We start from the raw sequence: 270,101 nt of genomic DNA on the forward strand, positions 1-270,101 counted from the left end.
TATAGTATTCAACAGCTTCCACTCCACCCCCTACCCTGAGATTCCAGTCTGGACTCATTCACTTGGGATATCCAAGCACAGGGCTGGGATAAACTTTTTTTTTTTTTTTTTTTGCTTTTTAGGTCCACACTCACAGTATATGGAGGTTCCAGGCTAGGGGTCTAATGGGACCTACAGCTGCTGGCAACGCCAGATCCTTAACCCACTGAGCGAGGCCAGGGATTGAACCCGCAACCTTTGTTTCTGCTGTGCCACAACAGGAACTCCTGAGATAAACTTCTTAAGGATTACTTAATCCCTCCTCATGCCTTCAGGAAGACCTGTTCCTTACCCATTCCATGCAGATGAGAACCTTCTTGGCTTTAAAGATAGGTATTATCTATCCTCAGACAGATACTTAGCATCCCTTCAATAACTACTCCATCTCATTTCTGCAGAGCAATGGGGGTTTTTCTTGGGAGTCCCCTGCATGGCATTAGGGGAGATAAAGGATGGAAGACACTTGCTGCTCCCATTGTTATTCTACTGCTGTGGCTTTAGGGTCCTGGAACTTTTTTTTTTTTTTTTTTTTTTTTTTGCTTTTTAGGGCCACGCTTGTGGCGTATGGAGGTTCCCAGGCTAGGGGTCAAATTGGAGCTGTAGCTACCAGCCACAGCCACACGGGATCTGAGCCTGCGACCTATACCACAGTTCACAGCAGTGCCAGATCCTTAACCCACTGAACAAGGCCAGGGATCGAACCTGCATCCTCATGGATGCTAGTCAGATTCATTAACTGCTGAGCTATGACAGGAACTCCCTGGAACTCCTTAACCAGCACCACCTCTCCCCCTCCTCCGAAATGCCAGGGTCCGAGTGAGACCTACTCCCAGGGATTCACGCAGGCAGTCACACCTGTGATTTGAAATATTCTTTATTTTGTAAACATCTGTGTTTAAAATAGATGAACCCTGCTCACAATTTATATACTGGACCCGAGACACAGCACACAAGTTCACCCATCACAGGGAGATGGTGGGGCTCTAGAGCAGGTGGAGTGCCTGGGGCTGAGTCTCGAGGCAACAGGTGCACAGGTGGTGAGGAGCCAACAGGCAGGTGTGCCTGCTCAACAGTCTGGGCCAAAGGCCAGGTCCCAGGCCACCTCCTGCACTGGAGTTTAGGGGTGAGAAGCTGACTCTGGTACCTGGTGAGCATAGCTGCACCCTAAAATCCCAACCCTCCTGCCCTCAACCTCTCCCTGACTGTGGCCCTTGTGGATGGGGCTTACCAGGCCGTAGGATCCCAGCCTCAAGTTTTCCCTTCCAAAACCCAAGAATACAGTAAAAATACAGCCCCTCTTTCCTGAGGGGGCTGGGAGAGAAAGGCAATGGTGCTCAGCCTGATCTTGAGGGAAGTGGAGATTCTGATCCACAGGTGGAGCTGATGGCCAGGATAACTTCCCTTCCTCGAGGCCCTGGCTGAGGGCACGCCGAGGGTTGGCACTGCTGACCTCCCCACCCCCCCTCTGTGCGACTGCATATGTCTTGACGCCTGAGGAGTCAGTTGTCAAGGAAGCCTCCTAAGCTATGGTTGTGACTTCATTCTAAAGAGGCAGCTCTACATGTCTCATTAGTCGATGATTTATAACTATTCCTGCCCTCCTCTTCCTTTCACCATGCCGACCCGTCTCCGTTCCTACACCCTGAGCTACCCTCTCCTGATCTGGTAAGAACCAGGAGGAAAGGTTCGGTGAGTTCATCCCTCACCTTTTTTCTTCGGCAGAATAAGGAAGTGGGACTCTTGATCCTTTACGTGTGTGTATCCTGGATTTTGGTCCTTAATCAATGAGTGTTGGATGCTCAGTTCTGTGTTTTAGCTCCAGCTCCAGCCATGCAACACACTTAAGACTGACCCTCCTCCCTAGAGCTGGTAACTGACTCATTCCCTCCTTAAAGGGCCTCCTTAAGCTACTCTTGGACCATATGGGGTTAAAGAAACATCTTCCTGAACAAAGGGCCCTGGAGGAGCAAGTCTGCTTCCTTCCACCTGAAGCCACAGTGCAGCTGGCAAACCTCAAGCCTCTGACTCAGGAGCCAGAGGGGCAAGATGGGCACTTGCCTTGAAGGCTGAAGGGAACAGCACCAAGCATCCCTACCCAGGGCTCGCTTGCTTTCTTCCCATGAGCTCCCTGCCCTTGTCCCGCAAACTTTGGTTCTCAGGAAAACCTCGAGAGCCCCAGGCTGGGCTCAGAGAAAGCCCCCAGGGTGGTTCTGTCACCTCTCACTGCCAGGGGTGGTGGGGAAACACCTTTCTCACACAAGAAATGGAAGAGGAGGCCCAGGAATCCCTCCTGTTGCTGAATTCCCCTCTCGTGTGCAAACTGCTACCCTGCCTGCTCTCCCTGGCTCGTAACCTGATAGATAGGAGCTGGTCCTTCACTACCAAAAAGTCCCCTTTCTGGAGCTTGTTGTTGGCCCCGAGGCTTTCCTTGCCCCCACAGTGCCCTCCAGGCTTGGTCCGCATCTTTCAATTCAGGAGCCCAGGGGAGTAGAAATGGTATACATGCTGCCTGGGAGGTAGAGAATGGAGGTGACTTTTTGTCCCTGCCACCCCTCATCATTTTTTTTCTTCTCAGAAGCACCTGCCTCAAGCTCAGTTTCCCCAATGGCAGCTGGCAGGCAGCCAAGCAAGGCTGACGCTGGGGGCAGGAGGCAGGAAAGCCCCAGGCGTGGGGACCACCAGTTTGAGCTTTCCTTCCTCCCTTGACATTCCTCTTTCCCCGGTGCCTGGGGAGGCAGGCCCATGGCACAAGACAGGGCGGTGGGGCGGGGAGGACAGGAAGAAGTGCCCACCAAGCAGGGCACAGGTTCTCCCTGGAGCAGAGCAGGAAACTCGCCCCTGAGCCTGAGTCCATTCCCTGGGATAGGCCAAGGCTGGGGGGGTGGGGAGAAGGGCCACACTAGCAGCCACATGGCATGGCGCGGGGGGTGGGAAAGGTTGATATGAACACAGCAGGAGGCGGGGGTACAGAGAGAGAGAAGTGGGAAGAAGCGAGAAAAAGCAGAGGACACCAGATGCACTGAAAGAGATGGAGCCTTACAGAGGCCTTGACTCCAGACTCGGCCATTGCCTGGGAGCTGGGGCAGTGAGGCAGTGCTCATGGCACGTCGGGACCAGTAGCAGACCTGTGGCTGGGGAAACAGGCTGGAGGGGACACCCGGTGGAGGGCCGGAGGCAAGGCTGTTCAGACAAGACAGCGGAGCTGCTCTTGGTGCCAGGCAGGGGGAGAAGCAGCGGCTGAGATGCCACAGGCCACCCAAAGGAGAGGAGAAGCAGGGCGAGGCCCAGGCTCCCTGTATGCCCGCAGGCCTCCTGCAGGGAGAGGGGATTGTGCGGGTGCTCCACGTGGGACCCTCAGCACCAGCAGGTTTTCGAAGAGTTCACCGGACCCTCGGGTTTGCCCTCCTCCTCCTCCAGCTCCGCCAAGGCCAACTCATGGCTGGCGTGCGTCCGCAGACCTTCCAGCTCTTTCCTGTGGGCCTGCAGCACCAGCTCCGTCAGGCGCGTGAAGGACTGGGAAAGCAAGGAGCACAGTCAGTCTGCCTGCCCCCTCCCTCTGCAGCCCTGAGGCTGCCGAGGGGCGGGGCTCAACTGCTCTTGGCTCCCGGTGCCTTCTCCTCCCTCCAGGCTGCAGGGCTGCAGAGCACTCACCTCTTTAATGTTGAGGTTGGTGCAGGCACTTGTTTCATAGAAGTCCATGCCATACTCTCTAGCCAGCTGCAAGAGAAGAACATTCCTGAAAGGGAGTCAGTCAGGGAAGGGAAGTGCCCACAGCACCTGGCCCATCCTCCCGTCACCACGCTCACGGCCATGCTGGGTTGTGACAATTTCTGAGTAGATAACTTCTCAGATGAGACTGGGAGCACCTTGTAAGACACAGTCTAGCAGAGAGTCGGAGAAGATGCTCCATGAATGCACTGCCACCCCCACCTCCTACACACAGGCACACATCACACCACACACACACACACACACACACACACACGCACGCACGCACGCACGCACACACACATCAGGAGAGAAACACCAAAATGTAGTGGCAAATTAGCGAAAAACATGGGGCTTTGGGGCCAGACAGACAGACCCAGACTTGAAAACCAGTGCTGCCACTTAAGAGCTGTATGGCCTTGGACCCTTAAATGGGGTCATAATATCCCAGAAGACTTGCTTAGTATATCCAGTACTCAACAAATACAAATGTGCTAGTAGGGATTGGCTTCTATTTTCAATTTTTTGTTGGCTTTTTTTAGGGCTGCACCCGTGGCATATGGAAGTTCCCAGGCTAGGGGTTGAATCAGAGCCTTGTCTGTTACCTACACCACAGCTCACAGCAATGCCAGATCCTTAACCCACTGAGCGAGGCCAGGGATCAAACCTGCATCCTCATAGATGCTAATCAGGTTCATTACCGCTGAACCACAATGGGAACTCCATTATTTTCAAATTTTTCAATGATATCATGTATTATTTTTTATACATTTTATACTATTTTATGGGAGTTCCCGTCATGGCACAGCAGAAATGAATCTGACTAGGAACCATGAGGTTGCAGGTTCGATCCCTGGCCTCACTCAGTGGGTTAAGGATCTGGCATTGCTGTAAGCTGCAGTGTAGATTGCAGATGCAGCTCGGATCTGGTGTTGCTGTGGCTGTGGTGTAGGCTGGCAGGCAGCTGTAGCTCCGATTAGACCCCTAGCCTGGGAACCTCCAATGTGTCACGGGTGCAGCCCTAAAAAGCAAAAAAAAAAAAAAAAAATTATTTCAAGTGCCAGTGGGATGCTATTGAGAGAAAAGCTCTTGAGGCCCTCAGAATAAGTGCGTGACTGGCCTCGCTGGTACCCGTCTTTCTGTTCTCTGGGAGGAGGGCCTCCTGGGTGCTTGGATGTTCCCTCAGCACCATCCTCCCACCCTCTCTGACCCCATGGCTTCTCCAACTGTGGGCCCTTCATTCCCTCCTCATGTCCCCTCCTGCCTCTTTCCAGGTTTAAGGAGGACCAGGCGAAGGGGTGGGGGTGGGTTGCGTGGAGAGGGTGGGATGACTGCAGGGTGGAAGCTATGTCTAGATGCTGCAGAGCAGAAGGCAGCAACCTGAAGTCCTTCCTCCTCACTAGCCAGGATGGGCTCTTAGGCAAAGGTCATCCTGCTTTGGGGGCCTTGGAGCTGGGAGAGGTCTTTGTTTCAGGATGGACCCCAAATCGCTGTCCTGGAGGACAGAAAACAAACTCTCAAGGCAACTCCTCCAGTGCTTTAGGCTGCTGGGGGAGGTGTGGGGGTGCCTGATGATGGTGACAGGATCCCGGGTCCTGGCGCTCAGGACTGGCCCTGGGAGGCAGCGGAAAACCCAAGGGAGGGGTTCGGCCAGCTCGCTCCACTTACCTGCTGCCCCTGCTCTCTTCCCACCTGGCGTTTCTGCTCCTCATCGGCCTTATTTCCTATAAGGATCTTCTGAACACCTTCTGGTGCATACTGGGGACAAAGGACAGGCAGAGCTGCCAGTGAGCACTGCCTCCCCTCCCATCTCCCCACCACACAGCCTCCACACCGGCTCCAAAGTTCAGAGCCCTAGGGACAGAGCGGGCTGACTGGGTGCGGGTGCCCGGCTCCCCAAGTACCACAGCTGACCCCAGGGGTCCCAGAGGGCTGTCACGGGGACTCTTTAAGGTAGAAGGTACTGGTGCTTCCTGAGGTGGACAACTGCTATCTGAGCTGGAAAGGACACATGGCTGGCCCAAGGCTCCATAGCTGTTCCAGCTGAGCTAGGACTGGAACCCAAGTCTCAAAATTCCACTTGGTCCTGAGACCTTGGGAAGGAGGCTGTTCACAGGGGAGGCTCTTGTCCTAACTCGCTTCTGGGGACAACACAGCCCTGGAGGCCTGGCAAGGTGCCGAGCATGGAGGGCACGGCTGCTTGGGCTTCTTCCCCATGTCTTACTCACCCAGAGGTCTCCATTCCAGGGCTATGGAAGGCAAGGGTTCCTGAAAGCGTTTGCTTGCCAACCCTGCGAACTGCAGCCCTTCCCACCCGGCCCTCTCTTTGCCTTTCCCTCTGAAGTGCCCTTCCCCACCCGCGCTGGCGAGGCAGCATCTCCTACCTCATCCACATCACTGACCCACTTCATGATGTGCTGGTAGGAGCGCTCACTGCTAATGTCGTAGACTAAAAATATTCCCTGAGAGAGAAGAGAGAGAGAAGGGGGAGGCAGATGCACACAGAGACAGCGCACAGTCATGGGGCCAGAGGCGGCTGTGGTACCTTACATGCTGGGTCCCCATCTCCCTTCTCCCTGCGTAGCATCATGAAGGCCCCTCAGCACCCAGAAGAGTCTCCTTCTCTCTCAGACCCCCAAACCCACTGCTCCGTAGGCTCATCACAGAACCCTACTTCGACTTGGGTCTTTGGCCTGGGGTTGAGGGTGGGGACCTGTCTGTAGTGAGTGCTCAAGAGAGTAACTGATAAATGAATGATTGATGAATGACTGAAAGACCTGAGCACCACCCCACCTCCCCTCTCCCAGCCCCCACCAGAAGGCAATCTGAGGGCCCGATCTGGGGATCTCAAACACCCAGAGCCAGGAGTGTGGACGGTAGCATCCTACTTCTAAACCCTGAAGATGGTGGCTCACCTGGGCCCGTCGATAGTACTGCTTTGTGATGGTCTGATATCTCTCCTGCCCTGCTGTGTCCCTGCAATAGCAAGGCAGCCTTTCAGAAGGGCAGGGACCACGGAAGCAGGTGGGGACAGGATGAGCAGGAGCCGGGAGACCTCTGCCTTTATGGGAAAAACTGGAGAACTGCAGGGTGAAAAATCAGTGGAGCACTGGTGCCCAAGGGGATCCAAACATATCTGACTCTGCAGGAGAGAGTCCCGGTCATTGGTGCAGACAAGGCTGGTCAACTATACCTGCACCAGGAGCAACAACTGTAACTGGGCCTTGAACAAGAGTCTCTAGGATTTGGCCACTGTGGCCAGACTGGTGGGACCGCTCTACCTCCAGCCCTTCTGGGACCTCTGGCGGCAGCGCGGGTACCAGTCTAAAACCAGGAAGCCGCTCCAAATGCTGGAAAAGCAGTTTCCAGGAGCACCAGGCCAGAGAGCCACAGTGGCCCCCTGTGGCTACGTATGGGAACTGCACTGTGCTGTATTGAGAAACACTGACCAGAATTCTCACCCTAAGGATGGGGTTAGCCCTCACTCCTTCCAATCTTAGGGCAGTGCAGCATAGACCAAGGACAAAGCTTTATTCAAAGACAAAGCCATAGTGCGTGGTATGCCAATTCCTTCTAATTCCTGCTTTTTGGTGACTTGTGATCAGTCCCATAACGTTTCTTGACAGATGAGAGATTAAGGCTCCCGGGAACAGGAGATGGGCTTTGAGACTTCTGCTTCTCGCCATCAAAGAGGTGACCAGTTACTCCAGATGAAGCCTTGGGATTTTACACATGGCAGCAGCAGCTAGGGAGCAGCCCAGGGTCCTCTCCTCTCACCCAACTCACCAGATCTGTATCCGCACTTTGATGCCATCTACCTCTATAGTCTTCATCTTAAAGTCAACACCTGAGGAAAGGAAGAGAGCCAGAAAGTCAGGAAGGGTACTTGCTGAGAACTGAAGTAGAGCCCATGGGCACTCATCTCATAGTAGCAAAGGGTCTCCTTTTGGTTTAATTTGGCAGAAAGATGGCTCCTTGAACCAAAAACTGACCCTCAGGGAAGACCCAGGGCTTTGAATGGGGCATCCCTTCCCCCAAGCTGCAAGTTGTCAGGAGTAAAAGGGCCAGGGGCCATGCAGGCAGTGAATGTGGGGAATCCACTGCACCGCTGTCTCAGCCCCAAAACTCTCACTCTCTCACGTGTGAGGTCTTCCTATTTATACTTTTGTGGAGACCACATGTACTTATCCCTCCCGGAATTCGAATCCCTAGGAACAGCAATCCACCGCATTTGCCTGTGTTCCTTCTCTGCTTTATGAGCAACCAGGAGGGGTTACAGCATTTGTCAGGAATGTGGGGAAGGCCAGAGACCCTGGAGAGAGAGGACTTATTCCACCGTGTGGTGTGTAGAAAGCCCTCAGCACCTAGCTAGTGCCCACCAATGAGACAGCTTAGTGGCCTGCTGTTGACTAGGCCTGCTTACCATAGGCAGCAATGTTGTTTACTAGGAGCCTGAGCTTTGAAGTCAGGCCTGCGCTTGAATCCTGACTCTGGCCACTTAAGCATAGCCACGACCTTGGGCACGCTGCTTCTCTGAGCCTCCACTTCCTCATCAGTAAAATGGGGACATTACCAATCATTTCAGAGGGACAAGTGAGAGACAGTGCCAGGCACCTGGTGGACATTTCATCAGTCACTGCTATCACTATACCGAGGGCAGCACTGGTCTGATGTGGGTGACTGCCAGCGACCACATGAAGAGTTCAGGGCATGGTGTGTCACTGGGGGAGGGAGAGCAGAGACACAGGGTTCCCAGGCTCCTCTGCCCAGGGGCTGGAGGAGCTAAGCTGCCACCAGACACGGGAAACATCAGGGATTTGGCAAACCAGGGCAGAAACGTATCTGGGAATTTTGCAGCAGCAAAAGTCAATACCACCACCAGTGCACAGGCTTGAATCTGAGTGACGGCAGAGATGCAGTGCCTCCCCCCAGCCCTAACTGTGCCCAGGTGCTGTGCCCAGTGATCCAAGAGCTGTGTCTAGTAAGTTAATTAAGCTGCAATCCTCGGCTACTCCCTGGAGACAAGTCAGGAATGGGCATCGTTAGTCAGTGTTCAGGTGAGGAACAGAGAGGAGGCAGAGTTCTTGACCATAGTTCCCAGGCCGCTCAGCACAGCCCCAAAGGTTCCAGAATCCCCGGCACCACTGTCATTCCAACTTGGCGTTAGTCCTTGGCCAACAGGAATACTCCTCCCCTTATACATCCTGCCCCCAGCTTTCTACAAGTACAGACAGATTAAATCCCGGCTCTTCCCTCTCACCATCATGACCAGTCATCATTTAATTAGGAGGGAGAAAAAGATTCAGACTGGACAATCTGAACTAAATCAAGTTGGTGGGGCATGAATCATTTTTCACCTGCCCAAGCTGACTCATATCGATCGAGCTGTACTTTTCCAAATGGGCAACGTCTCGCAGCCATTTTTCTGAGCGTGCCGAGAAAGTGACAAAGAGGAGGGAGAAAAGAGAGGGGCCCTCGGCCTTGGTGGGGGGGCAGTAGTGTGTTCACCCCCTCCCTAGACAAACTGTTGTCAAGAATTTGCTTTTCCCATGGAGTTCCCTTGGTGGCTCAGTGGTGAATGAATCCAACAAGGAACCATGAGGTTGTGGGCTCGATCCCTGGCATTGCTCAGTGGGTTAAGGATCCGGCATTGCCGTGAGCTGTGGTGTGAGTCAAAGACACAGCTCAGATCCAGCATCGCTGTGGCTCTGGTGTAGGCCGGCGGCTACAGCTCCAATTAGACCCCTAGCCTAGGAACCTCCTTATGCCATGGGTGCGGCCCTAGAAAAAAAAGACCAAAAAAAAAAAAAAAAAAGAATTTGTTTTTTCCCCAACACCTAGCATCGAAGGGAATCAAGAAAACTTTGTTCTTTCCAGCAATTCTCTTCATTTTATAATAAACCCAGCTCATCCTCATACTGCGCAGCAAGCCCAGTCAAGGACAGTGAGTGCCTTGTGCAAAGTGGCCCCAAGGGTGAGGGGCTGGTGAGGGAGAGGGATCTATTTCCTTTATTCCACAAACTTCTGTGGGAACTTACTTTTTCTGCCCTGCTAGGTGCAGGTAGTGGCCAAAAAGACAGAAAGTCCCTGCCTTTAGATTGCTTACTGGAAAGGAAACAAAGGCCCAGGGAGGTAAGATAAATAGCCCTGGTGGCACAGCAAGAAGCAGACGCCTGTTCCAGGGCAGAGCCAACCCACAGTGCTTAGTTTGCCGATTCTTGGGGCGTGAGATGAGAGCTGTGTGTTACCCGGCCAGAGAAAAGCTGTGCTTTTCTATTTCTGGAGAAGGGCTCAGCGGGGAAGGGGGTCCCCAGCCCCCAGGGAGCTCTACTTGAGAATGAAGGCAGGTCTGAGGACATGCAGGGCTGACAAGAGGACAGGGAGCCACCCTGGGGGTGAGTGCTGGGCTCGGGTTCCCTCTCCCCTCACTTCTTAGCTGTGTGGCCAGGGACCAAGGCTGGGGAATTCTAGGGGCTCGCAGCACCTCCCACACTCCACCAGGTCTTGCAATCTAAGCTCTCTTGACCACTGATAGAATTTGTTGTGACATCTCTGAGAGGTAAAACACGTCCATGCTGGCTCTTCACCTGCATGAAGGCAGAAACAGGTATTCGATGCCTGCAGAGGGATTTTCCTCTCCCACCCACTCCCTTCCTTTTTAAATGGAAAGATTAGGAGTTCCTGCTGTGGCTCAACAGGTTAAGAACCCAACTAGCATTGAAGGGAACGCAGGTTCAATCCCTGGCCTTGCTCAGTGGGTTAAGGATCCGGTGTTGCCATGAGCTACGCTGTAGGTCACAGATGCGACTCCGATCTGGCGTTGCTGTGGCTGTGGCGTAGGCCGGCAGCTGTAGCTCTGATTCAACCCCTAGCCTGGGAACCTGCATATGCCGCAGGTGAGGCCCTAAAAAGACAAAAAAAGGGGGGGGGGAATTAAAAAATAAATTGAGAGATTAATAGCCAAGGGTCTTCCAGTGGAATCTCTTCTCTACTCTGCTCCCGCACACCCTGCACTTCCACTGTGTCCACCTACCACAGGGCCTGGCCCGCTGTGACCCACGCCCACCACCCATGGCCCCTTCCCTGACCCCACGTGGCTGTTGGTTTTCCCCACAGCCGAGCACTGCAGGGCCAGGGCAGAACACTGGCCTTGTTTAGTCACCTACGGACTCACGCTGTCTCACCTCAGCAGGCCCCCGCAGCTGCCGGAAGCTGTTGCACGAGGTGTGCTCACCCCCACATTGCTCACAGCCACTGTCCTCCCTGTTGAGGGGCTGTCCCAGTGCACCCCCTCCCCACTGCTGACAGCCTCCAAGAGGACACCTTGTCCACTGTCTCATGGGCAAAGCGACAGCTGCCCGATGAAGTCTTCCTTCTAGGCCTCTCATTTCTCAGAATGTCCTGTCATCTCCTCCTTCCCTGGGGAAGAGCCCTCTATCCTTTCCAGGTCTCACCTCTCAGCCGTCAGCAGCCCCCTCTGGGTGCACATCCTAGCCATTTCGTCCCTCTCTGTTGCATCTTCAGACTCTCCAGGGAGGAGAGGTTCTTCATCTACCTCCATCTCATTCTGGCTCCTCCAAGGCGGCACTTCTCAAACTTTACGGTGGGGACCGAGTTAAAATGCAGATTCTGACTCTGTAGGTTTGAGATGCCGCCCAAGATGCTGCACAAGCTCCGGGTGAGGCTAAGATTACTGGTCCACCAATCGCACTTTTGACAGCAGGCTTCTAAGGACAGAGGTCCTCAAAGTGTAGCCCAAGACCTGCAGCACCAGCATCAGCCAGGGCTTGTTAGAAATGCTTGGGCCCTACCTAAGATCTACAGAATCTAAAACTCGGGGTGGGGATAGGAGGTGGCTAGGGATCTGTTTTAACAAGCTCTCCTGGTGATTCTAGTACATGCTAGCAATTTGAAAACGACATCTAGGAGTTCCCGTCGTGGCGCAGTGGTTAACGAATCCGACTAGGAACCATGAGGTTGTGGGTTCGGTCCCTGCCCTTGCTCAGTGGGTTAACGACCTGGCGTTGCCGTGAGCTGTGGTGTAGGTTGCAGACGCGGCTCAGATCCCGCATTGCTGTGGCTCTGGCGTAGGCCGGTGGCTACAGCTCCGATTCAACCCCTAGCCTGGGAACCTCCATATGCCGCAGGAGCGGCCCAAGAAATAGCAACAACAACAACAACAAAAAAAGAGACAAAAAAAAAAAAAAATGAAAACGACATCTAGACTAAGGCTTTGCACATGGAGTGTTAAGTGAGGCCACTTAGTTCTTTGATTCTCAAGGTATGCTTTGCAGATGCTCCGCTTTAGAATCACATGGGATGATTTTTTTTTTTAATGATACTACTTTGAATCAGAATTTGTAAGTGAGGCCCTGAAACCTGTATTCTTCACAGGACCATGGGTGATTTTTAGAAAGAAGAATGCTGGAGGGTTCTCATTTAGTGGAAGAGCTATCCACTGGCATTGGAGTCAGAAAGATCTGGGTCTGAATCCTGATTCTGGCACTTGCTGTGTGGCTTTGGGGAACTCTCACCTTCTCTGAGCCTCAGTTGGCTTGCCTGTAAAATGAGAATTCCATTGGCCTCCTAAGGGGTGATATGGGATATGAATTAGACAATGTATGTGCAGCTCCTGGCACACTTGGTAAAAGATCGTTCTCTCACTCCTACCTTCCTTGTGCTAAATAAAGACTTCCTGGGAGGAGGCAGGAAAGCCAACCCAGAGCACCCTTGATGGAGGAAGGACTGCATGGTCTAGCCCCTTGCTGCTCCACTACCCGTGCTTGTCCAGAGACCAGCAGCGTCAACATCAGGGAGCCTGTTAGACATGCAAATGCTCCAGGCCCACCCGGACCTACTACATGGTAGGCGCACTAATGTTTGAGAACCACATTCTAAGCCCATCTCCAGGCAGAACCACACCCAAGGCTCACGATAATTCTAAGTGTGATCACACACCCCCTTGCTAGGGAATCCAGAGCCCTCGGTTCTCATGCCCTACAAAGGAGGTGGCATGGGGATCACTGTCATGAGGCACAGAGACCAAGGCACTCACTCCTGTTCCCACAGCCTGTGGCTGAACCAGAAGTGCAAACCAGTCCAGAAAAAAAACCTATCCAGAAAAAAAAACAAAAGAAAAGGAGTTCCCTTCATGGGCGCAGCGGTTAACAGACCAGGATCCATGAGGACTTGGGTTCGATCCCTGGCCTCATTCAGTGGATGAAGGATCTGGTGTTGCTGTGAGCTGTGATGTAGGTCAAAGATGCAGCTCAGATCCCACGTTGCTGTGGCTGTGGTGTAGGCTGGCAGCTGTAGCTCCAATTCAACCCCTAGCCTAGGAATTTCCATATGCCTCGGGTGCAGCCCTAAAAAGCAAAAAACAAAAACAAAAAACCTACCCAGGCTGCCTCACTCGACCAGTGGCTTCCCAACCTGCTGAGGCTGTGGCGTCTCACTGCCTTTCCTGTCCCGCCCCCCCTTCCCCACACCTGATCTGGTATTACGAGGTGTCTAGAAGGGAGGCAGTGGCAAGCCCCCAAACCTATTTCAGTGACCTTGCTTGAAGTTCGGATTAAAAGATGAATCACCCTGGCCAGTGCCACCTCAGTGTCCCTTCCAGAGGGCTGACTTCCTTTCCCAGGCACAGGGTACACTCAGGTGTGAAGACACAATCCACCCCCTCCACACTACTCTGGCCAAGGTTCTTAGAGGCCCTGGAGCCCCAGGATGAGAAAATCAGGAAGTCGAGACCCTCTCCCAACCAGGTGCTCAGAGGATGATGAGCAGCTGGTCGTTTCTTCCTGGCACTTCAGCTAAGTCAGTCGTGGTGTTTGCCACACCCAGTATCCCCTTCTGGCTGGAACTCAGGGAGGCAGGGCTGGGTGCAGCATGTTCTTTGTGGAGAAGCAGCTCCCCCCTGGACCAGGGTGGACATCTGACTCGAAGGAGGCCAATCCACGGGCTTACTGGTGACTGGCCACCAGGGGCAGGGGAGCTAGCTTAGCTGACCAGAGTGGCTCTTTCCAGACGGTGCACAGGGGACTAAGCAGCTGGTACTAAAAGGAGCAGGAAGCAGACAGATGTGCAGGAGGGGCGCTGGGGGGCCTGGGTCCCAGCACAGCCACTGGTCCACACCAGACCTCAGGTTTCGGCCCACGGGTAACCTCGTAGCACAGCCCTCTTTTCTTTCTTTTTTTTTTTTTTTTTGTCTTTTTGCCATTTCTTGTGCTGCTTCCTGCGGCATATGGGGGTTCCCAGGCTAGGGGTCTAATCGGAGCTGTAGCTGCAGGCCTACACCAGAGCCACAGCAACGTGGGATCAGGGCAGGGCAGATGGCACTCCCTCGTTTCACCACAAAGATGAGCTTACTGCCAGTCCCAGTCTAGCAGTGGAGGGCCTGTGAAGAGCATGGAAAGAAGGGACAGGGCAGATCCAGGGGAAGGAGCACCCCTTCCCATCACTGTCTGCCTCTAAAGAAAGCCCTGGAACACAGGGCAGAGTGCGGCTCCAGAAACAGAGTGGCAAGCTCATTAACAACACAACTGTGAGGTCAGAGTCTGGTTCCAATCCTGCCTTTGCCACTAATGACCTGTCTGGTCTTAGAAAAGCTCTTTAACATCTCTTTGCCTCAGTTTCCTCACCTGTAAAATGGGGACGGCAATCTCTGATGTCAGAGAATTTGTGTGAGGATTCTGAGATAAGGTACAAAACCCAAAACACAGAGCCAGGCACATAGAGCTTAACTAAATGTTAGCTGCAGAAGCGACCCATCTCCCATGGGGGTGGGAGGGGATGAGATCAGGGAAGATAGGATCATGGCTTGGGGAATAGGAAGAGTTCTAGAAAGTAGGGGGGCCTCATGTTGGGAAGAGGTAGGAGTGGTGCAGAGAGGGGAGACGGCCACGCTAAGCTGGATTGTTTCAGCAAAAAGAGAAAACAGGAGTTCCCGCCATGGCTCAGCAGTAGCCAACCCGACTAGTATACCGATCCCTGGCCTTGCTCAGTGGGTTAAGGATCCAGCAATGCCGTGAGCTGTGGTGTAGGTCACAAATGCAGGTTGGATCTGGTGTTGCTGTCACTGTGGCGTAGGCCGGAAGCTGCAGCTCTGATTTGACCCCTAACCTGGGAATTTCCATATGCCATGGATGTGCCCCTAAAAAGACAAAAAAAAAAAGAGAGAGAAGAGAGAGAGAAAATGCCACCCACTGTGGGAGTGGCTCCCAGAGTCTAAATTCCAGCAGAGGCAAGGTGTGCCAACTGGCAGGCCAGTGCCTCACGGGTTAAAGTCAGGTGCCAGCTTGCCTGCCCGCCAAATGCCACATGCTTCAAGTGGAAACAGAGCTCCTCCGGGTGCCAAGTGTTATCACCATGATCAACCACAGCCCAGAGGCCCTGTGGCGTGACCCGAGCCTTTTCACTAGCAATGAGATGCCACCACAGGAACAACCTAATACACCTGAAACCCAAGGCGGACACCCAATCCCTGGAGCCGTGCTGGCTCCGGTTACCAAGCCCAAGTCCCAGGAAGCCCACCCCTCCCACCCCCCGCAGGAAACTAGCATGTGCGGGACTCAGGAGCTCAGGTGGGCCTGTGGTGGGAGGTCACCCCAAGCGACCCCAAAACAAACTTTAGCTTTAGACCCTGCTGGGAGGTGGCCACCTGGGCACCGGAGTAATCCCCTCCTCTCAGCAAGTAGGGAGACCGGTAACACCATTTCCCCAAGCTGAGGGACAAGTGAGGGGAAGAACTGGGAGTGGAAGAAGACAGAGAGAGAGCTAAGAGTCAAAGCTCAGAGAAGATTCCAGACAGAGGCTCCTTGCACACAAGTGTCCCTTGCACCAGTTAGGCGAGGGGGGTTGGTAGCATCTTTGCCCCAAACCTGCCACTTGCTGCCTCCCCCTTCGCCTTCTGTCTGGGACTCAGCTTCACTGTCTGCTGGGCTGCATGCCACACTTTCCTCTTACCAGCTGCAGAATGACTGTCTCTCCTGCCAGCCTCATTCTGGGGAAAAGATGCCCCCCAAGCTCTCTGAATAAATGCAGCAGGCAGCATTCTCACTAGCCTGCTCTGGGAGTGGTGGGTGGCAGAGCCTGTGGCAGACAGAATTCTGATCCTTTAACTCCAAGGCCATGATTTAACCTCTAGGCACTGGGGCCAGAGGCTCTCATTTGGAAGCCCATCTAAGAAACACTGGCGGAGTTCCCACTGTGGCACAGCGGAAACGAATCCAACTAGGAACCATGAGGTTGCGGGTTCGATCCCTGGCCTTGCTCAGTGGGTTAAGGATCTGGCATTGCGTGAGCTGTGGTGTAGGTTGCAGACACAGCTCGGATCTGGTGTGGCTGTGGCTGTGGTGCAGGCTGGCAGCCGTAGCTCTGATTCACCCCCTAGCCTGGGAATCTCCATACGCCACAGGTATGGCCCTAAAAAGCAAAATAAATAAATAATTCAACAGAAAAACTGGCAATTTCAGAATAATACTCTATACCTTTCTTGGGTAAAACACAAACAGATGTGTGTGCACACACATGCGCACACCCGCGTACATGTACACCCTCAATGTGGAAGGACAGTGGTGTAAAGGGATCAGGACAACTCTGGAGTTATCCCATCAGATCTCGAAGGGCCACTCCTTGGAGACCCAGAACCCAGGGTCTGGAATCATGATGAAGGGCTTCTAGTCAAACGTGGACTCCTGCACCACCGGCAGGACTGCGTGCCCCAGTGCCTGAGCCCTCGGAGCTTCTACTCCAGAGTCTTTAGCAGCCTGGCTGAGCTGATGGGCATCACCTGACACCAGCAGTCAGCCTGGGCGACAGGCAATACTGACCTCAATCTAAGACACTGACCTCTCCTCTCTGCCTTCACCAAAGTGGACGCCACTCACACAGGGGTCAAGGGAGCCACTTTCTGGGTCCCTGCTAGGTCTAAGCTTCTCCTAGGATATGTGTCTGAGCAAATGACCTAAAAGCTACTGGAAACTTGCAGAACTTTCCTCTTCTTCTCACAGTCCCAAATACACGAGTACATAGCTTCTCATTGTCTGAGAGTCAAAAGAAACCAATACTACTTGCAACTTCCCTCAGGGAAGAGCAAAAGTCCCTTAGGAAATGCTTACCTGCGTCTACCCATTCATTCATTCATTCAAACAAGCTGTTAGTGAATGCCTACCAAGTGCCAGGAACTAAGCTGTGTACTAAAGACACAACCGTGAATAATACAGATCCTAGTCTTCAGAGAGCTGCTGTTCAAGTGGGGGAGAGAGATAATGAGTAAATAACAATTTCAGAGAGTGATAAGGGTTGAGGCAAAAGCAGAATTACAGAGTAGAGAGTAAGGACATCTGGGTGCATGCTGCTTTAGATTGGCTGGTCAGAGAAGACTTTTTTTGGTGTTGTTGTTGTTGTCTTTTTGCCTTTTCTAGGGCTGCTCCGCAGCATATGGAGATTCCCAGGCTAAGGGTCTAATAGGCGCTGTAGCCGCCAGCCTATGCCAGAGCCACAGCAACACGGGATCTGAGCTGCTCTGCGACCTACACCACAGCTCACGGCAATGCTGGATCCTTAACCCACTGAGCAAGGCCAGGGATTAAACCCGCAACCTCATGGTTCCTAGTCAGATTCGTTAACCACCAAGCCACGATGGGAACTCCCAAGAAAACTTTTTAAAGGAGGTGACATTCAGTTTCCCTAGTGGCCTAGAGATTAAGCATCTGGCACTGTTACTGCTAGGGCATGGGTTTGATCCCCGGCCTGAGAACTTCCATTTGCCATGGGTGTGGCCAGTAAATAAATAAATAAATCCAGGGGGTGACATTTGAGCTGAGGACTGAATGACAAGAAGGTAGCAGCAGGAAGAAGAGCTGGAGGATCGGGGCCCCAGGCAGGGGAAGCAGCAGATACCCCTCAGGCAGGAACACATTTCATTCAATCCCCCAGGCCCTCAGAAGAGAAGAAAAAGGAGGGGCCACATTCTTCTTTCCTCTGTTATAAAGTGGGAGAACTCGGCAAGGCCCTGCCCTTCTCTGGGCTCTCCTGGGGACCCACCCTCAACATGCATGTGTGTGTGCACACATGGACACGTAGGTAGACACTTGGCGGCTCTAACCGAAGAATGTACCAGGAAACTTCTCAAACACTGGGCCAACTTGGAGCCTTGCTGTCCCCACTTTATGATGAGCTCTCTACACCAAGTGGCTCACTTTGTGTGTAATGCACACCACTCCTGTGCAGAGTAGGTGCTCAGGAAACATCAGTGCCCTTGCCCTGCCTGCTGTTGCATGCACAGACCCCGATAGGGCCTCCGTGCCATGTGCCATGGGTTTCAGCTAGTCCCATCCTGCTTCCCCTCTGGCAGACCCCTGACCTGGGCCTTGCTCCCTCAGTGGGCTGCTGAGTGGTCAGTGGGCACCGCTGAGGCAGCCAAAACCTGCCAGGCTTCTGACTACTCGTTCCTCCACCCTCTGCTCAGCCTCTTCCTGGCAGGGCCATGCTGGCTGGGAGGAGAAGGCTCTGGGAGGAAGAGACTGGGGTCCAGAGCCTCAGTGGCAAACATCTTAGAGGAGACAAGGCCTCTAGATGTGTCTGCCCTCACACAGCACCTACAAAGCAAACTGCCACCACGAGCTGGGCCAATCAGGCTGAAGAGTAGCAGCCCCAAGTGGTGACGTTGTTTTCCACACACACCCCCCCTCCCGCGTCCCCTGAGAACCCTCCTTAGTCTTCCAGGCCACACTCAAATGTCACTTCTTCTGTGAAGCCTTCACCAACCAACGCAGGAGGAATTTATCACTCCTCTGTGATTCCAAAGCATTTTGACATCGCTTTTGCATAATGTTCTGGTCGTCTGTCTGGATGCCTGACTCCTCAACAGCGCTGTGAGCTCCCAGAGGGCAAAACAGCATCTTATCCATTTCATATTCTTATTGCCTGGCAGAAGGTAGCTTATATTGTTCACCAAAATCGAATAAATGAAAGAAAAAAATAAATGACTGAATGAATGAAGTCAGTACATTCCAGGAGAAAAGATCAGTGGAGAGAAAACTCTAATCAAGGAAGAGCCATCGGGAACGAGCCACGTTTTGAAGCCAACTGTTGGCTCTCGCTGTAGATCATGGGGCCCTAGTCTCAGAGTTCTCCAAAAATGCCATCAAAATAGTAACACGAGGACCACACTCAGATCTCATTCTCAAAAGTGCCCCTGCCAGACTCCTCAATCACAGCCCTGACTGTCCCTCACAGCATGTCAAGGAAGCAGACTCAGCCACAGCAATGGCACACAGTCCCCCGGGGCCCAGAGCCCTCAGATGGAATGGGAGAGGCACACGTCCTCTCCCCTGTGGCTCACAGGAGAGGGGTCCTGCTTGGCAGCCTTTGGAAGGGCCTTCGGGGTGTGAGCAAGGGCATGCCCAGCGTAGCTTAGGGAAACTGGAGGAGAGGAGATGGTTCAAGTTGGGGTTACCCTGCATGTGAGCCATGAGTCTCCTCCCCTCAAGACTAATGGGGAGTTCCCGTTGTGGCTCAGTGGTAATGCATCTGACTACTATCCATGAGGATGCGGGTCCGATCCCTGGCCTCACTCAGTGGGTTAAGGTCCCGGCGTTGCCATGAGCTGTGGTGTAGGTCACAGAGGGAGCTTGGATCTCTCGTGTTGCTGTGGCTGTGGTGTAGGCCGACAGCTATAGCTCCGATTCCACCTCTCTAGCCTGGGAACTTCCATATGCCTCTGGGGAGGCCCTAAAAAGAAAAAAAAAAAAAAAATGGACTAATGATTTAGCTCTTTCCTCCTCAGTGGGAGGAATTAAGTCTCCAGGAAGCTCTGTGGTCGCCTTGACAAAGCACATTGCTCAGGGCAAAAGGGCCAAGGAGAGGTCAGAGGCCTGGCAGAAAATTGGCAGTTTTACAGGGAAACAGGAGCAGATATTAGATTACAGAAGAAGGCACTCTGAGAAGAGCTGGCAACCAAGGTAGGAGGGTAATGGCCAAATATCGACTTCCATGTTACAATCACCAAGCTGTCTGGGGAGCAGGGAGGAGGAGAAGAAACAGGGCTTTTGGAGCCGTGGGTGAATCTGCAGAGCTGTGCAGGGGGCACAGGTGCATAGTGCAGCCAAAATGAGGGTTTCCCAGCCATTCTCGGGGATCACGTGCTTGGGGGGAAGGGGGGTGTGCATCAGGGGCCAGAGCCAGAGGTGGGAGCCTTGGGCCAGAGCTGCCTCCATCCTCCCAGGTCACCTCTCTCCCTGCTCCTCTGCCCTGGCACATCCTCCCCAACTCACTTTTCCTTCTCAGCCCCCGGCACTGCCAGGATAGGGGAACTGGTACCAAAAACGCAATGAGACTGAGAGCCTACTTATGTGCTCCCCGGAAAGGGGAGCCGGGGCCCTGGTGCCCGTGATGTTCATCACGGACCACGAGCTCCTCACACGGCGCCTGGCTCAGGGTGGGCGGGCAGGTGTCCCGCAGCCAGTGCCTGGTGGCTGAATGCTCGAGGGAGGAGTAAGATAAGCACATAGCTAGCGACTATTTGTTCCTCTCTGACGTTCTTATGAGCTAAGGATAATCATGATAATACAATGAGAGCAGCTGCCCCATTTTTTTGAGGGCTCTGCCAAGTGCTTTGTATGTATGAGCCTCTGTAATCTGTAATGACCGTGTAAGAAGATTGTTGCTATCTTCAATTTACAGATGTGGAAATTAAGTGCAGAGAAGTTAAATGAGCACAAGGCCATGGCAAACCTAAGCCATGTGGTCTGTGCTCTTTCGATTCTACTCAGCTCTTCACCTCCCCTTCCTTTCTGCAGGGCCTGGGGAACAGGCTGCCTGAGGGCCGGGGGGAGAGCTAAAGTGTCCCAACATGATGGGGTGCAGAGACCCACCTGGCCCTCCCAGTGTAGACAGCAGATATACATAGCACCTTATGGTCTGGAGGCCGCAGACCTCAGGCCCAAGCATTGGCTCCGATGTCTGTCGGGCCACTTGACTGCAGGCTTGGATCTCTCCCCAGCCCTCTCCCCCACCTGCAGTTACCCATAAGCCCTTGTGCCAGGTAGAAATTCCTGAGAAAGACTATACTGCAGCAGCAAACCCAGCCTGAGGAACTAGCCCTCAAGCCACAGCTGTTCAACCAGTCAAACCAGAAAATCACAGGTTGAAGCCTCCTAGAAACCCAAAAGGTTGCCTTTAAAACAAAAAGGTCCTGGAGTTCTTGTTGTGGCTCAGTGGTAATAACCTGACTAGTATCCATGAGGATGCGGGTTCTATCCCTGGCCTCCTCGATCAGTGTGTTAAGCATCCAGTGTTGCCGTGAACGTGGTGTGGGTCGCACATGCCACTCGGATCTGGCATGGCTGTGGCTGTGGTGTAGGCTGGCAGCTGTAGCTCTGATTCAACCCCTAGCCTGGGAACTTCCATATGCTACAGGTGCAGCCCTAAAACAAAACAAAACAAAACAAACAAAAAGGTCCTGAGACAAGGTGAGAGGTCTACACAGGGAAAACCAAAGATTGAGGGAGAAAACCAACTCACAGCTGGCACGAGAGGCTGACCTGTGGCCACCATGCAGAAAGGAAACCAAAGGTCCCTGGACCATGTAGATGCCCTAGGGTGAGACATCGTCTCCCCGCTGCACAGGCAGCACAGGCTACTCGAGGCCCTCTCAGAAGCTGCCCGGTTGATCTGTTTGAACTATTCCCTGCTTCTGGAGGGAAAGGAGAACAGGTGATGTGTGGAGTTTGTGGGGGAGAGAGGTGGAAGAGACAGAAGGGAAGCTGAGAGGGCCCAGATATGTCCACTGGTCTTCTCCACCTCAAGGCTTAACCCCCCTCTCCCGGCCAGTATCCTAAGTGCCAGCTTCCCCCGTCATCCCCCTGCTCAGAAACCCTTGATACCATTGCAAATGCTCGAGTTCCACCTCAGCCAGGGCCTCAGTGCCCTCTGCCTCATTAGCTCAGGAGTTTAACATTTATGGAGAGCCGGCCTGGCCCTGTAGTAGGACTATGAAACAAAGAGCTTCCCCTCCTCCCTGAGCCTTCCTGCGGCTTCCAGTCCTCGAGGCCCCTCTCCTTCGACCTTCTCCATCTAGCAAAAAAGACTCAGGCTCACCCTCAAGGCACTTAAAGTATAGTTTAGGCGACAGAGAGATAAACAGACGAATGTTCTCACTCTTCTCCTAAAACTCCCTTCTGTTCCAGCCAGGCTGCTCAGAGTTCCCTGAACACCCACTGAAATCCCACCTCTGTCGTCTCTGCTCCTGCTGCTCCATCTGCTGCTTCCCCTACAGGAACTGAGAGGCAGCCCACACGGCAAGGCCTCACTTCAGCCTCCCCTCCTCCACAGCCTTCCTGTCCTCGAGGCCCCTCTCCTCCGACCTTCTCCATCTAGCAAAGGCTTAGCAGCCTCACCATTCAGGAGCTGCCTCAGGCAAGTCTTAACATCATTATTTAGCTGCTGAGACCAAGTGTGATACCTTCATTACTAGTAATGATAAGGATTATCATTGATCCCCTACATTTGAAAAGGGCTTCAAATGCTCGCAGATAGATTCTCTCATCATGGCCAAGGCTCTTTTTGGCCTGTCTGTATTGCTTTCCCAACTAGATCCCAGGCTTCTGTGGGTAGGAAAAGATGGATTGCAATCTGTCTCTAACATGCCTGCCACAGTACTTTATAGTGAAGGCTTCATTCATTGGTTTAACAGGTGAGAAGAGAGCAGAGCGCATTATGGCCCTGACTGCCCATCTCTGAATGAGCCTCCTTCCAGGTCAACAACACAGCTACATGGGAAAGACAGGCCGGTGGCCACCTGCCCACCTGTTGGGAAGCCTCCTCCCCACCCCCTGCAGGCCATTCCCTGGAATGTCACATGGTCGTACAGTAAGTGGCCTAAACAATGAATCACAAATCAACAGGATCCAAGAATCTGAACACTGCCTTGGCAGTGACTGGTGAATCGCCCTGTTTTCCCGATTCACAGAAGCAGCTCCAGGAAAGGCACCGAGATCAATGTCCAGGATGGTAAAAGAATGCTTCTTAGACAAGGAGCAGCTTGGGAGAGGTGACCGCAGGTTTTATTCGTCTGGGAACCTTCAGGTCACAGTGCCGAGCCCAGCTACAGGACACACACATTTTTGGGGGAAGGGAGAAATGGAGAAATTAATGACTGCGACTTGGTAGTACCCATTTTCTTGGCTCCTTGATTTGTCTCCTGGCTGCCCCTTCCGTCTGCATGGGAAACTGTCTGTATCATGCAAGGGAAAGCTTTTCTTGACCACCCAACTCTTTTCCTAGGTCTTAGTTAAAGCTGAAAAACATGTCCAAGACAAGGCAGAATCACAAGTACCACAGTAAGCTTTAAACAAGAAAGCATTTAAGAAACCCAGTGGGGCAGATTTCAAAAGGTTGATGTGGAGAAAGGCAGGCTTCTTTCTCTTTCATGAACTCCTGACTCCTAAACAGTCCTCTGCATCCTGAGGAAAGGTGGACCCAGCCAGAGAAAGTGCTCACCAGCTGCCCTCTAACCCCAAGCCATGTGATCACAAGGCAGACTACGACCTGGCCTCACATCCGATCTGGTTCCTCAGCCACTCCCAGGCATCTCCTCTGCCCTTGGCCTCAGACCCTTCCCATCCGTCTGAGATGTCTCTCTTTTAAACAGCAGCCCAGCCCAAGCTCCTGGACCTCCTAGGAGCTAGTCTTACAGCTCCCCGAAGATGAATGCATCCATCTCCTGACCCTGAATCCCTTGAAGAGAGTGAAGTAAAGAGAGAACAAGACCCTGGGAGCTCAATGATGATGACAGCAGTAATAACAGCCAGCCTATTCCAGCTTCACGGTGTGTCGGACCAAGTGCTTTTACAATTATCTCACTCAGTCCTTAACAACACCAGGGGAGGTAAGAACTGTTATTCCCATTCTGTAGATGAGTAACTAAAGCTTGGAAGTTTAAGTGATACTCAAGGTCACGCTGCCCCAAAGTGACGTTTCCAGGTCTGCCTGAAAACAAAGACTGCCTCTTAACCAAGAGGCTCTGTTCCTCTTAGCTCTACCGGCTGCCTCTTCTCTCTTGCCACAGAGTGTGGGGAGGGGTGGGGGGCGGAAGTCTCAAGTGGAAGCCGAGTATAGGGCCGGCCCTTCTTGACAGGAGAGGGGATCTGGGCAGTGCTGAAGCCACTCAACGGCATCAATCAGGAACCTGTTAAATATGGGTGGAAGGCCTTGGTCTCAGACCTCTCAAGGAGGAGCCTGCTCAAGGCCCTAGAGGGAAAGACTTTTCTCAGAGGGGAGGCCGCCCACTCCATCCCAGAACCAGTGGTCCCATAACAGTCCTGTCCTGGATGTTCCAGGCCTCCTCCCTTTAGGCACAGGCTCCAGTGTCGTCAGGTCAGAGAGGTGTCTTCTAAGGTGAGTCCTGCCTGCCTTCTGATCCCCTTGCCTGGCAAGTAATCCTCCTGGTCGTCATCCTCCTCAGCCTCCTTCAAAACAAATGCATCAGCTGACTGCTTTACTGGAGCTGGCTAGGAAGTGCCCCCTCCGCTGCACACTGGCTCTCACCGTTTCTGTGCCCTCCTCCAGGTGTCCCACCTTGTGGCTTACCTTCTTGGTCCCTCCCTTCCTCCTCTCTTCCCCCTCCTGGCTCCACATGGGGTCATCCCTTAAGTGACTCAGTGACTAGGCTCCCCCCATCCTGATACCCTCTCCCTGAGCACAAGCTCTCCCTCCCCTCCCCCCTTTGCACCCGGGGGTGTGGGGATGTCATGTCGCTGGTTATGATTCTCACTGCCCCAGCCTGGGGTAGGCAGGCCAACAATATCCCTGTTCTCTCGGCTTCTATGGGGAGGCTCCCCAGCGCGAGGCCCGAGCGCCTAACCTAGTCACGGACAGCAGCAGGGAGCCCGTCACCTCCAGGAACACAGGCTTAAGTCCCCAGCCGCGGTCCTTCACCCGGGGATTTATCCCCTCGCCCACCCTGGCCTCCGGCGCCACCGCCTCTAGCCGGAGGGGCGGACCCTCGCTCCAGGGCAGGGGAAGGGGCAGGAGCCGCCCGGACAGGTGGCGGCGACGGGAGGGTGGGGCGCCCCGGGCCACCGCCCCTTACCGATGGTGGAGATGTGCGAGGAGTGGAACTCGTTGTCGGTGAAGCGGCAAAGCAAGCAGGTCTTGCCCACCCCGGAGTCCCCGATCAGCAGCAGCCGGAACAGCACATCGTACTGCTTCGCCATGGTTGGGCCGGAGGCGGCCGGGGGCTGCGGGGCTGCGGGTCCGCGGGCGGGCAGGCGGCGGGCTCAGCCCCGCTCCGCCGAGGCCATCGCGGCGCGTGCCCGTCCGGGAACGGCGCCGGCGGCGAGAAGGAAGCCGGGCCGGCCCGCGCCGCCTTGCCGCCGCTTGCTCTGTGCCTGGAAGCGTGGAGCGGCGGGAGCGCGGTGGGAGGAGAGAGCCGGGCCCCCGCCCGCCCCTTCCCCTGCGCCGCCGCCGCCGCCCGGAGAGGGGGCGGGGAGCGCGCGCCGGGAGGCGACCCCCTCGGCAGGGGCGGGGGCGACTCTCGCGCGCTCCCCGCCCGGCGTGCACGGCCCAAGCTGGGGCCTGACCCCCCCCCGCCCACCCGCTCTGAGCCTGGACCTGGGACCTAGGAAGGAGAGGTCAGGGTTGGGCAATGTTTTTGTTTTCCTGCAGACCTTTTGAATGGGGGCGGGGGGGAGGGGAGCGGGGACGAGCTCCCACCCAGTCCACCTCTACCAAACGCAGCTTTCAGATCTCCTTACTTCTCCCCAAATCCCATCCCAACCTGGCCCTGCTAACTCCGCGCCAGAGGAGCATGCCGCCCCTGCGGAAGCCCGCTGGGGGCGGAGGGCAGTGCCTGGCCCTCACCTGAGCTCACCCCTGTTTGCATGGCCTTGATCTGGGTCTGGATTCAAACACCCATCTACTCTTGGAGCCTCGGTCTCCAGGAAGCCTCCAGAGTATTGCTAGAAATCTCCCTCTCTGCCATTTGGCTTCTCCATAACCTTGTGTGACTGCGGCCTCCCTCCAATCGCCTCTCCTCTGTCCCAGCTTTTCTTTAAACAGGGAAAATGTCTGCTGACCTCCTTCACCTGGCTGGAAAGAGATGATCATAAAAGCATTTATAAATGCACAATCCTTTCAAAGTTCTGTGCAGGCAAGACTCTGTTTGGGGTCTAAGCTGCTTAGGGTCGGTGTTCAGGAAACCAACACATTACTTCACAGCCCACTAGGCACTGGTGCTCACCAGTGGCACCAAGGAATGAATGGGTCTCTTTCAAGACCTAATTTACTACCACTCAATGTGTTAGCACCAGACAGAGGCAAGTAAATGCTCTCTGGAGTCTAGAAAATTGCCTATTCCTGAGAATGAGTATTAAGGGAGACCAAGTCTAGCCCATTAGATCTTTAAAAAGTGATGGAAAAGTGCGTATGTTTGATTGTTTTCAGGCTGTGGATTGGATAGAGAATGTATTTTTCAGTAGCAGGTCAGGGAAAGCAGAAAGTCCATTTACTTGGCTTAAAGAGCTATATTTCAGGCACAGTGTATAAATTTATAATAAAGAGGGGGAAAAAAATCCTGAACCTGACAGTTACTTTGATGGCCTTAAAGGCTAAGAAAACAATCCCGTGGATACCGTTAGGATTTCCAGGTGTGTTTCTCTTCATGGGATTTACACTAGGTTTCAGGTGTGTGCGGTGGGCTCCAGAGTTGGGCCCACTTGAGGTCGGTGCCATTTCTTCCATTCACCCGCTGTGCAATTGAGCATATTACTGAACCCCAGTACTCAGTAAATACTGAGGGACAGAAATCACCCTGCAGTGGTTTCCCTATGCATATGTGGGTGGTAAGTGTATCCCACGAATGGTCAGGGATGTTTTCAAGGAACTCCTGCTGCCCTTCTGTGACTTTCATCTGCAACACCTCACATGCTCGGAGTGCAGGTTCAGCCAAGCCTGACCCCCGTGGGGCACTGCAGCTGCCTTCCCATTGATCAGCGCTGTAATGGTCAATACTCTCCACAGGCCCCCTAATTGGGACCATTAGTGGCTCTTCGCTTACTTGTGTCAGGGGGAACAGAAAAGAAGATGCCACCTGAAGTAATTCCTAGTCCAAGAAGAAACTTCACTTTGAAGGAAATGGCTTTCCTTAGATAAGACAGGAAAGGGAGCAAGGTTTCCTGAACAAATCCAGGGAAACCAATGCTCAGACTCATTAAAAATGGAAGAGATTTCATCATATGAGGCTGACCTCAAATTCAGTAGCTTGCAGTGGTTAACGAATCCGACTAGGAACCATGAGGTTGCAGGTTCCATCCCTGGCCTTGCTCAGTGGGTTAAGGATCTGGCATTGCTGTGAACTGTGGTGTAGGTTGCAGACATGGCTCGGATCCCGTGTTGCTGTGGCTGTGGTGTAGGCCGGTGGCTACAGCTTGGATTGGACCCCTAGCCTGGGAACCTCCATATGCCGCGGGAGCAGCCCCAGAAAAGGCAAAAAGACAAAAAATAAATAAAAATAAAAAATAAAATAAAAATAAAAAAAGAAAGAAGAAAACCCAGAATAGTCTAGAAGCCCAAGCTTCTAGTTTTTTTGTCCTGATTTAGCTACTTTCAGAGCAATCATAGAGATGTTCTCTTTCCTCTGTGTGTGTTTGCACACGTGCACACATGTACACACTCTGAGATGGAGCTGAGATTTTAGGACAGTGTTAGCAAAAGAACCCCATATACTAGAGGAGACCACAAACTTTGCTTCAACCAAGTTCTTTGCAAAGAAAATACTTAATTCCATCACTTTACCGTGGTCACTCAGTGAGACATTTTGGCATTCTCCACAGTGGGGGTCGACTTGAACTGGGGCAGACTTTGGTAGAGCTTCGAGATATTCAAGGAATGGTTGCTGGATGTCTCTCCCATAAGAAACCTCTGAGAATCAGTATCTTAAGTATGTTCTATAGATTCTTTGACCAGGAAGACAAGTGCCTGCACTACTCCCCGCCACCCCCAGCCCAGCCACACTGAGCATGCTCCCTATTTAATACCAGCAAGGCACCACTGTGGATCTGCTATAACAACAGAGGAATTAACTGGAGGGATGCGCCAACAGGCAACCCACTGACAGGACTCAATACAGCTGGACCATGGGACTTCTCATTAGCAAAACTTTATGCTTCCTATATACTCTCACTCAGTTTCCAACTCTGGGTGACTGGTTTTTTTTTGTTTGTTTGTTTGTTTGTTTGTTTGTCTTTTTGCCTTTTCTAGGGCTGCTCCTGCATATGGAGGTTCCCAGGCTAGGGGTCTAACCAGAGCTGCAGCTGCCGGCCACAGCCACAGCCACAGCAACCCCAGATCCAAGCCGAGTCTGCGACCTACACCACAGCTCACGGCAATGTTGGATCCTTAACCCACTGAGCTAGGCCAGGGATTAAACCCGCAACCTCATGGTTCCTAGTTGGATTCATTAACCACTGAGCCACGATGGTAACTCCTCTGGGTGACTATTAATACTGTGCTCAGAAATAGGCGTTTCTGCCTTATCTCAGGATTAGGAGAAACAGACTCCCCTATCCTGCTCCACCCCATTATCTCAGTACTGTCTTTCATTTACATCCTTTTTTTTTTTTTTCTGTCTCATAAATAGAGAAACAAAGAGACTCTGAAATGACAAGGAAAAAGTGGAGAGGGCGAGCTGGCAGAGACATATGCCTTTATACCTAACCACCGTCTGAGGCTGCCTTGAAGACAGCAGAGGAGGAAGGGCTCAGTGACACTCAGGTAGGGAAAATGAAACTTTGGGATACTCAACTGGAGTGGGAAGAGTTGATCCTGTAGTCATAAGTTAGCAAACTTCAAAAAGGCTGTTTGAAAGGAGTGCTAATAATACACATTAGGAAGAGGTCACAACATTTGTCCAGAAAATCATTTTGAATCTTTACCATTTGCCCAGTGGAGTAAAACCCTAAAGATTCCTTTCTCTCTCTCTCTTTTTTTTTTTGTTTTTTTTTTTAGGGCCCCACCCATGGCACATGGAGGTTCCCAGGCTAGGAGTCAAATTGGAGCTATAGCCTCTCCTCTGGCCTATACTACAGCCACAGCAATGCCAGATCTGAGCCATGTCCACAACCTACACCATAGCTCACAACAACACCAGATCCTTAACCCACTGAGCAAGGCCAGGGATCAAACCTGCATCCTCATGGATGCTAGTCAGGTTCGTTTCCACTGAACCATCATGGGAACTCCAGGTTCTTTGTTCTTTTTTTTTTTTCTTTTCTTTTTCAGCCGCCACCGAGGCATATGGAAGTTCAGAAGTTCCTGGACCAGGAATCGAGCCCAAGCCAAGCCAGAGCTGAGACCCCACAGCTGGGGCAATGCTGGATCCTTAACCCACTGCAAGGGGCTGGGCCTTCACAGAGACAAGCCAGATCATTAACCCACTGTGCCACAGCAGGAACTCCCAAGATCTCTTTTTTTTTTTTTGTCTTTTTTCTTTTTGCCATTTCTTGGGCCGCTCCCGCGGCATATGGAGGTTCCCAGGCTAGGGGTCGAATCGGAGCTGTAGCTGCCAGCCTACGCCAGAGCCACAGCAACGCAGGATCCGAGCCGCATCTGCGACCTACACCACAGCTCAAGGCAACGCCAGATCCTTAACCCATTGAGCAAGGCCAGGGATTGAACCTGCAACCTCATGGTTCCTAGTCGGATTCGTTAACCACTGCGCCACGGCGGGAACTCCCCAAGATCTCTTTATTGAGATGTTTTACCTTTCTAGGTCTTCCCTAGAAAGGTTAAAAATCTCAATTTTAACAGCCTAGGGAGGGCTCTCTGCTACCAAAGCGGGGAGGCGAGGAAATAGAGGGTGAGTAGAAGGTTTTAAAGGGGCAGGCCGGGAAGTGATGGACATCACTTTTGCCTGTGTTCCATTGGCCAGAACTCCATCAGAAGGCCCTGCCTGCATGCAAGGGGCGGGGTGGGGGGGTGCTCTGGGCTGAACTGTCACTTCCCAGCTGCAACTTCCCCTGTGGAAGGGGAGCAGAACTCTATTTTTTTTTTTTTTTTTGTCTTTTTGCTATTTCTTGGGCCGCTCTCGCGGCATATGGAGGTTCCCAGGCTAGGGGTCCAATCGGAGCTGTAGCCACCGGCCTACGCCAGAGCCATAGCAACGCGGGATCCGAGCCGCGTCTGCAACCTACACCACAGCTCATGGCAACGCCGGATCGTTAACCCACTGAGCAAGGGCAGGGATCGAACCCACAACCTCATGGTTCCCAGTCGGATTCGTTAACCACTGCGCCACGACGGGAACTCCGGAGCAGAACTCTAGTGAATAGCCAGCATGTCTGCTACATAAAAAGAAGGATCAGGAGCTCCCGTCATAGCTCAGTGGTTAATGAATCCGACTAGGAACCATGAGGTTGTGGGTTCGATCCCTGGCCTTGCTCAGTGGGTTAAGGATCTGGCGTTGCCGTGAACTGTGGTGTAGGTCGCAGACACGGCTCGGATCTGGCATTGCTGTGGCTCTGGTGTAGGCCGGCGGCTACAGCTCCGATTCAACTCCTAGCCTGGGAATCTCCATATGCTGTGGGAGCGGCCCTAGAAAAGGCGAAAAGGTAAAAAGACAAAAAGACAAAAAAAAAAAAAAAAAAAAAAAGAAGGATCAAAGTGGCTCCCAACCCAACCTGTGTATCAGCATGGCTCCTGGAGTATTTAAAAAATGCACATGCCTGGGACTCTGTCCCAGAGATTCTGATTCGGTAAGTCTGCACTGATGCCCCAGAGAACCTGTATTTTTAAAGGCACAGGCTAGGTCGAGAGTCACTGTTAGGTGCTGGAGTATACACTTCTGGCACTGACTCTCAACAGTTTTTAGAATCATTTCCGATTTCTCAGTATGAACAATGCTCTTTCAACTGGCTTCAATTTTTTATGTGCTGGTAAAATAGTTTCCACCATAATAAATCCCAAACAGGATGGAAAGTCAATACTTTTGTACAGGTTTTTAGTAGTAGAGTCTATGTAATGATTAATAATATATAATTGATTAATTTTATATTGATATTTGACACAATGAAATAATGCAGGTAAGTGTAGTTGATGATATATTGATTTCTGAGAAGCTCATAGTTATTCTCTGCACCATAACATCATTGCATTCCGAAAGCAGCTCTTTTTGGAGTGATTTGAAAAAAAATTTTTCTCCCTCAGCCTCCACTTTTGAAATTTCACAGAGGAATAGGTGCAGGTGTCTGCTGGGGTGATGCTGATGCTGATGGAAAATCTAGGATGAATTAGAGACCTGGCAGAAGTTAGAAAGAACCAGGAGGAGGGAGGTGGGCTGACATGTCATGGTGAATGGAATCATCGTTAGTTGAAGAAAGCAAGAAGCAAGATGCTGGGAACAGGATGATCTCTTCCTCCCTCCCTCCCTTCCTTTTTTTTTTTTTTTTTTTCTTTTGTCTTTTTGTCTTTTTGCCGTTTTCTTGGGCCACTCTTGCAGCATATGGAGGTTCCCAGGCTAGGGGTCCAATCGGAGCTGTAGCCACCGGCCTACACCAGAGCCACAGCAACTCGGGATCTGAGCCACATCTGCGACCTACACCACAGCTCACGACAACGCCGGATCCTTAACCCACTGAGCAAGCCCAGGGATCAAACCCGAAACCTGATGGTTCCCAGTCGGATTTGTCAACCACTGCGCCACGACGGGAACTCCCCTTCCTTTTTTAATTGAAGTATAATTGACATATAACATTATATGAGTTTCAGGTGCACAACAAAATGATTCGATATTTGTATATATTGTATTGCTACAGGACATAAGAATAAAAAATAGAATGTCACAATTTCCACATTCTAAAGTAATTCTTTAAAAATCTTGGGAGTTCCCTGGTGGCCTAGCAGTTAAGGATTCGGCTTTGTCACTGCTGTGTGGCTTGGTTCACTTGCTGGCGTGGGAACTTCCACATGCCGTGACCGACACCATGAGTGTGGCCAAAATTAATAAGTAAATAAAATAAAATTTAAAAATCTTTATCGAAGAATATTTGCTCTATAGAAAATATGTATTTTTTAATATAATTTTTTTATGGCTGCACTCACAGTATATGGAAGTTCCTGGGCCAGGGATTGAATTGAGCCACAGCTGTGACCTACACTGCAGCTGTGGCAATGCCAGATCCTTTAACCTGCTGCACTGAGCCAGGGATCAAACCCTTGCCTCTGCAGCGACCTGAGCCACTGAAGTTGGATTCTTAATCCACTGTGCCATGGGAGGAACTCCCTATTGAAAATATTATTGCTAAACACCTTTAGTATATATTAAATTATTAGATTAGAATGAATTACTCCTTTCCCTATTCTCCCATTGCATTTTATGTGTATTGTGCCTTATTTTATGTTTATAGCTATTTACATATTATTTTATGTTTATATTTTGTGTACATCCTTTATATTTATTTATGTTTATTTTCTGTATTTATTAGCTAGTGAGCTCCTGAAGGATAAGGCTAGGATTATGTTCATTGTCATAATTTTCTACAGTATGTTACAAGCACTCAAATGTTTATTACAGTGACTGGAAATCGTTCAAACCATTTAAGTTACTCAGTACCTATTATGTGCCAGAGAATAAACAATGAAAAATACAAAAATCCCTGCCCTAAGAGCTTACAGTCTAGTGGGAAGAAAACAGACAGTAAATAAAATAAATACATAAAATATAAAGTCCATCAGCTGATGATAAATTCTGTTGAGAAAAAGAAAGGAGGAGAGTGGACAGAGTATTTTTTTTTTTTTTTTTGTCTTTTTAGGGTCACACCTGGGGCATATGGAGGTTCCCAGGCTAGGGGTCCAATCGGAGCTGTAGCCGCCAGCCTACATCACAGCCACAGCAATGTGGGATCCAAGCCGAGTCTGCAACCTACACCACAGCTCACGGCGATGCCGGATCCTTAACCCACTGAGCAAGGCCTGGAGTCAAACCCACATCCTCATGGATACCAGTCGGACTCACTTCTGCTGTGTCACCACGGGAACTCCTGGACAGAGTATTAAAATTTGAGTAAAGGAGTTCCTGTGGTGACTCAGTAGTTAACGACTCTGACTAGGAACCATGAGATTGCAGGTTCGACCCCTGGCCTTGCTCAGTGGGTTAAGGATCTGGCGTTGCTGTGAGCTGTGGTGTAGGTTGCAGACGCGGCTCGGATTCCACGTTGCTGTGGCTCTAGTATAGGCCGGTGGCTACAGCTCCAAGTAGACCCCTAGCCTGGGAACCTCCACATGCCGTGGGAGTGGCCCTAGAAAAGACAAAAAAAAAAAAAAAAAGAAAAGAAAAGGAAAGAAAAGAGGGCTTCAAGTGAAGGGTTCATTTGCTGACACTGAAAATTTCGTCTGGCTTTTGAGTTTGTATTAGGAGAAGAGTGGAAACAGGAAGCACAGTTAAGAGATGAGTGTAAGAATCCAAGTGACAGATGGTGTTGGCTTGGATCAGGACCTCAGCAGTGGAATTGGTAAGCAGGGGTCGGGTTCTGGATCTGTTTTCAACAAGGTTTACGGGGCGTGAGACGAAGAGAGACTTCAGAGATGGCTCCACAGTACTTGGAGGAAAGTGAGAGGATGGAGTCACTGTAACTGAGCGGGGAAGGCTGAGGGCAGGGGTTTGGAAGGGAAACCAGCAGCTCTGTTGTGGACACACTTACCACACTAAGACAACTCTTAGTTACCTAAACGAAAATGCAGATAGAATGTGAGATATGACCTTGAGTTCAGGAGAGAGATCCAGGTTGGAGATTAAATGAGAGGGTTTTCAATCTGCGGGTGGTATTTGAAACACAGAGACTGCCTAAGCCCACAGGTGAGTGATTGTAGACAGACAACCTGGAAGGGCTCCAAAGTTAAAGTGTGAGGGAGATGAAGAAATAGCAAAAGCCAGTGCTAGAGGACCTTACAAGAAGAAGGTATTTCAAAGAGAAGAGACTGATCAGCTGTGTCACATACCGATAGGAAGTCAGATGATGATGGCTGAGACTGGCCCTTGGATTTAGCAATTCCAAGTTTAACAGGGGAATTCCTGCTGTGGCGCAGGAACAAGCTCTGAAACACAGGTTCAACCCCCAGTCTGGCACAATGGGTTAAGGATCCAGAGTTGTTGCAGGTGGGGCTCAGATATGATCCCTAGCCTAGGGATTCTGTATGCCACGGGGTAGCCAAAAAAAGAAAAAAAAATTTTTTTCAAAAAGGACTTGATAAGATCTGAGGGGGAAGCCAGATTGAAATGGTTTCAAGACATATTTAGGAGTTCCTGTTGTGACTCAGCAGTAATGAACCTGACATGAGGATGCGGGTTCAATCCCTGACCTTACTCAGTGTTGCCTCAAGCTGCGGCATAGGTCACAGATGTGACTTGGGTCTGGTGTTGCTGTGGCTGTGGTGTAGGCCAGTAGCTGCAGGTCCGATTTGACCCCTAGCCTGAGAACTTTCATATGCCAAGGGTTCGTCCTTAAAAAGACAAAAAAAAAAAAAAAAAAAAGAGAGAGAGATAGTTGGAGGAGAGGAACTGGAGTCATTAGTAGAGAGGAAATGAGGAATGGGGAAGGTAGCTGAAAGACGAGTAGACTCAAGCAAGTAAAAAAAAAAATGTCTTTTTCCCCTAAGAAGGGAGAAATAGCCTGTTCATGGATGATGGGCAAAATCAAGTACAGAAACAATTTGATGTGGTAGGAGAGGCAAAGGAGAATTGCTGGGCCTGAGGAGAGAGGGAGGGATTGGACCCAGGTAAGAGGAGGGTAACCACTACATCCAGGAAGCAGGAGGGACAGGGACAGGGAAAGCAGAGTAGGAGATGCTGGTGGAGAATTCTGAGGGAGGAAATTAACTCCCCAGCAGGATAAAGATGAATTCTTTACATTTTCCAAACTTTCCAAAATATGTATTATTACATAAATGTGCAAGATATTAAAAGAAACAATTCATGCTGACCTATAGACTTGTGTAAGGCAGGGAGAGCAGTTTTAAAGCTTACCCTAGAAGCTACTCTAGGGTTAGGGTCAGAAGTGCCCTCTAGTGGTTGATTTAGACCTTTTTTTTTTTTTTTTTTTTTTTTTTTTCCTTCTTGCTCTAGAGAGAAGTACAAAAGAGCAGAGCTTGGATTTGATGTTGCTGTGGCTGTGGTGTAGGCTGGCAGCTGTAGCTCCGATTCCACCCCTAGCCTGGGAACTTCCATATGTCATGGATGCCATCCTAAAAAGACAAGGGAAAAAAAAGTACAAAATATCCCTGCACACATTTTATATTCTTTTATAGAGAAGCAATTAAAAGCTCATGCATTAACTTAGGAAAAATCATATATTTGTGTAAATAAACCCAAACCATTTGCAGTCCAAGCTGCAGGTGCTATTAGTTATTATTACTGAGACTTTCTCCTGTAAATACATCATTCTCTACAACACCGCCAATATTTAGGTACATTCTGCTTTTTCTTTTCTTTTTTTTCTTTTTTTCTTTCTTTTTTTTTTTTGGCTTTTCTAGGGCTGTTCCGGTGGCACATGGAGGTTCCCAGGCTGGGGTGGAATCGGAGCTGTAGCCTCTGGCTTACACCATAACCACAGCAACTCGGGATCCGAGCCGAGTCTGCAACCTACACCATAGCTCACGGCAACGCCGGATCCTTAACCCACTGAGCAAGGCCAGGGATCGAACCTGCAACCTCATGGTTCCTAGTCAGATTCGTTAACCACTGAGCCACGACAGGAATTCCACATTCTGCTTCTTGAATGAGTCATTTTGGAAGAAGGACGACTGGTGGGCCGCTGCTTATCCAAGGCTGAAAAATCTTCTTGATGCTACGTAGAGTATAAACTCCTTATATTTTCCATTCCTTGTTTCACTTGATTTTGTTGTCACTGAGTTTCCTCTGCCTGGGATGTCCTTTCATCTCAGGCGAGTTAACTTATTTCCTCATGGTCTTCCAGACTACTCTGTCTCCCCTGCAATCTCACAATGCCCTGTGCTTCTTTCTCCCTCATGCCATTTTCCTCAACTGCAATAAAGTGGTCAATTCTGTAATGTCTGCTTCTTCTGGTAAATCATGAAATCCGTTAAGGGCTGAGAAATGTGTCTGGTTTGTTCACCAGCATCTCCTCAGTGCTCAGTTCAGTGCCCAGCACATGAACAGACATCATCCTGCAGGAGACTCTTGCCATGCCCCTATTAACATCTTTCCCATCTCACTGTGGAGGAGCTCAGAACTAGATTTCTGTTTCCTGAATGCAGTTTGCAGTTGTTTTAGGTGCACCTGGAACAGATGTAATAATTTGTTACAAAACTGTTCCAGCTACTCTTTCAGTAGCTCAGTTTCAATTTCTAGCCCCCAGAGCAACCCTTTACAAAAAAAAAAAAAGTGCAATTCTTACATATGACCAGACCTTAACAGATAATTTTTTTTCAAAACAGAAAAAAATGCCAATACAGAGGGAAGAATGAGACCATTTCATGTTGTGCAGCCATATCTGTGATCCTAACCCACACAGTCCTGCTTATTCTCAGATTTAGAAATATTCTGGTACCTCCAGGAATTAATGCAGCAACAGTATTTCTAAAATGGATATGGTGATGGTGTTTCTCTACCTGAGGCCTTAGGCCATCCCAGCCTCTTCCTTAGACACCAGAGACTGAGAACAGGGGAATGGCTGGTTGTGAAATATCACACCATGGTTCCCTGGGTCCTAGACATGTGACATGGAATTGAGTGGGAACAGAATAAAATACTTCTGGCAGAAAGTTGAGCTTGTGTCCAAGTATATCTGGAAAGTCTGTTATCATCTTATATTCTCCCATTCCTCGAACCCCCACCCTGACTCTAAATATTTTAACCCCTTGATATAATTTTGGTGTAGTCCTTTTGATGTGGTCCCTGAAAGAGGTTCTCTTCTATTGCTTGTCCAAAGGTAGCAGGGTTTTCCTAAAAATCACAATTTCAACAATTTAATGGAGGCATATCTGATGATTAACCCCACTCAAAAGGAATTTCTTTTATTAGAACCCCTTCAGATTAAATATCAGATATATATATATATGTATATATATATATATATAATTTTTTTTTTTTGTCTTTCTTTTGTCTTTGTAGGGCCGCACCTGTGGCATATGGAAATTCCCTGGCTAGGGGTCCAGTTGGAGTTACAGCTGCCGGCCTACGCCACAGCCACAGCAGTGTAGGATCTGAGCCAAGCCGCGTCTGTGACCTACACCACAGCTCATGGCAATACTGGATCCTCAACCCACTGAGCAAGGCCAGGGATCAAACCCGCAACCTCATGGTTCCTAGTAAGATTCATTTCCGATGCGCCACGACGGGAACTCCCCAGTGGTGATTTTTTTTAATTTATTTTTTATTAGGGTACAGCTGATTTACAGTGTTGAGTCAATTTCTGCTGTATAGTGACCCAATCATATATCTCTAATAGATATATACTTTTTCATTCATATGTATTTCATATATATATATACACACATCCTTTTTATCATATTATTTTCCATTATTAAATATCAGAATTAATACAAACACACGAGTGTATTTGTGGAATATTCTCTCAAACTTGCTGTTCTTTCCTTTTATGAGGCTCTTCCCCAGGATGTTCACATGGATGGCTCCTTATCATCCTCCAGGTCACCGCTTACATGTTGCAGGGAGGCTTGGCCTCACCACCCAATCTAATTAGTCCCCTCCTCCTTTAATTTCTCTCATAGATCCTGTTGTTTTCCTTCATACAATTTATCACAAATCTTCATGTATTTATTGTGTTCATTCACTTAATTTTATCACTTCCACTAGACTGTAAGTTTCCCAAGGGCAAGGATCTTGTTTGTTCACTTTTATATTCCTGGAGCCTAGCACAGTTGCCTGACATGTAGTAGGTGCTCTATTAAAACTTGCTGAATGGGGAGTTCCCTTAGCGGCACAACAGAAACGAATTCCACTAGCATCCAAGAGGATGTGGGTTCAATCTCTGGCCTTGCTCAGTGGGTTAAGGATCTGGCATTGCCCTGAGCTGTGGTGTGGGTAGCCGACTCAGCTCGGATCCGGCGTTGCTGTAGCTGTGGTGCAGGTCGGCAGTGGTAGCTCAGATTCCACCCCTAGCCTGGGAACCTCCATACGCCTGCCTTCGGTGTAGCGCTAAAAAGAAAAAAAAAAAAAAATTGCTGAATAAATGAGTGAATACTTTCTTGGTTGTTTCACTTACACTTGTTCCTTCTACTGCATTTTATTTCCTGGTACTGCACTATCACCCTCAACGGGATAGGAGAGAATTACAGTGCCCCTTCCCTCCATCACTGAGTATTGAGATAGCATGTCCTTTTTGGAGAAGCTTCTGGCGTCTCCCGGACGGTTATCATGTACGCAAAGGCGCACAATAATTCTATTCCTAATAGCATGACTGAGGCAATCAGGAGAGCTGTCAGAAAGGCTTTTAAAGTTACAGTCATTGGGTTCTTGGGCACCCGAACTACCAACATAACAATTACGTGAGAATGAGCAGAATGTTGAAAGTGAAATTAAATTCCTTCCTCGCGCGCCAAGAAACAGAGCCTCTTGCAGCAGCTCCTCTGCCCAATGGGGGGCGGAAGCATCCCAGTGACTCACTCACTGGAGACGTGTAGGTGGCAAGAGCGATTCGCGTTCAAAATCTTTTGACTCTATCCGCTTCCCGTAGCGCCTTAGCCCGCTCGAGTTTCAATACGCGTTGTTGTTTGACGAAGCTGAGTCCTATACACCGCCCGCTGCTTTCCTGATCATGGCTTCTCCGAGTTCCTTCACCTACTATTGCCCTCCATCTTCCTCCCCTGTCTGGTCAGAGCCGCTGTACAGTCTGAGGCCCGAGCACGCGCGGGAGCGGTTGCAGGACGACTCAGTGGAAACAGTCACGTCCATTGAACAGGTGAGGTGGCTTGACTGGGCGAGGCGCCCGCGCGGGGGCTTCTGGGAGCGGGAGTGCTGTCCTCAGGGCAGCCCCGGCGTGGAACTCACCGGGGAACTACAGCTCCCACAGTGCACTGCGGCTCCTCCCCTCTGGAAAGCTCCGGGCGCCCAGGCTTGGGCAGGGTAGTGGAGTGTTTGTGGGGTCAGGTTGGGGAGGGGTCGTTGTCGAGGTTGGAGGTAGAGGACAGTTCCTGGGTCCCCTCTGCTTTAGGGAGCGGACAGAATGTTGTTCTGTGAAGGACTGAAGCAGCCCGAGCGGGTCGGACAGCCCACTCCATTCTGCCAGGCATTTGGAGGTTCTCGGATGGATAGTGCACTTTCCCCACTCAACGCATAGTTTTGGGACCTGGAGGGGGAAAAAAGTGGCCAGACTGCAGACATGCCATTCCATGGTCTTTTTAATTTCTGACCCACATTGCCATGTTTGAGGCCTGCCTCGTGGCTGGGCGTTTTAGTAGTCAGTCATTTGAGCACCAGCAATGTGTTGGACACAATGCTGAGCGCTGGAAATAGAAAGAAATAAAACAGACCCGATCGTGAGCATCCCACAGCCTGGTGAAGAAGACAAACAGGAAAACAATAAAGTTTGGAAAGTGCTGTAATAAGAGTATGAATTTTGGACTACTTGCCATTCACTGAGGCCTCGAAGTAGATGGAGCCTATCACTGAAACGTGTTTGGGGAGTGAGTAGTGAACTTTATTTTTGTTCCCCAGTGGAAATTGTTCCCAAGTTAGTTACTGTAGAAGTGCTTACCCATCTGTCTTTAGGGGAAGTGATCAGAAGGATTCTTTTTAGCACTAACAAATAAGCATCAGGCTGCTTCCTAAAATAAGACCTCATAGTTACATCAGTCTCCAGATTTAATCTTGGAGGGACCTGCTTTGATTTTTATACCTGAGATTGGAGGCCTCGATTTTGGCAAAATTAGTAATGATAATTATTATATTGTATAATTATGACTATGATAACAAAAACAAGGGCTTGAATATACACTTATGCACATAGTAGCAGAGGGAATATTTTAACTGGAGATTTAAGCTTCGTGGGTTTTAGGGTAGAAAGGAAACTTACCCTTTGATTCTAGTTTCCCAGGTTAGTTTGCCCACCAGTGTGTCCTTCCACAAAAGTCTTTTGCAAAAGATTGCAAAGAAATCTCCCATCAGTGAAAAGGCCACAGGGTCTTTGTGATATTCCTAAGTGATGGGTTGTTGAGTTGATTCAGTTCAAGCCTTTTTCTTTTTATCCTTCCTAAGACTATGGGATCACCTCTTATGTAGCTAACAGAATGGACCTAGCACATAAGGCTATGGATAGATAAGATGTTAGTGGAGAACAGGGAATCAGAAGTTGAGCTAATTTATAGAGCGGAACAGAAACTTCCATGATTAGAGGGGCAAGTCAAGAACGGGAGCATTACAAAGAGCTTTACGCATCTGCTCTTTTTTTTTTTTTTTTTTTACGTGCAGTACTTTTTTTGTTCTTTTTCCGTTGAATGCCCTTGGTTAGTTCCTGTCAGGGAAAGACTTATATTCTAAGTGCTTAGGTATAATAAGCCATGGAGAAAAGGATGCAACAAGGTGCTGGTCTGCAAAAGAGTTGCCCAAGGTCTGGGCCAGGTGTGGAAACTAGGTTCTGATATGGAACATTGGTGCTATAGGATGTCTTTCAAATCTAGGCCCAACTATGTGGTAGATGGTAGAGCATCTTGTGTTTCTTGTCCATATCATTATTCCAGCTCATATTTTAAAAGTCTAGGATAAACAGTTCCATATCATAGGAAGATAATATAGTATCTAATCCTCATGGCTGCCTCAGTGTTGTAATTATCATTATAGTCTCCATTTTTTGGGTTCCATACCCAGTAAATGCTCTCCATACATTGTATCATTCAATCCTTACACATTTTCCAGATGAGAAGACTGAGGCTTAGAGGAGTACTTGGTTTGTAGGTTAATGATGATATAATCATAAGAAAAAACAACCTTGCTAGGAGTTGTTTACAGAAGACACTGCCGTTATTCTTTTGGTTCTGACTGAAAATTCTTTTTCTTCTGAGGGATTTACCGACAGCTCAATTTTGTGCCATTGCCAGTTAAAAACAAATGCTTGTCATAGGCTTCCTGATTATCAGGATGCTATTCATTTGTTTAACAGTGATTTGGTAATAGTTAAACCTTTAAACAGTGGAAAGAGTCCTTAGCTCTTGGTTCTTCTGTTCCATTCACTCATTTGCATTCACCCAACAAATACTTGAGTGCTTTCTTTGTGCCAGGCACTGTTCTAGGCACTGGGCATAAGGGAGTGAACAAAAGAGGCCAAGTTGATGCCTTTATGAAGCTTTTGTTCTAGGCCAGGAAGGCAGTCAATTAAAAAAGGGGAAAAAAATCTAATCTGTCTGTCTGTCTGTCTGTCTGTCTATCTATCTATCTATCTATCTATCTATCTTAGTGTTAGAGCGGAGTGCTGTGGAGAAAAATAAAGATGCAATGTGCCAGGCATGGGTGGGGTGGGAGCAGGGGAGGTTTTGATATAAGGTGGTAAGGGAAGCCTCTGCTGATGTGATGTTTCAGCTGAGACCTGAAGCAGATGAGGAAACAAGACCTGTGTGGATCTGGGGGGAAAGCATTCCGGCAGACAAAGGACCTGAGGCAGGGGTGTGCCTGGTGGGTGGAGAGCCACTGTGAATTGTGAAGTTAGCAACCAGAATAGGAAATCAGGCTGGATCTTATTCTTTCAGATACTCTGATCGAGTTGGGAAGCCATCTGGCTGAGTGGCTTTCACTTATTCCCCCGGATGGATTCACTCCACCCCTCTTTTTTTTTTTTTCTTTTTTCTTTTTACGATCTCACCTGCAGCATATGGAAGTTCCCTGGCTGGGTATCAGTCAGAGCTGCAGCTGACAGCCTACATACACCACAGCCACAGCAACACTGAATCTGAGCTGCACCTGCGACCTCTGCCACAGCTTGCGACAATGCTGAATTCTTAACCCACTTTTGAGGCCAGGGATCGAACCTGCATCCTCACATAATCCTGACATTATGTCAGGTTCTTAACCTGCTGAGCCACAGTGGGCTTCCACTCCACCCTGCTCTGGAGATGTGCCCAGGAGGTGGACCTGCATTGACTGGCAATCTTGCTTTCTAGCTTCTGGTTGCCTTTGGCCTTGGGGAATATTGAGAGCGGAGAGAGGGGGAAGGATGAGATTCACATATGTATTCCCTTCCTGCAGGACTGTGGGCTCGAGTATCTCTAGACTTCAGGTCACATCTCCTATCAGGTGCCTTCTTCATGGAGCTGTCTCCTTGTCCACTCCTTCTCTTCACACCTTCATGTCTTGGAGGGGGTGAAGTACCCCTGTGTTGCTAACCCTGTGTTATTAACTTTCCTCAGATCACCCACTTTGCATCTGCCATATGTTTCCTACCAGGAGTCAAACCGATCCACGGCTGGAGGGTTTTGACACAATCTGTTGAGCTTAACAGGCACATTTATGTCACTGTGGAGAGTAGGTTGTGAGGAGGCCAGCGTGGGTGCAGGGAAACCAGTTAGGTGGCTGCTCAGTACTGCAGGTGACATGTAATAGCAGCCTTGCTCAGGGCTGTGGTAGAGGAGGTAATGAGGAGTGGTGAGATCCTGGGTATCTTTGGAAGGCCTCTGTCTCGACACACTCTTTTGTTTCTTGGCAAGCTGATGAATTTGATGTTCCGAGACCCTTTTATGACTGCAGAAAGCAAAGTGTTATTGTATTATTTGTGTTATTAGTGGTTGTCTTCCTTTTTATGTGCCACGTGCAGTCACCCCATTGCAAATGCTCTGTGATTCTCTGTGGTTTTCTTTTAGATTGCCCTTGAACAGGGACAAAGGCACTCTCCACTGGAGATGGCATGATGTCCTTAGACAACATTCAGTCAAGTGACGGTCAACTCTGAGGGGAATCTAGAATTGTTGGTCTTAGAGTTCGTGGCGCAGTGGTTAATGAATCCGACCAGGAACCATGAGGTTGCGGGTTAGATCCTTGCTCAGTGCGTTAACAATCCGCCTTTGCCATGAGCTGTGGTGTAGGTGGCAGATATGGCATTGCTGTGGCTGTGGCGTGACCGGCGGCTGCAGCTCCAATTAGACCCCTAGCCTGGGAACCTCCATATGCCATGGGAGTGGCCCAAGAAACGGCAAAAAGACAAAACAAACAAACAAAAAAGATAGAATTGTTAGTCTTAGTCAAAATTGTTTTCTTTTAGAGGGAAAAACAATATGCCTGACGTAATCACAGAATGTCTTATAAGAGCTATAAGTACTAGTAATGTCTTATAAGAGCTATTAGTACTAGTAATGAAGTACTAAATCATGACTGCATTGCATGAGAATTTCAGGGAGTGGAAGCTGATCTCTTGTGGACTGAGGCAGTCAGGACAACTTGGAGGATGTGGGACCAAGGTTGGGCTGTGAAGAATAGATTAGTGGAGGCAGCCATTGCAGTGGGAAGAGCCATTCAGAGGGAAGACTTACTGGGTTGGCTGTGGTAGGGAATTAGGTCAGCTGGATGGGTGGATGGGTGGGGGTGGGAGGGTGGGGTGGCATGGAGAGCCAGGCTGAAGAGCTGGCTGCACATAACAGGTTTTGTGACACTGCAGATCTTGGAGGAAGGAATGTTGGGGATCCAGGAATGATTCCTGAACTCCTGTTGTTGACTTGTTTTAGGTCCTAGTCTCTGACAGATTATGAAATGGAGGTGGAACAAGTCCCTATATATGGTCAAACTAACTCCTTTTTTATGTTTCTGACCAAAGCTCTGCATGTTAGGTGGTCAGTAGGCCAGCTATGTGAATCAACTTTATGTTACTAAATTCAGCATATACAATGTTGTCCAACTATAAGAAAGTGCAAATAGCAGAATTTCCCAATTTTGCCCATTAAAAAGTCCCCCAGGGAGTTCCTATTGTGGCTCAGCAGTAACAAACCCAACTAGTATCCACAAGGATGCTGGTTCGATCCCTGGCCCTGCTTAGTGGGTTAAAGATCTGGTGGTGTTGTGAGCTGTGGTGTGGGTCGCAGACGGAGCTTGGGTCTGGCATGGCTGTGGCTGTGGCCGTGGCCGGAAGCTCCACTTTGACCCCTAGCCTGGGAATCTCCATATGCCATGGGTGCAGCCCTTAAAAAAAAAAAAAGGCAAAAGATAAAAAGCAATATATATATGTATATATATATGTAAACAAGCCAAATACCTAAAATCACAATAACATATAAATACTGTTTTTTCTTCTCATATTCATAAAACATTTGCCTTCAAACTCTTCACCTCCATCTTTGACCTTAGTGTTTTTATTATCACTGGAGCTATGTCTTGAATCAGTGAATATGTCTTTCCAGACCACACTTTCAGTTTTTTGAGATACTATCCCTTTTGAATATGGGGAAGATATTATCATTGAATATTTTATCACAAGTTCCAATTGGAATTCTTTTACAGTATGTTTAGTTGGTGCATATCTTTGATCTTCACAACCTCTTTATTACCTTTTAAAGTGATCTTTAAAAGGGTTTGCAGTGGCAGTTTACACATGGAAGTGTGAGTTCTTATCCCCAGGAATTGAATCTGTGTTGAATTAGTCTGTTTTCATTGATGCCATTAGCCGACCTCTGGAGGCAGCCAAAACCAGACCTTGACTGAGGTTGCTTTAGATGGCTGTGTCAACTCCAACTGGTGCTTTGTATTCAAAATAAAGATTTGAAAGAAATCCCCACAGCAAGAGTACTTTGTAAGGGTTTCTTATAAAGTGACTTGCTTTTTCTAAGGGATCATTTTTTTTAAGGAAGAATCCTTGTTTTATATGTAATCTATTAATGATTCTTGTACTGCAATTTCAGCATTAGCATGAGTCTCAGGCAGCAAATCTGCTTTCTGGAAGGATCCTCCTCTGGGAGAGAAGGGGGAATGTAGGGAGAAGGGAAGTAATGGTCCATGATATGAGAGTTGGTGCATCATGAGATTTGCTTTAGATAGAAGCTGTGAAAGAGAAAGTAGCAAATGCATTAGTTGTTTTTTACCCCTCAGCTATGAATGGAAATTATTATATGCTTCTGATTGGATTTCTAGAAAAATTCCATGAGCTTTTTAGGTCTGCACGAAAGAAGTTCCCAAGCTAGGGGTTGAATTGGAGCTGTAGCCACCGGCCTACACCACAGCCACAGCCACACAGGATCCAAGCTGCATCTGGACCTACAGCAATAGCTTACGACAACACTGGATCCTTAACCCACTGAGCAAGGCCAGGAGTGGAACCTGCAACCTCATGGTTCCTAGTCGGATTCGTTTCTGCTGAGCCACTATGGGAACTTCCCATGAGCTATCTTTTATTTTTTATTTATTTATTTGTTTTTTTTTTTTTTTTTTTTTGTCTTTTTGCCATTTCTTGGGCCGCTTCCACGACATATGGAGGTTCCCAGGCTAGGGGTCTAGTCGGAGCTGTGGCTGCCAGCCTACGCCACAGCCACAGCAACGTGGGTTCTGAGCCGTGTCTGCGACCTACACCACAGCTTAACCCACTGAGCAAGGCCAGGGATCAAACCCGCAACCTCATGGTTTCTAGTCGGATTCGTTAACCACTGCGCCATGACGGGAACTACCCCATGAGCTATCTTTTAAACAGAGCTGTTGAGAAGACAAGCAGGTGGTTAGGTCTGCATTTATTTATTGCCATGGCACCTAAGTCTTGGGGACCTGGATGTTGTCACTTTATCTCTGGCCACTAGATCCCAACACAATCTCTCCATCATTGGAAACTACAAAATAACATATGTATTAGTTTATACCATGTACATAGGCTATACACACACTAATATATATTAGTTTATATTATATAAAGATATGTGGGTATACATTTATATACATAAATAGAGGAGGAGGAAATAAACCTTTCCTCTACTCATCTTATATTCTCTAGCTGAGCCCTGTAAGTTAGACTGGACAAAGACAGGTTTACAAGAGAAAAATAAACAGAAGTTTATTAATATGTGCGCTGTATATGTACACATGAGAGCACCCCCAAATGAGTTATCCAAAAGGGTAGTTAGAACTTGTGTTCAGGTACCATCTTAGTCTAAAATTAAGGCAAAGTGTTTTGGGCTTCTGGGTTGTGGAGACAATTCATGGGAAAGGTCCAAGAAAACTATGGTAAATAAGGTGTGTTTAGTAAAGCTTGTTATTCAGATTTAAGTCAGTGCCTTCTCCATTGGTAAGAATTAGGAGTTCACCACTTCTGGGTACAGAGAAGGAGGCCTCTTTACAGAAAAAAACTTAATGCCTTGTTTTTAGAGCTTTTCCTTCATCTGGTTATCAGTGGCCTTTAGCTCAAAATAATCTGTAAGCCAAAGAGGAGTATTTTTGGAATGGCATATTCGAGGACTCCTCAATATGTATAACCTAAATTCAGCAAACTTAAAAACTATTCTGAACCTAGAAGCACCTAGCCTCTGCCCTGTCAGAGGCAGGAGTAAACTTCTTAGATGGTTGTGTTTGTTTATTTGTTTACATTTTCATTTGTTTAGTTTTGGCCACACCCATGGCATGTGGAAGTTCCTGGGCCAGGGATCAAACCCACGCCCAGCAATGACCCAAGCCACTGAAGCGACAATGCCTGGATCTCTGTGCCACAAGAGAACACGTTTATTTATTTGTTTATTCATTCATTCATTCATTTATTCTGATATACTTGTAGACTTAACTCTGAGCTCATGTGTTCCCCCTTTGCTGTATCCTCAGTGACTAAGCGCCTCATGACTAGAGAAAGTGAGAGATGTACTGTTAGGACCAACAGTTATGTTAACCCATCAAAGAGGCTTGCGAGGGCAGGCCTCTAGGTATATCTGTACTGGAGACTTAGAATTGCTGGGTTGAAGGGTCTGTGCTTTTTCAGTGTTAGTATCTGCTACCATGTTGCCCTTCACAGTGGCTCCAGCAGTTTAAGCGGTAATTAGTGGTGTACTGGAGTTCTCTTTTGCCTATACCCTCTCTAAGACTTGGTATGGTCAGCAGCCTTAATTTGGGAAAAGTGTGTTCCAGGTATCTTCCCCTAGGCTCTTGTTTGCCTTTAACTTTGCTTGTGTTTATGTTCTTACTTGTCTTTTTTCCTTTGGGCTTTTTGAAGTCTTGCTCTATCCCTAGAATATGAAGATACTCTCCTGTCTGTTGTTTTAGTGACTTGACTCAAGTTTTTCATGTTTAAGTTTAATCAACCAGGAGTTTATTTATTTCTAGAGTGTGATCTAGGAAGGTAGTTTTTCTGTCAGCAACATCTATCATAGTCCATGTTTTTTCCTTTGATACTGGATTTTCCCATCTCTGCCCTAAACCAAGTTTTCATATATGCATGAACTGTTAGGAATTCTTTAATAAAAAATACTGCTCAAAGAGGATCACTGAATATTATAGCATAGTGATGATAAACACCTCTCTTAATGAATTTCATGACAAATTATAGACAACCATATACTTCTCAAACACTTTAGTGTTGCATGTCATTAACTAGAATTCAGTATCTATTTACAGTTCTTTTTTTTCTTTTGAGATAAAATTTACACATACTAAAATATATATATATATATATATTTTTGTCTTTTTGTCATTTTAGGGCTGCACCTGCAGCATATGGAGGTTCCCAGGCTAGGGGTCTAATCGGAGCTGTAGCTGCTGGCCTATGCCATGGCCAGATCCGAGCCGTGTCTGTGACCTACACCACAGCAATGCCGGATCCTTAATCCACTGAGCAAGGCCAGGGATCGAACCCGTGTTCTCATGGATGTTAGTTGGGTTCCTTAACTGCTGAGCCATGACAGTAACTCCAAGAATAATTTTCTTCTACCCAAGGACAATCATATCACTTTTAAGAAATTAAAAATAATTTTCTGGAGTTCCCATTGTGGTGCAATAGAAACGAATCCAGCTGGGAACCATGAGGTTGTGGGTTCAATCCCTGGCCTTGTTCAGTGGGTTGAAGATTGGGCGTTGCCATGAGCTGTGGTATGGATCGCAGATGTGGCTCGGATCAGTCGTTTCTATGGCTCTGGTGTAGGCCAGTGGCTGTAGCTCCAATTGGACCCCTGGCCTAGAAACCTCCATGTGCTGCAGGTGCGGCCCTAAAAAGACAAAAAAAAAAAAAAAATCAAGAATGTTTCAAGGAGGTAAAGACTGTAAAAACAGGACCAAAGTTTAAAAAAAAAATAATAATTTTCTAATAAACTCTAACATCCAATTTATTTTTGTTTCCCCAAGATTCTTTTTCTATCTTCTGTGTGTGTGTGTATTTTGAATCAGTTCCTTTGTTTCAGGCTGTTTAAAATTTTTGAAGAGCTGATCCCTTGGGACTAAATTTTCTGGTGACTAACCTTGGTGGTCTTTCTTTTAACATTTCATTTGCAGTGTTTATGAAACCGATCAGATGTTTTAGGATGTCATCCTCCTCCCAAGAGAGCCTTATCACTTTCTTGAACATGGTCACAAACTGTGTGCTTTGTGCGCCAGGGAAATGAACCTATGGGCTTTCTGCTATTTATGCAAGAGAAAATGATCTCTTGTTACTGTGCTGTTAATCACTCTTTGCATTGTAACCAGTTGGTAGCTACCTTGCCTTGGGGACTCTCAGGCAGAAAAGAGAGATTAACTAGAATAGAATAGTCCCTTCCTTTGGAATGGAAAGGAAACATGGAAATTCAAGATAAATGAAAGGCCAGGGAAAGTGGACATGCTTTAGGATCCCTGTATTGAAGGTGATTTTCTCATCTTTCCTTTTCTTTCCTCTTCCTTTCTTACTCTGATTTGAGAGCTATGTAGGAGTTCCCGTTGTGGCGCAGTGGTTAATGAATCCGACTAGGAACCATGAGGTTGTGAGTTCGATCCCTGGCCTTGCCCAGTGGGTTAAGGATCCAGCATTGCCGTGAGCTGTGGTGTAGGTCAAAGACATGTCTTGGATCTGGCATTGTGTGGCTATGGTGTAGGCCAGCGGCTACAGCTTCGATTAGACCCTAGTCTGGGAACCTCCATATGCTGCAGGAGTGGCCCTGGAAAAGGTAAAAAAACAAACAAAAAAAAAAAAAAAAGAAGAAGAAAAAGAAGGCAATGTAGTGTTAGATTTCTTCATGACTTAGGTAACCTTGTTTTTTAATAATTACTCTCAGTTCTCCTATGTTGAATTTTCATAAAATTTTTAAAAAGGAACTTAATTATAGATCTTGCTTTATAGACATTATGCAGAGGTTGTGACTGCTTCTCTTAATTCTGTCCCAAAGGCTATTTTTTTTTTTTTTTTTGTCTTTTTAAAGGGCCACACCCACAGCATATGGAGGTTTCCAAGCGAGGGATTGAATCAGAACTGTAGCTGCCAGCCTACACCACAGCCATAGCAACACCAGATCTGAGCTGCATCTGTGACCCACACTGCAGCTCACAGCAACACCGGATCCTTAACCCACTGAGCAAGCCAGGGATCAAATCTGTGTCCTCATGAATGCTAGTCAGATTTGTTTCCATTGAGCCACGATGGCAACTCCCCAAAGGCTAAATTTGTAATTCTATTAATGTTTAAGGAGGTGCCCAAGACCACTCCTAGGTTTGCTGAGTCACTGCAAGTGTTACCCCAAAACTAGGTTTGTATGTTGGTGGGTGTCGGGCCAAAACACACAGCCAAGCCAAATAGGAGGGTAGTGAAAATAGGAGGGAAGGGGGCAGGGCACAACCTTTAAAAGAATGACATAGCCCTTGAGGATGTCGACTTAAAAAAAATGCACAACCTGAAAGTTGAGTTAAGTTTTATTTGGGGTGAAATTAGTGAAACAGCACTAATGGCCTGAACCTTGCCAGAACACAGATTGGGACTTGAACCCATATTTTAAATTAGAATCACTCACCTGATGCCAGGACTTACTGAGCAGGTTTCTTTCCGACCCTCACGCAGAAGGAATTTAGCAAGAGACAAAGTGACAGGATGCTTGTGAGGGATGCAAGCAGGCCGATGAGGTTCTGCCCCCAGGATCTGGTGGGCTACAGTTTTATTATCCAAGAGGAGTGGGGGTCGGAAAAGACTGCCTCTTCCTCTTTCTTCTAGTAGTAGCTCCTCCTTACTAAGGTGTGTATTCAAATCAGCAGAAGGGTGGGCCTCAACTCCTGCCCTAGGTCTGAATCTGACTGCAGGCCTCATCCCAACCTCCAGCCAACATCTCATGCCTCCACTAGTCTAGCAAGCCTGCCTCATTCTGATAGCTTTCCTGAGCAATTATTAACTTACAGTGATCTCCCACCATCCCCTACGTTTCCCTCTCTATCTATGATCCTTTATTGGGACTTCTACAACTACCTGTGCCTATTTCATCCCTATCTTTAGGACTTAAGCCCAGGAGAAAGCATCTCAGGTAGCCCTCAGAAACCTTGGAAAACAGAGTTCCTGTTGTGGTGCAGGGGAAACAAATCTGACTAGGAACCATGAGGTTGCAGGTTCAATCCTTAGCCTTGCTCAGTGGGTTAAGGATCTGGTGTTGCTGTGGCTGTGGTGTAGGCCTGTAGCTGCAGTTCAAATTAGACCCCTAGCCTTGGAACTTCCATATGCCGCAGTTGTGGCCCTAAAAAGGCAAAAAAAAAATGAAAAGAAAAGAAACTTCAGAAAATTTCAGAAACTGCTCTGAGGAGGCAAGGGAGGAAGCTAGGATTTATGAGTTTTTGCAACAAAGGGAAGGTAGTTGGAACAAAAGATTTACAGGTAACTAGATTTACAGAAAGAGATGTACGGAAAAGCAGTTTCTATGGGAAGATATAAAGGTCTGGGCTTACTGGAATCACTCCTTTGACATGCACCTCAGCTGGTGGCCTGTCTTCTTTCTTTCCCGACTTCCTTCAGGGCTCACTATCCTGTCCCTGGGAGTGGCTCTTCTCACAGATGGCTATGATATCTTTGGTCCACTTTTTTTTTTTCTTTTCTTGAGCCACTCCCAGGCTAGGTGTCTAATTGGAGCTGTAGCCGCCTGGCCTACGCCAGAGCCACAGCAATGCAGGATCCAAGCCTCGTCTGCGACTACACACCTCAGCTCATGGCAATGCCAGATCCTTAGCCCCTGAGCAAGGCCAGGGATTGAAGCCGCAACCTCATGGTTCCTAGTCAGATTCGTTAACCACTGCGCCATGATGGGAACTCCTCTTTTGTCCACTTAGCTACAGCTCAGGGGGCAGTATTTCAGATAGCTCTGAAATGCTGCCCCAAAGGGGAAAGGGGGAATATCAAGATATAAGTCATAAAGGTGAAGGGGGAGGTGCATGCAGCCTTGCTCACATTTTACAGAAGTTTGCTGCCCGTCCCTTGAAGGATAGTGCTAGTCACAGACATCAGTCATCATCGAAGGCTGTTAGTGTTTTTCTAGTTATGAGGAGATGCAAGAATTGGGCTCATAAAATCTCCTAAAAATATCTAACTATCTGAAGACCTGTTCTTCCACTTTTCCCAGAGTGCACAGTTCCTCACTCCTGGTCTCCACCCTGAGCTCTGCTCAGGGGGTGCTGTGGGTCAGCAGCTACGGGGGCTCCTGTTTTTCTTCGTGTAGAGGCTAATGGCAAGTGCCAAACTTCAGTTCACAAAGACAAAAACTGGTTAGAACCAGCTAGGTCCAAGGTGGTGGTTGACCTTGAGCCTCATTATATGCTCCTTGTAATACATTAGTGTGGTGCCATGACAACTTCTAGGCCAACCTCAAAAGGCCAAAAAGTGGGCGGTGACCCAACTCCTGGAAATCCCTGCCCCTCCCCCAAAATAGTTGGAATAATCCTCCCACTCTTTGGCCTATGAAATTACCCAAGATTTCAGGACCCAAGGAATCTTCCAGGAGCCTCTTATCTTCTGAGATGGCCCACATTCTCTCAATAAATCTACTCCTTACCTATCACTTTGCCTCTCACTGAATTCCTCTTGCACTGAGACATAAAGAACCTGAACTTCAGTAAGTCCTGGGACTAGGTGTATGATTTTAATTAAAAAACAGTGGGTTCAGGAGTTCCCGTCGTGGCGCAGTGGTTAACGAATCCGACTAGGAACCATGAGGTTGCGGGTTCGGTCCCTGCCCTTGCTCAGTGGGTTAAGGATCCGGCGTTGCCGTGAGCTGTGGTGAAGGTTGCAGACGCGGCTCGGATCCCACGTTGCTGTGGCTCTGGTGTAGGCCGGTGGCTACAGCTCCGATTCGACCCCTAGCCTGGGAACCTCCATATGCCGCGGGAGCGGCCCAAGAAATAGCAACAACAACAACAACAACAACCAAAAGACCAAAAAAAAAAAAAAAAACAAAAAAAAAAACAGTGGGTTCAGAGTTCCCATTGTGGCTTAGTGGTTAAGAACCTGATGTGGTGTCCCTGAGGATGTAGGTTTAATCCCTGGGCTCGCTCAGTGGGTTAAGGATCTGGTATTGCCACAAGCTACAGTGTAGGTCACAGATGTGGCTTGGATCCTGCATTGCCATGTCTATGGTGTAGGCCCGCAGCTGCAGCTCTGATTCAGCCCCTAGCCTGGTAACTTCCATATGCTGCAGATGCTGCCATAAAAAGAGAAAAAACAAACAACCCCTCCACCAAAAAAATAAAAAAACCCGTGGGTTCAAATCCCAGTGTAGGTTCTGTTGGGGTTCAACAAGAAATGCCAGATCTGAGCCGCATCTGCAGCCTATACCTCAGCTCACTGCAATGCCAGATCCTTAACCCACTGAGCAAGGCCAGGGATCAAATCTGCGTCCTCAGGGATGCTAGTCAGATTTGATTCTGTTGAGCCACAACGGGAACTCCCAGCAGACTATGTTCTGGTGCTTTGTATTAGTCCCATGACAGTGTCTGGAATGGAGGAAGGATTGTGAGGAATCTGGGGCAACTTTCTTATTCCTCCTGAGTTGAATTCTTTTTTTGTTTGTTTTTATTTTTGTTTTTATGGCTGCACTTGCAGCATATGGAAGTTCCCAGGCTAGGGATTGAACCTGAGCCACGGCTATGACCCAAGCTGCAATGGTGGCAGTGCTGGATCCTTTAACCCACTACACCTGGCCAGGGGTTGAATTTGAGCTTCTGCAATGACCCAAGCCGCTGCAGCTGGGTTCTTAACCCACTGTGCCCCAGTGGGAATTCCCCTGAGTCAAATTCTCACAGTAACTTCAGTCCATTTTCTGAAGCACTGTAAATTCTTAGCCAGGTAATCTCTCAAAGTCATGTTCAAAGGCAAATACCAGAGCATATCCTAAAAACAAATACTAGTGAATTTCAGACTGGCTGCCAATTTTAGCTGATTCACATCACAGCTCCCCTCATCATCACAAATGATTCTTGCACTTGTCAAAAGGACTAGAAACTCTCAGTAGGTGTTTCAGAAATAAATAATGCATTTTTAATATTTCCTGGAGAGGACATAATTGTATGTCTTGAAGTCCCAACAAGGACTAGCCACAAAGAACAAGGATGGTTGTGAAGGTGAAACCCTGTATGCTCTTAACCAGCCCCCTCCCACACTACTGCACCATACTCTTTCTTTACAGAAACTGTGCTATGTGGAGTTCCCATTGTGGCTCAGTGGTTAATGAATCCCAATAGGAACCATGAGGTTTCGGGTTCAATCCCTGGCCTTACTCAGTGTGTGAAGAATCTGGCTTTGCCGTGAGCTGTGGTGTATGTATGTTGTAGACGCGGCTCGGATCCCACGTTGCTGTGGCTGTGGCGTAGGCCGGCAGCTGCAGCTCCGATCCAACCCCTAGCCTGGGAACCTCCATATGACATGGGAGTGGCCCTAGAAAAAGGCAAAAAAAAACCCCAAAAAACAAACAAAAAACCAAACAGAAACTGTGCTGTGTGACCACCTCATGGGGTGGTCTTTAAAGGAGACATGTTATCTCATTTCTTTTTGTGACTTTCTGAGATCCTTCATTTCATGGGACTGTGGAGTCCTGTGTGTAACATAGGACCAGTGACCAAATACACTCTTTCTTTTGTATTTCCACAATTGATTTTCTTGTAAATCCCTTAGGGGATTTTAGTACTCTTCAATCTGTGTTCAAACCATTAAGTCTGACAATGAGAAGTGCGACCCTTGGCAGAAATTGTGTATTTGCGAATGGCCAGTTGGCCAGCACCTAAACAACTTCATAGAACAGGCAAAAGGACAGATTTTTCCAGCAATAGGGATCCATCTTCTTCTGCTCCCTGAGTAGCTGGCGCCAGGGTGCTAAACTCCAGAACTGCCATTCGTTTGGATACTGTGGATTCGTTTTTTTTAGAGAAGTCAATTGCAATGCTGACGTGGTACAGGGCATTCTCTTTCACTGTCCGTGTCCCAAACCTATCATCCTGCAGAGCCCCTGAATGGAGTCTTGCCATGCTTTGAGGTGCCAAACCACACCAAGTAACTCTAACCGGTAGGCGTGTGTGGCAATAGAAAGGAAAAGCTGACAAAGGTCTCATCTGTATTTTTTTTTTTTTCTCTCTCCCACTCCTGCATCCTTACCAGGCAAAAGTAGAAGAAAAAATCCAAGAGGTCTTCAGTTCTTACAAGTTCAACCACCTTGTACCAAGGTAAGCTGTGGTTAGGGATTTGAGGGGACCTGGGAGACACCACCTTTCTTCTTTCCTCCTGGGCCAGCCTCAGGGATGAGTCTGCTATGGGGCTGGTGTTTCCTGATCTTGCGGCTCCCTGGAGATGCTTATGACCCCAGCTTCTGCCATGATTACTGTCTAAAGGAGCTGCTCACTTGAACTGAGAGCCACCGGGTATTACAGGGGGAGACCCCTCGGACCTGAGCTCCAAAGATGGAGAGGGGAAGTTCTGATCCTGCAGTTTAGTTCTAACCTGCTGCACTGGTGTTCAGAACTCTCAAGTTTTTCTTTTTCATATAGCACTTTGAAACAGATGTAGAGTCCAGGGGGAGAGCAGAGGATGGCTTCCTTTGATGTATGTTATTATTTGACCAGGAAAATGTGAGAAGTTTGAGCTTCTCCTAACCTGGCCCTTATTGGTGATTATGCAGTAGATACCTAGGGCGAAATTTCAAGTGAAAAATAGAATGCTTATTGTTTTCCTTGGTACTTAGTGGACAAAGACTTCTAAGCTCTTTGATGTCAGAATTTCCAAAAGGGGGATTATAGGCAGATACTTAATCATCTGAACTTTTATTTTCTCTTTTTTCCAGTTTTATAATATATCACGCTAGAATTTCTTTTTTTTAACTACTTAATGAATTTTATTACATTTATGGGTGTACAGTGGTCATCACAACCAAATTTTATAGTGTTTCCATCCCAAACCCTCAGTGCATCCCCTAACCCCCCAGCCTGACTCATTTGGAAACTGTAAGATTTTCAAAGTCTGTGTCTCACTATCTGTTCTGCAAAGAAGTTCATTCTGTCCTTTTTTTAGATTCCACAAGTAAGTGATAGCATTTGATGTTGGTGTCTCATTGTCTGATTGACTTCACTTAGCATGATAATTTCTAAGTCCATCCATGTTGCTGCAAATGCTGTTATTTCTTTCCTTTTAATGGCTAAGTAATATTCCATTGGGTATATGTACCGCATCTTCTTTATCCACTCCTCTGTTGATGGGCATTTAGGTTGTTTCCATGTCTTGGCTATTGCATATAGTGCTGCAATGAACATTGGAGTACATGTGTCTTTGTGAGTCATGGTTTTCTCTGGATAGATGCCCAAGAGTGGGATTGCCAGATCAAATGTTAGTTCTATTTTTAGTTTTCTGAGGAATCTCCATATTGTTTGCCACAGTGGTTGCACCAATTTACATTCCCACCAACAGTGTAATAGGGTTCCTTTTTCTCCACATATTCTCCCGCACTTATTGTTTGTAGACTTTTTGATGATGGCCATTCTGGCCAGTATCACACTAGAATTTCATAAGGTTATTTCATTCCTTTATTAGCATTTTCCTTATAGTCATAGATTGCTTCTCCATGACTGTCCTGTGTTATCTTTCCTGCTCGGTAGTCTGTGTGCTTGGTCATCTCTTGATTTTAATGTTACATCACTTTTCCTTGACAATCTCTGAACTTAGTGTAGTTGGGCCACTACTCTGAATAGTTATGTTGTGAATCACATGGGAAGTCCGAGCCGCTACTCTCTGGATGGGAAGCCGAAGGGTCTGAGGTCCAGCCTGACCCTTATTATGTCTCCCAACTTCCTGATACCTGCTAACAGACTACCTCCAGGCAAGTCAGTCCCTGGGTAATTCTATTTTTTGGAGCATTATAAACTATATATATAAATATTTCTAGCCTGCGTTAACTTTGTGTCTTTTTTTGCTATCATTCTGTTGTGTCACCATTTCTCTGGGGGAAAAAAAAATCTGTTAGAAAATTCTGACAAGGGAGATTAGCCAAGGGAGAAAACAGTTGGAAAAATGGGAAGTTATCTTCATCTTCTTCCTTGAAGGTAAACATCACCTGACCAGAGGAGTCTTCTTCCATACTGCTAACCTAAATCTCTGTATCAACCCAAAGCCCAGACCTCAGTAAGTGAATTACTGCTCTTCCCTTGAGCCACAGCTGGAGATTAGCAGATAACACAGTTGTGTAAACAGCCCAGGCAGAAGGTGCTCCCTGCCCAATACACTCAATTCCCTGGAGGTGGCATGACGTGGGGGTGGTGAGGGGCACAGTTGCTTCAGGTGGGTTTGTGGTTAGTGTCTCATCGTGATGACTCACCTGATTGTGCTCTGAGTCACTGTCCCCTGTCTCCGGGCTCTGTGGACACATGTCCTCTGTGTTTCCAAAGGGACCTTTGATCATGTGACATTCCTTTTTTTCAGCCACTGTCAGAATAGAGCCCTTGGACTTTTATTCTTACTGAGATGGGAGGTAATAATCTGGGAAGTAGCTGGGTTTGGGGGCGGTGGTAGAGGACAGTAAGGGAGCAGGATCCCCTGCTTCATAGGTGTTAGGTCAGGTGTGGGTGGAAACCAAAAATGTTCCTCTTGGGTTTGGATCCTTTGTGGAAATAGAAGAAACCTGAGTTTATTTCAGGAATCTGACATTTCCCATTATATCACTGTTGCCTATGAAGATGAGTGTTTTAAAGCATCCTAATTAATATTAGAGATATTACACATTGTGTAATGGTGGCTGAATGACTGAGAATGCAAATAAGCATATCAGTATAAGACTGGAACCAAACATCTCATTTTCACCATAGAATGAACTTTGGGGATATAAGAATAAATCTGAATTTATTAATTAACTATCAGCTTTTTTTTTTTTTTTTTGTCTTTTTAGGGCCACTCCATGGCACATGGAGTTTCCCAGGCGAGGGGTCAAATAGGGGCTGTAGCTGCTGGCCTGTGTCATAGCCACAGCAACACCAGATCTGAGCCACTTTTGTGACCTACACCACAGCTCATGGCAATGCCAGATCCTTGACCCACTGAGTGAGGCCAGGGATTGAACCTGCATCCTCATGGATGCTAATCAGATTTGTTTCCGCTAAGCCACGACAGGAACTCCTAAACATCAGCATTTAAAATTACTATCACACTTACAATATATAACATTTTAGTAGACAGATTTTTAAAGTCTGGCATCATATTGCAGGACCAAACCTTCCTTGTTGGCTCAAGTGAATATTCAGATATTAGCAATTAATCTAGATGACGTGGCTTGTTTGTGTTTCTGAGGTCACGATGCTGATCAGATGTGATAAACTCACACACATTCCCTGAACCACTGACCACACACAGGTCCAGGGATGCCGGGAATGATGGGATGAGGGAGGCATCCGTCTACTCAGCTTTCAGAGCCGCCACTAAATAGCAGATTTGGCTGAAGCCGAGAATGTGGTTATGTTCTACAGTTACTCCCCATCCGAGAAATGACTTTGCCCACTCTGTGAGACATGCACCCTCTTCTGGAGTGAGGGAACTTTTGGCCATGCTTTGAATAGTTTTGTTCATCAGTATTCTGCTTTCCCATGAAAGTTAACTTTTCTTTCCTCGTGGTTAGTTATTCTCACTGTTCCACATAACTATGAATTTACCCTTCTCCATGTATTTTTTTTTAAATGTTTTTTCCCCCATTTTCACAAATGATATATTTATTTATTTATTTTGTCTTTTTGCCGATTCTTGGGCTGCTCCCGTGGCATATGGAGTTTCCCAGGCTAGGGGTCGATCGGAGCTGTAGCTGCCAGCACCAGAGCCACAGCAACGTGGGATCCGAGCCGCGTCTGCGACCCACACCACAGCTCACGGCAACGCCGGATCGTTAACCCACTGAGTAAGGGCAGGGATCGAACCCGCAACCTCATGGTTCCTAGTTGGATTTGTTAACCACTGCGCCATGACAGGATCTCCCCTTCTCCATGTATTATGTCAGCTTTAGTAAGAAACCTGAAATGCATAAACCCCACACACAGTCACATACTCAAATGTAATTTTTTTTTTTTTTGGCCATGCCGGTGGCATGCAGAAGTTCTGGGCCAGGGATCCAACGTGTGCCACAGCAGTGACAATACCAGATCCTTAACCCACTGCACCACCAGGGAACTCCTCACATGTAATTTTTAAATTGTTTTCTCTTGGGAAGAAGTACCCTGGTGCTCCTTGGAAGGGGGAAATATTGATAATGCCCCTGTGCTAATAGAGCACTGAAGGTTAAGTGTTGGCAGTACCTCTGAAGCCAGAATGCTCTGAGTTTAGCTCTCAAAGCAGTTCTCACATGGGTACCTGCTCAGATTCCATGTTTTTTGCTGTTTCTATATGTGATGCTACTTTATTTTTTTGTAGCTACACCATGGCATATGGAAGTTCCCAGGCCAGGGATTGAATCCGCACTGTAGTTGCAATCTGTGCTACAGCTCTGGCAACACTAGATCCTTTAACCCACTGCACTGGGCTGGGGTTCGAACCTGCACCTCTGCAGCACCCTGAGCCACTGCAGTTGGATTCTTAACCCACTTTGCTGAAGCAGGAACTCCTGTGATGCTACTTTAGAATTTCCCAAATCCTGAGAAGTTCGGAGGTACAGTCTTTCATGCTGTTTTTCTTCCCAAGCTCTTTACAAGTAAGTTCATCTTCCTTCCCACCCTCCCTCAAGTGACTTGTTACTAACTGGCCAGAGGCTTACTTTTGCCTGGAGAAGCCCCTGGCTTTAAGTGGGTTTATAACCCTCCCAGCAGCCAACAATGGACAGAATCCCTGTCCTCTCATCTGTCACAACCCAAAGGCACAATTTTCAGGGGTAGTCCAGGTTTAGGGGTAGAGTGCGTTTGCTGTCATTCAGTCTGCATGTTCATTTGAAGTCATTCATTCCTGGAGTTCCCATTGTGGCTCAGTGGTTAACGAATCCAACTAGGAACTATGAGGTTTCGAGTTCGATCCCTGGCCTTGCTCAGTGGGTTAAGGATCCGGCATTGTCGTGAGCTGTGGTGTAGGTCGCAGACGTGGCTCGGATCCTGCGTTGCTGTGGCTCTGGCGTAGGCCAGTGGCTATAGCTCCGATTCGACCCCTAGCCTGGGAACCTCCATATGCGGTGGGTGCAGCCCTAGAAAAGACAAAAAAAATAAAAAAATAAAGTCATTCATTCCTTCACCCGTTTGGCAACAGTATCAAAGGGCTAGGCACTGCTGGCCTCTGGGAACAGGGTGAACAAAGACAACCCAGGTCCTGCTCTTGCTGGGCTCTGTCTCAGGGGGAAGATTATTATTAAACAAATGACTTCAAAGAACATAGTTACCAAGGGAGTGACTGTCTAAAGTGGATGGGGCGCTCCGAGAGGGTAACAGAGGGTGTAGCTTAGGTTGGGGTGAGGGGAAGGTGTCTTCGTACATTTGGGTTGCTGTAGCAGCTTACTGCAGATCGGGTGACAAACTTTATTTCTTACAGTTCTGAGGTTGGGACGTCCCAGATCAAGGCATCAGCAAATTTGGGGTCTGGTGAGGACCTGCCTCCAGGTTTACAATGGCATCTTCTCACTGTGCCCTCACCTGGCAAAAGGGTGAGGGAACTCCCTGGGGTCTCTTATAAAGGCACTGATCCCTTCATGAGAACTCTGTCCTTATGACCTAATCACCATGCAGAGGCCCTCCTAATGCCATTGAACTGGGGATGGGATTTCAGCAGCAGAGTGTGGGAGGGATGGAAACATTAAGTCTGTAGCAAAGGGAGTTCCCATCGTGGTACCGCAGAAATGAATCCATCTAGTATCTGTGAGGATACGGGTTTGATCCCTGGCCTTGCTCAGTGGGTCGGGGTCCGGCGTTGCTGTGAACTGTGGTATAGGTTGCAGATGTGGCTTGGAGCCCACATTGCTGTGGCTGTGGCTGTAGCTGGCAGTTACAGCTCTGATTCGACCCCTAGCCTGGATACTTCCATATGCCGTGGGTGCGACCCTAAAAAAAAGCAAAAAAAAAAAAAAGTCAGTAGCAAAGGCCACTGAGAGAAAGTGACTCTCAGCCTGAGACCCGAGTGTGAGTAGGAGTTGGCCGGTATAGGAGGCCGTGGGAGTGTTTCAGGCAGAGGGAAAACGTGAGCTAAAGCCCTGAGGCTGAAAAGAGCAGAGTGCACCCAAGGCAGTGTGGCTGGAGCCCGGCGGCGGGGGCACGGGATGAGGTTGGAGAGAAGAGGTGGAGATGCATCGCCAAGAGTCTTGAGGCCCTATGGGATCACCCATAGTGAATACAGTGGACACTGCAGCCCAGTACACATGTATTTCTAGGTTCCCTCTCCGACCATGGAACCAGACTCCCAATATCCTTAATAGATGTACTTGTTGGGTTATTCCTGTGTGTCCCAATCCCCCATGCCCCTCTGCACAGCCATGCAGATGTCCTCCTCAGCCATCTGCACTCACACCTGTAGCGCTCTCTGCATCCTCCCTGCTGCCCGCTCCTGTGCAGAGCCTGTCTTGTTCTCCTCCACCTGATGGAATGGCTTTGGGGCCGAATGGTTCAGAAAGGAAGGGGAAAGAGCTTTCTTTTTTTTTTTTTTCTTTTTCTTTTTAGGGCATACCCATGGAATATGGAAGTTCCCAGGCTACGGTTGAATCAGAGCTGCAGCTGCCGGCCTACACCACAGCCACAGCAATGTGGGATCTGAGCCACGTCTGTGACCTACACCACAGCTCACAGCAACACTGTATCTTTTTTTTTTTTTGTCTTTTTGTCATTTCTAGGGCCGCTTCCATGGCATATGGAGGTTCCCAGGCTAGGGGTCCAATTGGAGCTGTAGCCGCTGGCCTACACCAGAGCCTCAGAAATGCAGGATCCGAGCCACATCTGCAGCCTACACCACAACTCATGGCAACGCCGGATCCTTAACCCCCTGAGCAAGGCCAGGGATCGAACCCACAACCTCATGGTTCCTAGTTGGATTCATTAACCACTGAGCCAGATGGGAACTCCAGCAACACTGTATCCTTAACCCACTGTGTGAGGCCAGGGATTGAACCCGTGTCCTCATGGATACTAGTTGGGTTCATTACTACTGAGCCACAACGGGAACTCCAAGAACTTTCCTTTTATAATTCCCTACACAGAAGGGTATTTTGGATCTAGGGGTGACTTGAGAATAAAGGAATGGTAAGAGCATTCATTTGTTAGGTCTGCTGTAATCAAATGCCACTGATGGGGTGGCTTAAATAACGGAGATTTGTGTTCTCACAGTTTGGGAGACTGGAAGCCCAAGATCAAGGTGCTGGTAGGGTTAGTTTCTCCTGAGGTCTCTGCATTGGCCTTGTAGGCTGATGCCTTCTGCCGTGTGCTCACATGGCCTTTTCTCTATGTGGGCTCCTCCCCCAGGGTCTCTTCCTCTTTATAGGATCACCAGATCCCATTTAACCTTGAATCCCTTTTATAAGGCCCTGTCTTCAAATGCAGTCACACTGTTAGGGGGTTAGGGCTTCAACATAGGAAATTTGTAGGGGTGCAGTTTAGTCCATAATAGTAAGGCTCTTAGTACAGTTTCTGACTGACCAAAAGAAACTGGATATATGTTCCTTCAATTTAAAAGAATCGTAAGCCTCAAAGGAGATGTTAAAATTCAGTCAACATTGTGGCCCTTGAAGCTCTAGATAAACAAAGAAACCTTTCCCAAGATTTTAGAATAACGTGTACATACTAACATTAGTGTGTGTGCACCCACGCATGTGTGTGTGTGTGTTTATGATTACGTGGACGAAAATAGAACAGTTTCCCTAGCAGAAGTAGTCACTAAAAGACATCTCTCTTCCTCTGCTCGTGGCTAAATTTGCTCTTCAAGTGAAACCAGTTAAAGGAACTCTCCTAAAGCCTGGCTGGCTGTTGGGGTGGGAGGGGAGCTATTAGGGAGTCCCCTTTGGACTGCCTCAAGCCCCATCCCTAGGGACAACCTAGAGCTGCAGAAAAGGTACCTGAAGCTTCTTTTAATTAGATGTTTCTGGGCAGACAGGCTTCAGGTGGCTTCTTGTCACTTCAGGATCCTGAGGACTAGCCAGAGTCTCTTACTGTCTAGAGACAGTAAAGTCTTTGCCCCGAGGTCTTCATTTTCTCAGACTGAAAAGCCCTGTGTCAGGTGAGACGTGTGAGAAGTCAAGGAAAAAGCTTCTTTCTCCAGGGTTGTTTTTCTTTTTCTTTTTCTTTTCCCCCCAATTGAGGGAAGGATTTGTTTGTGGCTTAATTCAGCTCTCTGGAAATACCAAGTCCTCTTGGGAAGATTAACCTCTGGCTGACGGGTCTCCTGCAGCCCTGAGCCAGAGCAGATGTGGCCTGCACTCTAACCACCCCCTCCTTTGCCCTCCGTTTGCTCACATTTTAACCTCCCTTTTGAGCTTTGTCAGGATGTATCCAGGGAGAACAGTCTCTTTGGACCAGTTAGAAATGGCCACCACCATTTCTCTCTTCTTTCTCTTGTTTTTTTGACAGTAAATGTCGAGAGCCTGCTCTGTGCCGACACGGGCGCTCAAGCCAGACGCGAGCTCCCCTCACAGGGTCACAGGGCGTGCAGTAGGTAGGCAGACCCAACGGAACGCTGGTCAGTACCTGGTCCCTTTCCCCAGCATTGTATTTAGGATCACAAAACTTTTACTTTCAAGAAAACTTGAATGCTTGCCCAGCATTCTAAATGGGGTGGAATGGAACAGAGTGTTTTCCCTTCTTGCCTCTGTTGACTTAGCATCTCAGGGTATTTGGCATATTCAGATTCCTTTGATTGACCTCTAGGGAAGTTCCCTGGTGGTCTAGTGGTTAGGATTTGGTGCTTTCACTGCTGTGGCCCGCGTTCAGTCCCTGGTCTGGGAACTGAGATCCCACATCAAACTATTGCATGCTGGAGCCAAAAAAAACCCAAAACCAAAAAAAACCCCAAAACCTTTCCTACAGAAAACCCACTGTGAATTGATCCTTTCAAAGTTAGGAGTCAGAGTTCTGTCACCAAATTCCATGCCTGCTCTCACCTGGCTTGGGTTTCACAGCCTTCTCTTACTTCTTGAGGGGGTTCCTACCTGACCTGTTAATGGTCTCTTGCACCCTCCTGGTTTTTCTGGTTGTCACACCCATCCTGGCCACATTCCACCTGCCCAGCCTAGGCCAGCCCACACCATGGGCTCTCTCAGCCGTCCACTGACCTCATTCCATTCCCTCTTAGCTCTATCTTTTTGCTATTCCCATGTCACCAGCCCAAACCATAGCACCCCATCTCTGCTTCTGCTAAAGGGCCCCGCCAAGACTTCCAGGAAAAAAATCATACAGCACTGCCTCCTGAATGGCTTCATCAAAAGTTTATATTCCTCAGCTCCATCTGGCTCTTCACTCCTGTTGAGCATCCTTTATTCACCTCATGTAGGTTCCCTAACACATTCACCTCAGTGGCCAGTCCGCAGTGGCCACAATCTAATCCCATGACCTTACCTCCTATTTCCTGAGAGGACTGAGGGTGTCCCACATGGGTTTCCTTGGTTTCCCTCTTCCCCATTTCAGAGTCTTATATTTCAGGGCCTGACCACGCCCTCTCCCTCAGTTTCTGTCTCTGAGAATGTAGAGTCATTCATTATTGCCAGACTCGCCTTCTCTGGAACACTGCACCTGACCCTCCTCCCTCCTCTTCAGGACCTTCCTTGATGGATTTTCTCTGGGCTCTTGCATTTCATTGTTTCTCCTTTGCCCTCAAGCGTATTCACTTCTCCCTTTTAACCGCCTGCCCTCACCCCAGTGTCCCTCCAGACTATAGCTTTGTGGTCCTTTCTTCACAAACACTCCGATTGTGGCTTTGGTTTCTTGCCGCTGGTCTTATCCCCATCCCAGTCCATTCAGTATGCTGCAACTAGCAGGATCTAGAAAATGCAGATCTGACCATGTCTTTCCCATGTCTAAAGGACTTCTATGACTCCCCTTAAATTTTTTATTTACTGGAGTTCCTGTGATGGTGCAGCAGAAACAAATCTGTCTAGGAACCATGAGGTTTCTGGTTCAATCCCTGGCCTCGCTCAGTGGGTTAAGGATCCGGCATTGCCGTGAGCTGTGGTGTAGGTCACAGATGTGACTCGGATCCCGTGTTGCTATAGCTATGGCATAGGCCGGTGGCTACAGCTCCTATTCGACCCCTAGCCTGGGAACCTTTATATGCCGTGGGTACAGCCCTCAAAAAGAAAAAAAAAAAGAAAAAAATTTTTATTTACCTTTTTTTGGCAACAGTCTTAATGAGATATAATTCATATATCATATAGAGTTCCCTCTTTTAAGGTGTACAGTTCTATTTTTTTTTTTTAGTGTATTCACAGAATTGTGCCCCATCACCACAGTTAATCTTAGAACATTTTCATCACCCCAGAAAGAAACCTTGTACCCTTTAAAAGCTCCAATTCCTCCATTCCCTTTCCTCCTAATGCCTGGCAACCACTTAATCTACTTTCTGTGTCTATGGATTTGCCTATTCTGTTTACATTTCCTATAAACAGAATCATACAGTATGTGGTCTTTAGTAACTAGCAAAGCATTGTCTAGGGTCATCTATGTTGTGACACAGTGACGCATTTGCTCTTTGGTTGAAAATCAAACTCCAAGTGCATCGGTAAGTCCTGCAGGATCTGATGCCTCTGTACCTCCCCCGTCTGATCTCGCTGCTCACTGCCTTGTGCTTTTGCTCCAGCGGAACCAAACTTACTCGTCAGTGTCACAGTGTTCCCTTGCCTGAAACTCTCTCCCCTTCATTTTGCTTGGCTGATTCGCCCTTCATGTCTCAGCCTCAGTGCTCTGTCCTGTGGGCAGTTCAGATCCTCTGTACCCTCCTGGGGCTGCCAGAGCCCACTGCACTTCTCTTACCACAGCATTTGTTGGACCTGGCTGTCATCGCCATGGAATTGCAGCTGTCCGCCTGTGGACTGTGGCCCTAGGGAGCAGAAGCAGCATCTCCTCAGTGTCAGACTTAGTCCTCACCCCTGGGTCCCCTTGAAAGAGAAATCGAGTGTGGCCATGTCTTGTTTATGATCTGGAACCTGCTGTCCCTGCTCTAAACTCTCTTGGAGGTCACCAGCTGCTCTGCGGTTTGTCCTCTTTCCTCTCAGCCTTGCTGCAGCATTTGCCACTGATCAGAACCTCCATGACATCCTCCCCTCCTGCCCTGCCTGTGACACGGCACTGCCTGTGTGCTTCCCCTGCTTGTGTACTGCTCTTTATGTCTCTTCTCTGGCTCCTCATCCTCCAAGCCCTTTGAGATGGCTCTTACCTCAGTTCTGCCTTCAAACTTCTCTCTCTGCTCTGTCCTCTCCTCCTGCAGCTTCACCTGTCACCTCTGGGCAGATGCATGATCCCCAGTCTGTCTGTGTCACCCAGATCCCTCTTCAGAGTCTCACATGTGTTTCCACCGATGTGACAGACATCCTCACCTGAATATACTTCCAGGGCTTTAATTAAAGCCCACTGTCCACTCAGCTCATCCTGGGCTCCGTGCTATGCAGAGCCCTCCGTGCTCTTAAGTCCTTCCCACCTGGTTGACTGACTCTTAACAACATCTTACTCAGTCTTGCTGCCTTATCTCTCTCCCCACTTTTTTAGTGCTTTCATCAATCCAGTTTGTAAATATATATATATATAGGAGTTCCCGTCGTGGCGCAGTGGTTAACGAATCCGACTAGGAACCATGAGGTTGCGGGTTCGATCCCTGCCCTTGCTCAGTGGTAACGATCCGGCGTTGCCGTGAGCTGTGTGTAGGTTGCAGATGCGGCTCGGATCCCGCATTGCTGTGGCTCTGCGTAGGCCGTGGCTACAGCTCCGATCAACCCCTAGCCTGGGAACCTCCATATGCGCGGGAGTGGCCAAGAAATAGCAACAACAACAAAAGACAAAAAGACAAAAATAAATAAATAAATAAATAAATTGCACTGTTATATATATATATATATATATATATGTATATTTTGTAAATACACATTAAATACCTACTATTGTCAGGTACTTTTTCTAAAGTACAACTCTGATCACTTTTTCTCAGCTGAAAACCCTCAGGGCTTTCCTTTGCCTATTTTTTAAAAAATTGAGGTATGGCTGACATCCTATTAGTTTCAGGTGGGCGATATAATGATTCAGTATTTGTGTCTATTGCAAAATGGTCACCACAGTAAGTCCAGTTCACATCCAGCACCATATGTAGTTACAACAAAATTTTTTCCTGTGATAGGAACTTTCAAGATCCACTCTCCTAGCTACTTTCAAATATGCAGTACAGTATTATTAACTATGGTCACCATGCTGTCCAGTACATCTTTGTGGCTTATTCATTTTATACGTGGAAGTTTGTGCCTTTTGACCCCCTTCACCCATTTCACCTCCCACCCTCACCCCTAACATCAGGGAGCCAGCAATCTATTTTCTGTACCTATGAGCTCAGGCTTTTGTTTGTTTTTTGGGAGGTTTTTTGGTGGAAGCCCTAGAGTTCCATGTATAAGTGAGCTCATGCAGTATTTATTTTTTTTCTGACTTATTTCACTTAGCATAATGCCCTTAAGGTCCATCCATGTTGTTGCAAATTCCCTTTGCCTATTAAATTGAGTTAAACTCCTCAGCTGGCATTTCAGATTCTTGTAAAAAGGGCTTTAGCTGTCTCCTCGATCACTCCTCTTATTCCTAATAACCAGGCCGAATCCCTAACCTGTCCCTCATCCTGCATACTTTATATGATACAGTAGCCTATTTAAACAGAAATTAATTGGAATTTAAGTTTAAAATTCAATTACTCAGTCACACTTGCCACATTTCAGGTGCTCAGTACCCGTGTGTGTCTTGTGGCTGCCTGTTGGACAGCCCAAAGGCCCTTCCATCAGCACTCAAAGTTCTGTCCTCCCACCATCTCCTCACCTCCTCTTGTCCTCTACCTGTAAAATATTCTCCCTCTTCAAGGGCCCCCCACTCAAATTCCACATGTTCTACACAACCTTTTTTTTTCTTTTTCTTTTTTGGTCTTTTTAGGGCTGCACCTGCGCATGTGGAAGTTCCCAGATTAGGGGTCGAATCGGAGCTGTTGCTGCCCACCTACACCACAGCCAGATCAGATCCGAGCCATGTCTGCGACCTACACCACAGCTCACAGCAACACTGGATCTTTAACCCACTGAGCAGAGCCAGGGATCGAACCCAAGTCCTCATGGATACTAGTTGGGTTTGTTACTGCTGGGCCACGATGGGAACTCCTACACAACCTTTCTTATCATTGCTTTCTTGATGAGAGACCCCACCCCCCACCCCCTTCAGAATCTCGGTAGTATTTTATCTCTTTTTCCTTTCTGAAATGTACCCACTTTTCCTCATACTGTAGCCACTTATGTCCTTATCTCAGTTCCAGTAGTGAATTGGAAGACTTTACGAAGTAAAGACTGCTTATTCTGTGCAGAGCACAGTGGGAGTTCAATAAACAATTGTTGAATTGAATACCTAGGAAAGATAATGGTTCTTTCGTTTTATTTCTGGAATTAGCAAGCACAGTGAATGTCTTAAATTCTTTACTCTTTCCTTTCCTTCCGTGGTTACACAGACCCCTTCTATAAGACCCAGCAAGAAGCACAGCCCCTGTCCTTTGCCTGCCTGTGCAGGTGGCCACGGCCGGCACATTCCATCCTAAAGCCAGTTTTGCTGACATCTGTGCCAAGGGGATCGACTGGCTGCAGGAGACAGACTTGATCCTTAGGCCAGGGCTGTGAGGTCAAGCCCGTGAGAGCTGGAATTTCAGGGAGGGAATAATAGATGGATAAGTGAAGGGCAGGCAGAGTACAAACTGCAGTCCTCAGAGAAGTGACCCCAGAAGTGACTGGAATGACAGAGGCTACCCAAGCCGGGGAAGTGGCAAGGCTCCAATTTATTTATTTATTTTATTTTTTTACTGTTTTTGCTTTTTAGGGCCGCACCCACAGCATATGGAGGTTCCTATGCTAGGGGTCGAATCGGAGCTACAGCTGCCCGCCTACACCACAGCCACAGCCACGCCAGATCCGAGCCACATCTGTGACCTACATCACAGCTCATGGCAACGCTGGATCCTTAACCCACTGTAGGCTTAGATTTAAATTGCTTCCAGGATGGGGAGCCGCAAGATGTCTGTTCTCATTTAGACCCTGGAAGAACTTTCTGGGTGGTTTGTTGCTGCCTGGCTGAGTGTGCTCATGGTGACATATTTAGCCCAAAGCCACCTGCCACCAAGGAGATGATCTCACCTCAAACATTCGCCAGCACAATTTCCAGACACTTTAGGGACAGTCACAGGCTGACCTCTTTTCTCTGGTCTAGCTGCCCTGGAAAACTAAAGAAGTTGCTGGTTTCTACTCACTGACTGTTGCTGGGTGGGGGGAACTGGAAGGTGAGAGTGTGAGGGTGTGTGCCTGTGTGTGCTCGCGCACACACACGCGCGCGCGCATGTGCACATGCATATGAGTGCTGTATGGGGGAAGCAGAGGCTATTAGAATAGGTTTACAGAGCTCTTTGTCTTTTCAGGCTTATTTTGCAGAGGGAGAAGCACTTCCATTATCTGAAAAGAGGCCTCCGACACCTGACAGATGCCTATGAGGTAAACACCTTGCCCAGGAGTTCTTTCTATCAAATTATCAGTCAGATCTTTCTCCTTTTTTTTTTTTCTGTCTGGATGAAAAGACATGTGGGCTTGACCTGTTGAGGATTCACCTGCTGTACCACCTGGCTCTGGAGGGAACCAGGTACCCAGCATCCAGGTCCTGGGGAGCTGGGACTCCTACTTCTGAGAGGACAGAACCAGATCGCTTCTAGTCGTGTCCTCCCTCAGAGCTGGCAGAGCCCCCCAGATGGGGTGGGCTTTCTTCCACCCCCATCGTGGCAGAGGGGTTCATGTGCATTCCTAGACCCCCCTTGACCACCAGCTAAAAGACAGTTAGTTACCTGATCACACCCTATAAGCTGGTCTAATTTCTCTTCTGGCGGGAGGATCAGTGTATAAGTCCCAGAGAGTGCCACTGCAGATTAACACTGTAAAAATGCTCGGATGTGGAGTGGATTTTAAATTACTATTCCTCGGCATTCTAGGGGTCCACAGAGGGGCCTTTGGGGAGGGCAGCAGTGGTGGAGGGGAAGCTGAGAATAGGGACCGTGTGGCAGGTAGAGGGTAAATGTGAGCTGGACGGCACCAGGCCAGTTCTCTTGCCTCACTTTGCACAGAGCAGCTCTGCTTTTAACTTGCTTTTTATTTGAGGGTTCTGCATCTGATTATTATTATTATTATTATTATTATTTTGGCTGTATGCAGCATATGGAAGTTCCTGAGCTAGGTATCAAATCTGAGCTGCAGCTGTGATCCAAGTTACTGCAGAGACAACACCGGATCCTTAACCCACTGCACCACAGCGGGAACTCTCTGATTATTTACAGTAGGGATTGGCTAACTCAAATGCCTGCAGACTGAGAGATCTCTGGTGGCTCAGCAGGTTAAGGATCCGGGGTTGTCACTCCTGTGACGCTGGTTACTGCTATGGTGTGGGTTCAGTCCCTGGCCCTGGAACTGCTGCGTGATGAGGACATGGCAAGAAAAAAATAATAATGCCTACAGACTCAAGCAGGCGGCATACATGAGAGATATGGATCTAGTTAGCAGGGTGTGGAACTAAGGCAAACTGGAGGACCCATGCTTTTACTCTGTTCCTGCCAGTTACTGCCATACAAGAATGCAGACCTAGAGTTGCCAGATCTTCTTGTTTATTTTCAAATGAAGCCAGAAATTCAAATTTCTCTGTGGATCTCTCAACACTTGTTACAACCAATTCCTTTTTTTTTTTTTTTTTTTTTTTTTGGTTTTTAAGGCCACACCTGCAGCATATGGAAGTTCCCAGGCTAGGGGTCAAATCGGAGCTACAGCTGCCAGCCTACACCACAGCCACAGCAGCATGGGATCCAAGCTGCGTCTGAGATCTACACCACAACTCACGGCAACGCCGGATCCTTAGCTCACATCCTCATGGATCCTAGTCGGGTTTGTTAACTGCTGAGCAACAGAGGGAACTCCCACAAACAATTCTAATTAAACAAAACACTTCAGGGAGCAAGGAGAACACATCCATGGTCTACATTTGGGTTGTGGCCTCTCAGTGTTCAGTCCTCGATAGTTAGGGTCCAGTCAGCCGTGATACAGTTACTGCCATGACAGCTAATCCTTCACTGAATAGTATGCTAAAAGCTTGCAATTTATTGTCTCATTTAATCCTCACCTCTACTCCAGGAGGTAAGTCCATCTTTATTTTTTATAGATAAGGAAACAGGCATAGCAAGATTAAGAAATTTGCTCAAAGGCACATAGCTGGTGAGAGGAGGAGCCGGCACTGAAGCCCACAGCAGTGTCTTCTGTCACCACGCCAGCTGCCCCCACGTGGTGAGCCAGCACACTATGTGCACTTGTGAAGTGGGCAGCTTGGGTCAGTGGAAAGAGCACTGGATTGAGAGTCTAGAAACCTGGGTTTTTGTGTCATATCTGATATTTATTGTCTTTGTAATCTAGAAAAGGGTCGTCTCTCTGGACCTCATTTATACACTTTTGTAAAACTGGAGCAGTAATACTACCTGCCTGCCTAGCTTTGAATGCTTGAATGTTTATGGCTTGAATTAGGATTAAGATTTGTTTGCATGTCACATTTGGAAGCCTTTCCCAGCTTCTCAGGCAGTATTAGTCAGTCTTCTCTAGCATTTATCCAGGTACACATAAGGAAGGTAACTTGTACGTGTCTGTCTAATGCCCTTTTCCTCTACAGATAACCACACAGGTTTTAATCCCAAGTATTTCAAGAATAGAAACTGAATTGTTTTTTGCAACACCCACAGCATATGGAAGTTCCTGGGCCAGGGATCGAACCCGAGCCAGAGCAGTGACCCAAGGCTCTGCAGAGACAACACTGGATCCTTAACCCACTGCACCACCAGGGAAATTCTAAGAACTGAATTATATTCATTGTTGTGCCCCCCCCGTGCTTGGCACAAGTAGATAATAAGTAAATATTCGTTGAATCAGGAGTTGTAGTTCACTGGTAATGAACTCGACTAGTATCTATAAGGATGTGAGTTCAGTCCCTGGCCTCACTCTTGCTCAGTGGGTTAAGGATCTGGTGTTGCCATGAGCTGCGGTATGGGTTACAGATGTGGCTCAGATCTGGCGTTGCTGTGGCTGTGGCATAGGCCAGTAGCTATAGCTCTGATTCGACCCCTAACTTGGAAACCTCCAAAAGCCTCCAGTGCGGCCCTAAAAAGACATACATACATATATTAAATATTAGTTGAATCAGTATGAGTTAATTAAGGAAATCCCTTCCTGAGATTGTGTATCCCCTTGCGTCTACACTGAGAAAATAGTAGCCCCTAACTTTCTAACGTGGGAGGAGTCCTCTGCTTGGCTTCTTTGATTGCTTGTCAGGGCAGGACCCATTGGGTTCAGGTTAAACTCCTTTGTCCCAGTTGTCCTTATCTCGCATGTGGTCATTTCAGCTCCCAGCTAAGACCACCAAGCAAAGTGTCCTTCAGTAACTGATTGGTCACAGGTTGCCCTCTTCCACCTCCTTGCCAGGCTGCTGGGAGGGAGAAAGATGTCGCCTTGTCAGCAGGGCCTTGGAATGATCCTGAATAAGGGGCATGTTTTTTCTTCGGTTCCTTGCACAGTGTCTAGATGCCAGCCGCCCATGGCTCTGCTATTGGATCCTGCACAGCCTGGAACTACTGGATGAACCCATCCCCCAGATGGTGGCCACAGAGTGAGTCCGGCTTTGGGGAATCTGGGATGTTCTCTAAAATTGTTTTGACTGTGGGGTTTCTTTAGTTGTGTTTCTCTTTTATTTATCTCAAATGAAAAACACAGAGCGCTACCAAGAAACTGTTGCCCTTCTCTTGACCTCCAGTAACTTCCTGAAACTCCTCCACTTCAGAAGCCCATTGTAAGCTCGTGGGTAGAAAAGACTTTGAACTCCCAAGAGAAGGATTCTGTTTCTTCTGTGGCCTTCTCTTTGGGCTCTTGCTCTGGTCCTTGAGAAAAGTCTTCAGCATCAACTCTGGAGAAACATGATTTTGCCAGAAAGTACAGTATGCATTTGAATAGCTTCTATGGGGAAGCATGTGGCAGCCCAGTGGACAAATACCTTTGCTCTCTGTAAACACCTCCATAGAAGTCCTCCCCACCAGTGTTGCAGTATTGATACCGGAAAGATGATACTGGAATCCAGGTTCTTATTCACAGCAGTCGAAGAATGAACTCCTCGAACACACAGGCAGCAAGCAAGCAGTCTTCATTAAAGGGAAGCAAATAGGAGTTCCCATCGTGGCTCAGTGGTTGACGAATTCAACTAGGAACCGTGAGGTTGCAGGTTTGATCCCTGGCCTTGCTCAGTGGGTTAAGGATCCAGCATTGCTGTGAGCTGTGGTATAGGTTGCAGATGCAGCTCGGATCCCGTGTTGCTGTGGCTTCTGCGTAGGCCAGTGGCTACAGCTGCGATTCAACCCCTAGCCTGGGAACCTCCATATGCCATGGGAGTGGCCCTAGAAAAGGCAAAAGGATAAGAAAAGAAAAAAAAAAAAAAAGCAAATAGCCCCCAGGGTTGCTGGGAGGGGAAGAAGAGCCCCCTTCTCTATTGTCCTATAGGGATTTTTATCTCTTAAAATGGGAGGGGGGTGGACACCAATGTAGGGTCCAGGATGGGTCTCATTAGGGTTAATGTCCTTGTGGGCGTAAGTACTCCTCTCCTGTAAACAGGCCAGGGGATGGATTACTCCCTGGGCTTAACCCCAATGTAATCAATGCCCGTATCCTGGAGCCCTTAACCACAAATGTTAATAATGCCCATATCAAAGGCATGGTTCCGTCATGGTGCAGTGGTTAACGAATCCGACTAGGAACCTGAGGTTGCGGTTGGTCCCTGCCCTTGTCAGTGGGTTAATGATCCGGCGTTGCCGTGAGCTGTGGTGTAGGTTGCAGACGTGGCGCAGATCCTGCGTTGCTGTGGCTTTGGCGTAGGCCAGCGGCTACAGCTCCGATTAGACCCCTAGCCTGGGAACCTCCATATGCCGTGGAGTGGCCCTAGAAATGGCAAAAAGACAAAAAGACAAAAAAAAAAAAAAAAGGCATCGAAGCTCACGCTCCTATATTGACTACCTGAGTTAATATTCTGCCCCAGTATGGCTCTTGGTGGGACTGGGTGTGTCACCATCTTGGTGTACACATGTCATGGCATAGTTTTAAACTTCTAGTTCGAGATCTAAGCAATGAAGATTCTTCCCAGAGCACTGCTGCAGATGGTGTCCTTATTGTGGCTCCTCATCCTTAGAAGCTCATCACAATTTATTTATTTATTTTTTTGTCTTTTTGCCATTTCTTGGGCCGCTCCTGCGACATATGGAGGTTCCCAGGCTAGGGGTCGAATTGGAGCTGTAGCTGCCAGCGTATGCCAGAGCCGCAGCAATGCGGGATCTGAGCCGTGTCTGCGACCTACACCACAGCTCATGGCCATGCCAGATCTTAAACCCACTGAGCAAGGCCAGGGATCAAACCCGTAACCTCATGGTTCTTAGTTGGATTCATTAACCACTGTGCTACAACGGGAACTCCCACAATTTATATTTTAGAGAAGAAACCCATTGTCACTCTTAGGGTCTCAGGGGTACCTGAGGTAGGAAAGGGCGACCAGGAATTGGATCTAATGCCCCAGTTCTCACGGAGAGAGAGCACGTCATCTCTTCCCTCTGCTGCTCTGGAGGAGAGAGTCAAAGGGAGGCCCCCAAGCCAGGTTCGTCTGCCCCCAGAACACAGGGGCAGTTGTGTCAGGATGTGTGGAGGCCAGCCCATGCCCCTCCCGGGCCACAGTGCCCCTGGCTGGGTCACACTGTCAGGTCAGAAGAACAGAACTGCACATTGTCTCATTCATTCTGTCTTAACAATAACTTCTCATTCTTGCCTTCCTGGGCAGGGTGTCTTGTGATGACTGTGGATAGGAACGATAATAAAGAATTAGGCCATTAACCCTTGTGATATGTGTGACGCGTTCAGAGGCAGAGGAAAGATGCTCATTGTCTTCTACATCACAGAGCTGCTGCAAGCCTAGTTGCTTCTAGCTCTGGATGTGGAGTTGGACACAGTTTCTGCAGTAACAGGAATTTCATTGTCAAAATAAAGGCCTGTGTGTTTTTGAAATACCAGTTGGGGGTTGTGGATTGTTTGGGAAGCTTCCCCCACCCCCCCATACACAATCAGGATGTCCACCAGGGGAATGGGAATGGGAAAGTTGTGTGTGAGAGCAGAAAAAGGAAATGGGATTCTGTGAGAATGAGGTACCGATGCCCCCTAGAGGAGCAGTGGTTTGGAGCAGGAAGGGTGCCCCCTGGAGGGAAGATGGTGAAAGGGGGTTTCTGAAGAGGAAGGACTCTGATCAGCATCGATTTTGAGTTTTTCTAGGTTGTATGCTTGGTGTTTTGTAGGTAAGGCTTTTCTGAGGAAATAAGTGTCAGAGCAGCTTTTGTGGCAACATCAGATGTCAAAGGGCTTTACACACCGAACAGTTGGAGACAACCTAAAATAGCAACAGTCGGGGATGCTCTAAGTGTGAAGTTTAAGTAAAGTACCTATGTGTCATACATACAGTGAAATGCTCTACAGCTACTTAAAAATTAAAACATTAACAGATGTGAAATGGATTTATTATAGTGATTATTTTGCAGTACATACAAATATTGAATCATTATACTGTACACCAGAAATATAATGTTATATCAATTATATCTCAGTTAGGAGTTCCTTTGTGGCTCATCAGGTTAAGAACCTGACATAGTGTCCATGAGAATGCGGGTACAATCCCTGGCCTGCTTAGTGGATTAAGGGTCCAATGTTGCCGTGAACTGTGGCATAGATTGCCACGTAGGCCGGCAGCTGCAGCTCTCATTTGACCTGTAGCCCTGGAAACTTCCATATGCCATGGATATGGCTGTAAAAAGAAAAAAAAAAACTATACCTCAATTAAAAATTATATATATGAGGAGTTCCCACTGCAGTGGGCTAAGGATCTGGTGTTGTCATTGAAGCAGCTTGAGTAGCTTGGGTTTGATCCCTGGCCCAGGAACTTCCCCATGCTTCAGGCATGACCAAAAAAAATTATATATATAAACATGTATATTTGTATATAAAAATATATGTATTTATATAGAGAGGTATATCATGATTTAAATGAAAGGTAGTTAAAACTCTTCTTTTATATATTAAAAATAAAGATGGTTGGAGTTCCCGTCGTGGTGCAGTGGAAACGCATCCGACTAGGAAGCATGAGGTTGCTGGTTCGATTCTTGGTCGAAGATATGGCTTGGATCTGGCATTGCTGTGGCTATGACTTAGGCCAGCAGCTGTAGCTCTGATTCGACCCCCTGGTCTGGGAATGTCCACATACCGTGGGTGGGGCCCTAAAAAGTAAAAAATTAAAAAATTAAAAAAAATAAAGGTGATTGTATGTATAGAAAAAAACAGATGTATACACACCTGGTAGTAGTTGTTTGTGTGGATGGTGGAGTTAAAGGTGATATTTTTCTTTTTTTCTTTTTTAAGGGTCACACTTGTAGCATATGGAAGTTCCCAGGATAGGGGTCGAATCAGAGCTGCAGCTGCTGCTGCTGGCCTGTGCCACATCCACAGCAACGCAGGATCTGAGCTGAGTCTATCAGCTACACCACAGCTCACAGCAATGCCAGTCCTTTTTTTTTTTGGCTTTTGAGGGCCGCATTTGTGGCATATGGAGGTTCCCAGGCGAGGGGTCAAATCGATTGGAGCTATAGCTGCCAGTCTGTGCCACAGCCACAGCCACAGCAATGTCAGATCCAAGCTGCTTCTTCGACCTACACCACAGCTCATGGCTATGCCGGATCCTTAACCCACTGAACGAGGCCAGGGATCGAACCTGCAACCTCATGGATACTAGTTGGGTTTGTTACCATGAGCCACAATGGGAACTCTTTCTTTTCTAAGCTTATTTGCATTTTCTAAAATTTCTACAATGAAACTCTTGTTTTGTAATTGAAAGAGTTTTAAAACTAAAGAGCTAATTTGTCCTAATTTCAAGAACCCTTGATAGTTAATGTCTAAACATTTCTGCTTCTCAGCCACCTTAAAAGCTTTACCTGTGGTTTTTCTGAGCATCAATTTAACAGACTTTTAAAGAATTACTTAAACTTTCCAATAAAGTACTTTGTTCTGTGCCTAGCAGGCAGTTAATTCTAGGTACAGGTAATATTTGTTATGAACAAAGCCTAGGAGCTCTGACTTATAAGAGAATAAACTATTTTTTTTTTTTTTTGTCTTTTTGTTGTTGTTGCTATTTCTTGGGCCGCTCCTGCGGCATATGGAGGTTCCCAGGCTAGGGGTCCAATCGGAGCTGTAGCCACCGGCCTACGCCAGAGCCACAGCAATGCGGGATCCGAGCCGTGTCTGCAACCTACACCACAGCTCACGGCAACGCCGGATCGTTAACCCACTGAGCAAGGGCAGGGACCGAACCTGCAACCTCATGGTTCCTAGTCGGATTCGTTAACCACTGTGCCACAACGGGAACTCTGAGAACAAACTATTTTTAGTAAGAAACAGAAATCTTAATGACTTCTTTAAAAACATGAGGATTTTTTTTTAAGACTGGTTTTGGATATTGCCTTTTTATTTATTTTGTACAGAGCAAATAAATGCTATGAAAATGTGGTCAAGATTTGTTTGTTTTTTTGGAGTTCCCGTTGTGGCTCAGTGGTTAGCGAATCCGACTAGGAACCATGAGGTTGTGGGTTCGATCCCTGGCCTTGCTCAGTGGGTTAAGGTTCGGGCATTGCCATGAGCTGTGGTGTAGGTCGAAGACGAGTCTCTCGCTCAGATCCTGAGTTGCTGTGGCTCTGGTGTAGGTGGCTACGGCTCTGATTCAACCCCTAGCCTGGGAATCTCCATATGCCGCGGGAGTGGCCCAAGTAATGGCAAAAAGACAAAAAAAAAAAAAAAAAAAGATTTGTTTTTTTTTTGTTTTCCCCCTCTTCTTCTTTGCACAGATTTGAAGGTGACCTAGAGGCTGCATCTAGCTCTGGAGTTGAATTATTTTTCTGCTGTCCTTTCTCCCCACTCTTCCTACTTAGTGTGTAATACACACACACTCTCATACACAGCTTTCTCTCTCTTTCCTGTTTCGTTTACTGTTGTGCTTCTATTTGTTCTGGGAACAATATAACAAGCTGAGTTCCCTCTAGTGGACAAAACCACTTTTGTCAGCTACTGTGACTGCTGACCCAAGCCCGCAAGGGTAGGCTTTTACTGCTGGTGTCAGACCTTTCCTTAATAATATGTTAGTGGGAATTTAGCATCTCTCTCTTGCGATTGTATCCACAAATTTGTATGTGTTTACCTAAAATAAATTAATATTTTGGAACCAGACTAAGTACAATTGCTTTATTAATGATTTTAACACTGAAGAAGCTTTATTTTTATTTTATTTTTTAGGGCCATACTCATGGCATATGGAGGTTCCCAGGCTAGGGGTCAAATTGGAGCTGCAACTGCCAGCCTACGCCACAACCACAGCAACACCAGATCCTTCTTTTTTTTTGGTCTTTTTAGGGTCACACCCACAACATATGGAGTTTCCAGGCTGAGGGTTCAATCACAGCTCCAGCCGTCAGCCTACACCACAGCCACAGCAACAACGCCAGATCTGAGCCACGTCTGTGACCTACACCACAGTTCATGGCAGTGCCAGATCTTTAACCCACTGAGCAAGCCAGGAATCACACTTTCGTCCTCATGGTTACTAATGAAAATCCCATGCTTTGTTATTAAAAGCTACTTTAATGAAACACATGGAGTAAAATGAAAACCGCAGGGAAACCACTGCACTGCTAAGTTAGGTTTTTTAGCTTCTGTAAGATCAGAAAATTATCTCGAACTGAGAAATTGTTTTAGGACTTTTCCACTTGCTGAGTGTTCCCAAAGTTTAAATTTTCATGTGTTAGTGTTTTATTATTTCCCATTTGAAAGGTTATTCGTTGCTTGTTTCCTGAACAGTTCCTTAAATATCTTTCCTTTTAATTTTAAATGTAACTTGTCTGGAGTTCCCCAGTGGCTCATCAGGTTAAGGATCCAGCATTGTCACTACTGTGGCTTGAGCCACTGTTGTGGCGTGGGTTCATCCCTGGTCTGGGAACTTTTGCATGCTGTGGGCATGGCCAAAAAAAAATTAATTTGTCTGTTTCCTTATCTTTTCAGTGAGGATACCTTGTGTTGTCCTTTGTCTTCTTGGCATTTTTTTGACCAAGTGCTGCTGGCATGTAGGAGGTGGAGGTAGAGATGCTGCTAAATATCCTCCACAGGACAGTCCCCACAACATAGAATGATCCAGCCACAAATGAGAGGAGTGCCAGGGTGGAGAATCCCTGTGCTATAAAATAACCAGCTTTTGGAGTCCCCATTGTGGTTCAGCAGTAATGAACCTGACTAGTATCCATGAGGATGCGGGTTTAATCCCTGGCCTTGCTCAGTGGGTTAAGGATCCAGTGTTGCCGTGAGCTGTGGTGTAGGTCGAAGACGTGGCTCGGATCTGGCATTGCTGTTGCTGTGGCTATGGCGTCAATTCAGTCTTGCTGCAGATCAGCTTCAGCTTTTGTTTCTTTATTAGAAAGCTGGCATAATTAGTTATACATTGTATGCTTGAGGTATTTTGCTGGGTACCTTCTTCGCTGTGGTTTTCTGTAATAGTAAGCCCTTTTTTAATTTTTTTTTTTTTTTGGCTTTTTGTTTTTTAGGGCCACACTTGCGGCGTATGGAAGTTCCCAGGCTAGGACTCCAATGGGAGCTGTAGCTGCCGGCCTATGCCACAGCCACAGTAACACGGGATCTGAGCCGAGTCTGTGATCTACACCACAGCTCATGGCAACACCAGATCCTTAACGCACTGTATGAGGCCAGGGATCGAACCTATGTCCTCATGGATGCTAGTTGGGTTCGTTAACCACTGAGCCATGGCAGGAACTCCTGTAATAGTAAGCCTTTGGCATATGGCGGGGTTCCCAGGCTAAGGGTCTAATCGAAGCTACAGCTGCCAGCCTACACCACAACCACAGCAGTGTGGGATCAGAGCCTCGTCTGCAACCTATGCCACAGTTCACAGCAATACCAGATCCTTATCCCACTGAGAGAGGCCAGGGATCAAACCTGCATCCTCATGGATACTAGTCGGGTCCATAGCCTCTGAGCCACAACAAGAACTCCTTTAAAAACTTTTATATTTAGGTGTTTTTTACAACTCTATTCTGAGCTTCTTTTGAGTTGGAAAAAAGAGGCTTGAGCCAGTATTGTAGTTCTGACCAATACTATGTTCGACGCTTTTATAAAGCATTTTTGTTATTGTTCACAACTCATGGGCCCTAGCCTCTAGTCCCTTTTCTGCTATGTTCCTAGTTATTCCCACCTTATACACTTTATTCACTCCCCATTCCTGCCATCCCTAAGTATATTACTTGGTACTAATACCTATTTAATTTGTTGTCTTCTTATTGGCTTCTGATTTGTTTTATATTATTCTGGACTTTCTCTCCTTGGAGACTTTCTTTGTCCATTTTGGATTATTTGCTCATATGCTCTGCATGCTTTTGAGTCCTCCATCCATACCGGTGACAGTGATGTCCAGAATCGAGTGCTTTAGGTCACTCCTCAACCATCCCCTAAAAGTCCAACTAAATCATTGATACGTTGATACTCTTGCTCTGAACTTGGTCCTCTTACAGGTTCTACATACTTTTTAATGGTTGGGTGACGGAGCTCTGGTGTCCAAAAGAACTTTCCAGAGTAATGGAAATGTTCTCTATATTGTGGCAGTGACTAATCACATGCAGTTGTTGAGCATTTGCAGTGTGGTTTATGTGACTGAGGAGCTGCATTTTAAATTTAATGAATTTAAATTAAAATGTGACTAGCCTCGTGTGGCTAGTGGCTGCCTATTGGACAGTGTAGGTGTATCACACAGCTGCACAAAATGTGGTCCCCAGACCAGCAGCATTGCCATCACCTGGGAGCAGAAATGCAGACTCTTGGGTGCCCCTGGCTCTGCTGAATTAGAGCTGCAGTTTGACAAGATCCTCAGGTGACTTCTGTGCACATTCGGGTTTGAGAAGCACTGATACATGGTTGTGCGTTGGAGTCACAGGGAATTTTTAAAACTATTGCCACTTGGACCCACCCTCAGGGATTCTGATTTAATTGGTATTAGGTGTGGTCTGGGTGTTGGGATTTTTTTAAAACATCCCCAGAGTGATTCTAATTACATTGCAAAGACTTAGCATATTCAAACTTCGTGTGTATCCACATGACGGGAGAATTTGGTAAAAATACAGAAGCCCAGCTCTTTCCTGCTTCAGCAGGTCTGGGTCTCTGTGTTCTTTATTAGCCCCCTTGACTCTGACATACACACTTGAGGTTTGTAAATCCCTGCTCTGAAAGATAGTTTCCTACTTCTTTGGAAACCATCACGTAAGCTAGAATGAAATGACTTGCTGACTTGAAAGAAAACTGATCTATGAGATCTTTCAGTCATATGACTGCGTGATTAATGAATACTTGTTTTTCACAAGGTATGCCACTTTCAGTGTTTGCTCAGTGTTTCCTGCTTGCAATTTTGGTGAATTCCTGGTCTCTAAAACAAGTTTTCCTCCCCCTTTTGATAGTTAGAAATATCATTCACCTTTTGCTTTTCAGAATTGCTAGGAGTTCTGCTCTCAACAGCTGGTAGCTTCCTGGTCAGCTTGCCAGTTCCTTAAGGTGCAGTCCTCTGGATCAGAATGTTCTAGGTACAGAAGTGTCTCACCGTCAAGAAAAGCCCAACCCCTGTTCCCCAACATAGCTCACAGTCAGTCAGTTCCAGCCTGTCAGCTGAGCGAGGCTGGCATGGAGGGGTGATTTCATGGTGTTTCTGGTACATTCAGATCCCAGCCCTTTCCAGACGTCAGGCTACGGAGTCAGGAGTGTTGCATTTGACCTAATTCTGACATGTGAGCTGGGAAGGGAATGGATAACGGGGTGACTCTTTTGCTTTCCTTCTTAAAAATGTGCTGTTACGGTTTATAGCAGCAAAACATTTTTGTTCTTGTGACAAAACTTTTGTAAGACTTTAAGTTTATTAGCTGTTTGTTTCTAGGAAACTGGATAAGAATTGATGAGGGTTTGGGAAATATGTTAGGAACAAATTCATTTCCCCCTGCAAAAATTAATTGTTATTAAAAACATGCCACCGACCTGTCTTCCTTCTCTGATTATCAACGTCAGTTTCAATCCTTGTGTTTCCTGCAATCAAAGTGCAGGTGGAAAGTGAAGTGCTGTGTGTTGCTTTTAACCTGTGACGATTTCAGGACTCCGCAGATCGGCAGTGTTTTGTGTGGCTGTCTCTGCCTAGATAATGAGAGGTTGGAAATCAAAAGTAATCAAATATGATGTGGGAAAGCAGACTTGTGTCTTACTGGGGCTTAAGTAGACTCTGTGTGGTCTCTCTGGCAGAAGTAGATAAGAAAGACTGAGACAAAAGAGCCCAGGAAAAGAGGGCTGTCTGAGCACTAGAAGGACGCAGGTTTGCAGCTGGTTCTCTTAAATGAGGACTAGTCCTAATAAGAAGTTGGGATCCCACTAAGTCGTGGGGAAACAAACTTGATAACCAGGACTTTCCTGGGGCACTCCTTTGCCGTGAACTTCAGAGGACCTTAGACAGAGAGGGGCTCTCTTAGTTTCACTTCAAGCAAGAATATAACTTCTTGGCAAACCGATGCCATGCTTGGAAGGAAAGGCTTGGAGGCCAATCCACAGTACATCGTTTCCTGCCTTGAAGGAGCTGGGGCCTCTGTGAGATCTTCTCTAAGAGCCCGCAGACTAGGATGCATTCTCGTGATACGAGTCAGCGGTGCTTAAGTTTGCCACGGTGAGCTGAGCGTGCACAAGCCCACCTCTCTCTTAGTCTCTTAATCATGCACACAGATTGCATTGAAAACTTGTTTCTTGTCGGTGGTGGGAATAAAAATCAGTCGCCCCCTGGGGCTTAGGTGGCAGTGGTGGTGAGAAGCACCTCTTTAAATATTCCTCTAGGCCCGTGTGACGGCTCTGGACCAGGGTGGTTAGTGTGGGAAGTAGTTGAGCATCACCACGATGTAGACAAAATCCAAAGCCTGGGAGATACCTCAAGGGCAAGGAGAAGGGGCTGGTTTTATAGCTCCAGGTGGCAAATTGAGAGAAAAGTATGGGAAAGATTTGGTCAAGAGGCATGAGACTTGCCCCCAGTTCTATGAAAGGCTGTCTGTTTCTGCCTGGCCTTTTGTTCCTTGCTTCATGATAGGCAAATGCTTAAAGAGAAAACTCAGAAAGGAAGCATGTGGAACTGATGACAGCCTCATCAGTAGAGAACTGGGCCCATTACAGGTGTTAACTGTATTCAGTATCTAGTCCTGAGGTGGGAGGGGAGGGCTCTTCTCTTTTGAGGAGGGCGGAGCATGAAGAGGCATGGGCTCCGGTGGAACTCAGTGCTTTGAAATTAATGCTGACTTTGTTTTTCCTTTTGGCCTCGTACCTAGTGTGTGTCAGTTCCTGGAGCTGTGTCAAAGCCCAGAAGGTGGCTTTGGAGGGGGCCCTGGCCAGTACCCACACCTTGCACCCACGTATGCAGCAGTCAATGCGCTGTGCATCATTGGCACCGAGGAGGCCTACGATGTCATTAACAGGTACAGCCAAAGCCAGCAGGGCCAGACACCCAGCTGGGCTCCTGCCTGCTGATGCCACTCTGACCATTGCCGTCTCCTGCCTCTTTGCTGTTCGTTTCCCAGAGAGAAGCTTCTCCAGTATTTGTACTCGCTGAAGCAACCCGATGGCTCTTTTCTCATGCACGTAGGAGGTGAGGTGGATGTGAGGTGAGTGCGTTTTTTTCTCAGGCTGCTGCATCAGCAAATTCTAGGGCTTACCTGCAGCAGTGATACCCAATGCAGGGAACAAGACAGGAAGCTGCGGCTTTGCCTCACAGACCGACACGCAGGAGGACGTGTCAGTGACACGGTTCATAATCATGGCAAATACAATACAGACATCTTCAGGGGTCGCTGTCCCTTGACTTCTATTATGTAAATACCAAAATAAAAGTAAGACAGAAACAAAATCAGATGCTTCTGTTTTATTTTTATTTATTTATTTATTTATTTTTAGGGCCACACCCAAGGCATATGGAGGTTCCCAGGCTAGGGGTCCAATTGGAGCTGTGGCCACCAGCCTTGGCCACAGCCACAGCAACGCCAGATCCGAGCTGCGTCTTCGACCTACACCGCAGCTAATGGCAACGCCAGTTCCTTAAATCACTGAGAAAGGCCAGGGATCAAACCTGAATCCTCATGGATGCTAGTCGGGTTTGTTAATTGCTTGAGTCACATTGGGAACTCCAAATGCTTCTGTTTTAAAAGTGAAAAATACATTTGATTGGTATGAAATGATATACCATAATATGTAACTGTAGTATAATGTAATCTTACATCTCTCTGGCATAGGAATGGAGAAGAAAGCCCAGCCGGGACTTAGTAAATATTTTCTGAATGAATCTGATGAAATCATGAGAATATTTAACACCTGTGTGAGCATTGCTTCGGCAGTGGGGAAACCTTAGGTGCCAGTAGAGTGGGTGAAAAACAGTTGCATTAACTGATTAGAACCAGTTGGCTCAAAATTTATCGTTTTCCTGAAGAGCTGTGTGGTGTATCTAGCAAGTAGCTTACTCTCCTGGCAGGAGATTGCCTGTGAAGCATACCAGGAATTCACAGAATTGGTCATTTCTCAAAGATCATTGAGATCATAGACCATATTAATATTAGTAAGTCTGATAAATACATTTTTTTTTTTTTCTTTTTACAGGCTCACCCACAGCATATGGAAGTTCCTGGGCTAGGGATCCAATTGGAGCTGCAGCTGCCGGCCTACACTGTAGCTTGAGGCAATGCCAGATCCTTAACCCACTGAATGAGGCCAGGGATTGAAGCGCATCCTAATGGATATTAGTTGGGTTCTTAACCCACTGAGCCACAATGGGAACTCCAGTCTGATAAATACATTTTTTTAACAAGATTTCTATATCAAAGCCACCTCTTGCCTGTTTGGAAATGTGTTTGCCACTACACAAGTTGATTAATACTCTGACTGGTATAGGGGAAGGAAAAAAACTTGTGGAGCACAAAACATACGGCAGATCAATGTAGGATTTTCTTCTATCTGTAACCTCTCTGTTCAAATCATAAAGTTACATGCGCTGTCTCTGACAACCCTTCTGACACCACATGTGTGTGGTTTTTCCCTCATAATAAACAGTTCTGACACTAAGTCCCCAGAGTTCGCACTGACACCTCAGGTAAAGGGCCTAGTCCCACAAGGCTGCCTCTACCTCAGACAGAGTGTCACAGAGAGTGGGTTCCAGGACCCCCTCCTCAGTTCAGTAATTCACTAGGATGGCTCCCAGAACTCAGGGAAAATTTTTTTGCCATTATCAGTTTATTATAAAGGACATCCTAAAGAACACAAATGAACAGCCCCATGAAGGGGTATGTAGGGTGAGGTCTAGAAAGGGTCCAGTGCGTAGGAACTTCTGTCCTCAGAAGTTGGGCTGTGCCACCCTCCCGACAGGCACATGGATGTGTCCATCAGCCCAGAAACTCCCCTAGTTCCTTCATGTAGGGTTTTTATGGAGGTTCTGTTATGGAGGCGTGATTGATCGTTGGCTGTTAGTGATTGACTCAGTCTTCTAGGGAAGGGGGCTGTGAGGAGGAGCTGAAAGTTCAGCCCTCTGGTCACATGGATGGTTTCCCTGGCAGTCAGGCCCCATCCTCCAGGAGTCACCTCCTTGGTATAAACTCAGGTACGATTGAATGGGGCTTGTTTTGAGTAGCAGGACTCTCCTATCACCCCTAACACTCAGGAAATTCCACAGGTTTTATGAGCTCAGTGCTGAGGAGGAGACCAATTATATCTTATTATATCACAGAATCTCAGTATCTGTTGTTAAAAGATAAATTGAAGCATTTTAAATTTTTTATGAATTTATTTGAGGAGTTCTGTCGTGGCACAGTGGCTAACGAATCTGACTAGGAACCATGAAGTTGCGGGTTCGATCCCTGGCCTTGCTTAGTGGGTTAAGGATCGGTGTTGCCGTGAGCTGTGGTGTGGGTCGCAGACAAGGCTCGGGTCCCACAATGCTGTGGCTCTGGCGTAGGCTGGAAGCTATAGCTCTGATTAGACCCCTAGCTTGGGAACCTCCATGTGCCACGGGTGCGGCCCAGAAAAGACAGAAAAAAAAAAAAAAAGAATTTATTTGAGCAAAAGTTGATTTGAATGGGGAAGCCTCCAAGCTAGCAGGTAGAAAAGAGGTCTGAGGAGCTGTACAGAATGAGAGACTCCACACCCATGGCATGTGGAAGTTCCTGGGCCAGGGATTGAACCCATGCCACAGTTGGGGCCTGCATCACAGCTGCCCACTGTACCACATGGGAGCTTTCCCAAACGAGAGACGTTTATAGGCAAAACGGAACAGGGATGAGGAATTTATACCAGGCAACAGATTGGGTTAGTTATTGCAGGCTCACTTTCCTGTAGAGGATGGCGAGGTCTAACAGGCAGATTCCCTGACAGGTGCTGATCAGGTGATTTCTCATTGATCGGTTGAAGATTCCATTTCCGTGAGAACAAAAACCATAATTTGATGGTGTGGAGCTTAGCATAAGCCGCTCCCTTTGGGGCCTATTGTCTTGTTTTTAACACTGTCTATGCCAGCGAAAGCCAATGTAATGATTGAGGACAAAGAGTACTTTGTTGACATCTTCAGAAAAAGGTTAAGATGTCTTCTTCTTGTTCACTACATTTTCATCCTATTCTGCAGATTCTCCAAGCACATTCACACAGTCTTGAGGCTTAGCTTTCTAAAGTTTCCTGAGATTATAGGCAAAAGCAAACAAGTGCTGGCAAGATCGCGATGGTGTTTTATTGCATACCTTTTTCAGATATGGTTATTCTTTAAGTTATTCGTTCTGGCACCAGGTTTCTTCTGTGTTCGTATTCATATCTGCTTGCTAGACACATACTAGGAAACTCTTCCAGTAAAGGAGATTTGGGAGTTCCTGCTGCAGCACAGTGGGTTAAGGAACCGGCATTGCTGTAGCTGCGGCGTAGGTCACAGCTTGGGCTCGGATTCCATCCCTGGGCTGGGAACTTCCATTTGCCATCGGTGCAGCTGGGGGTGGGTGTGGAAAGAGAGAGAGATTTTTCTCACTGATGAGCACTGTCACTATATTCCTCTTCTGCTCAAACTCCTCTGGTAATAGTCGGCTATTCGAGCCGTGCTTTTTTCATTTACGGAGGATTAAAGGTGTGAATGATGGATGCAACCTAGCAGGCACATCCAGTTTCCCCTTTGTGTGGATTCTAATGTCCCATTCCCATCACTTTTCACTTGGTGTTCCTTTCACTGTCCTTTGCCTGAAAGCATCAGCAGGGATTATCCCCTGAGTGCCACTGAGTGGATTTGACCTGAAGAGAAGCAGCAGTGATGGGGACAGTTTGGCATCTGGAGGCCACTCGTCTCATTCTGGGTTAGACAGAACTGGTCTCTTATCTTTCAAGGTTGGTCACAACTCTTCCTAGTTTCTGAGATGAGCATGTTCAGCCCTTTACGGCTCCTGTGGACTGCCAGTCATCCAGTTGTCATGAACTCGTAGCAAGCACCATTTTTTTCTGAGTTCTTAGGAAGGAGCTATTATTTATCCCTGACCTTCTAATCGAGGTTACAGAACCTGGAGCATTCTGGGAAGGTAGTGGGGAGCTAGGGAGCCAGCGTTTGCTCTGGTGACTGAGCACAGGGTGTGTTCAAGAAAGGAGAGGGAGACAAAAAAAAAAAAAAAAAAAAAGAGTTCCCGTCGTGGCGCAGTGGTTAACGAATCCGACTAGGAACCATGAGGTTGCAGGTTCGGTCCCTGCCCTTGCTCAGTGGGTTAACGATCCGGCGTTGCCGTGAGCTGTGGTGTAGGTTGCAGACGCGGCTCGGATCCTGCGTTGCTGTGGCTCTGGCGTAGGCTGGTGGCTACAGCTCCGATTCAACCCCTAGCCTGGGAACCTCCATATGCCGCAGGAGCGGCCCAAGAAATAGCAACAACAACAACAAAAAGACAAAAAAAAAAAAAAAAAAAAAGAAAAAAGAAAGGAGAGGGAGTTCCCGTCGTGGCGCAGTGGTTAACGAATCTGACTAGAAACCATGAGATTTCAGGTTCGATCCCTGGCCTTGCTCAGTGGGTTAAGGATCTGGCATTGTGGTGAGCTGTGGTGTAGGTCACAGACTCTGCTCGGATACCCTGTTGCTGTGGCTCTGGTGTAGGCCGGCAGCTACAGCTCTGATTAGACCCCTGTCCTAGGAACCTCCATATGCCATGGGTGCGGCCCTAGAAAAGGCAAAAGGACAAAAAAAAAAAAAAAAGAAAGAAAGGAGAAACTGGTCTTGCTGAAGGTCAGAGGGCCTGGGGGGACAGAGGGAGACATAAAGCCGAAAGACCAGGTTGGGAACAGCCTGGGGGGCCCTGAAGTCTCCTTGAGAAGTCTAGAGTTTATTTTTTATTTATTTATTTATTTATTTTTGTTTTTTAGAGCCATACCTGTGGCATCCCGAGGTTCCCAGGCTCGGGGTCAAATTGGAGCTGCAGCTGCCGGCCTACGCCACAGCCACAGCAATGAGGGATCTGAGCTGGGTCAGACCTACACCACAGCTCAGGCACCACCGGATCCTTAACCCACTGAGTGAGGCCAGAGATGGAAACCGCAACCTCATGGTTCCTAGTTGGGTTTGTTTCCTCTGCGCCACAACAGGAACTCTAGGAAGTCTGGAGTTTGTTTTTAAGGGTAGTGGGAAGCCATTGAAGCTTTAAGTAAGGAGTGACATGGTCTGACTTGTATTTTATTAGATGTTCTCCAGTTGCAGTGAAAAGATCCTGTGTTTTAGTGTTTTCTTGAAAATCCTCTGGTTTCAGGGCTGGAGGGAGAAGACTGGACAGGAGATTGCCCCCATGTCATGGTGACTTGGAATTGGGTGACAGCAGAGAGCATGGAGGGTAGTGGACAAATCTGAGAGATGTGAGGACTGGAGGGAGGGAGAAAGGAAGAAGATGCTTGAAAAAGGTACATTTTGTTCACTCCCCATCTCAGAGTGAGCTTTGGCAGCAGGTCTCAGGTCTTCCATTTATGAGGAGCAGACCACGTTGTTGGCCACCTCCCTACCTCAGAGGTTACGTTCAGATTCAAGAGCAAATACCTTTGAACCCCCTTGAGAGGCTTGAGATGTGAGAGCAGTTGGGTCAGACTTTCAGAGTTAGCTTATTTTAGATGCTAACAATTGGCAGAAAGGACTCTTGCATGCTTCTGCAACTCAGCCTCTGCTGTACCTCTGTCTGGTGTGAGCAGGCTGATAAAATGCTGGGAGGAGAATCATGCCTACAGCTCATTGGAAAGTCTCAATACGCCTGGCTCAGTATCATGTCCATATTGAATAATATGGAAACTAGACCCTTCTCTTTCCTCTTTTCTATGTTCCTTAGGAGACTTTAGAAAAAAGGGTCTGTAAACAGAATTAGAACAAATAGTTTTTGTCTTCCAACATAAAGTGGAGTTGAGCTGTTGGATATTCGAAAAGACCGTAGAAGGGAAGAAAAGACAGTTTGTAAACGTGTTCCATAATAGAGGGAGACGCTAAAATAAAATGTGTCCTGAGAAGAATTAGGGCTGGCAGGATGGAATGGCAAGAATCCAAATCAAGTAGGATAACATGGGGAAAAAAAAAAAGACATATTCTTTCTTTTCCATTTAAAGAGAGAGAGAGAGTGTGTGTGTGTGTGTGTGTACACTGGTGGATGCTTGAAATCAAAACTCCTTTCCCCTCGAGGGGCATAAGGAATGAATCTGAGTGAGATGTTCTGTTCTGTTCTGGTCCGTCTTGCCTAGTCTAAGCAGCCATCATGGTCTGATAGCCTGCTTTGGAGTGTGTCTCTCATGGAAAAAAATAGTTAATTTTAACAAGTCCATGCCATAAACAGACAAGCCCTGAATCTAAAACAGTACTGACTGCTGAATGAATGAGCAGAGCAGAAATACCTGAGTGACACCATGGAATTTGGGGAGTCATCTTACAGGTCTTTGAAAGAAGAGCTGGATTCCCTGTTGACATGAATTGGTGTGGCTGTGATTTCGCCTGGTGTAGATTTGACCCTGTGGAAGTAGGGAGACTAGAAGGTCGTGTTCTTTCACTGGAGCTATGCCATGAGCAACTCTATCTGAACAGAAAGTTAGAGCTCCTGGTTGGAGACCCAGGAGGACTGATCGGGGGCCAAGAGTGAGGGCAGGTGGTGATTAGAGCTTACGAGGCAGAGAGCAGTCTGCCCATGAAATTCGGTGAGCCTAGTTCAAGCTCTTCCTAAGCTTAACGCCTTCCCCTCTATTCTGTCCTTCCAGAAGTGCCTACTGTGCTGCATCAGTAGCTTCTCTGACCAACATCGTCACTCCAGACCTGTTTGAGGGCACTGCCGAATGGATAGCAAGGTGAGAAAAGTGGGATTTGTCTTGCCTCTTAAGACAACAGGTGGTCAAGACTTCTGAAAAATAAAGGAAATGCAGAAGGACCAAAAAGAGAATATAAGATTGCAAGAGCTATCTGATGGTTGAAGGATTGTGCATTTCAAAAAAAAATAGAAAGAGTGTTCTTTTTCTTCATACTTTCTTTAATGTGATGGCAAGGATCAAAAACTTGCATAAACAGTACTGGTCAGTCTAAATGGATTTAACCAGTTTGGAGAGCAATTTGGAAATATCTCAAAGATACCCTTGACCCCCAAATTCCACTCCTGCAGAAACTCACACACATGCATGAGAGAGACAAACACAGGACTTGTTTACAGTAGTAAAAAGCTGGAAACAGTTTAAATGTTCATAATAAGCATGAGATAGATGAGTGAGTTGTGGTATAGTCACACTGGAATATAATATAGCAGTTAAAATGATTGAACTAGAGCTACATGTATCAATAGGGATGAATATCAAAAACACTGTTGAGTAAAAAAAAAAGATTTTAAACCACACGTTTGCTTAATATTTGAAGAGATGCAATAAATAAATAAATGAATGAATGAATGGAGTTCCGTCATGGCTCAGTGGTTAACGAATCCGTCTAGGAACCATGAGGTTGCAGGTTTGATCCCTGGCCTTGCTCAGTGGGTTGAGGATCCGGTGTTGCCGTGAGCTTTGGTGTAGGTTGCAGACACGGCTCAGATCCCGCATTGCTGTGGCCCTGGCGTAGGCCGGTGGCTAAAGCTCTGATTTGACTCCTAGCCTGGGAACCTCCATATGCCACAGGAGCAGCCGGAGAAATGGCAAAAAAGGCAAAAAAAAATTTTTTTTGAAGATGTGCAAAACAATTCTTCATTGTTTATGGGAAGACTCACATGTAATGTAAAAACATGCTGGGAACAATAAACACCAAATTCAGGATGGTGGTTACTTCTGGGGAGAAAGTAAGGAAAACGAGGTGCACATGTCTACTCAGGAGACTTCAAATGTATCTGTGATTGTCCATTTGTCTAAAATAAAAAAAACGAAATGCATATGGTTAAATCAAAGCTAGGTGTCAGGGTCCGTGTACTGTGTTCTACTTGCTATACTTTCCCGGATGCTTGAAATATTTAATAATTTCTTTAAAAAGGTATAGTAGAATTGGAGTTCCCATCGTGGCTCAGCAGGAACGAATCTGACTAGGGATCATGAGGTTGCGGGTTCAATCTGTGGCCTTGCTCAGTGGGTTAAGGATCCAGCGTTGCCATGAGCTGTGGTGTAGTCGCAGACATGGCTTGGATCTGGCGTGACTGTGGCTGTGGCCGGCAGCTGCAGCTCCGGTTTGACCCCTATCCTGGGAACCTCCATATGCCATGGGAGTGGCCCCCCAAAAAAACCAAAAAAAGAAAAGGTATAGTGGAATTACATGTCCTATTGAAGAATTATATCCAAGCTGTAGTGTTTTTCTACATTTTTTTTAATAATTTTTTTATTTTCCCACTGTACAGCAAGGGGGTCAGGTTATCCTTACATGTATACATTACAATTACATTTTTCCCCCACCCTTTGTTCTGTTTTCTACATTTTTTATCAAAGTCATACTCTGAAAATTTTCAGCTAATCCAAATGAAGTACTATGATCATATTTACTTTTTTGTATACCTTTCATTTTTCTGGAATTATTACCTCTTCATTCCCAAATTTTATGCTATAAAATTACTTCTAATACAGTCTAACACTTCTATAGTATATCAGTTCCTGTGTGTGTGTGCGCACATACACATGCATTTTGATTTATTCCTCCTGGGGCCTCTGCCCTCCCCCTTCAGTCTGGACAGATTGCTGTCAGCTTGTTGCACAGCAGGCATCCAGAAGCTTCCTTCCAGCATGAAATTCATTTCACTTCTCTGTTTTGTTGAAGCCCCTGCCCTTCTTTTTCTTGGTTTACTTCCTCATTTTAATGAATTGCATATTCCAATAAATTCCTCTAAAAAGAACTTGTAGATACATTTTTTAAGATTTTGCATATATTTTTATTCTCACACTTGATGAATAGTTTATTTGGTTAGAGATTTCTAAATTGGAAGCTGTGTAAATTATTTCAGATTTTTTTTTCTTTTTCTTTTTGGCTTTTTAGGGCCACACCCATATGGAAGTTCCCAGGCTAAGGGTCAAATCGGAGTCGTAGCCACAGGCCTACATGACATGCTGAAGCCACAGCAATGTGGGATCTGAGCCATGTCTGTGACCTACATCACAGCTCACGGCAACACCAGATCCTTAACCATTGAGCGAGGCCAGGGATCGAACCCACATCTTCATGGATATTAGTTAGATTTTTCTCCACTGAGCCATGACAGCAACTCCTATTTCAGAATTTTTAAGCATTGTTCCATTACCTTCTGGCTTCCAGCATCATTGTTAAAAAGGCTGATAATGATGATAACCAGCATTTACTGAGGACTTGGTGTGTAATACTCAATAGTAAGAGAGCTAGAGTTTAAAGATTGGAGTCTAGACTTTTAAGTAGACTGCTTGGGTTTGCTTCTTTTTTATGCTTTGTTTTTCTCAATTGAGATTTCCCATCTTTTCATTTACTATATAGTATATTTTTCTTACCTCACTGAGTAAATATAAATTTAAATATTGGCTTTAAAATTCTTACCTGGTAGGAGTTCCTGTCGTGGCGCATGGAATCCGCTGGGAACCATGAGGTTGCGGGTTCGATCCCTGGCCTTGCTCAGTGGGTTAAGGATCTGGCATCACTGTGAGCTGTGGTGTAGATCGTAGACGCGGCTCAGATCTGACATTGCTGCTGCTGTGGTGTAGGCCAGTGGCTACAGCTCCGATTAGACCCCTAGCCTGGGAACTCCATATGCCGCAGGAGTGGCCCTAGAAAAGGCAAAAAGACAAATAAAATAAAAATAAATAAAATTCTTACCTGGTAATTTCAACATCTGGATATCTTAGAGTTGACATGTCACATTTTCCTGAGTGCCTCTGTCATGTACTTTTTGAATTTACCCTGGATATTGTTATGTTATGTTGTGAAGACTAGATTCTGTTAAAAAGGCTTGAAAGAGTGTTGACATTTTTCTTATAGCAGGCAGTAAACTTGGTTAGACACACCTGCAGTAGCCAGGGGTCCAGTCTTGGATTAGTTCTTGATCAAAAGCTGCTTTCAGGGAGTTCCCATCATGGCTCAGTGGAAATGAATCTGACTAGCATCCATGAGGACACAGGTTCCATCTCTGGCCTTGCTCGGTGGGTTAAGGATCTGCATTGCCCTGAGTTGCGGTGTAGGTTGCAGATGGGGCTTGGATCTGGCGTTGCCGTGGCCAAGCCAGTAGCTACAGCTCCAATTGGATCCTAAGCCTGGGAACTTCCACCTGCCACAGATGTGGCCCTAAAAAGACAGAAAAAACAAAACAAAACAAAAAAACCCTGGTTTTGGTTTGCCCAATGCATGTGTGATTCAGGTCAGGTAGAAACTTGAGCAAATTTTAAACATGGAATTTGGGGTTTTCCTTCTCTGGCTGTCCTCTTTCTGGGATTCCTCCTTAACTTCTGTCAGCCTGGGTCTTCTTACCATAAAGATGGTGGGCTTTCTATTAGCTTCAGCTGCCTTGGCTGCCACTGTTGAGCAAGTGTGGCCATCCTCATGGCAAATGGGGAATTAAAAAACAGGGTGGGGGAGGGGAGGAACTGACTGCTCCAACTGTTAAATCCCCACCTTTTTTCAGTTTGGTGAGTTCATGGGGAAGTTGTTTTAGTGTGTTTTGTCCAGAGTGTATGATGGTTATTTGCAGGGTTGGTTTGTTAGGCACTTAATTTGGTGTGAAACTCTATCTGGGTTTGAAGCTCAGTTTTGTCATGTACTTACTCGCTTTGTGTCTTAGACAAGTTATTGAACTTCTCCATGTCAGAGTTTCCTTATATGTCAAATGATGGGATATTGAATTTGATATTAAGCTGAAATATAAAGAAATTAAGTCACCAAAATCTGGCGTGGAGCCACTGTGCTTTACTGCCTCTCAAGTCACTGTATTCTCAATCCATTTTGTTCACTTTTGTTTTATTTCTCTTATTTTTGTGGTTTGGAAACTTCATGCTGATGAACCATGATATAGTTTTTTTTTTTTTTTTTTTTTCATTTATTGTTCTGGGCACTCACCAGGTATCTTCACTCTAGAATTGCGTGTACTTTACTTCCAAGAAACTTTATTTTTTTGATAATTTCTTCCTTCCATTTTCTGTGTTTACTCTTTTTATAGCATCCTATAATAGGATTAGACTTCTAATTTTTCAAAAAAATTTTTTGCTCATTTTCCATCTATCAATGTTCATTTTCTCTTTTGCGGGGAGGCGGGGCGGTAGGGTTGGCAGCTGTGCCCTGGCACTTGGAAGTTCCTGGGCTGGGGATCATACTCAGTCCACAGCAGTAATATCACTAGATCCTTAACCTGCTGAGCCACTGGAGAACTCCTCTCAATCTTTCTTACCACTTTCTAAGAGTAAATTTCCCTCACATTTTATCTTCTAATCCTTCTGTTGAGATTTTATTTCTTCAATTTTTAAATTTTCCAGAGCTTATTTTTTTTTTATCTCCATTTATAAAAAAGAATACTTCTTTTGAAATTACTCTTCTGTTCTTGTTTCAGGGATATTTTATCCTTGAAGTGTTTTTATTTCATAGGATACTTTATTTAAAGATAGAACTTTTTTTTCCTTTCTTTTTAAAAAGGGCCACACTGGCAGCATATGGAAATTCCCAGGCTAAGTGTGAATAAGAACTGCAGCTTCATACCTACACCACAGTCACAGCAACACCAGGTCTGAGCCACATCTGGGATCTACACCAGGGCTTGTGGCAATGCTGGATCCTTAACCCACTGAGGGGGGCCAGGGATTGAACCCATGTCTTCATAGATACTAGCTACATTCTTAACCTGCTGAGCCACAATGAGAACGCCTAACGATATAACTTTAAAAAGTTTATTTCTGCTCCCTACATTATTTCCTCCATTTTATTATGGAATCTAAACCACGTAATCCACCTCCAACCACTTGTTCACTGTACTATCTTTCAAGAATTCCAGAAAAGTCATATAGCACATTATCATTTTATAACTTTTTCATGTAATGTATTTGGAACATCTTTAAACATACTTCTGTAGCATTATTTTAAATGACTGTATAGTTTACCATTATTCAGAGATAACATAATTTATATAACCAGTCCCTTACTGTTGAGCTTCTGAGTTGTTTCTGATATTTCACTGTTACCATTCTCATAATCTGATCTTTGGACACATTCTTCCTTATTTTGTAGGATTAATTCCTTGAAATGACCCTGTAATGCTAAGCCAAAGATCATGCATGTTTGATCTAGAAAATACACTCAATATATAGTCTAACCCCAAGTAATAATTGTTATAATAATAGAGTAATTTGAAAATATAGGAAACTATAATTTTAAAAAATAAGTTTATTTTGAATAGTTATAAAGGTATATTCACTATAGAAACTTTTTGAAAATACAGGAAAATGAAGAAAAATATCAGCAATAGACCCACCTAAAAGATAGCCAGAATTAGCAATTATTTTTCAACTTTAAGCTGAGGGTTATCATGCTATAGATATGATTTTATAATCTTTTCTAAAAAGCAGTGACTTGAGGTACTGCGTTTATTACATTAGTAAATGACTTCTGAGTTTCTTTTTTATTTTTTTGAAGGAAAAGGTATTTCTAAAAGCTAATTAGCTGGCATCTTTCCATAGTGGCAGTGCTTTTTAAAAAAAAAACTTGAGTTCTCGTCGTGGTACAGTGGTTAATGAATCCAACTAGGAACCATGAGGTTGCAGGTTTGATCCCTGGCCTCACTCAGTGGGTTAAGGATCTGGCATTGCAGTGAGCTGTGGTGTAGGTTGCAGACGAGGCTCGGATCCCTCATTTTGTGGCTGTGGTGTAGGCCAGTGGCTACAGCTCCGATTGGACCCCTAGCCTGGGAACCTCCCTATGCCGTGGGAGTGGCCCAAGAAAAGGCAGAAAGATAAAAAAAATAAAATAAAAATAAAAAATAAAAACAACCTTGAAATATAGTTGGTTTATAATGTTGTGATTCAGTTATACATAGTTATGCGTGTGTGTGTGTGTGTGTGTGTGTACATATACACACAGATACATACATACAAATGTACTTTTCTCCTATAGTTATTACAAGATTTTGAATATAGTAATGGTGGTTTGTGCATTAATCTGAACAAACTCATCCTTTTGTCGTCTAGGGTGGTCCTGCACGTGGGCTCATTGGTTGACAGTCTGCTTTTCTCCATCTCTTCCCAGGTGCCAGAATTGGGAAGGTGGAATTGGCGGGGTGCCAGGGATGGAAGCCCACGGTGGCTATACTTTCTGTGGCCTGGCTGCACTGGTCATCCTCAAGAAGGAGCGTTGCTTAAACTTGAAGAGCTTATTAGTAAGTTCCTCTCAAGCCCCAGACCCCTGTGATGTGACTGCTCAGACATGCGGCCCTTGGGACTGGTCGGCTATAGGAAGGGCTAACAGAGTTCCTGCCTTGAGCTTGTGAGCTGAGTCCTGTCACAAAGCTTCAGACGCAGTTGTCAGAGCGCTCGGCACTGCTCTGAGAAAGTGCAAGGAGTGAACGTCTGCTCTCCATCTCGGCCCCTTTCTTCTCCTTCCCCTTTCCTGCTCTGAACTTTCCACATAGTGTGTGGGGCCAGCTCCTGAGGCTTCTTGAGTCCCTCAGACATCTGGGATGGGCCAGAGAACCTTCCTCCCACTTCTAAGAAAAGCATAGCTTCAGTATCTTAAAATTAGAAGATGTATCTTAGAATCTCCTAAGAGAAGTAATGAGAAGAGCTTTGAGACATTTTGCACCCAAGCTTCTATTACCTACTACACTATGTGAACGTTTAGTAACTGCCCTTATGTGAGCTGGGCACAGCTGGGTAATGCACCGAGCAGGTGGTCCAGGCATTTCTGTCTCCACTCCAGACTCCTGCGCCATATTCAGAATGAACTCAGAGCACAGTCAGCCTCAGAGACTTGTTAGATTATAGCTAAATGAAATTATCTCTAAATTATCATTGGAGGTCTAGTAAACATAGATACACCCACAGCCACCAGGGAGCTATCTGGGGAAGCATTTACTCCCTGACCATGACCTTGAAGCAAACCAGCTGCAATTGACATTCATCTTCTCCTCTCCCCAAGTTCAGATGTCAGGCTCCCATTGTAGGAACCATCGTGAGACCCTCGTGAGCTTCCAGAAGACTTTGTTATGCTCTCTACAGATAAGATCAGCAGCGTATTGTCCTCGCCTTTAGGAAGCCTCCTATAGCATACTCTTCTTGAAAGTGCTTAAAGCCTTGAAGGTTTATGCCAAAATGGCCAACTTCGTGCATTGACTTAGATTTTATCAAACATTTAAATCTGATCATTAAAAAGGCACAGAACATGAAGCCCCATCTCCCAGGTAGAAATAAGGAATAAGCAAATGCCTCAGTTACAGTGACAGTATTCTGGATTTGGACCCTGTCTCTACCACTTTATAGCCATGTGACCTTGGGAAAACTGTCTGATCCATTTTAACTTCCATTTTTTTTTCCTCTATAAGGTAGAGGAATTCTTTTTTTTTTTTTTGTCTCTTTGCCATTTATTAGGCTGCTCTCTCAGCATATGGAGGTTCCCAGGCTAGGGGTCGAATCAGAGCTATAGCCGCCAGCCTACACCAAAGCCACAGCAACGCAAGACCCAAGCCGCGTCACATCTGTGACCTACACTGTAGCTTGTGGCAATACCAGATCCTTAACCCACTGAGCGAGCCCAGGGATTAAACCTACATCCTCAGGGACACCACATCAGGTTCTTAACCACTAAGCCACAATGGGAACTCTGAACCCACTGTTTTTTAATTAAAATCATACACCTGGTCCCAGGACTTACTGAAGTTCAGGTTCTTTATGTCTCAGTGCAAGAGGAATTCAGTGAGAGGCAAAGTGATAGGTAAGGAGTAGATTTATTGAGAGAATGTGGGCCATCTCAGAAGATAAGAGGCTCCTGGAAGATTCCTTGGGTCCTGAAATCTTGGGTAATTTCATAGGCCAAAGAGTGGGAGGATTATTCCAACTATTTTGGGGGAGGGGCAGGGATTTCCAGGAGTTGGGTCACCGCCCACTTTTTGGCCTTTTGAGGTTGGCCTAGAAGTTGTCATGGCACCACACTAATGTATTACAAGGAGCATATAATGAGGCTCAAGGTCAACCACCACCTTGGACCTAGCTGGTTCTAACCAGTTTTTGTCTTTGTGAACTGAAGTTTGGCACTTGCCATTAGCCTCTACACGAAGAAAAACAGGAGCCCCCGTAGCTGCTGACCCACAGCACCCCCTGAGCAGAGCTCAGGGTGGAGACCAGGAGTGAGGAACTGTGCACTCTGGGAAAAGTGGAAGAACAGGTCTTCAGATAGTTAGATATTTTTAGGAGATTTTATGAGCCCAATTCTTGCATCTCCTCATAACTAGAAAAACACTAACAGCCTTCGATGATGACTGATGTCTGTGACTAGCACTATCCTTCAAGGGACGGGCAGCAAACTTCTGTAAAATGTGAGCAAGGCTGCATGCACCTCCCCCTTCACCTTTATGACTTATATCTTGATATTCCCCCTTTCCCCTTTGGGGCAGCATTTCAGAGCTATCTGAAATACTGCCCCCTGAGCTGTAGCTAAGTGGACAAAAGAGGAGTTCCCATCATGGCGCAGTGGTTAACGAATCTGACTAGGAACCATGAGGTTGCGGCTTCAATCCCTGGCCTTGCTCAGGGGCTAAGGATCTGGCATTGCCATGAGCTGAGGTGTGTAGTCGCAGACGAGGCTTGGATCCTGCATTGCTGTGGCTCTGGCGTAGGCCAGGCGGCTACAGCTCCAATTAGACACCTAGCCTGGGAGTGGCTCAAGAAAAGAAAAAAAAAAAGTGGACCAAAGATATCATAGCCATCTGTGAGAAGAGCCACTCCCAGGGACAGGATAGTGAGCCCTGAAGGAAGTCGGGAAAGAAAGAAGACAGGCCACCAGCTGAGGTGCATGTCAAAGGAGTGATTCCAGTAAGCCCAGACCTTTATATCTTCCCATAGAAACTGCTTTTCCGTACATCTCTTTCTGTAAATCTAGTTACCTGTAAATCTTTTGTTCCAACTACCTTCCCTTTGTTGCAAAAACTCATAAATCCTAGCTTCCTCCCTTGCCTCCTCAGAGCAGTTTCTGAAATTTTCTGAAGTTTCTTTTTTTCATTTTTTTTGCCTTTTTAGGGCCACACCTGCGGCATATGGAAGTTCCAAGGCTAGGGGTCTAATTGAACTGCAGCTACAGGCCTACACCACAGCCACAGCAGCACCAGATCCTTAACCCACTGAGCAAGGCCAGGAATCAAACCCACAACTCATGGTTCCTAGTCGGATTTGTTAACCACTGAGCCACGACGGGACTCCAGAGGTAACAATTCTTTGAAGGTCAAAGAGAGAACGTATATAAACAGCCTGGTATATAGTAGGTGCGTCCTTCTTACCCAAACTCCATCCTCCCTCTGTTTTCTCTGGGAGAACTAGGGCCTGAATCTAAAGGATTTTATGAATGCATCCACAGGCTTAGGCACTGGAAAAAATAAATTAGTCTGGCTTAGAAACACTTAATCTGTGGGGTAAGTAAAAATGAAGAATGGACTCCCTACTGTAGTGCCCATTTTCTCATTTTCTTGAGTAATGCTTAGCCTGTTTTCATTAAACAGCATTAGTCCTGAAGCACTCGTTTATTTAAAACTGAGTGGGGATATGTCAATGCCTGCACCTGCAGGTTTTTTTGCCTTTCGTTTGAAGAATTTTGGGTTGTGACTCTTTGGGTGAGTGTTGCCTTGAACAGGGATATGATCTGAACTCTACAACTGTTAACTGACAGGAGTGCTGGACTCCCCGTCCTGAAGAAGGTCCTTAGAGGGTCCTTCCAGCAACTCAGTTTAGAAAGAACACGGGTACAGGTCCAATACCCTGCTCCATTCTTTGAGTGTGGTAAGGCAGCTCCGTGAGCGCTGGCAGGTGGCTGGAGTGCCTTGGAGGGCTGGGGGAGATGGAGGTGCCATTATCTGTTCTGCCAGTTGGTTCTGCTCAAGGCCAAACCCTTGACTATCTGGATCTTCAGAGTAGAGTGTGTTTAGAAAACTAGGAGATAAGTGAAGCATGCACCATGTGTGATCACTGTGGGACACCAGGAGCCATTTTACAGGTTCAGAGTAAATGGATTTCCCCTGTCAGCCGGCCAGTCTCCCCTGGAGCAGCACAGAGGCTAGACCACACGGAACCATCATTGTTCATCAGGACCAATGGCCTCTGTTCCCAGCCGTGCGAGGGATGTGCTAAGAAACCTAGGAAATTTCCTCAGGTGCCAAGTAAAAGTCCAGAACAATTTGAGATTATCCAAGGAGATATAGCACAAAATTCCATTTATCTGCTTTTAATAAAACTTCCTGAGCCAGGAAAGTAAATAGAAATGAGCCACTGGTGGTCTGGACTAAAACTGCCTCATTAGGCTTATGGCTTAGGAGATGTTTGCAGGTCTCCTTCCAAGCCAGCTTGGCCCTTTGTTCTCTCAGCACCAGAATCCATTTGGAACCTTGGAAAAGGTTGTTGGCTCTCTGATGGGCACTGAGCAGAGATTCACGCTGGTTGCCTTGAAAGGCTTGGACTTTCACAGTGTCCCCACTGTGGTATGTGGCAGTGAGGGCAAGCAAGTCAGAGGCCAAAGCACCAGAACGTGGGGGCTGAGAAGCCAAGAGAGGGGAACCCTCCCTCCCAGATCAGCCTCTGCAGATCTTGTCTTACTGGATTTAGAGTCTCTTTTAACCTCCAATTGGAGTTCCCGTCGTGGCGTGGTGGAAACAAATCTGACTAGGAACCATGATGTTGCAGGTTCAATCCCTGGCCTCGCTCAGTGGGTTAAGGATCCAGCTTTGCTGTGAGCTGTGGTGTAGGTTGCAGACACAGCTCGGATCCTGCATTGCTGTGGCTGTGGCATAGGCTGGTGGCTGTGGCTCCAATTGGACCCCTGGCCTGGGAACCTCCATGTGTCGTGGGTGCAAGCCCTGAAAAGACAAAAAACCAATAATAATAATAATAAAAAAATAACCTTCAGTTGCCTCTCTCTTTTCTGTCTCCCCCTCAGCAATGGGTGACGAGCCGGCAGATGCGGTTTGAAGGTGGGTTTCAGGGCCGCTGCAACAAGCTGGTGGATGGCTGCTACTCCTTCTGGCAGGCAGGGCTCCTGCCCCTGCTCCACCGCGCGCTGCACGCCCAAGGTGAGTGGGGCTGTGGGCAGGGCTGGGTGAGCCTCTTGCTGCTGATCAAGCCAGGAGCCGGTGCGCTCCATCGGAGGGCTCAAAAGAGGCCTGTCTGTCCTGGATATGGATCGCCCAGTGTGGACCTTCCCATCTCAGGGCACGTGTCGGCCAGGTAGGATTTAGCCCCAGTGGTTTAGGAGTCACTGCTTCTTCACGCTGGCTGTGTCTGGCTCCACCCTGACCGCCACCTTAGCTGGGTTTGAAGCCATGGTTTCTGACGCAGAGCTCCGTACTGGTCATGTCAGAACTGAAAACCCATGCTGTGCACATGGTCACACCAGTGACAGAAAAGGCAGTGGCATAAAGAGGCAGAGAACCATAACCCGTGGAGAAAAGACCCACCATGCTTGGCTGGCTGCAAAGTTGCCACCGTGAGACATGTCATATTTGGAACTCATGGAAGAATCCTGGATGCACCGCCACACTGCTGGAGTGGAGAGACCTGTGCTCCTTTCTGTGGAGCCTCAGATGGGAATGCAGGGCCAAGCAGTGAGAGCGAGCCGACTTCGGGGAGCCTTCTCTGGGTGGCTCTGGAGATCTCAGGCCACTGGCTGGCTCTGCAATCATCTTTCCCATTTCTTTGCTGTGAGAAGAGGGTGTCTCTGAACAAACCATCAGGAGAGGGGAGGTCATGGCCACCCTGCTGGGCACTGATCTGGTCTCGCAGTGAGATGCCTTGGCCCAGAGGGAAGCTTTCCTTGGGACTTGGTAGTTGAGTAATTCATTGCTCAAATATGGACGATGAGGTTCTTTTCTGCGGCCCGCACTGCCTGCCCACCTCTCCTCCCCACTCCCACTCCCACTTTTCCTTCGTGTTTGGCTGTTTTCTTTTCTGAGCCCCTTTCTTTCGTTTCTTAATTTCATCGGAGTTGTGGCCACTTTGGGTACTGAACTGAAGTAAACAGAGCCTCTGTCCTTCTCCTCATCTCCCCGTCTCTGTCCTGAGATTCCTCAGCCTGGAGCCCTCCTGGCTTTCAGTTTCAGGCTCTTGAGACATAGCCTTCCCCTGACTCTGGAGCCCACATGGTCTTTGGCTTGAACCAGAGTAGGGAAGTCAGAAATTCCCTGAGAGTCTGTTTCAAAACAGAAATAACCTGGGGTTTTAGTAACCTCTTTATTCGGCATGGTGAGGTCAAGCCTCTGGTAACACCGTCTGCCTTTCACAAACCTGTCCCAGGCAGGGATAAGATGCAGTGTTTCTGAAGCTGTCGGGAAAATCTGGTGAGAGCTATAACAGGAGGGTGACCTGCCAAAGTCTTCAAGGGGGGCCCGGGTTCACATTGTGTCTCTTGTAGCATAAGTTCTGAGGACAAGTCACATTCAAAGCTTTGCCTGTGGAAAAAGTTGCCTGTGCATCTTGGTGCTTCCACCTTTATTCACTGCCTGGGAGAAGGCCTGTGTTAGGCCTAAAAGTCACTTCTCAGAAAACAGTGGACTTGGACCAGGAGGAGTCTCGGAAGAAGGGAGTGTTTTGAGTAGTGGGCAAAATACGGCAAGAGTCTAAAGGAGATGTGATGTGGAAAGATATTCACAGTATACTGTGATCAATTACATTTCAAAGCAATATGTAGATAATTCCATTTTCAGTGAAGAGTTGACTCCAAAAAATTAATAGAAGGTATCTGGGTTGTGAAATGTTTGTTTCCTTTTTTATTTGAGTTAAAGTTTCTTTAATATGTGTTTCTTACATGAACAACAAAAGTTATTTTGCAAAAGATGAGACATTCTAGAAACAAAGCCAGTAGCAAGGTGAGAAAAATATTTGGACAAATGATGAAGAGCTCATTTCTTTCACTTGAGAAAGTCATACCCAGCAATAAGTAACACGAATAACCCAGTCGAAACACAGGCAACGGATCTGAACAGACAAGTTCACAACAGACAGAAAGAGAAGAATGGTTATAATAAGTTCTACCTTCACTGCCGCGACTGCCGAGACTTATCAAGTGCGCACCGTGCGCCAGGACAGAACGGAACATTACGTTTCACGTATAGGCTCTCATTTGATCCTCAGAACAAGCCCCAAGAAACACGTGCTGTTGTTATCCCCATTTTACCAAGTACAGCATGGGTGACTTGCTTCCTGATACTTGATTGCTACCTACCATGGTATTGGAGCCCTGCTCGTAACCACTGTAGATGGCCATTCACCAGGTGAACAGGTGATGGTTAAAGGAATACAAATAAAAACGGCAGGACACTATTTGTTTTTACTCTCAGGTTGGCAGAGATTAGAAAACTTGCTGCCCTGTGTTGGGGAGAGTGTGGGAAAACAGGCACTTGTCACTGTTGGAGGGGCTATAAGTAGGTGTGTCATTTTTTTCAAGAGTAGTTTGAAAACATCAGTTTAAATTATTTGAATCCAGCAAGGGCTGTGGCGGGAATTTACTTGCACAAACATTGCAAAGGATGTGAGTTTTTTTGTTTGTTTGTTTGTTTGGTTTTTTTTTTTTTTTTATCTTTTTCTAGGGCATATGGAAGTTCCCAGACTAGGGGTCTAATCAGAGCTGTAGCCACCGGCCTATGCCAGAGCCACAGCAATGCGGGATCTGAACCACGTCTGTGACCTACACCACAGCTCATGGCAACACCGGATCCTTAACCCACTGAGCAAGGGCAGGGACCAAACCCGAAACCTCATGGTTCCTAGTCAGATTCATTAACCACTGAGCCATGATGGGAACTCCTGGGTTTTTTTCTTTTTATGGCTGCACCTGCAGCAAATGGAAGTTCCCAGACTAGGGGTCGAATCAGCCACAGCAATGCTGGATCCAAGCCGAATCTGTGACCTATGCCACAGCTTGTGGCAATGCCAGATCCTTAACCCACAGAGTGAGGCCAGGGATCAAACCCTCATCCTCACTGTGTCAGGTTCTTAACCCACTGAACTACAATAGGAACTCCCTGAAGTGGAATTTTAATAGCAAACAATCCAACTGCCCATCAAAGGCTAACAGTTAAATAAATAAGGACCTCTCCCGTACGGTAGCTGCACACAATGGGCTGATGTGGAAAGCACTCCAGGAAACAACAGCAAGTATCAAAGGCCAGGCAGAGAGCAGTCTGGCTATGCACACACAGCCTGGCATCCACACGGCCTTCCTGGCAGTGTACACCCCCCCGCCCCTTAAATAATGGGTACCTTTGGGAGAGGGGCAGGAGTAGGAGGAGACTGACTTTTTAATATCTTACTGCACTGTATGCTGCTTTAAAAAAAAAAAAACTTGTGCATTCCTACTTTTGGTATGTGAACAATACATTTTTCTTTTTTTCTGCTTTTTAAGGCTGCACACATGGCATATGGAGGCTCCCAGACGAGGGGTCAAATTGGAGCTATAGCTGCTGGCCTACGTCACAGCCACAGCAACACCAGATCCGAGCTGTCTACGACCTACACCACAGCTCACGGCAATGCTGGATCCTTAACTCACTGAGCAAGGCCAGGGATGGAACCCGCAACCTCATGGTTCCTCGTCGGATTCATTTCTAAGCCACAATGGGAACTCTGAACAAACACATTTTTCAAAGGTCACACCAATAACTAAAAAGATGATGTGGGGCCAACCGGTACACTGTAGCACAGGAATCCAGGCCAGTCCCTGACTCTGCATGTGGCCATCAGTTGTTCATGCAATAGTTGCCTTATGTGTAGAAGACAGTATTTGAGTAGAAGAACAAATTATTATTAATATCTTTAAATATCAAATGCTGACGAAACTAGTGAGTTCCTTTTTGTGGAGCAGTTAAGACTGCAGGCTTGTGAGTTTCTTTCTGAACGCATAGTGACTAGTTGCTGGCATGTTTGGGATGAACGCTAGGCCGTATTTGTCCATCTGTGAAATTGAGCTGCAGGTGGCTCTACCTGTCAGTTACTGTTTGAAAAACTTTTCATTTCTCAGATAAAAGAAACCTTTGAAATGCAAAATGACATTGTAATGGGGATCTGTATTTTAAGGGAGAGGTACAAAGGATTTAAAAGGCTGACTCCAGTGCACAGTTACAACCCTGTAATCATATCTCTCTTCATCTCCCCGTGATTATGTGTGTTGATGTTCAAATTCAGGATCTCAAGAAGTTCCTCACAGGAGTTTATGAACTTTGAGCCTTTAGAAGGTCCCTGAAACACTCTGTAATCTATTTCATCATAAACAGCATTTTCTTTTCAGATTCCAACTTGAGCGGTAGGTTATCATTTACCTTATAGTAAGTCTTTCATTTATTATAGGAAATGAAATAAAGGTATATTTTATACTAGTGTTTAGTGCAGTATCCTGAAGTTTAGTAAATATGCCTTTCTTGAAATATAATTCACATACTGACAGTTCACCCATTTAAAGTGTGCAATTTTTAGCATATTGAGTGGTGCAACCATCGCTGTAATCAATTTTAGACTTTTCATTACCCTCTCAACGTTCCTGTACCCATTAAATGTGCTTCTTAAAAGAAGAAATCAATTGTGATTACAGCATATGTGTATACTACATACACATAATTTAAAAAACCCATGTAACCAAAAAAAGAGCAAAAAGGGAGAACTAGGTATAACATATGATATAGATAAAGAGTATATATAGTAAAAAGCTAGATTAATAAAATTGATACTTGGGGAGTTCCTGTCATGGCTCAGCAGTAACAAATTTGGCCAGTAACCGTGAGGTTTCAGGTTCGAGTCCTGGCCTCGCATAGTGAGTTAAGGATCCAGCATTGCCGGGGAGTTCCCTTCCTGGCGCAGTGGTTAACGAATCCAACTAGGAACCATGAGGTTGCGGGGTTCGGTCCCTGCCCTTGCTCAGTGGATTGAGGATCCGGCGTTGCTGTGAGCTGTGGTGTAGGTTGCAGACACGGCTCAGATCCCGCGTTGCTGTGGCTCTGGCATAGGCTACAGCTCTGATTTGACCCCTAGCCTGGGAACCTCCATATGCCGCGCGGGAGTGGCCCAAGAAATAGCAAAAAGACAAAAAAAAAAAAAAAAAAAAGGATCCAGCATTGCTGTGAGCTGTGGTATAGTTTGCAGAAGCGGCTCGGATCCTGAGTTGTTTTGGCTGTGGTGTAGGCTGGCAGCTGCAGCTTTGATTCAACCCCTAGCTTGGGAACTTCCATATGCCAGGGGATCAGCCCTAAAAAATACCGAAAAATAAAAAAATAAAATGAAATTAACACTTGAATCTCAGATGAAGGACAGATATTCTCAAAAGGAAAGACAACTTGTGAGATAAAGTTATGGGAAAAGTCACTCACAGTGACTTTAATTAAGTAATTAAAGGCATGCAAATCAAAACAAATGATCAGGTACTATTTCTTTTTAACCTTTTAATTGCTGAGAACTTTTTTTTGGAGGAGGAAGATTAGCATAATTTTATTTTTTTCATTTTTAAAGTTTTATTGAATTACAGTTGATCTACAATATTGTGTTAATTTCTGCTGTACAACAAAGCAATTCAGTTATACACTGAGGACTTCTTTTTTTTTTTTTTTTCCCAAGTAACCAATGTTGGCAGTAGTACAGGAAGATCCTAAATTTTGCTGGTGGCTATATGAAGTGTTAAAGCAGTTTACCAGTATCTTAAAAGCCTTAAAAATGTTTATTCCCTTTAACTGAATCATTTCAGTCTTGTGAATCTATTTGAAGAAAATAATCCTAAGCATAGAGAAGATTCACAAAGATGTTTATTGTGGCTTTTTTTTTTTTTTTTTTTTTGCTTTTTAGGGCCACACCCACAGCATATGGAAGTCACCAGGCTAGGGGTCACCAGGCTAGGGGTCGAATCAGAGATGCAGCTGCAGGCCTGTGGCACAGCCACGACAACGCAGGATCTGAGCCTCATCTTTGAACTATACCACAGCTCACAGCAACGTCGGATCCTTCACCCACTGACAGGGATCGAGCCCACATCCTCATGAATCCTAGTTGGGTTTGTTATCACTGAGCCACGACAGGAACTCCCTATTGTAGCATTTTTTATGATTGCAAGGAACTGGAAACAACCTCAGACTCAAGGTCCCATCCTATCTGTGTCTATCTCCAACAGAGTCTGCTGTGCTCCCAAGAGGAGCAAGAACAAAGAGGAGTAATGACAATAGTCAGTGCTTCAGAAAGCACGTGTCCTGGGCTGAGCACGAGACGGGGGACCTGAGAAGCTCCTCCTCCCTGGGGCTTGGTTCCCATGTTCCTCTTCCAGTGTGAGCATCTTAGGGGCCAGGTGGGACCTGAGTGTTGAAGATGAGTGGTTTTTGTACCTGGTCCCCTAGTGTCAGCCAACCGTGTACCTCATCCAGTGTTCAACCCAGGAGATGGCGATCACTTTCTGACTACCCCACCTCTCCTCCCGTCTCTCATTTAAGAAATCTCTAAAAATGATTCTTTTCTCTAGTATTCTATGTATATGAATATTCCAAATCAAATATTTCTCTATACCAAAACTTTGATAAATTTTACCATAGAAGATTCTCTACTCACATATTTGAGTGTTTTGGTCCAGTATCTATATTGATGCCATTACCTTATGTGTCCACTTAATGAAATATATGTCCCTTCAGAATGATGGTTGTGAAGATTATGTAGCAGAATAGAAAAATGTATGCCTGTAGAATTAAATGAAAAATGTAAGATAAAAATTATCCTAACTCTATAGAAAAATGCATAGAAACAAAGACTGGAAGAACGAAAAATTAGGTTTCAGTTGCTTTTTCAGATTGTTTGCTATCTTTGTAGTCCAGGTATCAAAGTATAAAATTGACCAAAAACTTTTTTTTTTTTTCTTTTTAGGGCTGCACCTGTGGCATATAGAGGATCCAGGCTAGGGGTTGAACTGGAGCTACAGCTGCTGGCCTACACCCAGCCACATCAGATCCAAGCCTCGTCTGTGACCTACACCACAGCTCATGGCAATGCCAGATTCTTAACCCACTGAGCAAGGCCAGGGATTGAACCCGCAACCTCGTGGTTCCTAGTTGGAATTGTTTCCGCTGCACCACGACTCGGGAACTCCATGACCAAAAACTTAATGCACATCCTTTTGCTTTTCATTTTTTTAAACTTTTATTGAAGTATAGTTGATCTACATGGTTATGATAATTTCTGTTTCTCAGCAAAGTGGTTCAGTTATACACACCTCCATTCTTTTTCAGATTCTTTCCCCACGTAGATTATCACAGATTAATTCACATCCTATATGTGTATTCTTAAAAAATCAATTCCCAGAGTTCCTGTTGTGGCTCAGTGGGTTAAGAACCTGACATGGTATCCGTGAGGATGTGAATTCAATCCCTGGCCTCACTCAGTGTGTTCGGGATCTGGTATTGTCATGAGCTACAGCATAGGTTGCAGATGGGGCTTGGATCCGGTATTGCTGTGGCTGTAGGCTGCAGCTGTAGCTCCCATTCAACTCCTGGCCTAGGAACTTCCATGTGCTGTAGGTGCAGGTGCAAAAAGAAAAAACAAATCAGTTCCCACATATGTGTTTCCATGCACGTCTGTCTGTTGGCCATGTGTCCCTCTCCACCCGCCCTTGGTAACGAGCGGTCCACAGCATTCTCTGATTCTTGCTGATGGAACTTCAGAGTGAAGAAGCTTGGTTGCTGGCCAGTACTTTAGTATTCTCACCAGAATTGCCAATTTCTGCTTGTACAGGAAGATGGTTACTAGGATGCTTCTTAGGGAAAATTTTTGAGCCAAGAGACTAGAGAATTCCCTTTAGAGACAGATTAAATTCAGGCTTAGAGAAGTAAAAGAAACAGAAACTAGTACCCCATTAGAGTTCCCTTGGCTAAATAGAGTCTGCTTAACAAGTTTCAGAGATGTGCTAGAAGAAATGTCTTAAGAGGGAGGGGTTCCCTGGCAGTTCCTGGCTTGGGAACTTCTCTGGTGCTATGGAGCCCATGGTTGCAGCCAAAAAAAAAAAAAAAAAAAAAAAAAAAAGGCAGCCAGTAGCAGAGGTCAGTCTGGAAAACTGAGCTAAATAAGCTTGTCCGTGCCTGCAGGGGATGTGGTTTAGGACGGTCATCCAGGGTAAGGGGACACTTCAGGTAAAGTCGAGTGCCACTTGGACCTGCTGCTCTTTGACTCAGGTCAAGGTTCAGGGGAGAGGGCATGTCTCAAGACTTGGATGAAGAGGTTCGAGGGTCCCAAGAATGTCATTTTCAGCATTCTTTCCAGGAGAATAGAGGGAAACCTTGACAGTTGCCATTCATTGGGTGATAAAATACAAAGAAGTCATCATTCCTTTGCTGGATTTGGGCCAGGCCCAGGCCTGCACTGATAAGCTTTGTCTTCTGCAGGTGACCCTGCCCTCAGCATGAGCCGATGGATGTTTCATCAGCAGGCACTACAGGAGTACATTCTCATGTGCTGCCAGTGCCCTGCCGGGGGCCTTCTGGATAAGCCTGGCAAGTGAGTGCCTTTTCTCTGGGGAGGGAGGAAGGGGGAGGGATGAGCACCTCAGGCCTCCTCTGAGCCAGATGGGTGGGGTGTCCCTTTCCCTGCAGCTGTGTAGTGCGCCCGTGGCAGGGGAGGAAGCAGGCCAGGCGGGCAAGCGCACCCGCTCCCAGTACCATCCACCCTGGCCCCTCCAGTGCCCGCCTTGCCCCAGCTTCCTCGCACCCTCTCCAGTTAGGTAAACAGATCACTGGGTTGGTAGCTTTTCTTTCCTCTTTAAAAAAATTTTTTATTAGAGTATTGTTAATTTGCAGTGTTCCTTCAATTTCTGCTATACAGCATAAGCAACCCAGCCATACATATACATATATATATACACACTCTTTTTTTTTAATACTATCTTCCATCGTGTTCTAACCCGAGACTGTACACAGTTCCCTGTGCTGTACAGCAGGACCGCTTTACCCATCCGTTCTAAATGTAATAGTTTGCATCTGCAACCGCAAACTCCCATCCATCCCTTCTCTCCCCACAGCAAACACAAGTCCACCTTCTATGTCACGATCTGTTTCTGTTTTGTAGATAGATTCACTTGTGCCATATTTTAGATTTCACATGTAAGTGATACCATGTGGTATTTTTTATTTAACCAAACTGATTTAACTACAACAGGATATAGGATTTTAAAACTCCTGAGGGTCATAAACAGATTATAATCACAACTATTACAGGCTGCTCACCACACACACACACACACACACACACACACACACACACACACACACACACACACACCTCTGCTGCCAACACCATCCACGGGAAGGCCCACCTGAAGGCTGGTTCCCAGCGATTTATGAGGAATGACTTTGGCCCACTTCTAGACATTTTGGGGTTTTTTGTTTTGAGAAATATATTGATTTAGTACCAGCACTACCCTGGAGAGCGCCTTCCAGAAAACAAGTGAAGGGACTGACTCTAGGATGACAGTTCCTGGCGCCAGGAAGGGCAGAAGGATGGGGCTGTGCACACTGCTTCTGGCGAAGCCAGCTTGTTGGAGGCATGTGGAGGGTGGGATGGGAGTGTGAGCTCCCTGGGGCTCCTGTGTCTGAGCGGTGGCCTTGTTGTTGGGAGGCTCTGCTGGGGGTGGGCGGGGAGCAGAGGAGCACCTGCTCAGAGCTGCCCTGTCCTTGCAGGTCCCGAGACTTCTACCACACCTGCTACTGCCTGAGCGGCCTGTCCATAGCCCAGCACTTCGGCAGCGGAGCCATGCTGCACGACGTGGTCCTGGGTGTGCCGGAAAACGCCCTGGTAAGGAGGGTTGGGGCTTGCTGAACACTGCTGCTCTGCAGGGGTGCAGAATGGGCTGCCAAGAGAACTGGCTGTGCGCAGGTCCCACGGGCACAGGCTGGTGAGCTTGCTGTCTCCACCCTCCCTCCCTCTGTCTGAAGCCCATTCTCCTGAGGTTCCAAGGAGGGGGTCCACCGTGGGACAGAGTGTCTGTGCCCTTGTCCCAGAGTCCAGCACCCAGACCACGTGTCACAAGTTCCCCTCTCTGAGGAAGCTGACTAGGAGGCAGTGAGCTTAGCGTCTGCAGCCAGGTGGCTGGTTGTCTTCTGGAATCCTCAGCTTGCGGCCATCCCTCCAGAGAAGCCTTCTCAGACCACCTTCTGTAAATGAGACACTCTGCCAGAGCTTTGTCTATGCTCTTCAGAGCATTCAGCACAGTTTGTCACATGTGCGTTTAACTGGTTTGGTCCGCTTCCCTCTAAAACTGTCAGCCTCGTGCGGGTCGGCTGTTCACCACTGCATCCAGCCCCAGACCAGCCTGGCCACATGGGGTGCTCCTGAGTTAGTCATGAGCCTGAAAGGTGGCTTCGCTATGACTCTCCACAGACATCAGGTGATAGGGTCGGTGCAGACTCTCACGAAACATTCCAGCAGAAGAAACACAGTTGGCCAGTAGGTGGATGAAAAGATGCTCAAACTCACTAGTAATCGAGAAAATCAAAACGATCCTTCGGCTTTCACAAGTCTTAACATTTTTGCCTATTTGCCTCCTATGCAACCCCCTTCCATTCTTTTCCCTCCCTCCTTCCTCAGCATAACTCTGTCGTAAACTTGACATTTATCATGCCTGCAGATGTTTCTGTGCTGTTGCTACATAGGTATGTATCCACGAACAATAGAGTTGTTTTGTATGTTTGAAAACAGTATTTATTGCACCACTTAACAGTGCATCACTTTTCTCACTATTACACTTTTGAGGTTTATTTGTCTTCATATGCGGTGCTCCAGTTTACTCATCTTAACTACTGTATAGTATTCCCTTGCCTAAGTGTACCCCAGTTTCACTGGCTGGTCTTCTGTTGGTTAACATGGAGATGGTTTCAGATTGTGCTATTACACTGGTATTGCAGTGAACATTCTCGCGTTAGTTTCTCTGGGAGAGACACACCCTCATCTTCACTAACCGGCCCTGAACCACGCCCCTGTGTGCTTGGGTTGTTTTATGCTCACATGGCACCAAGATGAGTCATCCCATAGCCAGACTTTTCCTTTCTGCCAACTTGACAGATGTGAAATGGTGTCTTGGTTTTGTTTTGCATTTCCCGATTACCAGCAGGGCTGAGCATCTTTTCAAACGTTTTTTGGCCATTTGTATTATGTCTTCTGTGAAATGCCAGCCAGTTCCTATCCATTGCTCATTTTCTTATTTATAATTTTTTTTTCTTATATGTATGTTTGCAGGAGTTCTTTGTGTGTTCTTGATACTGTTTGTCAGCAGTGTGTGTGTGGTCAGTCTCTTCCTGTTGGTGACTTTGTTTCTAGTGTTTTTTTTTGTCGAATAGAAGACTTTAATGATAAAGTGAATAATTTTCTTTGCCTTTTTAGTTTTTGAGGGGCCTTTTTTTGGGGGGGAGGGGTTACTTAAATCTTTTCCCACCCGAGGTCATAAATATATTTTCTTTGAGACAGTTTAAAGTTTTGCTTTTCCCATCTAGTGCTTTAACTTTCTTGGAATTGATTTCCATCTGCAGTGAGGGGTGGATGTAATTTTATCATTTTCCTATTTGGATAACCAATTGACCAGCACCACTTACTGAAGTTTACAACCCCTCCTACTGATGAGTATCACATGTGTGTCACATACTCAAGTTTCTGTATGAGGTAACTCTGTTTCTGGACACTCTGTTCTGACAGTCTGTTTGTTATCTTCTGAGTCTTAAGCAAATCTTAAATGCATGTAGGCAAGTCCCACTCACCTTGTTCTTTCTCCTCAAGATTGCCTTGGCTCTTCTTTGCCTTTTGCATTTTAGGATTTCCTTGCATTTTAGGATCAGCTTATCAAGTTCCACAAAAAAAAAACAAACAAAAAAAAAACCTAATAGATTTTTTTTATTAGAATTGCATTGAATATAAGATTAATGGGAGAGAACTAACTTCTTTTCAATGTTAAGGCTTCCTATTTATTTATTTATTTTTGGCTGCACCTGCAGCATATGCAAGTTCCTGGACTGGGGATCGAATTTGAGCTGCAGCTGCGACCTACAGCACAGCCAGCAGATTGAGCTGCATTTACGACCTACACCACAACTCACAGCAACGCTGGATCCTTAACCCACTAGGCAAGGCCAGGGGTCAAACCTGCATCCTCATGGATCCTAGTTGGGTTCATCACCACTGGGCCACAACAGGAACTCCTTTCCATTTTATTTTGTAATTGGTTGTATATAGCTATTGATAATCATATTTTAATTTTGTATCCAGCCACCTTGCTGAATTCTCTTAATAGTTTTAATAGTTTGTCTCTAGAATCTCTTGGATTTCTTAAATTTAGAACATAGTATCATCTTTGGTTTTGCCTTTCCTCCTTGATTCTTAAGAACTTTCTTTTTCTTGCCTTGTAATGTTGGCTAAAACCCCAATGGTGTGCTGACTGGAGGTGGTAATAGGAAGTGTTCCTATCTTGCTTCTGATTTTAATGGGGAGGCTTCTGTAATTCCACCATGAATAGGATGCTTACTGTGATGTTTTCATAGGTATTTCATATCAGGTTAAGAATGTTCCCGTCTGTTCCTGGTTTGCTGGGGTTTTTCATTTGTTTCAGTCATAATCTAGTATTGAACTTTATTGAATGCTTTTTCTACATCTAGTTTTTCTCCTCTAATGTTCTATTTGGTTGATACATGTTCTGATGTTAACCTTACATATTAACCAGGACAAGCCCTTTAGAGTGAGTGTGTATGTGCTGGTTTAACACACTGCCTGCAGGATTCACTTTGCCAGTATTTTTATTTAGGATTTTTTGCATGTGTGTTCATCAGAAATATTGATCTAAAACTTTTTTTTTGTATTCTTTTCCAGTTTGTGTTTCACAATAATATAGCCTCATAAAATTAGATGGCCATCTTCTTCCCCTACTTGAAAATGTTTTTTAGTCTTTAGAAAAGTTTGTATAAGTTAATGATTATTGGTTCCCTGTAAGCTAACATTTGCTTGAGAAACCATGTAGGCCTGGTATTTTTTGGGTGGGGGTGGGGACAGAAATGCTGGTAGCAAAATAAACAGTTGTTGATTTAACCTATATAGGTTTTAAAATTTTTTTCTTGAATCAATTTTGAAAATTTATATTGCTCTATAAAACTATTTAGTTTACCTTTGTTCTGGCATGGATTTGCTCAAAGTATTTTCTTAACTTCAGTACTGGCCTAGGCTTGTGCCTTGTCTCACACTAAAGTTTTTTTGGGGAGGGGGTTCTGTGGGATAAATTAACTTATTGATGGCCTGACGCCTTTACTTAAGTGTAATAGGATCACGGTCCTTTTTCTTGATTATAAACACATATTTATTTTTTAAATAATTGGAGTACATATAAAACTAAAAGAAAATTAAAAACAATCATCACTGTTCCTATTTTGGCCTACATTCATTTTTTTTTTTTTGGCCTATTTCATATACATCATATCTACCAACACTTTATTTTTTGGCTGAATCTACGGCCGAAAAAGCCTCCCAAAATCATAAGTTTGGGGATAATATCACATACTGTCTTCCACACTTAATGTAAGTATTTGCCAATATCATTAAATATTTGAAAGGATGTCTTTTGTCAATTGCATCTTTGCAAATATTTTCGCCCAGTCCGTAGGTTTTCTTTTGTTTATGGTTTCCTTTGCTGTGCAAAAGCTTAAGTTTGATTAGGTCCCATTTGTTCATTTATGCTTTTATTTCCGTTGTTTTGGGAGACTGACCTAAGAAAACATTGGTAGGATTTATGTCAATGTTTTGCCTTCTCTTCTTGTTCTCTTCTTGGAGTTTTATGGTGTTCTGTTTTGTATTTAAGTCTTTAGGCCATTTTGAATTTATTTTTGTGTATGATGTATTCTAACTTCATTGATTTACATGCTGAAAGCATGTTTTTAATGGCTCTCTTCCTCTGTGTCCCATGTACTATAACATGTCTTACCAGTTCCCTGTTGTACAATAGGGCCTTGTGAGATAAATCTCCATGTGTATCTCTGATGATTCCTTATATTATATTCTTTTTGTTTTGTCTTTTTGTCTTTTTAGGGCTGCACCCTCAGCATATGGAGGTGCCCAGGCTAGGGGTCCAATTGGAGCTGTGGCCGCTGGCCTAACCACAGCAACGTGGAATCCAAGCCACAGTTCACGGCAACGCCAGATCCTTAACCCACTGAGTGAGGCCAGGGATTGAACCCGCGTCCTCATGAATGCTAGTTGGGTTTGTTAACCATTGAGCCACAACGGGATCTCCAATGTTATATTCTTGTAAGTGCATTAAATGGGCAAAGGCTGTGCACTGGAGTGATTAATTGGCATCTGTTCTCTTTGCAGCAGCCCACTCACCCTGTATACAATATTGGACCAGATAAGGTGATCCAAGCCACCATGCACTTTCTACAGAAGCCGGTCCCAGGCTTTGAGGAGCATGAGGATGAGGCAACAGCAGAGCCTGCCACTGACTAGAGGACACGAGGTCCCACGGGTCTGTGTTCACCCACCTCCCCAGTCAGACCAAGGTTTATACATTTCGATACACACTGCATTCTGTGCTGCACAAGCCTTGGCCACTGTGGAGTTTGGTTCTTTGTCCTTTCTTGTTAAACAAAACCGATGGCTCCCAGTCTAGAGAACGCAGTGGCCTGGTTTTTTAAAGATTCTTTCCATTCCTGTTAAACCAAAAATCTACCGGCCATGCGGCATCTGAACCTGGCTCTGACCTGGCCGGGGTTGGCTGGGGAACAGTGCATGCTGGGAAGGAGCAGCCCTCTCGCCAGTGCTCCGGTCTGACCATGGCATTGGAATGAATGAATGTCAGAGTATTACCGTATCCAGAGCCGCTGCTGCCCTTCCTACTCGCACCACCATTCAGCCGCCAGAAGGTGGCTTCCCATGGGTGGACATGAGTCTGCTCGCTGCCAGGTGGGGACCTTAGGTCCCACCAAAATGAATTCTCCAGGAAAAGAATGTGGTGGGGCTTCACTCTGAGGTGCCCGAGGCCCCCACCTCCCACCCTGGTCACCTGCAGGGGAAGGAGCTGGGGTCGGGGGAGAAAGGTCTTGGGAGATGTGAGTCCCTCCCTGCCCACACTGGGCACTGACCACACATCTCCATGGCCAGCCTTGTGCACAGGCAGGACTTGCTTCAGCCCCTGGGGTGGTGACCTAGACCCGGAAAACCAATTATGAGTGAAAAATGAACCTTTAGATCAACTCTGTGCCAGAGGAAGCAGGAGCCTCAGAGCCCACCCCCCAGGCCCCCCACATCATGTGCCCCCAAAAAACCCCTCTGATGGCTGCAAAGCAGCGCCTTCAGTCCCTGGCCAGTCTCGGTGTTGCCATCTTTCTTCTACCGACTCCCAGCCCACCCTTCTCAGGCAGTGTTGTCTTCTCTCACCCAGAGTATTAACACTACTAAGTCTTTCACCTTCATTTCTGACTCAGGATTTATTCCCATCCTACCCACTCCAGGCTTACAGAAATAAAATCAAGTGCTAGATAAGCTGGTTGCCGCCAAGGCAGTAGCCATGTATACCTGGCCGGGGCAGGGCTGAGCGCTGCCCACCCAGGAGAACCCTTCCTTAGTCAGTGGGGTATTGAGTTGGGTCACCTGTCCACTGCCACAGTCACAGCAAGTGCCATGTTGCTGGTCTGGCCTTCCTGTAAGCAGCCGTGGGCTGTGGGCAGATGGGGGCCCGGAGATGCAGCATGAGGCTCTTCTCAACAACTTTGGCCGTCTGCTGCCTCTAATTCCCTAGTGCTTTGACGTTTGGGGCTGTGTATTACCTCCTTGAAATAATAAAAGAATAACATTTTCTATGATGTCTCTCATTTGTGACAGGTCCCAGGAAAAGGCCTTCAGTGGGCCCAGTGTTAGGAGTTTGGCGGGGGCTTGTGGTCACCAGTCTCCTCCTCTGTGTGATTCCAGACCACACGCATCAGTGGTTACAAAGAGGTCGGACGGGTTCCTCCCTCCCTCACATACCTTCTCCAGTTAAGGACACGGAGAGCCTGAGAGGAGGAGGAAAGCCATGTCCCAGGCTCCCTGGAGCAGTTTGGTTTGGCCCAGCACTCCGCTCAGTTTCAGAGTGAGTGAGTGAGTGAGTGAGTGAGTGAGTGTGTGTGTGTGTGTGGTGTGTGTGTGTGTCTCCCTGAGAGCAGGGGGGTGCTCCGGAGTGCTCACGAAGACACTCGACAGTGGGTGGGTAGGTGACATCCTGGTCAGGGGCCGGGCGCTGTCACAGGGACAGGTCAGCACCCTGTGATCACCTGGCTTTCCTCCTCATTGGTCAGAGACCCCCTCCCAAGGAGAAGCCAAGAAAGTGGGTGCTCTGTGACCTGCCCCTCTCCTTGATGGTGAGAAGAGGTGCCCTCCGAGGCAGAGAAGAAACCAAATCCACAACCCAGAATGTAATCCCTGTGCCTATGCTAATTTTGCCCTGTTAACAGAAGTCAGGCAAAACAGCATACTGAAATGCACCATTCCCATCACTGCAACAAAAGGCCAAACCCTAACACCAGTAGCCTCAAGATATTATGGGATTAATTGCGGTAACAATTGGTGTGGTTAAGAGGCAGATTGGATGGCTTCAGTCTAGACTGGCTTTATACCAAGGAGGGAGAATTTGTGCTGAGCCCCAAAGGGGTGGGAAGGTTTGGCGAGGCAGAAAAGAGAGGTTGTTTTTACTGGTATTCTTACCTCAGGGGTTTGCACAGGCATATCCATGAGACTTCTCCTGCTCCCGTTTGGGTCTGGAGGGTTTCCCAGCAGCATCCAAAGTGGGTCCTGTAGGTAAATTCTCAGATTTATCATGTGGATCCTTTTTTTTTTTTTTTTTTTTTTTTTTTGCCATTTCTTGGGCCACTCCCGTAGCATATGGAGGTAGGTTCCCAGGCTAGGGGTCGAATCGAAACCGTAGCCACCAGCCTATGCCAGAGCCACAGCAACACGGGATCTGAGCCGCATCTGCAACCTATACCACAGTTCAGGGCAACGCTGGATTGTTAACCCACTGAGCAGGGGCAGCGACCGAACCTGCAACCTCATGGTTCCTAGTCGGATTCATTAACCACTGCACCACAATGGGAACTCCTCATATGGATCCTTAAGTAGGAGGCATTACATAACTTTCAAGGTAGGTTACCCCAAATAAAGAAACAGAAAACTACCACAGATCTCTCTATCCAGATGGATCTGAACAGCCCCCTTGGACCTATCTCAGACCCACCATGAATGCTGTGTGAGTTGGGAAGCCTGCCAGACGACTGTGGATAAGTCAGTACAAAGGTGCCTGAGATGACACCAGCAGTCAACTATGTTCCTGAACTGCCCTCTGTGCATGGGATCATTTCTGAGTTAAAAGCTGTAAGTTAGATTCTGGTCACTGCCTTGTGAACAATGCAGTCGTGTCCTTCCATGAAGACCTCACACAAAAGCAGAGGCCATTAAATATTAACAGTTCCCCAAGTTCCCTCGTGGCCTAGCAATTAAGGACTTGGTGTTGTCACTGCTGTGGCTCAAGTTCGATCCCTGGCTCGGGAACTTCTGCATGCCGTGGACGCAGTCAAAAAAAAAAAAAAAAGACAACCCAGAAAACAGTTCCATGATGGCCTTCCTGGACCTTGAATCTAGCCTTGGACCTTGGAATGCTGCCTCCTGGTGATTTAACTTAGAAGAGAAGTGCATTAGAACCCCCTGACAGGGTGGCTGCTTACATGACCCTGGCCATTTCACCAGTATTAACTATGCTACTATGCCGCACTTCTGGCAGGAACTTGATAGCTGGGAATTAAAAATGGAGCTGCTTTTTTTTTTCTTTTCAGTGCCACACCCACGGCATATGAAAATTCCCAGGCTACGGGTCGAATTGGAGCTGCAGCTGCCGGCCTATACCAGAGCCACAGCGACATGGGCTCTGAACCATATCTGTGACCTACACCACAGCTCACGGCAACGATGGATCCTTTAACCCACTGAGCGAGGCTAGGAATCAAACCTGCATCCTCATGGATACAAGTTGGGTTAATTACCACTGAGTCACAATGGGAACTCCAAAAAAAAAAAAAGAAAGTGGAGCTTCTTGATTGCCCCAAGTGCACTAGATTGTTGGTAGAAGTGGAATTCACTGGCTTCAGAAGTCAGGTGTACAGATTAACAATGCCGACATGGCATCAAAGAACTTGTCTCTTACTCCCACCACGTTTACACAGATCCCACCTCCTTAAGGAAGTGAGTTTACTGGACTCCCTGTAGGAATTTGCCAGTAGCTTCAGCAAATTCATCCCAACTCAGAGGAAAGGGTAATGTCCAAGGTGGGAAATGAATGTTTGTAGGCCTGGAGCTTCCTACACACTCTGTGACCAGGGCTAGGGCTACTGAGATACAAGCCCTGCAGAGACCAAATCTTAACAAAGACATAGGACGTTCAATTACTGGGATAAATTTGATGCAATGAAAGTTTGCTTTCTTGAGTTCCTATCGTGGCGCAGTGGTTAACGAATCCGACTAGGAACCATGAGGTTGTGGGTTCGATCCCTGGCCTTGCTCAGTGGGTTAAAGATCCAGGGTTGCTGTGGCTGTGGCGTAGGCTGGCGGCTACAGCTCTGATTAGACCCCTAGCCTGGAACCTCCATATGCCGTGGGAAGCGGCCCTAGAAAAGACAAAAAAAAAAAAAAAAAAAAAAAAAAGAAAGTTTGCTTTCTTAATGCTGATAGTAGGGTTTGATATTAATGAGATACAGAGGACTATAATGGAGGCCTAGTTAGTGTTGCTTCCATTTTGGGAACACAGGTATTCCTTTGGGGGGGAAGTATTTTGCTAATACTTTATTCTTCCACCATTTACGCCAGGGGGAAGCAAACTTTTTCTGTAAAGGGCCAAATACTAAACATATCAGGCTTCAAGCAACCACTCCACTCTGCTTTACCATTGTAGTACAAAGCAGCTGCAGACAACGTATGACTACTATGTTCTAGTAAAATTTCATGACAACGTAGTGGACCAGATTTAGCCCATGGGCTGTAGGTGGCCGGCCTAGATCTGACTAAATCCCAGCCATATTTATTCAGCATTCTTCCCCATCTTTCACAGCTGGGATGTTTTCCATGTACCTAATATTGTCAAATGACATAGTGAACTTGGTAAAGTTTGGCCCAAGTGCTCTAACCACCCACGTGCAGTGCTCAGGGCACTCGCTGCCCTTGAACAGGAAGGAGAATTGTATGATTTAAGGCACTGTTGCAACTGACAGAAAACTTGACCCAAACTAGCTTAAAGCAAAGAAGAAATGTATTGGCTTAGAAACTGAACGTCCAGGAATTAGTTTGGTTTAAGTGGCTTCAATGGGTTTCTCTCCATCTTTCTATATTGGCTCCAGCTGCAGGCTCTATGTGGTTCTAAAATGGCAGGAGCAATAGCTCCAGACCTTATCCTCCTAGGGTCAAGTTCAGCAGACAAGAGCAGCTGATCCTTCCTTCCTAATATCATTGCATTTCACTGGCTTTGGTCAAGCCAGGTGCCTTTCTGAGAAGCAATCCCACAGCCAGATTACAGCGCGCTGATTGACCACATGCTTCTCCCATGAGTGGGAAATTCCATCAGAAGCACACAGTCTAAGAGTGGGGAGAGAATGAGGCCTCAGTGCAAATTAGGGTTGTAGCCAAAAGGGGGCAAGGATGCCAGAGAGGCCAGTCACCATGTTCTCTGCAATGGTGGACTCCAGACCTGCAGTGGACACTGTTGGCATCTATTCCTCCCTCCCCAGCTGTGGCAGCCAAAAAGCTTGTGTGGATTTATCTCCCCTCCTACTTCCACCTCAGGCCAATTGGCCTAAGCCAATCATTTTTATACACCCTTCTTTGCTTTAGTAGTTTGTTCAGGTTTAATAATAACCCAGGCCTGGGAGTTCCCATTGTGGCTCATGGTAATAAACCGAGTAGTATCCACAAGGATGTGGGTTCGATCCCTGGCCTTGCCTAGTGGGTTTAAAGGATCCAGCGTTGCCACGAGCTGTGGTGTAGGTTGCAGACGTGGCTCGGATCCTGCATTGCCATGGCTGTGGTGTAGGCCTGCAGCTGCAGCTCTGATTTAACCCCTAGCTTGGGAACCTCCATGTGCCCCACAAGAGACCAAACAGAGGGAAGCCCTGGACATTTGGTAACAGGGGAAAGCAGCTCTTTCCTGTTTGGGATGGTGGGATGTGTGGCCTGGGACTCTAATAACACCCGTTTTCCTACCTAGAAGGAAGCCAGCCTTAGAAGCCAGTACTGAGAAACTTACTGAGAAACATCGCCAGAGCCCTGTCACACTGCTCCTGCAGCCTGGGTCGGCCTCTGGGTTTTCCAGCTCTGTAAGCCAGTTTGAGTTGGATTTTCTGTTGCTTGCAAACGAAAGCCACCTCACACATACAAAATTCTACCCCAGATTAAGCCCAGGGCCATGAAGTCCTTACCTGCTGCCTGAAGATTGCTGATGGTCCTTGCCACCTCCATCCAAACAATAACCCCTGAGAGCCTCCTGGTCTGCTGCCTCTCCTCATGTGATCCTTGACTCATCCTCATGAGACGGGTGAGGCAGGTGTGTTATCTGCATTTTATAACTGGAGAAACAGGTCAGAGCTTAACTGAATCACCCAAGGTTTTCTAGCTATCAAGTAGTGGAGTCTGAACTGAACCCACATCTGTTGCCGCCTAAGAAGGCCACGTGCTTCCATGACCCGTCTCTGAAGTGGGTGGTCTCAGGGGATGGAACAGCAGGTAAACATGAGTGAGTTACCTACACAAGTGGGCAACTGAGGCCCTGAATGCCTGTTCTCATCTTTCACCAGGACAAGGATGGTGACAGCAAACGGCTGGGGCAGGCTCGCCTGACCCTTCTAACCCATCTCCCACTGTCAGGTCCTGGCACCAGTTTCGTGCCCAGTGTTGAGTGACACTGTGTGACGCACAGCAAGGCCGTGGTGAGTCACTCTTTCCCGGGCGCTGACCACAGCCCAGATAGCAGCCAGCCTGCTCCAGCCCGACCCGGCGTGCCTAACTGGTTCCTAGACACCCTCTTTAACTTCCTTGCAATAACCTCCTCGCCTCTGTTTTTACCAGCTGGTGCAGGAGGTTCAGAGGCCGGGGCCAGGTGGCTGATGTGCCTCCCTCCTACTTCTCCAAGGACAAAACCAGGCAGGTGGGACAGAGTGCCTGTCACCAGCTCAGCTTAATGGAAAGCTTTCTCTGCCCCCTGCAGAAACACAGCTGTTGAAAAATACCAATGATTTTTTTTTTTTTTTTTTTTTTTTTTTTTTTTTGCCGCCTTTTGTCTTTTTAGGGCTGCATCCGAAGCATATGGAGGTTCCCAGGCTAGGGGTCAAATTGGAGCTGTAGCCGCCAGCCTATTGCACAGCCATAGAAACGCAGGATCCGAGCCATGTCTGTGACCTACACCACACTCACAGCAACGCCGGATCCTTAACCCACTGAGAGAGGCCAGGGATCCAACCTGCATCCGACTAGGGATGCTAGTCGGGTTCGCTAACTGCTGAGCCATGACGGGAAGTCCAGAAAAATACCAACAGTGCATCTTTTAAAATAAACTTTACACAGTTCCGATACACCCCTTAGTCATTTTCTGTCCATCATCTCACATTAATATGGTACATTCAGCATGACTAAGGGCCAGTATTGATATATTATCAGTAACTGAAGTCTATATTCAGTTTCCTCAGATTTTACCTAATGCCTTTTCTCTGTCCCAGAATCATCCAAGATGCTCATTGCATGTAGTTGTCATGTTGCCTTAGGCTGCTTTTGGCTGTGCCAGTTTCTTAGACTTTTCTTGTTTTGGGTGACATTGACAGTTTTGAGGAAGGTTGGTCATGTTATTTTGTAGACTGTCCATCAACTAGGATTTGTGTGAATTTTTTCTCATGATAAGACTGGAGCTCTGGGTTTTAGGAAGACCACAGAGGTCAGATGCCCTCTTGTCACATCCTATCAGGGGTACGTACTATCAATGTGACATCACTGCAGCTGTTAACCTTGGCCACCTGGCTGAGGTCAGTCAGGTTTCCCCACTGCTCAAATACCCATGGATTGAACTCATGCAGAGGCAACCCCAAAATGGGTGCTCAAGAGAGGAATGCATACTGGGCAGCTGGAGCCACTGGCTCATACACTCCCAAGTACGTGGAGGATACCCAAGATAGACCAGGCTCTGAGCTAGGGGTGCAGCAGCAAGCATGGGGTCCCGACCTGGCCTCGTGGGAGCTCCCAGATGCAAAGGCCTGCCAAAGCATTCACAGCAGCTCTCTGTAGGGATGGGGGCCCTGGCCTCACTTCTTGCTTGGGGAAGTCAGGTCTCTTGAACCAGAGCACCTGTACCCAAAGTCTCCTCTCCTACAGTATGTATCTGCTGTGAACATGACATTCCTTCTCTTGGGTGGCTGGCCTTGCTGTGGCCTTTAGGCCCAAAGCCATTGGCCATTGTCCTTTAGTCCAGATCTGCCCCTGCCACTTCTGAGCCATTGATGACTCCGGGAGACATGAAATAATGAAGCTCTCAAGCATGTGCGTGGGCCCAGAGGGCCAGCTGAACTCCTCTGGCTGGTGACGAGTGCCCAGGGGCGTGGGTGGCAGCTCTGCACACCTGTTTGATTATTTCTTGAATTAGAGTTTGCGGGCTCGTGGGGCCCTTTGCAGGAACTGGGTTGCGAGGGGCTTACTTTTTCCTACAGGCCTGCCGTGGTAACCATCAGCTTTCCATTTTTCTTGGCAGGAGGCTCAAACCTTCACCATGTTCAGCATTGGAGTGGAAAGTTCTGGCACAGATTTCTAAACATTGGATCGTCGATTCTTCTTTTTCTGTCCCCTCCCCGGCCTTTAATTTACTGGAAAAAAATGAATAGCAGAGACTGTGCTGGATAATTTGGCCCAGAGCAGGCTATAGGTGCACGAGGGCCCCACCCCTGCAATGGACATCAGAGGAAAACAATCCTAAATGGGGCCTGGCATTCAGACCAGGCCCTCTGGTGTAGCTGGCATCCAGCACAGGGTGCAGGAGGGAACTTGCTCAGCTGGTTGTGAATTGTCCAGGCCCACCTGTTTGGCTCTTTGCTAGGCACGCCCATCCCGGTGGGGGTTGGGGTGGCCATGTGTGCATGCACAGGGCATACACATCAGTCAGGGTGAGCGAGGGCACGTGGGCCCTGGGCCAATCATCAGACCACAGGGAACCAGCTGGCGAGTCTGTCCCCACCTCATCCCACCAGGCAGCTTTGCTAAGGGGCCTCTGTGTGGGGAGGCAGAAACACGGGGCTCCACCTCTATTGTAACCCAGAGGGCACAGCAGGCACAAGACGACTGACTCTCAGTGTCTCTGTGACTAGCCCAGTGCAGGCCACCAGGAAGGCACTGCAGAAATGCAAACAAACCAGAACAGAGAATGGGGTGAGGCAACCAGAATGGTAATGGTTAATGGTTCCCACCCAGCTGGCAAGGGTGTATTTCATTTCCCAAGTCCGGATTATTTTCAAATGGTAACAGATTCAGGTCTTGCCTGAATCCCTTCAGAAATCAAGCAAAGCCTATTTGGTACCACCCTTTGGTATTCAACTTATAATTACTCTTTTTTTTCCTTTTTTTTTTATGGCCATACCACAGTAACACCAGATCTGAGCTACGTCTGTAACCTATGCTGCAGCTTGCAGAAACACCAGATCCTTAACCCAATGAGCAAGGCCAACGATCAAATCTGAATCCTCATGGACCCTATGTTGGGTGCTTAACTCACTGAGCCACAATGGGAACTCCTACTGCCTCTTTTTTTTTCTTTTTTCTTTTTTGGCTTTTTAGGGCCACACTAGCAGCACATGGAGGTTCCCAGGCTAGGGGTAGAATCGGAGCTACAGCTGCCGGCCTACACCACAGCCACAGCAATGTGTGATCCGAGCCACATTTGTGGTGTGAGCTACACCACAGCTCACAGCAACGCAGGATCATTAACCCACTGAGCAAGGCCAGGGATTGAACCTGCAACCCCATGGTTCCTAGTCGGATTTGTTTCTGCTGCGTCACGACAGGAAATCCCTTACTACCTCTTCCCTTGAAAGGATTTTAACACATTGAAGACTGGTGCTTATCCCCTCCATGTTTCAAAAAAAAAATCTCAAACAGCTATATGGCTGAGGCCTATGCTGGCAGACAGAACTAAGACTTGTGAACACCTGAGTCCTTCTGAAGTGCCAGGCTTCAAACTTATGACTTCTTGCCTTACAATGGCACTTTGTGCTACTGCTGTCCTCACATTATGTCTCAGAAAACCAGAGCAGTGTCACCCAGAGCCAGGCCAGACAGGTGGGCTCAGAGCCCGTGACCCAAACAAACCACCCAGGCACTGGTTTGGAACTCTCAGGCTCTGTGTCCCCACCCTGACCCTGATGGAGCAATGATGACACATACCTGCTGGGTGATGACGTTTGTTGGGAGAGCCTCCAAAACTCAAGCAGGGGCTGCCCAATGCCGATGTCGTCAGCCCTGAGCACAGCTAAGCCGGCTTCTCCCAATGGGCCCAGGAAGGGATATTTGGCCAGTTTGATTCGCAACCTGAGAAATAAACTAGAAAATGCTTTTGTTTATCCACTTCTTGGGGAAAGTGTTAGGATGTATTAAGCCCATGCCTTATAAATGCCAAACCATCAAACTCCACAACTGAAGGACACTGTCTTTGCCCATTCACTATCCAGAAGGCTTCAGAAGGCTTCTAGTACCTGCTATGGTTTTTCCACCTTGCCTCCAAGGTAGAGGCTGACAAATGCCTTTTCTCTATCTGGCTTTTCTCCTCAGGTCAAAGAAACTGTTTTGGGCAAAGAAAGGCTCTAGGTTTCATGTTCCCGGAGGCTGCCCAGAAAGGAGCCTGGCACACAGGCCTGAGAGATAGCCATGCTCTGGCTGGCTTAGAAACCTGTCTGGTGACAGAGGAGAGCCAGTATATGGCATAAAAATGGGTGCTGCCCCATGGTATCCCCCTTGCTTGGGGCCTCAAAAACAAATGGCTGGGTAGCCTTCACGAGTGTAAGCCCCACTGGGAGAAGAGAATCACCAAGGCAGGCGTATCAGTACAGCTGTTTCACTAGCCCCTTGCTCCCCGCCCCTCCCCCAGGTACAGTCTTAAAGAGCCAGGCCTCAGCCCTGCCTTGTTAATTCAGTTCAGCTGTGCCTCGATTTCCCCAACAGCTTTTTTTGTTCCCTGGGTTATGTGACCTGAGTTTGAGATCTACCTGAGAGGGCTTGTTAACTGGCCTGACTCAGGCTGTTGGGCCACTGTGAGCTGCATGTCGGGGAGAGCAGGCCCTCAGGAATCCTCTCGACAAAGCACCCCAGGACATGGCCCAAGGACCCACTTTAAGTGACAACACCATGGGGGCTTCTGGGCAGTTCTGCTGGGCAGAACACCAAGTGTCCAAAGATCAGAGATGCCAGTGGGTAGCAGAGGGAGGGGAGGACCAAACCTCACTCAGGATGACACCAGACCTAAGGTACACCGGTTTTGAACCCTGGAGCATTGGTCACTCCAGTTGTGGGGTCCCTCCTGCTGTCTCTTCATTCACCCTACCTTGGACAGATAGGGCACACCTCAGGGGCAGGAAGCATTTGTGAGACCCCAAGTCCACCCTCCATCCAGGGAAAGCTAGATCTTCCCATCTTGCAGACTGAGCCCTGGTCACATGCTCTGTGTAGCTAATGGCAGCTGGCACCAGAGTGCTCCCTTGGTCCTGATGTCAAGTGTATCATAAACATTAGTTCCTTTAAACCTCACAACCACATTACAAGGTCTAATGCTATCATTACCCTCATTTTCTAGATGAGGACACTGAGGCTGAGAGAAGTAATTCGCCCGAGATTACTAGCTACCAACAGCCAGGATTTTGAACTCCGGCAGTCTGACTTCAGAGCCCAAGCATAAAACACTGCACTCTGTTATTAGAAATAGAGTTCTGCTTTCTCCAGTCCTAGTACAGGGCTATCATCTACTTGAGTCTTGTTTTTTAGGGTCTCATTTTTTAAACCTTTCTGAGCTGATAGCTCTGGGAGCTGAGGTTGTTCTTTGCAGATGTGGCAGCTACTCTACATATGGGATTAACATATCAAGAACTGGGCCATTAATACTTCGCCCTTGGGGCAATTGCAAAGGAAGGAAAAGAGCAAGCTCACCGCTGCAAGAGAAAGAAGTGGGTGATAACAGGACCAACCAACTACCAGGGTCTCTGGCTCTCTGCAGGGCTTTCTAGAGAAAAACAGCCCTGAGGGTGGACCATGGTCATACTTTGGTGACCTACGGGACATAGGCTAGCACACGTATCAGAAGGAACTTAGCTGTAGCTTGCCTCTGTCCCCTTGAGCGAGCAGTCTCCAGCCAGGGGTCTCTTACCTGGTTCTCCTTTCCAGGCAGCTGCTCCCGGGGGCACCACCTCCTCTCTGCCATTTGCTGGTCCGCTCAGCATGTCAGTCAGGTGGTTTGGATTTTCCCAGCTGAATCCACTATCCTGTTGTGGCCTTTTTCTTCTAACTGGTTTATTGAAATTTTGAGAAGTCTAAAACTCAACCCCTTGTCCAGCCAATATCCTGGAGCCAGGGACTGGCTCTTGGGGATGTTAACCTGTCCTGGCTTGACGGCTGCTCCCTGCTCCCTGCCTACAGGATGCCCAGCTTCACACTCTGCAGCTCAGTTCTAACGCCCACCCTGACCAAGCCACCTGTGTGGGACACGGAGTCTATAGCTGAGGCACATAGAGAGATACAGTACAGGGCATATAGAGAGGAGGAAAGCAGGCTGACTTTAAAGGCTTGGGAATCACCTGACTTCTCATTCCCATTTCCCCCCCTCTCATTCCTGTGTCTTGCCTGTTTTAAAAAGGAATGCCTCTAGTGAAAGGTACGGTGCTGCTCCCCAGCATCCTTGTTTTCCTTAATAGGACCATGGTTTTGGGGTCAGTTTGGTCATGCTACAAAATGCCTCTTAGAGAAACACGATCCACCGCCTGTCAACTCCCATTACCCAAAAAGAGTTTCTATGGATTTAACATCCAACTGAAGGCAGTCTCAGCACCACCATCTAAGGAGTCGCGAATCAACTGATGAACTTCCCTCCCACCCTTGGTCAAGAAACAGCAATATTTCCTGTCAGCCAGACAGGAAAATCAAAGCTGAGCGGTATTTTAACAATAAATCCTCTTCCTTTCAAGGTCAAACAAGTTCGGGCTGGGGTTGGTCCCTAGCCCAAGTAGAGCTAACTGGATGCTGTTGAAGCTTCCTTGACTTTGAGCCCATGGCAGCCCTGCTGCCTCCTCTTACTATGTTGGAACTGTTGAGAAACTCTCAAGTTCTGGAGAATGCCAGTCACCCCAGGCCTGGACATTCATTACCAGGAGAACCCAAACCCACTGCTCTGGGCCACCAATCCCCAAGGGTCATTTATTTAGCAGGAACTGGACAACCTCATCCCTGTTGGAACGTCAAAGGCTTCTATCCAATGAGCAATGTCACCACCACTGGTTTACCCACCACCCCCCTGCCCAGGCCAGGCTGAGCCCTGGGAACAAAAAGGGAATGGCTCTGGCTCATGTTTGAGCCTAGTCTGCAGGCCCCTCTCTCTCAGGCTCCCACACGGGGGCTCTTCCTTCTGCTACCCTGGCCTTTGCAAGGGCAAGAAGACACCACCACCAAGAAGGATAAAATAAGTTTTTATTTATAGTCTTATAGTAAAGGGGGAAGCCTTAACTTGCAAGACGATATTTTAGCAGTATGTACAACATACTTTTTATTTCCATGGAATGGAATCAAACACGGACTGAGACTACAGAGTATACACTAGAAATCAGCAAATGCCGGGAACAGAGTAGGAAAAAGACAAAGAAATGAGGCCTAAACACACAAAACCCTTCACTGGGATCTGCTGACCGCAGCCAGACCAGGGCTGGATCACACAACGGGGACAGGTTTCCAGGACAGGTGGAAGGGGAGCGGGGTGAGGGTGGGGAGGGGTCCGCACTGAGGTGCGGGTTTAGTACCAGGTGAACTGCTCTTGGTATTTACATACAAAATCAGTTGACTCTATTTCTTAGAAATACACACGGAAAGAAAGGAAGATTTGATCATTGCTTTATGAATCTGTCGCTTTGCAATACCGACATCATCAGAAACAGGGACAATCCACTCAGATTCAAATTTCAGTAGCAGGAAATAAATATCAAAACATCATCACTGGCCCTCAATACAAAACCTCTACCCCACCCGATCCTCCCTCCCTGTCCCACCCCCTACTACCCCTTGGCGGCTGCTGCTTCACTGCTGCCGTTCCCCACATACCACACGAGCATCACGCGGCCCTCCCTAAGGCTGGCTGAGAGAAGCAGGAGTGAAACAGGCCAAGGACTCTGCGCTGCCAATCTGTCCCCACTTCCTTTTATACCACAAACTTCTTCAAGGATCTGGTCTTTCATTAGGAGCGATGAATAGCTTTTTAGGAAAAAAAATCCTTAAAAAGAAGGGGGATTAATTCTGATTACTCCAAACTGGTCATCTTCTTAAAGTAGAGCAGTCCACAGATTCACAAAGTCTATCAAACGGAGGTGAGGGTGGCCCGGGAGGAGAGGCCTGAGAGGGGCAGGGGTCCCCCGGGCACGGGCCCGACAGGGCTGGAGGAGCTGGTGGGTGGTCAGGACACCATGTGCTCAGAGGTCTGGCCGGCCGTCTGTCCTCCACAGAAAAAGCTGCCAAGTTTGGGTGTTTTGGTTTAAAAATTCCTGGTGGGGACAGGGAATCTCTGAAGGGAAACATTGAAAAAAAAAAAACAAAACAACAAAAAAAAAACCCAGTGGGGATGGGGAAAGAGAATGAGAGCTGTTGTCCAAGAGCTTCTACATAAAAATAAAATTTAAAAAACAAAAAAAGAGAAAGAGAAAAAAAAAAGTCTCTTAAATGGTTCTGAGGGTTCTAAAGATGAACTGAAAGGAGGATAAGACGACGGAGGAGACAGACAGTTTTTATTGCTGGCCTGCCCCGCGGAGCTTAGCTGGCCTCCATCCGGAGCTTCTTCCTGCTTTGGGGCTCTTCGGGCTCCGACTCCGAGCTGGAGTCTGAGCCCCCATCGAAGGCAGAGATGGTGCTGCCCTTGGCGTTGGTGTAGAGGCTGTTGTCTGAGGAGGGGTAGTTGGTCTGCAGTTGGGCACTCGACCTCGCCTTCTCCAGTGCACGGACTGAAAGGCAACCAAGCGAGCGGGTTACAGCCTTCTGGAGACTAGGGGAGCAACCGAGTCTCAGGTCAGGGTCCAGCCTGTTCTTCCGAAGGGCTTGCTGGCCCCCGAGGCTCAGAGTGGCTCAAAAGGATCTCCCTTCTGGTGGCTGTTCCACCTGCACACTTCATCTCCCTCCTCCTTTCCCAGCCAGACCTGGGTGCCCAGTGGAATGGACAAGGCCAGACACTCTGCAATGCCACCCAATCGAAAGAGAAGTCTTGTGATGTCACCGTCCTGCCGTGGAAGGCCGGGATAGAGACAGGAGCACGAGCTCCCTGTGGGACCCAGCAGTGCAGTAACAGAGAAGCCGGCCTGGCCACGCCAGGCTCTGCAAGGGTGTGGAGGCCACACAACAGCAGGAAAGGATGACAGAAGATGTATCAGCCAAAGAAAAGTTTTGGCTTAGCACTTTTGTATGCGATTCACTTGGAAAGACAAGCTGGACACTTGGAAGCAAGTCACCAATACACAGAGAATAATACCTGGGCCTTTCGACACGGAGCCCCTACATGCAGGCTGCTCAGCCCAGTAACCAACCCGCTGCCACCTCCCGCTGCCCATCCCTCAGCTCAGCTCATCTTGAGCCTGGAAGGTTATAACCCATTTAGTTTAGTTTAGTTTATTTGAGGTGTTCTAACCCAGGTGGTTACTTGCATTTCCTTTTACTTGCATCTTCCATGAGGGAGGAAGAGAAGTGAATTCCCCAGGAACAAAGAACTTGATCAGCTCTCGCTTTCCCCTGTGGTTGTAGGAAAAGGCGGGTGTGAGCATTGGAGAACAGCATGGGCCTGGCCCATAGGCTGCCCTGATTGGACTACCAGTGACACCGGGAGCGCTCACTGTCCCTGAACACCTGGAGTCTCTGGCACTTACACAGCACACTCCGATCCAAGGACCTCACAGCTCTCGAGACACTTGATGCCCTACTGCAAACAGAGCGCCTGAGCCCCAAGAAGGGGAGAGAGAGCAGGTCAGAGAAAAGTCTCCAGATGTCTAAACCCTAGACTCCACTGTTCCCTCACTGACGTCTCAGGTCCTTCCTCGGATGACTCTACCACTCAGCTACTCAGGCCCGAGAAGCAGGGCCGCAGCTGCTCAGGAGCACACACTCTGGAACTGGTCCTGACTCTGCAGGCCCGGGTGCGAAGCCCTGACCTGGCTGGAGCACAGCAGGGCCACTGCCCCACAAGCTCCGCTGCTCACCTTGCTGCTCCAGAAGAGCATTCTGCCGCTTGAGGTCATCAATATCTTGCTGGTGTGTGTGGTTTTTCCTTCGCATATACTGGATATACTCTGTGGCTTTGTCTAGGATTTGGGCCCGGGATGCCTGTTGCAATGTGAGAAAAAGCAAAGGGGACAAAATAAAGACCTAGTCCATGCAGTGAGGAAACCATGCCTTTCAGCAACAACCACACGGGGAAATGGAAGCAGGAGGGTGGAGGGGACGAGGCTGAAGAAACAGTGTGAGTGCTACCAAGAATCTTCTCTGTACCAGTCAAGGCACCAGCTGCTTTATATAGCTTACCTCACTGGCTCTCTCTGAGAGAGGGCGCTCCACCAGGAACCCAAGGCTCAGTCTACTGACTTATCCTAAATCCCCAGCTCAAGAGTGGTAGCGCCTGGATTCAGGTACATCTGAATCTTGAACTTGTACCCTGTCCATTCCCTTTGGTTCTTGAGGTTGCTTTCAAGTCTTCAGCCTGGCTAAGTCTGAAAACATTAAAGTACTACTTAACCGAGAGCTTAAGCCATTCACTCTCGGTAGGGCCTGGCTATAGGAAGCTGGTTCAGAAAGACAAGATTAAGATCCCATTTGGAGCTGGCTCAGGATGGAAATGGTACAAAGTTTTCATCAAGGTCCTAGATTTGAGATAAGCCCTCAGACCGCTGTTAACTAGTTCAACTGAGCCATGCTGCAAGTGTCACTATTTCAGCCTCTCTGGCTAAAAAGACTTTTGTGAAAGCTGTCAGAGCCTGATGTCAACACAGGAAGGGCATGAGATTGGGCCATTTCAGGAAGCAACCACACACCTCTACCATGGCTGTTGGGTAGCTTAGGCATTGCCCTGTCAGAGGAACAAGTTAATAAGCTAATAAAATGGATGTTAGGTTATTCGGCCCCTGCAGGTCAGACTTGCCTGGAAGATTCCCTATAGATTGCAAACGTTGCCAGAATTACTCATAGCAAGGCAGCCAACCAGCTGAACTGGTGGAAGGGTATGAAGCCAAGAGAACTGAAGCCCAAGACAGGGTAGTCTAGTAGCCAAAGTGTGGCGGTCAGACCACTGAGGCTCCTGAGCAGAAGCAAAGCTTCTTTGATGGCAAAGAAAACAGCTGTGTGCTCCGGCAAGCAAAACGAAAACTACGTGTAGTAAATCCTGACAATTTCAACTCAGACCCCAGCTGGGCTGAGTATCAGAGAGATTTGGAAGGCCTGGGCTTATTCACCAGTCCTCACAAATATTAGCCTTTTCAGGCTTTCCTCTTATAGCATCCTTAAGGCAATTTCCTCAAAAGGAAATTGTTCACATTCAATCGACTTTATCTGGAGTGAATTACGTGCAAGGCACTGAGCAGACACTGTGGAGAAACAAAATGTATTAGTCATGGCTTCTTCTGCCCAGAAGCTCACTTGCTCACTAGTTGACGAGATATACATATATCTACACAAAGACAAATCACAGAGCAGTACTAACAAGTATAACTTGAATAGTACAGATTAGAAAGGTCACAAGAAAAACAGCTTCTGGCTGGGTGATCATTTTCTGTGTGCCAGACATTAGCCTTGGCTCTGCACACTCAGGCTCCCACCTGAATCAGAGAACCCTGGGGTTAGACTGAGGTGGAATCTGTGGGAAAGAGTCACTCCGGGCAGGGAGAACAGCACAGGCGAGACATGGGGAAGGGACGGGCCCAAGTCTATTTCTTTAGTTGACTAAGTCAGCTTGTGTAGAAAGAATGAGAGTACCTACAGATGATTATACGGCCACTTCAGATGTTTCCCATTTCTGCCAAAAGGGACTTACTAGAGTCAATTATTAGGTGATAAAATGGGGGGGGGGTGGCACATATTTAGAATGAACTAATTAAATGGACTAATTAAAATACCCTGCCTCTGGATGCTAGAGATGGGATTAAAAACAGTACTGCAGGAAAAGGGCAGGGTGGCAGAGTGGGGAGAAGAGTTTAGGAATCCAGGAGACAGATGCTTTCTAAGCTCCGTTGTTAATGGGCAGTGTGACTGCAGACAGTTTTTCTCTCCATGGCTATTCCTTATCTGACCAGAAATTTTCTCAGACCCCACCTAGCCTTCCAAATTCTACTCTCTCACTGATCTAATTGTTATGCATAGTTACATGTCAGTCTCTCTTTAAATCTATTTTTTCAACTAACTTGTTCCCAGAAAGCAACGTAACTCTTGTTTAATTTAATTATCATTTGCATTTGGAAAGAGTTAAGAAAAATCTCTCAACAAGAGAGCCCTTGCAAATGTTCAGTGATAATTTTTAAGAAATGACCACATTGAGTAGCAGCCTGTGTGCAACCAGTTTCTTCCTCACATATTTGTACATGAAACTACAAAGTGAAAAGTAATACAGTAAGCAAGGCACAACCAACCAAGGAGAGAGAAAGATGCCACGAGCAATGCCAAGTGTTTCCATCTCAGGATAGTTTTCAGATGGAGATAAAACTCATAAGATGCTCAGAAAACAGTGTCTTGGGAACAAGAGGTCCCCACAGAAGGTCAGACTGGAATAAACCCAGCCTCTAGAATGCTACAATAAGCACAGTCCTTTCTCCACACCCTGACCCTTCGCCTAAATAGAAGCTCCCAGGCCTCTTGGGGTGCCCTGACCCCCACTTAGCAAGTCTAAAAGCATGATTCAATTAACTGCATTTTGTTCCTCATCCAAGGTACACAAGAGTAAAATCCAAAGAGAAAAATTTTAAGTATAAAATACAGAATTCCCCCAAATTTACATGTGTATCCAATTCAGAGAAGAAAAATCAGAAGCTTGAAGGTAGAAAAATGCTAAACTCATCTAAAAGCTCCTCTCTTCCAACTTTATAAACTATTTAAGATCATGGGACCAGCCATAGGGTTAAGGGTGTGGGCAGGCCCTTGCGTTTGTGAGTTTACACTGTGAACAGTAAACATGAAGCCAGCAAGAACTCTGGGCTTTATGGCATGGACCATGGAGCCGCCCTGAGCTTTCGGTTTCTGTTTTCGGAAATGCGCCCAGTCAGCTGAGTCAGCAATCTGTGAGTGTCCCTAAGCAGATAAAACTTGGTAGATCAACGCGTCCACAGATCAACTGTTGCCTCCGGGTACCCAGAAAGGACCTGAAATATTTGTTTCCTGCGAGTGTTTACAATTAGAAGGCGCTGATTCTGATTCTGCCTTTCTAAGCAGAAACAGATCTTTCCAATGGTTTGGACACAGCCCCTAGACAGGATGGCCTGCGGCCCAGGGGACTTAAAAGGTAGTGGGCCTCCTGTACAGCAGCGTGAGTTAACGCACAGCAGCTCTTCAGGCCTCTCCCTCCCTCTGGAAGCCACACTAGAGGACACTGGACAACCTTGCCATATCCTGTTCTAGAGCCATGGCTGCACGCAGCACTACAAATGATGATGAGGGCAGTAACTGCGTACTTACTAAACACCAGGCAGCCTCACATAATCTGATGTGTTCGTTCTCCTATTTTACAAATGAGGAAACTGAGGCACAGAGCTGGAACTTGCTTGATGTTACATAAATAGCAGGTAACAAAGTCAACATTTGAACACAGGCCTCCGGAACACCCTTATTTTGGGAGCTCAGAGGTAGTGGTGGAACTAATGAAGATCAACAGAATTTGGAGCGTCTCAGCAGGAAGAAAAGGACTACAAACGAGTCACCCAATCTGTCTATGAGCACATGAACGAAAGAGCCTGGTGAGGGTGGTTTCCTTGAAGAAGCTTGTTTGGGTAGATTATCTTCACACAGGCAATGTGTGCAGGAATGAGTTGAAGCTGAAGCAAAGATGAAGACTAGTTTTTAGAATGAGGTTTAAAAAGTAAGAAACGAAAAAAAAAAAGCAGCCTGTAGTTAAACACAACATTGGAGGAAGATTGTTTTTCGTTTTCTTTTAAAGGCAGGTAAAAACCAAAGAGGCTTCGAGCAGAAAAGCAAATACAGAGGAAAAACCAGAGATACAAGCTGGCTTGAGAGAACTGACTGAACCTGGGCCTGGGGTGGGGGAAATACCGGCTCCCCACACTGCTCCAGCTTCTTTACCTAAAAGGGGAAAACCAAAATGGACAGTGGAAGAGACCCAGTGCGGCCGAGGAGCCCAGCAGATTCCTGCCCCCTTCCTGCTCCTTCACAGCTGCTTGTCTGTCCGCGTCTCTGCCCAGGAGATGGAGGAAAGGGCCACCCCCAGCCTTGAGGCACTCACTTGAACAGAACCCTGCCTGGAAACAGACTGCACTCACCTCACGTGCTGCGGAGAGTCAACTACGTATTTCATGGGAGGCCCCAAACCAAAGAGTTTGATTCTAAGTAATACCTTTTAAAGGCCCCAAATGATTCCTGAAGTAATTAACACTGATGTTTAGGGTGACATCCACGGTTATTAAATCCCACTGAAGGCAGTGGTTCTCAAATTTTTTCAGATAGGTCAAGAATCCCACACATTTCTGAAGCTGTACATCTTTGTGTTGGCGTAAAAATCCACGTTGTTTTAGAAAGCACGTGGGGAGAGGTGAGGAAGAGAAGAGCAGTACTAGGCTGTTAACGTCGGGACACCACTGCTGTTCCCTAGGGTCCTAATGCCGACTTGAGAAACAGTTATTTTTGCTGTATTTATCATGTTTTCCTCCCCACTCTCAAAATCAGATCCTACTGGGATGATGTTACAGCTGCCCAGTTCCCCCAAGAACCAAAATGACATCCTGGGGAATGAAAAAAAGAACTACTGCCTGACTTACCAACTGACATGCTTTACTCTGCACTAGTAATTTTAGAGAAAATAAAACTATTATTTTCTGAAACCTGCACAAGCTTTTACACCAAGTAAGGGAAAGGAGAAGGGCTAGGGTAAAGCTTGTGTACATTTCCATTTGAATAAACCATCTTCTGGAAACAAAAATGAAAGCACCTGCATAATAAATGTGGGCCTGCATTAAACTAGTTCATTCCAAAATGGAACCACTATCAGTGCCAACAAGGGAGGCTGGAAGACTGTGGGGTCAGAGCCAGCACACCCATGTGGCCCCTCAAAAACTTTCTGTGCCAGGCCCTTCCCAGCCCTAAGAACCAATTTCCTGATTACTAGGGGAAGGCAGAGGTGTCATGCCCCGTAAAGGGCTTAGTTAATCCCAGGAGCCATACATTTGTTTAAGGGTCAACACAAATCATGTTTCAAACTTTGTATTCCTTTATCCTGTGCCCTTGATAGTTTGAAATGAAGGTGTGACACTTCCCCATCAAACTCTGACCACGAGGAATACAAGGATATGGTTCCCCCCGAAGAGGGTATATAACTAAACATGTGGAAAGGATTCAATCTCACAGTTAATAAACAAAACACAAAATTACTACCTTATGCCTACTAAATTAGTCACCTCCATCAAAAAAAAAAAAATCCAATGATGATAAAATTAGTACTCTTAAAACATTAAATGCATAAGACTAGTCTTTAGAATTTGCTTGAAAGAGTAAGAAAGGAAAAAAAGGAGACATGAAAACAACCCTCCTGGAAAGCATTCTGGCAACATACAACAAAAAATGAGACATCCTTACCCCTAGCCCGCAATCCAACTTCTAGGATTCTGTTCTATGGAAACAGCCATGTGCACCAAGATGTTCATTGCTGCGTTATTTATAAAGTTAAAAAACTGGAGGCAACCTAAATGGCCAACAGGAATATGCCTAATGGCTACATATAAACACTGTCACTTGGGGAAAGGGCCTGTTATGTGAAAGCATTAGCATTTATTCATGGAAAGCATGCATATGAAGTGAACAGAGGGGAATACAGAGATTAGTAATACCATTATTCTCCTGCGTCTTAGACTCCATCAATGAACACATGGACTAAAGAGAAGCTTTTAGGGGAGAGAAAAGAAAGGAGGTGAGCTTTGTTTGACATCCATTTTGAGATGGCACCCAACTTCAGCAGTATTAAAACGGGGTGAGGGAGGGGGGGAGTGTATTTTTGCACTGCACTGTCCAGTACAATAGTCACTGCACACATGTGGCTAATTAAGTATTGAAATGTGTCTAGTCTGAACTGAGAATAAAACACACTGGATTTTCAAAAGAGTGCAAGAAAATAATAAAATATCTCATTAGTAATTTTTAGTATACTGATTATATACTGAGGTCATGCTTAATATTGCATACTAGGTTAAATGATATTATTAGATTCATGAAGTTCCTGTCGTGGCTCAGCGGTAATGAACTCGACTATTATCCATGAGGATGCAGGTTTGATCCCTGGCCCCCCTCAGTATGGTTAAGGACCCAGTGTTGCCACAAGACGCAATATAGCTTGCAGATGCCGCTTGGATATGGTATTGCTGTGGCTGTGGCATAGGCTAGCAGCTGCAGCTCCGATTCAACCCATAGCCTGGGAACTTCCATATGCCGTGGGTGCAGGCCCTGAAAAAAAAAATTTTTACTTGTTATGTTTTTACTGTGTTAACCAGAAATTTTAACTGTATTTAAATGAAATCATATTTAAAAAGTATTTCTGGCTCACATTATACCTCCACTGAACACCACCTGTCATATAATCTTAAAGGAATGGATATAATTGCGTCGGAGGAATGGAAGGACTGTTTTCTTCTTCCCAAAGTTTCTGCAATTTTGTTAAGAGGGGAAAAAAAGAGATGATAGAGGGAAGGCCTAGTAACGAATCCACATCCTTTCAAATTTCCAGATGAAAAGTGGAGAGTTTCCTGGCTCTCTAGTCTTCTCCATGGGAGTAAGCCCTTGCCCACTCTGTAATGCAGAGACTTCCAGAAGATGGATAAGGCTTCTGCCCTCAGGGAGTGTACTCTTCAGTAGGTAGTTGAGACTGTCACAGAAAAGACATAGGAGAGGCTCCCCAAAGGGATACTGGGGTGTCAGGGAGAGTAATACTCCAGGGTTTTCAGGGTGCTGAGGCATTTGATATGGGACTTGCAAGCGGGAAGGTGGAGACCAGGGGAGGCCCAGGTCAGAAGAAACACGAAGGCACATGGGCAGGAAACAGTTCATGGGCTGGGGAACCCTTATAAGCGGGTCTCTTCATTGTGTAGCCCCAGTGTCGTCTATGTGGTGAGGCTGGAGATGGACCTTGACAGAAGGAAAAGAACTCAGATAAAGCTTAGGATGACATTCCTGGGGGAGGAAGAGGGGGTACACTGTTCCACAATAAGGAAGGAGCAGAAAAGCAGGCGGGTAAGTTGGTTACCTAATTTAGAGAACATAAGTCTCTAAAGGGCACTGAGAAGCTCTTGAAGGTCGAATTCTTTGTTACAGTTAACTAAGAATTCAGTGAATTAATATCTTTATAGCTGCTGAGCCTGGAGCTTAAGGGAGACCTGGACAACTACAGACAACACTTGGGCAACTATGGACAACAATTTCAGATACAGAAAATTTAAAAAGAACTGCCTAAGTGGAGTCTGGCGAGGTAATAATCCTAACGAGTAATGTAAGGCTGTGGCTTACATTCCATTTACAAGACAATCCGTCAGCAGCCCAGAAACAGTGCTGCTGGACAAAATGCCTTAAAGGGTGTCTGAGCTTCTTCCAGTGTAATGAGGCCACGTGGTCAGGAGGTTTCCTTCCTTCAGTTATAAACACTCACTCTGTTCCCTATTGTGTGCCACCGAGGGAAGAAATATGACCGAAAGATGTTCTCCCGGGAGTTCCCATCGTGGCTCAGTGGTTAATGAATCTGACTAGCATCCATGAGGACACAGGTTCTATCCTGGCCTTGCTCAGTGGGTTAAGGATCTGGTGTTGCCGTGAGCTGAGGAGTAGGTTGCAGACATTATCTCGGCTGTGGTGTAGGCCGGTGACTACAGCTCCACTTAGACCCCTAGCCTGGGAACGCTTCCTATGCCTCAGGTGCAGCCTTAAAAAGTAAAAAAAAAAAAAAGGTGTTCTGTTCTCCCGGCCTTCAGTACTTAACTACAGTGCGGCATGGGAGACAGGTAAACAGTCATCAAGTAACCACACAAATGAATGCACAATTACACCTCAGACAAGTACTGGGGTCACAGTGCTGAGTGGGTTTAACAGGGAAACTGACCTTCAATTGTAAGAATTGTTATGTTCCTTCATATAAGGGAGCTATTTGATTTCAACATGTACCCATTAGGGATACCAGGCTTTAATGAAGATGAAAGGAATTAGCTCCATATTTTGACCTTTTATTTGATGCTCAGCATGTTATCTAATTGTTAGGTATAATCCTCTCTCCTGACAAGAGAGCAAGACCCTCAAGAGTAGACACCAGATATTAAACCTTTTCAAGCTTCACGGCACTCGTGTTTTTTGTTTTTTTCCGTCTTTTTAGGACTGTACCCGAGGCATAGGGAAGTTCCCAGGCTAGGGGTCAAGCTGGGAGCTATAGCTGCTGTCCTACACCACAGCTCATGGCAACACCAGATCCTTAACCCACTGAGCGAGGCCAGGAATTGAACCCGAATCCTCATGGCTACTAGTCGGATTCGTTACCACTGAGCCACGACAGAAACTCTGGCACTCATACGTAAACAGGTGAGCACACCCACGTCAGCTGTGGTTGTTTTCGTTAAAGGGCTGAGTGAGCCCACCATTTCCTCAGGCGCTCCTACTCCACAGCTGCGTTCTGGGAAGCTACCAAGAACCAGAATCTGCACAGGAGCTGGCAGAGGCAGACCTGACTTAATGCTGACTAGGAGACACACTGTTTTTATTTTCATCTTAGGTTATAATCTCTTTTCAACATAACATCGCTCTACCCAGAAAGGAGAAATTCAGAGCACAACTATCTGAGAAAGCAATAAAGTATGATAAAAACAGGCATTTAGGAAGAGACTTAAAAGATAAATTACTAAAGACCACTGTTCAGCTGCACATGGCAATGCTCAAACAGAAGCTTCTCATCGAGGTTGACCTGGATAACTGTCACCAAGTCAACTATGCTTAGACACTGAGATTGGATGTAATAATCACTCTGGTGCAGGTGCTGGGGCTAACTTATGGCGGGAGGGGAGAATTACACCCCCATGTAAAGGCAAACTGATGGGCTGGCCACTAGCTTTGCCTACACAGAACAGGGTAAGCTCAGTGCCAGCAAGCCATTAGGCAACACTCCCTAGTACCCCACCTAGGACCCTTAAAGACAAAGAACAATTCTGTTCAAGAACAGTAACGTCCATGTTTGAAAAATGGAGCCAACATTGTTCTTGTCCTTACTTCCTTACTCTGGTTGAGGGCTGGTGGTTCGAATTCCATTCCATTTTCCTCAGTGGGCTCCATGTCCAACTGAAAAAACTATAAAGGAGGAGTTCCCGTCATGGCTCAGTAGAAACGAATCTAACTAGTGTCCATGAGGATGCAGGTTCAATCCCCGGCCTCACTCAGTGGGTTAAGGATCCAATGTTGCCATGAGCTGTGGTGTAGGTCGCAGATGCGGTTTGAATCTGGCATTGCTAGGCACAGACCAGCGGCTACAGCTCTGATTCAACCCCTAGCCTGGAACCTCTATATGCTGCAGGTGTGGACCTAAAAGACCAAAAAAAAAAAAAAAAAAAAAAAAAAAAGAAAAAGAAAAAAAAACTATAAGGGAAACAAAAGACTCAAACAAGAGTTCAAGAGTCCACTTGCAAACACTGAGACCTATGGCAAAACCCAACTGGACTGCCAACTAAAATGATCTACTTCTCAGAGCATCTATGTGGACTCGGACAAATTCATAAACTTTCAGTTACCCTGTACTTCAGTTTTGCTTACATATGCTACTTCAGGGGAGTATTCAGTAATCCTAGTATGATATACTGCGAAGATTACTGGCCCTGTACAGGGGAAGTTCCCAATATAAAGACAAGATAAAGTATTGAAGGAAGACTTCTTTAAAATATCCTTAAGTCGGGAGTTCCTGTCGGGGCTCAGTGGTGACAAACCCAAGTAGTATCCATAAGGACGCAATCCCTGGCCTGGCTCATTGGGTTAAGGATCTGGCATTGCTGTGAGCTGTGGTGTAGGTTGCAGACTCAGCTCTGATCCTGCCTTGCTGTGGCTGTGGCACAGGCCAGCAGCTGCATCTCTGATTCAAACCCTAGCCTGGGAACTTCCATATGCCACAGATGCGGCCCTAAAAAGATAAAATAAAATATCCTTAAATTGTTTACCTCTATGGTGCAGCAGAAAGACTGAACTTGGCAGTCGGCAGTCCTGAGTTCTAGTCTCTGTCCAGCTATAGACTGGGATCATGATCTTAAGCCTCATCTCTGATACAGTAACAATGGCAGGAGTGCCAGGAGTGGTAACTGTCCAACCGTAACAGTGTAATTCTTACCTCATAGAATTCTGCAGCTTTCATTTTACATTGCAATACAGATGTAGTTAATACTGATTTTTTTTTTTTTTTTACTTAAGCCAAAGGTGACCATTCTTTACATTTATATTATAGTAGAAATATAGGAAACAAAGGACAGATAGAATTTGGATCTCACATTTAAAGTTGTTTGCTTTTTAAACACAGTTATCCACCATTCTTGGTTAGGATCCAATTTAATCAGTATTAGCTTCTCTTTAAAAAACAAAAGGCTTAGAATACATATGACAGTTAATACAAATACTAAATGAGAAGTCACCTGAAACATAAAGATGCACAAACCAAAGAAGACAGGGGCCTTCCCTCCAAGAAACTGATCTACGCACCCCAAAACTCACAGGGAAAACAATTTCATGATTATCAACATAATGTCAGAAACTTAATTACTGCAATCCAAATCAGATTAGACAATTTCCTGTGGTTGAAATACCACTTTAAAAAAATTACGACATTTGGTGAGAACTCGGAAGTCTGAGTGACCGAAGTAACCCGTCAGACTCACTGAGCACCTGCAGCGCCAGTGTTAGCAGACAAGGAGAACAATGAAGATCATGGGAAGGGGTTGGGGTTCAGCCAGAGCTAATAGCCATTTCCTTTATTCATGCTCAGCATGAACACTGGGACTGGAACACACAAACACATTCTGAAATCAGAAAGGCACCTGGTAACCTCCCCTGGGGGTTTTGTTGATGAGCGTGAAGAAACCTGGCTCTTGGAACACTCCTCTCCCCTAGTCTTGCTACTTCTCTGACCTCATCTCCTGCCACTGACCCTTCACTCACTCCACCCCATCCATTCTGGCCTCCGTCTCCTGGACAGGTCCAGGAAGGCTCCGAGGTTCCGCCCCAGGCTATTCCACTTGTCTTCCCTGGCCTGGAATGCTCATCACCAAATAGATGCAAGGTTCTTCCCTTCACTTCCTTCAGGACTTTGTTCAACTGCTGCCTCGCCAATGTGTTCTTTTGTTTGTTTGTTTTTTTGTCTGCTCTATTGAAAACTGCAACCCTTCCTTCCCTAATTCTCTTTTTTTTTCCCCCTAATTTTCTCCATAGCACTTAGCTGACATACTACATATATTTAATTATTAGTTCATTTTCTATCTTTTCCTCACCAGATTAAGAGCTTCTGCTTTTGTTCACTGCTGGATTCCTAAGTAGTGAAGACAATGCCTGGCATGTAGCAGACCCTCAATGAGTATTTGTTGAATGGAATAGGTGAATAAATAAATGAGCCACAATGAAGACAACTATTTGGTTTGTAAGGTTACCAAATTCAAACCCTCAACTTCCTTGAAGAAAGGTGGCAACAGGATTTAGGCCAATGCGATTCTAAAGATTTAAGGGGAGTTCCCGTCGTGGCGCAGCGGTTAACAAATCCGACTAGGAACCATGAGGTTGCGGGTTCGGTCCCTGCCCTTGCTCAGTGGGTTAACGATCCGGCGTTGCCGTGAGCTGTGGTGTAGGTTGCAGACGCGGCTTGGATCCCGCGTTGCTGTGGCTCTGGCGTAGGCCGGTGGCTCCAGCTCCGATTCGACCCCTAGCCTGGGAACCTCCATATGCCGCGGGAGCGGCCCAAGAAATAGCAACAACAACAACAAGACAACAAAAAAAGACAAAAGACAAAAAAAAATAAAATAAAATAAAAAAAAATAAAGATTTAAGGAAGAATGTTATGGCAATGTAAAATACATGGAGATAAGAAAAAGTTGATCTCTTAAGACTGGCCTCTCCCAAAGTGTTCTCAAACTTAAGAATGCCTAAGAATCACCTGACTGCTGGTTAAAAATACAGACCTATCTCCAGAAAGATAGATTCAGTACTGATTCTGATGGGAGTGTTCTACAGGCTATTTTTCTCAGGATACACTTCCCTGATGCCACTCCTGGCTAGATGTGAGACTTAGAAGGCCGTGGCTCTTGGCCATTTATTTCACCAAAGTTGATACTATGGCATGTGAATAAGCACTGACTGTCAATGGCTCAGACAAGCACAAGAGATAATCTTTTGTACTCCTGTCTAAAAGGGTGAGCCTCTCTCCCCATCATAAAGATTTCCTGTGGTGCTCAGACAGTGCTGTACCCAGGAATGTTGTTATTCCAGGTAGGTACCTTGGTCCAAGGCCATTAAGCCAAGTCCACACTAAGCAGGCTTAACCCATGGCAAATTCTGGTTTTGCAATACTAGGTATTCACATGGCCTATTTTATGTTTTTCATAAAGGTCAGACCTAGCCCATGCTTCAGCCACACAGCCACACCTTATATAAGGTATAAAGCACATGACCTACCAGAGTGGCAATATAAACAAAAATGAAACCATGATGGTTCCAAATTCAGGATAACCAAATAAACCCAGGACCTCCACCACAGAGCTAAATCAGGAGAGCTATTCAAAGCACACCCAAGAAAATGACTGTTTCTTTAAACACTGGATCACTGAACCCAAAAGTCCCAAAGGTCCCTTCCAAGTATGCCATTTATTGCACTGAACTGCTGCAGGGGTCAACCAGTTACATGGTGCACAAACAGGTGTTTCTCCAAATTCCAAGTAGTGACCCTAATCCATAGACTTTTTACCAAGGCTTCCAAGTTTGTTTTTCAAATGGAGAAATGCTGCTGCCTACCTCTCCAGAAAACCAGATTCTGGAAGGCTACCAGTGGGATGGGGGCGGGGAGAGCAGTTATCTTTTTCTTCCAATTCACATGAACATGTCTCTTTACTCAAGTCTTGTATTTAAAATGCTTATTACATGCCTTTGAAATAATAGCTGCTGGACAGGGAGATCACTGGTGTTCAAGCTGGTTCACATACATTCCCAAGAGGTTTCCTTTAAAATAAGTACTAACTTTGAACCATATGCCATATGAAAGGAACTCTCATGGAGGTCTACGGGATCACAGACCTCAGGAATCCTTAGTGTTACCCAAACTACTATGTGCCATTCTTTATGCTCCAATGTACAGTTATGATAATTTCTTGAATAAGTAATTTATTACACATAATACTAATTATAAAAGATACCTTCTACTATTGTCTTAACAGGCAGCTCCCTTACATCGGACATCACTTGCTAAGGATGAACTACAGAGGGTACAGTGTGTGATGACTCCCCCCCCACCCCGCCAAAGGATCAAAGATTAAGGAAACCATGTCACTCGAACATCCCTAATTCTAGCCCTTTCCAGACAGGTAAGTGCCCTACTAATAAGCCCAACAGTGAGTTCCATGTTAGTGGTGGCTAATCGGTTTTCTTGAAAAACTCACCTTCTCTCCTTGGAGTGATGGGACTGAGTCCCGCAAACTGTGAAAGCTGTCTTTGATGTGGTCCCTACGTTTTCGTTCCAGTGCATTATGATGAGCCCGTTTGTCAGCCTGGAAGAATGGGAGAAAGGGCACATTAGCAAGGTCATCCTTTTGCTTGGTACAAGTGGGTGGGTACAGCTTGGAAGTATATGCTGTCAGCGCTGTCCCAGGCGATTGGACTGGGAAGGATTTGTCGAGGTGGGCAGTTAGGAGTCTCCAGAATTAGGCTCTGCTAGAGGGGGAGAAAGGGGTGAGCAAGGCTTGCGACAGGAACATCCAAAGTAGCTCGATGCATCCAGCTCATGCATAAGTAAAATAAAAGTTATTCACGGGGACAAAGTGTGACTCTCCTGCAACATCAGTCTTCTCCCACAACTTACTTATGTCACAGAGTAGCTGCTAGTCCATGGCTGGAAGACGACCAGGGAAAAGCTGCAGAGGGCCCCTTCATAAAATGTGATCACCCCCACTGGAAGAGATTCCCCATGCTGGGGACCCAGGAAAGGAGTTAGGTCACTGTGCAGTGCTTCTTTCCACGTGAAACCCATCACAAGTCACTTCTGGTCTCAAGCTCCCTAAAAGGTACTACTTTTTAAGACCTTCTTGCCAAATCATACAAGAGAAACTAAAACCTCTAGAAATCCCAGATGCATGAATCTGAGATCATTATGATGAAGCTGATATAGAGGCCAGCTGCATCCTGGGCTCCTATTTGTAAAAGTGCATCCAAGGTGCTTTCCTGCCAAGGGCCTCCCCTCACACAGGCTGCCAGAAAGGTAGTTCTTAGATGGCAAACGTTCTGACACCCATACTCTGAATAAATTTCCTCAGGCACCTGTGGCAGGCCATGCTTATTTGGCAGTATCTAAATACCCACAGACCAAACTCTTTATCCTGTCCTCCTTAGAAACACAAAGAACAACAATCAGCTGGACAGGGACAGAGACTGCCAACAAATCAGAAATGGCAAAATACTCTGGCTTCAGGCAGAAGAGACAGTGCTGGAGAACACTACAAGAGAGCTTCAGCAGGTCCCTATTAAAGAGGCAGTCCCTCCAATGGAGCATCTACGCTTATGTAAGCTTCACCTCTGCACTCTGGGAATTATGGGAAATACTATACTCTGAGAATTTATCCCAATACACAAGGTTGCACTAAGTTAACCTAAAGAAGAAGTCTGCATCTAGGAAGTTCAGGCAGCTTTAAGCTACCCAGACACATCACCCAGCATTTTTAAAATGAGCAACAAAATACATGAATGCCTCAAATGAATCCTTGTACAAACAAGATGTTCAGACCAAAGTCTATAAAAACAAGAGTTGTAGAAATGAAGGATTTGAAATCCTAGTATTGAATCCTAAAAGTCTGAGTCATTACAGAGGAAGAAGAGGCTGGGAGCAGCTGTGGTAATTTTAGTAACTTCCTGGTCTCTCAAGCACGCCTTACCTACAGCTCTGTTAGGCTAGACACATGGTTCCCATCACAGTCATGGGGCTCCATGGCGTAGCACTCATTTTCAGGGCAGACACCTGGAATGCTTTTAAAGCTCTCCTAATCTTAAGTCTGGATCCACTGTAAATTGAGTGTCTGCTGAACTCCAGGGATATATGGAATTTACAGGAAAACTGAGGGATCAATCGGGCAACCTTAGGGAAGAGGTAGGTATCATACAGTATTAGAGCAAGAAAATCGCAGATGCTTTCTATCAGCAGTATGAAAAAGCCTGAAAGAATTAAACATATGAAGTATCTAGTCATTTTTTCTTTCTTTTTTTAACGGCAGCACTCACAGCATATGCAATTCCTAGGCCAGGGACCTATGCCACAGCTGCAGCAACGCCAGAACCTTTAATCCACTGTGCTGGGCTAGGGACTGAACTCGTGCCTCTCCAGCAACCTGAGCCGGCGTAGCTGGATTCTTAACCCACTGCACCACAGGGGAAACTCTGTACCTACTCCTTTTCTAACGTTCCATTCCCAGTAGTCTAGACAGTCTACATAGGTAAGGTGAGCTGGGTTCTTAGACTAAAGACTTAGAAGACGAAGAGATGACATTTGGCATTTATGTGTCTCTCCTGTGTTTGCTACACACTCCCTAGGATAGTTCACTTACATGCAAATTAATCACCCAGCTTTGGTCTCCAGCAGCAGCCCAAGATACTCCTGACTACTAAAGCACCCTGATTCCTGGCCATCTTCCCAGCTTAAGAGCTGTGCATAGAAGCTGTGACACCAGTTACCCACAATCCCTCTTGTTGATACAAATAAAATTCTAATTGTTTCTTTCTGGGAGAGCCCTGCAAATCTCAAACAGCTAGAATCAAGTTGGACTTGGTTTCACTCAGGCGTGCAAGAGAAGGGTGGAGCTAAGAATAATCTAATATCAAAATAATCCCCACAATGCACTTCCCCATCCCCATTCACTGAGCCCTGAAAGGACTCAAATGGACAAGGCTTTCGGTTAGAGGATTGTAAGTGAACTTGGCTGTGGACCATCAGCAGCAATCTTGGCTTCTCATCTGGGGAGCCAGCCAAGTTTGAGAAGTTGGCTCAACAGGGAAAGGCAGCAGTCCCTGCCTGGTAGAGCGCCTGGGCTGGGGACTGTTGTTCTCAGACTAGTGGATGGAATTTCTGCAGTGGTTCCAGGCCCAATTTAACTAGCAGAAGAGTGGAATCTTAGACCAATCCCTGCTGCCATGTCCATCCCCAAGCTGCAACACTTATACAGAGTCAATTTCAAAGCTCACAAAGACAATGGCAATGATGCATTTTTCTTCTCAAGGCTCTTTGAAAGTGCAAGTTAAAAACACGCAGAACTAACATGCCTAATTCCAGGCAACTCTGAACAAAATACTACCTCTAGTGACTTGAAAGACCACATGAAAAACCTTTACATGAGACTGAGAATTCTGTTTGGGAAACATTTCCAAATGACCAGTCCAATGGATGAATCTCCCTCCCCTGCAATTCATCCCAATGGAGGGCTAGTTGCCAGGCTCATCACTGCTTTGTTAACTATTGTCACCTGCTGGCAATCCATTTTCAAATGGATTTTAGAGTTGAGAATGAAAAACTGGGTGAAGACACCCAGTGTAAGGCATCTTAGATCCTTCCACAAACTCAAAAACTAGTTTTTTTTTTTTAAAAAAAGGTGGGAAAGGGCCAAACAATTGTGTCTTGAACAAATAAAGCTTATCTCAGATGAATCAGCTTTCTCCCACCTATACTGAGAAAGATGTTTCATAATGAACAAATTCTAGGAGACAACAGAAGCCCCCAAACACCTCCCCTATACATCCTAGAGGAGCAGTGGCTAGATGCTGTCCCTCTTCAAGTACACTGGCTTTGCAGCTTCTGCCAGAAAACCCCTCCTTCAGGGCATCCGAGGCTAAAGAGAAACACTAAAGGGCCGTGTAATACTGAAGAGTGGCCCACAGATGCTCAACAGGAACTCCAACACCAAATCATTTTCAGCTTCAACATCTCTGCCAGGGTTTTTATTCAGCCTCTTAGTATTATTTCTACTGAACTTTTCCATACTGGCAGCCAGAATAAAAAGCTTTACCTACAATTTGTCCGTCTCTGACACTAACAAGCAAGCGTTACCTTAAGTGTTGTTAAATGTGGAAAGCAAACATTATTTCATGAGCCAAGAAGTTGCTAAACTGGCAGCAGGTCACTCAAGCTAAGGAGAGCTGTTCAAAATGGAGGGAATCTCTTCAAATTATTTCCTTCCAAACTACTGCATAGAGAATATATCTTCCTCCAAGGCATTACATCAGTCAGCAGCATTATTTCCTGCAAGTTCTACATAGGCAAATAGCAAGGGAAAATGAATGCTCCGTTATACAAGGATACACAAGGTTCTCCAGAACAATGCCATCTCTTGCAGGCTACCTGATACCTAACCCTTCTGTAAGAGGAATCTTCTCAATTGTGATACAGAAAATTCTCAGTATATGTGGAATTAGAACTGCCCACTAAACATTTACTGCCTTTAAGAAATTTAAAGGTTATATTTTTAGACCAAAGGTAGTGTTGCTTATGATTTTTTTGGGGGGTTGCTGCCCCACAGCATATGGAGTTCCCCAGCCAGGGATCGATCTAAACTGCAGTTGCAACCTATATGAATCCTTTAATCCACTGTGCCAGCTGGGGACTGAACTTGCCTCCTGGCACTGCAGAGACACTGCACCACAGTAGGAACTCGGTTTATGATTAATAACCTATTCTTATTAAACACTAACACTGGAAATTAAACACTTTGAACACGGGCTCAGAAAAAGCCTATTTACTACTTCTGATAGGAAGCAGAAAGGATAAATAAAACTGAATTTCTAGGCAACTTAATTCATTTTAACCAACATGAAAACTGCAGCATGAACTAATGGGGAGCAAGGCTGAGAAACTCACTAAGGTCCTTAATAGCAAGATAGGAATTGCAACTTCCCAGCACCTCTCCTGCTTGACGCTGACTGCCTGGTATACATTTTTAACATCCAACACATACATGTGTTGTCCAGTCTTTTCAAAAAATCATTTGGTGCCTAAAAAAACTTGAGAATGCTATTATCCAAATATGCTATATACTACAGCCATTTTCTCTGATCACCTATTTTACCATTACTAGTATCTTGAAAGGCTTTTTAAATTTAAGAACACCCTTCAACAGGCTAATTTTTAGGAACCAAATCTGGCATTTCTGCATCACTGTCAACACTGAGCAGACACAAAGTATATGTGTCATGCAGCACTTTTGTCATTAAATTAATTCCAGGTAAAACAGATAGTAGCTTCCTGAGTAAATTCCTCCAAAGGTAACCAAACTCACTCCCTTCTGAATACATGGCAATTCCTAAAGAAACAAAGAGTTCTGTTTAAAATATTTCATACCAGGAAGATCCAGAAACGGAATTGTACAAATCTGTTTCCAACCCTCCCAACAGGTATACTATAACCAGAACTATGGAGCTGTCATGGACGAGAAGCTGAAAAAGGTCGTGGGTTTCCAACTACCACACTAACCCTACATTTCTTGTATACTTTCATTCTTTCCAAAAAAAAAAAAAAAAAAAAACCCCAAATGACAACAAAACCCAAAAAAACCCAGAAATAAAACAAAGATCACTTTGCATAAATATCCCTGCACCAGAAAATTGTCTTTGAAATGCAATCTTCCTCCTCCAAAAAATAACAAAAATAATATAACATCAGTGGGACTCTGAGATGTATTGAGTTTAATAATAAAAATTATCGTCTGGGGTTACTTCCTTTAACGAAGCTTATTGGGCACTAGAGAAGCTGTTTTCTGTTTGCACTGAGGCAAAAGAAAAAATACTCGTCAAATCAGTTTCACTTTCTGTTACAGTTAGCCTCGCTTCCTAACTCTCTTCTTGCTGAGTATCCTACATGTCTTATATAGTAAGGCCGGAGCTGTTGTAGTAATATTACAAAACATGAATGAGCGTCTCCTTCTATATTAGGACTCAAAGGACCTTTGCCAAATAACTTTTAAAAAAGTTCTTCTGTAGTCCTGAATATTTGGTTGTTCACAGTCCTCATCCTTTTCCGAACTAACACAATGCTTAAGAATAGCTCCCCGCCACCCAAATTTTAAAGAATATATTTATTTATACTAAATGTCAGGAAATAAACATATATTCACACAGAAAAAAAAAGAACTCCTTTTTATCCTACGTGTTCATAATTGCTTGATATGCTATAAAATCTGTCTACTGCTTCTTCTCTCCATGTCGTTGTGATCATCTTAACAGATATTTAAAACGTCTTAGCAAGATGTGTCAAATTAAAAACAAAGGGTAAAACCCACTCCCTTTGCCCACCCTCCAAAATCAAAAGGAAAAATCCTAGGTACCTTAATATCAAAACTGAAAATATCTAGACAAAACAATGAGATTAGTGTTCTAGGAAAGTGGAAACATTTTAATAATTTACTAAAACAATTTATATCATTAGCCACATGGATGGATATTCTGAAAAGCAGAAAGCTCTTGAGAACTGTAAGCCAAAATTTCATAAAGAAAATTTTTGTCTCACTGGAAAGCTAATATAATTCCAATTTAAATAATGATTCTGCAAAGGAAGCCTAAATAATTCCTATCCTCCAATCCTCATCCAGCCCTAGGGCAGATTTTATAACTGGAGACTTTCAGGGAAAAAAAAATGTTTCAAATAGACTGGGTTCCAAACATGAAATTCCATAGTCACATTAATAAGGAAGGCAATAACTGAAAAAGACCTTAATTTTCCAAAATATGTATAAATATGAAGTATTTGACAATACTTCATACATTCAAAATATTACCTTCAAATCCTTCAAGGAAAAAATAAAACAAATTCTTTTTTAGTGACTATTACCAGGGATAATTTTAAGACCCCTGGGACAACTGCATTCTTTGATTTTATGAAAATAACGGCTCTCGATAATTTTTTCTAAATGGATAACTGCTTAGACAACCTCAGAATCTCTGCTCTAAAGAATAGCAGGTATAAGTTAGAGGGCTTGCTTTTATTCTGTGAGAATTAAATTCTTAGATCAGAGGTCTCCAAGCAGAATGTGGCAATTCTAACAAGCTCCTGAACAACTTGGTTGTCCCAAACGTTATTTTGAAAATCAGAAGAACATTATAATCCAGATTTCTAAAATTTCTTTTAAAATAGAAAGATAAGGCAATACTGAGTCCTCAATCCCACTGGACTGGCCACCTTTTTAGGAGAGGCATGGGCTCTCTAGTACCCCAGTCCTCACCTGTGCCCTCAATTCCTGACTATCTCACTGCCAGGGCTCCCTAGAGACATCTAAACTTTTGACCCCCATTCTATACACTTCCTACTGTTCCCATCTGTCAAATATTAGACACTATGATATACTCATTTCTCTTCCCCTTTGATTTTTTTCCTCCTCTGATCTATTCATGGAACACCCACAGTACTATCCCATACTCCAAAGACATGAGATTATGTCTATCCTAATCCATAGAACCACTTATGGAAAACATTAATATCAAAACTCTGAGAAATCATTGATAACACTTTACAGTCTCAACCACCACTTCCTAGCAAACTTCACTCTGCAATGCCACTTTTCTTCAACAATTCTACCTTCTTTATACTGCTCCTTCGACTCAAATACAGTCAGACCGTAATAAGCTGCTGAATATGACACGGTCACATTCAACCTTTGGCTCCTCTACAGTTCCAATTTCTGCATTAAAGTAATACCAAATTGTGCTAGATTCCATAGGTTTACAGAAGTCACATGACTTTTGGTTAAAGGTGATTTCTCCATGTGGCTTCAACTTCACACAACTATTCAGATAGTTTAGAACCTACTGTTCTTAAATAAATCTGACCACTTCTTCCTGAAAGAGTACAATTTACTTCAACATGGTGCATTTCTCATTCCCCATTTAAATAGTGACAGCTAGAACTCTCATCTAAACACTACAGAAAGATTCATTTCCCTGCATACAGCTTCTCTCACTCACCTACAGCCACTGGAACTTATCACCTGAGAATCTAGAATTATGAGATTTACAAACCCGCCCCCCACCACCACCTACAACCCCAGGACAAGGCCCCACCTCACCTTAGCGGTTAACAGGAGAGTTTACTACAATATTAAAAGCAACAGAACTCTTTTTCTCTCTAACCCCAAAAAGGACTAGAACTGAACGGAAATGAAAATGAAATGGAGAGTAGGAGACGTACCGCAGATTGAAACCTCGGTTGCTCTTCCTGGAATAAGAGAGAAAAAAAAAATAGAAAATATAGAAGTTATTTTTACACTTCACATTCAATAATAAGAAAGAAAATGCCGGCGGCAGAGGAAGCGGCGGGTGGGGAGTAAGCCTTACCTCCCCCTCCCTCCCTTCCCACCCCACGCCCCCATCCCTCCTCCCCAGCTGGATCCGGTAGGGGGGCGGGGGGGGGTCCGAGCGCCACCCCTCCTTCCGGGATCCGAACCGGGCGAGAGGGGGTCCACAGCACTGTCTCCTCCCCTTGCACCCAGCTCAGGACTTCTGGGCACTCCCAAACCCTCTCTGCCCTCCCTCACCCCCCAGGATCCGCCAGTCAAGGGAGGAGGGGGCCGTGGGCCTAAGGGGCAGGTCCCGAACGCCGTCCCCTTCCCCAGAATCCGGACAATGGGATCCCGAGCGCACCCTGTCCCTATGTCCCGGATCCTGAGCCAGCCAGAGAGAGAGTAGGAGACGGCAGCACCTTCCCCCACGGGGGGAGGTGGGGGTCCCAGAGGCCGCGTGTCTCCTCCCCACCTCCAGACCCAGAAGGCCGCTCCGGCCAGGAGCCCGGAGGGGAGCGAGCGGGGAGCGCGACGGAGGCGGTCCCAGCCCGGGGGGTGGGGGTGGGGGAAGGGGAGAGGCGGCAGCTGCCCGGCCCCCTGCCGCAGTCGCCCTGCTGAAAATCCCGGCCGCTGTCCCCGCCTGACAACTCGCAAGGGAAGGAAGAAGCCCCAGGACTCACGTCGCTCTCCACCTCGATGTCATCGTTATCGCTCATTTCCTACGGCCCAGGGAGCGGCCACTGCAGCGGCGGCAGGGAAGGGGGAGGGGTGGAGGGGAGGGGGAAGTCACCGACAACAACAAGCCGAATCTCCACACACACACACACACTCACTCACTCGCTCTCTCACTCACACACACACTCACACACACACACACACACACACAACACGGGCGAGAACCACCTCCTCACTGCAGCACCGGATCAACGGCGGCACGCACGCCCGGTCGGCCCCCTGCCACGTGACCAAGCTCGTCACGCTGGGGCCGCCGAGACTTGTAGTTCATATCCCTTTGAATGATGGCCCGGCTAGCTCCAGAGAAACTACAAATCCCATAAAGAACTGCATCCAGTCATTCCCAGCCCGACTTGTTGACGGAGCCCAGAGCGCCTGCGTGTCCGGTGGAGCAGGGGGGAGTGGAGAGAGGAGCGGCGCGATGCCTGCCGGGAGTCGTAGTCCGCAGACCGCGAGTTGTCAGGAGATTTTCCTACAGAGGCAGCAGAGGTGGCTGCTGGGAAGACAGGACACGTGGAGGGAGCTGGGACTCCTGGAGCCGGGCACTGTCTGGGCGCCTGGCCCAGGGGACAGGGTGGAGGCTGTGGACGAGTAGCCGGTTGCCGAAATAACGCTGTCTCTCCTTGATGCGACTGGTTTTACTTTGTTTTCTAGACCTCTGAGTCGCTCTGTGTTGTGCTCTGGGGCGTAACCCGTCTGCTGTGGGATCCTGCTGCGGGGGACTAGGGGGCGCGGCTGCGGATGCTCACGTGGACCCTGGGGATCTGGTAGCGAAGAGGTGTCAATGGCAGGTGTTAGTGTTACTGGACAGGCAGGATGACCGGCCTAGCTGAGGGACCATTCCCACGAGACTCTTGTATTCATTCACCCTGGAGTGACCATTTTGCTACTCAAGTGAGGCTTGTACATTCCCAGATCCTGACCCTCAACAACTGCTTACGTGGAAATAAAAACGCCTTCTGAATTGGTTGTAGTCTAAGCAGTTTAAGAAGTGCCCCAGTTCAGAGTAGCATAATCAGTATATCAAATGAGAAACAGCTCTCTATCCACTTAAAATCCCACTTAAAAACTGCTGTATGCGGGAGTTTTAGTCGTGGCGCAGTGGTTAACGAATCCGACTAGGAACCATGAGGTTGCAGGTTCGATACCTGGCCTTGCTCAGTGGGTTAACGATCCGGCGTTGCTGTGGGCTGTGGTGTAGGTTGCAGACGCGGCTCGGATCCCGCGTTGCTGTGGCTCTGGCTAGGCTGGCAGCTACAGCTCTGATTCGACCCCTAGCCTGGGAACCTCCATATGCCGCGGGAGCGGCCCAAGAAATAGCAAAAAGACCAAAAAAAAAAAAAAAAAAAAACCAGCAACAACAAAAAAACAAAAACTGCTGCATGCGGTATGATCATAGCTATTTCCCCAATATTTATTGAACACCTAACATATGCCAGCACAAGAATGCCATAATGTATAAGACCTGAACGTTACCCATCTTCATGAAGCCCACAGTTGTGGAAACAAAAACGAGACTGCCCTGCTGCCAATTTAAGAGTATGTTCATCAAGTACCACCGGAAGAAAAATACTACTACTAAGAAAAAGTAACTGAACCACACTTTACACCTGGTTTCGAAAATGAATGATATCTTGAGCTTTTCCATCAGTTACTGATTCCCTAATGCAAACCATTTTATCCCTGACTTTTGATTACAGAAATTTGGGAATATGTCATTTGTGACATATCTCCCCATGTGCGCACACTACCCCAGCTGAAGAGGCAAATGTAAACATGGTAATCTTTACATTTTTCCTTTAACATCTGTTGTGTTCCTTATTCAGTAATCCAGTCCTACTGAAGTCTGCACATCTTTGCAAGTAAACTTATCTTTTCTAAATGCTTTTGTTTCAGTCTTCCTTTCACTCTAAGTGGAGGAGACAGACATAAGCAGACCATTGTAAGAGCCGCTGGGATATATAAGGGAGACAGAGAAGGTAGTTCTCGGATGAGCTAATCTGCTGGAAGTTAGGGCTAATTCATGATTACAACAATTATTGATTGGCGGTTATGTGCAAGGCACTATAAGGCAACACAGGCTACAAGTTAAAATCACTCTGAGGCATTACAAATCCTTTAAAAAATTTTCATCTTCTTTTTATGGCTGCACCTGTGGCATTTGGGAGTTCCCAGGCTGGGGGTCGAATCAGAGGTACAGCTGAGGCCTTAAGCCACAGCCACTGCAAGGCAGGGTCCAAGCTGCATTTGAGAACCTACACTGCAGCTTGTGGCAACACCAGATCCTTAACCCACTGAGGGAGGCCAGGGATAGAAGCCGAATCCTCAGGGACATTATGCTAGCTTCTTAATCCGCTGAGCCACAACAGGAACTCCTGTTTTACAAATTCTGATGCTCAGACCACACCCCAAACCAATTAAATCAGAACGTCTGGGGGGAAAACCAGGTAGCTGTATTTTTTTTTAAAGCTACGCAGGTGATTCCAATGTGCAACCAAGAGGGAGGACCACCGCTACCAAGGATGCCAAGATAAACATGATAGTCCTCCATGAATCGTACACTTTACTAGAGTGAATGTTATGGTTTGTCAATAATTGTATTTATTTATTTATTTATTTATTTATTTTGTCTTTTTGCCATTTTCTTGGGCCGCTCCCACGGCATATGGAGGTTCCCAGGCTAGGGGTCTAATTGGAGCTGTAGCCACCAGCCTATGCCAGAGCCACAGCAACTCGGGATCCGAGCCGTGTCTGCAACCTACACCATAGCTCACAGCAATGCTGGATCCTCAACCTAAGAGCAAGGCCAGGGATCGAAACCACAACCCCATGGTTCCTAATCGGATTCATTAACCACTGAGCCACGACAGTAACTCCTAATAATTGTATCTAAATAAAGCAGTTTTATTAAAAAAAATAGGATAATCTATGCCCACCTGGAATCAAAAGCTGGAGTAAATTATGAACGAATAATTGCAATGAAGACAGATGATCTATATGTTAAATTAGCTGTATAGGCAGTGAATGATACTAAAAGCTGAGGAAGGAAAAATATTTCCAGGATTGCGGGGAGGTGAGGAGGTCTTGTAACTAGGTCAACTTTAGACTGTCAGCTCCATGAGACGAAGGGCTGGGTCTGCAGGGACCGGGTCAGATTTTGGTCACTATGAACCCAATAGTTGGATGGAAGACCTGGCAAGTAGGAGAGGTGAAGAAGAAAGGCTTCCCAGGTAGAGAGACTGATGATTTCAACACATCTCTTTTTAGTAATTCATAGAATATGAAGTGCTGTCAAGCCAGTTAATATGTTTGACCTAAAAGACATAAAACACTGCACCCAACAATTGTAGAGTATGTTCTTTTTAAGCACTTACGGAACATTTACAAAAATTGACCATGCTTTGAGCCATAAAGAAAATATTAATAAATTTCAAAGGACTGTGATCTTAGAGAACATGTTCTTAGGCCTAATGCAATTAAAGCAGAAATAATAACTAAAAGATTACTAGAAAATCTTGTCAAGTTTGGAACTTAAGCACTTTTAAGTGATCCAAATGGAGGGACTTTGATGAGGTAGGTACATATGAGAACAAAGAACTAGACATGTGAGTGCAGAAATTTCCTCTAGTTTTAATTTTTAGTACCTTTCTGATGTGAATAATAATCAAAGACCCTAAGATTTAAAAAAATTTTTTTAAATTATTTATTTATTTATTCATTTTAAGGGCCATACCCATAGCATATGGAAGTTCCCAGGCTAGGGGTCGAATTGGAGCTGTAGCTGTGAGCCTACACCACAGCCACAGCCACACCAGATTCTTAACCTACTGAGCAAGGCCAGGGATGGAAACTGCGTCCTCATGGATGCTAGTCAGATTCGTTTCTGCTGAGCCACATTGGGAACTCCAAGAATTCGTTTTTATCTCTGTACACTTAAGTGTGTTTGCTAAGGCTCTTCTGTGAACTTATGAAGATATGGCCTTGGCAATGGGCAGCTCAGTCTAACCCCTTGCTACTTTAAGTTTGGTCAGTGGTAATCCCAACACCAGGGAGCTTGCTGGAAGTACAGGGCCCACCCTAGACCTACTAAATCAGATCTGCACTGTAACAATATGCCCCGGTGATGAATACACACATTACAGTTTGAAAAGGCTCCAGTGAGGAAGGAGGGGAACCCCAGCCAGGGAGAACAGGCTGACTATCTCCATTGTGTCTCTTCAGCTCTTTTACAATTTGGTTTCCATTCTACTACTTGACTAACATCTTCTTATCCAGGCCATCAGCTACCTTTTTATTGCTAAATCCAAAGCCCTTTCCTCACTGGACCTTACAGTGGCCTTCCTCACTGTGGACCACCCCTCTTTCTCCAAGGCCAAGAACTCTCCTGCTTTCCTCCCACCTCCATAGCTGCTCCTTCTCTGGCACCTCTGGTTCTTCTTGCCCTGTCAGTGTTTGGGTTCCAGTGGCTCTGTGGTGGCCGTCCCCTCCTCCCCTCCACCCTCCGCCTCCTGAAGCTTTCATGGCCATCTCTCTTCTCTCTTATGGCGACTCCAAGACTCCAGGGTGCTATATTCAATTTGCTTCCGGATGGGTCTACTTGGATTATTCCACAGGCAACTCAAAACTTGAGGCTTATGGATAAGAAAAAATAGGTCTCACTCAGCATTTGGAGTGTGATTCATTCATATAAAGTTGAACATATCTGTCTGAGTATATATGTTTAGAGAAATGTGCAGAAGATATGCAGCAAATTTGTCTCTAGGAGGTGAGATTTCCAAAGATTTTTCTTTTTCTTTCCTTTTTAAGTGAGCAGCATCATCTTTACCAAAATAGTAGGGCTATTAAAAGACAACCACTATCTCAGTAAGTCTGTTATCTTTCCTAAGCAGCAAACTTTTCAAGCCATAATCCTTAGGGAGATGTCCCATCCTTTTTCCATGTCATTATGTTTGCTTTCTCTCTCTTTGGGGGAGGGGGTGGAACCACAAGGATCTCAGCAGGAACCAGCTGGCATACTCAAATTAGGATCATCTGAGGAGTGTTTAATAACGAAGTTGTTTACAAATATGTGGGCAGAGTGTAAAGAAATTCAAGGATTGCGTAGTACCACTGGGACTCTGAGCCTACCTCTCGGCATGGAGGGGAGAGAGAATGAGTGGTTATCGGAGCTGGGACCGAGGCCCTTGGAGAGGGCTCTCTGAGAGGAACTCAGACCCCTGGCTCAAGACAATACAATCCGGAGGGCCAAAAGGAAGATCTAGCACAGCCAAGGACCCCTTCCTCCTCTTCTCATTTTTCAGAGGGCTGGGAACTTCCAAGCCTTCTCCTGCCTGCTCCCTACCCTGCAGCCAGATTGATCTAGCAGAATGATGTATCTATATTCCCCCTTTTTTTGGGGGGGGGCAGGCCTGGGGCATGTGGAAGTTCCAGGGCCAGGGATCGAACCCAAGGAACAGCAGTGACAAATGCCAGATCCCTAAAAAGCTGAGCCACCAGGGAATTCCTATTTATACTGTTTAGATTAAACCTTTCTACCCCTCTCAATGCCCTCAAGATAAAGCCCAGATGCCATAGTTGGGCACATAAGACTCTTCATGATCTGGCTTCTTTGCTAGCTTCATCTTTTAGCTTCTGATCTCTCATCCTCTATACTCCAGCCATGCAGAATTTCTTGCCTTCCTCACAAAGAACCATGTTTTCTTTTGCCTTTAGGAATTTCCACATGCTCTTTCCTCTGCCCTGCGTGTTATTTCCTCCAAACTACTACTCACTCCTCTTGTTTCCCTCATCCTTTGGGGTTTAGCCATCACCTCCTCCAGAAAGTCTTCCTGTATGCTTCAAAGCTGGGTTAGTGGGAATGGGATGAGCCACAGGCAATCAGTTTCTCCTCTTGTTCTCAAAATTGATGAGGTAATGGAGGGAGCACAGAGCCAGAGTATTCCTCCTATATTTTTTTCTCCCTACAGAGTAGACTGTCCAGTGCCTTGAACCTTCAGCCTCTAAAACTGTAAGCAATAGACTTAGGTTGTTATAAATCATCCAGCCTATAGCATTTTGTTATAGCAGCACAAATCAACTAAGATAATCACCATCTGTTTTTGTTTTGGGCGGGAGGGCAGTTTGGCTGCACTGTGGAACGTGGAAATTCCCACCTGGGCCTGGGATTGAACCTGTGCCACAGTAGCCACCCAAGTTGCCCCAGTGACAATGCCAGATCCTTAACCTGCTGCGCCACAAGAGAATGCTGCCATCTGTTTTTATTTGGTGTTTATATACTAATTTTGCATTACCATCCCATTAGACTGCAAGCTCTATGAGGTCAGAGACCATGCCCATTTGACCCCTAATCGTATCTCTGGCACCCAGCACGATAGTTGGCACATGGTAGGTACACAGTAAATGGTGAAACTTGCACTTATTCGTGCCATCATAATTTATGGGCTGCATAGGTAATTGTTAAATCATTCTTAGAAGTATCTGGAGAAAAAAAACATGAAGATGGTTTCATCTTTGCCAGGGAGGTGAGTCGAGTTTCCCTACCTGACCTTTTTTTGATAGAAAAAGAAGAGGCTCTTTGGGTTTTGCTCCACACAGTGTGCTTGGCAGGGCGGTCCTTGTTAATAACGCCTGGCTCTGAATTCTTCTCAAAATGGGTTTCAACAATTCTGAGGACTTAGGGGTCAGGGTGAAGAGGAGGAGATTATGTCAAAGGCCAATCTGTGTTTAGTCTACACCTTACTTGTAGTCCTTGAACTAATTTGACTCCTTTGTCAGAAAACCAAAGGCATCTCTTCGCAGCTTTTGGAAGAAAGGGGCAGCAGGGGATGTTTTGTTCTGTAGGGTTAGCTTCCTTAAAGACGTTGGAAGTTTGCTGATGGAAGTTATTCCACTGATCACTTTGGTGACTGCGACTGATATACAACAGTTTATACGAGGTAGGAGAAATTTCAATATAATGGAATAATTTTGCTTATATATTGGATCATATAATCAAAGCCCAATTTTAAAAGAGCAAACAAAAATTACAGATCTTCAGTGGAGATATCTGAAGTTGAATGGGACAATAGCTCTTATTTAAAATAATAATTCAGAGTCTTCATTGTGATGCTCTCCAAAAGCAAAATGTATTCCTCGAGGCAACGTGGAAGTCACTGCTAAGTCTGACAGTCTGCAGCTTTGATCCGGCTTCTTCCTTACCCTAGCGAGAATATTTTGCCTACCAACCCCAAGTTCCTTTTACAGTAGAGGAACATGTATCTCCCAGGGGCATATGGCTCCTTCAAAGAAGTGTCCTTTGTCTCTAACCCATGACAAAGTAGGTGACCTTGAAAGGAACATGGCTCTCTGAAGCTTTGTGGAACTCAGATATCCATCATTCAACTTTTAGTTAACAAACTAATTGATTAATTCTTGGTGTTATTTAAATGGACGACTCAAAACATTAGACATTTATGGGAAAGGAAAGGTGGGAGAGAGAAGTGCAGGGGCTACAGTCTTGGAGCACCTCACCAGTCAGAGCGGAAGTGGCTTTCAGTAAGGGGGCTGGGTCCTTACCTAAGGTTCCCAGGGGTTCCCCACTGCAGCTCCATGTCCCTCTACAGGCCTTACCTTCTCAGAGCAAAAGAGAGAGAACCTGCCCTAAGTGATGACGATGTGGGGCTAAAGTGAGATTACGTATGTGTCGATATTTTCTTTTGTTTTTTTGTTTTTTTCAAATTGAGGTATAACTTAAATATTCACCCTTTTTAGCATACATTTCTGCCAGTTTGGACAAATGCAGTCAAGCAACCTAGCACCACAGTGCAGGACAATTCCACCCCCCTCCCACCTGCCAAATTCTTCTGTGCCCCTTTCTAGTCAATCCCTCCCACTGCCTCCAGCCCCTGAAAACCACAGCTGACCTATTTTCTACATCCACAATCTTACCTGTTCTATAATATCACAGAAGTGGCATCAAACAGTAGCTTTTTTTTTTTTGGGTCTTTTTGCCTTTTCTAGGGCCACTTCCGTGGCATGTGGAGGTTCCCAGGCTAGGGGTCTAATCGGAGCTGTAGCTATTGGCCTACGCTGGAGCCACAGCAATGAGAGATCCAAGCTGCATCTGCAATCTACACCACAGCTCACGGCAGCGCCGGATCCTTAACCCACTGAGCAAGGCCAAGGACCGAACCCGCAACCTCATGGTTCCTAGTCGGATTCGTTAACCACTGCGCCACAACGGGAACTCCTACAGTAGATTTTTGAGTCTAGCTTCTCACACTTTGCATTTGGGATTCATCCGAGTTGTGGCATATGTCACCAGTCCATTCTTGTTACTGCGAGGTAGCCTTGCATGGATGCATATACTAGTTGGTTTATCCATTCACCAGCTGAAGGACATGTGGGTTGTTTCCAGTTTTTGATGATTATAAGTAGAGCTTCTATAAATATTTGCATACAGGTTTTGGTATGAACATAAGTTTTCATTTCTCTTGGATAAGTACCCGAGAGTGGGATTGCTGGGTCATATGGTAAGTGTATGTTTAACTTTATAAAAGACTGCCAGACTGTTTTTCAAAGTCTCTGTACTATTTTGCTTCCCCAACAGGAATATATGAGTATGTATGTGACACTATTTTGAAAAATAAACATTTCCATACATCACTTTAAAGGCAGGTAGGAAGCAAGGGAAACTGAGAGACGACTCTGAGCTTGTTTGCCAAACTAGCCAACAGAGGCCACTGAAATCGGCTGAGAATGTTTACCGAGTATTTGGAGCAATGCTGCAAAGAGGCTTGTTTGTTGGTTGGTTGGTTGGTTGGTCATGCTTGCAGCATGTGAAAGTTTCTAGGCCAGGAATCAAACCCATGCCACAGCAGCGACCCAAGCTGCTATAATGACGACGCCAGATTTTTAACCTGCTGTGCTGCAAGAGACCTCCAAGAGTGTTTATTTAGAATCGCAGTTAATACTGGCAGACATTTGTAAAACACTTTCCATGCCCTGGACATTGGGCTTCATGCTTTACAGGCATCTTCACAATGACCTTCCTTATTATTCCAACTTAGAGGTGAGGATATGAGGCCCAGAGAGGGTAAATAACACACCAATTCCAACCCAGCTCATAAGAGACCTTACAGGCAATAAAATTCAAGTGTGCTGATTCCTGACACCATACCCTTATAATTGGTAGCCTATGCTGGCCTCTTAGCTACTAACACATACTACTAGTTATTAATGCTTTTCAGATTGTACCTTCTGCTTTTCTTTGCACACAGAAACTGGGCCAGGATCATGGGCAGAAATAAAGCCCTAAGCCTTTCTGCTTGCTGTTCCTTCGGTCCAAATCCACAGGGCTTCCCTGACAGGCTCAGCTCTCAACTCTCAGCTTTACTGGCGTCTTCTGAATCATGTTTTAAGTCACCCATTGTGTCTTTGGAGATTTGGAGAATATTCTAGGGAGAAAGCCCCTTGATGTTGAATGTGGGAAAGTCCAATGGAATGACCTTTCTCTTCTAGTTTGAAGAGGGCAGGCTGAGAGTCTGCTGCCAAGCAAGGATCAGACTCTTCTTCTCTAGCTCTTGCTTTGATGTGAGTCATTCCCACCACCACACAGAAGCACCAAGGCAAGTTTTAGGGGGCTCATCTTGTGCTTCAAATGTTGGGTACCTCAGAGTGCCTTAGGACTCAAAATCCTCAGATTCATATAGCCATGATTTAGAGCTGACAGGGACCCATCAGATACTGACTCCCTTGGACCCACTGAATTAAATCACTGCCAGAATTCTGACACTACCACTTACAGGCTGTGTGACCTTTGGCAATGTGATGAACCTCTCTGTGCCTTAGTTTCTCTGCCGTAAAATAGGAAAGTGATACTTGCACATAGGGCGCACAGGGCATTTGAAGGACTGAATGAACAATGATTTGAGCACAGTGCCAGGAAAATAAGTGCTTAATAAATGATAGCTTCATATTAACACAACCCAGAGACTCTAAGAAACACTTCTAATACCAGAGCAGAGTTAGAGTTAGGCAGCATGGTGCTCAAACAGGATGCCTGAAAGGGACACAGGAGAAATCTGAAGTTAGGAATAGACCAGCAAATTAATTAGTGTTGTGACCTTGAGCGCCTTAACCTCCCCTCTCATTTTTCTTCAATAACTATTTCTGAGAACCATTCCTTATGGTTATCACTCTGACCTTTTAAAGTAAAAAATAAAAAATAAAAAGAACGTCTGACAGTCCTCTCTTGCAGATCGTCACATCCTCTTTTATTTTATTCAGTCACAGTTTCAGAAGGAAGGACCCTTGTGTCTAGAAAAACTGTGTATTTTCCCAGATAGTTACATTTCTTAATAATAATAATAACAGTAGCCACATACTGAGCATTTTTGCTGTGCTAGATGCTATGGCAAGTCCTGTATCATGTCATGGAGGCCTCCGAACAGCCCAGTGAAGATGAAGCAAATGAAGCTGAGCAAGGACAAGTCACTTGCCCAACATCACTTAGCTGGTTCAGGTCAGGACCTGAACCCAAGCCTCTCTGATGTTGAAATGTGTGTTTTTTAACCACAGTGCTGCTGCCTTGGCCTAGGAGCATAATAGAGAACTTTAGAGTGGAAAGGAACCTTGGAAATGACCTAGTCATATGACCCCCAACTACTCCTTTTAATCAAGTGCAGCATAGTTGCTGCTGCCTCTACCAAGTTACGTAAGCTCTCTGCCCACTCCAGTTGGTAGAGGAGTGAGTTGGAGAATTTGACTTGCAAATTCCTTATGAGGACTGAGACCCTTCTGTGATCAGCACAGCCTGAAGTTGCCATGCACTTGACCAAGGTAGTAGGTCAAGGGTGTCAGGGACAGCAGTCTGAGATGCCTTTTCCCTACGGCGGCGAAGTTAGGTGTCTCGAGCATGTAGGTGCTTTTTCTAAGGGCACGTGGGGAAAATGCTGCTATAAGCTGACTCATAATGTTCCAAAATCCAACCATCTCTTCCACCTGCCAACACTGAACTCCGGGCCTCTGGAATTCCTCTCTGGGTTTGGTAAGGATGGCAGTACTTGGCACAGCCTCTCTGCTGGCTCAAGTCAGCACAGCCATCTCACCTTCTTCCTTCCTGTCACCGCCAGTGGCATGTGTGACCTTGAACAAGTCTCTCAAGGATCAGTTGACTTGTTAAGCTCTAAGCATATTGATGAAAATAAACAAATACATAATAAATAAATAGGGATGATAATGTTCTGTATTTATAGGAAAACTTTCTTCTCGGCCAGACTCTCCTCTTCCCCCACCCCTGAAGCAGGATTACAGGCCAAATACTTGGCCATTCAAGGAGTATGAGAGGAAATTTTCTTTGAAATAGGAGGAGAAACTGACCTGGCTGGTTTGGTAATAGATCCAAGGAACACAGTGTCCTCTGGATGCTGACAGCTGCTGGAATAAGTCTGTTCCTCTTGTTGGTCAGGCTGACCCTCTCTGGCCAACTGACTCCTGGCAAGCAGAGATGGTCAATAGCAGTTATGGAAAGCCAGCTGCATCCTTGACAGTGAGGTGGGCTAAGGTGGGAGAGGAGAGAGATTCTTTCGTACTGAAAAACAATAATGAAAAGTAAAGTGAATGAAGCAGGTTACAAGACAGTACATAACATGGTATCACATTTATGGATTTTTACCAACGTAAGTGAGTGTTCAGATATACAAATATAAGTATCTGAAAAAAACAGAAACTTTTTCTTTTTCGCTCTTTTTTAGGGCCCCACCTGAGGCATATGGAAATTCTCAGGCTAGGGATGGAATCTGAACTATAGCTGCCAGTCTACACCACAGCCACAGCAACGCGGGATCCAAGCTATGTCTGTGACCTACACCACAGCTCACGGTAACACGGATCCTTAACCCACTGAGCGAGGCCAGGGATCAAACCTGCCTCCTGAGGGATACTAGTCAGGCTCGTAACCACGAGCCACAGTGGGAACTAACTCCTAGACAAATTATTAACATAAGTGGCATAGAGGAGTTCCCATTGTGGCTCTGTGGTAATGACTCTGACAAGCATCCATGAGGCAATTATAAATAAAGCTGCTGTAAACATTTTTGCATAAGTCATTGTGTTGTAAATTTTCTCTTGGGTAACATCTAGTAGTGAGATCATTGTGTCATATGTGAAGTATATGATTCATTTTTATAAGAAACTATCAAACTGTTTTCCAAAGTGGCTGTACCATTTTGAATTCCCGCCATGAGTATCCCAGCTGCCTGCATCTTCACTACCTTGAGGTATTGGCAGTTTTTTGGATCTGGGCCAGTCTGGTGGGTGGGTAGTGTTATCTCATTATGGTTTTAATTTCTATTTCCCTAATGACCAGTAATATGGAAGATCTTTTCATGTGCTTATTGGCCATTGTATATTACTTTTGGTGACGTGTCTTCAAGTCTTTTGTCCACCAAAAAATTGAGTTGCCTTTCTAATACTGGATTGTAAGATTAACATATTCTGGATATAAATTCTTTATCAGAGATGTGTTTTTGCAAGTGTTTTCTCCCAGGCTTTGACTCATTTTGATTTTATGAATAGTATCTTTTGAATGTGTCTTTTAGATGAAATGTAATTTATTCTTTTTTCCTTATGTAATTTTTCCTTCTTATTTTATATTTAAGAAATCTTTGCCAAACCCAAGGTGACAAAAAATTTTCCCATATTTTGTTCTAGAATTTTATAGTCCCAGCTCTTACATTTAAGTCTATGATTCATTTTGAATTAATTTTTTAACAACTTGAGATATAATTCACATGCTACACATTTAATCCACTTAAAGTGCACAAGTCAGTGGTTTTTTAGTATATTTAGAGTTGTGCAATTATCACTACGATCTAATTTTATCGAACCAAAAAGAAACCTTATACTCACTAGAAGTGACTTCATGTTTTCCCTCCCACCCCTTCAGCTCTAAGCAACCACTAATCTATTTTCTGTCTCTACAGATTTGCCTATCAAGTTAATCTTTATATATGGTAAAGGTAAAGGTTAAAGTTCACTTTTTGTACATGTATGGCCAATGGTTACAGTATCACCATTTGTTGAAAAGACTATCTTTTTTCCACTGAACTATTCTGTCAGCTTTGTCCATAATCCATTGACTTACATATATGAGTCTATTTTCTAAACTCTCTATTCTGTTCTATTGATCTACACATCAATCCAGATGTCAAAATAACACTGTCGTCTTGATTACAACAGAGTCATAAAAAATTGAAATACGGTAATGTGAGTCCTCCAACTTTGTTCTTTTTCAAAATAGTTTTGACTACCTTGTATTCTTTGTATTTCCACATGTCTAAGAACCAGCTTTTCAATTTCTAAAAAAAAAAAAAAAATGCCTGCTGGGATTTTGATTGGGTTGCTTTGAACCTAATTTAGGAAGAAATGACATTTTAATAATATTGACTCTTCTGATTCATGCACATGGTATATCTCCACTTATTTAGGTCTTCTATAATTTTTTTTAGGGCCACACCCATGGCATATGGAGATTCCCAGGCTAGGGCTTGAATCGGAGCTGTAGCCGCTGGCCTATACCACAGCCACAGTAATGCCAGATATGAGCCACATCTGAGAGCTACACCACAGCTCACAGCAATGCCAGATCTTTAACCCACTGAGCAAGGCCAGGGATTGAACCTGCGTCCTCATGGATGCTAGTCAGATTCGTTTCCACTGAGCCATGACAGGAACTCTGGGTTTTTTTTTTTAATTACTCAATGAATCTTATTACATTTATAGTTGTACAACGATCACCACAACCAAATTTTATAGCATTTCCATCCCAAACCCCCAGCGCATTCCCCGACCCCCCAACCCAAACCATAAGTTTTTCAAAGTCTGTGAGTCAGTGGATGTTCTGCAAAGAAGATCATTGTGTCCTTTTTTCATATTCCACAGGTAAGGGATAGCATTTGATGTTTGACTGACTTCACTTAGCATGATAATTTCTAGGTCCATCTATGTTGCTGCAAATGCCATTATTTCTTTCAATGGCTGAGTAATATTCCATTGTGTATATGTACCACATCTTCTTTATCTACTCCTCTCTTGATGGATATTTAGGTTGGTTCCATGTCTTGGCTATTGTATATAGTGCCGCAGGTCTTTAAATTTTATCAGCAATATTTTACAGTTTTCACCATTAGATCTTATATATGTTTTATCAGACTTATTCCTAAGAATTTCATGTTTTTTTAAGCTAATGTAAATGTCATTTTAAAAATTTGAATTTGTAATTATTTACTGTTAGTATCTTGAAATATGATTTTTGTATAATGTCCTTACATTCTGTGACTTTACTAAACTCACTTAAAGTTCTCTCTGCTGTTTTATAGATTCTTTCTGTGTAGATGATAATATTTTAATTTTTTTCCCAAGCTGTATGCCTTTTATTTCTTTCTCTTGCCTTACTGTACTGGCAAAGAGCACCAATTCAGTGTTGTATAGAAGGAGTAAAAGGAGACATCTTGCCATGTTCCCAGTTTGAGGGGGAAAATACTCAAATGATGTTCTTCATCAGTTTGAAAGTTCTCTTCTATTTTTAGTCACCTGAGGTTTTTTTTTTTTTAATCATGAAAAGATGTTGGATTTTGTCAAATGCTTTTTGCCCCTTTTTTTCTTTTGCACCTACTGAGGTGATTACATCTTTTCTCTTTTTTAGTTTTCTGACATGGAGAATTACATTGTTGATTTCTTTGCATGTTGAATCAACTTTGCATTCCAGGTATAAACACTACGTGGTCATGATGTATTATGCTTTTTGTATATTGCTGGATTTGACTTGCTAATATTTTGTAAAGAATGGTCATGTTTAGATTCATAAGAACATTAGTGCAGTGTCCATTTTTTAAAATTGTGCTATCTGGGGGTTCCCATCGTGGCGCAGTGGTTAACGAATCCGACTAGGAACCATGAGGTTGCGGGTTCGGTCCCTGCCCTTGCTCAGTGGGTTAACGATCCGGCCGTGAGCTGTGGTGTAGGTTGCAGACGCGGCTCGGATCCTGCGTTGCTGTGGCTCTGGCGTAGGCGGTGGCTACAGCTCCGATTGACCCCTAGCCTGGGAACCTCCATGTGCCGCGGAGCGGCCCAAGAAATAGCAAAAAAAAAAAAAAAAAAAAAAAAAAAATTGTGCTATCTATTTTTTTTGGGGGGGGGGCTGCCCCCAGGGCACATGGAAGTTCCTGGGACAGGGATCAAATTCGAGCTGGTGCTGCAACGTATGCCACAGTTAAAATAACACTGGATCCTTAACACACTGTTTCAGGCTAGGGATCCAACTGGCACCTTCATAGAAACAAGCTGGATCATTAACCCACTGCACCGCAGTGGGAACTCCCTAAATTGTGATATCTTTTTCTGATATTGGTATCAGGATAATGAAGGGAGAAGTAGTCTCTCTTCTATTTTCTGGGAGAGTTTGGGTAGATTAGTACTATTTCATCTTTATTTTCTTCCACATTTTTTAGTTTGAATATTTCGGTATTATTTAAATTTTTCTAAAGATAATACATTTGATTGTTGAACAATGTGGGTGTGAACTGGACAATTACAAGCAGATATATTTCAACAGTAAATACTACACTACTACATAGTCCATGTTGGTTAACTCCACAGATGTGCAGGAACTGTGGGTCCAGAGGGCTAACTCTAAGGTACATGGTTTAACACCTGAGTTGTTTAAGGGCTGACTATACCTAAGAAAGTTTCCATTTTTAAATAATTTCATACTTATGGAAAATAGTACAAAAATTGTACAGAGAGTTCCCATACACCTTTCACCCAGATTTCCCTAATGTTAACATTTACATAGTCATAGTAAAATTATAACAGTACATTTTACATAGTACATAGTACTAGGAAATTAGCATTGCTATAATGTTACAAATTAATCTACAGTCTTATTCAAATTTCACCACCTGCCAAATAATGGCCTTTTTTTGGGCCAGGATTCCACACTGCATTTAGTTGTCTTATCTCCTCAGTCTCTAGTCTAAAAAAATTTCCTTAGTCTTTATCTTTAATGACATTTGCATTAATTTTTTTGGGGGGGTCTTTTGTCTTTTTAGGGCTGCACTGGGTGCGGCACATGGAGGTTCCCAGGCTAGGGGTCTAATCGGAGCTACAGCTGCCGGCCTACACCACAGCAATGCTGAATCCAAACCACATCTGTGACCTATATCACAGCTCACGGCAATGCCAGATCCTTAACCCACTGAGTGAGGCCGTGGATCGAACTTGTAACCTAATGGTTCCAACCTGTAACCTCATGGTTCCTAGTTGGATTCATTTCAGAGTTTCAGAAACTCCTGCGTTAATTTTTAAATTCAAAAATAATCAGGGAAACTTTTCCCCAATCTTCCTCCTTCCTCCTGAATAATTTTGGCCAATTAGCTTGGGCAAAAACAAAGTATGCACCACCGGATAGGGGGTAGTGGAATTTCCAGTGGCCTTTCACAGATATAAGAACCCAAATGGAATGTGGCATCATCTATGAATGGGGGGTGGTGAAGGTGGAACAGGGTTGCTAGGACCTGAGTTGAGTGAGAAGGGCCTCTATGCCAGGGTAGGGGGTGAAGGTGGGCCAGGTGAGGTGATGAGGGCGTCTGTGCAGGAGTGTGATGGCAACAGAAGATTGGTTATATACAGGGGCGTTGAGCAAAAAAATGTATCAAGAATAATGAAGGACAGGTGTTGCCCTATCAGAGAAAGACGTTCTGATACATACAGATGTAGAAATAGAAACAGGGAGTTCCTGTTGTGGCTCAGAGGGTTAAGAATCTGACTAGTATCCATGGATGCAGGTTTGATCCCTGACCTCAGTCAGTAGATTAAAGGATTAGCATTGCCCAGAGCTGTGGTGTAGGTTGCAGATGCAGCTCGGATCTGGCATTGCTGTGGCTCTAGCATAGGCAAGCGGCTGCAGCTCCAATTGGACCCTTAGCCTGGGAACCTCCATATGCTGCAGCTGCAGCCCTGAAAGGAAAATAAATAAATAAATAAATTAATTAAATAAAATAAAATAGAAACAGATCTTCTTATCTCTATATTCTGAGAAATTCAGGGAACAGCAACATTCCAATAGCAATGAACATACCTACTGGCCAGATCTTGGCTTCTAAATATCATTCTCCACTAAAAGAAACAAAGGCTCTTAAGACAAATGGCTGATTTCAGGGCTGGGACAGGGAAAGTACAAGATGAGCCTAGAATATCTTTTGGTGTCAGAAATCAAGGAAGCTCTAGAAGAATAATGGAGACATGTCAAAAGAACAGAGAAGCTAGTTTGAAGGACTCCCCATTTGCCAAATCTGGGATAATTTGAGCATCAAAATAAATAACAACACTTGCAGACTATAACCCACTTAATAAAGTGAGAATCGATAAGTCTATGTCTTAATAAATGAATAATAAATGGAGGGAGGACAAAACTTTTTTTACCAAGAAATGCCAGCTAATGAATATAAAATAATGACAGAATTAGAGAATCACTTTGGCTACCAAAATAATAATAATTCAGCCAAAAAGCATCAAGGGATGTTTAAGTAGTGGGTGAAAGTTGAATGAGGAATGCATATTTACATAACTTCAAAGTACCTCCCAACAAATATTTGATGATTACAAGAGAAAAAAAGGGTACCTTTACCATGGGAAAGCCCAGCAGCCACCACCTAATCAAGTGATCAAGGTTAATACCACAGGCACTGGGACAAACTGACATCCAGGACCTCTTGACAGAACATACTGAGAAGCACACAGCATCTCTTCTGTGATATTCCTGACAAAAATGTATACACTGAATCTTGTCATGAGAAAATGACAACAACAGAGTCCAACAAAAGAACTAGAAAAACAACTGGCCTATAATCTTCAAATGTTTCAAGGCCATCAAAGACCAGGAATGACTAGGGAACCATTTCAGGCTGAAGAAAATTGAAGAGATGTGACAATTAAATGCTATACACGATCCTAGATTGACTCCTTTTGCTATAAAGGAACATATTAGGACAATGAGTGAAACTTGAAAGGAATATGAGGATTCCATAGCAGTAATGTATTGATGTTGGTTCCTGATTTTGATAGATTATTGTAAAGAGAAATAATCAGGGAAAAGAAACAATTATTTATCCACCCGAGACTTGATACTTCTTTGGTATTCTCTGTCTTAATTGGTGCTACCACCATCTATCCAGAAATTCAACCTTGTAATAGGGAGTCATCCTTGATATCCTTCTTATAACCTAAAATTCCATCTGGAACAACATAAGTATCTATTAATAGACTAGTAATATTATGAAGCATCTGTGCCTTGGAATATTATATTGCTATACAGAGGAATGACGTATATCCATGCCACATAAAAATAAAAAGAGAAAGTTGTGAAACAGAATATGAAGATCCCTTTTTTGTCAATTTTTGTGCATGCAAAGACCAAGTGTGGTGAAGGATATATTCCAAAAAGTTAAAAATAGTATCTCTTTGGAATGAAATTACAATTTTTTTCCTTTCCTGTGTGGATTTTTTAGAGTGAGGCATTAAAGATATTTTACTTCTAAAGAACCTATTAATATATTGATATGGTAGAGCCTTAAAAAGGAGATAGAAGCTATTCACCTTCAAGGAACTTCGAATCTAATAGGACAATGTGAAAATTATGTATATGATAGAGAATACTTATAAAAACATGAGGAAGTGCAAATTTAGAGGCAAATTAAGCTATAAAAAAAGGATACTTAGAATTCCGTAGTAGCCTAGTGGGTTAAGGATCTAGCATCATCACTGCTGCAGCCACAGCTGTGGCGCAGGTTTGATCCCTGTCCTGGGAACTTCTACATGCCATGGGCATGGCCAAAAGCAAAACAAAACAAAAAAACAAAAAGGGATATCTGAGACCTAAGAGAGAATAAAGACTGATGCTGAAAGGCTTGGACAGACTGAACAAAGAGGGCACAACTGGAAAGATGTGACTATGTGATGCATTACAAAGAAGTGGGGGTCATGAGCAGCTAGGGAAAGCTTTTTTCTCAGATTGGGAAAGTGGGCCCCTGGTTCAGAGATCTGAGCCAGCTTGGGGACTAGAGAAGGACACTTAGCTGGCATGATAGGCAATTTCTTCCAGAGTTTTTGTCTTTAACTTCTCTCATTTTTGGTTCCTCCTTCTTCACTGTTCAGGGTTCTAGGGGTAAAACATACTCCAAGGAAAGCATGGACAAAACTCCCTAATAGAGCTGAAAGAGTGAACATGAATAGAAGATATTTTATGGAAAACCAAGGGAACATATAAATGATGTCTGATAATGCAGCATAAAAACAATCAAGCCACCCCTCTCTGGTTTCTTATCCTAAAAAATTCTGTGAAAATATCTAAGATTGTACATAGCCCTAAGTTTCCCTGCCCTTGAAGTAATTTCATGCAGACTCTTAAAGGCCTAGCACAGCTCTGCAGGCACCTGGTCTGGTTTTCTGTCCTCCCAGTTCCTCTGCCTGCCTCTCAACCATGTGTTCTCTGGGTGCCATCGAGTTTCCGACTCCGGGGAAGCTGGTCCAACAAATACATCTTGCTCTATGTAAGGACAAACTCCAGCTCCATTAAAATTCAACCTGCTGGGACCTCTAGAAGCCTCTCATTCTCTCCTAGTACAAGTCAGTATAAGGGCACACTTAGTTCACAGCTGAACTCTCAGGCAATATCAATGGACATCTTTGAGCCCTTCCTACTTAGGTGTTAGGCTCTACCTACTTGAGAAACATTCTGTGATGATTCACTCAAATGAGTCCCTACACACAAGGAAGGATCTAGTAAAATCTGCCTATTATAGTTTCACAACCTGATAATAACCACATAGTAAACATACCACTCACATAGTATGAATTAGTACATTTACAGCACGAGGAAGGTCATTCTCATTTACCAAGTGAGGTGATGAAATCTTGCCTGGAGGGCACATGTTGGGGAGGCTTGGGAGTAGCTCTGCAAGCAGGTGAAAGCCTGAGAGCTTCCTTCCAGTTATTCTCTCAATGAGGTGGTTTAAAGATTAAAAAACAATTGAATGAATTCTACCCCCTCAATAAGTTACTTAAAACACACATACACAATTATGTCTGTATCCAACTCAACACAGGAATAGCGTAAACCCCACATCAAAGTATAAGGAATTTGGAATTCCCGTTGTGACGCAGTGGTTAACGAATCCGACTAGGAACCACGAGGTTGCGGGTTCGATCCCTGGCCTTGCTCAGTGGGTTAAGGATCCGGCGATGCCGTGAGCTGTGATATAGCTTGCAGACGCGGCTCGGATCTGGCGTTGCTGTGGCTGTGGCATAGGCCGGCAGTTGTAGCTCCGATTAGACCCCTAGCCTGGGAACCTACATATGCCGCTAGTTGGGCCCCAGAAAAGGCAAAAAGACAAAAAAAAAAAAAAAAAAAAGTATAAGGAATTTAAACTCCTTTGGTTAAAAAAATTCTGTTTATAATTGTTTCAAGGGGATATTCAATTTGTACTGGGCTGATTTGAGGGTGATTTTTGTGTAGATTTCTCTAAGACCTCTATCAGGTGTAGCCTCAGCTCTGTGACTTTGGCTCTGCACGGCTGACATTGTGAGTCTTTGAGTTTCATTACGTGAGAGCCTTAGGAAATACCCTATGGGGCCTGAGACCTCCTAACACCACCAAGAAATGATTTTATGTTCTTGGGGGAGGCAGGGAGGTTGAATAGACTTAAAACTATATATTTACTTTACAAACTCTTTTAAACGGCTTACTACATGCTTATTATAACCCGTGTAAGCCTTCCAACAGCCCTCTGAGGAAAGACTCTCATTAGTCCCGTAAAGCCAAGGCACAGAGTGGTTGAGTGACGCATCCAAAATATCACTGCTATTAAGCGGCAGAGTCAGGATTTGAACCCATCAGTCCAATCAGGCTTCAGAGCCCATGTTCTTTATACATCATGTTGTGGTGCTTATCTATTGTAATTAAGCAATGGAACTCCCTTCCAGAAGACAGGCTGACAGTTGCAATAAAGGAAGAGAACAAACGGTGTCTACACATTTCCTGTTAAAGCGGCTCTCTGTTTAGAAATCACACATGCATTTTATTTTAGAACAGGGATGCACAGGTCCCAGTGAGGTATGAGGGTTGTAACAGCATAATGCCGTAGGAGGATAACTTCTGCTCTGAGGAAAGGGATAAATAAGAGGCAGATCATCTTCCCTCACCGGCAGGTGCCCAATGGACAGGTATGGCTGCTCTCTCTGTCCTCCACCCCCAGCCCCAGTGGGTTGCCCAGTTTGGGAGCCTACAATCATTCAGATAATGGAGGAATCCCACCCTCAGGCGGTGGGATAGGGAACAGTGTGGGTATTGCTTGGGGCTGCACGTAATAGGAAATGAAGGGAAAGTAGAATTATTTTCGTCAGTCTTTGAAGGCTCTATAATGTCTACTTTATTGCTATAAATGGAAATGGAAGTACCATCTGGACCAGAGGGAGAAGTTGTGCCTCTAATTCTGATAGTCCTTAAAAAAGCCACCCTGAACATATCAGCCACACATATCTTGAAACTTAGGAAGAAAAATCTCTCTTATGAGGTGCTATAATCATGTTGCAGGGTCTGTCTGGAATATACTTTAGACATGATTCAGATCATTTAGAGTCACAGTTTTTGCCCTCGCATCACATCTTATTATGGAAATAATATGTATGTATTAAAGATGATTGTTGATAATGCCTTTGTTTTAAGAGTTTCTCTGTGGCTACACAATTATCTTTGCTTCTTCTCCTTGCCGCTGCTTAGAGGAGAGTTTTTAGAGCAGGTGAGTTGGGTTTTATTTGAAAGACTGAAGAAAAGTTTTAAAGGCATTGGATGAAGATGGAAGTAGAAGAAGGAGCTCTGAAAAGTCCACCTACCACACTAAAATAGGATAAGGTGCATGTTAGGAGTATCCTGTTCACTTTAGTTCTGCTATGTAGGCAACCACACAAATTGTCCCATCACCAACAGAAGTCCCATGTTCTCCCGGCATCGGCAAAGATGGCAAAGAAGCAGCTCTTGGACACTTGTGACCCACACCCTGAGTTTTTTGGGAAGACCTGTGTTCAAAAGGGGCTTCCTATTAGGGACAAAGGGCTCTACTGACCTCTTTGAGGGCAACCAGAAAAAAGGAAAGGTTTTCCCAGTAAACAGGACTGAGAAGGTAAAATGGGAGTCAAGTCTTTATATTGTGGAATGACATGTGACCCCCTCTGGACCCCAAAGACTCCGGACATCTTTTAAGATGTCTGTGCAAGAGTGGGTGATGGCCTGATGGTGGTGTGGTAGGTCCCTACAGCCCAGGTCTTATTTTAAACCACTCTCTCCTTTCCCCTGACTCTTTGACCACACCAAGTCCCTAGTAGCCCCAAAGGCCACCTCCATGTCCCAGCAGTGCCTGCCTGATGAGATCCCACAGGGCCCAGCACACAGAGCAAAGAGAAACTTTCCAGGCTGGAAGGCACAGATAATTTCACTCAGATTACCTACTACTTAGACGTAAGTGCTGGAGCCAGGATGCAAGTTCCTCGGGCCAGGATGCATTGCGTGGGGAAAGAAGACCAGAGGGAATAGTGGCCAGGCAGCTGAGGGCAACGTTGAAGTCATCTTGGGAGAGCAGCCTTGAGTGCAGAAGGCGGTGGCTGGGCGGGTGCCCCCCCCCCAATTCTGCCAGGGAAGGGGAGCCTGCCTGCTCCAGCTTTGTGCGAGCCCACCAGCCATTAGAGGACCACGTCTCTGTGGCAGGCCTTACCTTTCCTCTCTCAAGACAGAGAACACCTGTCCCATTGCTGGTGAGTGTGTAGCCTCAGAACAGCACAGCACAGGCCCTAGAACCAACCATGGGCCTGGTGAGGGCGGGGCACACGAGGTGCCAAAGGCATGAGTTTAAGCAGGCGCTCACTTTTAGGGTCACGTAAGTGCCCCCTTGCCTGAGTTCTGACCCCTCACCCAGCACTGGGCTGAGTGGTCAGGTACCAGACTTTCTTAGGCTTAAGCTTTACTGACATCCTGAGGCCGCTGGCCAAGCGGAGCCTATTAGCTCTGTCTGACCCACTGCTCACCACTCACCCTCACTTCTCCCTCCTCCCTGGCCTGATTGCTCCCTCTTCACATTAATGTCAATAGTCCTACCTAGGTGCTTTTCCTAAGTGTACTGAGACACTTTAGGACAACAAGGAATGTGAGAAGGGCCCTGCCTGGTGCCTTCTCGGCACACTCAGGGCAGCTGATTGCTGACAAACTTGTCTCAATCTCCAGAGTTTGCCAGACATTTTATCTCTTTTCTCTTCCATAAGTAACATGGGCTGGTGTCCATTTAGATGCCTCACCAAGCTTGTTATTCGAGCAATTTACCTCCTGTTCCTCCAGGGTGGTTGGCAGGGTCTCTAGGGACAGAAAAAGGAAAATGCTTTGAGCTTCCAGCCAACAGGTGCTTTGTGCTTTCCACATGTACCTTTTCTTCACACTAAAAAAAAAAAAAAAAAAAAAAAAAAAAAAAAAAAGGCTCCAGGGCTACTTTCCAGCTATAGGGACAAGCCTGCCTCCTCCCCGTTCTTTGACCAAGTGACTGCCCCAGGTGAAAGCAGGACTTTTCGTGACTTTTAAATTCTCGCAGGATATCACTGAGTTGTTCACTCCTCCTGGAGAAAGTGTTCCTTCTCTTGCTCAGTTAACTTGGAGACCAATGGCTTAGCTTTAGTGCTTTTACCCCTAAGAATAAACACAGGCTTTGTGTAAAGCAAGGATGAGTTGATTTACTTCTTAGGTATAAGCAGGGGAAGGGTTCACTGAATATGCTTCTCCTCAGAAGTGGCATCTGGAAGAAAGGGATGAGACCTAGGAACAAGCCCACCCCTCACATTTGCAAGGCCTGGGGTAAGAGGACAAATGGAGGCCCACATGCCATATGTCTACATCTCTAAAAGTTATACATTCAGCTGAGGGACAGCCTAATAAAATAAGTTATATCCTCCTACCTTGACACCTAGACTTTCAGGAAAACCTAGGAGGTCAAGTTCAAACAGAGAATTCTTGGACTTCTCAGGGTTCTGCACAGGGACTTGGCAGCTGAGGGAGGCTTTCCCAGCCCCCACCTACCCCCTTCTCTTCCCATTGTGGCTCTGATCTGCACCGTGAGGGGCCTGTGCATACATGTGTGGACACCCATCTGCATGTCAGAGCTCTATCCACATGTCGCCCTTGGTCACCCTTGGGTCTTGGGAGAAAGATGAGAACACAGACCCTGTAAATAAGCTCAGGGCTATTTAGGTAGGAAATTCTGGGACTGTTGTCAAGAAGAGGGGGCTGGGGCTTGGAGGAGTGTGTGAAAATATCACTGTGGCCCTGAGGGAAGGCAGCTGCCAGTGGAGGGCCAGAGAGAGGACTTGTAATGAGGCCTCAGGCAGGGGTGCTTCTTGCCCCAGTGCAAGGGCAGTATTGCCAGGAACAAATGGCCCCCCTACCAAGAGCCTGCTCTTCTATGGAGACAGTCTTCTCCAAGTCCTTGTCCTCACATGTGCTCTGCATGTGAAGAATACCAGAGAAGAGGCCAGCCGGGAGAAAGGGGCCTCAGTTCCAAGCCACATGGGCCCAAATCTATAAGGAATTCCATGAACCACCACTTTCTACTCAGCTCCCAGGCCTCCAGTGACTGCCAATGGCCATGCATTGGATTGGAGCCACTACTCCAATGGAAAACCATTTCCGGGTTCTATGGGATCCAGCCAAATGCCTTGTATGAAAAGGAGATGGGGTGGGTGGGGGGCAGGGGTGTTGTTAATTCTGTCACAGCCTGCCAGGTTAACCATTCATTTTCAAACCATTTTACTCTCCAGATAAAGAAGCAAAAGCAAGACACTACTGTTCTTCCCCTGTGGCCCATCACCTGTCACATACCTGTTTAAGATGTTCCCACTATTGTGTAAAGAAAACAAAAAGGGCTCAGGTATTCCACAAATACTGACCCAAGTCAACCCTGCAGAGACTCCCTGACTTTTCCTAGATAACCCCCAGCCTCCTTAACGAAGCGGACCAGCATTCACCCTGTGCTTTTGTTTTATAGGCTGTTTTATGACTAGAAATAACCTGCTTATTGCAAATCTCTCTTGTGGGATTTACAGAGGTGTCATCGATTCTATTTTCCTGGCTCTTTCACGCATTTATTTAACTTCATTCATTACTTGGCAAGAACATTTTGCATCCGAAGTCTTAATCATACAAGAAAGAAATAATGTCCAACAGACACAGCCCTTATTGTATTGATTAAGATTTTATTCATTTAAAAGGTGGGGTTTCTCCCCCTCCGTAGTTCTTCAGCTTTTAAAATATGTTTGCCTGTGAAGTCCCAGAAATGTTTCCTAAAAGTGGCGTGTTTGAGCCTGTGGGCTTCCAAAGGTGCAAAATGCTTTCTTCAAGGAATAAACTTGGGTTTATTATTATTCCAGTGTTTCACAAACTGACTTCTTTGCAACGGAGGGACAAAAGTACATTCTAGTTTTTGTTTTTCTCAATTGCTAGCTCCTAGGTTGGTCCGTGACTTCCACATCTGTCTTTGACCTCAGAGTGGCAACACCCTTCCAAACCTCTCTGCTGGCATTTTTTTGGTGCCTGGGTGTGTAAAATATACACAATGTATAATTTACCACTTAAAGCACTTTTTTTTTTTGGTCTTTTTAGGGCTGTACACGTGGCATATGCAGGTTCCCAGGCTAGGGGTTGAATTGCAGCTATAGCGCTGGTCTATACCACAGCCATAACAATGCCAGATCTGAGCTGCATCTGTGACTTACACCATAGCTCATGGCAACGCTGGATCCTTAACCCACTGAGCGAGGCCAAGGATTGAACCTGTATCCTCATGGATATTTGTCAGATTTGTTTCCACCGAGCCACGATGGGAAGATCCACTTAAACCATTTTTAAGTGTATAATTCACTAGCCTTTACTACCTTCACAGTGTTGTGTAACCATCATCACTATTTCCAGAACTTTTTCATCATCTCAAACAGAAACTCTGTACCCATTAAGCAATAACTTCCCATCTCCTGGAATTTTTTTTTTGATTTTTTTTTTCTTTTTAGTGCTGCACAAGCGGCACATGGAAGTTCCTGGGCTAGAGGTCAAATCTGCAGACCTACACCACAGCCTCAGCAATGCAGGATCCGAGCAACATCTGCAACCTAAGCCGGAGGCTGCAGCAATGCTGGATCCTTAACCTGCTGACAGAGGCCAAGGATTGAACCTGTAGCCTCATGGATACTAGTCAGGTTCTTAACCCACTGAGCCACAATAGGAACTCCATCTCCTGGCATTTTGACCCTGAGCTTATGCAGTGTTTTATAAGCTTTAAAGCCAAAGAACCTAACTTAGAATATTTTCTCTGCCCCTTACTAGCTCTGAGATGTTGAACAACTTGCTTGATCTTTTTAAGTCTTGGTTTACTCATCTGCAAAATAGAGTTAATAAGGATCAGAGTAACAGCCTTCACGGAGCTGTTACATGGACACAGTACCACACACAAAGGAACATCATCAGCCCTCAATAGGCACGTTGACCCCTCCGTGTTGTCAGTGTCTCTTTGCATCAAATGAGGGTTCTCTGCTATCATCCCCCAAACCTCTAGATGCTCACTGCCACCCGGGCTAGTCCTGGCTCCTTCTCCATCTCTGAGGCAGGTCTATGGGCATTTTGTAATCATCATGATGATGACTAACGTTTATCAAGTGACATTTGTCCAGAAGAGGAAACAAGTCAGAGATGGGTGCTAAGGAATGTGAAGAAGGCCTCCTAGTGTACGGAGCAGCCCCATCCCAGAACAGATCCCCACCCACGTCCTCTGCCTGTTTTGGGTCTGTAGAAAAACTAGTCAAGAAATAAACCTAATCAGAGAAGTGAGAAAATGCAGAAAGGAAAACAGTCAAGCAAGACAAAATAATAATACTTTAAATGAAGTCAAGGACCTTTAGTTCTTCCTCAAGGACTACAGATAATATTCTGAGCTATGTCCTTTCAGCCGTTTTGTAGATACTGAAACCCCCATCAGGTAGAAGAAGTTACCCATATGCTGCCCACAAGCAAGTAGACCCCAGACTGGTTGAAACCAGAAAATTCATGATGCAGACTCCCAATTACCTCATCACCAACCAATGAGAAGAATGTCCACAAGCCAATCACACCCTACTCCTTGAACACTCTAAGACTCCTTGGTACCCCCTCCAGGACAGGGCACAGTTTTAAGGGCATTAACCATCTTTGGTCCCCTTTGCCTGGCAAAACGATAAAGGTATTCTTTTCTACTTTATCCAAAAACTCTGCCTCCATGATTCAATTCAGAGCTGGTGTAGAGGCAGAGTTCCAGCAACACTAGCTTGTAGCAGAAAGGCAGGATTTGAAAGGAGTCTGGCTTCAGGGCCCAAGTTCTCAACCACTGGACTAAAGGCTTTGATGTGCTTGTAAGCATCTGGTAATGATGGTGGCAGAAGAGCTTGGAGAGGGAAATTCAAGCTCACCCAGCAAGTCAGTGGCATGGCTAAGAAGAGAGACAATGCCTTCTGACTCACCACCTGACACCCTGGCCACTGGCTCTGGCTGTACTGCAGGAATCATTATTCTAAGATTAATGATTCTATGTCAAAGCAATCAGGGAGTAAGGTAATCAGCTCTCCCTTCCATAGAGTAAGGCCTGAGTCTTTAAGGGAGCCTTTAGATTAATGATTTTCCTCCTGGAATATTGCTTTGATGGCTTCCTTCCTGTCTTCCAATCTGAGGATGAATGTCATCAGCCACCTACCCACCCACTGATACCATCCTGATTCTCAGTGGCCCAATACATCCACTTTTAAGACTTTTTTATTGACCACATGTGGATGGTTGAGGAGTGACTTCTCATTTAAGACACTGTTTATATTTTCATGTTTATTTCTTAAAATGGCTTTGTTGAAGTCCCTCAACTGGGACAGAAAGTATTCTTCCTTGCCCTTCAGGAATTTACAGAGCTTCTCAAACTCACAGGTGACTTTCTATCATTCAATTTCTTATTTGTTTCTAAAATAGAGATAAGTGGTCACGCTGAAGTAATCACATGCATCTTTTTATCACTGCTCACAGATGCTGCTCTAAAATTTCTTCTTTGTTTGATTCTATGCCCATCACATACCCACTGTAAAGGAATGAAAAAGGGGAGACACAACATAAACGTGTTTAAAACTTTAAAGCGTATGTCATGCAGTGTGATTTCAAACTGAGTGTTCGCCACTCTAAGGCTACCTTCAGTGACCTTAGGGGATAATCTTAATTATGAACTACTCATAAAATTAATTTTAATGCATCTTAGTTCAAAAATAGATGCACCCATCTATTCTAAGGGAGAATGGGACAAGTCATGAAGTCAAGAACATGTGTCTGTGGGTGTAATTATGAAAAGACTGGGAATGAGTGAGTTTTTAAAGCATGTGGGTGTCTGCTTTGTAGTTCAGTTCCTTGGCTCTGGTGTTAGACTCTCGGGAGGTACATGTATCTTAAAATGTACAAATGGGAAGAGCTCAAGGAACATGACTGGTTTGCTGCTTCCAGACTCTCTTCTTGACAAGTATCAGAGTGACTCCAGAATGAAGAATAAAAAGGAATATAAAATACAGAAGACAGGTTCTTCAGAGAGCTCACCTGCTTAGACCAGGAGAATGTGTGCTGAGAAACAGTAACAGACATGAGATAATTAAGTTTTACCACCAAGAGCTGAAACTATCTGAACCACAAGTGGTAATAAGACTTTTCAAAAATAGCCCAAATATAAAATGCTCAATTAGAAAAAATTCAGAATCAGTAATAGTAAAGGTGGAGAAGCTGTACTCAACTTATGTTTATAAGCAACTTTTTTTTTCTTGTCTTTTTTTTTTTCCCTGCCTTTTTTTTTCCTGGGGCTGTTCCCGCGGCATATGGAGGTTCCCAGGCTAGGGGTCCAATCAGAGCTGTAGCTGCCAGCCTACGCCAGACCCACAGCAATGCGGGATCTGAGCCGCGTCTGCAACCTACACCACAGCTCACAGCAATGCCAGATCCTTAACCCATTGAGCAAGGCCAGGGATCGAACCCTCAACCTAGTCGGATTTGTTAACCACTGAGCCATGACGGGAACTCCTTCTTGTCTTCTTCTTAGTCAAGAATTGGCAAACTACTGCCTGCTGGGCAAGAATCACCTACACCACCTGGTTTTGTTTGGCCTTTGAGCCGAGAATGTTTTTCACATTTTTAGATGGTTGAAAAAAAATCAAGAGTATTTTGTAACAAGTAAAAATGATAGGAAGTTCAAACCTTAGTTTTCATGAATAAAGTTTCATTGGCACAGAGCCAGTTCATTCAATTCTGTCTATGGTTGCAGAAGTAAATAGTTGCACAGAAGCTTTACGGCCCTTAAAGCCTAAAATACTTACTAGTGGCCCTTTTCAGAAAAACTGTGCCTGCTCTAGACAATTCTTGCAAAGCAGGCAATTAATAGCTGTTCCCCAAGACATGAGTTCTGTTGACAAATAAATTGGGAAATGCTATTTTAAATAAAATCAAACCAGTTTCTTTTAAGCTAATGTGACAGGAAATCTACTAAAAAAAAAAAAAAAAAAAAAAAAAGTGGGAGAGCAGGAAGGCAGAGTATTTGGTGTTTCCAAAACTTATTGTCCCTGGAATCTTTCTTCTCCCTTTTAAAAAAACGGGCTCTTTTGTGAGACAAATTGTTTCCAGGGAACATGACTTGTTGGTATAAATATTGATGAAAAGTAATTGGTGATCTATACATACACAATGAGTGAAAAATCCTGCTACTTAAAAAGCTGGTGGTAGAATTTCTCAGAGGGAAACCGGTTCTTTATTTCGCAAAACATTTTCTAGGTCATTTGGTCATGAAAAGCTAGGTTCCAGGAACTTGATCTGGAAGATGAAAAAATGAAATAAAAATAGTGTTAATTCATTTCGCATAGTACAGCGAGGACGACTTGGGGTTTGGGGCTGGGCAAGAAGGAAGGATTGAGACGTGAACAGAGAAAGAGGGAGATGAGGAAGGTGGTGGGCTCGAGAAGAATCCCAGAAACAAGGCTGGGGGGCATGGGGAGAAGCTGGCGGGCGAGAAACCCCCTGCGCTGAAAGAGGCGACATTGCAGCAACAACGAACCACGATCGACTTGCGGAGTCCGCTGCAAAATGAAAATGTTCAAAATGCAGCAAAAGTTGCTTTTAGGGGTGCTAAGTTATAAAGCTTTTTTCTTTCACCTGCGGTCTCTCTCCCCATCTGTCACATTGGTTTTAATTTGCTGTTTAATTTGTGGTCCCTCAGGCATAGGGACCCCACAGGGCAGATCCTTGCAGGCAACCTGTGACTAGGCGCTGTGACCCAGCGCATGCGCACGCCGTCCACTGTTTGCAAACTCCTCCCACCGGCCTCCAGACCTGGGGTCCTGGCCAAGTCGGGTTGGGGGAAGTCAGACCAGACTTCTCCCATAACTAAGGGTCTGCCATCCCAACTCTTTGTAGAGCGGCGTGTCACACAGTAAGAGTTGGGAGGCGGGCCGGGGGCACCGATTAGAGGTGGGAGGTAGTTGCAGGGGGTGCGAGCACAGCTGAGAACCTGGCCCAGGAAAGCAGGGACTTGGTGGGAGGCTGGACTGAGTGTGAACCCCAGACACATGCTGTTGACTCATCACACTTCACTTACAAACACAGATTCAAAGATAAAATTGTTAAGAATTTCAAGACAGTGACCATACAGTATGAAACCCTAAATGCAGGACTCTCTGAGCACAGGTGCCTGCGGTTCTGCATCAGTTACACAGCTATGAAACCAGGTCTGGTGCTGCCTAATCACTTCTAGTGTCCGAAAAGAAAGTACTCCACACCTTTACTCCACACCCTTGGTAAAAATTGTTGGATCAGCAGTTGCTTTGGCAAATTAAATGCAAAAGGGACTGATTTTCTTGTTTGGGTCTGTGCCAGCAGAGAGAACAACAGTAGTAAGGAGGCAAGGCTAGAAGGAGACTCAGATTTCAGCATAAACAAGAACTTGGACCAGAGGTGGCCGTGAGAACACGTCCCACTGGGAGCATGTGGATATTTTTGGTTTCCAACCAGGCAAGTGACCAGGGCCAGCTGGAGGGCTTGGAGACAGCCAGATGGCTCGCACTTGGGTTTCCTATAGTATGACTGATGCTTTATGGGGAACATGTTGAAATATGTAAAAATCATCTGAGGATATTTAATAATCTGTTTTTACTGTGTGCATTTCCCTATGCTAGAAGTAAATCTAACTATAGTCTTGTGCTCCCTGAATTTGTCACTGTTAATCACTGGTGATGGGAATCAGCAGAAAGGGATGGTAATAGATTTTAGCTCACGTTCTGGCTCCTACTTCATACCTCAGTTCCCATAAGACTTGGGGGAGAAACTGGCCATAGTTTCTTTACTGAATAAAGACTATATAATGCATCTTTTCCAAGACAGGGGCCATGAAACTGTTTCTGCTCAACCAGCCTGGCTTTGATCAGAATTGAATATTGGAGAACATGGGCAAAGAGAGACAATGGCTCCTGTTTAGCTCACCTGCCCAGGCTGATGGCATTGAATAAATCAGGAATGACTGATATAAGCCACTGTTTACTGAGCACTTTCCAAGTATCAGACATTCTGCCGGGCCTTTCTCATGCACTATCTCACTTAATTGATCCTACCAGGTGAATTATCTCCTATGTTACTAATGAGAAAAGTAAGGCTCAGAAAGGTCATACTTGTATACAATCATATAGCAAGTGCCAGAATCCTGGTTCAAATCTAGGTCTGTTTGCTTGCAAAGCCTAATCTATTCAGTTATGTCTAAGAAAATGAGCTTCCGTGGCTTTTGCTGTGAGATGAAATTCCCCTTACCCTTAAATGTCCATATCCAGAGGTTCCTGAAGCCATTTGGATATTTTGTTAATTGTAGTAACCTAAGATAAATCACTTTTCCAAATACCAGACATTAAAGAGTCAGTGGAGGGGACTGATGATGTTGGTACCTAGTGTTATTCCTTTGACTGGAAATGTTTTAACTCACAGTTTGAGGGCCAAGATCATCTCTCTCATGCCTCATTTTACCCTCAATGTCTGACACATAGCAGTCACTCAATAAATGCTGGAGAACGTAATGCTTAGAGAAGCATCTTAAGTTTTTCATCTTGAAACTTTTGGTAGCTAAGCATGAGAAACAGCTGTTTTAGAATAAATAATAACTTACAGGGAAAATTTTGGCTATAATTTGTTATTGAGAAAATCTGTGGGAGTTCCTATCATGGCTCAGTGGAAACAAATCTGACTAGCATCCATGAGGACACAGGTTCGATCCCTGGCCTTGCTCAGTGGGTTAAGGATCCGGCATTGCTGTGAGCTGTGGTATAGGTCACAGATGCAGCTTGGATCCCATGTTGCTGTGGCTGTGGTGCAGGCTGGCAGCTGCAGCTCTGATATAACCCCTAGCCTGGGAACCTCCGTATGCTGAGGGTGTGGCCCTGAAAAGACAAAAAAAAAAAAAAAAAAAAAAAAAGAGAGAGAGAGAGAATCTGTGATCTAAAATAGAATAGTATTTAAATAAAAGTGACTTGGCACGAAAGAGTGAATGTTTTTACAAAGTCATCCACCTCACTCTCTTCTTTGTGTAGCACTGTAACAGCTCCAGAGGGGACAGATGCTGGTCTGAGTCTCCTACGCAAATCTCTGCAGCTGACTTGCCTGTGATTGCACTGAGGTTACAGAAGCCATTCACTCTCAGTCTAGAAACTTCGGGATTTTTCTTCTTTAAACTCCATGTGCACCTTTCCCCAGGTTCTACCATCTAAGTATTTCTTGAATCTGTTCCTGTCTTCCTTTCCCCACTGACACTGTTTTCACAAAATTAAATTTCTCATTTGAACTGTTGCATCAGTCCCCCTGTTCCAGTGCACCCAGCACACTTTGGTGTGATATTTCTCAAATTAAAACGTGGTGCTGCCTCCTCACCTGCTAAGAATCCTTCAAGGCTCTTAGAGCAGTGTACTCAAAAGAACTTTCTGCATTCAAGGGCCAGTGGCAATGTCCAGAATGGCCGCCACTAGCTGTGCTGAATACTTGAAATGTGGCTAGTGTGACTGTGGACTGAGTTTACAATTTTACTTAATTTTAATTGGTTCAAATACCCACATGTGGCTAATGGCTATTTGGCAGCATAGGTATGGAATGACACAAGTTACTTAGTATGACCCAAAGGCCCTTCATCATTTTGCTCCTCTGCCCCTTTTCTATCCTCATTTTCTATGGCTCCCCCCCCGCCACCCTCTGAGCTCCAATTCAACTGTTTGCTTTCTTCTGAATGCATGTTCTTTCATGCTGTTTCTTCTTCTGGAATTCTCAGTCCTTTGCCTGAATTAAGTTCCTAACCAATTGTCAAGATTCAGCTCAAATTCTTTTTCCTCTGTGAGGCCTTCCTACACAACCTGAGGATGAATTCATACTTTTCCTCTGAACACCCATCAGGGTCACCACACAACTCCAGGGGGCACCATTTATACCGGAGCCTATGTGAATGCACCTTTTGGATCTGTGCAATGCATGATATATGCAGCCCTCATGATGGCCAAAGTCCAAACTTGTTATATACATGTTGCTATTTTGATATGATACTTTTATTCAGGACATTCATTTATTCATGAGGCACTGGGCTTGGCTTGCATATAACTGTAGTCTTTTGTTTCCATGTCTTACTCCTGTGCTGCTCCCTGAGTCCTGCAGGCAGCGATCTTAAAACCTGGCTTAGTGTCCAGCACAGAGTAGAAACTCAATAAATATCCTTCAAAGCAGGGGCTGGCAAACTGTAGCTCGTAGGCCAAATCCAGGCCACCTCCTGCTTTTGTATAGGCCATGAGCTAAGAGGAGGTTTTACATTTTTATGTAATTAATTAATTAATGTATTTTTTTGCCTTTTTTTTTTTTTTTTTTTTTTTTTAGGGTCACAGCCAAGGCATATGGAGGTTCCCAGGCTAGGGGTCTAATTGGAGCTGCAGGTGCCAGCCTACACCACAGCTAGAGCAACACAGGATCTAAGCTGCATCTGTGATCTACACCCCGGCTCACAGCAACACTGGATCCTTAACCACTGAGTGAGGCCAGGGACTGAACTGGTTAGCAGGTGGTTAGCTGCTGAGCCATGAAGGAAACTCCAGGTTTTACATTTTTAAATGGCTGGGAAAAAAAAAAATCAAAAGAAGAATACTTCTTTTGTGACATGAAAATTACATACAATTAAAATTTCAGTGTCCATACATAAAATTTCATTGGAACATAGACACATCATTTGTTGAAGTATTGTACATAACAGCTATTTTTGCCCCACACAGGCAGACTGGAGAAGTTGGAACAGAGACCATGTGATTTAAAAAGCCGAAAAAAATTTGCTATCTGACCCTTAACAGAAAAATTTACTGACCTCTGTGTCAAAGGAACATGGGAACAGACTCCCTCTCCTTCAGAGCTCAGCTGCGCCTCTCCCATCTTTCCCTCTTCACCACCTGCTTCACCAGAGCAAGACGTGGTCCTTGTCCTTGCCAAGCCCCACGTTATAGATCCTTACCCCTTGGCCTTCTCTGGTATCTTGACCCAACAATGGGGCTGCTCTCTCTTTATCCCAAATTATTCTTTTTTTGTTTTATTATTTTTTTAAATTTTTGCTCTTTTTTAGGGCCACACCCGCGGCATATGGAGGTTCCCAGGCTAGGGGTCTAATTGGAGCTACAGCTGTCGGCCTACACCACAGCTACAGCAATGCAGGATCTGAGCCGTGTCTGTGACCTACACCACAGCTCACGACAATGCCGGATCGTTAACCCACTGAGCAAGGCCAGGGATGGAACCCGCAACCTCATGCTTCCTAGTCGGATTCGTTTCCGCTGCGCCACAACAGGAACTCTCCAAGTTATTCTTGACTCACACTCTATACTCCAGAAATGTCAGATAACTTGAGGTTCCCCCTCAACATATATTTCCTGCCTTTGCTCAGTCATCTTGATGCACGAGATACCCCTTTTCCCTCCTCCCAGCTTTTAATCTTCCCCCACCCCACAAACACATACATTTCTGCCTGGGGATCTTCTTTTTTTTTTTTTTTTTATTATTTTCCCACTGTACAGCAAGGGGGTCAGGTCATCCTTAGATGTATACATTGCAGTTACAGTTTTTTCCCCCACCCTTTCTTCTGTTGCGACATGAGTATCTAGACATAGTTCTCAATGCTATTCAGCAGGATCTCCTTATAAATCTATTCTAGGTTGTGTCTGATAAGCCCAAGCTCCCGATCCCTCCCACTCCCTCCCCCTCCCATCAGGCAGCCACAAGTCTCTTCTCCAAGTCCATGATTTTCTTTTCTGAGGAGATGTTCATTTGTGCTGGATATTAGATTCCAGTTATAAGTGATATCATATGGTATTTGTCTTTGTCTTTCTGGCTCATTTCACTCAGTATGAGATTCTCTAGTTCCATCCATGTTGCTGCAAATGGCATTATGTCATCCTTTTTTATGGCTGAGTAGTATTCCATTGTGTATATATACCAAATCTTCCGAATCCAATCTCTGTCGATGGACATTTGGATTGTTTCCATGTCCTGGCTATTGTGAATAGGGCTGCAATGAACATGCGGGTGCATGTGTCTCTTTTAAGTAGAGCTTTGTCCAGATAGATGCCCAAGAGTGGGATTGCAGGGTCATATGGAAGTTCTATGTATAGATTTCTAAGGTATCTCCAAACTGTTCTCCATAGTGGCTGTACCAGTTTACATTCCCACCAGCAGTGCAGGAGGGTTCCCTGGGGATCTTCTAAGACTCAGAGCAGTTAAAGCAAAACTCCAGGAAACTTTTCTCATCCCTTCCCTCTCTTAGATTTAATCACCGGCTCTCTGCAAGTTCAGACTTGTCATATCCTTAGTCTAGTAAACACCACATTATGTCCTAGTGAATAGTGTGTGTCTAACTCCTTTCCTATGTTTCATTCATTAACTGACTCATGCAAATGTACCAGGCACCGTGCTAGGTGCTGTGATTGAGTCAGATGTGGTCCTTGCTTTGTGTGGCTGGGTAGACAGTTATTAAACATGAAGATAAGTGCATAATTATACATTGTGAGAAGTGTCATGGAGGAAAAATAGGGTGCTTAGGGTGCCTTGAGGAGCATTATCTGACAGGCATGTTAAGAGACATTGGATAACATTCAGGCCTGTTGGCTGGATTGGTGCTGAGTAGAAAGAGATGGGCCGAAAGAGAGGGCCCAGCCAAACTCTTTCCTTTCAAATGAGGAACTGAGGCACAAAGTTACACAGCCCCCAGCAGTCAATATGGCGATGTGCAGTCCATTAATTAAATTTGGGCAACTTCAAGTCTAGTGGTCTTTATGTTACCCTGTTTACTTTATTTATTTATTTAGCCTTTTTAGGGCCCTGCCTGTGGCATATGGAGGTTCCCAGGCTAGGAGTCAAATTGGAGCTACAGCTGCCAGCCTACACCACAGCCACAGCAACACGCGATCTGAGCCACATCTGGGAACTACACCACAGCTCAGGCAATGCTGGATCCTTAACCCACCAAGCAAGGCCAGGAATTGAACTCACGTCCTCATGGATATTAGTTGGGTTCGTTACCACTGAGCCACAATAGAAACTCCCTACCCTGTTTACATTATTGTCCAATGAATATTCTTATCAATAGTCATCAAGGGCCTGTGTGGGAACTTTATATGTGTGTTTTAATAACTCACTCACCTAAATTTGATCCCAATTAATCTGGCATATTGATTAATTGTTGAAAGATGGACCCAACAGTGACAGTAATAATTTCCAAAGGCTTCCAAGTTATTTACCAAGCTATCATATATTCCTGCAGCCTTTTCTTCCTTCCATGTTGCCCTAGCCCTCCTGGAAGCTGATGAGGGATAAACTTTGTTGTAGTATTTCCCAGAAATAGTGCTGGAGGTGAAGAATGGCCCCAGAAGCTCTATACCAGCCCCTGCCCAGTACTTCATGTGGCTGGAAGATGCTCTTCCCACCAGAAGGCCTTCCTCCATGGGAAGGCAGGTTGACTCTCACACATGATGACGGTTCCATTGCAGTCAGGTGGAAATGGAGGTGTGAGCGGCTGATCTTGAGATGCAGTTGGATCCAGCAACCAAAGGGGTTTTGAGCCACACCAGGTGAGCAGACAGTGAAGTGCAAGGCTGCTGAGAAAACATTTCCCTTACTGTGTACCCGTGTATGTCTGCAGTGCATAGCGTGGTGGCAAAGGCATGCGTCTGGGGGCTAGGATGAATTCTGGCTCCTCCACTTGGGGTGGGTGACTTGGGCAAGCCACTTACCTCTGTGGGTCTCAGTTTCCTCATAGGCCAAGTGGAAATACTGAGGGCTGTTGTGAGGGTTAACTGAATTCATGTGTGTAAAGAACTTAGCACCCGGCACAGCGTGAGGGCCCAGTGACAAGACCAGATCCATACAGGCTAGTCTGTTAAAGTCCTGTATTAACATACTCAATCCTCACAAAGCCCCTGTGAACCAGATATAGTCTCCTCATTTTACTGGATGGGGAAACTGAGGCACAGAGAGGTTAACTGCTGGGTCCAGGCCACACGGCTAATCAGCATGAAAACTGGGATGTGAACCTGGACAGACTGGCTCCAGCATCCATGCTCTCAGCACTTACACCAAACGGCTTCTCAATAAAGATGGGCCATGTTTTTACACTGAGCATTTCTCCCTTTTCCTTTACATTGCCAATTCTTTCTGCTGAGGTTCTATGATCACCTAATTACCTGAGCCCCAAATTTGAGATATATGTTCAAAGAAAGGATTTTGTGCTGCAGACAGGAAGAGGTTTAGAGGAGGGAGGCGGTTTTGAAGATGTGGTTTAGGTACTGCAAATTTGGGGTTTCTAAAACATTCGTGATAGCTCAAGGGGACAGCAGGAGAGAATATTTGAAATCAATATTGTCCTGGAAAAGCTAGCATAATAAATGAAGATATTTTTTTTCTTTGCTCTTTAAGTCCTTTTAAAAATAGGCAGTGCAAGATTCAGGGCCTATGTGCAGAGCCCTCTATAAATGAGTGACTGACAGGCTCCAAGGTGAGATGAGTTGCAACCTGCCTCTGCTCCCCTCCCCTCCCTGCCCCTTCCCTCCCCCTTTCTCCCCTCCTCTCAGGAGTCAGGGCCCTCTCTGAGCAGCCCTGTGGACCTGTTCATCCTACCGGGAGTTCCTGGCTCTTCACTGCTCCTCCCTCCCCAACTCCAAAGCAGCCTTTCTTTTTCTTCATGATAGCCAAACAGTTCTCAAGTCTCTGGAAACAAACCAACCAAAGACAATTTTAAAAGGATTCTGGTGCTTTCATTATTTTTCCTACTCTGAAATTTTCTCTAACCCAGGATTCTGGCCCTGTTCAAACTTTAGTTTTGGTAGCTCTGTGAAAGGAGAGGCAGGTGGTACAAGACATTCCGGGACAGCTTAGGAATAGAGGGAGAAGAAACTGGTGTCCTCGTTTGCCTCTGGGGAGGAGAATCATGGCTGAAGGAGAGGATAATGTAGTCCTTGGTACCTTTGTATTTGGGCTTATGTGACTGTATTACCCATTCCAACATAAAGAGAAGAAAGTGAAGAAACAGAGGTGGAGTTTGAGGCTACACCCCTCTTCCTCTGTGAGCAGGGATCATGGTGACAGCCACCCGTGTTGGAATGATAACCTTCCCAGGTGGGCTGGGTAGACTGGCACACACTGCCACCCCCAATAATCACTCTTCCTCATCTCCAGGGAAGGAGAGAATGTACATTGAAAACATAGGCTCAGTTCCACCACTTGCCAGCTGGGTGACCTTGGGCTTATTATCTGTGACTCAGTTTCCTCATTTGTAAAATGGAAACTTATAGTGGGAGTTGAGAGGATTATGGGTTAAAGCATTTACAATAAGGCCTAGTAAAGAACAGTGTCAGACATCCATCATCATTACAGGCAGTCCTTATTTTGCACAGTTCCAATCCATACAAACTTTGATCACATTTTAAAGAACACTAGTGCCCCAATAACGTGGGTCAAATTTTAGTTACCATTGGATATTAAATGTGAGAACTGCATAAAGTACAAACTTTGGTGCTTGCTCTTCAGTCCACAAATCGCTACATAAACAACAATGCACATCATGATCGGTGAGCAACCATGTCTTTTTTTTTTCCTTTTCATGGCAGCACCTGTGGCATATGGAAGTTCCTGAGCCAGGGGTCAAATTGGAGCTGCAGCTGTGGCCTATGACACAGTCATGGGCACATTGGATCTGAGCCACATCTGTGACCTATTCCATAGCTTATGGCAACACTAGATCCTTAACCCACTGAGCCAGGCCAGGGATCAAACCCAAATCTTCACAGAGACAATTTTGGGTCCTTAACCCACTGAACCACATTGGGAACTCCCATTCACTTATTTTAAAGCCCTCTGGTTATTGGTTATTGCACAGATGTTACTCATTTTACGCACAGACAGCAAAGCACTTGCTTGTGTCGCCTCCTTGTCTTCCAATGATAAACCCACATAGCATTTTACAGAGATGGTTAATCAAAAGAGATTAACTGGCCAACAGAGATGGAAGTGCAACAAAAATGAAAAGTGATAACGTAAGAAGTAAAACTGGGTGTGACCAAAAGATCTGAAATGGCAGCAGCAAAGCAAAGGTAGGATGAGCTCTAAACGTGCACAAAGCCATGGTGCAAATAATATTGAGAAAGTCCAGAAAATACAAAAGCAAGCTCAAGTCCCTTCAATATACTGTAGTTTAAATTGCACTAGGAAGAGAGAGTAGCTCATGGTTGAAATGGAGCATTTACTTCTGCTTTGGATTCTGTGCAGTGTGGCAATAACTTTTACTCTACTGTGCAAATGACTTTGCAGGATTTGAATCTAATGTAAATGGAGTCAGGAAAAAAAAAATAGATGACCACAGGAGTGGTGACACTGTCGCCATTACAGAGACTGTAGATGTGCAGGCAGAGGAACTTAGTGAATGTGGACTTGTCACTATAAATGAGGAAAGTGGTTGTGACAGGGAAGAAGATGTCCCAGAAAAAGTGACACCAAAAAACACCTGAGCTCCTGTTATGGCGCAGTGGAAACGAATCCGACTAGGAACCATGAGGTTGCGGGTTTGATCCCTGGCCTCACTTAGTGGGTTAAGGATCTGTCGTTGCCATGAGCTGTGGTGTAGGTTGCAGACACAGCTTGGATCTGGCATTGCTGTGGCTCTGGCGTAGGCCGGCAGCAACAGCTCCAATTCGACCCCTAGCCTGGGAACCTCCATATGCCGTGGGTGTGGCCCTAAAAAGACAAAAAAATAAAAACAAAAAACAAAAAACAAAAAAACACTTGACATTAAAGAAACCCTTAGAGCTATTTCACAACACTGAAAGTGCAAGGGATAAAATGTTGGGAAGATCCAAAGGAGCATAAAAATTCACTAAGGCATGTAAATTATGCTTGCTCTCTACTGTAAATTATATGATGAGAACAAGAAAAGGTACTGTTCAAACTACTCTTGATAAGTTTTTTTAAACCAAGAAATAGATTAATTCTCAAAATTCCAAAAGTTTTAGTACTACATATATACTAGAGTTACTAATTTTCCCTTTCTACATTTATAACTATCAGAGGGTTTTTAATGTTTTGAGAAAAAATGTAAAAGTCATGGAACAATTGTCATTTTCCCCCACTGACTATTTAGGTTACTTTGGGTGTCAGCTTGCACAGTCATGTTTATGGTCCTGCACTGCCATGCAAAGTGACATTCCCTCTACTTCCCCGGAGGAAAAGTACATAACAGGTTTTTGTTGTTGTATAAATTGTGGTAAAATATACATAACACGAAATTCACCATTTTAACTGCTTAAGTGTGCAATTTATTAACACTAAGTACCTTAACCTTGTTTAACAACCATCATCTCCAGAATGTTTTCATCATCACAAACTGAAACTTTGTATCCATGAAACAGTAGTTCCCCATTCTTGACTCCCTGCTGCCTCTGGTAATCACCTTTCTACTTTCTGCCTCTATGGATTTGCCTATTCTATGCAAACTTCTATACATGGAATCATACAATATTTGTGATTTTACATCTGGTTTATTTCACTTAGCATAATGTCCATAAGGTTGATCCATCCTATGGCATGCATTAACATTCCAGTCCTTTTCATGGCCATATAATGTTCCACTGTACATACAGACCACATTTTATTTGTTCATTCGTCTGTTGATGAGCACTTGGGTGAATTGCCTCTACCTTTTGGCTACTGTTAATAATGCTGCTACAGACATAGGCATCCTATAAGAGACTTTTAAGAGTAGCTATCTCTGGAAAGTGGGACTGGGGCTTACTCCTCATTTTAGATCTTCTGTACATTTGATTTTTTTTTTTAAAAACTATGAGCATGTGATTTTTTAAATAATAAATAGATAACATGTAGTATTGGAGAATTTGGAAAAGCCTACCACATGGGAGTGGTTAAATATGGATCATTTGTGTGAAGACACCAAACTTGGAGCTGGAACTTAGAAGGTGACTGTAACTTTATTGGAGTCAGAATTTTGGGTGCTTTCCTCTGGGCAGAGGGCGTGGAGTGCCCTAGACTGGCAGGAGGGTGGGGCTCAAAGGGCTGCACTAGAATTTGCTTTAATGACCCATCTGGAGGTAGCTACCTTTGTTTTAGTACCTTCTCAAGAAACCCAAGGCCCAGGGCTGCTCCCAAGCTATCCCCTCTTCCATCTGGGCTTGTCCACCTTGACCACCAACATCAGGTCTCAGGCTACATGCTATTCTCAGACCCCTCATCAGAAAGTCCTGTCCTAACTTCTATGGCCTCAGGGCCCTGCTAATATGGTCATTAGTCTCAACAAGTTCATGTGTTCTCTATTGGCCATGTAGCTGTACTGTAAATGCAAAAAAAAAAAAAATTTTTTTTTAAGGATGGCAATTCTGTGCAAAACCATTGACACTTCTTTTCCAGTGTCCATGGCAGATACTAATTGATTGTAAAATCCTGCTGAGATGAGAAAAGGCCTCAGCATCTTTCTGAAACAAATCTAATCTCAGTAATTTGGAGGTGGCATTTGCAATGAAACCCATTTGCCATACCTGTGACCCAAGCAGTAACCTTCTTGGTCTAGATGTCAGGTGTTGGGACAGGAGTGTGGAAGGGAGATTTGAGGGGCACGGTTTGTTGCACCTCTGAGCTCACACCATGGCGCTCATGTGAATAACCAGGATCACACCTGGGTAAGCTTGAGCATCTGTGAGCCTCTCTCATTTGAGGATATAAAGGTGACCTCATGAAAACTGAGCTAAAAAGGAAGGTCTCAAGCTGGAAACACTGGGTCTGTCTGCTGACACCACGAGTAAGTTCTGGGGCGTGGAATGCATCATTGCATCTCCACACCTTCCAGGAACAGTCTGGGGAGGAAGAGGAAGGCTTGCAGCCCAAGTGACAGCCATGAGCAGGTCTGGAGAACTGGGCCAGGTTGTGTCAATGCTCTCCTTGCTGCTGTTGGCCCTTTCCGTAAATTATTAAGAAGATCCCCAGGCCTTGTAGATCCTATCTGGGAGAGAGGCAGAGAAAATTTACTATAAGAAAAAGAAATAAGAAATAGGGAAATAAAATTGTCTGCTTTTGTCACAATGGAGCATGTCTGCAGTGGGTCTGGCTACACACTTCCTAAATCAAGCCATATCCACTGAAGGCTATAGATGAAATCATTAGCGTCCTACCACTGGCAATTTTGAAATTTGGTTTTCTGAATCTTTCTTGTTCTAGGGCTGTGCATGCATCTTCCATAAGGGTTAGCCTCAGGAAACCAGACTCTGTTCATTTCAATGCTTATCCACCACTCAGGACAAGAGTAATAAATAATAAGAGTAGTAATTATGGAGAGTTTACTATGTGCCGGGCACTGTGCTTAAGTGCTTTATAAACATTACCTCACTCAATTCTTACAACAACCCTAAAGGTAGAAACATACTGTCATCATTTTATAGATGAGAAAAGGGAGGTTTAGAATTTATCTAAGGCAACCCTGACCCAACTCTTAACCACTAGGCCACTTGAAAAAATGACTATCTCCTGTAAAGCTTTTAAGGGTAACTGTGAACACGATGGACAGCTGTCTGGTGGCTTATACTGGGAAAATATTGCACTCCACTAAAACTAGGCTCTCCTGGCCAGGACCCTCCCCCTTCCTTCCCTTCTCTCTCCCATCCCTCCCCTACTTCCTTTCCCTCTCCTGCCCCATCTCTCTCTCTGGTTTAAACCCTCTTCTTATCTCCCTTAAACCCAGCCAGCCCACTCTGCTCAGCTGCTGGGGCAAACCCTGCAGGGGGTGGGCCTCCTGGTCCTTCGGGCCAATGTCCTCCAGGTGCTTCCGATAGACCTGAAGTGCAAAGGCCCTGCCTCCTGCTCCAGCAGCAGCCTGACCACGTCCACAGATCCCAGCTGCCTGTTGGGTTTGAGGCTCTTGGCCTGAAGGCTCTGCTGGCATCTGAGGACAAGGGAGCAGGAGGGCGGGTGAGGCCCCCTCCCAGCGGCGGGTGAGGCTGGCCTGGCAGAAGCTGTGGCCACCCTCTGTGATTACGGTCTCGGCAGTACTGGAGGCCGATGCAGAGATGACTTCCTCCTTGGGGTGGGGAGCCGATCAGCGGCGGCCATGGCAGGTTCGGTTTCACTTTCCTTGTCTCCACACTCTCTTTATTATCTCCTCTGAGCTGAAAACTTGGCCGTGGCCTCCCAAGGCCAGCCCCTATAAGTAATCAGAGCTTTTTTGGCTCAGATTTTGGTTCAGATTTTTTGGTTCCTTTCACTTTCCCGGTCAGAAGCTGCTTCTCTGGGCACTGCAGCTTTCCTGTCAGCAGGCCTGCAGGGCCCTCTGTTACAGGGAAGGAGAGACTGTTTGGGGTTGGGAAACCAGCAAGGGTTTAAGCCCCATCACTCTTCCACAGGCCCAAGGGGCTTCCTGTTTGTCAGATCAGGATGTTTGGAAAGTGCTTTGGTGTAACTGCTGTGCTGGCCCTGAAAGATGTGAACCCACAAGAGAGGCGATGGCTTCGATCCTACTGACCCAGCAGGGCTCCGGCTGCTCCCAGGGCTGAGGGAGGGGCCGGAAGCCTGGCTTCCGGAGAGTTAGGAAGGACTCAAAAGAAGTTGGCAGGATGACATTGTCTTGAGTCACATCTCAAGAGAATTTGGGAGAAGTGCTATTCTAAAACTACTATGTGGAAAATGAGGCTTTGCCTGGGATGGTGGGGAAGGTATGCTTTTCCAAGGGTGTCGTCATTGCCAGGTGACATCCGAGCCTTATGGAGAAGACAGTCGGGGATAAGGGATGAGCTGGACGTCCTGTGTTCTGGTGGTGACAGCTGAAGGACATGATTAAGTTACCCGGATGGTCTGAGCTTGGAGTTCCTGCCTCTACATTGATGTCTGCACCTGCAGGGATGCTGTGTGCATGCTGGTGGGCAGGGAGGAACAGCAGGGGTCTTGGCCTGCTTTGAAGTGGGACTGGACTGGAATCAGAGCATTGCTGTCCTCAGGTGCTGGGGAGTGAGCCTACGAAGAGGAGGCCAGAAAAAATGTGATGTGCTTTACCTACCAAGAGCTGGAGATAGTCCAACACCTTTACCTTTGAGAGGGAGCCCGGTTAAGAGGAGGGAAAGGCCTTGGGGTTGGCCACTCAGAAGCACAGCTCACCCAGAGAAGAAAAAATCCTGGCTGATGGGGGCTGATTTTGGGAGGACTGGGAGGGACTGTGAAGTTCAGATGTTTGCCAACAAGGGTGTGAGAGCAGCAAGCTTGCCTTGCTGAGCCCAGCTAGCTTGTCCTACTGCTGCAGCCTTGCCTGAGAGCCAAATGGTGGAGGCCTGTTTCAGGAGCCCCTTATCTCTCATTACCACTCGCTGAGCATCCTTTCACAAATGACTTCTGGACATACTCACAGCCCCTTCTTCAAGCTCGCAAGGTAGAGACACTTGCCTGAGGCCAACCTTCCTCAGAAGTGGTGGAGCCAGGATTCAAGCCCAGGTCAGCGTGAGTCCAAAGCCCAGGGTTTTTACCATGGACACCAGGTGACCTCTCACTACCCAGAAGGAATATGACAGGGCCCGTCCTGTGGGGCTAAACATGCTCCCAAGAGACAGCACTCGCTGAGACTTTTTTTTGTAGTAGCAGAGCGGACAATGGGGGGGGGGGGATGTCCTTTGCTCTTTGCACTTACGTGTGCCTGGAGAGAAGCAGTGGTGAGATGCTGCTGGGCTTGTCTCAGGCACTGAAGCGGAGAAGAGTGCCTGCCCTGTTTTCACACTATCTAGGCTGAGACATCCGGACTGGAAATACTTAGTCACAAGCTCCTCTACCACATGCAGCCATGAAGAAGTGGTATTTAGGATGTGGCTCTTAGGACCCATTCTCCCATTAGTGCACTTGAGCCGTGTGAGCGTCTGAGCGCCCACCCAAGGGTTCAGAGACCTGGAGTTAACCTCCACCTCCTAGTTGGACTGCAGTACTGGAGAAGTCAGGGTGAGGTGGACTCAGGTGTGTGTGTGTGTGTGGGGGGGGGGTCTGGCTGTTATCATTACAGAGGAGAAGAGACCCAGGCCGTTTCTGACAGCCAAAGGGACATTGGTTTTAGGCCAGAAGTGAGGGATAGGATCTTGGTAACATCGATAAAAAGATGACATTTTGTCAGATACTGAGAGAGAACCCAGTGGAACAGATTTGCATTGATGTTCTACATGGGTTCCTCCGGTAATTTGTGGGCCAGCCACAGAGAAAAGTGTGAGGTTTTCAAAAGTATTTCCTACGGCCAATTCAGTTCCAGATTGAATAGTGCTTGAAAATGAGCATTCAAACAATACAGCTGCAGCCATATATGCTTTGCTAGGTAAAAGGCATCCTATTTTTTTTTGTCTTTTTTTTAGGGCCGCACCTGCAGCAAATGGAGGTTCCCAGGCTCAGGGTCGAATCGGAGCTACAGCTGCCAGCCTGCGCCACAGCCACAGACACGCCAGATCCGAGCTGCTTCTCAACCTACACCCCAGCTCATGGGAATGCTGGATCCTTAACCCACTGAGCGAGGCCAGGGATAGAACCTGCATCCACATGGATACTAGTCAGATTCATTTCCACTGAGCCATGACGGGAACTCCAGAGTATCCCAATTTTAATTTAATCATTCTTTTTTGTTTGTTTCCCCATTTTAATTTTAAAAAGTTGATTTTACAAATCAGGATAGGCAGGTGAGGTGATCCCTAAGGGCATCACCCTTAGGTGTTTTGGTCTTTCCAAAACAACTTGCAGAGCAAAAGGTTTGAAGGTCTCTATCAGGAAGAACAGGTTTGATTTCCAAAGTCTCCTCATTTGGGATCCTGGCAGGCCTTGTTTCTAGTGTGAGATGCACTCTGCCCTCTTTCCACGACAGGGATGGAAAGAAATGATTATGTCAGGCCTGAAGGCTGGTATGGAGAGACCACTACCCCTGGGCCATAAATACCCTCATCCTTTATTTGAACCAAGGTATAGCAATATCCACATAGAAGAAAAAAACCTGGGGAAGATATCAAATGTGCCTCCTTTTCCTATTTCTAATTCACAGAGGGTAGGCTTGGCCAGAAAGGGACCTCTTGTGTCCTCCATTTCCTAGTCTCTCTAGGTCTTGTGGCAGCTAGTACAATGCTGGGGACAGGCACAAAGGAGGTGCTCCAGAAACAGTGGTTCAAGGGGGCGGAGGGAATCACGATTACCTAATAGAGTTTCATAATTTTCCTCACTCTTGTCAGCAGGGGGCACTATAGGATTAATGATGTTTGAGATAAAGCTTCTCTCTGAGACTCTTTTAAAAGAAAAAAAAAAAAAAAAAAAAAAAAAAAAAAGACCATGAATTTGAAAGAAACAAAAAAGGGGCCAAATTGATTTGGTGATTGTTAGGTAAAGTCTTGTTTTGAAAAAAATGACAGAGCTTAAGTGATAGATAACAGTGAGCACTGCTGTAGCCCTTTACAGTTTACAAAAAGCACTTGTCCTGCATCATCTTGTATAATTCTCACAACAACCCTGTGAAGCATGTGGAAACATCACAGGGTAGTAGATACAGGTGTGGCCTCTGGGGTGAGTGTCTGGGCTTCAAATCCTAGCTCCATCAGTCATGGACTCTCTGAGCTTGGACAGGCTACAAAGCCTTCCTGTGCTTTGGGGATAACTTGGGTACTTGAGGCTACCTGAAATGGGAGGAGGCTCACAAAGCACTTAAAAGACTGCTTTGCAGGTAATAAGTGCTCAGTAGATACTAGCTCTTATTATTCTTTTTTTTTTTTTTTTTTTTTTTTTGTCTTTTTGCTATTTCTTTGGGCCGCTTCCGCGGCATATGGAGGTTCCCAGGCTAGGGGTCGAATCGGAGCTGTAGCCACCGGCCTATGCCAGAGCCACAGCAACGCAGGATCTGAGCCGCGTCTGCAACCTACACCACAGCTCACGGCAACGCCAGATCGTTAACCCACTGAGCAAGGGCAGGGACCGAACCCGCAACCTCATGGTTCCTAGTTGGATTCGTTAACCACTGCGCCACGACGGGAACTCCACTCTTATTATTCTTGTTACAACACCAGGTACCTGATCTGAGCTTGAAGGAAACACTCAAGGTCATATCGGCAGTAAGAGCAAAGCCAGGACAGAAGTCTCACCTCTTCTAATACAAGGTCTCTGCTTCTGGTCCTCACCCATCCCCAAGCTGTCACTGCTGACAAACCCCCCAGCTGTGCTAATAATGCTCATCATTCCTGCTGGAATGCTTGAAAACTACTTTAAAAATTCCCTCTTGAAATCCTATTTATGCTAGTAATTTGCTTAGTAACTCATTTTTCTTAAGGAGCTCACAGTTAATTCCAGTCCATTGTTCTCCAGCCCCATGATCTGAATCTGGGTGTTCAAAATCAAGGAGGATTACTGTCCTGATCAGTTTATTTTTTTTATTTTTTTGTCCTGTGGCATGTGGAAGTTCCAGGGCCAGGGATCAAATCCTCTCCACAGCAGTGACTGAAGCCACGGCAGTGACAGTGCCAAATCCTTCACTCACTGAACCACCAGGGAACTCCTGTCCTGAGCAGTTTAAGTCTGGTGTCATGAACTCAAAAGATTTCAGGACCAGCACACGCCATAAGATAGAAGTAGTGGGGATTGTGGCCCTGTCTGAAGCAGGAAGTGGATATGCAGAATCAGTTTGGCCAGATCATCTGATCTTTCAAGAGAAGCAACAACTCCAGATTTTTATGTGAAATATCTCAATTGATCAATCTTGTCAATTAATTTTCAGTTTTATAAAAGACACTGTGGGGACCAAATCAAACATTGGTAGGCTGCATCCACCTGTGGCTTCCAGTTAGTAATTTCTGCAGAAGCCTTAAGGTGGAGGTGAGGTGGATGGGGTGGGGTAGTTGTGGCGCCTGCTGTCAGGGGCAGCAAGGGTGATCCCCTTGCAGTTGGGAGATCCTTGTCTCGAAACCAGTGTATTTTGCTTAATTGATCATTTTCTCCCTTTCGCTGTTAAGTAAGTCTTTGGTCTTTCTGTAAAGAATCACTTCCTTGCCTAAGTAGTGTTTGAAGCTTTTTGGATGAGAATTAGAAAGACTGGAATCTATCTGCAATCCTGTGGTGTGACTCCAGGCAAGTTTCAGACCCTTCCCATCCTCTTTAACACACCAGTGCAGCTGGGTTTCTACCCTTTTAAGATCGGCAATAGGCAGAGTTCCTGTGGTGGCTCAGAAGGATAAGGACCTGACACTGTCCCTGTGAGGATGCAAGTTTGATCCCTGGCCTTGCTCAGTGGGTTGGGGATCTGGTGTTGCCCCAAGCTGTGGTAGAGGTCACAGATGAGGCTTGGATCTCGGTTGCCTTGACTGTGGCCTATGGCATAGACTACAGCTGCAGCTCACATTTGACCCCTAGCCTGCAGGTGTGGCTGTAAAAAAAAAAAAAAAAAATCAGCAGTGGCTGTTGTTCTCCCCTGTCTTCGGAAACTAGCTCAGAGAATGAGGCACTGCTTTCTAGGTGTCAGACCAAGAGCTGCCTCATTGGTTTACACTCCCCAGTTTTGTTTTTTTTGTTTTTTTTTTTTGTCTTTTTGCCTTTTCTGGGGCTGCTCCTGTGGCATATGGAGGTTCTGAGGCTAGGGGTCTAATCAGACCTGTAGCTGCTGGCCTACGCCACAGCCACAGCAACACAGGATCTGAGCCGTGTCTGCAAGCTATACCACAGCTCACAGCAACATCGGATCCTTAACCCACTGAGGAGGCCAGGGATCGAACCCGCAACCTCATGGTTCCTAGTTGGATTTGTTAACCACTGAGCCATGATGGGAACTCCCTACACTCTCCAGTTTTGAATGATTATTTTCATTGCTTGCTTGTTCTTTAACACATAAGAATCTTTGGAAACACACATACCTGTGGTGTAGTCCACATAGTGAGTCAAAGCAGGTATAAGAAGTGTGTCTTTTCGGTCCTCTGAGAAATGGATGCCAGGATGGAATTAGGTGTGCAATTAACATGTTGGGGATGACACCTATGAGGGATAAAGGACAAAGGAGCAGAGGTCAGTGAGGAGAGACTTCAGGCAACAAGGCAGGCCTGAGACTTGCCAAAGGAGAGAGGGCAGGAAAGAGGGGAAAGAGGGTTGGGTGGGAAGAACCTGAGACTGTAGCTCAGCTCCAAGAAAGTCTTGGCCAGGCAGATGGGCAGCCCTAGAGCTGAGGAGTCTCCTGACCCAGCCCTGGTCCTTCTGATGTGCTCAGGAAGGCCTCATTGTGAACACTGCAGGGTCCCAAAGGTGTTCCCTCATGCAGCAGGTTCCCTCTCAAAGGGAGCTCTGAGTGGTGCTCTCTTGGGATGGCCCCAATCAGCAAGAAGAGTTCCATGATTCCATAAGTGTGTGTGTTACTTATTTTCACACAGTAAGAGGGAGCAGAGTGTGGGAGTTTGAAGCTGGTCCTAGGTTTGTGCTGGCTGTGACCTTAGGGCAAGGAGCTGAATGTCCTTATCTGTTCAGTGAAAATAGTGAAAGGATCTCTCCCATGAAGTTACTGTGAGAATGATGATAGAATGTATGCAGAGTGCTTAGCAGAGTGCCAGGTACCTGAAGCAAGTGCTAAATAAATATTTTTACTGTGGGATGTACTGTGAGATGAAATACAGGCAGCTATACAATAACTTTTTTTTACTATGATTTTTAGAGTTCTTGTCTTCTAAGATGACATTGTTAGGGTAACTCTGGTCAGTAGGCCAAGGGAGGAGACATTTATGGACAATAGCCACCAGCAGCACCCTCCCACCAACCCTGTGAGGTAGGCTCTACTATTATGTCTATCTTCCAGATGAACTGAGGCCCATAAAGATCTTGGTGATTCGGTGGAGATGGTGACTCGGGTATGATAAATCAGAGTATTGTGTTGCATCCCGTTGGTTCAGAGATAGGTAGGGGACCCACCCAGAACCAAGGAGACATAATGGAGACTGGCCAGGGTTGCTGCAAAGATATTGGGCTCTTTTACAAATAAGCTTGGACCAGGGAAGGTGTCAGGACAGTGATGCTGAATTTGCCTTAATTCCACAAAGGTAAGCCTTTCTGAGAATAACAGAAGCAGAAATGGTTGGCTGGCTAATCAAACACCCATTCAAACCCCTTCTTCCATAACTGCTCTGGAGGAGATTGCTAATTGTCCCCCAATACCCTTCCTGTTCTTTGAGTTAGTAACAGAACTCTCCAAGTTCTAGCTGAGCCTGGCCATCTAAATTCCACATTTCCCAGATTCCCTTGCAACTAGTTCTGATCATGTGTCTAAATTCTGGCCAATGGGATGTGAGCAGAAGAGAAGTAATGATTTCAAATTCTGCATCACATCCTCGAAAGGAAGCTTCTTGCCCTTCTCTTCTATGTTCTCCCTTCCTGGCTGGGAAATGACAGCAATGCAGTAACAAATCAGACCCTGTGATGAAGAGGCAGAACCATTCCACAATACTGACTATGGCTTTTCTTTGACTATTACATGAAGCAAAACAAAAAGTAAAACAACAGCAATGACACAACAATAACAAATCCTTCCTCTGTAGGAACCAGAAAAACCTAGACCATGCTCTCCTAATGTCCTGAGGGGCCAGGCAGCCATGTGGCATGTGACACTTATGTGTCCGATCAATTGGAAATGGCTGGGGGCTTTGGAGCTATGATTTACTTTCCTGGATAAAAGATTCGGATGCAGCTAGCCTCTTCTTTTTGCCTGGAACTGGAGCCATCCTCCTATGACTGGCTTGAAAACAGTGGAGCAGAAATAAAGAGGCTGAGCTCTCTCTTGAAAACATTACTGAGCTTCATGGTAATGCCATCTATGCCTATTCCAGGCTTCTTACTATATGAGAAAATTAAGCCTACCTCTGGATTTGTTTTTTCCTTTTCTTTTCTTTCTTTCTTTTTTTTTTTTGTCTTTTTAGGGCCGCACCCACGGCATATGGAAGTACCCAGGCTAGGGGTTGAAGAGGAGCTACAGCTGCCAGCCTATAGCACAGCACAGCAATGCCAGAACTGAGCCACATCTGTGACCTACACCACAGCTCACAGCAATGCCGAGTCCTTACCTCACTGAGCAAGACCAGGGATCGAACCTGCGTCTTCATGGATACTAGTTGGGTTCCTTACCACTGAGCCATGATGGGAACTCCCTATCTCTGGATTTCTTAGTGATAAAAACAAACCACACTTCCTTGAGTTTTATGTTATTATAGCCCAAACACCAAAACATGAGTAGAACTTGGTGTGACAGAGAGCCCAGACGTTGACGATGTTGTCGGGTCCCCTGAAGACTGCTGTGCCTAAGACTAACCCAAAGCCCTGGATTTTTCACTTATAAGAGATAGTAAGTTCTCTTTCTGCTTTAGCTTAGGTTTTTTTTTTTTTTTTTTTTTTTTGTCGTTGTTGTTTTTGTCTTTTTGCCATTTCTTGGGCTGCTCCCGCGGCATATGGAGGTTCCCAGGCTAGGGGTCCACTTGAGCTGTAGCCGCTGGCTACACCAGGGCCACAGCAACGCTGGATCTGAGCCGCATCTGCAACCTACACCACAGCTCACGGCAACGCCAGATCGTTAACCCACTGAGCAAGGGCAGGGACCGAACCTGCAACCTTATGGTTCCTAGTTGGATTCGTTAACCACTGCGCCACGACGGGAACTTCCAGCTTAGGTTTTTTTTGTTGTTGTTGCCTGAAATAAAAGATTCCTGACACAACTATTAATTAACAAATAGCCAAGTAGACTGAGTTTTTACCCCCTTTCAGTTCCTCCTCCATATTTTATGGTGACAAAATTAGTAAAATTAGAGGAAGGCAAGAAGAAGGAAGGAAGAAAGGACAGAAAAACAAATAGTAGTAAGACTTGAGCTAGACTGACAGAGGATTGGTATGTTTTCCCAGCTCCTTGTCCAGGAACCTGGACCCTAGTTTCCCTCCTTAGGATGTTTGTTACTGACTCGCAGGGTTTGCCCTTGACACCATGTGAGCATCCTGACTTCAGTGAGTAGTGTGACTTAGTTTCCCATTCCAAGCAACCCAGCGCCACATTTCTGGGGCCTTTCATTTCCCTCTATTCCTCCTTAGACAGGCATGACCCAGGTGATTAACCTGTGTCCTGAACCAATCTGGCTGTTCTCCCAGGTTACATTTAGGTCCATGGCCAGAACCCTCTTGTACTTACTGGTCTCCAGGGTTTTCATCACTTCTGAGAAGGGACCATTTAGTCCAATCCTGGTGTAGACTAGCATTAATAGGCAATTGCCACAGGGAGATAATACAGGAAGAAAAATGGCTAAAAATATACAGTGAATCACAGAAAATTGCATCTCTTAGACCCTACAGTGTATTCTATTGCCATAGCAACCCCCGGCTAGTAAAGACAGAGCTGATTTATTGCCGGCCTTCCCCAGCACTCAATTCTGCCGGAAGTGTCTCCTGTGGTGTGAGTCCCAGTGAGAAGAGAGATGGGGACATCACAAACCCAGGGGTTTCTCTCCTCTACCCCCTTCTGGTGGTGCTTCTGTAGTGAAGAAACCTGAGTTCCTTCAATACAACCCAGATTGTCTCCCAGCACTTTTTGTGAGATGAAGGTGATGGTTTCTAACCTCTGAAAAAATACTCTGAATTCTGCCAACACAAAGGCCCAGGACAGCAGAAGGCTGACTTCCTGGAGGGGGTCACTGTTCATGAGGGATGTGACAAAGTGGTAGGAGCCCTGCTGGTCTGAATGAACGAGGAGAGGAGAGGAATTCCTCCCTTTCCTTCTTTCTTTTCCTTTCCTTCCCTTCTCTACCTTGTTCTCTCCTTTCCTTATTTCCCTGACTCTTCTCTATCCTCTGTGATTTCCTAAGTGGGTCCACTGTGAAACAGACTGGCTGGGAGATGGGAGAAGGAGTCTCAATTCACAACATGAGTCAGGCACCTAGAAAGACAATACAGTGTATGTAAAGAAATAGTTTGTTATTCCATTGGGACTCTAAAATTCACTGATGTATAATGTATGTTTCGTTAAAATGTTAAAAATGAGATTTTTTTTTTGGTCTTTTTTTGTCTTTTTAGGGTCGCACCTGTGGCTTCACTCCCTAGCTTCCCAGGCTAGGGGTTGAATCAGAGCTGTAGCTGCCGGCCACAGCCACAGCCACAGCAACTCAGGATCCAAGCCGGGTGTGTGACCTACACCACAGCTCATAGCAACGCCGGATCCTTAACCCACCGAGTGTGGCCAGGGATCGAACCCTCAACCTCATGGTTACTAGTCGGGTTCATTAACCACTGAGACACAACGGTAACTCCTAAAAATGAGATCTTGATTGCTACTGAAATTTTCTTAGTTTGGAGAAATATTCTAGAGCAGTTCTGGAAAAGCATCCTTTCAAAAACAGCCCTACAAGGACATGTCAAAAGGACAAAGGAGATAGCTGGAAGGAGCTCCCATTGGCCAAGTCTGGGATAATCTGAACTTCCAAAAAAATTAATGATAGTAGAGGTCTGTAATCCATTGAATAAAATAAGAAAATAGATATAAACAAACAAATAAATGGAGGAATAGAAAAAGCCTTTCTTTACCATAAAATTCCAACTAATAAATGTGGATGAAAAGATAGGATTGAAAACCACCATTTGACAACTTTCATAATGATAACTGGTTCAGGTGAGAACTATCAATGGATGTATGAACCAGTGGCCAAAATTCGATGAGAAGCAGTATTTTTATACAATCTCAAAGTACCTCCTCATAAAATATTTATTGATTTCAAAGAGAAGAATAGCCACTTTATAGTGGAGACTCTTGACAGACGCACCTGAGCCAAGTGATCAAACTTAGAATCACAGGACAAATGGGACAAATCCAAATCACGTCTCTCCAGATATAATGTGCTAAGAAGGGCACAATAGCACCTCTTTGGTGTTCCTGCCAAAAATGCACAACTTGAATCTAATTATGAAGAAACATCAGAAAGTCCAAAAATAAGGGACAGTCTGTTCAATAAATAGCTAATATTCTTCAAAAATGTCAATGTCATCTACTCTTGGATTGGAAGAATTAATATTGGTTTTTTTCTTTTGTTCTTTCTTTCCCCTTCCTTCCTTCCTTCCTTCTTTCTTTCTTTCTTAGGGCCGAATCTGCAGTATATGGAAGTTCCCAGGCTAGGGGTCAAATTGGAGCTGCAGCTGAGGCCACAGCCACAGCAACACCAGATCCAAGCTGCATCTGTGACTTATAGTGCAGCTTGTGGCAACACAGGATTCTTAACCCATTAAGTGAGGCCAGGGATCAAACTTGCACCCTCATGGATACAAGTTGGGTTCTTAACTCACTGAGGCACAATGGGAACTCTGGAAGAATTAGTATTATTAAAATGGCCATACTACCCAAATGCAATCCCTATCAAATTACCCATGACATTTTTCACAGAACAAGAATAAATAATCCAAAAATTTGTATGGAACCATAAAAGACCCAGAATTGCCAAAACCATCCTTAGAAAAAGAACAAATTAGGAAGAATCACACTCCCAGACTTCAGAAAATACTACAAAGTTACAGTAATCAAAACAACATAGTATTGGCACAAAAACAGACTTATGGATCAATGACAGAATAGAAAGCCCAGAAATGAACCTACACCCCTATCCACAATTAATCTTTCACAAAGGAGGCAAGAATATACAGTGTGGAAAAGATAGTCTCTCTCGCAAGTGGTGTTGGGAAAGCTGGACAGCTGCATGTAAATCAATAAAGTTGGAACACACCCTCACATCGCACAGAAAAATAAACTCAAAATAGCTTAAAGACTGAAACATGAGACACAACATCATAAAATTCCTAGAAGAGAAGACAGGCAAAACATTCTCTGACATAAATCACAGCAATGTTTTCTTAGGTCAGTCTCCCAGGGCAAAAGAAATAAAAGCAAAAACAAATTGGAAAAAAGTATAAAGGACAGATAGGTAGATAAAAATAAGCAAGTGAAGAGTGTACATGAATTCTTTGTACTTTTGTATTTTTCTGTAAAAGAGTACTTTTCTATAATTCTGAGATGATGTCAAAATAAGGATTAAAATAGCCCCATCTTCAGCCTCAAAATCCTTTGAATTTCCCTCCCATTCTTCTTCCCTGCACACTGATGCTACACTTTAGTGTTTAGGTCCTCACAGCTCCTGCTCAAAGCAGGAGAATCCTGCCTTAATGGGGGAGTATGAAGAGGGTGTGCATGCATGCACATGTGCCTATGAGTGTGTGTGAGAAGATGCAAAGTCTCCCTCAGGGTGTCACCCTCCCTAAAGGCCAAACATAAAGCCAGGATAGAGTCTTTTGTTACAATACCCAGATCAGACCCCCGAATGAGGTCAAAGGCCTCTTGGTGTCTCCTTTCAGTTTTCAGAGAGAAGGGAGGGCGTGGCTTTGGCGGGGTGCACTGACCCAGCTCAGTGAGGTTGAGGACCAGCTTATGATGTGAGAAAGCCCAGAATGAAACTGGAGATCATCATACTAAGTGAAGTGAGAAGAGAAAGAACAAATATCATATGTTATAACTTACACTTGAAATCTAAAAAAAAAAAATGGATACAAATGAACTTATTTGCAAAACAGAAACAGACTCACAGATTTCAAAAACAAACCTCTCGGAGTTCCCGTCATGGCTCAGTGGTTAACGAATCCGACTAGGAACCATGAGTTTGCTGGTTTGATCTCTGGCCTTGCTCAGTGGGTTAAGGATCCAGTGCTGCCGTGAGGCTCAGATCCTGCATTGCTGTGGCTCTGGCGTAGGCTGGTGGCGACAGCTCCGATTCGATCCCTAACCTGGGAACCTCCATATGCCATGGGAAGTGGCCCTAGAAAAGGCAAAAAGACAAAAACAAAAACAAAAACAAAACCAAAAAACAACCAAAAAACCCCCCAAACAAACAAACAAACAAAAAAACCCAAAAAACTTCTGAGTACCAAAGGGGATAGGCTGAGGGGAGGGATGGACTGGTGGCTTGGGACTGGCATATGCACACTATTGAATATGGAATGGATGGTCAACGGGGACCCGCTGTATAGCGCAGGGAATTCTACCCAATATTCTGTAATAACCTATATAGGAAAATAATCTGAAAGAGAATGGGTATGTGTATATGTATAACTGAATCAGTCCACTGTACAACAGAAATGATCACATTAGAAATCAACTATAATTCAATAAAACTTAAAACAATTAAAATAAAAAATAACTAAATAAAAAAGAGCCTGGACTGAGGGGATTGACAAAAAGAAAGCCCTTCCTCTCTTCCTCCCTGCCCCCCTGCCACAAACACACACACACATATCTCTTTCCTCTTATTTCCTAGAATCTTTCCAAGCACTCAGGTGTCTGGGGAAGGGGTCCTTTTTCTCAGGAACACAACATCTCTCCATAGAAGGGGGTGCTTTCTTCCTCTGGAGCCACAGAAGGAAGCTTAGTCTATGCAAAACTGCTGACTTCAGGCTCAGAAGGTGGAAAGGTGGATGGAGGGGACCCTGTGAGGCCCAGTGTCCCATCTTCCTACATTTGGTCTGGCCTGTCCAGAGCCTGTATCCATGGCCAAGACCCTGATTATACAAGTCCCAAAGCACATGTCCCAGTGTCAATAAAATGGTCATGATGTGAAAAGATTCCAAAGGAAGGCCTTCCATGTGCTACATTAAAATTCACTCCCCTACTCTAATAGCCATTTACTTAAATTCACTCATTCAATATTGTGAGCTGCAGTGAAGCACAAAATGGTTCTGCTATTTATAAATGATCCTTATCAAATGAAATAATGTCTTGATTCTTTCCCACTAGTCTAGGGACAACAATAGAGAAGCCTAATGGATGGGTGGGTAGAGCTCCTTTTGCTCCAGAAGTAGCCATCTGTCTCACCCCCAGCTTGTAGCACACTGCCTTGTGGTTGGAGGGAGGCCCAGGGAAGAGAAATAAAGAGAGAGTCATTTTTGGTTCTGAAAAGATGATATTTGTCTCAATCTACCATCAGCCAGATATGAGTTGAACAAATCAAAGAGGTGCAAGGCTTCAGGCTGGACTGTGAAAAAGAAACTTTAAATATTTAAGAGCTGGTTGGCCCTAATCTGATCAGTTGAGAATAAAAAATAAAGACACTAAGTGTAAGCCCTTTTTAAAGAGGCCATAGTCTGTATGTTTCTGTAGAGAAGAAACCTCCATGACTGGGCCCATGGTTGTGCCTAGATTATAGAGAATCCAACTTCTTGCCATCATATGGCCCATTTGCCCACATAATAACCCCAAACGACTTGTTTCAGACTTACTGTACACCAAGCAGTAGCATCTTTTATCAACCAAGTGAGAATCAGGCAACAAATGACTTGATATAACATCTAGGCCATATCCAGCACCAGGACAAGCCTGTAAGAAACTATAAAACCAGCTTTTTTTAAGTTAGGGGAATGACTGAGAAACTCCCCATGTCATGACAACAACTGATGGGGACAGCCAGGTTCCTTCCACCTGGCTGATTCACTCAGACCTCTATAGCCCAAAAATATGAGAAGGGTTTTAGTTTTTTCCCTATGCCCCCAAATGGAAAAATATTATTTAGAAATTATTTAAAATATTATTAGTAGTACATGGGATATTCCTTATTTTCATGGAGCAACGTATACCTTCTTTGATTTTGCTAGTCTGAGGAAGTGTATCGACACTTTCAAAATCAATATTTGTAATTTCAGCAAAAAAGTTTGAAGACCTCAATTAGGCTTGGGAAAAAATTACTCTATTTAAAGAGTGAGGAAGGAATCTGCAAAAGGAGAAGCAGGTACCTTGCTGAAACCCCGGGGGCAAGTAAGCTCCACAGCAGAGGAAAGAGTTGGGCTGAGATGTTCATAACCCAGCGCCCTTCTCCAGCACTGTGGGTGGGGGCTGTGGGTAAGGATGAGTGTGATTCCTGCTAGGGATTCCACTCCCACATGCCCCCCATCTCCGGTAATAGTCTTTTGGTTTACTGGTCAGATAAACCAAAGAGTTTAGTTTGGTCAAGAGTTTGCTCTGGGGCAAACTCTTCTAGCTGACTGAGTTCACATGTGGGACTCCGTGGTCTGCAACATAAAAAATGTTCCATTTTTTGGAGTTCCCGTGATGCACAGTGGAAACGAATCCAACTAGGAACCATGAGATTGCAGGTTTGATCCCTGGCCTCGCTCAGTGGATTAAGGATCTGGTGTTGCCGTGAGCTGTGGTGTAGGTTGCAGATGCAGCTCTGATCCTGCATTGCTGTGGTGTAGGCTGGCAGCTGTAGCTCTGATTAGACCTTAGCCTGGGGACCTCCATATGCTGTGGGTGTGGCCCTAAAAAGACAAAAAAAAAAAAAAAATTCCATTTTTCTTCATTATAGATGAATCCTACAACCCTTTTGTCCTCATCATATTTACAGTATTTACAGTAGGATATTAATGATGGCTGCAAATTCTTTGCTTCTCCTCCCATTGAAGTAGAGTTATGTCCTCTATTTTTTTTTCTCCTGTTTTAGGGCCGAACCTGTAGCATATGGAAGTTCCTGGGCTAGGGGTTGAACTGGAATCGAAGCTGCCTGTATACACCACAGCCACAGCAACACCAGATCCTAGCCACATCTGCGACCTACGCTATAGCTTGCGGCAACACTGGATCCTTAACCCACTGAGTGAGGCCAGGGAATAAACCCACATCCTCATGGATGCTAGTCAGGTTCTTAACCTGTTGAGCCACAACAGGAATTCTATTTTGAATCTAGACTGATCCTAAAACTGGCTTTAACAGAATACAGTAGAAATAACATTGTGTAACTTCTAAAGCTGGGCCTTAAGGACATCAGCAGCTTACAATTTTGTTCTCCATGGAAGCCACTGTCATGTGAGAAATCTGGTTACTCTGAGACTTCCATGCTGTGAGGAAGCCCAAGCTAACCACATGGAGAGGGAAAGGCCACGTGGTAAAGTGCTAAGGTGCCAGCCATGTGAGTGATCTTAGACCGATCTGCCAAGCCACTAAGTAAATGAAGCCAAATGAGGACCCCAGCCAATGGCATATAGAACAGAAAAACCACCCCAAAGAGCCCTGTTTGCTGACCTGCAGAATCATAGGAAAATAAGATGGTTGACTTAAACTAGTAAGTTTTGGAGTGACTTACTGTCTAGTTAGTTAACTAAAACATATACAATCAAAGCTGATGGAATCAGTGACCCATTCACCACTACCACACAGAAACAACAGGACCCAGATGGATAAAACTTCTTTACATCATTCAAACAGCAAAAACTCCACTGAGCTGGGAGCAGAGCCCAGAAAAACTCCAGGGTTCCAGCTGTGGTCTACATGATGTTAGACAGAAATAATATATTTCTGAGAGCAGCTCTTTTTTCTCATAGTCCTTTTTCTGTTCTGGGCCCCATATTTTCTACCCTGTTTGTCTCTTATACCTCCCTACTGAAACCCATTATCCAGGGATGCATTAATTTTACTTTTAAATGTTTCCAGAGATATCATAATAGTCACATTTGTAAACAATCTAGCTGCCGAACCATAGGGGGCCAGATAAATAATTTATGGTGCATTCATTAATAAAAAGCTTGAATTTATTAAAATTGAGGCTATAGAAAAGGATCTTAATAACAGATATTTGGAGTACATGTTATGAAATAACATGATCTCATTTAAAAATCTTATATACTGTATTTATATATGCCTGGAAAAGGATGTGAGGATTTGCAACAAGATTGAGTTGGATATGGGGACTTTATGGTTTTATTTGAGTTTCCTGAAATAAGTATGCACATAGCTTTTCTAATAAGATAAAATAGTAAGCGAAGTGCTATTTAGGGGGCAGAAGTCACGATGGGGTGGCAGGAAGTCTGCAGGCCCCTGAGGGAAGTGGAATTGGGCTGAATTGATGTTGTGACTTAGATTGAAATAACTGTGGTTTCTTGGGGCCCACACTTGGTATTTGCCCTCCTGTGCACAGAACCTGCTTCAGGCAGCCTGCCCACAACATGACCTCTATTAAGAGCAGCCAGAAATCTGGGCTCATGCGGATTCTTAAGTGAAATAGGAATCAGAGCCAGAATCACGGTTATTGAGTGGCCTTGTCAGAACTTTATCATCAAATAATATTTACTAAATACTCTCTTGCTTTAATGGGTCAAGGAAATAGGGTTCTCTTTCCCTTTATCGTTCACTGTTGCTTCTCAGCAAGAGGAGGGTTCCTTCCTGAAATGGGCCAGGACCTTCATTTTCCTGAAGCCATATTCCAAGGCAGAGTTTTCCAGGGAAGGAAACTGTTGATCCAACCACAGACCACCAAGCAAGTGCCTGGTTGCTCTCTGGGACTTTTTTCTGCCTCTTACTTCTTTTCCCTACATCCTACCCAAAAATACAAGAGTAAAATCTGTGGATGCTGACATGTGCTGTCCAGAGTCTCCTTTTTCCTTCCTTCCTTTTTCTTTCTCTTTCTTTCTTCTTTCTTTCTTTCTTTCTTTCTTTCTTTCTTTCTTTCTTCCTTCCTTCCTTCCTTCCTTTTCTTTCTTCCTTCCTTCCTTCTTTTCTTTCTTTCTTCCTCCCTTCCTTTTCTTTCTTTTTCTTTCTCTCTCTTTTGCTTTTTAGGGCCGCACTTGCGGCATATGGAGGTTCCCAGGCTAGGGGTCTAATCAGAGCTGCACCTGCCGGCCAATACCATAGCAATGCCATATCCGAGCCGCATCTGCAAATTACACCACAGCTCACGGCAACGCTGGATCCTTAACCGCTGAGTGAGGCTAGGGATCGAATCCTCAATCTCATAGTTCCTAGTCGGATTCGTTTCCATGGCGCCACAATGGGAAGGAACTCCCCTCCCATTCTGCTTATGTGGTTGCAGGAGGAGTGACCTCAACACCTGGTACATGACCCAGGCCAGGCCCCTGAGATTCAGTTCTGGGACTTTTGCTGAAAATATCAAGATAGAGGTGGACAGTTTCTGTTTGGGTTACTAAAGTGATAGGCTGCAAGCCCAGAGTTGCTTGTAGCCATCTTTGTAACCTCACAGGATAGGCCTGCTTGAGAGTAAAGGCAACATAGAGGAAAGAAGAAATGAGAGAAGGAGAGAATTAGATTTTTTAAAATGTCATCTTTAGGAAACCTGGATCCAGCTACTTCAGAATTTTTTAGTTGCAAGAGCTAAGAAAATCCTTTCTTTCCCCCCACTTGAGACAGTTTGAGTTGGATTTCTCTCACAGAAGAGGTAAGAGAAGGTGAAACCAGAGTGAAACCTATAGTATTCAGTAGAATAATAACCTTTTATTTTTGCAGTACTTTACAGCCTTTGAGGCCTATTCACACGAATTCATATTTGAACCTCACCGTGACCTTATGGAGTAGGCAGAGTCTTTATCATTATTTCCATTTTACAGGAGAGGAAACTGAGGTTCAGAGAAGTGGGTGATGTATGCAGAGGCATTTGTCTGGGGAGCCGCAGAACTGGGGCACAAATCCAGGCTCTTTTCACCACCTGGAGAAGCTGTTGAAGATAAGTCAGATTTGGTGACCAGAAAGGAGACAGGGTGGGATTTGGAGAACATATTCCTTAGTGACAGTGACTATTTCTGCTCTTTTTGCCTCGCCCATAATCACCTAATACAGTACTAAACACACAACAACTTATATTGGTTTGCCAAGTGCATTGGGCAAAGTAGGTGTCCTACTTGGATTATCCATCTCCTTTTGCTTTCCCCAACATTCATATGAAGAATGTATTTTTATCTTATTATTTAACTAAGATGATTAAAAAAAAAAAAAACAAAAAAAAAACCTCTGCTGGAGTTCCCGTTGTGGCTCAGTGGTTAACAAATATGACTAGGAACCATGAGGCTGTGAGTTCAATCCCTGGTCTTGCTCAGTGGGTTAAGGATCCGGCGTTGCCGTGAGCTGTGGTGTAGTTTGCAGACACGGCTTGGATCCTGCGTTGCTGTGGCTCTGGCGTAGGCTGGTGGCTGCGGCTCCGATTAGACCCCTAGCCTGGGAACCTCCATATGCTGCGGGAGCGGCCCTAGAAAAGGCAAAAAGACAAAAATAAATACATAAATAAATAAAATTAAATTAGAAAAACTCTGCAAAGCGAAGCCACTTGCCCAAAGTGACACATCAAGTAAGTGGCAGAGCTGGAATCATATCTGACCCCAAAGAATTCTCCCCGCCTCTTAATCACCAGGCTGATCTGGCCCCTTAGCAAGGAAGACACTGATGCTGTCAGCAACTCCTGCCTGGCCTTGTGTCCTTTCAGTTGGAGCTGGGAAGATGCTCCAGATTTCTTTCTTTCTTTTTTATTGAAGTACAGTTGATTCACACTCTTCTCTTTGTTTCCGGTGTACAGCATAGTAATTCAGTATTTTTATAGATTATACTTCATTAAACGTTATTACAGGATAATGGCTATAACTCCCTGTGCTGAACAATACACCCTTGTTGTCATCTATACATTTATTTTATACATGGTAGTTTGTATCGCTTAATCCAATACTCTAATTTGCCCCTCCCCTGTTCCCTCTCTCCTCTGGTCACCACTAGTTTGTTTTCCCTGCATCAGCTTCTGTTTTGCTATATAATTTCTCATATTGTTTTTTAGATTCCACATACAAGCGATATCATACAGTATTTGTCTTTGACTTATTTCACTAAGGATAATATTCTCTAGGTCCACCTACATTGCTGCAAATGGCAGAATTTCATTTTTGTTAATGGCTGAATAATATTCAGTGTATATATATGCACCACATCTTTGTTCATTTGTCTGTTGATGGACATTTGGGTTGCTTCCATACCCTGGCTATTATAAATAGTGTTGCTATGAACACTGGGGTTCATGCAGCTTTTTGAATTGGTGTTTCATTTTTTTTCCAGATATATATCCAGAAGTGGAATTGCTGGTCTAGAATTTCTTTTTAGTCCTACTTGCCCTTCCTGACGTGCTCTCTGAAACTCCACAAGGACACAATCTCTTCTTCATCTTCTCCTGCTGGCTCTGCCTGGCTGGCTGGGCAGCAGCAAAGCCCACAGACATTTCCAAATACAACCTCCTAGCTTCTGATTTTTTGGCTCCTGCTGGTGCTCAAGCCCAGCGTGGCACTGTAGGGGGAAGAGGGGAAGGAAGGTCCTGGCAGGAGGGAGCCCTGTGCCCTGCAAACCCTCAGAAGCTTCCCTCTGTGTCTACTCCCACCCACTCCTGCTTGTTCCATCTCCACGCTGCAGGAAAGCAAATACAGCTCATTATCCATTTATTTTAGAAAGCACAGCCTTTGGTGTTCCAATCACCTCAGGGCAAAGAGCACACAATTTAAAAACAATTAAAAGATATAAAACAGGGATTGGCAACGACTGGTAGTTTCTTAAAATCAGCAGTAAAATGCCAGTTTGAGGAGCCCCAGCTCACCCTGGGGTCTGCAGGTCATCTGTGGAAATTAGCAGCGGTGGGAGGGTGGCTGGGGGGTGTCTGTCACCAGGAGGGGCAGTTAGTGTTCTTCCTATAGACTGTGAGTTATTTGTTCTCAAAGCCCAGATGATCCAGTCACCTTCCTTTAGACTCTCCAGTCAGAGTCTTTATGACTCAGATTGGGCCAGCGTCAGCTCATTTATTTTCTGCCCCTTCCTGGCTGTGGGAGGTTTGCAGGAAGCCTGTGGGGTCTGCCAGGGTACAAGGAGGGCTCTAGGTGCCGGGCAAAGGGGGCCATCTCAGTCCTTGGTGTGGCACTCCCTGGGCCTAGCTAGTAGGTGGTCCCTAAATAATAATAGTGATGATGATGATGATATTAATAAAAAGAGCTACGTTAGACTGAGGCTTCTGCTCTGTGAAGGGAGGAAGGTTTGTTGGCTCATCGCTAAGGTTTGAAAGACATGTGGTTAGAGTCAGAGGGGAGGAAATAAGATAAAGCAGCCAGGTAACCCAGGCTGGAGGAGAACTCGTGGAGAGGAAAGCACCACGGAGAAGTCATCTTAGATTGAAGGAGGGTCAAGATGCTGCGTGGTACTGTAGGGGAACAGGGGAAGGAAGGTCATGGAACACAGCCATGAAACAGAGGCACTGTTAATTGCAGGCAGGGTTGCCTAAAGAACAAGCAATGAGCCCAGACTTAAGCAATCTGAGCTCTAATTCCCAGCTACTTCAAGATCTTTGGGCTGGTGACTTGACATCTCTGGACTTTAGTTTTCCACCCATAAAGCGAAGGAAAAGGCCTAAATAATCCCCTTATAACACTGCGTTATTTCTGATTCTTAGAACTCAAATAATTTATGGGTAAATGTTTATTGGCCACCTTTTATCTGTTAGGCTTCTGTAGTGATCTCTCAGGAAAAGAAATGGTTTCCAATGTCTCCATACCACACAGGTTTCTCTCTGGTGGAACCTGGCTCTCCAAGGTGGAGGTTGGCTGAGTGTTGAAAAGAAGCATCTTTCCACTCAATTATGCATTTATTGATCACCCACCTTCCCCATCCTCTGAATTGGTGGTTGCCAATTAGTATCTGGTCCTTTGGATTCCTATGCAACCATGTTCTGGATTTCCCTGAGCACCTGCAGCGCAGCCCCTGCCTCTCTCTGGGCAGTAATGAGGTTTCTTTCCAGTCTCACACTCACCCACTATCTTTCATCCCGCCAAGCGTCCCCCTGGCTGCACTCATTTCTGTCTATGCCTGGGTTTATTCAGCTATGTTCTCCTCTGCTCCGCAAGCTATCTGTCACCGGAGGCTGTCACAGCCCAATTGGAATTCACTTGATCTTTCCCTCTGCCCTATTCGCTGAGCAAACGTGTGCATTCAGCATTTCAGCCGTGGAGATTCTCTGACACCCCATTGCTACTGCCTAAAATGGAAACCTCAGTGGTTCTGCAGAAAAACTCCACATTCTCCTGCAACCTAAAATCAACAGCTATCTATATGCTTAGTGCTGTCATGCCTTCAGGAGGCTTGTGATGTTGTTGGCGAAATGAAACAGACACATGTGAAACCATTTGAAAATGGCAAAGTAATGTTGTCAGCATCATTGTTAGGTGCTGAAATATGTTACAATAATACTAACACTAGTACTAGACGCAGACACGTACCCAGCACTCACACACATCTCATTTAAACCTCATAGCAAGCAACTGAGTTGGGTTATTCTTGTTTCCGTTTCACACACATCAGCAAACGGAGTCATAGAGAATTTAATTGGCCTATAGTCTCAGGCACTGAAATGCAAGAGAAAACCCAGCTCTTTTCAATTCCCAAGTGTGTGCACTTAAAACCCTAACTCTATGCTTAACTACTGCTTGGGAAGCTCCATGAACTTGGGGTCTAAGTGCTTTACTCGTGGCTATTTTTCAGATCCATTTTCTCAGTGCTTATCACAGTAAATGCGCAATTAAAAAAATACACACTGCACCTCTTATGACAGAACGACTTAAAGGAAAAGTTAGATGAAAAGGTCTGTTTTCTAGAGTTAGAGGTAGAAGGAAAGTTGAGGGGTTTGGAAGATTATGAAGTTCAAGCTTGGCTATCCCAATAACCAGGGGAATAGGATTGATGACAAAAAGTGGGGGAATAGAAAATGAGAGAAAGTAAAAACAATTAAACACACAATAATGATAATCAAACACACACAAAATAACACTGCTCCTCTTCTGGAGGCCTTAAATCCAGCTCTTTCCTGTCCCTGCCCTGTCCTCATCCACCTCCCTGTGCACACAGCTCCTCTCTGCAATGCCAGGGTCAACCTGCTTTGTGCTGCTTACATCGAGTCTCCACAAAACTGTGGGCATCAGAAGGGTGGCTTTACCCTGCTTTGTATACCTCAAGGTGGGTTGGTCCCTCAGAGCAAATGTTTGTTGAAATGAACTGAAATTAGAATGTGTCCTGTTTAGCTCGGCTTTTTTTTTTTTTTTTTTTTCCAGCCCCTCTATGATCATATGGAGCTCCAGGACTAGGGATCAGATTTGAGCCACAGGAGTGACTTAGGCTGCCGCTGCAGCAATGCTGGGTCCTTTAACTCACTGCGTTGGAGCCTGAATGCTGGCACTGCAGAGACGCTGATCCCATCACCACAGCGGGAACTCCAATTTTTTTTTTTTTTAAACTATCTGAAAAAAAGACAGAATGAACTTCTTTGCAGAACACATACTGGCTCACAGACTTTGAAAAACTTATGGTCTCCAAAGGAGACAATTTGCGGGGTGGGGGATGCACTGGGGTTGTGGGATGGAAATCCTATAAAATTGAATTGTGATGATCACTGTACAACTACAACTGTAATAAATTCATTGAGTAATAAAAAAATCCAAAAAACCAAAAAACAAAACAAAAAAATTTTATGTGATGCTTTTTGGGAGGTAGCAATGACATAGGAAGAAAAAATAGTAAAGAAACCCCTTGGTAGTTATAAGGGAAAATGAATGTGATGCCATTTTTTTTTAAAGTCCTGGGTCTGATCTTCTGTGGATTGGATTCCCATTCTTAGAAAGAAAAAAGGAAAGAAATGAAGTTGCATCTCCTTATCCAGTCAGCCTAAAGGGTCTGACTCAAAGAGGATGGAGGGGGAAATGTTCAATTTTATTGGTTTGTTCTGCTGGGTCCTTCACTCCAGGGCACTGTTTAGTGCACTGAGTGAAGTGGAAAATGAAGAACAGGTGAGCAATCAGCTGTGAAAAACTTTAATGGACCTGGGACCCCTCTGGGAATGAAGCATGGCTCTCGTTGGCACTCAGGACCAACTCTCTTCCAGTTCAGTGGGCTTTGTTTTTGTAATGGGAATTTAACTCCCTCGGGTGGCCCCAAATGGTGGTGTATTATTGCCTTCAGCAGCAGCGGGGCTTCAGCATCTGGAAAGAGAACCGAGGTCACTGTCCCAGAAGGGGGTCTCTGGCTCACAGGGGGCCTTTGCAAATCTGGAACTTCCTGGGCGGTCGGCAGAGTGGGTTATGTGACCCTGCAAACAGAGTGATGCTGTGATTGCCTGGGGCTTGCAAGCAAAGGAGCTGAGACCTTCCTGGAGCGGGAAGACTGTGAGCTGATGTGTATTCAGACCTGGGGGCTTGGGACCACCACAGTATCTCTGTGGGAGCAGAGAGGTAGGCAGGCCTCTTCTTTAAAGAATGAGGCCACAGATTTGGGCTGGCTGCGTGGGAAATGATGTCTACCTACTAGTAATAATGAGGAGGAGCCAGGAGTAAGAGCAGGCTTTGGTTCTGTGCCATATTCCAGACCCTGGGCTAAGTAGCTTATTTATAACCTGTGAGGGCGATGCCTTCACTCTCTAACAACAATTTAGTCTTTGCCAGTTAGCTGCTGCTTCTTCAGGGCTGCCTTGCCTTCTCTCGGGCTTTCCTGGCTACTGAGCTTTTAAAGATCCATAATCAGGGGAATGGATATGGAGAGAGAGGACTGGAGAGGCAGGAGGGAAAGGAAAGAATTCTCCTTGCTGGGCTAGCTTCAAAGCGCTCCTTTGCTGTTGAGAAGGCTGGTCCCGGGCAAAGCGCAGATGAAAAGCGGAAAAAAAGAAAATGAAGGGAAAAACTTGGTGAGCTAAGTCAACCAGTTACTGACCTTTTTGGGTCGGTCCCCAAGAAGGATCCTCCTGCCCAGTGTTGCTCTAGCCAGTCGAACAAGAGCAAGTTCGGTTCAGAAGCAAAGGAAAGCTCACTGACGGATCAGCGGATGGAGAGCGCTCAAGACCAAATGCCCTTGAGAGAGGCCGGGGACGGTGCTGCTTTCGAGGGACCTCAGTGTCCGGGAGGGAGCCAAGGTCTCGCGGGATGTGGCTCCAGCTCGCAACGCAGGGCGCATGGTCTGTGCCCGCGGCCCACCGCCACCATCTTGGATTGAGTGTATTTTGCGCTTCTGCTCAGGCCCCGCCCAGCTGAGGTGTCCATGCAGCCTTGTCGCGCCAGGAACTTTGGTCCCAAGAGTGCGAGGCCTATTCACGAGGCCCCCATGAGCAAGGCCAGCTGGACGAAGCACAGAGGAAAAGAAAAGAAAGGTCAGACTTTTTTTACCCAGTTTCTATTTTTATTTCCCAGGAATTGTTAATGGGCTTTGCAAACTTAACATAGCAAACACAGAATGGGTTGGAATGAAAAGCAGAAAAAAACCTCTGTGGGTTGGATGTTAGGTGGGGTTGCTAGATGAAATACAGGTTACTAGTTACATTTGAATTTCACAGAAATAACAAATGATGTCTGAGTGTAAGTTATGTTCCCAAACATTGCATAGGAAATATATATACTAAAAAAAATTGTGATTTGTTGTATATCTGAAATTTAAATTTAACAGAGCATCCTTTCTCTTGTCTGTTTTGTTTTGCTAAATCTGTTAAGTCTGGTGTTGGGGAGAGTTTTGTAAGATTTTTGGAGTTAAGGTTCTGAAGCAGTAGGTGGGTAGGGGAATTGGGCAGAAGAGGAAAAGATTATTTTAAGAAATATTGCTGTGCTTTATAAATTGGATCCCCTTTTATGTTTTTCAAGTGAATTGGATCCTCTTTTATGTTCTTTGAGTGCTGCTAGTATGATTAGAAAACTTTATAAATTACATTTGCTTTTAGAAGTGTCTTCTTCAGAATGTAACTCTGTGCAGAGACTGGGAATATAAGATCCTGACTAACGTCTGGGGTACAAATACATTATCTCATATTATCCTTATAATTATGTGAGCAGGGCAGCATTTTCTTGATTTACAAATGAGGCACTTGAGGCTCAGAGAGGTTAAATAGCCTGCCTAGGGTCACACAGTAAGTAGTGAAGCTAGATTCCAAACCTAAATTCATTTAACCTCCTGTGCTTTAAATCTGAAGTTTAAATAACCCACATCAGGGAGTTCCCGTTGTGGCTCAGTGCTTAATGAATCCAACTAGGAACCAAGAGGTTGCGGGTTCTATCCCTGGCTTCGCTCAGTGGGTTAAGGATCCGGCGTTGCTGTGAGCTGTGGTGTAGGTTGAAGATGCGGCTTGGATCCCACGTTGCTATGGCTCTGGCATAGGCCGGTGGCTGCAACTCCGATTAGACCCTGGGAACCTCCATATGCTGTGGGCTGCGGCCCTAGAAAAGACAAAAAGACAAAAAATAAAATAACCTACATCAAACCAAGTCTTTACTTCCCAACTAGATGCTGCCTGGATGTACTTTAAAAAAATACTTGAATATAACATAGTAAAAACATGTAGAACAGGCTCATGGATTTTTATCACTCTTTTAAAACTGAGAAAACTGTTATATGAAGAAGATAAGGGTTGCACAGGTAATTAGTGCCAGAGCTAAGATTAGCAGAGGGGACAGAGGGGACAGGGATTGAGAGCTCCAGGGAACAGCTGCAAAAAGGTAATACAAGTCAAGTTGACCGCCCCCTTATTGTCAGCCTCATCCTGGCTCAAATTCTCCCCACCTCTCCTCCTCCTCCCTCCATCCCCTCTCCAGGCACTGAGCCATGTCCCATTTCTACGTGTTCTGCTCTGAGCCAGTTGTCATAATCCCTGCAAGGTGTTAGCTGATAACGGTCTGTGGGAGGATCATACAGTGTTAGCCCAGTGAAGGATATTAAAGGCTGCGGAAGTCTAAAAGCAAGTGTGTGCGGAGACAGACATCACAGGAGATGCCAGAGGGCCTGGCCACCAGAAGGCCTTGCAAGGTGGCCTTGACCTTTGGGCATTCCCTGTGGTCTGGCATCCGTTCTGTTTCCAGGCTTGCCAATCCAGACACTCTGTCTTCTCATGCCCCAGTGAGAAGACAGCAGTGATGACTGGTTGCAGCAAATGATGACTTATTGTAACACAGCTCAAAGAGAAATATAAACCAAAAAAAGCCCAATTCGTTAATGTACAATAAGATACAAACCTGCTAAGCTGACTTTAGTCTGACCAATGCCTTCTCTCTTGGTGTGAAAAGCTATGCAGAGTATCAAGGTGTCAACTCATTGTTCAGGGCTCCTGGAATTAGCACAAGGGGAGTTGGGTAAAGGCCAGAGTTTAATAGCATTGACTGTGAAAGTCTGGGGCCACAATGGCTCAGCTCATGCTCCCATCAAATTAGGTGTATTCTTCTGAGCAGTGCTAGGATCCAGCAGGTATCAGGCTAGGTCCAGGGAGGAAATAAACAGCACACTCAAAAGGGAGTAGTGATTGCAGAGAGTTTAAAGAAGGGATTCTTTTCAAATATATTTCAGGGATAATGGGATAATGAATCAGCCCCAGTCTAGCTCCAATCAACCCTGGGAGTAATTACTACCTACAGGGTGAAAAGGAAGCAGTGACCAGAACCTGGAGAGAGCTGTAACTGCAGCACTAAGGAAGGGCATTTCCGCAAGATCCAGGGCCTTTGGTGGAGGAATACAGTCACTGTAAAAACAGTCCAGCAGGGAGGGAACTGGGAGAAGTACTCTGGCCTCTGTTCCCCACTGTCCCCTGATCCTGCTTGTGGCCTCTAGTTGAGTGAACACAACTGGAAGATAAGGCTTGACAGAGGCCAACCTCTCAGATCACAGAGTGAGGTAGAAAAGGCAGGGGGTAGATCTGGATGCGGACAGAGATCCTTGACCTGTGGGCCTGCAAGCATTGTGCCTCCTCTTTCCCATGCTTCCTTGTTGGACCATTTTGCTTCTGCTTGAGACATTCCAGAATAATTCCTTTGATCTGGTTACCTGGGGGGTTTCCTGCTCATTTTCTTTCTTTCTTTCTTTCTTTCTTTCTTTCTTTCTTTCTTTCTTTCTTTCTTTCTTTCTTTCTTTCTTTCTTTCTTTTTTAAGGGCACACATGCAGCATATGGATTTTCCCAGTCAGGGTTCGAGGCAGAGCTATAGCTGACAGCCTATGCCACAGCCACAGCAACACAGGATCAGAGCTGTGTCTGCAGCCTACACCACAGTTCATGGCAAGGCTGGATCCTTAACCCCGAGTGAGGCCAGGGATCCTCATGGATACTAGTTGGGTTTGTAACCCGCTGAGCCACAATGGGAACTCTTCATTTTCTTTATTTAAGGTGACTCTGGGCATCTTGATCAGCTGAGGGATGAATTCATTTATGTAATCTTACTGTCTCATTTTCTCATGGTTTTTAGGCCCAATCTAATTCAGCCCATTGGATAGCGGAGTTAAAGGCAGAGGGAACTCAAGGGCAGGGCAGAGCTTTCCTGAAACTCTTAATATTACCTTTACCAGGAGTGTTTGCATTTTAAAAGGGTTCTTAAACAAATGAAATTTAAGACCCAAAGGGATATCTCTTAAATGGCATAATTTCTGTGTAGTAGTGGGGAAGTGTGGTGGGCTGATGGTTTCCCAAGACGTGTATACCCCAATCCTCAGAATATGTTGCCTTAATATGGGGAAAGAGACTTTGCAGATTTATTAAATTAAGGATCATACGATATAGGGATTATCCTGGATTATCCAGGTAGGACCAGTGGAATCACAAAGGTCCCTATAAAAGGGAGGCAGGAGAGTCAGAAGCTGAGAGATGCGATGTGATACCAGAGGTGAGACTGGATTGATTCCTTTTGAAGATGGAGATGAAGGGGCCTCAAGCCAAGAAATCCAGGTGGTCTCTAGAATCTAGAAAAGGCAAGGATTCTTGCCTTCAGCCTCCAGGAGGAACACAATCTTTTTTTTTTTTGTCTTTTTAGGTTACACCCAGGACATATAGAAGTTCCCAGGCTAGTGGTTGAATCAGAGCTGCAGCTGCTAGCCTAAGCCACAGCCACACATCCAAGCCATGTCTATGACCTATACCACAGCTCACAGCAATGCTGGATCCTGAGTGAGGCCAGGAATCAAACCCACATCCTCATGGATACTAGTTAGATTCGTTATGACTGAGCCATAATGGGAACTCCACAGCCTTTGATTTTAGCTCCATGAGACCCATTTCAGATTTCTGACCTCTAGAACTGTAAGAGAATAAATTTGCACTAAGTCACTAAATTTGTGTAATTTATAACAGCATCATAGAAAACCACCACAGAGGGTATCTTGGGGTAGAAGCTCCTTTCCAACATCCTCTGATCACAGGCTACACTAAGACCAGCTTAGGGTAGCTTTCTTGCCAACCAAAATGTTGACTCTCCACACAGACATCAATGAACTGGAATCCTGAGCATAAAAGCCACCCTGGTTATCTGTCCCATGACATGCCCAACTGATGCTAAGGTGGGTTTCTGCCCTGATAAGCATGTTCCCAGAGCTTGTCCTTCACTTCTCACCAGGCTGGGGATTGTTGGGGCCTCTCATCCTCAGGGCTTTGAGTTGAGAGCATTGCATTCCCAAAAAGGCAGGCAGAGGTGGTGAGGAAGCCTATCCAGGCAGGGATAGTTGGTGAAAAAATTAAGGAGTGACACAAAAGACACCTTTCCTCTTGGTGGTACTCCATTGCAAAAATAGCCCAAGGAAAGGGCTTTGAATCCGCTTTGAACTAGAATGTTTTGGGGGAAAAAAACCACTGCATGAACGTCATGTCAGTGAGTAGATTTTCTTAGTTCTATTCTCCACTCTCACAGTGACCCCAACAGGCTCTCAGGAAGAGGTCCTTCTCTGTAAAGCTGTTTTCTTTCTTCTTCAATTAAGTCACACATACTAAATGGAAATGAAGAGGACATCGCTTAAAATGTGTCTTTAGAATGAAATGGAATATGAAAAGCCTCAAATCCATTTGGGAGACAGCTTCTTCTGTCAGAAATCAATACAGTCCTTGCTTTCCACAATGTGCCAGTTCATAAAGTGAAAATGGCTCAAACTCTCAATTTAACATTTTCAAAACTGATATTAAATTCTAAGATTTTATATCTGCTGTTGCCCATTTAGGTTCAAGTTATAAATCTGGAGTCTCTCCCCAGCTTATGAGTCTGACAGTGTTCGATAAAAACTTTTATAATCAAGTTCAATAAAGAATCACAAATCTCCATCTTGTGATTTTTAGCTTACAACAGTATTCATAAATAACATCATCTTGCCTTGATGCTTGTCAATATTTGCCATTTTTTAAAAAGAGATAAGATAGAAATACTACGTAAACTCTTAGCTCTTGGACGGAAATTACTGTTCGTAAAGAATTCCATGAATAAGATGTCTTCATAGTAGCATTTATAAAGAATGACCGTGAAAAGCCAGAAGACGGAATCTTTAGTGACAATCATAGTCTGCTGCTGATGACATTCACAGGGAAACAGAAGACAGGCCATCATCTGAAAGTCTTAAAAAAGACTCCCCGGAGTTCCTGTCGTGGCACAGTGGTTAACGAATCTGACTAGGAACCATGAGGTTGCGGGTTCGATCCCTGGCCTTGCTCAGTGGGTTAAGGGTCCAACATTGCCGTGAGCTGTGGTGTAGGTCGCAGACACGGCTTGGATCCCGAGTTGCTGTGGCTCTGGTATAGGCCGGTGGCTACAGCTCTGATTAGACCCCTAGCCTGGGAACCTCCACATGCCACGTGAGCGGCCCTAGAAAAGGCAAAAAGATAAAAAAAAAAAAGACTCCCCTTTGCTTGTTACATTTATTCCAACTGAGATGGGTGGTTGTGTACTCACTTTCTAAATAGTCCTCAGGCTAGAAATAAAGGGGCCAGTTTCATCATCAACCCTATTTTGGGTGACCTCTTTTCTTCAGAAACTTAAGAAAAAAAGTTAATAAAAGAGATATTTTTATTCAAGCAAGTTGGACTCTAAGTTCTGTATTTTCCTATCTGTAAAAAGAGACCAGAAACAATTATAAAAAAAAAAGTTGCAACCTCCATATGCCAAGGGTACAGCCCTTAAAAAACAAAACAAAACAAACAAACAAAAAAACCAAGGGTAATAAGTACATAAAACATCACATCTTAGCTATTTTACTATGTTATACTATTATCCATGCTCTCAAGATTATTTCTTTTGTATCTGTATGGTGGACACGTGATGTAATGCACATCTCTTTACAACTCTGCATTCAGTGACATGTTTGTAGCTCGAAATTGGCCATGATAGAAGTATTCACACCTTAGAAACTGGCAAATGCTACTATTGGGCCTCTTGCTCCCCCCATCCCATACCTTGAGAGCCTGTTGTGAAACCTTACCAGCATACCTCTGGGCAGAACCCAACTCCTCAGCAGCTTCTGGATTCTCACTTGGTTCTGAACATTTTATTTATTTATTTTTTTTTAATTTTTTTTGTCCTTTTGTCTTTTTGCTGTTGTTGTTGTTGCTATTTCTTGGGCCGCTCCCGCGGCATATGGAGGTTCCCAGGCTAGGGGTTGAATCGGAGCTGTAGCCACCGGCCTACGCCAGAGCCACAGCAACGCGGGATCCGAGCCGCGTCTGCAACCTACACCACAGCTCACGGCAATGTTGGACCCTTAACCCACTGAGCAAGGGCAGGGACCGAACCCGCAACCTCATGGTTCCCAGTCGGATTCGTTAACCACTGCGCCACGATGGGAACTCCGGTTCTGAACATTTTAAACGCTCCATCACCAAGAAAAACTCATCCCTCCACCAGGTTTGGATGACTTTGGCAAAACCAGCTGCATAGATTCTGGAGGTAATAGGCAATTAAGCATAATTTTCAGGGGAGAAATGGACTGTTTCCTTTTATACACCCACAGACCCCAAAGTTTCAATGGTCACTGTCCCTGATAGTCCCCTGTCAGCAGTGTATTGGATTTTCTTGTCCTTTGGGATATTCCAATCCTGGATGTCACATTGTTGGCCCAGATGCCCCTGCTTGGCTCTTCCTGTTCTAATTCTCTCTCCTCTCTTTTTTTTTTTTTTTTTTTTTGGTCTTTTTGCCTTTTCTAGGGCCACTCCCACGGCATATGGAGTTCCCAGGCTAGGGGTCGAATCGGAGCTGTAGCTGCTGGCCTTCGCCAGAGCCACAGCAATGCAAGATCCAAGCCGAGTCTGCAAGCTATACCACAACTCACGGCAACACTGGATTGTTAATCCAGTGAGCAAGGCCAGGGACCGAACCTGCAACCTCATGGTTCCTAGTTGGATTCTTTAACCACTGTGCCACGACGGGAACTCCTCTCATTCCTTTTTCAGTTGTGACTTGTCTTCAGATAGTGACTCCCTGGAGGCCTGAGACCTTGATTTATTTAATACAAGGAATTGGCAAAAGGGTGTGATGCTAGCCTGCAGGAACTCTGGGTTGTGTTGGTTTGGGCATTTGCCTAATGGCCAGATTTCCTGCTGGACTGTGTCCCTGCTACTGGCAGTTCCTGGGGCATCAGGGGCTTAGCAAGGGGCAAGTAGAGCTGGTTGACAGATTATTGCCTTGCCCTCCTCCTTCCCCAGCCTTGAACAATGCCTGAGCCTGGGGCTTCAGCGCCTTGAGCACCAGTTAGAGTCAAAGAGATCAGTTCTAAAGAAAGTAGGATGAGGTCAGAGAGAGGCTGCTAAGAACAGTCAAAAATTGAGTTTATTCCTTGAAGTGGATCTTAATTTTTTTTTCTCTCCCAGTTCTCCAAGCTATTTCAAAAATAAACTCTATAGAAGATAGAAAATAACCTAAATATCCATTAATAGGGGACAGATTAAGTATATTCTCTCTTAAGAAGGTAAATGATAGATAAGTGAAGAATCACCTTTCCTTTTCACTATTGTATCATGACCATATAATTCTCATTAGAAATGTAACCTTTGGGGGAGAAAACTATAAATGACTATGTTGCAGAGATCCCATGGCAAATGAAAAATACACCTTTTAATATTTAACATTGTATTTAAAAAGAAAAACCGAACTGTTTTAGATAGAACTAACTGTTCCACTTGTGGTTTAGGATAAAATTTCAGCGACAGCAGGTAGATTCAAAAAGTGCTGTAACTCAAACACTTTAGACAGAAGAGAAGGTAATGTACTCTAGAAAACCGTGAGATGACTCAAAAAGTGGCTCTGGGGAAGACAGTGACACTAATGCAATAGAGACATGGGAAAAGTTTGCATTAAGTCATGATGTGAGGTTGGAAAAAAGCCGTATTTCTACCTTAGTGTGTTATTTTATACAGTACGTGATTTTAAAGATGTGTGTGCAACTAAACCAGTATATAGTTGAAGTTAAAACTCTTGTTTTAGAAGACCAATGACATGGCAAAAAGGTCATGGCAGTGATAAATCACTCTAAAAATTCTTGGTCTATAAAAACTATCCAACCGTATTTGTACTATCCATACAGATACACATGAAAGAAAATAAATGTATATTGATCCAGAAGGAGAGTCACTGAAAATCAGTGGTTGTATTTGTATGTAATATTACAGGTGACTTTTTTTTTCTTTATATGTTTTCACAGTCTCCAAACTTTACACAATGGATATTCATTACTTTTACAACAGAAGAGAATCTTGTTTTAAAAACAGTAGAGAAAACATTTGCCCATAGCACCTGCCTCAACTGTGTCCTGTGTTTCCTCCTAAGTATACTGGTGTGGAGTAGAAATGAAATAATAGCTAAATTTATTGAATGTGAATCATGTACCTGGAACTGTACTAAGCATTTTGTTAATACAGTGGATTATTTTGTGTAATCACCACCCTAGTCTTCTGAAGTGGGCATGAATACCCTGATCTCATAGATGAGGAAATTAAGGATCAGAGAGGTTTGGTTCTTTGCCTAAGTCACATAGCTAGTGAGTGGGAGTGCTGGCATTTAAACCCATCAGATCAACTCTTGTGGCAGAGGCCACGTTCTCAGTCCTAGCTCTTTGCTGTGCTGCCTCCCACCACTCCAGTACACATCTGGCAGGATCTCAGAAGTTGTAATGTGCCAGACCATGGGAGAATTTCTAGCCAAGTGTCCTGAGCATTTCTTCTTAGCTTTACATTTCAAGGAGCTGGAAATTTTAATTGGTTAAGCAGATTTCTTACCGGTGACTGTCACATTTGCATGAGTAAAGGGATGGGATGAGCTTGTTGGGAAAAACATGTTTTTACCCACTTCTTTTTTTTTTTTTTTTTTTTTTTGGTCTTTTTAGGGCCGCGCTGGTGGCATATGGAAGTTCCCAGGCTAGGTGTCAAATCAAAACTGCAGCTGCCGGCCTGTACCACAAGCACAGCAACGCCAGATCCGAGCTGCGTCTGTGACCTACACCACAGCTAATCCACGTAGCGAGGCCAGGGATCAAACCTGTGTTCTCATGGATACTAGTCAGATTCATTTCTGCTGAGCCATGACGGGAACTCTCCCCACTTCTTTAGGCAGGAAGACTTCTAAAGGAATGGGGCAGTTGAGTGTGCTATTTCAAAGGGGGTCTGTGAAGTTGTTTATGGGGCTATATACAGGTGGCAAGGAAGAGATCTAGATTATGAGGACTGACTGGACCAGCAGTGAAGCACCAAGATAGGGAGCTCTAAGGAATAGGGGCTGCAGAACAGGGAAGCAAAAGGAGGCTGGAAGAGGGGATAAAGACCATCTCTGTCCAGTAAAGGAAAGGGAATTAGCACTTATTGGCCATATACAGTATGCTGGTGATTTATGTTTGCTGTTTCATTCCATCCTTCCAACAACCCTATTTTGTAGGAGTCAGTCTCTCCATGTGCCAGTTGGAGAAGGAGAGGCTCAGAGAGATGAACCTGTCCAGGATTGAATAGTTAAATTGTTGAATAGTTATTGAGAGGTAAAGCCAAGAGGAGCTCTGGTCTTCCTGCCTCTGAAATATCTCCCTTTGTATCAGTATTCCAGCAAGAAATCCTCCCATGGAGTAATTGAGAGTTAACAAAACGGGGCTGCTTACAAAGTTGTGGGCAGGTGATGGGGTTCAGGACAAGCTACTCTAAAACATGGTACCTTGGCATTTTGATCTCCCAGGTGAAAGGTACCAGGAGGAACATCTTATCTAGAGTTGGGAATTTGGGGCTGAGAAATCTCTACAGACAAATCTCGTTAAACTAAACTTTATCTTCCTCTTTTCTTCTTTACCATTTAACACCCCAAGCCCAAATCCCTTTGTCTTGTCAAATCTTAATTTAAAAAAATTTATTTTCTTTTCTTTTTAGGGCCACAATGGTGGCATATGAAAGTTCCTAGGCTAGGGGTCTATTTAGAGCTGCAGCTTCTGTCACGGCAACACCAGATTTGGGCTGCATCTGTGACCTACACTGCTGCTTGTGGCATTATCAGATCCTTAACCCACTGATTGAGGCCAGGGATTGAACCTGCATCCTTATGGATACTGGTCAGATTTTTAACCACTGAGCCACAGAGGGAACTCCTGTCTTGTCAAATCTTTTGTTTTTTTTTGTCTAGAAGGTATAAAAGCTTCCTGCTCTGTTGACTTCGTCAGGTCTACATGCTCTTATGAAGGCTCCCATGTATGTGTAAAAATTTAACAAAATTTGTATGCTTTTTCCTGTTAGTCTGTCTTTGCCAATTTAATTTTCAGACCCAGCCAGGGACCCTAAGAGGGTCCTAAGGAAGGTTTCTCTCTCCTACAGAGGGTTAGGGGAAACCAGTAAGCATAGTGCAGTATCTCTGTGCTAGGGATAGTAGAGAGCCATTATTGCACCTAAAGGTGAAAGGCCTTAAGGTGCAAAAGGGTGAGCTTACATAAATACAATACATAAATTCATAGAGATTGTAAGTAGAATAGACGTGCCCAAGGGCTGGGGGAAGAAGGATAGGGAATTATTATTTAATGGGTACAGAATTTCAGTTTGGGATGATGACACAGTTCTGGAAATCGATAGTTGTGATATCATGCATCAGTGTGAATGTACTCAATGTCAATGGATTGACACTTAAAAATGGTTAAATGCTTAAACTTTATGTTATGTGTATTTTACCCTCTCCTCCCCCTCAGTGCACAGGCCTTCCCTTCCGCCCAAATCAGAACCCACTGAAGAGGATGCAAAGTGTCAGACCTTTTAGGCTTTCATGGGTTAATGACTCTGAACAACCTCCATCATCCTACCACTTTTTAAAAAAATCAGCAGATTTTTAAAATTTCCTTAGCTTGACTCAAAATTTTTCTAAGCCTGGTGGCTTTTTTTTTTTTTTTTTTCTGATAATATAATTTTTGTGGATTGGTGGTCGAGGGAAAGGATGAGTCCTAATTTTTTCCTCTTTTTTTCTTTTCAGTAATGAGACCCCTCCCTTCTCCGAATGGCTGCTAGCAGCCCACTACCCCTGTTGCTGGGGGCTGAGTGGGTCTGAGTACCACCTGGGAGCAATTCAGGGCCTCAAGAGGTAATCAAAGAAACTGCTGCTCTGAGGTTATTCATCTGATGAGAAGATGCTGGTGAAAATGACAAAATTATCTGGTAAGTTTTGGCCTGAATCCTGCAAGGAGAGATGGCCTGGGCATCGATTTTGACAACTCCCAGTGGGTGGCCAAGGGGATGCAAACTGCGTGTTAACTAACCCAAAGTGGAACCCATGCGTCCCCTGCTGGGAGCCCCCAGATCTTGTGGGCTGAGTAGGCTTTGTGGACTTGGATTCTGAGCAGTTGCACAGGGACCCACTCTTAGAAGGGTTGTACAATTGGTTTAATGCTCTGCTGTTGCCATCTTGAAATTCTTGATAATTTTTAAAATAAGGGGCCTCGAATTTTTATTTTGCACTGGGACCTGCAGATTGTGTAGCCAGTCCTCCCTGTAGGGAATCAGAGGAAGAAATTTCACCTAAAGTCATTGGGCTAAAATGCCAGGTGGGAAGGGAAAAGAATCTCCAAGGTGCAGGTCCAATGAATAGCAAGAGCAAGTGCACTGGAGAAGTGGGATGCCAGCTTCTCCATCAACCCCTTTAATGAGAAAGTTCTCCAGGCAAACCCCAGACTGGGGTGGGGGAAGGTGGCAAGTCAGCTCCACCATGTGCCTGTCCAGGTATACTTTGCTTTTCTTTGGCTTTGTCCTTGAGTCTTGTTTAAACCTTGCCTGGACCAGTGCCTGCTATTTACTATTAGAGTTTTCATACCTAACATTTCTACTTGTTCTTTAATTTCTTGTTTAATATTGCTTCTATCTTATCTCTTTGGTTCTACTTGAATCTTGTTTTAGTTGCTTAGTCTGTTTGTTCATGTTCTAAGCTTCTACTTCAGATAACAGCAGAAGGCTGCTTTTCTCCTGAAGGAGTGGCAGTGCCCAGTTTGAGAGTGCATGTTACCCAGGAGCACCGGCTGCTTGTCTGGTGGTGTATACAGGAAAGTACTCACGGCCAGGCCCTTGTCTGAGCCAGCTCCCCAGGGGCTTTTCATGCCTTGTTGCTGTTGTTGTTGATTCCCAGAATCCCTGTTTTCCTCTGTAATTTCTCTAGCCTGGATTTGGGAAAAGGAGCCTTCCTGGTCTGCCAACTTGGCAGAGACTGGAAGTCTCTTTCTGGCTCCCTTCTGTTTCTTGTGTAACCTTTCCAGACTGCATCCTCCCTCACTTGTACATGAGTGAAAACTTTTTTTATTGTAAATTGCTGTGCATGGATATTTCTCCATTTCAACTGGTCCATTTCAGTTTACTTACAAAGGGCCAGTCAATCAACTGTTACTGCCATTAAGTTATAGGATACAGATGACAGAGGTTTATAAGCAAGGTATATGTGAGGGGAATGCAGTCATTCCTGAATTCTGATTGGTTGAATTGAATTTTCTTGCGTGATTGGCCAACATGTCAGGCAATTATGCAGGAAAATGTTCTTCCTTTTTAGAGAAGGTATTTAGGAATAAAATACCAGGATATCTATAATTTAAAACACTTGAGCATTAATTAAACAAGTTTAAAAACAAGAATTGTTAGTTCATGTTATTACATTCACAAGGCCATATGTTTCAGGAATCATTCCTGTAGGGAAGTGATGTTTCTATTTTATATTGCATATAAATACTTTATATTGTATATGATCATGTATATAAGTGCTATCATCTGAATGTTTGTCCCCCCTTGGAGTTCCCGTTGTGGCGCAGTGGTTAACGAATCCGACTAGGAACCATGAGGTTGAATGTTTGTCCCCCTCAAATTCATACATTGAAATCCTTAAACCCCAAATTAATGGTATGAGGAGGTGGAGCTTTCAGTAGGTGCTTATTAGATCATGAGAGTGGACCCTCATGAATGCTATTAGTGCCCTAGCAGAGGCTCCAGAGACATCCCTGGCCCCTTCTGCTGTGTGAGGACATAGTGAGAAGGCACCAGCTGTGAACCAAGAAGTGGGTCCCCACCAGATGGTGGCCACACTGGCACCCTGATCTTGGATTTCCAGCTTCCAGAACTGTGAGAAGTAAATTCCTGTTGTTTAAGCACCCAATCTGTTATCCTGTTACAGCAGCCCAAACAGACTAAGACGGTATATATTTGGTAACATCTAATTTAATGAATTCTGCAGAAGTAATGCTCATTTGACAGATGAGCAAATGGACCTACTGACTTTGTGACTTGCCTGAGGCCACATGCAAGATAAGATCTTAGTTTTCTTGGGCACAGATCCAGGGCTCTTCCCACCCTGCCTTACTCCATCAAGAATCAAGAAGGAGTCCAGGTTGACCTACTCTCTTCAGCCATTTTGCCTTTAGAGCCACAGAGTCTCCTTTCACAGATTCATTCCCCAGTGACGTTAATAGAACATAAATTGCAAAAGATAATTCAGATGTTTCAAGTGAAATTTCTCAAAAGGTGGTTGTAATTGATGTATTTTTGTCAATCAAAAATGGTGGGTGGGTATTCTTTTGTTTATTTTTGCTAGTCTTTTTAATATATTATTTTACGTGTGCTTGGTTTTTTAAATTTTTAAATTTATTATCAGAATATATCTCCACTTGAAGATAGCTTAGCCACCTGGAAAGTTTACTGGTCTCAAATGTGCTTGTTTAGATATACAGGTAATATATGTTTATTACAGAAAATTTTGAAGATATAGATAGGAAAAAGAAACTGAAAATGAAAATTTCCCCTAATCTCACTGTGACTAACATTTTAGGGATGTATGAGTCATTTATTGCTGCATAATAGATTACCCCCAAAACTTACTGACTTAAAACAAAAGACATTTATTATTTGCAATTTTTAATGGGTCAGGAATTTGGGAGCAGCTTAGTTGGGTGGTTCTAGCTCAGGATCTCTCATAAGGTTAGAATCATATGAATGAAGATTTGTGTGGGGCAAGAGGATCTGATTCTAGGGTGGCTTACTCACCGGGCTCTTGGCTGGAAGCCTTCGTTCCCCACCACTTGCACTCTGCAGGACTGCTTGAGTATCTTCACAATATGGCACCTGGCTTCCGCCAGAGCAAGTGATCCAAGAGAGAGAGCAAGGAGGGAGCTGCAGTGCTTTCCATGACCTATTCTTGTCTACCGTACACTGTCCACTTTTGCCACACTATTTGTTAGAAGAAAATCACTAAGTCAAATCCACACTTGAGGGGAAGAAAAAAGAGGAATCAAAGAACTTGTGGACAGATATTAAAATCACCATTGAGGATTCCCAGTCAGTTTTTTTTTTTTTAACTAAAGTGGGATCTTATTATACATATGGCTTTATGTTCTACCTTTTTGTGTTGATAAGCTCAGATCTCCTGGATTTAAAGCCAGCTCCTTCACTTAATAACGCTATAATCTTGAACAATTTTCTTAACCTCTCTACCTTAGTTTCTTATCTGTAAAATAAGAGTAAAATTAAAATATACCTGATAGGGTATTGGTGTGAATCACATGAGGTAATATATTTAAAGAACTTAGGTCTGTCACAGAATAAGCAGTATGGGTTAGCTTTTATCATGTCAACAAGGATATTTTTAAAATATATTAATAGCTTCTGAATACATTATTATTTGGAAATTCTATGCTTTAACTCTGTTATTAGACATTTAGGTCATTTATAATGTTTTTGTATATTATATTTGGTTTCTGCTCCCTGTTCCAGTCACAGAGCTCTTGAATTGCTTGGAATTTCTTGGGTGATAGGAATGTCTTTTGTTCTAATGAGAAGACTCTTGGTGTGCTCCTGGAGAACTTCTGGATGGGGACAGGTGACCAGAAAGACCAAGCCATGATTAGAGCTTGGGACTTCCAGCCCACCTCCCCATCCTCTTGGGAGGAGAGAGGGGCTAGAGGTTGAGTTAATAATTAATCATGCCTATGCGATGAAGCCTCAGTCCCTAAACGACAGGACTTGGAGAGCTTTTGGGTTGGACACATCTCCATGCTGGGAGGGTGCATACCCCCAGCTCCACAAGGACAGAAGCTTCTGAGCTTGGAACCCTTCTAAGACCTCACACACCTCTTCATCTGCCTATTCATTGTATCTTTTATAATCTTATTATAAACTGGTAAATTAGATATTTCTTTGAGTTTTGTGAGCCTTTATAACAAATTATTAAACCCAAGGAGGGAGTCGTAGGAACATCGATTTATAGTTGGCTGGTCAGAAGTGCAGGTGATAATCTGGGACTCGCAATTGGTGTCTGAAGTGAGAGCAGTCTTGTGGGACTGAACCCTTAACCTGTGGGGTCTGTGCTAACTCTGATAGGTAGTGCCAGAATTGAGCTAAATTGTAGAATACCCTACATTTGACATCTGGAGTGCTGGAGAACTGGTTAATGTGGAAGAACTCCACATATGTTTGGGGTCAGAAGTGTTGTGAGTAGAAAAATAGTTTTGAGTTCCCGTTGTGGCACAGTGGTTAACGAATCCGACTAGGAACCATGAGGTTGCGGGTTCGATCCCTGCCCTTGCTCAGTGGGTTAATGATCCGGCGTTGCCGTGAGCTGTGGTGTAGGTTGCAGATGCGGCTTGGATCCCAAGTTGCTGTGGCCCTGGCGTAGGCCGGTGGCTACAGCTCCTATTCGACCCCTCCCCTGGGAACCTCCATATGCTGCGAGAGCGGCCCAAGAAATGGCAAAAAAAGACAAAAAAAAAAAAAAAAAAAAAGAAAGAAAGAAAAATAGTTTTTTTCTTGTAATTGCTAATGTTAGTAATGCTATAATCAACATCCTTAAAGTTGAATCTTTGAGTTGGGGATAGAACTCTGTAGAATGTATATACAATATTATATGTGTGATGCTATTTGTGGAGAAAAGGGTCCATATCTTTCATCATAGTCTCAAAGAGGCCCCTGAGCCAAAAGAAGGTAAGATCTGTTTGTCTAGGTATCATCCTCAGCCAGCCATCTAGGTTCAGGTCTTGGAGGAAGGGATTGAAGATGTGATCATCAAGGTGAGGAGCACTGGTTCATAGCAACCAAGCTCCCAGGGGAGTTTTGGAGGCACCTTAATCACATCACAGTGCCTTCACATGTTGGATTTCACCTTTCATTTCACATTTTTAGGGCAATCTGGAGGTGACTAATCTGACCACCTTGTTATTCTCGTTAAGAGATCAAACACCTTTGTGGTCTCAATATCTGTGATTCTTTGGAGCCTTGCATCAGGGCTGATTTCATTTGGGGGTTATGGTTCAGTTACTCTAGTATGTATTTGATTATGTACTAAGTATTCTATACATTTGTTGAATAAATGAAAGCATTGTAAGAAATGGAAATCTGTGCAAGAAAATGCAAAGAGGAAGTGGCCTGTGTTTGTTAGGCTTTGGCATGATTGAGTTTTCGTGATGTTGGACTCTAAGAAACCTTAGAAAGGAATAGGGGCCTCCATAGCCTGGTGGAAAAAGGATATAGTCGTAGATGCTACAGGGAGGTGTTCTTGGGAACCCAAAGAGCAGGCTAAGCGTGAGGATGATGGACTGATGTCTCAGTCCAGGAGTGGTGTGCCAAGGGGCAGGAAGGACCTGGCCTAATCTGTGGGGCTGGTTCCTACAGTCATTGTACTCACCCCGCCCCTTGGGTTAACATGGGACTCATCCTACTCTGCAGCTGAGAACTTAGTGTTACACCAAGGGCAGCAGCCTGGTGGTGCTTCAAGAGTTCATTTCCCAAAGCCTTTTCTCTGAGCCTTCACTGCAGCAGCTGCTCAGGAACTATCAGTCTTGCAGGCCACTGGCATCTGCATCATGTGAGCAGCTTATCCACAGGATAGATACCCAGGCCCCACCTCTAAGAGTTTGGCTTAGCAGGCCTGAGGTAGGGCTCAGAATTCTGCATTTCAAGTGCCAGGGGCTCACAGACCACCTATGTTAATTCAGATTCACTAAAATTTAGAGATGCCAGGAAGGGACTGAACGTAAAAGAGAATTTGGAGGGGGGTGCCTCTGGAGGTCAAAAGGGTGGGAGCTTGAACCCCAGTGCAGGTCTGGCCCCTGTGAAGGAGAGGGATGGGCAGTGAGAAGACTTAGGGCAGCCATGAAGGAACAGTTGCCACAAGACTGTCCTCATTTCAGATTGCAGTTGCAGGTTCAGAGGCCCCCAAGACCACCCTCAAGTTTTAACATTTTGCTAGAAGTTTTCTCAGAACTCACTGAAAGCTCTTATATTCATGGTTACAGTTTATTGCAGGGAAAGGATACAGATTAAAATCAGCCAAGGGAATAAGTTTGTAGGATGGAGTCCAGGGAAGCTCAAGACTTGAGCTTCCATGGTCTTCTCCCTGTGGAGTTAAGATTTTCCTGGCATTGATGTCTAACAAGGTACATGGAGTATTACAAACCAAGGAAACCCACCAGAGCTCTGGTATTCAGAGCTTTTGTTGGGGCTCTGTCAGGAAGGCATGATTGATGGATTGCCTGTGTAGTTGATCTTCGTCACCACGTTGACTGATACTGCATGACCCAAAGTGCCACTCTGAATCATATTGTTGGTCTTTCCGGTGCAGCCAGCCCCTACCAGAAGCCGCTGTTATTCTCTGGCTAGCCTAAGGCCACAGGCAAAAAGCAGTTATCTCCCAGGAGCCAAGTGCAAAGCCCAGACCTCTTTGAGGGCAAGGTTAGAGTCTTTGCTATATAGGTGGGAAGAGTGTCAGACAGTGGCGTGGTTCTGAGAAAGGTTCAGGTAGGTGGATGTGGAGTCCTAGAGCCAAAGCTGCCTGTTGGAGGAGTCCTGCGCCTCCCGCGAAAGACCCACATTAGTCCCTGCCACCCCCATGCTCAGCATTGGCTGAGAATAGGCCTAGTGAGTGTGGTCCTAGTGTGGGTGTGGGGGATGGATCCTGGGGGGAAGCAGTTGAGGCTTCTGGCCAGGCCTGCTCCTGCAGGAGGAGTGCTGAGTGAAACATTTTGTGTCTGCCATGTTCATGCCACTGGAGCTGGGAGGGGCCAGTGGGGATGGGGGTGGGGTAGATCTGGCCTCCTGGCCTTCCTGCTGTGAAGCTCTGCAAGGCTTCTGTGGCTGAGATGACTACATCTCCCCTTCCTCTTCCACTAGGGTCTCCAGGCTCCTGAAGAGGAAAAGAGCTAGGGAGGGGCTGCCAACAGTGCCCTGTCCACGTGAGCCAGGCCCTGGTCTGTGTGTTCCCCTCCTGCTGCTGTGTTGTAGGGGCTCTGTCCTGGAAAACAGGGACAGAGTAAGAACAAAACAACAACAAAAGAGGTTGGCGTGTGGATGATAGACTGGCTTCCATAAAGGGTCTCTCCTGTGGCTTCTGCTGTGGCTGCAACTCTCTTGGGATCCCAGCAGCTTTGCCAAGGATCTGTGTCTCAGGGAGTTACAGGTGCCCAGGGTGACTGGCTGAGAGGAGTTTGTGCTCAGGAGGGAGCTGAGGAGGAGCCCTTCAAGAGTCTCCACAGGCAAAACTGCTCTCACTGGCCCTTCAGGTCTTTTGCTGATTTCTCCTCCCAGGCTGCTTGGGCAGGGAACCAGGTGGGGGAAACTGAGATTATAGAGAAAGTGTGATGCATAGACCCAGCATGTGAAACCAGGAAGGAGGGTGACTCAGAACTGAATACCGGCACAATGTGTATGTTTTCTGCCTGGCACAGCTGGGCTGCCCCTTATTCTGAAGCCTACTTCCTACTTCCCCTTTGATTTTTCACATTGTCCTAGTGCTTTCTTCTCTAGTGGTCAGATCCCAGCTCTGGGGATGGTGCATTGTGCTTTTAATAAAAGAATGAGGGTGAGTCTTTGCACATTTAAAAGAGTCCAAGCCGGGGCCAAGCCTCACCAACACAGCCTAAGGGTAGGGACAAGCGGACTCAACAGCCACACAGGTGACAAAACTTCACCCCAGGACTTTGTTTCTTTGGGGACATGACTCTGGACATGGAGGCTGGAGTCCTGGGTCCTATTCTGCCTTTGCCATGGACTATTATTACCGCATTTCCCAGATTCTCAGATACCATTGATTGTAAGATCCGTCATTGATTTAATAACTGTTTTTAGGGGGAGGAAAAGAAACATGGCCATATCAAATGCTCACATCACTTCAAACACCCATCCTGATTCCAGGGCTGTTAATATGTGAAAAATACAGTGCATCTTAAAACTGAATAAACAAACAAACCAACCCTACGGAATTTATAAAAAATGAAACATAAAAAACTAACAAGAAGAGACTTTTTCTAATTCTGGGGTTGAGATTAGCTGCAGAACCAATACCCATATTTTGGAGTAATTGGTAAGCTTTTTACCATGTGTCATTGCTATTTTTTTTGACAGGAAGAGGGCATGAGTTGACCTGATATACACTCACCTGAAAGAATGGTGTACTAGGGATATTTATATGCAGCAAGCTGTGAAGGGTTTAAATTGGTTCTTAGATATTTGCATCTCCTAACTGCACAGTCAAAATAAGAGAACTAAAAGATATTTCAGTTTTAGAATAATAATAGCTAATGTTCGTGGAGTACCTCTTATTTGCAAATGCTGCTCTAGGTACTTTATGTTTATCAACTCATTTAAGCCCACAGAAGTCTTGTGAGAAGGTGCTGTGACTGCCTCAACCTTAGAGATGGGAACAACAAAGCACAGCGATTACACAGTGTGCTCAGGGTTCCAGAGGTAGGAGGTAGACTTGAACTCAGGTGGTATGTCTCCAGAGCCCATCTCTTTAGTGCACTGTACAGCCTCTCTTAATGCACAAGTCAGGAAAATAAACCAAACAAAACTGAGAGTTCCTAGTCATTGTCTGGGGGCAAAGGAAATGTTGGGTTGGGCTAAAAGCAGTGGTATGCTGGTAAACTGGCTTCCCCATCTTCCCTCAGCAAAGTCCTGGTTTATAACATTTGCCAGTTTCCTTGGCATAAGTACTTCCACCTTGGCTGATTATGATACCTACTCGCTGATAAAATTCCCAAATGCTGGAGTTCCTGTTGTGGCACAGTGGTTAACGAATCTGACTAGGAACCATAAGGTTGCAGGTTCGATCCCTGGCCTTGCTCAGTGGGTTAAGGATCCGGCATTGCCGTGAGCCGTGGTGTAGGTTGCAGACATGACTTGGATCCTGCATTGCTGTGGCTGTGGTACAGGCTGGCGGCTCCAGCTCCGATTCGACCCCTACCCTGGGAACCTCCATATGCTGTGGGAGTGGTCCCAGAAAAGGCAAAAAGGCAAAAAAAAAAAAAAAAAAAAAAATCCCAAGTGCTTAATTTAACAGTTGTCTCCCAGGAATTGGCACAAGCCAGCTCCAGTACACCACTGGCTGAAAATAATGGCTTAAGTTGATGTGGAACAGTTTGGCCAGGAATGTGTTTTGCATGACGTTTAGTTAAGCTAACCATGGGTGGGACTTGGAATGTATGTTCAGGGCTTGGAAATGGTTTCCCTCCTTCTGCTTCCCTACCTGCTAACCAGGGGAGCCAGCTCCTTGCTGCACTCTGGGAAGGATGAGTACATGCTCACCATACCTTGCTGGCTTCCTAAGTGTCACTGATGAAGGCGAAGACCAAAGTTCCCACTCAGAGGGAGGCAGCTACCTGACTTGTGCTCAAGAAGGAGTACTTAGTGGCTGCCTGAGGGCCTCCTTTCTGAAGCAGAGTGGCAGTGGCAATATGAGATGTAAGGGTAAAAATATACCAGGTTTAAACAAGAGGGAAGAGAGCCTTCGAAGAGTGGAGCCAAACGGTTAAGAAGAGGCCCGTGAGCTGTGGTCAATAAGGTCAGAGAATAACAGAGAAAACCCTACAAAGAATACATTTAGGCTAACATCAGGACAGCTGCACAAAGTAGGAGTCACAAACTAAGATACTTACAGGAGCCAGGCAGATGACTTAAGAGGGCAAATTAGACAAGGTGTAAAATAGGGAGTGGTGGGGACTGTGGCAAATTATAAGCATATACTCTGCCAAAAGACATCAAAATGCTGTTTTGTTTTGTTAACATTACATCACCACCCTCAATTAGGTCTATGACCTGGACACAGGCTTCTACTTTGTGAGTTAAGTCACCCAGGTTTTCCTTGCAAGGTTTTGAAGGCAAGACTCATAGGTTGACTTGCTAATGGCCAGAGGGCTGCAATTAACCCTTTCACTTATCTGAGCAGTGGGGCACCAGGGGTGGAGCAGACAATGAGATCCATCCATCCCAGGTGCAGGCAGTAAGGAATGCATTGTCTGTAGCAAACTTTAAAACAATACTACAACAAACTAAAATTCAGTCTGCTTTTTATTATCAACATGGGTTGGCAATCCTGAACAATGTCAGTAATAAAAATACCCTCCTTGAAAAAACCTTTTGTTGGTCTAAGTTCTAAATAATTGCTTGTTGATGAGTTTAAAAAATATATATGCTTCAAATTAACACATTTAAATAACTTATCTATCAATGAACATTGTATTCTACACAGAAGGTAATTTGAAAATTAGCCCCTAACTCAAGTGGATTCACCTACAAGCGTTTGTTTCCAGAATAAGTACATAATGATTTGAAAACCTTTCAGTTCCAAACCCGGTGGCACTACATATTCCTATGTTTAAACAATAGAGTCAAAATAACAATGATAGCAAATGATTATAAACATGAAGAAACAATACTAGTTAGTGCCACTTTGTTGTCCATCTGATCATGCTAGAAGAACTCAAGAGCAATGTCTAAATGCCTGGATTGTTTTCATCAAGAGCTGGATGCTCGCTCTAAAGCAACATATCAAATAATTCCAGTATTTACTGCCACTCAGCCTTTTTTCTCTGATTTTTATAGAAGAAAAACTTCAGAAGTTTACTAACTATAATAGGAATTTATGGTGAATTTTCTGGTGAAGATATTTTAGAATTTTTTTTTTGACTATGGAGACATTTGAAAGCAGCTAAAATTGATCCCAAACAAATATATGGACAGCATTACAACTTCTGAAATTAATTGTGAAATGGGATTTCTATGAATCTCTGACAGACCTGTCCTTTTCTGGCCATTAATATTATTTGTTTTACTTCCTGATTATTGCTCACAGTTGTCACGTGGAGGAGGGGGATGTTAAAAATGATCTGCCCAGGGTGGTGACATGTCACTGCTCTGAGATCTGCCTCATCCTCTCAGGTGGAGATGGGCTCTGGGCTGCAGGAACTCCTGGTCTCTTTAGGGCAAAGACACAACATTTTATTTAAAGCTTTTTCCAGCATAGGAATGTAAAGTTTAACACAACCTGATTTTGACCACTCAATGGCCTGATTGGAGAGTCTGTCTTGGCAGCACAGAATGGTCTTTGGAGCAACCACAGAATTTCCACCATTTAAAAGTTTGATCCCATGGCTGAGGAGTGGTGGGTCTTGTTCCCACTTATGAATAAAAATACTGTTGGAGCTTTTCCAGCCACCATTCCAAATGGTTGGCTTGGGGGCCTTCACAGACATAATGCCCTGACATGGGGTAGAGGGATAGAGGTGCTTTTGTTCTGCTGGCTCCTGTCCTCTACTCAGACCATTTCACTGCTGGCTCCATTGTGGTTGTCCCTGCAGAAAGGGGAAGTGGAGATTTACCAGCCTGATGAAGGGACAGAGTTATTGCAGTGAAGCTGACCTCTAAACCAGCCCTGGCAGACAGGGCCAGGCTGGGCCCTAGGTGGTCAGAGATGGTGATTCTCTCTGAGGAATAACCTGAAAGGTTAGTGGCCCAAGATAGACTCCCCCACTCATGGCCTGAAAGTCTCACCATTGCAGTCACTCCATTGAAGTCTTACTACCATGACTACAATACTACCACCATTTTCACTCCACTTCGTAGCACTCTTGTAAAGACACAGCTGTGCTAGGTAGCGGGATGATCACATTCACCCTGAAAATGACAAGGAAGACCAGCTCCTTGGGGACCAGCCTGGTCTCACAGGGTCCTGGAGGCCAGGGATGCAGAGCAGAGGGGGGTTTGTGGGGAGTCTTGGATGAGGAGAGACCTGGGGCAGTGAGACAGGAGAAAGAGAACCGTAACAGGAGGGGTGAAGTTTGGCCTGCCAGGCTGGGAGGAGGACCTGGTGCTCAGGGGAAGGCCAGGCAGAGGTGTCAATCCCCACCTGTTAGAATCCAGGAATCGAAAATTGTCCTGTGCTGGGAGAGCAGGTGGTGGCACAGAGACTCTCCAAAGGCAACTGATTTCTTCTTGGAAGCTGTTAAGGTTATCGATTTAGTCAGGACAGGCTCAAGGGCACTAAGAGATTCTCTCAAAAGGAAATCAAACAGCTTTTCTAGGTGAGTATTGCTTTTTATTTAGGCAGGGGTCTAAATCTATCGTGGTGAAAGCTGCTGGGTCTCACCTCTGGAGCAATCTGGGGAGACCTATAAAGTTTATTGATTGGACTTACTTAACTTACACTGGCTAATAATAAAACAACTAGAGCCATCAATCAGTTCCCAGGCCCCCTGAGAGAATGATTACCTCGTGGATTGATTCCTCCTCAGAGACGGCAGTTTATGGAGAAAGTACTGAGGGGTCGGGACACAGCTGCTGCACAGTGACATCCTAGGGCAGCACACCAGGGAAGAGGGAGAGTCCTGGGGTCCTCTGGGCAGGAAAGAGCTAAACAGCCCATCAGGAAAGTAGGGAAAGGCTGCCAGATTTCTGTTTGCCGGGTAAGGATGGGCAAGTGAGTGAGGATACTGACACAGGGCATATCTAGAAATGCTGGCTTCTCACACCAACAATTACATAAAGGGACTCCTAACCCTTCGCGAGATGAAAAATAAACCAATCTCCAGTGCAATACCAGAGTGCTTTGACGTTATTTATAAAACACCTTCAGAGGTGGGAAAAGGAGCAAGCATTCCTCACTTATCCTCTAATAAGTTCTCCTTTGCTTTTCCCTGCATAGGCAAAAGTTTCAGGGAATAATAAGTCCTCCAAAGGAAGTTGGTATGGATTATGCTGGATCAAGAAATACATGGTCCACTTTCATTTTTTAAGGCTCTTGGTATATTTTTTAAAAAGAGAAGTATCAAAACAGAATCATAAAAATTGTGATTTTAAAAAAACTTTGGGAGTTCCTGTTATGGTGCAGCGGAAACGAATCCAATGAGGAACAATGAGATTGCGGGTTCGATCTCTGGCCTTGCTCAGTGGGTTAAGGATCTGTCGTTGCCATGAGCTGTGATATAGGTCTCAGAAGCGGTTTGGATCCTGTGTTGCTGTGGCTGTGGTGTAGGCCGGCAGCTGTAGCTACGATTCGACCCCTAGCCTGGGAACAACCATAAGCCACTGGTGTGACCTTAAAAAGCCAGAAAAAAAAAAGCCAAAAAACCCCTTTATTTTCATAAATTGATATAATTTAGCACCAAGGGCACTGTGTTATTCACAAGATAATCATAGAACTTGTAAAAAATATTAACTTGTGACATGTTACAAGCGGTCTGATTTGGGTAATGGAGACGTGTGTTTCAGCTGTATGAAGAACCTCATCTTCTTTCAGCATTGTTGCAGTGTAGCTCTGGCACTTTATGTATAACCTTATTTGGAGGTGAGTCAAAAGTCTTAAATCTGAAGCCTTTGGTTGACTTGGGATAAATGGTATCCTTAATATAACACCCCACTCTCTCCTAGCTCTTGGATTAGCGGAAGAAAGTAGTTTGTATTAAGTGCAACATTTTATAAAGATTTAGAAGTCCTAGGTAATACTTAATAAAGATTCCTTTGTTGAATTAGAGAGATTTTAAAGAAGGGATTATTATGACTTCTGGGACAGTATTTGGGGGACTTTTTAACCTCTAAGGGCCTAAATGTCATGAAAGCATTGCCAATGAGATAATTTAGTTATACACATGAATCTCCATAAAAAGCCTGAAAGGGGAGAGATAAAATGGTTTAAAAGGAGGAGCTGTCTTTCCTCACCACTGTGTGTGACTGAGACACCTCCTGTGAATCACTTCAGAGGTTTGGGTCCCACCTGTCCCTTGGTCCTGCTATGTACAGTTCTGTGAGTAGGGGGCAGCCAGTTCCCACAGGTGCAGCTGACCATGACCTAACTCATGTCTACTCTCTGAGGCCTTGCTTTCTGCCTTCAGACCTCTGAGTGTTGTTGTGGTGGGGCACATGGTTAATGTGCTTGGCACTCATCCATGGGCAACATAGACATCCATGGGGAGAACTTTTACCCAATGGCTGGTGGGCAATGGAGAGCTGCGGTCCGCCTTCCCCTCTTTAGTTGGTACTGAGACACCTTTTGGACAGCAACTCTGTAGTATCCTGGGATTGTACCAGCAGTACCCTGGAGGCATGGCCAACTCCATAACATAGCTCTGTCTTGGCTCTGTTTTCTTTCCTCTTCAGTCCTCCCACTTCCTCATTTCTGCCGCTTGAATCATATTCCCCAGGGAAGAGCTTGCCCTTAGGCCTCTGTTTTAGGCTCTGCTCTCTGCAAAACCCAAAACCTTTTGTATAGGAGCTAGGGGTATACTTGATCTTTTTACTGTGTTCTTGCACTTGATTTTTGGAACCTAAATGCAAGAACTGACATGGAGATTTGTCACATGCCACCTATTGAAATGTTTTTTATTTCTGATTTTGGCATTTAACAGTGTTAGCTCTCCTTCCTCGCCTTGAGTTATCTACAAATTTGTTCATAAAATTTATTGGCTGTTCACAAAAAGCCATCAACGACCAACCTCTGTAACCTCATCTCAGGCTTCACTCTTGATAACTACCCTCCTGCAGCCTCACCCCCTACAGGTGCACACACAGGCCAAGCTCTTCCCCCTCAGGGTCTTGTACTTGCTCTTCTTTCTGCTTGGAAGCCTCTCCCCTCAGGCTTTTCATATGGATATTTCTCTGTCATGCTTTAGGATTCAGCTTAACTCTCACTTCTCAAAGAAGACTTCCATCAGCACTGTGCTTCTGTCATGGCATTTGTCCCAGTCCCTGGGTGACGTGGATACATTCATTAGTTTGCTTTTTTATTGTACATTGCCCCAATTAGAATGAAATCTTCAGGAAGGCAGATATATTGTCTTTTTTCTTCACTGCCATATCTATAGCACTAGCCCAGGTTCTGACACCTGGAAGGGGCTCAATAAATTTGACTTGTCCTCTCTGCTTCTGCACCGGATCTCATCTCCTCTCACCTACTCAAGGTCATCACTTCACCAGTTCTCCCTTCTCTCTTCTGTATCATCATCATCCCCCTGTTTACAGGATCATTCGCATCTGCAGACAAACACACTGTAATTTATCCTATTTTAAAAAGCAAAGCAAAACAAACAACCACTCTTGGCCCACCTCCTCTTTCAGTTGACAGACTACATATTTTATTTATTGTCTGTCTTCTCCACTAGATGAAAATCTCCACAAGGGGAAGATTTGTGGCTGCTTATTTATGGCTGTATCCCTAGTGCCTTGAAAATACCTGACACATAGTAGGTAGGCACTCAATAAAAACTTGTTGATTGAATGAATCATTTTGTTGAATGAATGAATAAAACAAAAAAACTTTTTTCAGTCAACAGAAGAAATCAGTCTATATCTTGAGCAATGTCTAAATAACTTTAAAAAGAATGTTCAGCTAAGAAGCATGTATTTAAGAGAGCTCTATAGAGATATATGGTGGCTATCTAACCACTTAAGTAACATGCTTGGCACTCATCCAAGATGGGGGTGGGGAGTGTGCTGAGTTCTCTTCTGTTCTATGATTCTGCCTTTTAACGTGGAAAGCTCAACAGGACAGTTTAATGGAGAAAGGAAGACCAATGACAGACTTCTCAGCTTTAAGATAACTGCTAGCCTTACCTTAGAGATAGGAAACTGAGGCCCAGAGGTAGTAACTTTCCCCAAACTCTGTGTTCTCCTATTTAATGACATAGGGTATAATTGTCCACAAAACACATCCAGATTACTAACTCACAGTAAGAGGGAAGTTATTATTCTTGGAAATGGGACACTACCCATTGCTTTCTGGGAAATGGCATGTAATCACAGTGCCAGCCAGGAGATGGCGACTCGCCTTTCTCTCCATCCAGAAGGATTATACTCTAGGGGGCCCCTGAAAGGCAGAGAGCTGTTGGGACCTGGCCAGGTCCACTGGCTGGGTCAGCCAGGGGCCTCTAGGGAGGAGAGTCTCCCAAATAGGGTTCTGCCTCAGAGTGCCTCATTCTTGTTGGCCAGACCCCCATGAAAAAGATACATTTTTAAGACTTAAGATGCAAAAGCAACTTCAAATCCAGGGCGGTTGGCAGGTCCACAGTCGGGATATTTATCTCAAATTCAGGGAGTTTGAAAATCTAGGACAGCTCCTTGGCAACCTAGTACTGACGGTCCTTTTGTTAGACTTTTCTTAGGCTCCGGCAACAGCCTCTGAGAGCCAACCAGATTTTCTCCAAGATGGAGACTCAACCTGGCCAGCATTCGACCACAGGAATTATTAACCTGAGATTTGGGGTCCACCAACCCCTACAAGTGGGTGTAAAATTGTGTGAGAGGGTTGGAGGTGGGGGATGTGCTGATGGATACAGTTTCTAGAGAGAAAGTCCCTTGTTTTCCTCTCTCAGAGAGCTCTATGATTCAAAGAATAAGCAATTAAAAAATTTTCCATCCTTTCCCCAGAGACCACATGGATTCTTTGTACCATCCTCACCGCTGAGATACTCCAGTTCTCCAGTTTTCATTATGAGGGGTGTCAGTCAGGGACTGGCCATGAGACAAAAACAGTTATTTGAACAGAGAGGGTAATGTGATAATTGTTAACTAACTATAAAATTGTTAACTAACTATAAAATTGTTAACTAGGTAACTGAAAAGGCAAAAAGAATGCCCTATGTATAGTATCACAGAAGTAGCAGCTGTAGAAGCAGCCACCACCCCTAGGACCAAGTGAGGGAAGAGGTGGGAATCATTAAAACTTAGAAACTTAAAAGTCAGACTTTGAGGAGGAGGCTCTGCTCAGCTGAGCTGTTATCTCTGAGCTGGAGAGAGGCCCAGGGGTACCTGGTGTCTCCTGGGAATAGGGGAGTGTGATGAGGCTGGTGCTGTAAGTGCTGGAAAAATGCCAAACCACGTCCAAGTCCTGCTGAGAAGGGGAGCTGCCACTGCCAGTGTGCAGAGTTAAGACTAGGGTGACATGGATAGGAGCAAGAAACCCAACTGTAAGAAACAAGTCCCTTTCTCTTCTAGCCCTGCTGCCTCCCTGTAGTGCCTCCCATTGGAAGAGCTAATCTGGAGCCAGCTGGCAAAGCTGAAATATGATTTGCAGGGTCCCAGCTCCAGATCACAAGGTTGAGTACAAAAGGCTGGGTTTGAAGCACAAGCTGTCTTAGCTACCTCCCCTTGACCTTCCCTCTACTCCACAGTCAAAGTCATGGTTAGTCACTTGTCTAGATTTTGTAAACCTGAGCACTGTGTCCCATAAGCTACAACGGACACACATTGAGCTCTCCCAGTGGACAAGTTGAACCTCCTTTTCTTAGGCTTGTGACAAGGGCCCTATGGGCCCCTTCTCTCCTCTAGGGGTGGGAGTGGATCACAGCACGGAAAAACTTTGTCCAGAAATCCTTTTTTCAGAGTTCCCATTGTGGCTCAGTGGGTTAAGGATCCAGCAATGCCATAAGCTGCAGGGTAGGTCACGGATGCGGCTCAGATCTGGTGTTGCCATGGCTGTGTTGTAGGCCCCAGCTACAGCTCTCATTCAACCCCTGGCCTAGGAACTTCCATATACTGCAGTTGCAGCTGTAAAAAAAAAAGAAAGAAAGAAAAAAAAGAAATCCTCTTTTCTCATCTCCAAACCTCTGGCTATTTTGTCACTATGAATGAAGGGTGTAAGAGTCAGGAAATTGGTTTTCTCTGCCTTCCTTTCTTCCAAAGCTTGCATTGCAGCCTGGTGCCTCTTCTTGAAATGTGATCCTAGTTGCCTCCAGAAACTTCTAACATCTTGTTATATGCATATTCTGAGAAAAATGAATAAAGTAACTAGGTTGCTTTATTATTTCAAAAGCATCAGTATTCTTAAAGCTTTCAAACCTGAGTAAAATGGCCAGAATGATTCCTTTTATGTCCATTAGGGACTGTTCAGATTGAGGAGAGATGCTGTGAAACCTCCCTCAGGGCCTCAGAATCATCTGTCAGCTGAAATCACTAACCTGTTTCTAATCCCTTGTAGAAGGATTGAAAACTCTAGGACTGCTTTGGAGAACTATCATCCACTCACTGGTTTACCATGAGGATTAAATGAGATCATATATGCTAAAGTATTTTGTAATTTTGTAAACTGGAAGGCACAGTGCACAGATGTACATGTGACTGTCATCGTTATGGGTACGTCAAGAGGGCTTGACTCTCTAGAATTTCCGAAGACATTTCTAAGCAGGCACTATAGTTCAAAGAGGAAAGTTTGCTCTTTAAAACTAGATCCAGAGCAAACAATGGGACTGTTTGGCAAGTGCTTCTGAGGAAAAAAAAAAAAGAAAGAAAGAAAAAACATACCTAGCATATTAGCAACGCTGAGAGATTACTGTGTAGCAGGGCCCCACCCATGCATCCTTGGCCTGCCCCAGGGCCACCTGTAACATGTTCCTGGTGTACCAACAGCTTCCTGCTTCTTGCTGCCTGCAGGTGTGCACTGACCCTGGGTGCCCCTGAGGTAGACAGGGGGATGAATGCCCCAGGAGCAACCCTTATTTGTGGGGGCTGTGTGAGTGTTCTCAGGGGATTTCAGTAGGATAGAAGGCCCTTCCTGCCGGTGGTAACCTGCTCACTAACACCCTTTATTGACTTGCTTCCCTTCCTATCTCAGTTTTCCCATTTTCTCAGAGTTTTGCAATCCCAACCCCCATTAATTACTTGGAATTAAATCTTTGCCCCTGAGTCTGCTTTTGGGGAAGACTCAAGCTAAGGTGGAGAAGTCTGGAGGGCTTGTCTTTGGCAGGAAATTGTAACTTATATTAATTGAAATGGAAGTTTCTCTGTAAATCCAGCTATTGGATGCCAGCCGAATTTGTTAAATAGCAATAACATCTTCCATTTATTGAGAGCTGCCTTCATGCCAACCATGATCCTGAGCACCTTTCGCATACCTCATTCATAGTGACTTCAGAAGTGGGTGCTCTTGTTATCCTGTTACAGTTGAGGAAACTGAGGCACAGGGACTTGCCAAGGTCATTAACTTGTAAGTGAAAGAGCTGGGATTCTGACTCTGGCAAGTCGAACCTAGAGCCCACACTTCTGTATACTCACTGTACTTTTCAAACTATTGGCCACTGAGTCAGCAAAGAGCCAGGGAGCCTGGCCCCATTCCTCACATTATTTTAAGAGACATAACTCAGGGTTGGTGAAAGGTAGAGTATAGATTTAAGAATTGGAAACCTAAATTCGAAACTACATTCCACCTCCCCTTACTGGATTTGTGACTTTGAACAAATGATTTTCTTCTGACCCTCAGTTTAATCTTATGTGTAACATGGAGTGGTGGGGGTTGGTAAAGTATAATGCCTAACTCAGGGGGCTGTGGTAAAGTTCAAATGAGATGATGCCATGAATGCTGGGAAGACTTCGAGCATGGTGGACAATTGTGGATCCTATGACATGGGCCGTAGGCTCCCAGATCCCTCCTCTGCAGATCACTGTCCCTTTTTAAGCCCACCTCCCAGGACCCAGGACTCTCACCTGCTGCTTCCTCTAAGGAGTCAGTATGTAGGTGACAAAGGGTGGAACTTTGGGATTTAAATGTCAGAGACTTTGCTGTTTTCTACCTTAAAAAAAAATCTCTGGGCAGTTAATTAATCTCTTCAGGCCTCTATTTTCTCATCTGTAAAATGGGAATAATAAAACAGGACTGTGGAAAGGGTTAAATAAGGCAGTGCACACACAGTTCTTAGCACAATGCAGCACATTTTAGTGCTCACAACATAGTAGCTACTGTTATTACCATTGATACTATGAGAGAAAAATATGAACCCCACATAAGACAGAAAAGCCTGACTGATTTTACATGATATATAAGAAGAGAATTATTAATGGTTTCCATCCACTTAAGAGAAAGTGAAAAAGCCTCAATCTGTCATGGCATTCCTGGTTGCATTTGAATCCTAGAGAAAAGGATAAAGAAGGTTTGAAGAGAAAATAGTTTTGAAAGCCATTACTGAAAGCAACAATGATGTAACACAAAAGATACAATTTATAACAGAGGACACATGTATTCCTTAATCATAAACAAAAGCTTTTTTTTCTGAATCTTGCTCTGTCCGGAGAACACAGAAATCAAAGTGTATGTGTCTGTGTGGGTGTGCGTTGGGGGGTACTGGGGGGCTGGGGGAATGCAATGTGCTGATTCAGGAAAGAGAAGCAGATCTAGAAAAATATCTCTCTGAAGCCAGAAATGATCTTTGAGAGGAGCAGGGCAGGGGCAGAAGTGTGGGCAAGGAAGTCAAGAAGATTGGATACATGGGCAGGAAATGGTGAAAAAGAAAGCTGGCACGGGCCTTCTGTCTCGTGGCTGGCACCTGAAGGATTGATTCCCTCCTTTCCAGCCCCAGGGGCTCATGGGAGTAGACCTGCCTGGTTTCCCTGACTCTGTGCTTATTAGGGGGGCATGAGTGCCTATTGGAGACTCAGCACTTGTTAACTTGTCAGAGCATAAAAGAAGGGAAAGAGGTCTGACATTTCCCCAACCCCTGAAGGTGAAAGAAAAAGCGTTCTTTACTTTCAGGGCCATATCCTGGATGACAGAGGTCAGTGTTTGCAACTGATCGTGTGGGCGCAGGCTTTTAATTATTTCCTGGATAACCTGTTATCTATTAGCCATCAGGCTGCTTGCCAGAATATGCTAATGTCTCCAGAGTTTCTGGGCTGGATTCTGAGGATCGGATTTGTTTGTTTTGTTTTGTTCTGTTTTTGAGGGTATGGAGGAGTTGGGGTGCAGGCAGCTGTGAGTCCCACTGGCAGAAAGGCTGTCCTCTCCTCTGCCCTTAGTTGTGCCGAATGAGAGAGAATGCCCAGGAACCTGGGGCACAGTCGGTGCTGGTGCCCATGTGGAACCTGGCAGTGTCTCCTCTTTCTCCTGGCTCCTTGATTGCATGCCTATAGGATATTTAGCTTTACCAGAACTTTCTGGAAAAGCTTCTGAGAAAAAGTTTGGAGTTGATACCATTTGCTTAGAGAACAAGGAAACTCTTGAAATAATCTTTTGTTTGGGGGAAGGAGGGTAAGAAATGTGTCAGAATGCAATAGGCCTGCTTTTCCTTTGAATAGGAGCAGAACTTGGCCATCACCCAGGTAAGTTTAGTATTATCAACCATCAGTTACACCCATGGCCTCTATATTTGTTCTAAGACACAGTGCAATGTCATCGTATGGGAGGGGTACACAAGTATAGGGCATCATTCCTTTTCTTGTTATAAAGGTAGCACATGTTTTTTTTGTTTGTTTAAATTTAGATCCTCTAGAAAAGCATAAATAAAAACACTCAAAACTTCATTTCTCAGAGGTAATCACTGTTAACCTTTTGGTGTATCTTCTACCTTTTTTTATGCTAATATATACCTAGTTACAAAAAAAGACTTTTGATCAATAACTACAGTGTGCCCTCTGATCTTTTGGAAATGTCTGGAGGAGATAGCCTTTAGTACTAGCTCTGTGTAATCTTCAGGGTTAGCATATGGAGGTTCCCAGGCTAGAGGTCCAATCGGAGCCACAGCTGCCAGCCTACACCAGAGCCACAGCAACACCAGATCCAAGCTGCGTCTGCAACCTACACCACAGCTCATGGCAATGCTGGATCCTTAACCCACTGAGTGAGGCCAGGGATCGAACCCACAACCTCATGGTTCCTGGTCAGATTTGTTTCCACTGCACCATGACAGGAACTCCAGGGTTAGTTTTATGTACCTCTGATGGAGTAGGGCTCACAGACCAGCAGAATTCAGTCTCAAAGGGCTAAAATCCAGGACTTGGTTTTAAGCATTTATTTTTATTTATGTACATATGGAGGAGAGTCAGGTAGAACTTCCCAGAAGTAGAGAAAGAATACATGTCAATTCCCATGGTAAAAAACCAAGCAGGCAAATGTTGGACCAGTTCTCCAGGGTAAATATTCAGAAAACAAGACAATGTATATGAAACAACTGTTTTCACAAATTTCAGACATTTGCTGAGAGAATAGGAACAAATGAGGTGATTCCTAGATTACCCCAGCTTTCTTCCTAGAAGCACATTCCAGACCACAGCCCAGGGATGGACATGAAGCAGAATGTAAGAATCTTACTGAGTTGAAGAGACAAAGACTAGGGGAGGCTGAGGCAATTGGACTTTGCCAGAGAGAGAACCAAGGAGGAGGGAGCTATACAGAGAAAGACCTCCAGAAAGCTTTATAGGCATACTCATAAGGCTTTGGCTAAATACTAGGACACATGCATAGGTTGCATGAGTCTAGACAAAAACAACTATGTGGAAAAGGGAAAGTACTAAGGAGCTGCAGACTGAACACCTCCAGAAGCTTGTACATAGTTGGAAGTTATTGAGCCCTAACCGGCCAGAATAAATAGACCTTACTGAACATCTAGAATATTCACTGAAGACCCCAGGAAAGCAAGACCTTAGTAAGATGAAAATAACTCTAGAGGAAAGGTTACTCTAGATCAGCCCTAACAAAGCTTTCAAACAAGCCTCAAAAGTATCATAGTGATCCATAAAAGATCATTTTATGGATATTTATTATTTTGAGGATTAAAACCCACCAAAACAAAATGCAAAAACTTTTTGAAGGAAGCCCCCCCCAAAAAAAAGAAATCAGCCCTCAGCAGTATAATGTTTATAATGTCCAACATCTGCTAAAAATTACTTGACATACCAAAAAAAAAAAAAAGTCAAGAAGTGAGAAATATGATGCAATTAGCAGGTAAGACCCTTAAAACAACTGTTAAAAATATGCTCAAGGATGTAAAGGAAAACAAACATACTGAAGAGAGAATTAGAAACTATAAAAAGGAACCAAATGAAACTTAGAGAACTGAAGAAATGCAACATCTGACATGAAAAATTAGGCACTACAAAGGAGAATATCAATGAAATTGAAGACATAGCAATGGAAATTATTCAAACTGAAGCACACAAAGAAAAAAAAATAAACAAAAATGAACAAAATTTCAATGACCCATGGAAAAATATCACAAGATCTGACATAGTGGGAGTAATAAAACAAGAGAGAAGTAGAAACAATATTTCAGAAAATAGAGGCTGAAAATTTTCCAATTTCAACCCAGAAATTGAAGAAATTCAACCATCCCCAAGCAAGATAGACACAAAGAAAACCATACCAAGGCATATCATAATCAAATTACTGAAAACCGGTGATACGGAGAATTCTTTAATAGCCAGAGAAAAAAGACACAGAAAGCAAATCGTAGGTTCCCTGGGGCCAGGAGGGATTAACTGCAAAGGGAGACAAGGACTTTTTGGGGTAATGAAGCGTTTTGTACCTTGACAGCAATGGTAATGGTGGTGATTGTGGAAGTATACGTGTTTGGATTTTAGAAGTAAAGAGCTTATATTAACCCATTCAGTCCAATCCAGCTCATCCCATAATTGTATCTCCTTTCTTCTGTGGTAAGAACACTTCTCCATGCTAAGAACCCCAGCTCCCAACAACATTAACATTTATATTCATTTGCCCAATAGTTTCAGAATTGCTGCTATACTACTGAAGAAAATACTACTATGAAAAATAAACTTACTAGGAAAAGTTAGTTTTTTTTTCCACTGGATTGAATATGTATACTCAAAATGTTTTGCTGAAAAATTATTTGGGTAGTTCTTTCCCTTCCCCTTACTTCAGCATAGTTATGTTATATGTTGAATATAGATTTTATGTCTGTCAGGGTCCAGTCAGGGGCAGAAACCACAAAAGTTATTTTAACAGAGACAATTTAATATAAACACTTGTTAATTAGGTATTAAGTTGTTAACTAGGTACCTAAACAAGTTAAAAAAGAACTCTAAGGAAGCAGTTCCCAAACTTTCTGGTTTCAGGAGTTTTTAAAATACTTTTACAAATTCACTGAGGACCCCTAAGGAACTTTTATGTTGGCTAAAGCCAGGGATATTTATCACCAGTGTTGGAAATTAGGCAGTTCTCTTGTGGCTCAGTGTTAATGAATTCATCCTATAATGGACTAGATCCATGAGGACACGGGTTTGATCTATGGCCTTGCTCACTGGGTTAAGGATCTGGCATTGTGATGAGCTGTGATGTGGGTCGCAGACTCAGCTCCGATCGGTCCTGCATTGTTGTGGCTGTGGTGTAGATTGACAGCTGCAGCTCCAATTTGACCCCTAACCTGGGAACTTTCAGGGTGAGGCCCTAAAAAAACCAAAACAACAAACCAATGTTAGAAATTAAAACTGAGTTTTGGAGGTCTCATTGTGGCTCAGTGGATTAGAACCTGACATAGCATTTGTGAGGATGTGGGTTTGATCCCTGGCTGCACTCAGTGGGTTAAGGATCCAGCATTGCCATGAGCTGTGGTGTATGGAGGTTGCAGATGCGGCTCCAATCTGGCATTGTTGTGGTTGTGGGGTAGGCTGTCGTAGTTCTCATTGGACCCCTAGCCTGGGAACCTTCATATGCCATGGGTATAGCCCTAAAAAGCAAAAAAAAAAGTTCTCACCACACCACACACACACACACACACACACACACTGTTATCTATGTGAGGTGATGTGATAACTAATCTTATTGTGGTAATCATTTTGCAATATATTTATATATATGTATATATAGTTTTATATATACGTATATATATAATTATCATGTACCCCATAAACTTCCATTATATATCAGATATATCTCAATAAAGCTGAAAATGAAAACATCAAACTCGTTGCATAACATATTTTTATGAGAACAGTTATACAAAGAATTTAGCGGGAAGAATGGCATTATTTAACATTTTTGCAATTTAAAAAAAAGTTTGGCTTAATAGAAGTCAGCTGCATACTCATATCTGTTTCTGCATTCAATCTATTGTGATATGCTGTTTTAGTCAAAATATGTGAAGAAAATCTAGCCTCACGCAGATATGTAGTTGAAAAAGGGAAGAATATTTTAATAGACTTTTAAGATAATTATGATTATATTTTTTGACATTACACCAAAACTAGACAAATGGTACTTTCTTGAAGATTAATTGCAATGTGGAATCTGAAACTATGTCTTAAAAAACATGTTGTTAATCTGTTATATTAAAATCCATTGGTCTGTCTTACAGTTTGAATGGATCGTTTACCCATACATGATTTTGTAATCCCACACGTTGGTCTTTGGAAAATATCAGTTGACTGAGTGTTGCAGATATTGTGAATATTGACATATTTCACTATATATTACTTATTCACATTCGTTAATATCACCACCAGTCTCATTGGAAAAGTTTTTAAGTATTGGAAACTGTCAGCTCACAATGGCAGATGCAAATTTTTAACTTTAACTTGAAAGCTCAAATTTTAGCATTAGCAAAAAACACTGTCAGTTGTTTTCCTTGAAGCAACAGGCTTACTTTGTTCATTTTTGAGAAAATATCTGCTAAATGCCCAAGTCTGAATAACCATGGTTTGTCCATTGTTCTTTCATGCAGAAATGGTGTTCAACCAAAAAAGGGGACTAGCTCAGCTAACAACTCAAACAGTTGCACAAGTGCTGTCCCTTAAGACCGTCATCACATTTTATTCTACAGAACAAGTTTTCACAGTTATCATAAGAATATTGAAATAATTTGAACATAACGATCAAGATTTAAGAAAGTTACATACTTTACTGCTTCATCATGGGTAATTCTTAAGTAGAACTGGACTTTTTTCCCTGAAAGTGTGTGGTGGTTAAAAACACAAAGATACATACAAGCATACAATACTGCTAGTATGGTGCTGCCTTTATTCATGCTAAAGGGCCAGAGGTTTTACTCACTAGTCCTTTTGCACCATCAGTGCAAATGTCAACACAGTGAAAAAGAGAAAGGAGGTCTTTATTATAGCGAAAATAATTTTGACTTCATGGATCCCCCCAAGGACCTCAAGGACCCTCCACAGGAGTCCACAAAACATACTTTAAGGTCTGCTGCTCTGAGTTCCTACAGTAGCAACAATAGGAAACAGTCACCACCTCTTGTGCTGAGAGAATAAAAGAAGGAAGTTGAATTTTTAAAATTTAGAAACTTAGGGAGTTCCTGTCATGGCTCAGTGGTTAACGAATCCGACAAGGAACCATGAAGTTGCAGGTTCGATCCCTGGCCTTGCTTAGTGGGTTAAGGATCTGGCTTTGCCGTAAACGTGGTATAGGTCGCAGACGGGGCTTGGATCCTGAGTTGCTGTGGCCCTGGCATAGGCCGGTAGCTACAGCTCTGCTTAGACCCCTAGCCTGGGAACCTCCATATGCCGTGGGTGCGGCCCTAGAAAAGACAAAAACAAAACAAAACTTAGAAACTTAGAAGAAACCTATGGAGTTGAAACTCAGACCTCATCTGAGGGAAGGGGGACACTTGACTGGGGCTGCTTCCATGAGTTCCCAGGAAGGGACCCCTAGAGTTAGAAACCAGAGCATGAGAGGGGGTGGCTGCTGGTTGATGCATGTCTAAGTGGTGTGATGAAGTGGTGTTGAAATGGTATAATGCTTTTGTAAGTGTTGGAAAAACTGTAAGCTGCATTTCACTGCTGCTGTGAGAAGGAACTATTGTTGCCAGAGTGAAGAAGTTGCTAGAGTGAGACTCATAGGATTGCCACAAGAGAAGCAAACAAGAAGGAACCAGGCCTTTCTGCTTCTCTAGCTCTGTAGTCCCCTCTCTTGGCTCTGATAGGCAGAGCCCAGCAGAGAGGCAGTGGGCAAAGTGGAAACGTGGTTTGCAGAGTCTTTACTCCAGCATCCCAAGGCAGAGTACACGGGGTGCATTTGGGACTGAGAAACATTAGCAGGCATATTTGGGCTTATTTGCTCTTGTTTGCAATAACATTTAGATGTCCTTCCATCTTTCTTTGTCAAATTTTATTTTTGAATGGGTAGAACATTAATATGCTTCGAAAGAAGAAAAAAATATACCCAAAATGTACCCAGCATATCCTCTCTCACCTTTCCCTTCAACCCATACCCCCACTTCATTGTTTTCTGATTTATCCTTTATGTATGTGTTTCAAATTAAGCAGATACATACATTTTCTTATTGTCTTTTGTTAATTTAGACAAAGGCATGTTATATGTAACTATTTTCACTTTGCATTTTTCATTTACTGTATTCTGGAAATCAGTTCATGTAGTATTTCTGCAGTCTTTTTCATAGTTTTTCATAGTACTTTGACCAAACTCCATCATTTATTTAACCAACCCATCTTCTGTTTGGGTATTTAAAATATTAATAGTTTTGAAATTACAAGTGATGTTTCATGAACAACCAAGTGCATGGATATTATTTAGTTGTTGGAGGTGTATCTTCAAGGTAAATTCCTAGAAGTGGGACTACTATGGCAAAAGGTGAATGTAGCAATGGTTTTGTTAGATATTGCCAAATTCCTCTTCATTTTTTGTTCCTACTGGCATTAAAAAATGCCCATTTCTCTGGTTTCACTAACAGAGTGTATTTGCAAGATTTTGAATTTTGCCAGTCTGATGAGTGAGAAATATTATATGTAGATATCTATATAGTTTTTTAAATTTATTTTTATTTTATATTGGAATATAGCTGACTCACAATTTTGGGTTAGTTTCAGGTATACAGCAAAGCGATTCAGTTATATATAAATCCATTCTTTTTCAGATTCTTTTCCCATATAGGTTATTACAGAATATTGAGTAGAGTTCCCTATGCTATACAGTAGGTCTTTGTTGATTATCTGTTTTACATACAATAGTGCGTATATGTTAATTCCAAATTCCTAATTTATCCCTCCCTCTGACATTTCCCCTTTGGTGTAACCACAAGTTTGTTTTCAAAGCCTGTGAGTCTGTTTCTGTTTTGTAAGTAAGTTTGTTTGTATCATTTTTTTTTTTTAGATCTCACATATAGGTGATATATGATATTTTATATCTATATAGTTTTAATTTACATATATCTTGTAAGTGAGGTTAATGTCAATTCATATTTAAGGATGAGTGTTACATCATTTTTGTTGTTAATTTTCTGTTCATGTTTTTTACCCATTTTTTACAGAGGATTTTTGTTCTTTTCCCCTTGACTTTAAAAAGTTATTTATATGTTAAAAATTTTATCCTTTATCTGTGATACATACTGTAAATATTTTTCTAAATTTTTTTTGATTTTGTTTGAGTTTTTGCCCTGCAAAATCTTAGTTTTTAAAAAGTAATTAAATTTATCCATCTTTTATCTTATTGCATTTTCATTTTGAAACTTAATTAGAGAGAATTTCCCCATACCCAAGTTGTAGAGCGATTTACTCATACTTTTTTTTTTTTTTTCTTTGCTTATTTGGGGCCACACCTAAAAAAGCATATGGAAATTCCCAGGGTAGGGGTTGAATTGGAGCTATAGCTGCCAGCCCTACACCGCAGCCACAGCAACACCAGCCACAGATGTGACGTATACTGCACATCTAGCCACATCTGTGACATATACTGCAGCTCCCAGCAATGCTGGATCCTTAACCCAATGAATGAGGCTAAGGATTGAACCTGCATCCTCATGGATACTAGTCAGGTTCGTAACCTGCTAACACAATGGGAACGTGCAGTATTTTCCTCTAATACTTGTGCTGTTTCAATTTTTGTATTTAGATCTTTGATTGACTTGGAGTCTATGGTGTCTTCCCAGATGGCAGTTTTGGTTCTTCATTGCTGTGTAACAGACTGTTCCAAAGCTTCATGACTTGCAACAAGATCCACGTTTTTATCTTCCACAGTGTTGTGTGTAGATTGGGCTCAGCTGTGCAACTCTGCTGCTGCTCTTGCTTGGGTTCCCTAGGGCAGCTGCAGGGCTATGCTCCAGGAACTTCAATCACCCTTCTGGTGTGGCCAGTCTGGGGGTCTCAGCATATAGTTACCATCCTCCACCTGCATGGGGCCTTAGTTCCTGTAACAAAACTCAAAGGTGTATATCTGATTGTTGTGCATGTCCATTGAGGAGGAACTAGGACTCTGTTTTGTCACCGTGCTACTGTTTCTTGACTGCTTTTCCTTTGTTTCTACATTCCCTTATTTCCCTGATTAGTAACTGCTTGAATCTCAATCTGCCCTATGGAACTCAGGGATCATCTAGGAGGCTGAATGAAGCCTTTTTCCTGTAAGCAAGAAACAGGGGACACAGTAAGGCTTTTGTGTCCAGGAGGGCCCCATAGGGTCCTGCTCTGTTTCATTTCCTAACACATTAAGCAGTGTGGTATGATGGAGGGAGTATTGATCAGGGAGACTTGGATTCTAGTTTTGATTTAACTGAGTGGCTGCTTAACTTAGATAAATCACTCTATAATTAGACCAGGGGCTTTCAAAGTTTTGATCACATCTCAAAACAAAAACTGCATTTTATGTCATGCTCTAATACTTCTGTATCTATATATATGTTCTTGGGTGCTGGGGAGTGAAAGAGCAAAACCATAACCACTAGATCTCAAGAGCTAGCAGGCTTGATATAGGTCCCCAAGCCTTGTTCCTTTGGGAAAAAAAATTGGCAAAGAAACGAGAGTTGTGAGGTAAATAATATGTTCATTAAGAGAGAAGATGAGAGGATGTATGTGGAGAAAGCACTGGTAGGCTCCAGTGGCGGAGACAGAGAGAGAGGGAAAGAAAAGAGAGCAACAAATGTGCTTTGGAGGTGGTTTAAATCACTTGTATGGGGGCAGTCCTTCTGGGCTTCCTCTGGTCAACCATCTTGCTTTGTCTGGCCTTGAGTCCACATTTAGCTTGACTCAGGGCCCTACCCTGTGTACATGCACATCTTTTATCCAAGATGGATTCTAGGGCAAGGGTTTCTGGGAAATTGACAGGATGTACTATAGTCTGGTGTCCCCCACCCCGCTTCTCTGACCCCTAAGGAACCTTTCTGCACATATGTAGTTCTGGAGGTCTCCTTGAAAGAATGGAAATATGTGGTCTCTTTATCTTTTATCCAAGCAGGACACAGCTCCTCCTTGCTCCTGCCATAATCTTTATCTTGAAGTATCTGTCCACAGGGGACAGCTTTCAGTTGCTCAGCCTGGGACCCATCTATCTTCTGCCTCATATACAACTGAAAAAAAGGTGCATAACTCCTTACTATTGGAGTATTATGTTAATTTTCTATTGTTGTACAACAAATTACCACTGATGCAGTGGTTTAAAACAACATACATTTTTAAAAATTAAAGTATAGTTGATTTACAATGTTGCACCAATTTCTGCTGTATAGCAAGGTGACCCTGTCATCCATATATGCATTCCTTTTCTTCCATCATGGTCTATCCCAAGAGATTGGATATGGTTCTCTGTGCTATAAAGTAGGACCTCATTGCTTATCCATTCTACATGTAATAGTTTTATATCTACTAACCCAAACTATCTGTCCATCCCACTTCCTCCTCCCTCCCCCTTGGCAACCACAAGTATGTTTTCTATGTCTATGAATCTGTTTCTGTTTTGTAGATAGGTTCATTTGTACCATATTTTTAGATTCCACATGTAATTGATATCATTTGGTATTTGTCTTTCTCTTTCTGACTTATTTCACTTAATTTGGGAATCTCTGGTTACATGCATGTTGCTACAGATGGCATTATTTTGTTCTTTTTTATGGCTTAGTAGTATTCCCTTGTATATATGTACCACATGTTCTTAATCCGTTTATCTGTTAATGCACATTTTGGTTGTTTCCATGTCTTGGCTATTGTGAATAGTGCTGTAATGAACATAGGGGTGCATGTATCTTTTTGAATTGTAGTTTTGTCTGGATATATACCCATAAGTGGGATTGCTGGATCATATGGTAGCTCTATTTTTAGTTTTTTGAGGAACCTCCATCCTACTCTCCATAGTGACTGCACAATTTACATACCACCAACAGCATCAGAGGGTTCCCTTTTCTCACATCCTCTCCAGCATTTGTTATTTGTAGATTAATTAATGATGATTATTAATGATGACCATTCTGATTGGAGTGACTGGTGGTACCTCACTGCAGTTTTGATTTTCATTTCTCCAGTAATTAGTGATGTTGAGCATTTTTTCATGTGCCTACTGGCCATCTGTATGTCTTCTTTAGAGGAATGTTTATTTAGGTCTTCTGCCCATTTTTTGATTGGGTTGTTGGGTTGTTTGCTTTTTTTTTTTTATTACTCAATGAATTTATCACATTTGTTTGCTTTTTGGTTGTTGAGTTGTTTGAGTTGTAGAACAACATACAATTTTAGTCCCAGTTTCTATGGGGCAGAATTCAGGTGTAACCTAGCTGGATGCTCTGCTCAAGGTCTCACAAGGCTGCAGTCAAGGTGTCAGCTGGCTCTGCCATCTTACTTGCAGCTCATATGGTTGTTGGCAGAAATTATTTCCTTGCATCTGTAGAATTTGTGGCAGCTTGCTGCTTCTTCAAGATTAATAGGAGAAGCTCTCTTTTAAAGGGCTTACATAATTAGTCAGGCCCATCCAGGGTAATCTCTCTTTTGATTATCTCAAAGTCAACTGATTATTGTTGACTGAAGAAAAACGCACAGCCTAAAAGTTGTGACTTATGTTTTATTTGGGACTTTATTGAGAACTATAGCCCTGGTTGCCTCTCACATAGCTCTGAGAAACTGTTCTGAAGAGGTAAAGTAGGAGATAGGATATACAGGAGTTTTTGCTGAAAACAAAACAAAACAAAATGTGTAGTTGAACATAAAAAGATTACTGCTAATTACCAAAAAAAAAAAAAAAAAAAAAGACGTCTCAAGTTTAGTGCTTTTCTTTGTGTGGGAAGATGCAGGAGCCTGGGATTATTGAAATCATTCCTTTTAATATATTCACATCCTATATTTTTCTATCCAGAATTCCCCTCAGGGCACATCATCCAGAAGGCTGCAGTGGCTGATGGTGGGCAACATTCAATGTTTACTGGAATGGCAGTCAGTAGTTTTTGTTTACTAAAATGGCAGGCAACATTTTTTTTTTCCCTTTGGCCCTCATTATGAACTTTAATGATTCTGAAAAATCCCTTCCTTTGCTATGTAACTATCATAATATTGGGAGTGATATCCCACGGTATTCACAGGTCTTGACCACACTCAAGTGGAGGGGGTTACATAAGGTCATTGGGGAGGTCATCTGAGAATTCCGCCTGCCACAAATATGATGTGCTCTGATATTTTCTACTCTTCTCTTAAAAAAATTAGATTTTGTCATTCAACTAAGGGGTTGGGACCACTAGCTTCAAAACCCTGGATTGGATGATTTTTAAGGGCCAAGAATCCATGTTCTTAGTGGCTTAAGAACCCTTGGGCATGTGGAGGGCTCTGGCCACAGGGCAGGAGACAATGATATTAATAACTTGTGCAGAGTCTTGAAGGTAGTGGTGCTAACTTGGCTCTGCTCCTCTCAGAGAGCTCCTGTCCTTTCAGTTTGGGAGGTGAGCCTCTCCACATGCTGCTGAAGTTGATCTGGACAACTCCCAAGAGGAGGGAACAATCAGGACAAGCTCAGAAGCAGCCAGCAGTCGCGGACGCTGCCTGGCTCATTAGCTTAAAGGAATTCCTGGGAGGCAGAGTGATGTGGGGGAGCAGGAAACAGGCCCAGGCCCAAAATGGCCTCCAGCTGTGTGACCTGCTCAGGACAGTTCTCCTTTCTGGGCCTCAGTTTCTACCTCTGAAAAAGAAATGCCTAAGAACCCTTCCCAGTCAGAACATTTATGACTCTGAGAGGAGCAGAATTGCCATATCTCTTAGAGGCTGAGGCAAGAAGGGGACCATCTCAACAGGTGGCTTCATTCTGCTGGCCAATAACTGGGTGTTTTCCAGCAAAGTTTAGCTGTGAGGAGCCAGACTCTGAACTCTCCAATAGCGGGGATAAGGGCTTTCTCACCTTTGGGTTTCTACCCAGGCCTGACACCTAAGATTTTATTTAGCTAAACAAGGGGACTCTAGTATGAGGGATTTTTGTTGTTGTTGTTGTTTGCTTGTTTGTTTAAGCTCTGGGGTCCCAGATCCCACTTTGAAAGGCATCATCTTGCTCATGGAAAGGACTGATCATGAACACCTCAGCCAGTGGGGCTATGAACACTGCCTTCTAAAGGATTTTTTAAAAATCAGAATTCTTTTTTTTTTTTTTTTTTGTCTTTTGTTGTTGTTGTTGTTGCTATTTCTTGGGCCGCTCCCACGGCATATGGAGGTTCCCAGGCTAGGGGTTGAATCAGAGCTGTAGCCACCGGCCTACGCCAGAGCCACAGCAATGCAGGATCTGAGCCATGGTTGCAACCTACACCACAGCTCACGGCAACGCCGGATCATTAACCCACTGAGCAAGGGCAGGGACTGAACCCGCAACCTCATGGTTCCTAGTCGGATTCGTTAACCATTGCGCCACGACGGGAACTCCAAAAAAAAATCAGAATTCTTTCTATTCAGAGGCTTCTGGAACTTTGGGATGTGCCAAAGCTGGGTGACAAGAGACAAGGGTGCTAGTTCCTTGGGTCTGTCTGAGAACCTGCAGGACATTGTAGCACCTCAGCTTCTTTTAGAACCACTCCCAGCTCCTTTCTCGGGTGGGAAGGTGAGGTGGGAATCCAGGACAGGAGGGAGAAGACATATGGGCTGAAGTGGGAAATGGAAAAAGAGAGGTAGAGGTGGGAGGAGGGAAAAAAGGAGAGAGAGAGAAAGAGAGCAAGGCAGAGGAAAGGAGGGAGAGAGAAGCAAAGAGAAAAATATAGATTTTTAACGATAGATTTTTCTCCCCTGGGAATTTTCCAAGGCAATCCCCTCCTCCCAAACCCAATATCCTATCTCTCTATCTCTCTTTGTCTCTGTCTCTGTTTCTATCTCTTTTCTTTCTTTTTTTTCCTAACAAGAGTTACTGAGCTACTGCAAAGAGAGCTGAACTGTGACACCCAAAAGTCCACTTTGGGATGAGTAAGTGGACTGACCATCCACACAGAGAGACCTTCTGGGCTTTGGAATTAGGTGGCTCTTAAACAGAAACATATTCACCAGTATCAGCACTTATCAGTAATAAATAAGGTCTCCATTTGTTAACTCATTTTGTAACTCCTAAGTCCTCAGCTGGCAGAAGCCTTGGTGGGAAAGAAGGGTACTACTTTCCTGCCCCCTCAAATGTCCCACATGGTAGGAAAACCTGCCTGCCTCTCAGGGCTGCTGGGAGAAAGAGGCATCCATGATGAGGCTTCTTGTAAGTGAAGGAAGTTGGGTTTAGGATGGCTGAGGGATAAATAACTTCATGTGGCCTTTCTCTCCCCAGTGACACCTGCCCCTTCCAGAGGAGGCCACTGTGAGGTGGGTGGAGGGAATGTCCTGGCCTCTGTGGTTGCTGCTGAGTCAGCCATGGACTGGGAGGAGAAAGGCCCTGCATGACTCATCAGCAGCTGTTTCACTGCCCCAGGACAGCACCTTGAGAAGTGTGTGTACACAGGGGCTCACAACCAAGTCAGGGAGCCCAGCCTTGCAAGCTGAGGAAAGGAGGCACAGAAGCCTGAGAAGAGGGGGGTGTTCCAACCTCTCCTTGAAAAGAGAATAGGTGATTGTGTAGGGCAAGGGCCCTGACATCCATCTGAGAGTTACCCAAGGGACCTTGTTGCAATACTCATTGCTTTCAGTATTAACATAAGGAAAGCTAATTCGGAAGGTGAGCCCACTGCAAAATAACCACTGTGATACATTTACAAAGGAATGAATTCTCTGTTGTTTGGAATTGTTTTGCCCTCTCCTTCCATTAGCATGGCTTATAGTGAGCCAAGTGTGAACCACAGTTGTTCCATAATGGAAGAGTATGTAGTAAGGGCCACAGGAGTGCTGTAGACAACATACACAAATAGATTTCAAGGAAGAAGAGATCATTTTAGGTAGGGGTGCCAGAAAAGATTTCATAGAGTTGGAAATTGAATTAGGCTTTGAACCTGGGGTGATATTCTATGACATAATTTATAAGGGCTCCTATGATTTTATTGTGTAATTTTACCATAATTTACTTAATCAATTCCCTATTGTTAAACATTTATTTCCAGTTTTTTGGTATTATAAGTAACACTATAATGAACATCCCTATACATACATTTTTATGAACTTAACCAAATTTTGTTGAAGGATATATTTCTTGAAAGGGAGTTGATGAGTCAAAAGGTATGCACAAAATTTTTAAATTATAATTTCTTTTTCTGATTACCAAATTAATACATACTCACTATAAAACATAGTAAAAGGGTTTGGTTTTGAACATGAAAGTCTCCTGTAATCCTATGTCCTGGAAATATTTTTCTGATAACAGTTTGGTATATATATTTTAAACTTTTTTCAGTGAAACACTAATATGCTGTAACAGACACACCTCCAAAGGCTGACTTTCTGTCATACTTAGAATTAATTCCAGAGCCCTTGCCATAGGCTGGCCCCAGGCAGCCTCTGTGGCCCCATGTCCCACCACTCTCCCCTCCCTTTTACTTTCATCCAGCTGCAGGGGTCTCCTTGCTGTTTTTAGAGCCAGTAAAACCTGCCACTACTGCCAGCCTTGTGATGGCTGATATTCCTATTGGAATATCCTTTTCCCAGATATTCACAAGATTCTTGCCCTCACTTTATGCAGATGTCTGCTCAGATGTTACCAGTTTAGATCTTCCCTGATCACCCTGCCTAAAATAGCCCATCTCATTGCATCTATCATTCTCTTCACAGCACTTATTATCTGACATTGTGTGTGTGTGTTTATTGTTTATTTAGAAAGCTGTGTGAGAACAAGGACTGTTGTTTTCTGAACATCCCCAGCACTTGAAACAGAAACTGGCACATAGCAGGTGCACAATAAATGTATGTTGAATAATTGAATAAAATGAAACTAAACTATATCATTCTGAAACATCCTTTTTTTATTTAACAGTATATCAAGGATATTTTTTCACATTGTTATATAAACATTTTTAGTACTTTCTAAGGCTCTGCAATAGTATTGTAATTTACTTACCAGTTCTCTTTTGATGGCATTTGGGTTGTTCCCCAGTTTTTCATTATACAGACAGTGATGCATTGCACATCCTTAAATACATATCTTTGCATGCTTTTAATGTTGTATATCCTTTATCTGAGGTGATGAAAAAACCTATAAGCATAAATGTCTAGTATAATGTTGGAAATGCAGACTTGGAGCTGATAGATACCAACCTGCAGGTAGACTGGAGACGTCTTTATATATTTGATCATTGAAATCATAGGAATCAATGAAATATAAAGAAAGAAAATGAGCAAAGCTCAGAAACAATCATAAGCAATGTCTGTACTATGTAAGTAGGCATATAGGCATCAGGAGGAGGGCAAGAAATTATTAATTCAAT

General features: G+C 45.2%; 3 protein-coding genes and 2 long non-coding RNA genes across 13 annotated transcripts; 2 read left to right on the forward strand and 3 right to left on the reverse strand.

The window, feature by feature from the left end:
- RAB15 (RAB15, member RAS oncogene family) lies at positions 896 to 25,337 on the reverse strand. 2 transcript variants are annotated; one of them, XM_021099383.1, is made up of 7 exons: positions 24,842 to 25,337; positions 7,534 to 7,594; positions 6,663 to 6,723; positions 6,132 to 6,209; positions 5,416 to 5,505; positions 3,691 to 3,756; positions 896 to 3,552 (listed from the first exon to the last, which is right to left on the reverse strand). In XM_021099383.1, the coding sequence occupies exons 1-7, from the start codon at positions 24,963 to 24,965 to the stop codon at positions 3,394 to 3,396; spliced, it is 639 nt and encodes a 212-aa protein (XP_020955042.1). In that variant the 5' UTR covers positions 24,966 to 25,337; the 3' UTR covers positions 896 to 3,393. The 2 variants fall into 2 exon arrangements, with proteins under 2 accessions (XP_020955042.1, XP_020955043.1); XM_021099384.1 differs by lacking the exon at positions 24,842 to 25,337 and adding an exon at positions 11,202 to 11,704.
- LOC102168171 lies at positions 21,094 to 35,281 on the forward strand. 2 transcript variants are annotated; one of them, XR_002345982.1, is made up of 4 exons: positions 21,094 to 23,638; positions 28,388 to 28,521; positions 33,148 to 33,254; positions 34,865 to 35,281. It is a non-coding gene; the product is annotated as an uncharacterized LOC102168171 (long non-coding RNA). The 2 variants fall into 2 exon arrangements; XR_304604.3 differs by lacking the exon at positions 21,094 to 23,638 and adding an exon at positions 23,645 to 24,147.
- Positions 38,306 to 116,930, forward strand: FNTB (farnesyltransferase, CAAX box, beta). 2 transcript variants are annotated; one of them, NM_001244680.1, is given in 12 exon segments: positions 38,489 to 38,681; positions 54,234 to 54,298; positions 68,673 to 68,745; positions 71,844 to 71,935; positions 82,782 to 82,928; positions 83,031 to 83,114; positions 89,719 to 89,805; positions 96,158 to 96,287; positions 101,042 to 101,174; positions 109,494 to 109,605; positions 110,784 to 110,898; positions 115,447 to 116,930. In NM_001244680.1, coding segments are annotated over 12 exon segments (1,314 nt in total). In that variant the 5' UTR covers positions 38,489 to 38,537; the 3' UTR covers positions 115,579 to 116,930.
- On the reverse strand, positions 128,821 to 154,120 carry MAX (MYC associated factor X). Of its 6 annotated transcripts, none has more exons than XR_304607.3 (6): positions 153,773 to 154,041; positions 153,002 to 153,028; positions 145,233 to 145,340; positions 131,595 to 131,718; positions 131,046 to 131,130; positions 128,821 to 130,352 (listed from the first exon to the last, which is right to left on the reverse strand). XR_304607.3 is itself a non-coding variant. In XM_005666316.3 (5 exons), exons 1-5 carry the CDS (start codon positions 153,806 to 153,808, stop codon positions 130,165 to 130,167), a joined length of 483 nt encoding a protein of 160 aa, XP_005666373.1. In that variant the 5' UTR covers positions 153,809 to 154,120; the 3' UTR covers positions 128,821 to 130,164. The 6 variants fall into 6 exon arrangements, 3 of the variants coding, with proteins under 3 accessions (XP_005666373.1, XP_020955045.1, XP_005666374.1); XR_001298028.2 differs by having other exon boundaries at positions 131,042 to 131,130; XR_001298027.2 differs by having other exon boundaries at positions 131,030 to 131,130.
- LOC102158121 lies at positions 194,820 to 222,502 on the reverse strand. Its single transcript, XR_304613.2, has 3 exons — positions 222,080 to 222,502; positions 203,409 to 203,526; positions 194,820 to 196,525 (listed from the first exon to the last, which is right to left on the reverse strand). It is a non-coding gene; the product is annotated as an uncharacterized LOC102158121 (long non-coding RNA).

The sequence above is a fragment of the Sus scrofa genome, chromosome 7 (genome assembly GCF_000003025.6).
Source record: "Sus scrofa isolate TJ Tabasco breed Duroc chromosome 7, Sscrofa11.1, whole genome shotgun sequence".
Taxonomy (NCBI): domain Eukaryota; kingdom Metazoa; phylum Chordata; class Mammalia; order Artiodactyla; family Suidae; genus Sus; species Sus scrofa.

Bases quoted from the DNA above. Each gene is read 5' to 3' on its own strand.
- FNTB (XM_021098185.1), top strand. From the start codon at position 38,538: ATGGCTTCTCCGAGTTCCTTCACCTACTATTGCCCTCCATCTTCCTCC. The intron at 38,682-54,233 runs GTGAGGTGGCTT...CATCCTTACCAG, and splicing joins CAGTCACGTCCATTGAACAG to GCAAAAGTAGAAGAAAAAAT. The intron at 109,606-110,783 runs GTGAGTGCCTTT...CTGTCCTTGCAG, and splicing joins CTTCTGGATAAGCCTGGCAA to GTCCCGAGACTTCTACCACA.
- MAX (XM_005666316.3), bottom strand. From the start codon at position 153,808: ATGAGCGATAACGATGACATCGAGGTGGAGAGCGAC. The intron at 153,029-153,772 runs GTGAGTCCTGGG...CTCTTATTCCAG, and splicing joins ACATCGAGGTGGAGAGCGAC to GAAGAGCAACCGAGGTTTCA. The intron at 145,341-153,001 runs GTACGTCTCCTA...CCATTCTTCCAG, and splicing joins AACCGAGGTTTCAATCTGCG to GCTGACAAACGGGCTCATCA.
- RAB15 (XM_021099383.1), bottom strand. From the start codon at position 24,965: ATGGCGAAGCAGTACGATGTGCTGTTCCGGCTGCTGCTGATCGGGGAC. The intron at 6,724-7,533 runs GTGAGTTGGGTG...TTGCTATTGCAG, and splicing joins AAAGTGCGGATACAGATCTG to GGACACAGCAGGGCAGGAGA. The intron at 3,757-5,415 runs GTAAGTGGAGCG...CTTCTCTTGCAG, and splicing joins GAAGAGAGCAGGGGCAGCAG to CTGGCTAGAGAGTATGGCAT.